General features: G+C 40.0%; 3 protein-coding genes across 3 annotated transcripts; 2 read left to right on the top strand and 1 right to left on the bottom strand.

Annotated features, from left to right (window-relative positions):
- Positions 1–73,526: 73,526 nt before the first annotated feature.
- On the bottom strand, positions 73,527–158,397 carry WNT5B (Wnt family member 5B). The gene is made up of 4 exons (XM_053718849.1): positions 158,188–158,397; positions 156,663–156,910; positions 100,406–100,698; positions 73,527–76,036 (listed from the first exon to the last, which is right to left on the bottom strand). The coding sequence occupies exons 1-4, from the start codon at positions 158,268–158,270 to the stop codon at positions 75,578–75,580; spliced, it is 1,083 nt and encodes a 360-aa protein (XP_053574824.1). The 5' UTR covers positions 158,271–158,397; the 3' UTR covers positions 73,527–75,577.
- Positions 158,398–198,672: 40,275 nt separating this feature from the next.
- Positions 198,673–202,104, top strand: FBXL14 (F-box and leucine rich repeat protein 14). Its single transcript, XM_053718848.1, has one exon. The coding sequence runs from the start codon at positions 199,007–199,009 to the stop codon at positions 200,207–200,209; it is 1,203 nt and encodes a 400-aa protein (XP_053574823.1). The 5' UTR covers positions 198,673–199,006; the 3' UTR covers positions 200,210–202,104.
- Positions 202,105–232,367: 30,263 nt separating this feature from the next.
- Positions 232,368–241,804, top strand: LOC128664136 (uncharacterized). The gene is made up of 2 exons (XM_053718847.1): positions 232,368–233,444; positions 238,918–241,804. Exon 2 carries the CDS (start codon positions 238,926–238,928, stop codon positions 241,071–241,073), a length of 2,148 nt encoding a protein of 715 aa, XP_053574822.1. The 5' UTR covers positions 232,368–233,444; positions 238,918–238,925; the 3' UTR covers positions 241,074–241,804.
- Positions 241,805–288,358: the final 46,554 nt, after the last annotated feature.

The following is a 288,358-nucleotide window of genomic DNA, read 5'->3' as shown; positions in this document are numbered from 1 at the left end:
GCCAAAGGCTCTAAGATCCCGGTCTTAGCAAGTTGAACTGTGGCGTTAGATTCTAAGTTGGTTGTAGCGTTTATTGCAAATGATAGACGTTGCCTCAGGTTCCCATCATGAGCATCACTTTGGTACGTATCTGGTTGTGAAGAGCAGTGAGTAGCCATTAGGATCTGAGTGAATGCGGCATGATGTGAAATTAGAAGCCTGTTTATCGCCAATAAAATATAATTTGCCATCTCCACAGGAATTTGCAATACTCACTTGCAGCAGGTGTTAAGAATAGGGGATAATATGTGCTGCATAACGACAGGCCTGAAAGCAGCCTGCCGGGGGGGTATAGTTAATGCCTTGATGTTACGATGGCTCTGGGCACTGATGCCAACAGCAATTCTGGATAATGAGATCTCATCTTGAGCGCTATCGAGAGGAGAGTTCAATTCCGTGAAATGCTCTTCTGGATGTTTCTGTTATATAGCGATATTTTCGGATTATTGTTGAAAAGCTGGAGCAGCACGCAGGGATGCATCCTATTATGGGCGCTGCCTGGAAGTCCCCCTGAAAAAAAGGAATTTTAATCCCCCTACTTATAAGGATGCATTTGATAGTTTAGTTGATATGCACAAAATTTAGAGAATTCTTAAGAATAATGATTACTTTAGCTTTTACAAACTTAACTTTAACTTACAAAATAGTCTGCCATCTGGTTTATGAATAAACCTACTTTTGAACCTGTGAACAGTAATGTGTTGATCAAAACTAACAATAGACTTGTATTGAATTCTGTACAGGCCCCAAATAAACAATAAAAGGAGATTGCATTACAGTCTATCTCAAGGAGAACAACTGGCATTACATCATCTTAGTAACTGTAAACGGATCCCCCAGCTAAACAAGGGTTGTGCCAAAGTCATCATGGACTATTAATATATAGTGAGGACATTAAAACACAATTAGCTGAGATGAATATCTATAGACCTTTGGATAGAAACCTAATGACTGAGGTTAAGCTTTATTGATAAAGAGTTCCTTATAAGGTATTTTTCTGATTACTGAAAATCCACAAGGATACAAGATATTCCACAGGGCACCTTTAGTTTTAGCTTAGTTTGTTCGCTTACAGCTTCTGGTGAAGCATATAGTTTTTTTTTTTACTTGATTCCTCTGCACTGATTAAACAATTGGGTTCCATAGATGATGAAAACCTACTGGCATTGCTTGGCATTAACAGCTTATAACACTTGAAGATGAGATGTAAGAATCACTATGGAACAACCCTTGTTTTGCTGAGGGGATCACTTTACGGTTACTAAGATGATGTAATGCCAGTTGTTCTCCTTGAGATAGACTGTAATGCAATCTCTTTTTATTGTTATAGAATCCAATACAAGTCTATTGTATGTTTGGATCAACACATTACTGCTCATAGGTTTACATAAACCAGATGGCAGACTGTTGTTTAAGTTAAAAGAATCCTTAGTCTTAAGAATTCTCTCAATAAATTATTTAAACACTTCTTGGGAACTGCAGTGGAGTTTACGGTAAATTAATTTGAAACAGTGACTATGACTCCTAACAAAATTCTATTAGTGTGTGGGGCCTATAGCAGCCAGTCTACACATAGGTGTGTACAGAATGTGTACAATCCCAATGCAGAGGATCCTTCTATTAGTGCAGGTTGCACATCTATCTATCTAAAGTGAGGGGAAAAAATATTTGATCCCCTTTTATACAGGTAACGAGCTGAGATTAGGAGCAATCTCTTAAAGAGAGTGCTCCTAATCTCAGCTTGTTACCTGTGTAAAAGACACCTGTCCACAGAAGCAATCAATCAATTAGATTCCAAACTCTCCATCATGGCCAAGACCAAAGAGCTGTCAGGATATCAGGGACAAGATTGTAGACCTACACAAGGCTGGAATGGGCTACAAGACTATTGCCAAGCAGCTCGGTGAGAAGGTGACAACAGTTGGTGCGATTATTCGCAAATGGAAGAAACACAAAATAACTGTAAATCTCTCTCGGTCCGGGGCTCCATGCAAGATTTCACCTTGTGGAGTTATAATGATCATGAGAATGGTGAGGAATCAGCCCAGAACTACAGTGGAGGATCTTGTCAATGATCTCAAGGCAGCTGGGACCATAGTCACCAAGAAAACAATTGGTAACACACTATAACGTGAAGGACTGAAATCCTGCAGCGCCCGCAAGGTTCCTCTGCTCAAGAAAGCACATGTACATGCCCGTCTGAAATTTGCCAATGAACATCTGAATGATTCAGAGGAGAACTGGGTGAAAGTGTTGTGGTTGGATAAGACCAAAATTGAGCTCTTTGGGATCAACTCAACTCGGCATGTTTGGAGGAGAAGGAATGCTGCCTATGACTTCAAAAACACCATCCCCACCGTCAAACATGGAGGTGGAAACATTGTGCTTTGGGGGTGTTTTTCTGAAAAAGGGGAAAGGACAACTTTACTGCATCAAAGGGACGATGGACGGGGCTATGTACCGTCAAATCTTGGGTGAGAACCTCCTTCCCTTAGCCAGGGTATTGAAAATGGGTTGTGCATGGGTATTCCAGCATGACAATGACCCAAAACACACAGCCAAGGCAACAAAGGAGTGGCTCATAGAAGAAGCACATTAAGGTCCTGGAGTGGCCTAGCCAGTCTCCAGACCTTAATCCCATAGAAAATCTGTGGATCAGCCTCGAAACCTTAAGGACTTGGAGAGGATCTGCAAAGAGGAGTGGGACAAAATCCCTCCTGAGATGTGTAAAAACCTGGTGCCCAACTACAAGAAATGTCTGGCCTCTGTGATTGCCAACAAGGGTATTGCCACCAAGTACTAAGTCATGTTTTGCAAAGGGGTCAAATACTAATTTCACTCATTAAAATGCAAATCAATGTATAACTTTTTTGAAATGCATTTTTCTGGATTTTTTTGTTGTTAGTCTCTCACTGTTCAAATAAACCTACCATTAAAATTATAGACTGATCATTTCTTTGTCAGTGGGAAAACATACAAAATCATTTTTTTGATATTGAGGGTGCTGTGTGTGCAGTGATAGTGAGGATGTGTATTGCCTAATAAAATGTATACCTTAATACATATGCTAACAGCAATAATTGAACTCTTTGCTATTCTTAATAGGTATAATAGTTTATTCACAAAAGAAAAGAACAATCTTAAACAATAATGTATAATAAAAACCTGCTTATATAAAAGTAAAATAAATCACTACATCACCAGATAGTGCATCATATATGTTCCACTTTGGCTGGGGATTCCCGTCAACTTCAGCCCGAACGATATAGAAGATGTGGGAGTTTCAGTATTATATCCAAACGACACGTCTGCCCTTGGATTGATAAGTCCAGGGAGAGAAAGTCCCAGATCCTTTATATACACTTTTAATAATAGTTCTTACATTAGTTTTTGCAAAAAAAAAGGTTATGAAACTGTCTATGTGTCTCTTATTCCTGTCAAGATGTATCCGGTCAAACAAATGTCTCAACCACAAATGAGTCATTTGTTCTTTTAGAATACATATTGTTTTGTTCAGCATTTTTTCAATCAAAACAAGTTATATATAAGCTTTAAGTCTATTTAATACAGGGTGAGGGTAGCGCTAAAAAGCAATTGAAGGACCCGCTAGGGGACCCACTAGGGAATTATCAATATATTAATGTGCAAATATAATACTGGATATAAAACAACATTCCTTATGCTAGGAGGTTATAAAAGAGGATATATATGTGTATTAAATAAGAATTGAATATAGTAGGATCCAAAGTCGTGTAGGTATATATCAATTAGAATTATCTGTATGTATACATAGATTAATACATAGTATCCAGGTAAAAATAATAGAAATACAATTCAATACAAATGAAATTCAAAAAGAATAGATGGTTGAGTATATAAATATGAGTATTTTATTATGACATAAATCAAGTTGGATAAAACATGAAAGATACTCTAATATATCCGGATATATAACTATAAATCAGCTTATACAAATAGTTTATATATAAAAACTAATAGAGTAATAAAAATACCAAAAATATTAAAAATATTAAAAATGAGGACCAAGTGGTGAAAAATATATATGCTTCAAAAAAGGAAAAAAAAAAGAATAAAAATGTATTTATCAAAGGTCTTGCGGACCTGATCCGACAGTGTGGATCAGGTCCGCAAGACCTCGCTGAATGCGGAGAGCAGTACGCTCTCCGTATTCAGCATTCCACCAGCAGCTCACAAGAGCTGCTGGTGCAACTCCAGCCCCTGCAGATTCGCGGCCAATGGGCCGCCAGCAGGGGGTGTCAATCAACCTGATCATACTCACGGACCCTTATTGGCAATCATCCGTTCTAACCTTCTGAAACCCAGCTGGAAGCTAAAGCAGGTTTTGAAGCATCCGGTTAATGGCCCAATTTGAAAGGGGTAAGGACAATCTGCACAAGCTTTAAGGACACTATCTTCAAAGGCAAATACCTCTATTTAAATATAGAGCAACAAAGAATACCCTCCAAGATGTCCCCCCCAAGACGTCCCTCACAGATCGCAGTGTGATCACGCAAGTCTAAGGAGCAGACATAGCGGACACACAGGATACAGTAAGAGACACAGTAAGAGGATATCGCTAATATATAGCGATTTTAAGGTAAACCAGTATACTGTTTTCACATACGGACCAGGAGGCTCAATTGACCACGTTCATACCACGGCTTCTTTCACGGTTTCAAAATATATCCCTGTTCTATAATAACACACACGTTAAAACTTCAGATATTCAACATTACTATGCATTGGCTAACGTTTTTTGTCAATACTAAAGAGTGTGACATACATACTACCTGCACATATATGATTTTGGATTGCTAGCAACAACAGTGATATCACTTTAACTTTTCCTTTTTTTTGGATTTCCAGGACTTAACACTATATTTATTTTTCAACACTCACTGATTATTTCCAAAGAATCTTGTATATACATTTTGACCATCTTTTTGTCATCATTATTTTCTATTTTTATTTTTTAATTTTTTCATTCTTTTCAATTTTTGAGTATACTACTTTTTATTATTATTTTTTATTATTCTTTTTTTTCTTCTTTTTTTGGAGCATATATATTTTTCACCACTTGGTCCTCATCTTTAATATTTTTAATATTTTTAGTATTTTTATTACTCTATTAGTTTTTATATATAAACTATTTGTATAAGCTGATTTATAGTTATATATCCGGATCTTTCATGTTTTATCCAACTTGGTTTATGTCATAATAAAATACTCATATTTATATACTCAACCATCTATTCTTTTTGAATTTCATTTGTATTGAATTTATTTCTATTATTTTTACCTGGATACTATGTATTAATCTATGGATACATACAGATAAATCAAATTGATATATAGCTACGTGACTTTGGATCCTACTATATTCAATTCTTATTTATAACCTCCTAGTATAAGGAATATATATACTGGGAATTTTATACCCAGTATTATATTTGCAATATTGATCATTCCCTAGTGGGTCCTTCAATTGCTTTTTAGCGCTACCCTCACCCTATATGAAATATTTTGTGTATTAACTCTTTGGGAGTAAGAGTCTTATTTTGAGGGCCCAGCATTATTGAAGGTTTTGAGGGTAACAGATTATCTGCTTTCTCTTTTAAGCTTCAAGTCTATGCCATGTCAGTAACTCAGGATGTCTCTGTCTATACAGATTCATATAGGCCAAGAAGACTGGTTCACATTCACCACACTCTATATGGCCTGCCATATCACATTTGCATCATATTCGGTCCTTGAACCAATCTTATTGACCATATGAATAAGCCATGACTTTCAAAGGTCTGCAGAACATTCGATAAACCTTTTAGCAATTCCATAATGTTAATATACAAATTATATTGCTATCACCAATACTGGGTGAATTATCCAATTTAGCATCTGAGTAGCTGATGGCAAATATCCCATAAAAATATCATACCAATGATGTTGTGTTGCTGTTTCAATATTTGAGCATATTTTAACTAAATCCTGTCCAATTATAGTTGTGTATATAATTTGATGTTGTGTATATAATTTGATGTTGCAAAGTCTGATTCAACAATTGTATATGTGTCTTTACCAATTCTAAACTACTTATGATTTGATGTAAGGCTGAAAAAGATCAATTCCAATTGGGAATCATCACTCTATTTGGTAGCCACAGTGAACTCACATTTATATGAAGTTCTGGATGTAATATATAGATCCTATTTTCCCAGTTAAAAGTAGTAAGATTAGATATACATCCAGCAAAAGGTAATTGCATAGGATGTATCACCTCCTCATTAGTAACTATACATAGTGTTTGTGAAGCTATATCAATCAACATTTTCCATTGTATAGGTAGAATTGTCCAATCACAGACATTAATAGTATTTTGCAATAAACATGGTTCATATAGACTGGAATGAATAGTACATTCCACTCCTTCTATCATCTCTTCACATAAATTTAAATCATGTGTTAAATTATTAGTATCAATATGGGTACCTTTAAACTGAGGCATTCAATATGCACCTCCTAAAATCATAGGTAAAGCTATAAATTTGTTCATAATATCTATGTCTGTAATATTATATAATTGTACATTTCCTTTACATACTGTATCATCACAATTGATTAAAGCACTTTCCAACTTTATCCACATGTTTGATTTTTTTATGTTCAATAATGGTTTCCATAATCCTAAATTACCAGTCATCAATCTAGTTTGAGCAGCAGTTTTTTTTTTGTTGGATTTGATTTAATGTTTTCATACTACACACTGTCCAGTGAATAATGGAAGAAGAGTTAAATCCTCCCCCCAATAAGTTGTGGCATTAACCAAACCCAATACATCAACACTAATATCTAATTGTTTTTGTTGTGTCTTAAACGTATTAGGCATCCATCTAGCTTGATATCTTAAAGCGTTGTTCATGCCCTGTCCCACATTATGTAATATATTTGCTAAAGTTTCTATATCAAATCCATTCAGTCTTTGTGCAATTGTATCGTATGATCCTAACAAAGTATCATACCATGCCCTTCGAGGTTCTTTGGAACTATTTTGTTCTAATGTTTGTATAGTTTGTATTTTTTCTTGAACAGTCCATATATACCCCAAATCGACTCCAGCACAGCGTATTGAAGTCAGATTTTGGATATGTATAGTTCCGGTATCATCATATAAACAGTAATTCCGTCGATACTTTTGTCCTGATGAGGGTGTCCAAAGATATCCTGGATTAACAGTCACATTGGCTATATTACAATAGGTGTTGCCATTACATGTGTAATTATTCTGGTGTCGAATTTGTGTTCGATTCACCCATCCCCACCGTCCACCAACAGTTTGATCTTCTTTCTTCTCCTGGTGTTACGGCTTGTGCCCCAAAAAGCTTTCCATGGAGGCCAAAAATAAGAATCCATAAACTGAATTTCAGCCATATCTGTAAAAGGTGAAACACAATTTTATTCTGAAAGTTAACATTTGCCCTCAGGTATATATCCCCATTGTTTGTTACCTGGTTTCATTACTAATAAAGTTTTATCATTGCCTACACCAATTACTTCAGCCGCATCTGGCGGCCCTTGAAGATTTTGAATCCATATTTTAGCACCTACTGTCATGTCTCCAGGAAAATAAAAATAGAATTGTAGCTTTTTTCCAATATTTAACAAATATAGCTTTGAATAAGTTAAACTCATGGAATAAAACAACTTAATATTAGTAATTGATAAGTGATTTGTGTAAATAAAAAATAATACAGAGTGGAAAATCTGAGGAATAAGATTCTTAAAGTAAACTCACTCAGAAATAAGATTTGTCTTACTAGAGACAGGCTGTATTAATGACAAAAAATAATACACTCTGTGCGCACAAGAGAAAAATAGGAGACAAAAATGGAGAGCAAAAAGATAGAAAAAAATATGTATCCGATAATAATAATATGTAAACTTGAATTGACAAAAATATAGTTTGTAAGATATAAGATAATCTTACTTGAGGCAAAAACAGTTTATGAGCTTGAGGATGTTTGTACCTTATCGGAGACTGAAATGTATCGAAGACACAGCTGGGAAGCAGCGTTAATGATTAGGCAGCGTTCACTGAACAGGTTAGAGAGGAGGAGGCTGCAAGATGTGAGAGCTGTACGATCCTGTGATACAGCGTGTGAGATGACGTCAAAGATTCAGGCTATAGATTACGGCAAGGGGTAAATACCTTGGAGAAGTAAGTTTTGTAAGATATAATCAGTAGAGATACTCTTTGAAAGTGAAAACTTGATCCAATGTAAATGATTCTCAGAAATTAGTTAAAGGCTTGAGAGAGTAGAAACGGAGGAACAGGAAGTTCTTCAGAAACACAACTTCAATAATCAAGCATTAGACAGGTGTGTCTGGTATCCTTTTATAGGTGAATAGTAAAGGTGGACAAAGGGATTTAAGGTGGAATCATGACAGATCCCCCGTCTCAAGGCGGACCTCCTGGGAGCAGAGACCCAGGTTTGGAAGGGTTGCGAAGATGAAATTCACGTAAGAGCTCTGGAGCCTGAATATCACGTAAGGGAATCCAAGAGTCATCTTCAGGACCATATCCCAACCAACGGACCAGATATTCAACTCGTCTCCAACGGTTGCGGGAATCCAAGATCTTTTCCACCTCGAAGTCAGACTGATCTGCACACAAATCCGTATCAGAGGAATCAGTCCCGGGTAGTGAGTCTAATGTACCAGAATAAGGTTTCAAGAGAGACACATGGAAGGAAGGATGAATCCGTAGATGAGCTGGCAAATGGAGAACGACTGCATTAGGATTTAGGATTTTCTTAATTTTGAAGGGACCTATAAATTGGGTCGCCAATTTTTTGCAGGGAACTTTCAGTTTTATATTTTTCGTGGATAACCATACACGATCTCCAGGTTTATATGAAGGGGGTGGTATATGTTTCTTGTCAAAATAAAACTTTTGTTTATCTTTTGCATTCTCCAGATGTTTTTTCAATAAAGGTATAGAGTTTTTCAGTTCAGTAATATATTCGACAGCATAGGGAGAAGATGAGGTAAAGTTAGAAGTGGGTATTGTTCTCGGATGATAACCATAAGAAGCAAAAAATGGTGTCATTTTAGTAGAAGTGTTAATCGAATTATTATAAGCGAATTCCGCCATTGGTAGCCAGTCTGACCAATCATCTTGAACTTGAGATATATAACACCGAAGATACTGCTCTAACGTTTGATTTAGTCGTTCTGTCAAACCGTTTGATTGCGGATGAAAAGCTGTTGTGAATCTGGGGGTGATCTTCAATAGACGACACAATTCCCTCCAGAATCTGGAGGTGAACTGAGTCCCCCTATCTGTAACTATTGAAAGTGGTAGACCATGTAATTTCACGATATGGTTGATGAAACAGGTAGCAGTGGTTGTTGCAGAGGGTATCTTCTTAAGTGGAATGAAATGTCCCATACGAGTAAGGTGATCAACGACTACTAGGATACAGGTATAGTTCTTCGAAGGTGGTAACTCTACAATGAAATCCATTGAAATCATATGCCAAGGAGTGTCAGGTATTGGCAGAGGAGTCAACAAACCGAATGGTTTATGCGAAGGTCGTTTGGTTCGGGAACAAACTTGGCAGTCAGTGATATGGCTACAAATATCTTGTTTCATTTTCGGCCACCAATATTCTCTATTCAACAATTCATGGGTTTTAGTAATACCCGGATGTCCTGCTAATGGAAGATTATGGAAATGATGAAGTAATTGTTTTCTTAATGTTGGTGGTACATACAGAAGTTTGTGATAATGATATAAACCAGTCTTAGAATCCTTAATACAGATTGAAGGGATTGTGGAATCTTTGAGTTGAGCATTTAGTAGATCAGAATGGAATGAGGTAATGGAGGCTAAGAATCTGTGAGTGGGTATGATATTTTGTGCCTCTTCCTTTTCAGGTACATTCTGAAAAGTTCTGGATAGAGAGTCTGCTTGAGTGTTTTTTGATCCTGGACGGTAGTGGATGAGATAGTTAAAGCGATCTAGAAAAAGGGACCATCGGACCTGACGTGAAGATAAAGTTTTGTTTTTCTTTAGGTACTGTAGATTCTTGTGATCTGTAAGTACTAAAAAAGGTTTTGATGTGCCTTCAAGAATATGCCTCCAATGTTCCATGGCAACTTTTATTGCTAAAAGTTCTAGGTCACCCACAGAGTAATTCCTTTCTGCTGGAGTCAAGAGTCGGGAATAAAAGGCAACAGGATGGTTAACTTGTGAACCAATGCGTCGTTGAGACAAAATTGCCCCAACACCAACATTTGAGGCATCAACTTCTAAGGTAAAATCTGCTTCTGGATCAGGAAGCTGTAAGATGGGAGCTGAAGTAAAACATTTTTTCAAATGTTCGAAAGCTTCTTGTGCTTCAGTAGTCCAACAGAATTTAATTTTTCCTGTCAATTTAGTTAAGGGTTGGACTATGGAAGAATACCCCTGAATAAATCTTCTGTAAAAATTAGAAAAACCAAGGAACTTTTGGAGAGATTTTAAATTGGTAGGGACAGGCCAATCCAAAACAACCTTTATTTTGTCAGGATCCATTTCTATGCCAGTTGGGGAGATGATGTAACCCAGAAATTTGATTGTCTTTACATGGAATTGACATTTTTCTAATTTAGCATATAGATGATGCTCTCTTAACCTCATTAAAACCCATCGTACGTGTTTGATGTGATCAGTTATGTTCTTAGAATAAATTAAAATGTCATCTAGATATATCACTACGCAGATATCTAATAAATCCTTGAATATCTCATTTATAAAAAACTGAAAAGTTGCTGGAGCATTTGTCAAGCCAAAAGGCATGACATTGTACTGATATAAGCCATAACGAGTTTTAAAAGCTGTTTTCCACTCATCCCCTTTTCTTATGCGTATGAGATTATACGCACCTTTCAAATCTAGTTTGGTAAAGATTTGAGCATCAGTTAATCTTTCTAAGAGTTCAGGGATGAGTGGAAGTGGGTAGCGATTCTTTACTGTAATTTCATTTAAACCCCTGTAATCTATAATAGGACGTATAGTACCGTCTTTATTGGTCACAAAAAACATTCCAGCTGCTGCTGGAGAAGTGGAAGTGGATATAAACCCTTTTCTTAAATTTTCATCGAGATATTCTCTAAGGTATTGTAATTCTTTATTAGACATAGGATATATTTTACCAAAAGGTATGGTGGTATTAGGTTTAGTGTCTATAGGACAATCGAATAGCCTATGTGGTGGTAGATTTTCTGCCTCTTTAAGATTAAACACATCTGAAAACTCAAGGTATTCAGGGGGTAGTTGAGGTTGTATGTGGTTTATAGAGATTGTAGGATAACAAGTATTGGTACAGTACTGAGATGTATATTGTATATTATTGGTTACCCAATCAATACTTGGATTATGCAACTGCAACCAAGGGTATCCTAAAATGATAGGATGGATAGAGTTAGGTAGTATATCGAATGTGATATATTCAGTATGTCCATTACCTGTAGTAGTGAGTAGTGGAATAGTATGGTGTGTTATTGGACCTTTTAAATGAGTGGAACCATCAATAACTTTGACAAGAATAGGGAATTGCTTTAACACTCTGGGTATTTTATTTTTTGTAACATAAGTTTGATCCATGAACATGCCAAACGCCCCTGAATCGATCATGGCCTCATTCAGCAGAAGATGTTGATCCCACTGCAAAGACAATGAAATGGTTAAGTGTGATAATATTTTAGAATTAATTTGAGGGTTAACTATCAATATCTTACCCCTCTTCTGGCGTATTAGAGTTGGACAAGTGGACACTGTGTGGTCTTTGTTTCCACAATACATACAAAGATTTAAACTTCTTCTTCTTTGTTTTTCTGCGTATGTTAGAGGACCCTTAATTGTGCCAATTTCCATAGGTACAGGACTTGAAGAAGGTTGTTGTACATGTGGTTGATGGTACTTCTTTGGAAATGGTTCAGGTGGTACCTTTTCAGCACGGCGTTCCCTGAATCTCCTATCCATTGAAATAGAGATCTTTATGAGAGACTCAAGCGTGTCTGGGAACTCAATACGAGATAACTCATCTTTCAAATGTTCTGATAGTCCCAGACGAAACTGGTTGCGTAGAGAGACTGAGTTCCACTGAGACTCCGTAGCCCATAGTTGAAACTCAGCGACGTAGTCCTCAACTGGCCGTTTGCCCTGCTTAAGTGTTCTTAAATTATTTTCAGCAGTGAGTTGGGTGTTGCGGTCCTCATATAATAAAGCCATTGCGTTAAAGAAATCTTCCAGTGAACCTAAAATGGGATCATTAGCCTCAAAAAATTTGTCAGCCCATAATCTGGGTTCCCCACTTAAATATGAGATCACAGTACATACTTTTACTCTATCAGAATAATATGTTTTAGGTTTCATAGAGAACATGAGTAAACATGCATTGCGAAACACCAGCAAACACACTTGGTGGGTTAATCTTTGGTTCAGGGTGTTCAGCTGCCTTTTGTGTAATAAAGTCATTCAAAATACTTTTCAAAGTGTTATTTTCATTTTTTAACTCTGTTAAACCCTGAGCTAATATCTCCACCTTTTGATTTAAACTGGTTATTTCATTTGCCATTGCTGCAGGATCCATATTTAAGAATATCTTAATATATTTTTTAGGCTTGATTATTCTGTCATGTCTCCAGGAAAATAAAAATAGAATTGTAGCTTTTTTCCAATATTTAACAAATATAGCTTTGAATAAGTTAAACTCATGGAATAAAGCAACTTAATATTAGTAATTGATAAGTGATTTGTGTAAATAAAAAATAAAACAGAGTGGAAAATCTGAGGAATAAGATTCTTAAAGTAAACTCACTCAGAAATAAGATTTGTCTTACTAGAGACAGGCTGTATTAATGACAAAAAATAATACACTCTGTGCGCACAAGAGAAAAATAGGAGACAAAAATGGAGAGCAAAAAGATAGAAAAAAATATGTATCCGATAATAATAATATGTAAACTTGAATTGACAAAAATATAGTTTGTAAGATATAAGATAATCTTACTTGAGGCAAAAACAGTTTATGAGCTTGAGGATGTTTGTACCTTATCGGAGACTGAAATGTATCGAAGACACAGCTGGGAAGCAGCGTTAATGATTAGGCAGCGTTCACTGAACAGGTTAGAGAGGAGGAGGCTGCAAGATGTGAGAGCTGTACGATCCTGTGATACAGCGTGTGAGATGACGTCAAAGATTCAGGCTATAGATTACGGCAAGGGGTAAATACCTTGGAGAAGTAAGTTTTGTAAGATATAATCAGTAGAGATACTCTTTGAAAGTGAAAACTTGATCCAATGTAAATGATTCTCAGAAATTAGTTAAAGGCTTGAGAGAGTAGAAACGGAGGAACAGGAAGTTCTTCAGAAAAACAACTTCAATAATCAAGCATTAGACAGGTGTGTCTGGTATCCTTTTATAGGTGAATAGTAAAGGTGGACAAAGGGATTTAAGGTGGAATCATGACACCTACATTTTCAACATTGATGAACCAAAACCTTTATCCCCCTCTTACTGTTAATGTAGTTGGGGGTTCACCCTCTTTCATAGTTGCCATGAACAATAGAATTATCAACAACTGAGCTATTCTATCCCCTTCTTGAATATGTAATATTTGTTTTCCGTTGTTCACTAAAATTACTTTAATTTCTCCTTGATAATCAGCATCTATAACTCCTTCTAGTACTGTTATACCCCCTCATAGCTAAGCTAGATTCTTGAGGCTAATTGTCCGTAGTTTTCAAGAGGTATCTGGCATCCTATTCCAGTTTTACTAATTCTCCCTTATTTATTTTGTTCAAATGCTGTTTTAATAAACCATTCATTCGCTCGACCAAACTTGCTGCATACATTTTTACCTTTTGTCCTGTAAAATAACTACCATTGTCTGAATTTGTCTGCCTATCTATCTAGATTGTAAGTTCCCACGGGAATAGGGCCCTCAATTCCTTCTGTATGTGTTTGTAAATTTTGTCCTGTCTCTTGCAAGTTTTATATTGTTTTATTTAAATGAATTATATCCATGGACAGCACTGCGGAATATGTAGGCGCTTCATAAATAAAGTATAATAAAATAATAATAATCTGTCTATCATCTATCTATTTATCATATATCTGTCTGTCTATCTTGCTATCTATTTATCTATCGATCTCTCTGTCCCATACATCTCCATCCCATTTATCAGGATCCCAATTTATTCCTGCTGATGCTATATATTTCCTGATTTTAACTTTACTAACTTTCCTTTTTCGTTTTTTATATTTATTAGCTGCTACCTTCATCGGAGCTACTTCAGCTACATGTTATCAGCTACAACTTTTCTGAAAGCAACCTATTGTTGCATTGCGCTACCATAATATTACCCTCTAATTCAGCAATGTGTTTTTTCTCATTTTAAATTACACTTACGCCAATCTTATGCTTTCTTATGTTGTTCGCTATATGCTGTACACATTATCCATAGCCTCCATGCTAAAGCGGGCTGTTCTTTTACTCTCTTAACAGGCACTTCCTTTTAATGTTTTAACTGCATCAACAAGATTAGCTTCTTTAAGAGTCAAGTCCCATTGTTCACACAATTCCCCTCCTTTAGCGATCTCATGTGCCGCATCATTATAAGGCGAATCATCCCACCCGGGAATAGTAACCTCTTTGACAACATTAACTCTTTTATTAAACATCGTTACCCCTAAATAAAATTTCTTTTGTGAAAAAGTTTAGTATTTATTTATGATTTGACAGCATAACAACACAAGTATTTCAACAGTAAAATACTTAAATATCCCATCCTCGTCCCCAAATTATGTATTGCCTAATAAAATGTATACCTTAATACATATGCTAAAAGCAATAACTGAACTCTTTGCTATTCTTAATAGGTATAATAGTTTATTCACAAAAGAAAAAAACAATCGTAAACAATAATGTATAATAACAACCTGCTTATATAAAAGTAAAATAAATCACTACATCACCAGATTAATGCATCATATATGTTTCACTTTAGCTGGGGATTCCCGTCAACTTCAGCCCGAACGATATAGAATATCTGGGAGTTTCAGTATTATATCCAAATGACACGTCTGCCTTTTGATTGAGAAGTCCAGGGAGAGAAAGTCCCAGATCCTTTATATACACTTTTAATAATAGTTCTTACATTAGTTTTTGCAAAAAAAAGGTTATGAAACTGTCTATGTGTCTCTTATTCCTGTCAAGATGTATCCGGTGTAACAAATGTCTCAACCATAGATGAGTCATTTGTTCTTTTAGAATACATATTGTTTTGTTCAGCATTTTTTCAATCAAAACAAAGCAACTCAGGATTTCTCTGTCTATATAGATTCATATAGGCCAAGAAGACTGGTTCACATTCATCACACTCTTTATGGCCTGCCATATCACATTTGTATCACAGGGTGCTGTGTGTGCACTGATAGAGAGGGTGCTGTGTGTGCACTGACAGTGAGGGTGCTGTATGTGCAGTGAGAGTGCAGTGTGTGCAGTTATACTGAGGGTGCTATGTGTGCACTGACAGTGAGAGTGTTGTGTGTGCAGTGAAAGTGCAGTGTGTGCAGTTATACTGAGGGTGCTATGTGTGTACTGATAGTGAAGGTGCTTTGTGTGCACTGATAGAGAGGTTGTTGTGTGTGCAGTTATAGTGAGAGTGTAGTGTGTGCAGTGATAGTGAGGGTGCTGTGTGTGCAGTGACAGTGAGGGTGCTGTGTGTGCAGTGACAGTGAGGGTGCTGTGTGTGCAGTAATAGTGAGAGTGTTGTGTGTGCAGTGATAGTGACGATGCTGTGTGTGCAGTGACAGTGAGGGTGCTGTGTGTGCAGTGATAGTGAGAGTGTAGTGTGTGCAGTGATAGTGAGGGTGCTATGTGTGCAGTGATAGTGACGGTGCTGTGTGTGCTGTGATAGTGTGAGTGCTGTGCATACACTAATACAAAGTGTGTTGTGTGTGCAGTAGTGAGGGTACTATGTGTGCAGTGACAGTGAGGGTGCTGTGTGTACAGTAGTGAGGATGCTGTGTGTGCAGTGATATTGAGAGTGGTGTGTGTGCATTGATAGTGAGGGTGCTGTGTGTGCAGTGACAGTGAGGATGCTGTGTGTGCACTGATAGTGAGGGTGTTGTGTGTGCAGTGACAGTGCAGTGTGTGCAGTTATACTGAGGGTGCTATGTGTGCACTGACAGTGAGAGTGCTGTGTGTTCAGTTATGCTGAGGGTGCTATGTGTGTACTGATAGTGAAGGTGCTTTGTGTGCACTGATAGTGAGGGTGCTGTGTGTGCAGTGACAGTGAGGGTGCTGTGTGTGCAGTAATAGTGAGAGTGTTGTGTGTGCAGTGATAGTGAGAGTGTAGTGTGTGCAGTGATAGTGAGGGTGCTGTGTGTTCAGTGACAGTGAGGGTGCTGTGTGTGCACTGATAGTGAGGGTGCTGTGTGTGCAGTTATACTGAGGGTGTTGCGTGTGCAATGATAGTCAGGGTGCTGTGTGTGCACTGATAGTGAGGGTGCTGTGTGTGCAGTTATACTGAGGGTGCTGTGTGTGCAGTTATACTGAGGGTGCTGTGTGTGCACTGATAGTGAAGGTGCTTTGTGTGCAGTGATAGTGAGGGTGCTGTGTGTGCAGTGATAATGAGGGTGCTGTGTGTGCAGTTATACTGAGGGTGCTGTGTGTGCAGTGATAGTGAGGGTGCTGTGTGTTCACTGATAGTGAGGGTGCTGTGTGCGCAGTTATACTGAGGGTGCTGTGTGTGCACTGATAGTGAGGGTGATGTGTGTGCTGTGATAGTGAGGGTGCTGTGTGTGCAGTGATAGTGAGAGTGCTGTGTGTGCAGTTATACTGAGGGTGCTGTGTGTGCAGTGATAGTGAGGGTGCTGTGTGTGCAGTGAGGATGCTGTGTGTGCAGTGATAGTGACGGTGCTGTGTGCGCTGTGATAGTGCGAGTGCTGTGTGTGCACTAATACAAAGTGTGTTGTGTGTGCAGTAGTGAGGATGATGTGTGTGCAGTGATATTGAGAGTGCAGTGTGTGCACTGATAGTGAGAGTGGTGTGTGTACATTGATAGTGAGGGTTCTGTGTGTGCAGTTATACTGAGGGTGCTGTGTGTGCACTGATAGTGAGGGTGCTGTATGTGCAGTGGTAGTGAGGGTGCTGTGTGTGCAGTTATACTGAGAGTGCTGTGTGTGCAGTTATACTGAGGGAGCTGTGCGTGCACTGATAGTGAAGGCGCTTTGTGTGCAGTGATAGTGAGGGTACTGTGTATGCAGAGATAGTGAGGGTGCTGTGTGTGCAGTGATAGTGAGGGTGCTGTGTGTGCAGTTATACTGAGGGTGCTGTGTGTGCACTGATAGTGAAGGCGCTTTGTGTGCAGTGATAGTGAGGGTGCTGTGTGTGCAGTGATAGTGAGGGTGCTGTGTGTGCAGTGATAGTGAGGGTGCTGTGTGTTCACTGATAGTGAGGGTGCTGTGTGTGCAGTTATACTGAGGGTGCTGTGTGTGCTGTGATAGTGAGGGTGCTGTGTGTGATACTGAGGGTGATGTGTGTGCTATGATAGTGAGGGTGCTGTGTGTGCAGTTATACTGAGGGTGCTGTGTGTGCAGAGATAGCGAGGGTGCTGTGTGTGCAGTTATACTGAGGGTACTGTGTGTGCACTGATAGTGAAGGTCCTTTGTGTGCACTGATAGTAAGGATGCTGTGTGTGCAGTTATAGTGAGGGTGCTGTGTGTGCAGTGATAGTGATGGTGCTGTGTGTTCAGCGATAGGTAGGGTGCTGTGTGTGCAGCCATAGTGAGTGTGCTGTGTGTGCAGTGATAGTGAGGGTGCTGTGTGTGCAGTGATAGTGACGGTGCTGTGTGTGCTGTGATAGTGTGAGTGCTGTGCATACACTAATACAAAGTGTGTTGTGTGTGCAGTAGTGAGGGTGCTATGTGTGCAGTGATAGTGAGGGTGCTGTGTGTACAGTAGTGAGGATGCTATGTGTGCAGTGATATTGAGAGTGGTGTGTGTGCATTGATAGTGAGGGTGCTATGTGTGCAGTTATACTGAGGGTGATGTGTGCACTGATAGTGAGGGTGCTGTGTGTGCAATGAGAGTGCAGTGTGTGCAGTTATACTGAGGGTGCTATGTGTGCACTGACAGTGAGAGTGCTCTGTGTGTAGTTATACTGAGGGTGCTATGTGTGTACTGATAGTGAAGGTGCTTTGTGTGCACTGATAGTGAGGGTGCTGTGTGTGCAGTGACAGTGAGGGTGCTGTGTGTGCAGTAATAGTGAGAGTCTTGTGTGTGCAGTGATAGTGAGAGTGTAGTGTGTGCAGTGATAGTGAGGGTGCTGTGTGTGCAGTGACAGTGATGGTGCTGTGTGTGCACTGATAGTGAGGGTGCTGTGTGTGCAGTTATACTGAGGGTGCTGTGTGTGCACTGATAGTGAGGGTGCTGTGTGTGCACTGATAGTGAGGGTGCTGTGTGCACTGATAGTGAAGGTGCTTTGTGTGCAGTGATAGTGAGGGTGCTGTGTGTGCAGTTATACTGAGGGTGCTGTGTGTGCAGTTATAGTGAGGGTGCTGTATGTGCAGTTATACTGAGGGTGCTGTGTGTGCAGTTATACTGAGGGTGCTGTGTGTGCACTGATAGTGAGGGTGATGTGTGTGCTGTGATAGTGAGGGTGCTGTGTGTGCAGTGATAGTGAGGGTGCTGTGTGTGCATTTATACTGAGGGTGCTGTGTGTGCAGTGATAGTGAGGGTGCTGTGTGTGCAGTGACAGTGAGGATGCTGTGTGTGCAGTGATAGTGATGGTGCTGTGTGCGCTGTGATAGTGTGAGTGCTGTGCGTGCACTAATACAAAGTGTGTTCTGTGTGCAGTAGTGAGGGTGCTATGTGTACAGTGACAGTGAGGGTGCTGTGTGTACAGTAGTGAGGATGCTGTGTGTGCAGTGATATTGAGAGTGCAGTGTGTGCAGTGATAGTGATAGTGTAGTGTGTGCAGTGATAGTGAGGGTGCTGTGTGTGCAGTGACAGTGAGGGTGCTGTGTGTGCACTGATAGTGAGGGTGCTGTGTGTGCAGTTATACTGAGGGTGCTGTGTGCGCACTGATAGTGAGGGTGATGTGTGTGCACTGATAGTGAGGTTGCTGTGTGTGCAGTTATACTGAGGGTGCTGTGTGTGCACTGATAGTGAAGGTGCTTTGTGTGCAGTGATAGTGAGGGTGCTGTGTGTGCAGTTATACTGAGGGTGCTGTGTGTGCAGTGATAGTGAGTGTGCTGTGTGTGCAGTTATACTGAGGTTGCTATGTGTGCACTGACAGTGAGAGTGCTCTGTGTGTAGTTATACTGAGGGTGCTATGTGTGTACTGATAGTGAAGGTGCTTTGTGTGCACTGATAGTGAGGGTGCTGTGTGTGCAGTGACAGTGAGGGTGCTGTGTGTGCAGTAATAGTGAGAGTGTTGTGTGTGCAGTGATAGTGAGAGTGTAGTGTGTGCAGTGATAGTGAGGGTGCTGTGTGTGCAGTGACAGTGATGGTGCTGTGTGTGCACTGATAGTGAGGGTGCTGTGTGTGCAGTTATACTGAGGGTGCTGTGTGTGCACTGATAGTGAGGGTGCTGTGTGTGCACTGATAGTGAGGGTGCTGTGTGCACTGATAGTGAAGGTGCTTTGTGTGCAGTGATAGTGAGGGTGCTGTGTGTGCAGTTATACTGAGGGTGCTGTGTGTGCAGTTATAGTGAGGGTGCTGTGTGTGCAGTTATACTGAGGGTGCTGTGTGTGCAGTTATACTGAGGGTGCTGTGTGTGCACTGATAGTGAGGGTGATGTGTGTGCTGTGATAGTGAGGGTGCTGTGTGTGCAGTGATAGTGAGGGTGCTGTGTGTGCATTTATACTGAGGGTGCTGTGTGTGCAGTGATAGTGAGGGTGCTGTGTGTGCAGTGACAGTGAGGATGCTGTGTGTGCAGTGATAGTGACGGTACTGTGTGCGCTGTGATAGTGTGAGTGCTGTGCGTGCACTAATACAAAGTGTGTTGTGTGTGCAGTAGTGAGGGTGCTATGTGTGCAGTGACAGTGAGGGTGCTGTGTGTACAGTAGTGAGGATGCTGTGTGTGCAGTGATATTGAGAGTGCAGTGTGTGCAGTGATAGTGATAGTGTAGTGTGTGCAGTGATAGTGAGGGTGCTGTGTGTGCAGTGACAGTGAGGGTGCTGTGTGTGCACTGATAGTGAGGGTGCTGTGTGTGCAGTTATACTGAGGGTGCTGTGTGTGCACTGATAGTGAGGGTGCTGTGTGTGCACTGATAGTGAGGGTGCTGTGTGTGCAGTTATACTGAGGGTGCTGTGTGTGCACTGATAGTGAAGGTGCTTTGTGTGCAGTGATAGTGAGGGTGCTGTGTGTGCAGTGATAGTTAGGGTGCTGTATGTGCAGTTATACTGAGGGTGCTGTGTGTGCAGTGATAGTGAGTGTGCTGTGTGTGCAGTTATACTGAGGGTGCTGTGTGTGCACTGATAGTGAAGGTGCTTTGTGTGCAGTGATAGTAAGGGTGCTGTGTGTGCACTGATAGTGAGGGTGATGTGTGTGCAGTTTTTACTGAGGGTGCTGTGTGTGCAGTGATAGTGAGGGTGCTGTGTGTGCAGTGACAGTGAGGATGCTGTGTGTGCAGTGATAGTGACGGTGCTGTGTGCGCTGTGATAGTGCGAGTGCTGTGCGTGCACTAATACAAAGTAGTAGTGAGGGTGCTATGTGTGCAGTGACAGTGAGGGTGCTGTGTGTACAGTAGTGAGGATGCTGTGTGTGTAGTGATATTGAGAGTGCAGTGTGTGCACTGATAGTGAGAGTGGTGTGTGTGCATTGATAGTGAGGGTGCTGTGTGTGCAGTTATATGAGGGTGCTGTGTGTGCAGTGATAGTGAGGGTGCTGTGTGTGCACTGATAGTGAGGGTGCTGTGTGTACAGTGGTAGTGAGGGTGCTGTGTGGGCAGTTATACTGAGGGTGCTGTGTGTGCACTGATAGTGAAGGTGCTTTGTGTGCAGTGATAGTGAGGGTGCTGTGTGTGCAGTGATAGTGAGGGTGCTGTGTGTGCAGTTATACTGAGGGTGCTGTGTGTGCAGTAATAGTGAGGGTGCTGTGTGTTCACTGATAGTGAGGGTGCTGTGTGTGCACTGATAGTGAGGGTGATGTGTGTGCTGTGATAGTGAGGGTGATCTGTGTGCTGTGATAGTGAGGGTGCTGTGTGTGCAGTGATAGTGAGGGTGCTGTGTGTGCAGTTATACTGAGGGAGCTGTGTGTGCAGTGATAGTGAGGGTGCTGTGTGTGCAGTTATACTGAGGGTACTGTGTGTGCACTGATAGTGACGGTCCTTTGTGTACTGATAGTAAGGATGCTGTGTGTGCAGTTATAGTGAGGGTGCTGTGTGTGCAGTGATGGTGAGGGTTTTGTGTGTTCAGCGATAGTGAGGGTGCTGTGTGTGCAGTTATACTGAGGGTGCTGTGTGTGCAGTCATATTGAGTGTGCTGTGTGTGCAGTGATAGTGAGGGTGCTGTGTGTGCATAGACAATGAGGGTGCTGTATGTGCAGTGATAGTGAGAGTTCTGTGTGTGCAGTGATAGTGAGGGTGCTGTGTGTGCATTGATAGTAAGGGTGCTGTGTGTGCAGTGATAGTGAGGGTGCTGTGTGTGCAGTGATAGTGAAGGTCCTTTGTGTGCACTGATAGTGAAGGTGCTGTGTGTGCACTGATAGTGAGGGTGCTGTGTGTGCAGTTATACTGAGGGTGCTGTGTGTGCACTGATAGTGAGGGTGCTGTGTGTGCACTGATAGTGAGGGTGCTGTGTGTGCAGTTATACTGAGGGTGCTGTGTGTGCACTGATAGTGAAGGTGCTTTGTGTGCAGTGATAGTGAGGGTGCTGTGTGTGCAGTGATAGTGAGGGTGCTGTGTGTGCAGTTATACTGAGGGTGCTGTGTGTGCAGTGATACTGAGTGTGCTGTGTGTGCAGTTATACTGAGGGTGCTGTGTGTGCACTGATAGTGAAGGTGCTTTGTGTGCAGTGATAGTAAGGGTGCTGTGTGTGCACTGATAGTGAGGGTGATGTGTGTGCAGTTTTTACTGAGGGTGCTGTGTGCAGTGATAGTGAGGGTGCTGTGTGTGCAGTGACAGTGAGGATGCTGTGTGTGCAGTGATAGTGACGGTGCTGTGTGCGCTGTGATAGTGCGAGTGCTGTGCGTACACTAATACAAAGTAGTAGTGAGGGTGCTATGTGTGCAGTGACAGTGAGGGTGCTGTGTGTACAGTAGTGAGGATGCTGTGTGTGTAGTGATATTGAGAGTGCAGTGTGTGCACTGATAGTGAGAGTGGTGTGTGTGCATTGATAGTGAGGGTGCTGTGTGTGCAGTTATATGAGGGTGCTGTGTGTGCAGTGATAGTGAGGGTGCTGTGTGTGCACTGATAGTGAGGGTGCTGTGTGTACAGTGGTAGTGAGGGTGCTGTGTGGGCAGTTATACTGAGGGTGCTGTGTGTGCACTGATAGTGAAGGTGCTTTGTGTGCAGTGATAGTGAGGGTGCTGTGTGTGCAGTGATAGTGAGAGTGGTGTGTGTGCATTGATAGTGAGGGTGCTGTGTGTGCAGTTATATGAGGGTGCTGTGTGTGCACTGATAGTGAGGGTGCTGTGTGTGCACTGATAGTGAGGGTGCTGTGTGTACAGTGGTAGTGAGGGTGCTGTGTGGGCAGTTATACTGAGGGTGCTGTGTGTGCACTGATAGTGAAGGTGCTTTGTGTGCAGTGATAGTGAGGGTGCTGTGTGTGCAGTGATAGTGACGGTGCTGTGTGTGTTATACTGATGGTGCTGTGTGTGCAGTAATAGTGAGGGTGCTGTGTGTTCACTGATAGTGAGGGTGCTGTGTGTGCACTGATAGTGAGGGTGATGTGTGTGCTGTGATAGTGAGAGTGCTGTGTGTGCAGTGATAGTGAGGGTGCTGTGTGTGCAGTTATACTGAGGGAGCTGTGTGTGCAGTGATAGTGAGGGTGCTGTGTGTGCAGTTATACTGAGGGTACTGTGTGTGCACTGATAGTGACGGTCCTTTGTGTACTGATAGAAAGGATGCTGTGTGTGCAGTTATAGTGAGGGTGCTGTGTGTGCAGTGATGGTGAGGGTGCTGTGTGTTCAGTGATAGTGAGGGTGCTGTGTGTGCAGTTATACTGAGGGTGCTGTGTGTGCAGTCATATTGAGTGAGCTGTGTGTGCAGTGATAGTGAGGGTGCTGTGTGTGCATAGACAATGAGGGTGCTGTATGTGCAGTGATAGTGAGAGTTCTGTGTGTGCAGTGATAGTGAGGGTGCTGTGTGTGCATTGATAGTAAGGGTGCTGTGTGTGCAGTGATAGTGAGGGTGCTGTGTGTGCAGTGATAGTGAAGGTCCTTTGTGTGCACTGATAGTGAAGGTGCTGTGTGTGCAGTGATAGTGAGGGTGCTATGTGTGCAATGATAGTGAGGGTGCTGTGTGTGCAGTGATAGTAAGGGTGCTGTGTGTGCAGTGATAGTGAGGGTGTTGTGTGTGCAGTGATAGTGAGGGAGCTCTGTGTGCAGTGATAGTGAGGGTGCTGTTTGTGCAGTGATATTGAGGGTGCTGTGTGTGCAGTGATAGTGAGGGTGCTGTGTGTTCAGTGATAGTGAGGGTGCTGTGTGTGCAGTGATAGTGAGGGTGCTGTGTGTGCAGTGATAGTGAGGGTGCTGTGTGTGCAGTTATACTGAGGGTGCTGTGTGTGCAGTAATAGTGAGGGTGCTGTGTGTTCACTGATAGTGAGGGTGCTGTGTGTGCACTGATAGTGAGGGTGATGTGTGTGCTGTGATAGTGAGGGTGCTGTGTGTGCAGTGATAGTGAGGGTGCTGTGTGTGCAGTTATACTGAGGGAGCTGTGTGTGCAGTGATAGTGAGGGTGCTGTGTGTGCAGTTATACTGAGGGTACTGTGTGTGCACTGATAGTGACGGTCCTTTGTGTACTGATAGAAAGGATGCTGTGTGTGCAGTTATAGTGAGGGTGCTGTGTGTGCAGTGATGGTGAGGGTGCTGTGTGTTCAGTGATAGTGAGGGTGCTGTGTGTGCAGTCATATTGAGTGTGCTGTGTGTGCATAGACAATGAGGGTGCTGTATGTGCAGTGATAGTGAGAGTTCTGTGTGTGCAGTGATAGTGAGGGTGCTGTGTGTGCATTGATAGTAAGGGTGCTGTGTGTGCAGTGATAGTGAGGGTGCTGTGTGTGCAGTGATAGTGAAGGTCCTTTGTGTGCACTGATAGTGAAGGTGCTGTGTGTGCAGTGATAGTGAGGGTGCTATGTGTGCAATGATAGTGAGGGTGCTGTGTGTGCAGTGATAGTAAGGGTGCTGTGTGTGCAGTGATAGTGAGGGTGTTGTGTGTGCAGTGATAGTGAGGGAGCTCTGTGTGCAGTGATAGTGAGGGTGCTGTGTGTGCAGTGATATTGAGGGTGCTGTGTGTGCAGTGATAGTGAGGGTGCTGTGTGTTCAACAGTGAGTGTGGAGATAACTAACTTAAAGGGATCCAAAAGTCATACTCACATATGCTGTCAGGACCAGTGCACCAGTATTCAAACACTGCACCTTCTTTAAGAGTCAGCAGTGACTTGTATGACACAAATTACTACTTTATAGAAGCAATACATACCACCTCCAGCTCACAGGATATGTGCGTATGCCATTTAAAAACCGTAAAAACTTTTACAAGAAGCATTTTTGCAAATGGAAGTATATTGCAATAATGCTTCTATTTCAAAGTGAAATACAAACATACAAATTTTAATGTTGACCTTTCTATCCCTTTAAAGAGATGGTAAACCCAAATTTTATCTTTGATGATTCAGATAAAGAATGCCATTTTAACCAACTTTCTAATAGACTCCTATTATCGTTTTTTATTTATTCTCTTATTTATTCTCTTGCTGTCTTTATTTGAAAAGCAGAAATGTAAGGTTAACCCCTTAATGACCGACGTTGTGCAGGGTATGTCCTCCAAAAAAATACCGTTAACGACCGAGGACGTACCCTGCACGTCGTTGGTCTTTGAAAGCGGTGTAAGCGATCCTGATCGCTTCCAGACACTTTCCTGTTATTGCAGTGATGCCTCAATATTGAGGCATCCTGCAATAACAGTTTTTAGCAGTCTGATTCAGAGAGAGCCACTCTGTGGCCCTGTCTGCATCGGCCATCGATGGCTATGTTCGTTGGTGAGTGGGAGCTGATCCAGGAAGGTGGGAGGGAGCTGATCCAGGGAGGTGGGTGGGCGGCCATCGGTGGAGGAAGGGGACGGGATCGCTTGTGGGTGCGCGCGCGGGCGGGTGGGACCCTACACTATGGAACAAGTGTAAGGAGGGACAAGGTGGGACTTGGTGGGAGAGGGTGGGAATAAAAAATATTAAGCGATCTGGGAGAGGGTGGGGGGTTGGGTGTTGAGGGGGGGCAGCTACACTACAGAAAATCGCTTTTTTTTAATTAAAACAAAAAAACATATTTGATTTCAAACTGGGTACTGGCAGACAGCTGCCAGCACCCAATATTGCACACAATAAGGCTGAGGGGGGGGGGGTTAGAGAGCTGTTTGGGGGGGTCAGGGAGGTTGGGGGCTAAGAGGGATCCTACACAGCAAAATTATTATTATTATTATTATTTAAAAAAAAAAAAAAAAAAAAAAAAACTTTTATTTTAGTACTGGCAGACTCTCTGCCAGTACTTAATATGGCGGGGACAATTGTGGGGTGGGGGAGGAAAGAAAGCTGTTTGGGAGGGATCAGGGGGTGGGATGTGTCAGGTGGGAGGCTGATCTCTACACTAAAGCTAAAATTAACCATGCAAGCTCCCTACAAGCTACCTAATTAACCCCTTCACTGCTAGACATAATACACATGTGATGCGCAGCGGAATTTAGCTGCCTTTTAATTACCAAAAAGCAACGCCAAAGCCATATATGTCTGCTATTTCTGAACAAAGGGGATCCCAGAGAAGCATTCACAACCATTTGTGCCATAATTGCACAAGCTCTTTGTAACAAATTTCAATGAGAAACCTAAAGTTTGTGAAAAAGTTTGTGACAAAGTGAACGATTTTTTTTATTTGATCGCATTTGGCGGTGAAATGGTGGCATGAAATATACCAAAATGAGCCTAGATCATTACTTTGGGTTGTCTATTACACTACACTAAAGCTAAAATTAACCCTACAAGCTCCCTAATTAACCCCTTCACTGCTGAGCATAATACACGTGTGCTGCGCAGCAGCATTTAGCGGCCTTCTAATTACCAAAAAGCAACGCCAAAGCCATAAATGTCTGCTATTTCTGAACAAAGGGGATCCCAGAGAAGCATTTACAACCATCTGTGCCATAATTGCACAGGCTGTTTGTAAATCATTTCAGTGAGAAGCCTAAAATTGTGAAAAATGTAAAGTTTTTTTTAATTTGATCGCATTTGACGGTGAAATGGTGGCATGAAATATACCAAAATAGCCCTAGATCAATACTTGTGGTTGTCTACTACAGTACACTAAAGCTAAAATTAGCCCTACATGCTCCCTAATTAAGCCCTTCACTGCTGGGCATAATACACGTGTGGTGCGCAGTGGCATTTAGCAGCCTTCTAATAAGCTAAAAGCAACGCCAAAGCCATATATGTCTGATATTTCTGAACAAAGAGAATACCAGAGAAGCATTTACAACCATTTATGCCATAATTGCACAAGTTGTTTGTAAATAATTTCTGTGAGAAACCTAAAGTTTGTGAAAAAATTTGTGAAAAAGTGAACGATTTTTTTTATGTGAAATATACCAAAATGGGCCTAGATCAATACTTTGGGATGTCTTCTAAAAAAATATATATATACATGTCAAGGAATATTCAGGGATTCCTGAAAGATATCAATGTTCCAAATAATGTAACTAGCGCTAATTTTGAAAAAAAGTGGTTTGGAAATAGCAAAGTGCTACTTGTATTTATTGCCCTATAACTTGCAAAAAAAAGTAAAGAACATGTAAACATTGGGTATTTCTAAACTCAGGACAAAATTTAGAAACTATTTAGCATGGGTGTTGTTTGGTGGTTGTAGATGTGTAACAGATTTTGGGGGTCAAAGTTAGAAAAACTGTGTTTTTTCCATTTTTTCCTTATATTTTATAACAAATTTTAGAGTAAATAATAAGATATGATGAAAATAATGGTATCTTTGGAAAGTCCATTTAATAGCGAGAAAAATGGTATATAATATGTGTGGGTACAGTAAATGAGTAAAAAGAAAATTACATCTAAAGTCAAACACTGCAAAAATTTAAAAATAGCCTTGGTCCCAAACGGACAGAAAATGGAAAAGTGCTGTCATTAAAGGGTTAAAGGGACACTGAACCCAATTTTTTTCTTTCGTGATTCAAGTAGAGCATGTAATTTTAAGCAAGTTTCTAATATACTCCTATTATCAATTTTTCTTCATTCTCTTGTTATCTTTATTTGAAAAAGAAGGCATCTAAGCTATTTTTTTGGTCTAGGACGCTGAACAGCACTTGTTTATTGGTGGGTGAATTAATCCACCAATCAGCAAGAACAACCGAGGTTGTTCACCAAAAATGGTCCGGCATCTAAACTTACATTCTTGCATTTCAAATAAAGATACCAAGCGAATGAAGAAAATGTGATAATACTAGTAAATTAGAAAGTTGCTTAAAATTGCATGCTCTATCTGAATCACAAAAGAAAACATTTGGGTTCAGTGTCCCTTTAAGAGCCGGCCCATTTTTGGTTCAGCCCCTGGGTAGCGCTTACTGATTGGTAGTTGAATGTAGCCACCAGCCAGCAAGCGCTACCCAGGTGCTGAACCAAAAATGGGCCGGCTCCTAGCCTTACATTTCTGCTTTTTCAAATAAAGATAGCAAGAGAATGAAGTAAAAATAATAATAACAGTAAATTAGAGAGTTGCTTAAAATTGCATGTTCTATCTGAATCATGAAAGAAAAAAATTGGGTTTACTATCCCTTTTAAGAATCAACATATCACAACAAGAAAGAAACAAAAAATGTATAATGATTTTTTTAATTCTACATTTAATCATTTTTAAGGAAATACTTTTTTTTAATTATATGGCCATTAAATGGAGCAAATGAAAAACAATCAAAGGAAATGAACGGTAATTTATAATAAATAATAGCGGTAGATTATTAATTGTTTTCTGTTTACAATATTAATTACTGTGTTTATTATTGTAATTATTGCAAAGTGACAGCAGGAAGCGTATAAGTGAAACGCGACCGCGTCAGGGGCTTCGTGTTTATTTTAACTGCATTCTGTTCATTTCAGACTATCTACTAATTTATATTCTTATTTGTTTATTTGTAACATTTGCTGTAACATTTGGGGCATATTGTGGGAAGGATGGGGAAGGGATTTATAGCATATTTAGTGTAAAAAAAAGTGGCTTATCTACCCTAATATAGGGAAATACAGGACACAGCTCCTAAATAGAGGCTCTTACATTTACCTAATATCATTGATGTTTCCCCTCCTCCTCATATGTGATAAACAACCTAAAATCAGCAACATTGAAGTACTTTATACAAGTCACAGTTACTGAGTTGTGTTTTTACTATTTTTCTGGCACGCTAGATATAACTTCTATTTCTGCTGCCTTTTTTAACTACAACTAGTAAAAGTAAAATTTTAAGTTGAAAAATATAAACTTTATGTGTAGAAGGAGCATACTTTTCCCTATTCTCTTAATAGGGTTTTTTTTTTCTTTGATTTAAATGTTGTAATATGCTCTAAGCACATTCCCAGTCAGTTACCTCTTTCTATAATATAGACAACAAGGTCAGCTGGGAGACATTAGCATTTTTGCCTTTTCCAGCAATTCTGGGATCATTTCCATTTGTTTTGTTAGCAAATTCAATAGATCTCGGACATTAGAGGAACATAATGACACTGATTCAATATCATCACCAGATAAATGAAAGTAAGGATCCTGCTATGAAAGAATTTACAATCTACAGGTTGAAGAGAGAGTGGACAGGTGTGAAGGTACTATTTATACTTGCAAGTAAGTTGTCAGCCCTGCTTACTAGATGTGTGTCACACAATAGGTAATCACTGAAGGAAATTCAGAAGTAATTTATCTAATACTTGAAACAGAAATAACAGTAGATAAGTGAAATTGCCTTCCAGCAGAAGTAACTGTGACAAATAAAGCAGACAGCACTAACTATAGTGTTGTGTGAGATATACATTAGTATACTGAAAAACTAATTAAATCTGAGCTATTTAGACTGTTGATAAGCAAAATAAATTAGCCAGTTTGTGTGTGCATCAGACATTAAATGTATAAGGAAAGGAAAATGGTGAGACAGTGCCATCTACTGTCAATTTTAAATGTAGGACAAATGGTGTGACACATCGCCATCTAGTGTAATTATTAGACAATGCAGAATTAATGTTCCAGTGACAAAACTAGACTCAAGAAAATGTTTAGCACTCATTATAACATCCTGATAAAATGTCAAAACACAGTGGGTAAAATTCACTAACCATTCAGTCTTGCCCATTCCCATGTTATTTTATGTTGTGTATTCACTACACAGAGGTAGTTAACAAGAATGCCAGTACTTTTACATGGTCAAATTTATATAATGTAGGTATAAAATGAATTTTACAGACATTTAATGAAATTGTTTTAGAAAGTCATTGGTGTAGATACAAATCGCTGCAAAATGGGGCAATCTATTTTTCCATCTCTGTGAAAATAGGGTTTTAATAACATTGATATTCCCAACCCATTACAATAAATAATTGAATGTATTAGAGGCTAGGCTATATGTTAAACGAACAGTCTACACCAGAATTTTTATTGTTTTAAAAGATAGATAATCCCTTTATTACCCATTCCCCAGTTTTGCATAACCAACGCAGTTATAATAATATACTTTTAACCTCTGTGATTATCTTGTATCTAAGCCTATGCAATTTGCCCCTTTATTTCAGTTCTTTTGACAGACTTACAGTTTAGCCAATCACTGCCTGCTCCCAGATAACTTCACGTGCACGAGCACAGTGTTATCTATATGAAATACGTGAACTAACACCCTCTAGTGGTGAAAAACTGTTCAAATGCATTCTGAAAAGAGGTGGCCTTCAAAGTCTAAGAAATTAGCATATGAACCTCCTAGATTAAGCTTTCAACTAAGAATACCAAGAGAACAAAGCAAAACTGGCGACAAAAGTAAATTGGAAGATTGTTTAAAATTACATGCTCTGTCTGAATCATGAAAGTTTATTTTGGCCTACACTGTCCCTTTAACCATATTTATTCTGTATTCAACACATCCATTTTCAGCAAATAATAAAGATGTAATAATTAACCCTCAGTAGCTAGTATTAAAGGGACATATCCAGTACTTTAGGCTACAAAATATAATGCAGAAGACATACAGCTAAATTACGAGTTTTGAGCGCTATAGAGAAATTAACAAATGCGACAAAAATTAAGTTATTTCATTTTCTATAGCGCTGCTATTACAAGTTCTCAAACATACGCCTTTTGCGTGCGATATGGTTGCGTTGAGGTCCATACCGCACACAATCAGAATGCTGCTGAGACATGTTTGTGGACGATTTCCCCATAGACTTCAATGACCGACTGGTAGCCGATGGTCACAGCGTTTTTATCCATTTTTATCCCCCTTTTGTATATAAGTGTGTTGTTTTTTGAGATTTATAATAAAATTCACCCTTTTGATTGTGCTGGAGTTCACTGGGTTCATTTGCTGGTTCCTGGATTTCAATGGGGAGAGCTTGCAAATAAAAAACACCTGCGATCGCGGAAACAAAAGTTCCGTAATGCAGCCCCATTAATGTCTATGGGGAAATTAAAATACTGTTTAAACCTAACATAAACCCTAAGTCTAAACACCCCTAATCTGCTGCCCCCAACATCGTTGACACCTTCCTAAATTATTAACCCCTAATCTGCCGCTCCCGATATCGCTGCTACCTAAATAAATTATTAACCCCTAATCTGCCACTCCTGATATCGCCGCCACTATACTACATTTATTAACCCCTAAACCGCCAGCCCCCCACATCGCAACAAGCTAAATTAAACTATATTAACCCCTAAACCTAACCCTAACGTAACCCTAACCCTAACACCCCCTAACTTTAACATAATACAAATATAGCTAAATTAAATTTACACTTATTAACTAAATAAACCTATTAACCCCTAAACTGCCAGCCCCCCACATTGCAACAAGCTAAATTAAACTATATTAACCCCTAAACCTAACCCCCCTAACTTTAACATAATTAAATTAGATCTAAATTAAATTTATGATTATTAACTAAATAATTCCTATTTAAAACAAAATACATACTTACCTGTGAAATAAAACCTAAGCTAGCTATAATATAACTAATAGTTACATTGTAGCTAGCTTAGGCTTTATTTTTATTTCACAGGTAAGTTTGTATTTATTTTAACTAGGTAGACTAGTTAGTAAATAGTTACTTTTGGGGGTGTTAGTTATTAACTATTTACTAACTACCTAGTTAAAATAAATACAAACTTACCTGTGAAATAAAACCTAAGCTGCCTTACACTAAAAACTAAGATTACCAAAAATAACAAAACCTAACATTACAAAAAAACAAAAAACAAAATTATCCACAAAAAAAAGATTAATCCTATTCTAATACCCTTAAAAAACCACCCTGATTTATGTTGTTCCCTCTTCTGCTAAATAGGGGCTCATTTCTTTGTTTTGGTTTGTTATGACCAGATAGAAAGTAATATCTGATCTTGTCTTTTATGTAAAAATTTGTTTGTACTTGGTTTTTGAATCTAATAAAAAATTAAAAAACAAAACAAAAAAAATCACCCCAAAATAAAAAACCCTAGGGCCTTTTGTAGGACATTGCCCTGAGATAACCATTTCTTTTACTTTAAAAATAATACAAACATCCCCTAACACTATACAAATCCCCACTCCCCAAACTACCAAGGGCCCTTACAAGGGCCTTTAAAAGAGCCTTTTGTAGGGCATTGCCCTGAGATAACCAGCTCTTTTACTTTAAAAAGAATACAAACACCCCCTAACACTATACAAACCCACACCCCCCAAACTACCAAGGGCTCTTAAAAGGGCCTTTTGGGGGCCCCTTAAAAGGGCCTTTTGTATGGCATTGCCCTGAGATAAACAGCTCTTTTACTTTAAAAAAAAAAAAAAGAACTAAAAATATACATTTCACAAAATAACAAACAAATGATTAAAAATAAAAAAGAATTACACCTAATCTAAAATCCCTATGAAAATAAAAAAGCCCACCCAAAAAAAAAAAAAAAACGTAGCCTACAATAAACTACCAATGGCCCTTAAAAGGGCCTTTTGTGGGGCATTGCCCCAAAGATTCCAGCTCTTTTACCTGTAAAAGAAATACAAACACCCCCAAAAGTAAAACCCACCACCCCCACAACCAACCACCCCAAATAAAAACCCTAACTCTAAAATAACCTAAGCTACCCATTGCCCTGAAAAGGGCATTGTATGGGCATTGCCCTTAAAAGGGCATTTAGCTCTTTTACTGCCCAGACCCTAAATTAAAAAAAACCCACCCAAAAACACTAACCCCCAAGACGATCCACTTACAGTTGTTGAAGTCCCGCTTGAAGGAGAATATTCTGCAGCAGAGGTAAGGCCATAAGTCCCAAACGCCAGGGCAATAAAACTGTGGCACAGTTTGCCATCCAGTTCCGCACCTTGGTACTTGAAACCACTTGGGATGGCAGTGCTCTCAAGGCAGCCTTTAGGAGGGGTCTCCATAAACGCATCAAAGATGAACTCACTTATCGTGATATTCCTTCTTCTTTGGATGACTTTATAGCGCTTTGAATCAATCTGGACTCTCGCTTTCAGGAAAGGCAAGCCGAGAGAGACAGTACAAGGAGGGTCCTTTCTGCCCATCCTCCTATTCGCCCAGTTTCGGCAGCATCTGCTACCCCTTCAGCAGCTCCAGTTACCTCAGTAGAGGAACCCATGGATCTCTCCTCCTTCAAACCCTTATAGTCTGAAAGGCAGAGAAGAAGGAGACTGAGACTATGTTTTTATTGTGGATCTAACACCCACCAACTAAAGGACTTTGACGTTCGCTGGGAAAAGTCAATGCTTAGAGGATAACACTGGGGTACCTCTAAGCATGGTCTCAACTAAATCCCCTCACTCCTCTCGGATCCTGGTACCTGTTACCCTTACCTTCCTTCAGAATACTGTCCACACTCAAGCCTTCATTGATTCAGGGGCAGCTGGAAACTTCCTGGATCACTGTTTCATGATTCAAGCTGGTTTGCCTCTTCTACAGAAAAGACATTGTCTCAAAATAACTACACTGGATGGCACCCCCCCTTGGTTCGGGCGGGATCCATTTTGAGTCAGCACCTCTTACCCTGACTGTGGGAGTCCTCCACACTGAACAGCTGCAGTTTGAGGTTATTCGTTCCCCAGCACAGCCTGTCACCCTTGGTCTTCCTTGGCTTCGGGTACACAATCCACAGTTCGACTGGGTTGAGGGACAACTGGCCTCCTGGGGTACCTCCTGTTTCCACTCTTGCCTTGCTAAAGTCATTCTTCTGTCCCGTATTCTCATAGCCACTATACAGACTCCTTCAAACCTTCCTTCAGTAAACACAGACTTTTGCGGATGTGTTTGAGAAAAAAGCAGCCGACATGCTGCCACCCCACTGTCCCTATGACTGCAAGATCGACCTCTTTCCCAGAGCACCACTTCCTAAAGGGACCACTTCCTAAAGGGAGGACTTATCCATTCTCCAAGGCTGAAACCAAATCCATGGAAGAGTACATACAAGAGAACCTAGCTAAAGGTTTAATTTGTCCTTCCTCCTCTCCTGCTGGGGCCGGCTTCTTTTTTGTCAGTAAGAAGGATGGTGGGCTCAGACCCTGCATTGACTACAGGGCCTTGAACAACATAACCATCAAGAATCGCTATCCCATACCATTGATCACCGAACTCTCTCCAGGATGCTCGCTTTTTCACGAAACTGGACTTACGTGGGGCATATAATCTGATTTGCATCTCTCCAGGCCACGAATGGAAGACCGCCTTTAATACAAGATCTGGGCATTATGAATACCTTGTAATGCCCTTTGGGCTGTGTAACACCCCTGCAGTCTTCCAGGCATTTGTCAACGATGTCTTCCGTGACCTCCTCAACCACACTGTCAACGTTTATCTGGATGATATCCTTGTTTTATCTTCCACTTTAGATGAGCATCATAGGCACATGAGACAGGTGCTTCTTTGCCTCAGAGATAATTCCTTGGTAGCCAAGCTAGAAAAGTGTGAGTTTGATCAAGTGCAAATCCAATTCCTTGGTTATGTCATCTCGAAGGAGGGTTTTGCCATGGATCCTGCTAAACTCACTGTGGTACTAGAATGGCCTCAACCTACCTCTTTAAAGAAATTGCTGAGGTTTTTGAGATTCTCCAATTATTACTGCAAGTTTATCCGCCATCCTGATCCTGACCTACAGTTCACTTTAGAGGTTGATGCCTCGAGATAGGGGCTGGAGCAGTTCTCACCCAAAGGGACCCTTTGACTTCCAAGTCACACCCTGTAGCCTTTTTCTCTAAACGCTTTACTCCTGCTGAGAGGAACTATGATGTGGGTAATTGTGATCTCTTAGCCATTAAGATGGCCTTGACTGAATAGCGTCATTGGTTAGAGGGCACCGCCAATCCTATTCAGCTTCTCACCGACCACAAGAATCTGACTTACCTAGAGACTGCTCATCAACTCAATCCTCGACAGGACAGATGGGCCTTACACATACAGTAACAATAAACCATTGCAGATTGATAAGTATAGTTAGCTTTCATACACCAGTATGAACCAATGGTAAAAACAATGATAAGGCTATTGGTTCATACTGGTGTATGAAAGCTAACTATACTTATCAATCTGCAATGGTTTATTGTTACTGTATCAACCTATGCTAGGAAAATCCCTCTAATTAAAGCTTGCAACACTGTGTCTAATAAGACACACACCACTTTGAAACACCTGTTACATACTACCAACACAGAAAAGGCTTATCATTGTTTTCAATATTAATTCATACTAGTGTTTGAAAACTAACTCCTCTTATCAATTTATAGTGGTTTATTGTTACTGTATCAACTTATGCCTCTACTAGTTTTCACTTTATTATATACCCATCATCTAACATATTAGCAGCTATTGGAGTCTCTTCTATCAGAATTGTAGTTTTAAATTAGAATTGTAGTTTTTAATGCATTTATAACACCGGTGTTATTAAGTTTTTAGAATCTAATTTTTAGAACATTACTGTTTAATATTTTATTGCTATTAATGTCTGTAAAGAATTTTTATTTCTTAGTATGAACTTACTTACGGCTAGATTTAGAGTTTTGTCGGTAACGACCCGCGTAGCTAACGCTGGCTTTTTTCTGGCCGCACCTTTAAAATAATTCTGGTATTGAGAGTCCACAGAATGGCTGCGTTAGGCTCCAAAAAAGGAGCGTAGAGCATATTTAACGCAACTTCAACTCTCGATACCAGAGTTGCTTACGGACGCGGCCAGCCTCAAAAACGTGCTCGTGCACGATTCCCCCATAGAAAACAATGGGGCTGTTTGAGCTTAAAAAAAACCTAACACCTGCAAAAAAGCAGCGTTCAGCTCCTTTTGTTTTCTATGGGGAAACACTTCCTACGTCTGCACCTAACACTCTAACATGTACCCCGAGTCTAAACACCCCTAACCTTACACTTATTAACCCCTAATCTGCCGACCCCTCTATCGCTGATCCCTGCATATGATTATTAACCCCTAATCTGCCGCTCCGTAAACCGCCGCTACTTACATTATCCCTATGTACCCCTAATCTGCTGCCCCTAACACCGCCGACCCCTATATTATATTTATTAACCCCTAATCTGCCCCCCACAACGTCGCCTCCACCTGCCTACACTTATTAACCCCTAATCTGCCCAGCAGACCGCACCGCTATTATAATAAAGTTATTAACCCCTAATCCACCTTACTAACCCTATAATAAATAGTATTAACCCCTAATCTGCCCTCCCTAACATCGCCGACACCTAATTTCAAACATTAACCCCTAATCTGCCGACTGGAGCTCACTGCTATTCTAATAAATGTATTAACCACTAAAGCTAAGTCTAACCCTAACACTAACACCCCCCTAAATTAAATATAATTTAAATCTAACGAAATTAATTAACTCTTATTAAATAAATTATTCCTATTTAAAGCTAAATACTTACCTGTAAAATAAATCCTAATATAGCTACAATATAAATTATAATTATATTATAGCTATTTTAGGATTTATATTTATTTTACAGGCAACTTTGTATTTATTTTAACCAGGTACAATAGCTATTAAATAGTTAAGAACTATTTAATAGCTAAAATAGTTAAAATAATTACAAAATTACCTGTAAAATAAATCCTAACCTAAGTTACAATTAAACCTAACACTACACTATCAATAAATTAATTAAATAAAATACCTACAATTACCTACAATTAAACCTAACACTACACTATCAATACATTAATTAAATACAATATCTACAAATAAATACAATGAAATAAACTAACTAAAGTACAAAAAATAAAAAAGAACTAAGTTACAAAAAATAAAAAAATATTTACAAACATCAGAAAAATATTACAACAATTTTAAACTAATTACACCTACTCTAAGCCCCCTAATAAAATAACAAAGCCCCCCAAAATAAAAAATGCCCTACCCTATTCTAAATTACAAAAGTTCAAAGCTCTTTTACCTTACCAGCCCTGAACAGGGCCCTTTGCGGGGCATGCCCCAAGAAATTCAGCTCTTTTTCCTGTAAAAAAAACACATGCAATACCCCCCCCCCCAACATTACAACCCACCACCCACATACCCCTAATCTAACCCAAACCCCCCTTAAATAAACCTAACACTAAGCCCCTGAAGATCTTCCTACCTTATCTTCACCATACCAGGTTCACCGATCGATCCAGAAGAGCTCCTCCGATGTCCTGATCCAAGCCCAAGCAGGGGGCTGAAGATGTCCATGATCCGGCTGAAGTCATCATCCAAGCGGGAGCTGAAGAGGTCCATGATCCGGCTGAAGTCATCATCCAAGCGGGAGCTGAAGAGGTCCATGATCCGGCTGAAGTCTTCTATCAACGGCATCTTCGATCTTCTTTCTTCCGGATCCATCTTGGAGACCTCCGACGCGGAACATCCTGCTGGCCCGACGGACTACCGACGAATGAAGGCTCCTTTAAGGGACGTCATCCAAGATGGCGTCCCTCGAATTCCGATTGGCTGATAGGATTCTATCAGCCAATCGGAATTAAGGTAGGAAAATTCTGATTGGCTGATGGAATCAGCCAATCAGAATCAAGTTCAATCCGATTCAGCCGGATCATGGACATCTTCAGCCCCCTGCTTGGGCTTGGATCAGGACATCGGAGGAGCTCTTCTGGATCGATCGGTGAACCTGGTATGGTGAAGATAAGGTAGGAAGATCTTCAGGGGCTTAGTGTTAGGTTTATTTAAGGGGGGTTTGGGTTAGATTAGGGGTATGTGGGTGGTGGGTTGTAATGTTGGGGGGCGTATTGTATGTGTTTTTTTTACAGGAAAAAGAGCTGAATTTCTTGGGGCATGCCCCGCAAAGGGCCCTGTTCAGGGCTGGTAAGGTAAAAGAGCTTTGAACTTTTGTAATTTAGAATAGGGTAGGGCATTTTTTATTTTGGGGGGCTTTGTTATTTTATTAGGGGGCTTAGAGTAGGTGTAATTAGTTTAAAATTGTTGTAATATTTTTCTTATGTTTGTAAATATTTTTTTATTTTTTGTAACTTAGTTCTTTTTTATTTTTTGTACTTTAGTTAGTTTATTTAATTGTATTTATTTGTAGATATTGTATTTAATTCATTTATTGATAGTGTAGTGTTAGGTGTAATTGTAGGTAATTGTAGGTATTTTATTTAATTAATTTATTGATAGTGTAGTGTTAGGTTTAATTGTAACTTAGGTTAGGATTTATTTTACAGGTAATTTTGTAATTATTTTAACTATTTTAGCTATTAAATAGTTCTTAACTATTTAATAGCTATTGTACCTGGTTAAAATAAATACAAAGTTGCCTGTAAAATAAATATAAATCCTAAAATAGCTATATTTATATTTAATTTAGGGGGGTGTTAGTGTTAGGGTTAGACTTAGCTTTAGGGGTTAATACATTTATTAGAATAGCGGTGAGCTCCAGTCGGCAGATTAGGGGTTAATGTTTGAAGTTAGGTGTCGGTGATGTTAGGGAGGGCAGATTAGGGGTTAATACTATTTATTATAGGGTTAGTGAGGCGGATTAGGGGTTAATAACTTTATTATAGTAGCGGTGCGGTCCGCTCGGCAGATTAGGGGTTAATAAGTGTAGGCAGGTGGAGGCGACGTTGAGGGGGCAGATTAGGGGTTAATAAATATAATATAGTGTTCGGCGGCGTTAGGGGCAGCAGATTAGGGGTACATAAGTATAACATACGTGGCGGTCGGCAGATTAGGGGTTAATTATTGTAGGTAGCTGGCGGCGACGTTGTGGGGGGCAGGTTAGGGGTTAATAAATATAATATAGGGGTTGGCGGTGTTAGGGGCAGCAGATTAGGGGTACATAAGGATAACGTAGGTGGCGGTCGGCAGATTAGGGGTTAAAAAATGTAATCGAGTGTCGGCGATGTGGGGGGGCCTCGGTTTAGGGGTACATAGGTAGTTTATGGGTGTTAGTGTACTTTAGGGCACAGTAGTTAAGAGCTTTATGAACCGGCGTTAGCCCAGAAAGCTCTTAACCACTGACTTTTTTCTGCGGCTGGAGTCTTGTCGTTAGATTTCTAACGCTCACTTCAGCCAAGACTCTAAATACCGGAGTTAGAAAGATCCCATTGAAAAGATAGGATACGCAATTGACGTAAGGGGATCTGCGGTATGGAAAAGTTGCGGCTGAAAAGTGAGCGTTAGACCCTTTTTTGAATGACTCCAAATACCGGCGGTAGCCTAAAACCAGCGTTAGGAGCCTCTAACGCTGGTTTTCACGGCTACCGCCAAACTCCAAATCTAGGCCTTAATAAATTAACATTATAACACTAATCTGCATACTATCCCTTTTTTCAAATTTTTAATTAGGATCCATATTTTCTACCTACAATCTAAAACTTGTGAGGATCCCTAGTTCCCAGTACTAATTTAATCACAAATATTTTTAACTATAATTTTTTTTGCACCCCTACTTTTCACTACAACAATTATCATCCATACTGCACGTATACTATATACACAGAAGATCCACCTGGTGACATAGAGTCACTTTAAACTTACTGCTCTAACACTAATTTCACACCTATTTACTCTCACAATTTAATTTTTTTTTTTTTTTTTTAACCTTACATAAACAAGGAGAAATGAGCATGTTTTAACTTTCATTAACACTTTCACTAAGCAGCTTTCCACGCAGCACACATTATATTATCACTGAAAAGATAGAAGATTATTATACTATTTAATTTTATCATCATACCTGAACCTCATATTATTGGTATTATCTATCCTAACTAAAAGATTAACACTTTCATTAACACTTTCACTAAGTAGCTTTCTACGCAGCGCACATTATATTATCACTGAAAAGATAGAAGATTATTATACTAATTTATTTTATCATCACACCTTGAACTTATTATTGGTATTCTTTACCCCAACTAAAAGATAGAAGATTATTATATTATATTATTTTATTTTACCATCACACCTCATATAAGATTTAATATTGGTATTCTCTACCCCAACTAAATATAAATTAATGCAAAGGTCTTAAGCTATATACATTTCCAGATTGCGGTTCAGCGCCCCTTCCTACCCCACTATAATTTCTTTTTTTCAAAAACTTTAGGTGTAGTCACTTGTGAGAAGACTACACTAGTGAAGAAGGCTATATCTGGAGTGAGTTAGATTGTTCAATGTACCCTATTCATTGTGGATCTTCCTCTGTCTGACCACCATACAGTTATTTGGTTTGTGGTGGACTGCTTTTCCAGACTGGCTCACTTCGTACCACTAACCAAACTACCTTCTGCTCAAATAGTTATCATCCATTTTTCTCTTACATGTGGTACAACTTCATGGCATTCCTGTGAATATTGTTTCTGACAGAGGTTCACAGTTTATCTCTGCCTTTTGGAGAGCCTTTTGTAAATTTATTGGAACCACTATTTCCTTGTCCTCTGGCTACCATCCTCAAACCAATGGACTAACTGAGAGAGCAAACCAGGATCTTGAAGCCTACTTTAGAGTCTTTGTGAATGCTAGCCATACCAACTGGTCTGAGTTGCTACCCCTAGCTGAGCTGGCAAGAAACACTCATTGGCACTCTTCGATGTTCTCCATTTCAAGCCGCAGCAGGGTATCAACCTCGTGTGTTCCCTCTTTCAACTCAGTCCACTGGGGTCCCTGCCGCAGACCAACACATCACTGGACTCACCACTCATTGGCAACGTATTCGCTCTCAGCTACGTTCAGCTGTCTATAGATATAAGAAGTTTGCTGATCGTCATAGGACTTCTGTACGTGCCATCCCAGTGGGTGAACATGATTGGATATCTACTCGACAAATGCGTCTACGTCAACTCTGTCACAAATTGGGGCCTAGGTTTATCGGCCCTTACAAGGTCCTGAAAAGACTGTCTCCTGTTGCCTACAAAGTGACCTTGCCAAAAACCCTACGCATACATCCAGTCTTCCACATCTCTCTACTTAAACCTTACATCAAGAATAGATATACCCAGCTCCTCCTCCTCCGCTCCTGGTCTGTGGTGACCCAGAATACGAGGTAGCTAAGATCCTGGACTCCAGATACAGGCGCAGACAACTGCAATACCTGATACATTGGAAGGGTTACTCCCCGGCAGATCAGTCCTGGGTTCCTGCCCATGATGTGCATGCTCCATCTCTGGTCTCCAAATTCCATGCTGCTCATCCTTTAAGGCCAACTCTGGTTCCCAGAGGGAACCCTTGAGGAGGGGGCTATGTCACGCCGCACCGCTCTAACCGTTGCTAGGGGCATGGTGTCTCCTTCCTGCTCGTTGCCAGGGGCAGTGTCGGCTCAGAAGTCTCCTTCCTGCTCATTGCCAGGGGCAGTGTCAGCTCAGGATGCGTGCAGCGCTGATATCATCGCCGCACGCTCCTGATGCCGGTAGGAGGTCACTGGCACGAATCCTGTGCCTATTTAAATCCTGCACTAACGATCTGTCGCTGCCCAAGTATAGGTGTTACTCTGTGTGCTCCTGGCTGTGACAGATCCTTCTATGTACCTAAATACCATTTGTTGCTGAACCTGCCTGTTTACTGACTACTCTACCTGCCTTAACCCTTAAACTGCTGGACTGATCATTTCTGCTGAACCTGCCTGTTTGCTGACTACTCTACCTGCCTTAACCCTTAAACTGCTGGACTGATCAATGTTGCTGAACCTGCTTGTTTGCTGACTACTCTACCTGCCTTAACCCTTAAGGCAGCAGACAGGCACTGTTGCCGAACCTGCCTGTCTGCTGACTACTCTACCTGTCTTAACCCTTAATCTGCTGGATTATTTACGTTTGCCAATCCCTGCCTGCCTAACCATTCTAGTGCTTTATCCCTGGACTGCTCTGCTGTTGCCGCTGGGAACTATCCTGCTTGTGGTGAGTGCCATCTTCCTCATCTCATTGACTTTCTCTGCTCTGGGATCTTCCCTATCATTCCAGCTTGACGCCGAGAAAACAAGACTACTGGCCGAGTTCGGTCTGATAAAGTAGTATCCCACGAGCATTACAGCTCCGCGTCGGATGTCTTCAGGAAGGACCCGCTCCACGCCCGCTGGATGAAGATTGAAGAGGCCGTCTGGATGAAGACATCTTGCCGCATGGATGAGGACTTCGCCGGCTGGATGGATCAAGCGGGACTTCAACAACTGTAAATGGATTGTCTTGGGGTTAGTGTTAGTTTTTTTTTTTTAAAGGGACAGTCTACACCAGAATTATTATTGTTTTAAAAGATAGATAATCCCTTTATTACCCATTCCCCAGTTTTGCATAACCAACATGGTTATAATAATATACTTTTAACCTCTGTGATTATCTTGTATCTAAGCCTCTGCAAACTGCCCCTTTATTTCAGTTATTTTGACAGACTTGCAGTTTAGCTAATCAGTGCCTGGTCCCAGATAACTTCACGTGCACGAGCACAGTGTTATCTATATGAAATACGTGAACTAACACCCTCTAGTGGTGAAAAACTGTTCAAATGCATTCTGAAAAGAGGTGGCCTTCAAGGTCTAAGAAATTAGCATATGAACCTCCTAGGTTAAGCTTTCAACTAAGAATACCAAGAGAACAAAGCAAAATTGGTGATAAAAGTAAATTAGAAAATTGTTTAAAATGACATACTCTATCTGAATCATGAACCATTTATTTTGGCCTAGACTGTCCCTTTAAGGTTTTTTGTGTGTGTTTTTTTTTTAGTTTAGGGCCTGGGCAGTAAAAGAGCTAAATGCCCTTTAAAGGACAATGCCCATACAAATGCCTTTTTCATGGCAATGGGTAGCTTAGGTTATTTTAGAGTTAGGGTTTTTATTTGGGGTGGTTGGTTGTGGGGGTGGTGGGTTTTACTGTTGGGGGGGTGTTGTATTTTTTACAGGTAAAAGAGCTGATATCTTTGGGGCAATGCCCCACAAAAGGCCCTTTTAAGGGGCATTGGTAGTTTATTGTAGGCTAGGTTTTTTTTTTCTTTTTTGATAGGGCTATTAGATTAGGTGTAATTCTTTTTTATTTTTGATAATTTGTTAGTTATTTTTCGTAATTTAGTGTTTGATTTTTTGTAATTTAGTTCGTTTTCTATTTTTCGTAAGTAGATACTTTTTGTAATTTTAGGATTTTTTATTGGTAGTTTAGTTGTATTTAATTTGTTATGAATATTATCCTTATTATTATTTTTATTTTTATTTCTACTTCAGTAGTGTACCTGCAAAGTGTATTATGTGTTTAGACACAATAAATATTATGGAACCTCTATATCATTCTGATAATGTAACTCATTATATATATAATAGCGGTTACCAACTTTGCAGGGACAATGTGTGCAATTTAATAACACTCTGAACTATATCATTTGCAAAGGATAATATATATATAAACCTGAATCCTTTTAGTTCTGATTTGTCTATTAATTAAACTGAGACCAGATCAATAAGTAAACTTAGTTTATTAAAAGAATTATTAGAAATAATAAGCAATATTTGAATAAAGCAAATCAATAAGCATACATCATTACAATGATTTAATGATTATCAGGTTAAAACTAATGAAAACAATCACTAAATTATTTTACTTGCAATAGCTTGCATGTATAATAGAGAAACAGAAACTTTTGTTATTTAAATTCTCAGCATAGCTGGCAAGAATCAGGTAAACTAATAATCCTGGAAGACCATAAGAAAATTATATTATTACCAGATTCCTGATTGACCCAGTGTTATTGTCGACAGATAGGACCAGGTTAACAGGAATTACCAAACAAAATATTTGTGACTATAAAGGGCAAACCAGAATTGATTAACTCACCTGATTCAATAATACAATTTTCAATATAAATGTAAAGAGCATAAATCATATTAACAAAATGGTTTCATATAGGTTTGTTTCATACTTATCAACATTGTGGGATCCTTCACTGGGGTTCAGTGTAAAAAGACCCTCTTAGGTTACCCCTGGACCCTCTCTTGCCATAATCCTGACTTGTATGGTCAGCTTAGCCTCCCATCTCCTCTGGATAGGGTGTGGTCATCATGCATGCTCAGTGTGGCCCCTTGTGCCGTCTGCTTGTGTCCCCCTCCCACCTTTTGTGGGTGAGTGTGTATTTAATGGAAAGTGCTTAACTCCACCCCAACTGATAAGGTTAGGTTCACATAATTGATTGGCTAACACTAATTACAGATTAATTAACATTTTTGTTAATAAGCTAAGATTTAGAAGTTAGAATATTTTTCCCTCGGAAGATGGCACTCGTCACTAAGCTATAACAGACAAATATGTATTTTGTAAATATATTCTGAAAAACAAGTCAGTATCTCTATTTGACCATTAACCAAGGTTGAACCCCACTAATGTTTATAGAAAAAGAGACTTACTGGAACCATGTATAACAAACATGGGGATATTTGTGAATATTTAAACCAGTTTTTATAATGATAGGAATCATGCAGCTATGTTGGAGACCTTGAATATCATAGTAACTAAACATGGATTATTTTGATAAAGTACAAAAACTTCACAGTAAGCAATTATATACTGACAAGCAGCACTAGTTAATAGCTACATATTAATACTGAAACATAATATGTATGTGTATGTGTACCTGAATATATAAGTAAATACACATGATCAATTGTACCCCTATATTATATAGCACAGACATATGTGATTAATATGCAATATCAAAATGGTGAATTATACTGGACAATTGTCCTGACAAATTGGTAGTTAGTTTAAGTTTAGTTTAATAATTATAATAGTTTAATTGGTAGTTCAATTATTTTTTTTTAATTTGACAGGTAAATTTTAATTTAATTTAAGATGGGGAAATTGTAATGTTAATATAAAGTTAGGTGGTCGTTAGGATTAGGGGTTACTAGTTTAAATTAGTTTATTTCGTTTTGGGGGGCTTTCGGTTTAGGGGATAATAGTTTTTTTTAATATATTTAGTTGTGGGGGCTTGCGGTTTAGGGGTTAATAGGATTATTATAGCAGCGGTGTGGGCGGACGGAAGACTAGAGGTTAATAATATTTAAATAGTGTTTTTGATGTGGGAGGGTGGCGGTTTAGGGGTTAATAACTTTATTATAGTGGTGACAATGTCGGGGAGCATAAAATGTAGCGGCGATATCGGGAGCTGAAGATTAGGGGATAATAAATTTATTATAGTGTTTTTGATGCGGGAGGGCTCTCTCTGCATCGGATGGCCATGTAAGGTTATTGCAGGATGCCTCCATATCGAGGCATCACTGCAATAACCGGAAAGCAGCTGGAAGCGAGCAGGAACGCTTCCAGCTGCTTTCCACACAGAGAACATGCAGGGTACGTCCTCAGGTGTTAACTGCCTTTTTTTTGAGGACGTACCCTGCACGTCCTCGGTCATTAAGGGGTTAAATACAATTAAATACATTAAATACAATTAGCTAAATTACAAAAACAAACACTAAATTACACAAAATAAAAAACAAATTACAAGATATTTAAACTAATTACACCTAATCTAATAGCCCTATCAAAATGAAAAAAGCCCCCCAAAATAAAAAAAAAACCCTAGCCTAAACTAAACTGACAATAGCCCTTAAAAGGGCCTTTTAAGGGCCTTTTGCGGGGCATTGCCCAAAAGAAATCAACTCTTTTACCTGTAAAAAAAAATACAAACAGCCCCCCCAACAGTAAAACCCACCACCCACACAACCAACCGCCCAAATAAAACCCTAACTAAAAAAAAATAAGCTCCTCATTGCCCTGAAAAGGGCATTTGGATGGGCATTGCCCTTAAAAGGGGATTTAGCTCTATTGCAGCCCAAACCCCTAATCTAAAAATAAAACCCACCCAATACACGCTTAAAAAATCTTAACACTAACCCCCAAAGATCCACTTACAGTTTTGAAGAGCCGACATCCATCCTTAATGAAGCTGGGAGAAGTCTTCATCCAAGCGGCAAAAGATGTCCTCAACAAAGCCAGCAGAAGTGGTCCTCCAGACGGGCAGAAGTCTTCACCCAGACAGCATCTTCTATCTTCATCCTTCCGACGTGGAGCGGCTCCATCTTCAAGACATCCGGTGCGGAGCATCCTCTTCAATTGACGGCTTCTTCTGGAATGAAGGTTCCTTTAAATGACGTCATCCAAGATGGCGTCCCTTAGATTCAGTTTGGCTGATAGAATTCTATCAGCCAATCGGAATCTAAGGGACGCCATCTTGGATGACGTCATTTAAAGGAACCTTCATTCCTCAACAAAGCCGTTGATTGAAGAGGATGCTCCGCGCCGGTTGTCTTGAAGATAGAGCTGCTCCGCGTCAGAAGGATGAAGATAGAAGATGCCGTCTGGGTGAAGACTTCTGCCCGTCTGGAGGACCACTACTGCTGGCTTCATTGAGGACATCTTGCCGCTTGGATGAAGACTTCTCCCGGCTTCATTGAGGATGGATGTCGGCTCTTCAAAACTGTAATTGGATCTTCGGGGGTTAGTGTTAGGATTTTTTAAGGGTGTATTGGGTGGGTTTTATTTTTAGATTAGGGGTTTGGACTGCAATAGAGCTAAATGCCCTTTTAAGGGCAATGCCCATCCAAATGCCCTTTTCAGTTTTTAGTTAGGGTTTTATTTGGGGGATTGGTTGTGTGGGTGGTGGGTTTTACTGTTGGGGGGTTGTTTGTATTTTTTTTACAGGTAAAAGAGCTGATTTCTTTGGGGCAATGCCCCGCAAAAGGCCCTTTTAAGGGCTATTGGCAGTTTAGTTTAGGCTAGGTTTTTTTTATTTTGGGGGGGGCTTTTTTATTTTGACAGGGCTATAAGATTAGGTGTAATTAGTTTAAATATCTTGTAATTTGTTTTTTATTTTGTGTAATTTAGTGTTTTTTTGTAATTTAGCTAATTGTAATTAATTTATTTAATTGTATTTAATTTATGTAATTTATTTAATTGTAGTGTAGTGTTAGGTGTTAGTGTAACTTAGGTTAGATTTATTTTACAGGTCAATTTGTATTTATTTTAACTAGGTAGTTATTAAATAGTTAATAACTATTTAGTAACTATTCTTCCTAGTTAAAATAAATACAAACTTGCCTGTAAAATAAAAATAAATCCTAAGATAGATACAATGTAACTATTAGTTATATTGTAACTAGCTTAGGGTTTATTTTACAGGTAAGTATTTATTTAGTTTGAAATAGGTATTATTTAGTTATTAATTGTAGGTTTTATTTAGATGTATTTTAATTATATTTAAGTTAGGGGGTGTTAGGGTTAGACTTAGATTTAAGGGTTAATAAATTTAATATAGTGGCGGCGACGTTGGGGGCGGCAGATTAGGGGTTAATAATATTTCACTATTTCATAATACCAGCGCTATGAAAGTCCCATTGAAAATAGACTATACGCAAACTGCGTAAGTTGATTTGCGGTAAGGCCAAAAATGTGTCCCTAAACCTGCAAGTAGTAGTAAAAAAGCAGCGTTATGAGGCTTAACGCTGCTTTTTTACTTATAACGCAAGACTCGTAATCTAGCCGAAAGTTTGTAACTGTCCTGGCTCGTCCAGATCAATAAAACTAAAATAAAAGTATTCCTACGAATACTACACTTACTACAAAGCTTACCGATACCTATTCCAGAGAAATATCTTGACGCACAACAAAAGGCCTTTAGTGATTTTACCTGGAATAAAAAACATAAATTATGCTTACCTGATAATTTCATTTTCCTCTGAAGGGAAGAGTCCATAGCTGCATTCATTACTTTTTGGGAATTAAGAACCTGGCCACCAGGAGGAAGCAAAGACACCCCAGCCAAAGGCTTAAATACCTCCCCCCACTTCCCTCATCCCCCAGTCATTCTGCCAAGGGAAGAAGGAACAGTAGGAGAAATATCAGGGTGAAAAAAGGTGCCAGAAGAACAAAAATTACAGCCGCCTCAAAGATAAAAACACAGGCGGGAGCTGTGGACTCTTCCCTTCAGAAGAAAATGAAATTATCAGGCAAGCATAATTTATGTTTTGATTCTTAAAAGGGAAGAGTTCACAGCTGAATTCATTGCTTTTGGGAAAGCAATACCCAAGCTAGAAGACACTGAATGCAAAAAATGGGGGGGGGGGTACAAAAGGCGGCCCCTTCAAAAGGCACCACAGCCTGAATTACTCAACACCCAATATTTTAAGTACAAGCGACACAGGAGAAAAACTCGGCCCAGGTAACTGCACATTAGTTACACCACCGGTAAGCCGAACCAGAGACCACTCAATTCTAGAGTCCATCAGGTCCAACCACCCCGAGGCGTCTGCCCCACGGGACACAACTCCTAAGAATGTACCCGGCCAACATAAGGACGCATCAGCCCCCCAAAGAAAACCAAAGACCAGGAAAATCCAAAGAAACTTTTCCTAGTCAACCGCTAGAACAACCCATGGTTGTCCTACAAGGCAACGCCCAGGGAGACAAACTCCCTAGATCATATGACCCAAAAGGAAAGGGTCCATACACAGGGAACAGGTCCCCAAAAGGACTTGAGGAACTCCCCACGTCCCCAATGCCATACCATACCCTAAGGAACTCTAGGAAACGTATGAGTCCCCCGATGCCCCATAACATATCTAGATCCGGAGGCTAGATAGACGGAGACAGCGGAAACAGGATAAATATCCCAGCAGCTAGAACAGAGCTCTCCCAGAGAACTCAAAACCGCCCGAACAGGAACTCTCACAGCCCAGCCTCCCAAGAAAGGCTGAGTCGATTGTCAACGCAAACCCCGAAAAGGCGCATCAAGCTTGTTAGCATCCAGACAAAAGCACTGAGCTGTAACTGGATACACCATTACTGAGCAAAATGCTACAGATGGTTGCAACTGCCAACCTCCAAGGGCAGCAGCCTACCAAACAGCGCTCCAAGAAGCGTCCCCTCCTGGCAGCAGACGCCAGAGAAAACAGGGAGGTCATCCAAAGTCACCCCTCAAGGAGAGGCAACAGCAGAAAACAGTCCTCACTGCAAACACAGAGTAACTGATCTCCAACCTTCCGTCCAGGATAACGGTTCTAGCCCAAAGGCTTTAAAAGAACGAAGACAAGAGTCCCAGACCACAGGAAAGGAAGAGTATCAATGGGGAACAACTTCTCCTGTCAAACCGCTGTTACAACAGCATATTCTCGAGAGACAGGAAAATAATGTGTTCAGGTATGAGACCCCCTACACGCAGTCAAGGGCAAAAAGGGCACACTTCCCAAGGGAAGATTTCCCCTAAAACCTCAATATCCTTATATTGGATAAACGTAGGAGAAGCCCCCACAGGAGCCACTTACAGCCTCCTGCTACAGGAACGGGGAAACCTGACACTACATCACAGTTCCCCTCCCAAGAACCTGAACGCAGGAAGGGAAAAACCCTTGCAAGGCAGGACCAAGGTTCCCTTGGACTCCACAGATACTAAAGTAATTCTGAACCCGGGGACCCAACCCTACTCTGGAGAGAAGGGAAAGAAAACAACAGAAAAAAACCCTACCATAGAGGTGAGACTCCTCAGCCACTTCGCCAACCCAGGTAAAAAGCATCTGGCATCTACAGGAACATCGTAAGTGCACCAGAAGACAGGTAGGAGCCCGTCAGAAAGACCAAAATCTTAACCCGTCAGTAGACATCTCTCACAGAGTCCCAGCCCCTGTGAAACGGGACCACAAACTTCAAGCGTGAACTGAACCGTCCAAACCTATCCATGGAGAGACATGGGCCAGGGTCAGGGTCCTTCCAATCTCTGAAAGAACTCCAAGCTGCCTCTTTCAAGGAGGAGCGTACCTCTAAAGTCTGTAGAACTGGCAATCTAGATAACCTCAAATCCAAGAGCCACGATGGACTCCTGCTCTGTCTGAGATCAGCACCCAGTGCAAATGGATCACAAGAAATCTCATAAGCAAGCAACAACACGTGATACACACACCGGCAGGGTAACATCAATACCCGAAGGCAAATAATAACCCAAGGCCCCGCTCGCCATCTTAGAGAATTAACATAAGGCACCACCCCCGAGAACCCCGAGCGGAGTATCGAGGAAAAATGGACAACTGCCTGACCCTCGAAGAGCGGCCTTCCACACCCATACTCAATACTGCTACTGACAAGCCAAAGCTAGCGTAACATTGAGGACAATAGAGAAGATCCAGGAATCAAACCCTAGTCTCTCAGATTCCAGGTAGATGGAATATCCACTATGCCACAGGCAGTGGTGCAATACACCCGAGCGCCAAGACTGTAGTCTGACCGAGGGCCTAGACGACAGTCAGAGAGCTTGAAGAAGCTATTAATCTAGGAAAATTAGCTTGAGCAGGCAAACGCTGGAGCTGTAGCCCCCACTGAAGGCAGGAAACCCCTGCACACCACCTCTTCAGAGTAACAGAATTCGAACAGAGGAGACGAACACGCCCGTGTACTCGACCAGACGATCCCCCCAAAAGTGGGGAAGGATGGTACTCCACCACTGCAAGAAGAGTACAATAGGCTAAGAGTCAGCGTCCGGAAGCACCTCGAGTGACACCCAAATGTAATCACCCAGCACACCAGACCAAACAGGTCACACACATCTCCCAACTTCCACTAAAAGGGAATAACGGTTCTAAGTCCCCGGGGACCTGAAGAACCTAGAAGTATTCTGCAAGAGCAGATTCTTATAGCCCAAGCGAGTAGCCTGAACTGACCAACCTTAAATTGGTATGCCCAACCCTCTGTCCAGAGAGGCTGTATATAAATCTGAGGCCTCAACTTCTGAAGGATCCGAGCCCGGAGTCCATAGAATAGGCCAAGAGACATTCTCAGCACCCGAAGGTGACATGAACCCTGATAACAGCAGCAAAAGCGCCCAACCAGTACCAGCCTGGTATAAGGACACTCTGGAACTGTTCAAGGTCCAAGAAAATTCGTCCTGAATGAGCGATAAATGAACTAGAAATGAAAATTCTAATATTCAACAAGTGCGCAACTCCCAAGGGAGTGCCCACGCGACCACTAGTCGCAAGTATTGGTTCCAGTAAAAGAACATTTATACAAATGAAAACTAACAGATCTGAGCTTAAGAAAAATAAAATTAAACACATCCATCTGGATCACAGATAAAATGAAAGGCAGCACCCATCGGGTGAACTCCCAAGGCAAATGAAAACGACAACCAGACCGGCCATAGAGGACTCATTCACCCAAGCTCAGAAATGGAACAGAGAACATAAAGAAAACAAAAATGAAGACGGTAAGGAGATTGGCTTCATCCCCTAACGTCATATCTATTTTGCCATCCATCTTCTAAGGCCTCGGATCCCTCTGCCCACTAGGACTAGGGTCCTCTAACAATGCCAAAACATGTCTTAAAATAACCCCAAGGCGAGCCAGCCTATAGTGGAAGGCAAAATCATCCCCCACCGGATCTACTGGAGATCTCGGCTCCGAGATTGGGGCCCCTGAAGCCTCAGGGGCCAACATTTCCCCAGAAGGTCAAACCGAATCGGGTGATGCCACGCTCGATGGACCTAGGTTAACGGGGCATGGACAATATCGAAGAAAAACTTCACTTGGGAGACATAAATGAGACAGCGCCATAGAAATGGCCATGAGGAACCGTGCCGTAACCTCCGGCGGAAACAAGCCACTCTCCGGAGGAGTGAAGGCCATAAGGACACCTGCATGCATAGTCGGGAAAGGTTCTTGGGCACGTGCCTCACGAGTCATGGAAACCTCGGAGGCGGATGGCTCAACCACTCTAAACTCCCATATTCAGGAGAAGAGAGTACTCTAGAATGGCCCCCAGGACATAACTGATGGGCATTAATTACCCGGGCCATTTCATATTCATCGCAAGACACATCCTCCGTGTCAGAGGCAACCGTGTTGCGTATATCAGAATCCTCCATAATCTTGGGATTACAAAAATCCAAACTGGCACACCTTGACACCCCCAATGGCTGGGGCACTCACCGCCTCCTGTGAACCAGAAAGCACATGAGCTAGACTTTCTCGGTCGCACACAGTCAGCATACGGAAGTGAAAAATAAACAACGGAGACCGCACCCGTCACAAGGTGCACTGTGCCCGTCACAAAAGGGCGCGAAATCCTAAGAGATCGCGTCATGAAAGAAGGCCGTTATGTCCCTTTAGGCCGTGAGCCTAAGTGAAGCTACACACTGCAGATAACACCATGTAACAAACATGATTAAAAGTCCCCCCTGTTCAATAACCCCCCTCAGGAGATATTAACCCAAGATTCCTTATTAAGATAAAAGGAGTCCCACTGGGACCCTGTCTTGTTTTGTTAACAGTACATTCACATATCGAGAAAGAAAATGCAACAATCTTACCGGAATCTACGCAGTGGAAAAGGAACACGGCCCTTTAAGTGTGACAGATAGTAGACTCGCTTCTGACATGGACTTGAGTGAAGAACTGTAGGCAGCAAAACTCGTCAACACTGATTACCAAGGAGCTGTTAATATGAATCAGGATGGTTTTGCAGAACTCCCACTGCATCTCCGGACTCTAACTTTCACCCATGCTCTGACTGAGAGGCTGACAGGATTACTTAAAACTTCAGTCCCATTTGCGAAGAGTACTACCCTCCATAAGAGACTATCTCGATCTTCTGACACTTCTCTGCCAACCTCCTGTGACGAGAAGCAAAGAATGACTGGGGGATGAGGGAAGTGGGGGAGGTATTTAAGCCTTTGGCTGGGGTGTCTTTGCCACCTCCTGGTGGCCAGGTTCTTAATTCCCAAAAGTAATGAATGCAGCTGTGGACTCTTCCCTTTTAAGAAGAAAAACATCCCAAAATACATAAAAATATAACGATGGCTCCTAAACTCCAAGGAGGCCTCGGATTACCTAACCTTAAATTTTACAGAACTGCAATCTTTCTGCAGGGTATTTTAGACTGGTACACCTAGACTCGCTATAAAAGTTGGGTCACTATAGAATGAGACACGCTGCTGACCTCACATATTAGTGCCCTCTGTTGGGCTTTCAAAAAGAGAAATATCACTACAGTTACATCAAATCTGATACTCAAAGATACTCTTGGAGTTTGGGACAAATCCCTCATACAATTTCCCTTTATTTAATCTAAACCATCACCACTTACTTCATTAGTGGAAAATGGAGAATTGGACCTTGGTCCTCAAGTTCTGTTAGACCTCCCCCCCAGATTTCACTGACCTACCTATATATATATATATATATATATATATATATATATATATATATATATATATATATATATACTGTATATATATATATTTATATATATATATATGCAATATATAATTATTATTTTTTTTTTAACAATAGTTTTTTATTTTCTTAAATACAGTTTACAGGTAGTGTAAAACAGCGAACAGTCACGATAACATGTGGGAGGCAGGCATAAACACGTTTTCATGTATGACAATAAAAAGGAATAAGTAAAGTTGATTGGGTTTAGCTTTTAATTAAGAATACTAAAAGAACAAAGCAAAATTGGTGATAAAAGCAAATTGGAAAATTGTTTAAAATTACATTCTCTATCTGAATCATGAAAGTTTATTTTGGACTAGACTGTCCCATTAATGCTTCAGTATGGCAGTAAATTAGGTTTGGTAAACAAAAACCTCCTTTTTCCCTTGGTGCACACATTAACCCCTTAACGACCGAGGACGTGCAGGGTACGTCCTCAAAAAAAAGGCAGTTAATGCCTGAGGACGTACCCTGCACGTCCTCGGTGTGGAAAGCAGCTGGAAGCGATCCTGTTTGCTTCCAGCTGCTTTCCGGTTATTGCAGTGATGCCTCGATATGGAGGCATCCTGCAATAACCTTTTGAAGCCATCCGATGCAGAGAGAGCCACTCTGTGGCCCTCTCTGCACCGGAGATCGGTGGCTTCCTTCGTTGGTGGGTGGGAGCATTACCGGGAGGCGGGTGGCGGCCATCGATGGCCCTGGAGATGTGGAGGGGGGCGGGATCGTGGGCGGGGATGCCCGGGGGCGCGCACGGACGCGCGCGCGTGCACGGGAGGGCGGGGGGCGGGCGCGTGCACGGGGAGGGAGCGGGTGGGAACCGCTACACTACAGAAAAAGGTGCAATCAGTTTAAAATAACTGAAAAAAAAAAACGATCAATGAGGTGGTTGGGGTTTGTGGTGGGGGGGGGGGGGGTTTGGGGAAGCTACACTACAGAAAAAAAAAACTAAGAAAAAAAAGCACTTTTTTGTGTAGCTGGGTACTGGCAGACAGCTGCCAGTACCCAAGATGGCCCCAATAAGGCAGATAGGGAAGGTTACAAAGCTGTTTTGGGGGGGATCAGGGAGGTTGGAGGCTAAGGGGGGTCCTATACAGCAGAATAATTATTATTTTTTTTTAAAAAAAAACCTAAACCCCCCAAAAAGCTTTTATTTTAGTACTGGCAGACTTTCTGCCAGTACTTAAGATGGCGGGGACAATTGTGGGGTGGGGGAGGGAAGGGAGCTGTTTGGGAGGGATCAGGGGGTCTGATGTGTCAGGTGGGAGGCTGATCTCTACACTAAAGCTAAAATTAACCCTGCAAGCTCCCTACAAACTTCCTAATTAACCCCTTCACTGCTAGCCATAATACACGTGTGATGCGCAGCAGCATTTTGCGGCCTTCTAATTACCAGAAAGCAACGCCAAAGTCATATATATCTGCTATTTCTGAACAAAGGGGATCCCAGAGAAGCATTTACAACCATTTGTGCCATAATTGCACAAGCTGTTTGTAAATGATTTCAGTGAGAAACCTAAAATTGTGAAAAATTTAACGTTTTTTTTTTTATTTGATCGCATTTGGCTGTGAAATGGTGGCATGAAATATACCAAAATGGGCCTAGATCATTACTTTGGGTTGTCTACTACACTACACTAAAGCTAAAATTAACCATACAAGCTCCCTACAAGCTCCCTAATTAACCCCTGCACTGCTGGGCATAATACACGTGTGGTGCGCAGCGGCATTTAGCGGCCTTCTAATTACCAAAAAGCAATGCCAAAGCCATATATGTCTGCTATTTCTGAACAAAGGGGATCCCAGAGAAGCATTTACAACCATTTGTGCCATAATTGCACAAGCTGTTTGTAAATAATTTCAGTGAGAAACCGAAAGTTTGTGAAAAAATTTGTGAAAAAGTGAACGATATTTTGTATTTGATCGCATTTGGCGGTGAAATGGTGGCATGAAATATACCAAAATTGGCCTAGATTAATACTTTGGGATGTCTTCTAAAAAAAAATATATACATGTCAATTGATATTCAGGGATTCCTGAAAGATATTAGTGTTCCAATGTAACTAGCGCTAATTTTGAAAAAAAGTAGTTTGGAAATAGCAAAATGCTACTTGTATTTATGGCCCTATAGCTTTCAAAAAAAGCAAAGAACATGTAAATATTAGGTATTTCTAAACTCAGGACAAAATTTAGAAACTATTTAGCATGTTTTTTTTTTGGTGGTTGTAGATGTGTAACAGATTTTGGGGGTCAAAGTTAAAAAAAGTGTGTTTTTTTCCATTTTTTCCTCATATTTTATAAAATTTTTTATAGTAAATTATAAGATATGATGAAAATAATGGTATTTTTAGAAAGTTAATTTAATGGCGAGAAAAACGGTATATAATATGTGTGGGTACAGTAAATGAGTAAGAGGGAAATTACAGCTAAACACAAACACAGCAAAAATGTAAAAATAGCCTTGGTCCCAAACGGACAGAAAATGGAAAAGTGCTGTGGTCATTAAGGGGTTAATTGCAAACAAAGACTTTTTCCCCCCTTCCATATAGATTTTGTAAATCATTTATTAAGTATAAGATATGTCGTACATTTAGGAGAGAATGTAACGTTTGGAAGGTATATATTTTTGGGAAAATAATCATTTTAATTAAATTGCCCTTCCAGTCAAAGGAATTGGTAAATGTTCCCATTTTTGTATTTCTACCACTATTCTCTTGATAATAAGGTCATAATTTACTGTATACCATTCATTTGGATTTGGTGTGATTATAACCCCCAGTAAGATTTTTAGGGTCAGATTACAAGTGGTGAGCTAAATATTTTTTTCACTCAAGTGCAAACACTGCTGGAAGTAAACTTTAATGTGGACAAGTTAGCGCTCGTATTACAAGTTGAAAGTAAATTATTCATGCATAAGCAAAACCTGATGCGTGCTAAATTCCCAACTTCAGCTATCGCGAACTGCATTAACTTGTTCTCCCCATAGACTTTAATGGAGTGTGCTTTAAAAAACACTTATCGCTCACGCACTAACCCAACACTGTGTAAGACCTACAGCGCTAAAAAAGTGAGTTATGAATATTTTACATTCCAATGTTTTTCACATGAGACCTACTTATCAAGCCGTCAACTGTGCTGCATTCACCAGAACCAATACGCTTGCCTAACATCACTGCCACGGACCTGAATACGTTCTCTATATTTAACAAAAAAGCTGTCAAAAAGCCGCGCACCAAGTACAGGGCGATGAGCAGCGGACTGTTGTTAACTAACAGTCATTGATCTCGCTGCTCTTCGGCTTTTTCCCAGCTTTATTTGCATACTGTCACTAAACACCCACACTATACTAAACTGTTTAACCCCTATTCCTCCGCTCCCAGAGCCCACCGCCACCTACATTATACTTATTAACCCCTAATCTGCTGCCCCCTACACCGCCGCCACCTACATAAGGTTATTAACCCCTATCCTGCCGCTCCCGGAGCCCACCGCAACTAAATAAATGTATTAACCCCTAAACCGCCAGCCCCCACATCGCCATAAACTAAATTAACCTATTAACCCCTAAACCTAACAACCCACTAACTTTATATTAAATATTAACTCATCCCTATCTTATAATAAATTTAAACTTACCTTTAGATTTAAATTAAGCTATATTAAACAACTAATTAACCTATTCTAACTATTATAATAAAATAACATTAAACTATATTAAAATAAAAATTAATCTAACCTAACTTTTATACTAAAATTACATAAAACTACAAATTAAATTAAATATATTATATATTTAAACACCTAACCCTTCTCAAATAATTTAAATCTACACTAAAAAATTACAAAGTTACAAAAAACTAACTAAGTTACAAAAAATAAACACTAAGTTACACACACACACACAAAAAAGAAATTATCAAAGCTGTAAACTAATTACACCTAATCTAGGGGCCATATGAAAATAAAAAAGCCCCCCAAAATAAAAAACCCTAGCCTACAATAAACTACAAATAGCCCTTAAAAGGGCCATTTGCGGGGCATTGCCCCAAAGTAATCAGCTCTTTTACCTGTAAAAAAAAATACAAATACCCCCAACAGTAAAACCCACCACCCACACAACCAACCCCCCAAATAAAAAGCTAACTAAAAAAACCTAAGTAAAGATAAGCAAGGTCTCCAGCACTTTATCAAATAGACTTTATTTAAACACAAATAGCGACGTTTCGGTGTCACAGCACCTTATTCATGCTTGGTAATGCCAAGCATGAATAAGGTGCTGTGACACCGAAACTTCGCTATTTGTGTTTAAATAAAGTCTATTTGATAAAGTGCTGGAGACCTTGCTTATCTTTACTTATGTGTTTAGGGCTTGGCAGCGCCCTAGGTCTACCGTGCACACTCTTCACTCCCAAGTGCTGTTCCCCTGTTGGACTTTTGTTAAAAAAACCTAAGCTCCCCATTGCCCTGAAAAGGGCATTTGGATGGGCATTACCCTTAAAAGGGCATTTAACCCCATAAGATTTACTTACAGTTTTGAAGATCCGACATCCATCCTCCAAGAAGCCAGGAGAAGTCCTCAACGAAGCGGCCGAAGTCTTCATCCAAGCCCGCAGAAGTCTTCACCCAGACGGCATCTTCTATCTTCATCCATCCAGCGTGGAGCGGCTCCATCTTCAAGACATCCGACGCGGAGCATCCTCTTATGACGACGACTACCGACAAATGAAGGTTCCTTTAAATGACGTCATCCAAGATGGTGTCCCTTAGATTCCGATTGTCTGATAGAATCCTATCAGCCAATCAGAATTAAGGTTGAAAAAATCCTATTGGCTGTTGAAATCAGCCAATAGGATTGAGCTTTCATCCTATTGGCTGATCCAATCAGCCAACAGAATGTGAGCTCAATCCTATTGGCTGATTGCAGAATTCTATCAGCCAATCGGAATTGAAGGGACGCCATCTTGGATGACGTCATTTAAAGGAACCTTAATTCAGTCGTCGGCCGTCGGATGAAGAGGATGCTCCGCGTTGGATGTCTTGAAGATGGACCCGCTCCGCGTCAGATGGATGAAGATAGAAGATGCCGTCTGGATGAAGACTTCTGCCCGTCTGGAGTACCACTTCTGCCCGGTTGGATGAAGACTTCTCCAGGCTTCGTTGAGGACTTCGGCCCGGTTAGGTGAAGACGTCTCACGGTAGGGTGATCTTTAAGGGGTTAGCGTTAGGTTTTATTAAGGGGTATTGGGTGGGTTTTAGAGTAGGGTTGGGTGTGTAGGTGGTGGGTTTTAATGTTGGGGGTATTGTACTTTTTTTCCAGGTAAAAGAGCTGATTACTTTGGGGCAATGCCCTGCAAAAAGCCCTTTTAAGGGCTATTTGTAATTTAGTATAGGGTAGGGCTTTTTATTATTTTGAGGGGCTTTTTTATTTTATTAGGGGGATTAGATTAGGTGTAATTAGTTTAAAAATAAATCTTGTAATTATTTTATTATTTTCTGTAATTTAGTGGGGGGGTTTTCCGTACTTTAGATAATTGTATTTAATTGTAGTTAATTTAGAGAATTTATTTAATTATAGTGTAGTGTTAGGTGTAATTGTAACTTAGGTTAGGTTTTATTTTACAGGTACTTTTGTATTTATTTTAGCTAGGTAGTTATTAAATAGTTAATAACTATTTAATAACTATTGTACCTAGTTAAAATAAATACAAAGTTGCCTGTAAAATAAAAATAAACCCTGAGATAGATACAATATAACTATTAGTTATATTGTAGCTATCTTAGGGTTTATGTTATAGGTAAGTATTTAGTTTTAAATAGGAATTATTTAGTTAATGATAGTAATTTTATTTATATTTATTTAAATTATATTTAAGTTAGGGGGTGTTAGGGTTAGACTTAGATTTAGGGGTTAATAACTTTAGTATAGTGGCGGCGACGTTGTGGGCGGCAGATTAGGGGTTAATAAATGTAGGTAGGTATCGGCGATGTTAAGGACGGCAGATTAGGGGTTAATAAAATGTAACTAGTGTTTGTGATGCGGGAGTGCGGCGGTTTAGGGGTTAATATATTTATTATAGTGGCGGCGTTGTCCGGTTCGGCAGATTAGGGGTTAAAAATTTATTTTAGTGTTTGCGATGTGGGGGGCCTCGGTTTAGGGGTTAATAGGTAGTTTATGGGTGTTAGTGTACTTTTTAGCACTTTAGTTAACTACTGACTTTTAAATGCGGTACCAGGCTTGACAGGAGAGGGTCTACCGCTCACTTTTTGGAAGACATGTAATACCGGCGCTATGCAAGTCCCATTGAAAAAAATGGATACGCAATTGACGTAAGTGAATTTGCGGTATTTTCGAGTCTGGACGAAAAAGTGAGCAGTACACCTGTAAAATCAAGAATCGTAATACCAGCGGGCGTTAAAAAGCAGCGTTGGGACCCCTCAACGCTGCTTTTTAAGACTAACGCAAGACTCGTAATCTAGGCGTTAGTGTTTGTTATTTTTTGTAACTTAGTTAGTTTTTTGTAACTTTGTAATTTTTTAGTGTAGATTTAAATTATTTGAGTAGGGTTAGGTGTTTAAATATATAATATAGTTAATTTAATTTGTAGTTTATTGTAATTTTAGTTTAAAAGTTAGGGTAGGTTAATTATTAATTTAATATAGTTTAATGTAATTTTAGTATAATAGTAAGTGTAGATTAAATTAATTAGTTTAATATAGTTTAATGTAATTTTAGTATAATAGTTAGGGTAGATTAATTAATAGTTTAATATAGTTTAATTTAAATCTAAAAGTATGTTTACATTTATTATAAGATAGGGATGAGTTAATATTTAATGTAAGGTTAGCAGGTTGTTAGGTTTAGGGGTTAATAGTTTAATTTAGTTTATGGCGATATGGGGGGCTGGTGGTTTAGGGGTTAATAGGGTTAGTAAGTGCTAGTAATGTGGGAGGCCAGGGTTTTAGGGGTCAATAACTTTATTTAGTTGCGGTAGGCTCCGGGAGCAGCAGGATAGGGGTTAATAACTTTTATTTAGGTGGCGGCGGTGTCCGGGCGGCAGATTAGGGGTTAATAAGTATAATGTAGGTGGCGGCGGTGTAGGGGCAGTAGATTAGGGGTTAATAAGTATAATGTAGGTGGCGGCTGTGTAGGGGGCAGCAGATTAGGGGTGTTTAGACTCGGGTACATGTTAGGGTGTTAGTTGTAAACGTTACTTTAATTATACCATAGAAATCAATGGGATATCGGGCAGCAGCGAACATAAGCTTTCTCTGCTTTCAGACTCCCATTGATTCCTATGGCATCCACGGCCTCCAGGGCGGCGAATTGAAAATCAGGTACGCTGGCCCGGAATAGTGGCGAGCGTACCTGGTAGATTTTTGATAACTAGCAAAAGTAGTCAGATAGTGCCGAATTTGTATTCGGAACATCTGTAGTGAGGTAACCATTGATCGGTGTCGGACTGAGACCGGCGGATCGTATGTTACGTCACAAAATTCTACTTTTGCCGGTCTGCAGCCTTTGATAAACAAGGCGAATCAAGCTCTCCACAATTACGCTGTGGAATTCCAGCGTATTTGCGGTTGACGGCTTGATAAATAGGCCCCAATATATATATATTATTTTTTTTTTGTATTTATATTTCTATATATATCTGAAAATATTTTTAAAAATATATATATTTTTACCTATATATCTATATAAATATATACAGGTATAGCTATATACAGACATATATAGGAATATACTGTATATTTAAAAATACTAAGAACATTTTCTACTATATGAAGAATAGTTGTATGTAAAATATTTACATTAAATACACAGTATATATGTTTATTTATGTGCATAGGTGTATATAGATATCTATATATTTGTATATAAATGTGTATATATGTGTTTTTATGTGTATATATGTTTGTATATACATATATAAACACATAAATACACATGTATATACAACAATATAGATATCTATATACACCTATACACACACACACACACACACACACACACATATATATATATATATATATATATATATATATATATATATATGATATATAAGTACTGGGCAAAAGTATTAGGCCACAATTAGATTTGTTGTTTTAGCAATTGTATAATAACCATATATAATTATTTATCAGACTCTTCATTAGAACAGAACCAGAAAATACAGGATATTTGTATGCAGTATTAAAAAAACTGGAAAAAAATCAGAAAAAACAGCTTCTATAGGCTAATGTGGCAAGTATTAAGTGTGACCTCCCTTTACACTTGAGCAATAACAGCAACCTGGCTATAGTAAACCTAAATGAAACCCTAATTAATGTCATTGCTAACACCTGTATTTGTCCTATTATTTCATGTCAAAATGACTGCTGTGAAAAAGATCTATTACACCATATTTGACATGCTTGAGCATTACATAGAAGTCCTGTGGAAACAGAAGGAGAGACACCACATTCTCATTGTATACTAGTGCACCTCCATAGGGCATCTTTGTTCTATAACTTTATGCTTGAGTATTATATACACATGTGGTATGAGTTTAATTAACTGTAAACTTGCTAATAAAACCAACTTTTGCATCAGTAAAATTAATTCAAAATCCAAGGAGCGCCTAATTAGAGGCTAAGGGTATATACTCAAAATTATATAATTTATTGAACAACATAAAATGTTTAAAAACAGATATTTCACAATTTATACAATTACATATAAAATCATGGATCCATGTATTAAAAAAGCAACAGTACAATGGGGTCCTGATTGGACAATGGTTTATAATTGTAATTGATTATGTCCAGATTAGTTGATCCCACAGATAGGAGTAAGGGTAAGTGTCACCAACCCTTTTAGGGATATTGAGTTCCTCTTCTTGTTTTAAAAAATGCACAATGTGATTTAAATGTGAATAAATCCCATATTAAAATATAAAAATAGTGCCAAAAATATATAAATAATTGGTGAAAAAAATATATATAATTAGTGGAAAAACATAACTCCTTAGGTGAAAAAATTGGTAAAAAAATGTGAATAAAAATAATAAATCTATTAAAAATAAAATGAAAAATAAAATGAAAAAAGGGGGGATAATTCAGGATGGGAGTATATCCAATTGGTTATATAATGTTTAACATCCAAAAATGTGATAAGCGTGATTGTCGTGATAAAGGCCTAAAGAAGGGCCGAAACGCGTTGACAACAAATGGTAAGCATTATTCTGATTTTAATCATGATTTTAGTAGCAGTATTGCACTATGTTATATTTGTATTTACAGGATTAACATTAAGGGACTACATCTTGGACAAAGACCGGATTTCTTTCCATTCACACTTTATCATTCTTATATTCACACCTTGAGGACATATTCACAGGATGGACTATAATAATTCAACATCTATATACAACACAATCACGCTTATCATATTTTTGGATGTTAAACATTATATAACCAATTGGATATACTCCCATCCTGAATTATTCCCCCTTTTTTCACTTTTTTTCATTTTATTTTTCATTTTACTTTTATTTTTAATAGATCTATTATTTTTATTCACATTTTTTTACCAATTTTTTCACCTAAGGAGTTATGTTTTTCCACTAATTATATATTTTTTTCACCAATTATTTATATATTTTTGGCACTATTTTTATATTTTAATATGGGATTTATTCACATTTAAATCACATTTTGCATTTTTTAAAACAAGAAGAGGAACTCAATATCCCTAAAAGGGTTGGTGACACTTACCCTTACTCCTAATCTGTGGGATCAACTAATCTGGACATAATCAATTACAATTATAAACCATTGTCAAGTCAGGACCCCATTGTACTGTTGCTTTTTTAATACATGGATCCATGTTTTTATGTGTAATTGTTTAAATTGTGAAATATCTGTTTTTAAACATTTTATGTTGTTCAATAAATGATATAATTTTGAGTATATACCCTTAGCCTCTAATAAGGCGCTCCTTGGATTTTGAATTAATTTTACTGTATGCATTAAGGGACAGCTAGGGACCTTGACTCCTAGGAGCTAGAGTAAGTTATATAGATATCAACTTTTGCATAAGCAAGACCACTCTCAAAGGGAAATCAAACAAACTGGATACTCAAGATGTGATATAAAGAAATTTAAAGAATCAGGAGAGGTCAAGGACTGGAAGGCCAAGAAAATTTTTAAAATCTGATGAGAAGTTTCTCAGAGCTTCTTATTTGAGACTGGAAAAAGTCCAGCAGGGACCTGGCTCAGCATCTGGCAGCTTTATCGGGATGCCAAGTTGACCCTTCTACAGTCTGAAGAAGCTTGATCAGGAATGGTCTCTGTGGAAGGGTGAAAAGGCTAAGATATGCCAAAGCTCACAAAGACTGGAATGAAGTGGAAACGAGTATTAAGGAGTGACAAATCCAAGTTTGGCATTTTTGGCTTCAATCCTTGACAATATGTGATAAGAGTTGGAGAGAGATAGAATAATGAGTGTTTGTAGCCTTCAGTGAAACATGGTGGAGGGTCTGTCCTGGTTTGGGGCTGTATTTCTGTCAGTGTTGGCGATATTGTCTGAATTGATGGGATCGTGAATGCTGAAAAGTACAGACAGATTTTAATTCATCATGCCATTCCTTCTGGAAAGCGCCTGATTGGGAATGGTTTTATTTTTCAGCATATTAAAAATCCCGAAATCATATTTGGAGAGAAAAACAGCTGATAAAACACTGACAGTCATGGACTGGCCCCTACAGAGTCCAGACCTAAATATTATAGAGCCAGTATGGGATCATCTGGACAGAGAAATACATAAAAGACAACCTAAATGTAAAGAAGAACTCTGGGAAGTGTTGAAAGAAGCCTGGTATAATATTCCATAAGATTACTTCAGAAAACTTCAGGACAGTCTCCCCAAAATAGTTAAAGATGTGCTTAGTGCCAAGGGAGGTTACACTAAATACTGACATTTGCCTGAAGAAGCTATTTTGTTCTGAAAATTGAGTTTATTATATTTTGTGTACATATTTCCTGTATATTCTGTTTGTATCCTAATAAAGAGACCGAAAAATAAATATGGATGATCATTAAAACTTTGCTAAATCAACAATGGTAGCATAAGACTTTTGCACAGTACTGTACATACATATATGTGTATGTATGTGTGTATATATACATATGGATTTATATGTATATATGTATATACACACACATATATACATAGGTATATATACTTTGGAGGCAAAAAAGAGAAAAAACTGAGCAGTATCCAAAAGTATATAAAACTTAGCATTTATTCACCCATAATGGTATAAAAAAGTCCATAGTTACACCACCATATAAAATACAAAATAGTTCAGAAAACAGCTGTATAGATAAGCATACGCGTTTCAGCAGAAGCCGTATTCATAGCTTAACTAGACAAGGAGAAACACATTCTTAAATGTCCCCACTTACACAGCCATTGGTTAAAACAAAACAGAAACAGCTGAAGAATAAACAGTGTAATAACAAAGAACATCCTGAAAGGGACCTATCCTCAGTAAATCTTACACACATAAGAAAAACAATATAGTAGCCTAAGAGTTAATGATCACAATAGTTACCTACTCATACTATGACTCAATTAAGATAATGAAACCGGCATTGGTAATCTCACATATGTATATACACAGTCATAAATATAAACTAATTGACGTGTTGTTCATGGCACCTCCTAAATTATAAAGCACTAGCTAATAAACTTCAATACTTTATGTGTGCTTACAATCTAAACCAATGTGCCTAATCATCCCTAAGATATTTCTATCGTTTGAAAAAGTATGATGTATGTTCAAAAACGACTGCACTTAATAGATAAAGAAGACTAAGAGTCTGGCACTATTACACTAAAAGGTTATCATCTTGCAAACCTATGATATATTCACTTGTTAACCATAATGTAGTCCTTGTTAGGAATTATCCAAATAAATAATAAAATTAAATTAAGTTATATTCCTATACTACTACACCTTAGACAAATCGATCCTGTATACTTCCTATCTAAAGGTGGATGACTTAACCACTATGCTATAGATGTAATGAGTACAATGGGAGAAATAAGCTGTGTAAAATAGCTATCCGCTCAAAAGAAAAGGGGCAAAAATCCACCCTAATCAATATGGTTATATTTTATATATATATATCTATATACACACGTATCTCCCTATCTGTGCTGGAAATATGATGTAAGCCTGTGGTGAGAAAAAATAAATAACAAGTATAGAACTTAGACATATATCTTTATACCTGCCAATGATTGATCAAATCGTATTCAGAATTAAAACCCAAGGGGACTCTTGTTTCCAACATCAAGATCCAATACATCTCATTTTTACTGAGAATTTTATTCTTATCCCCCCCCTCTCTTGGGGAGAATGGTTTTGTCAATTATCTGCCACCTGAAGGACTCAAGGCTTTTGTTGTGACAGAGGGCAAAATGCTGGACCAAAGGGGTGGTAGATTTACTGATAGATATAGTAGAAAAATGCTCTCTAATTTGTGACCCCATATCACGTGTTGTTTGTCCAACATACTGTCGTCTGCACAAAACACAAGTGATAAGATAAATTACGTAAGAAGAGTTGCAATTCAAACAATGTTTGATATCAAAACACTCCTGGGTAATTTCAGATTTAAATGTTTTGGACAATAATGCGTACTCAAATGGTTTACATTCATTTCTACCACATTTAAACATCCCTAGGTGTGTGAGCCATGAACTCTGGGTAGTCTGTAATGGAGGCAGATCAGATGGAGAAATCATATTTCCAATCGTCTTTCCTCGCCTGAAGGAGCACCTAATACCCTCTTCTACACAGGATATGAGCTTGTCATCAGCATTGAGAAGCTTAAAATGCTTCTTCACAATGCCACAGATCTGTTTGTATTGACTGCTGTGGCCCATTACAAACGTGACACCTTCAAACTTATTCTTGGTCTGATTACAATTACCTTCCCACTGTTCACTCAGAAGGTGATCTCGATTAATTTTCTCTACTTCCTTGTCAACACAATTAATAACCCTATTGGGGTATCCTCTCTGTCTCAAACGGGTACCAAGTTCCTCTGCCCTTTCTTGATAAAGGATGTGATCACTGCAGTTTCTTTTGAGATGAACATACTGTCCCTTAGCTACTGCATACGGAACAAATTCTGGATGGCAGGATTTGGCATGAAGCAGGGAATTCCCTGCTATAGGTTTCCTGTACACGTCCGTACTCACTCTACATCTATTCCTGCCTTAAGTGTCACATCCAAATAATTAATGGACTCTTTCCGATACTCAAACGTGAATGCCAAATTCAAATCATTAGTATTCAACCAGTTGACAAACAAATTAGCCATTTGACGATCTCCTCTAAAAATAAAGATGAGATAATCATATCTCTTATAAAAAGAGATGTAATCTCGATAGGGGTTTCCATCTCCAAATATGTGGGACAGCTCCCACCAACCTAAAAACAGGTTAGCATATGAGGGAGCAAACGTTGCCCCCATAGCTGTCCCACATATCTGGAGATAGAACAACCCCTCAAACTTAAAGAAATTGTGTGAAAGGAGAAAATTGGTGACCTCAATAATAAATTCCTGGAACTCAGGAGTATAATCTGTGTATTCCTTCAAAAAGAACCTTATAGATTCCAACCCCTTCTGATGAGGGGTGGAAGAATATAAGGCTACTACATCCACAGAGAGCTAAGAATCAACATTGTAAACCCAAGTAGTTTCACTCACTAGTTTCAAGATTTGCTTGGTGTCCCTTAAATAACTCTTTAATGAAACCACCAAGGGGCGAAAAATTACATCAAGCCACTGAGATAAATGTTCCAACAGTGAGCCAATTCCGCTCACTATTGGATGGCCCTTCACCTCCACTAAGGATTTGTGCACCTTAGGGAGGTGATGGAATATGGGTACAATTGGATTAGAAACATATAAAAAGTCTGATGTCTCCTTGTCAATATATCCCTTATCTCTGGCATCATCTATAAGGGACCTATCCTCAGTAAATCTTACACACATAAGAAAAACAATATAGTAGCCTAAGAGTTAATGATCACAATAGTTACCTACTCATACTATGACTCAATTAAGATAATGAAACCGGCATTGGTAATCTCACATATGTATATACACAGTCATAAATACAAACTAATTGACGTGTTGACAAATAGAGCAGGTTTTTCCACTTGCCCACTTACAACCTACAGGGGGAGGTCTCACACAAAATATGCCAAACAGATATCAGCTCAGAGGCAACAGGCCTCAGATGAAGTACAAACCTAAAATGTGATCAATTTGTCTAATAAGGTTCTATCTCCAATTCAATTTAAAGTGTTAGGATATGGTTTAAACTTTGTACCCTTTAATGACTTTAATATGTTCCAAACAATATTGGATGTGAATCGGCTTATTAGAAACATTACCCTACGTAAACATTTATCTAGTGATGGTATGCTACCTTCCTCAGCTCCAGTGAATATCAGCATGGGCAATTCTGAAGACAGATCAGATTGCACGTTTGACCAAGCTGTTGATATTGTTACACTTGAAAGCATCCTGTGGGATGACACTGGAGCTGTCAGGGAGGAAGGCATTTGTAACAGTTTCTGTGGGTTTAAAAACCCTTCCTCATTCTATCCCATACATAGTAGGGGTCCTGTAGTAGAGACCTTCTTATAGAAGGGTTGAAAAGGATTTAAAATCCCTACATACACAAATTTCTAGAGAGGACAAATCATCTAATCTAAACTTTCAGGAGAGAAAAGCCCTTAACGATCTTAAACAATTTAAAGAAATAGTGATTAAATCATCTGAAAAGGGCGACTCTGTTGTTGTATTAGATAGAGATGCTTACATTCAGGAAGCTAGATGATATACACAACTATAGAATATTGCCATCTGACCCTACTAAGATCTTTAAAAAAAAACTCTCTCATCTTATAGATGATGCCAGAGATAAGGGTTATATTGACAAAGAGACAGCAGACTTTTTATATGTTTCTAATCCAATTGTACCCATATTCCATCACCTCCCTAAGGTGCACAAATCCTTAGTGGAGGTGAAGGGCCGTCCAATAGTGAGTGGAATTGTGTCACTGTTGGAACATTTATCTCAGTGGCTTGATGCAATTTTTCGCCTCTTGGTGGTTTCATTAAAGTTATTTAAAGGGACACTCAGGTTAAATTACATTTTCATGATTCAGATACAGTATGTAATTTTAAACAACTTTCCAATTTACTTCCATTAAAAAAAATGTGCACAGTCTTTTATATTTACAATTTTTGAGTCACCAGATCCTACTGAGCATGTGCAAGAATTCACAGACTATACGTATATGCATTTGTGATTGGCTGATTGCTATCACATGGTACAAGGGGAGTGGAAATATACATAACTTTGAAATTTGTTATAAAAAAATCTACTACTCATTTGAAGTTCAAACTAAGTGCTATTGCATTGTCTTGTTATCTTGCATTTGTTGATTATGCAAATCTAATGTGTTGACTGGTCCTTTAAGGGACACCAAGCACATCTTGAAACTAGTGAGTGAAACTACTTGGATTTACAATGCTGATTCTTGGCTCTCTGTGGATGTAGTAGCCTTATATTCTTCCATCCCTCATCAGAAGGGGTTGGAAGCTATAAGGTTCTTTTTGAAGGAATACACAGATTATACTCCTGAGTTCCAGGAATTTATTGAGGTCACCAATTTTCTCCTTTCACACAATTTCTTTAAGTTTGAGGGGGTGTTCTATCTCCAGATATGTGGGACAGCTATGGGGGCAAAGTTTGCCCCCTCATATGCTAATCTGTTTTTAGGTTGGTGGGGCCTTCACACATATTTGGAGATGGAAACCCCTATCGAGATTACATCTCTTTTTATAAGAGATCTATTGATGATCTCATCTTCATTTTTAGAGGAGATCATCAAATGGCTAATTTGTTTGTCAACTGGTTGAATACTAATGATTTGAATTTGGCATTCACGTTTGAGTATCAGAAAGAGTCCATTAATTATTTGGATGTGACACTTCAGGCAGGAATAGATGGTAGAGTGAGTACGGACGTGTACAGGAAACCTATAGCAGGGAATTCCCTGCTTTATGCCAAATCCTGCCATCCACAATTTGTTCCGTATGCAGTAGCTAAGGGACAGTATGTTCGTCTCAAAAGAAACTGCAGTGATCACATCCTTTATCAAGAAAGGGCAGAGGAACTTGGTACCCATTTGAGACAGAGAGGATACCCCAATAGGGTTATTAATCATGCTAACAAGGAAGTAGCGAAAATTAATCGAGATCAACTTCTGAGTGAACAGTGGGAAGGTAATTGTAATCAGACCAAGTATAAGTTTGGAGGTGTCACGTTTGTAACGGGCCACAGCAGTCAATACAAACAGATCTGTGGCATTGTGAAGAAGAATTTTAAGCTTCTCAATGCTGATGACAAGCTTGTATCCTGTGTAGAAGAGGGTATTAGGTGCTCCTTCAGGCGAGGAAAGACGATTGGAAATATGATTTCTCCATCTGATCTGCCTCCATTACAGACTACCCAGAGTTCATGGCTCACACACCTAGGGATGTTTAAATGTGGTAGAAATAAATGTAAACCATGTGAGTACGCATTATTGTCCAAAACATTTAAATCTGAAATTACCCAGGAGTGTTTTGATATCAAACATTGTTTGAATTGCAACTATTCTTACGTAATTTATCTTTTACTTGTATTTTGTGCAGACGACAGTATGTTGGACAAAAAACATGTGATGTGGGGTCACGAATTAGAGAGCATTTCTCTACTATATCTATCGGTAAATCTACCACCCCTTTGGTCCAGCATTTTGCCCTCTGTCACAACAAAAGCCTTGAGTCCTTCAGGTGGCAGATAATTGACAAAACCATTGTCCCCAAGAGAGGGGGGATAAGAATAAAATTCTCAGTAAAAATGAGATGTATTGGATCTTGAGGTTGGAGACAAGAGTCCCCTTGGGTTTTAATTCTGAATACGATTTGCTCAATTATTGGCAGGTATAAAGATATATGTCTAAGTTCTATACTTGTTATTCATTTTTTCTCACCACAGGCTTACATCATATTTCCAGCACAGATAGGGAGATACATGTGTATATAGATATATATATATATAAAATATAACCATATTGATTAGGGTGGATTTTTGCCCCTTTTCTTTTGAGCGGATAGCTATTTTACACAGCTTATTTCTCCCATTGTACTCATTACATCTATAGCATAGTGGTTAAGTCATCCACCTTTAGATAGGAAGTATACGGGATCGATTTCTCTAAGGTGTAGTAGTATAGGAATATAACTTAATTTAATTTTATTATTTATTTGGATAATTCCTAACAAGGACTACATTATGGTTAACAAGTGAATATATCATAGGTTTGCAAGATGATAACCTTTTAGTGTAATAGTGCCAGACTCTTAGTCTTCTTTATCCATTAAGTGCAGTCGTTTTTAACATACATCATACTTCTTCAAACGATAGAAATATCTTAGGGATGATTAGGCACATTGGTTTAGATTGTAAGCACACATAAAGTATTGAAGTTTATTAGCTAGTGCTTTATAATATAGGAGGTGCCATGAACAACACGTCAATTAGTTTGTATTTATGACTGTGTATATACATATGTGAGATTACCAATGCCGGTTTCATTATCCTAATTGAGTCATAGTATGAGTAGGTAACTATTGTGATCATTAACTCTTAGGCCCATATTTATCAAGGTCTGTCAGACCTGATCCGACAGTGTGGATCAGGTCCGACAGACCTCGCTGAATACAGCGAGCAATACGCTCGCCGTATTCAGCATTGCACCAGCAGCTCACAAGAGCTGCTGGTGCAACGCCGCCCCCTGCAGAATCGCGGCCAATAGGCCGCCAGCAGGGGGTGTCAATCAACCCGATCGTACTCAATCGGGTTGATTTCCGGCGATGTCTGTCCGTCTGCTCAGAGCAGGCGGACAGGTTATGGAGCAGCGGTCTTTGTGACCGCTGCTTCATAACTGCTGATTCTGGCGAGCCTGCAGGCTTGCCAGAAACATGGGGCATCAAGCTTCATTCGGAGCTTGATACATATGCCCCTTAGGCTACTATATTGTTTTTCTTATGTGTGTAAGATTTACTGAATATAAGTCCCTTTCAGGATGTTCTTTGTTATTACACTGTTCATTCTTCAGCTGTTTCTGTTTTGTTTTAACCAATGGCTGTGTAGGTGGGGAAATATAAGAATGTGTTTCTCCTTGTCTAGTTAAGCTATAAATACAGCTTCTGCTGAAACGCGTATGCTTATCTATACAGCTGTTTTCTGAACTATTTTGTATTTTATATGGTGGTGTAACTATGGACTTTTTAATACCATTATGGGTGAATAAATGCTAAGTTTTATATACTTTTGGATACTGCTCAGTTCTTTCTCTTTTTTGCTTTATCGTATATGTCCAGCATCTGAGCCTTTTCCACCCTTGCCTGAGAGTTTTTGAGCCCACCAAGCTATGGACAACCCTAGTGAAAGAATCCCCCTATTCACTCTCCGTTTGAAGCATTGACCAGCTTCCTCCCGAGTGCCTTATGCGGATTGGCTGAATCAGCACATACCCACGACTTGGCGTTGGAGGTGAGCGGTCTGGAGCTACTATGGCTCTACCGACAACGGAGTGGTTTTGCTCGAGCCTGACTAGGAGAGGTTGAAGCACCTCCGGAGAGAGTTAAGACGTCCAGGATTTGGAGTTGTACAAAAAACCACAGACACAGCCAGGTCACCTTCCGGTAACATAGTTATCAGGGATTGGAGCATCGGCCATTTCTGTGCTTAGTGTTGGCAGCAAGCTGTCCTTACGCCCACGATTTGGCGGTTTCTATGAGGAACTTCGGACAGTGACAGGGTAAGCCCTTATACTACTCTACTTTATTACTATGTGAGAGAACTTTTGTTGGGGTACCGAAGTCATATACTGAAATTGACATAAATACAATTGTCGGATAGCGAGAGTGGGCTCCTCTCATAATATTACTAATGTATTTTGGACTTATACAATAATTCCTTTGCTGCATAGTTTTGGCTGAAGGAGTCTCCTGTCTCCTAAAACCCCTCTTTTTTGTTATATACTTTGAAGCCCTTTCCCTTCATATACCTGAGAATATGAAAAATCTTTAATTCAATTTTAATATTTATTAATGTGTTTTACTGTGTATGTACTGTAAACATTTTACATTCCAATGTTCTTCAATTTGTTTTTTGTATGTTTAAATAGATATTCCTATATATATCTATGTATGCTGTATGTATACCTATATTCATTTTAGCACTGATTGGCTAAAATGCAAGTCTGTCAAAAGAAAAGAAATAAGGGGGCAGTCTGCAGAGGCTTAGATACAAGGTAATCACAGAGGTAAAAAGGTATTTTACTATAACAGTGTTGGTTAAGCAAAACTGGGGAATGAGTAATAAAGGTATTATCTATCTTTTAAAAAAATAAAAATTCTGGAGTAGACTGCCCCTTTATCACCTGTTGGGTTAGTGCACAAGCAATAAGTGTTAGGTTTTGTTCCACTCTCCATTGAAGTCTATGGTGAGAAGACGTTAGTGTGGTTGCGATATCCAAAGTCTTAAAGTTAGTGCACGTTGGCTTTTGCTCACACGCAATCATTTTACTTTCAACTTGTAATACATGCTCTAACCCACGCACGTTAAACGTTTACTTCTGGCGGTGTTTGTACGCTAGCGAAAGCGCTAAACAGTGCACCACATGTAATCTGGCCCTCAATAGGTTCTGGGGAGAACACTGCAGTATTTTCTAGTATATTTCGATTGACACTTTGGAACAAAGTAATTTAATATTAAGACCATTTATGACTGACCTTTTTTCCTCACATTAATTTATACTTTTAGTGAGTGTTTATACATTTATTTTAATGAATAGGATCCCAAGTGTATGATTATTTATGTAAAAAAACATAAGCAGTATGTATAGATTATGTTGCCTGTATTCTTATAGCACAGACCTTACTTTTTTTTCCTAGTGAATACAAGTTCAAGACCAATGTCAAGTTTGAAAAAAACCTTACAATAACATTTATCATGTATGTATATTTCATTATGCTCAGACATTTAGGAATGCAATTAAATATATATTGTTTATACTGAATTAAAATGTCTGGCTTCAGACGTGTACTGGTAATATTTTGTGTTTAATACAGTACATGTTATTTGTAAGTGCAATGAACAACACAACATTTCCATGTAGATTCTTAAGTTTGTTTTTTTTGTGTTAAATCTTTTAAGATACATTATTTTCATACATACAAAGCATAGAAATGACCTTTACAACGAACCTCTTGATGACCCCATCAGAGGAAAGAAGGCGGTTCTTACAATATTTACACACGTGCTGTTGCACAGATGTTCAGACATGTACCTCTAGACACAGAGAAAAAGGTTTATTTTATTTTCTCAATATTGTGGGGGGAGAGAAAAAAAAATGAACTTGGTGGAAATAAATAGCAAATCCAAAATTACAAATGAATGAACACGTGATGGGCTTAACCCTAGCTGTGCCAGAAGTACCTTAAAAAGATCTACAGTCTATTGTTATCATATCCGTAAGCTAAGGGGTTACATTTCTTATAATATTGCCGTTTCTGTTAGTTATGGGATGACTACAGAGCCCTTCCAAAAGCTGAATTGTATAGCAGTAATAAGCATTGCAGATCTTTCCATTGAAAAGCCCGACTTAATTAAAGCTATTGATGTACTTAAAAAACAGAATGTCACAGGAACAGAAATACATCATGTCTTATAAATTATTTTGATTTATATAATGAATTGTATGTACAGGGGTGTAAGTAGAATCTGATTGACAAATTTTGAGCAATACGCCCACTCATCAATCTCTGGACTTTTCACCCTGTACATATATACACACATAAATACACAGCTATGTATAAACATTTAAATCTGCATAATTCAATCAATATATATCAGTAGGGGCCGGACTTCTACAATTGTGAGTACAGTGGAGACTTCACCCACTGCGCCTCAGCCCATGTGTATGAATATTTGCACATTCTGATTGCTAAAATGTTAGTGTGGCTTCTAAAAGCAATGCTGTATTTTGTTGACTTTTAAGAAAACTGAAATTTAAATTATCTGTGGATAGTTAAGAATATGCATAACTATGAGTTGCTTGCGAAGGAATATTGAGTGTTTTTTGGTGTAGTATTTTTAGCATCATAGATGAACAGTGATATTATTATTCACTGCAATATGTATTACACCACGGCTTGACAAATCCTGGCGCCACTGCTCCTAACGTTTTACATCTGGCTCCTAACGTTTTGAATTATTTAACCAATAACTATGCATTTATAAAAAAAAAAAAAACCTGTGCGTCTAAAACAATGTGTATCCGGCTTCTTGTTATTCTGTGTGTCTCCTACTTTTCATATAAGCCCTGTTATTACACAATGATATTATTCTTTGCTACAGATGTAAATGTATACAGAGAAATAGCAAGTTTCCAGTAGTGCCGATTCTAAAGAGGATATGTATGCAAATAGATACTCAAATAACTAAACATGGCAACATGCTATACTGTTTTAAATGTTGGAGTATCTGTGTCCTAACTACAGATGTTAGGCTGTTTTTATATACTTTCTGGCGAAGGGAGAGCAATATTTTGTTTAGGCAAAAAGTAGTGATCCCCACATACAACAAAAGTATTCTTGGGGTATAGAAGTCTATGGGAAAGAACATACAGCTTCATAGCACATAGTCTGTCAATCTGTGGCTCAGTCTTTTAGTGCCACAAACACTGCTTTGGCTGTCTCCAAGTCCCCTTCTGAAGTTACTTTCATCTTTCCAACAGAGATTTTGGCGACATAAAAGTGCTGGGCAGAGATCATTGAGGCTGCTGGATCTCCCATTCCTCTCTCCAGCAGCTGTGCAGGGCTCCTCCATGTAGAGGTTCCGCTACTTCCAATTTGCCAGTCTGTGACAGCAGTGAACCCTACACAATTTACTTATGACCTTGCAAAAAGCTGTCCAACCAGTAGTTTAAATGAACAAACTGTAATGTCTTGCTGTGTTTTCGTAAAAACAGTGTATTCATTCTTAAAGTCCTATTCCTTTATACACATATAATATATATATATCTACATATATATATTTAATTTTATACCCTATAAATATATATTTTGCCCCCTAATATCCGAGTTAATGGGGGTGAGAGGCACTGAGTGCGTGGTGGTGATAAGGGGGCATCAGAGTATTTCAGGTGCTTAAGGTAGGTGCAAGCTATTTGCACACATATTGGTCCACAATTTCAGTACACTTCTTGCATTTAACAAAGCAGCACCAGTGAAACTTGCAGTGACAACGTTCTACCTGTACCGTCTTAAACTGGTCATAACCCCGACCACAACACATCAGCTCACAGCCATCCATGCCTTCCGATGTTTTATTGCAAAGCCGGCCTTGCGTTCCTAGTGATCCAGTGGTCTCGTTTCGTAAACAGTAGTCGGGGCTGGTGTCCAAATACACTAGATCCTCATCAGTAGGAGAATTGAACCGTTGGTTAACTTGCTCAAGCTTGTTACGTTTGTTTAAACGCATTGAAGCTGCACTGTCGTACTTCTCCTTCAGGTATTCCCCCACCTTGCGGAAGTCGGCAAGCTGAAGCCAGCAGGTCTTCAGGCTGCAGGATCCCGATACACCGTGGCATTTGCAGGCAACATCAGCCAGTTTATACACTGCCTGGAAGAAAAAAACAAAGAGTTGTTAGTCATCATTATTAATAACACAGCTTATTTTCACAAACGTGAATAGCATAAATATATTAACCAGTACAAAGATATCACTATGCATTGAAAGTCTCATCAAGCTTATTGTCATCTTCATCAGTATCCCAATTATATGCAACCAGTTAGCTGCTACAGAATGTTGTAATGCTTTTCTGTATAGAGTAGTAATTTGGAGGAAAAAGGAACAGTAAGGACCTGATGATCAAATAGTCGACAGCAGGGAGGAAAAAAAATATATAATTATTTTCATGATGTTTTTTTAGCCCTTATTTTATAATGTGTCTTCACACCCAGAACCCTGCATAGTGACATGAACCGCTCTCAAACGTTAGATCATCAGGCTCTAAGGGAGAAGTGGTGAGAAATGATAAAATTAGGTAAAAATTAGGGGTAATATCCCTTATAGTCAGATTATATACATTAGGCACATTTGCATGTCAGACCATAATCAGTATATTATCAATGCACTAAACAACAGCAGAATACACGAGGAAAGGCTGGGGGAGAGAGTATACACACACGAAGAGAGTGTTATCTATGGTGCAGTATGTGCCAGATTAATAATGCCAAGCTCATTTTTTATTTTGTTCGCACAGTAACTACGCTCAAAGTAAAAAAATATTGTGCCCGCATTAGTGTGCGTGTTACAAGTTGAAAGTAAAAAGTTAGACTTATATGGGGCATGCAAAACCAACACTGCGCTAGACCAACTGCGCTAAACCCGAAGGTGTTAGGAATACCTTACTTTCCTATGTTCTTCACATAAAAGAAAATGTTCTTTTTATTTTTTAAATATGTTTTGTATATGTCTAGGGTGATTACATATTCCTGTGCACCCTTTTTTTGTTTTCAGTTTGTTTGGATTTGAAAGCTTGCATTGTGTGGCTGTTTTAGGGTCTCAGGTATTGGAGAGGACCTTGACGTGGTACCTGAGCTTGTCCCATTTGGCCAGATGCGGTGACTAACCTTTCCAGTTTTGCTTTTAAATCTTAGCTGAGAGCTTGTAAGTGAGTGCTGGGTTTTCTCTGTGTGTTATATATATATATATATCTGTAGTATGGCCTAGCACTCACGGTTACCGAGTAGTACCGGGGTGCACATCAAGGAAAGTATAATCAAAGAGAGGAAGGCACTCATAGGGTTTAACAAAGGGAATTATTTATTCCTTTTCCGTAAAGGAATAAATAATTTCCTTTGTTAAACCCGGTGAGTGCCTTCCTCTCTTCAATTATATATATATATATATATATATATATATATAATCAGGCACAGAAAAGGCACTCGCTGGTTAGGTAAAACATAACATTTAATAAGTTACATTAAAAAGCATGACGTTTCGGAGGCATTCCGCCCCCTTTATCAAATGCACGATACAGCTTGAAAAATTACAAAAGCAGTATACCCCCTCAGTAACCCCATCACCTTAAATACATGTGTGTAGCTCCATTAGACGCCGAGCCGCAAATGCGACCCGTGTGCAGTGCTGGGCGGAAGTGACGTCATCAGCGTGAATCACGCTCAGACGTCGGTTGCCTAGGGAATATACAGACGCGGTGTATCGGCCAATGACATGGCCCAAATATCTGATTGTAAACAAAACATAACGATCAGTCTAGATACCGCAATTGATGTGTATATTCCAGGTGCCGCATAATGGTTGCTAGCATTAAAAACATAAATTTAAATTTAAAATAGATCCAACGATCCAATTGTACATATGGAGGACAAATATAAACAGTGCAGGGCATGATTAGTATAACGCTTAATTATGACATATACTCTGATCAAACATCAACTATATACCAGAAGTGGAAAGTTGCATATTTAATATATTTTGATATTATCCAATTCATGTATTAAATCACTTAACTAGTATATATCCACTGTAATCATGTATCCCAGGGTATGGCAGAAACCTAGATACCAGAGGACAAGAACCAGAGATTTGTAGGACATGAAATGGAGCACGTAACATGTCAGTTCAAAGCATCTACTGTGCGTAAGCGAGGTTAGAGTCATTAGGTCAATATAAAGAGTCCAGAGCCACATTGATAGAACATTTAGGATTCCATGTAGAATGGTGAAAAGTCTAGCATGGTGTTCAACCCCTTTGGTGTTAGGGTATCTAGCATGTATATCCACCTAGTCTCAAGTCTGAGCAGTTGATTGCCCCTATTTTCTCCCCTTGTTAATGGTGGCACATGGTCTATAAGCATAGTTCTAAGACTTGAGACACTATGCTTGCAACGGGCAAAGTGGCGCGCTACTGGCTGATCGGAGTCACCCTTATTAAGGGCGTCTCTAATCGCACAGCGGTGATTGTAGTGACCGTCTTGCCTATGTAGACAAGGGAGCATGGGCAAATCAACATATAAATTACATAGGTGCTCATACATGAAAGTCTATAGTTGATTCTATATCGCTTGTTGGTATGTGGGTGTTGGAACGTTTCTCCTTTCAACATGCTATCACAAGTCACACAGTCCCCACATTTAAAGCAACCCTTCTTGTTCGACTTCAACCAGGTGGTACCCTCATAGCACTTCATGGGGTCAGTTTTTACTAGTAAGTCTCGCAAGTTTTGGGCTCGGCGATAGACAACCCTAGGGGGTTGTTTGTGCAGAAATGGTAGTGTGTTTTGTCGGTATTAATCAAGTCCCAATGTTTGGAGACCATGTTCTTTACATCTCGGTCCCCGAGATCTGCAGGTAGAAATCCTTTTCGAATTATTTAAAAAAATAGGATTTCTACCTGCAGATCTCGGGGACCGCTATGGGGTCAAATATGGCCCCTACATATGCCAACCTCTACATGTCCTGGTACGAACAGTTTGTTATGCGGCCCCAGGACATGTTAGAGGTGGTATACTATACCAGGTACATTGATGATGTTTTTCTTATCTGGCTGGGCACCATTGACAGTTTGAACTCTTGGGTTAATGGACTAAATAGTATGACACTTCCAATCAAATTTAAAATGGAATATGATGCTGATATGGTCCACTTTTTGGACCTCAACATCTTCAAAGTGACAAATGAAGGAGCCTGCAGATTTGGTACATCTCTATATACCAAGCCTACAGACAGAAACTCCCTATTGGAAGCTCATAGCTATCATCCCATACATCAAAAAAATGGGATAATCGCCTCTCAACTCACTCGAGTCCTACGTAATAATACCGAGGCATGTTACAGAGAGATTCAGTTGGACGAGATGTTCAACAAGTTAATTGCACGTGGATATGACGATGAGCTGGTTAGGGAAATTAAGGATAAAATGGTGAAACGATCAGAGGGCACAGTAGTCGCCGTGAAAGACAACACCACAACAGATGAATGTCTCAATTTTATCACCACTTTTGATCCCATGCACCAAGATGTAAAGAACATGGTCTCCAAACATTGGGACTTGATTAATACCGACAAAACACTACCATTTCTGCACAAACAACCCCCTAGGGTTGTCTATCGCCGAGCCAAAAACTTGCGAGACTTACTAGTAAAAACTGACCCCATGAAGTGCTATGAGGGTACCACCTGGTTGAAGTCGAACAAGAAGGGTTGCTTTAAATGTGGGGACTGTGTGACTTGTGACAGCATGTTGAAAGGAGAAACGTTCCAACACCCACATACCAACAAGCGATATAAAATCAACTATAGACTTTCATGTATGAGCACCTATGTAATTTATATGTTGATTTGCCCATGCTCCCTTGTCTACATAGGCAAGACGGTCACTACATTCCGGGAACGTATGGCCAATCACCGCTGTGCGATTAGAGACGCCCTTAATAAGGGTGACTCCGATCAGCCAGTAGCGCGCCACTTTGCCCGTTGCAAGCATAGTGTCTCAAGTCTTAGAACTATGCTTATAGACCATGTGCCACCATTAACAAGGGGAGGCAATAGGGGCAATCAACTGCTCAGACTTGAGACTAAGTGGATATACATGCTAGATACCCTAACACCAAAGGGGTTGAACACCATGCTAGACTTTTCACCATTCTACATGGAACCCTAAATGTTCTATCAATGTGGCTCTGGACTCTTTATATTGACCTAATGACTCTAACCTCACTTACGCACAGTAGATGCTTTGAACTGACATGTTACGTGCTCCATTTCATGTCCTACAAATCTCTGGTTCTTGTCCTCTGGTATCTAGGTTTCTGCCATACTCTGGGATACATGATTACAGTGGATATATACTAGTTAAGTGATTTAATACATGAATTGGATAATATCAAAATATATTAAATATGCAACTTTCCACTTCTGGTATATAGTTGATGTTTGATCACAGAGTATGTCATAATTAAGCGTTATACTAATCATGCCCTGCACTGTTTATATTTGTCCTCCATATGTACAATTGGATCGTTGGATCTATTTTAAATTTAAATTTATGTTTTTAATGCTAGCAACCATTATGCGGCACCTGGAATATACACATCAATTGCGGTATCTAGACTGATCGTTATGTTTTGTTTACAATCAGATATTTGGGCCATGTCATTGGCCGATACACCGCGTCTGTATATTCCCTAGGCAACCGACGTCTGAGCGTGATTCACGCTGATGACGTCACTTCCGCCCAGCACTGCACACGGGCCACATTTGCGGCTCGGCGTCTAATGGAGCTACACACATGTATTTAAGGTGATGGGGTTACTGAGGGGGTATACTGCTTTTGTAATTTTTCAAGCTGTATCGTGCATTTGATAAAGGGGGCGGAATGCCTCCGAAACGTCATGCTTTTTAATGTAACTTATTAAATCTTATGTTTTACCTAACCAGCGAGTGCCTTTTCTGTGCCTGATATTTTTGATATTTTCCAAAGTGCACCCTTGGAGCTGCTATTATTTATGGAGTGCCTTTTCTTCTGATCTCGGTTTATATATATATATATATATATATATATATATATATATATATATATATATATATATATGCAAAAAACAAAATTTATGCTTACCTGATAAATTCCTTTCTCCTGTAGTGTGGTCAGTCCACGGGTCATCATTACTTCTGGGATATTAACTCCTCCCCAACAGGAAGTGCAAGAGGATTCACCCAGCAGAGCTGCCATATAGCTCCTCCCCTCTACGTCACCTCCAGTCATTCGACCAAGGACCAACGAGAAAGGAGAAGCCAAAGGGTGTAGTGGTGACTGGAGTATAATCCAAAAATTTTTTTACCTGCCATAAAAAACAGGGCGGGCCGTGGACTGACCACACTACAGGAGAAAGGAATTTATCAGGTAAGAATAAATTTTGTTTTCTCCTGTTAAGTGTGGTCAGTCCACGGGTCATCATTACTTCTGGGATACCAATACCAAAGCTAAAGTACACGGATGACGGGAGGGACAGGCAGGCTCTTTATACGGAAGGAACCACTGCCTGAAGAACCTTTCTCCCAAAAACAGCCTCCGAAGAAGCAAAAGTGTCAAATTTGTAAAATTTGGAAAAAGTATGAAGAGAAGACCAAGTTGCAGCCTTGCAAATCTGTTCAACAGAAGCCTCATTCTTAAAGGCCCAAGTGGAAGCCACAGCTCTAGTAGAATGTGCTGTAATTCTTTCAGGAGGCTGCTGTCCAGCAGTCTCATAGGCTAACCGTATTATGCTACGAAGCCAAAAGGAGAGAGAGGTAGCCGAAGCTTTTTGACCTCTCCTCTGACCAGAATAAACGACAAACAGGGAAGACGTTTGTCGAAAATCCTTAGTTGCCTGTAGATAAAATTTCAGGGCACGGACTACATCTAGATTGTGTAGCAGACGTTCCTTCTTCGAAGAAGGATTAGGACACAAAGATGGAACCACAATCTCTTGATTGATATTCCTGTTAGTGACCACCTTAGGTAGGAACCCAGGTTTAGTACGCAGAACTACCTTGTCTGAATGAAAAATCAGATAAGGAGAATCACAATGTAAGGCAGATAACTCAGAGACTCTTCGAGCCGAGGAAATCGCCATTAAAAACAGAACTTTCCAAGATAACAGCTTGATATCAATGGAATGAAGGGGTTCAAACGGAACACCCTGTAAAACATTAAGAACTAAGTTCAAACTCCATGGTGGAGCAACAGTTTTAAACACAGGCTTGATCCTAGCTAAAGCCTGACAAAAAGCTTGAACATCCGGAACTTCTGACAGACGTTTGTGTAAAAGAATGGACAGAGCTGAAATCTGTCCCTTTAAGGAACTAGCGGATAAACCCTTTTCTAAACCTTCTTGTAGAAAAAACAATATCCTCGGAATCCTAACCTTACTCCATGAGTAACTCTTGGATTCGCACCAATATAAGTATTTGCGCCATATCTTATGGTAAATCTTTATGGTAACAGGCTTCCTAGCCTGTATTAAGGTATCAATAACTGACTCAGAAAAACCACGTTTTGATAAAATCAAGCGTTCAATTTCCAAGCAGTCAGCTTCAGAGAAATTAGATTTTGATGTTTGAAGGGACCCTGGATCAGAAGGTCCTGTTTCAGAGGTAGAAACCAAGGTGGACAGGATGACATGTCCACTAGATCTGCATACCAAGTCCTGCGTGGCCATGCAGGCGCTATTAGAATCACTGATGCTCTCTCCTGTTTGATTCTGGCAATCAATCGAGGAAGCATCGGAAAGGGTGGAAACACATAAGCCATCCCGAAGGTCCAAGGTGCTGTCAAAGCATCTATCAGAACCGCTCCCGGATCCCTGGATCTGGACCCGTAACAAGGAAGCTTGGCGTTCTGTCGAGACGCCATGAGATCTATCTCTGGTTTGCCCCAACGTCGAAGTATTTGGGCAAAGACCTCCGGATGAAGTTCCCACTCCCCCGGATGAAAAGTCTGACGACTTAGGAAATCCGCCTCCCAGTTCTCCACTCCCGGGATGTGGATTGCTGACAGGTGGCAAGAGTGAGACTCTGCCCAGCGAATTATCTTTGATACTTCCATCATTGCTAGGGAGCTTCTTGTCCCTCCCTGATGGTTGATGTAAGCTACAGTCGTGATGTTGTCCGACTGAAACCTGATGAACCCCCGAGTTGTTAACTGGGGCCAAGCCAGAAGGGCATTGAGAACTGCTCTCAATTCCAGAATGTTTATTGGTAGGAGACTCTCCTCCTGATTCCATTGTCCCTGAGCCTTCAGAGAATTCCAGACAGCGCCCCAACCTAGTAGGCTGGTGTCTGTTGTTACAATTGTCCAGTCCGGCCTGCTGAATGGCATCCCCCTGGACAGATGTGGCCGAGACAGCCACCATAGAAGAGAATTTCTGGTCTCTTGATCCAGATTCAGAGTAGGGGACAAGTCTGAGTAATCCCCATTCCACTGACTTAGCATGCACAATTGCAGCGGTCTGAGATGTAGGCGTGCAAAGGGTACTATGTCCATTGCCGCTACCATTAAGCCGATCACCTCCATGCATTGAGCTACTGACGGGTGTTGAATGGAATGAAGGACACGCATGCATTTTGAAGCTTTGTTAACCTGTCTTCTGTCAGGTAAATCTTCATTTCTACAGAATCTATAAGAGTCCCCAAGAAGGGAACTCTTGTGAGTGGAAAGAGAGAACTCTTCTTTTCGTTCACCTTCCATCCATGCGACCTTAGAAATGCCAGTACTAACTCTGTATGAGACTTGGCAGTTTGAAAGCTTGAAGCTTGTATCAGAATGTCGTCTAGGTACGGAGCTACCGAAATTCCTCGCGGTCTTAGTACCGCCAGAAGAGCACCCAGAACCTTTGTGAAGATTCTTGGAGCCGTAGCCAACCCGAATGGAAGAGCTACAAACTGGTAATGCCTGTCTAGAAAGGCAAACCTTAGATACCGGTAATGATCTTTGTGAATCGGTATGTGAAGGTAAGCATCCTTTAAATCCACTGTGGTCATGTACTGACCCTTTTGGATCATGGGTAAAATTGTCCGAATAGTTTCCATTTTGAACGATGGAACTCTTAGGAATTTGTTTAGGATCTTTAAATCCAAGATTGGCCTGAAAGTTCCCTCTTTTTTGGGAACCACAAACAGATTTGAGTAAAACCCTTGTCCTTGTTCCGACCGTGGAACCGGATGGATCACTCCCAATAATAAAAGATCTTGTACGCAGCGTAGAAACGCCTCTTTCTTTATTTGGTTTGTTGACAACCTTGACAGATGAAATCTCCCTCTTGGGGGAGAGGATTTGAAGTCCAGAAGGTATCCCTGAGATATGATCTCTAACGCCCAGGGATCCTGGACATCTCTTGCCCAAGCCTGGGCGAAGAGAGAAAGTCTGCCCCCCACTAGATCCGTTCCCTGATCGGGGGCCCTCAATTCATGCTGTCTTAGGGGCAGCAGCAGGTTTCCTGGCCTGCTTGCCCTTGTTCCAGGACTGGTTAGGTCTCCAGCCTTGTCTGTAGCGAGCAACAGCTCCTTCCTGTTTTGGTGCAGAGGGAGTTGATGGTGCTCCTGCTTTGAAATTACGAAAGGAACGAAAATTAGACTGTCTAGCCTTAGGTTTGGCTCTGTCTTGAGGCAGGGCATGGCCTTTACCTCCTGTAATGTCAGCGATAATTTCTTTCAACCCGGGCCCGAATAAGGTCTGCCCTTTGAAAGGTATATTAAGCAATTTAGATTTAGAAGTAACGTCAGCTGACCAGGATTTTAGCCACAGTGCTCTGCGCGCCTGAATGGCGAATCCGGAATTCTTAGCCGTAAGTTTAGTTAAATGTACTACGGCATCCAAAATAAATGAGTTAGCTAACTTAAGGGCTTTAAGCTTGTGTGTAATCTCATCTAATGGAGCTGATTCAAGTGTCTCTTCCAGAGACTCAAACCAAAATGCTGCTGCAGCCGTGACAGGCGCAATGCATGCAAGAGGTTGCAATATAAAACCTTGTTGAACAAACATTTTCTTAAGGTAACCCTCTAACTTTTTATCCATTGGATCTGAAAAGGCACAGCTATCCTCCACTGGGATAGTGGTACGCTTAGCTAAAGTAGAAACTGCTACCTCCACCTTAGGGACCGTTTGCCATAAGTCCCGTGTGGTGGCGTCTATTGGAAACATTTTTCTAAATATCGGAGGGGGTGAGAACGGCACACCGGGTCTATCCCACTCCTTAGTAACAATTTCAGTAAGTCTCTTAGGTATAGGAAAAACGTCAGTACTCGACGGTACCGCAAAATATTTATCCAACCTACACATTTTCTCTGGTATTGCAACTGTGTTACAATCATTCAGAGCCGCTAACACCTCCCCTAGTAATACACAGAGGTTTTCCAGCTTAAATTTAAAATTTGAAATGTCTGAATCCAGTTTGTTTGGATCAGAACCGTCACCCGCAGAATGAAGCTCTCCGTCCTCATGTTCTGCAAATTGTGACGCAGTGTCTGACATGGCCCTAATATTATCAGCGCACTCTGTTCTCACCCCAGAGTGATCGCGCTTACCTCTTAGTTCTGGTAATTTAGCCAAAACTTCAGTCATAACAGTAGCCATATCCTGTAATGTGATTTGTAATGGCCGCCCAGATGTACTCGGCGCTACAATATCACGCACCTCCCGAGCGGGAGATGCAGGTACTGACACGTGAGGCGAGTTAGTCGGCATAACTCTCCCCTCGTTGTTTGGTGAAATATGTTCAATTTGTACAGATTTACTTTTATTTAAAGTAGCATCAATGCAGTTAGTACATAAATTTCTATTGGGCTCCACTTTGGCTTTAGCACATATAGCACAGATATCTTCCTCTGAATCAGACATGTTTAACACACTAGCAAATAAACTAGCAACTTGGAAATACTTTTCAAGTAATTTACTATAATATGAAAACGTACTGTGCCTATAAGAAGCACAGAAAAAGTTATGACAGTTGAAAATTAATAAACTGAAAAGTTATAGCATCAAATCTTTGTAAAAACACAATTTTAGCAAAGGATTGCTCCCATTAGTAAAGGATAACTAACCCTGATAGCAGAAAAAAAATACAGAAATAAACGTTTTTTATCACAGTCAACTACAATCTCACAGCTCTGCTGTGAGTGATTACCTCCCTCAAAACAAGTTTTGAAGACCCCTGAGTTCTGTAGAGATGAACCGGATCATGCAGGGAAGACAATGAACTTCTGACTGAATTTTTTGATGCGTAGCAAAAGCGCCAAAAAAGGCCCCTCCCCCTCACACACAACAGTGAGAGAGATCAGTAAACTGTCATAAATTAAATAAAATGACTGCCAAGTGGAAAAAAAAATAGTGCCCAAAACATTTTTTCACCCAGTACCTCAGAAAATTAAACGATTTTACATGCCAGCAAAAAACGTTTAACATTAAATAAATTAAGTGTTATTAAAAAAGCCTGTTGCTAGTCCCTGCAAATTAGGCTAAAGTCTTATGCATACAGTATAATTCCAGTGAAGTGCCATTCCCCAGAATACTGAAGTGTAAAATATACATACATGACAGCCTGATACCAGTTGCTGCTACTGCATTTAAGGCTGAGTTTACATTATATCGGTATGGCAGAATTTTCTCATCAATTCCATTGTCAGAAAATAATAAGCTGCTACATACCTCTTTGCAGATTAATCTGCCCGCTGTCCCCTGATCTGAAGTTTACCTCTCCTCAGATGGCCGAGAAACAGCAATATGATCTTAACTACGCCGGCTAAAATCATAGAAAAAACTCAGGTAGATTCTTCTTCAAATTCTACCAGAGAAGGAATAACACACTCCGGTGCTATTATAAAATAAGAAACTTTTGATTGAAGGTATGAAACTAAGTATAATCACCACAGTCCTCTCACACATCCTATCTATTCGTTGGGTGCAAGAGAATGACTGGAGGTGACGTAGAGGGGAGGAGCTATATGGCAGCTCTGCTGGGTGAATCCTCTTGCACTTCCTGTTGGGGAGGAGTTAATATCCCAGAAGTAATGATGACCCGTGGACTGACCACACTTAACAGGAGAAATGGGTGTATGTGCACTCTCACCAACGTTCCACAACTATCAGGGTGCTATGCGGTGAATTGTAGAAATGCAGAAAGAAGCACTCACTGAATTTTCATCAAAAAGTGACAAATAGTTTTAATGCAGTTTGTGACGTTTCGGGACAGCAACAGTCCCTTCCTCTGACAAGTTAACACTAAAGAAAATCAGCCTTTAAATAGGCTCCCAAACACACTCCCCCCCTCAGGATCAGCCAATCCAGGCTGAATAATTAAACACACCCCTATAGTGACCAATAAAAATAAGTGATACATTTGTGTATGTGAATGTTGTGAGATAATTAATCAAAACAATACTTAAAAACAAATCCTAAATGAACCCTGTTGTTGGTAGTCATGTCCCCTGCTCAAAATCAACTTCATATGAAATTCTGAGTCAGCTAAGATAATAATATAACACAATATAACCAAAACTTGGTCAAAAGTGGATAACCAATCAACTTTTGATTTACATTTGACTCTAATACGTCATCCACTCTGTTCCTGATCCGCCCCTTGTTACTAACGACGCAATCACAGTAGAAAAAAGGCAGGCACTACTCAGGGGTTTAAAAAAACACAAAAAGACTTATTGATAAACATAAGCCCAACAAAAGAAAAATAGGCTTAAAAATTACCAACAGCAATACAGCAGATAGAATGACACAGAGGGACAGACGGCCTGACGCGTTTTGCGCCCCCTAGTGGCGCTTAATCATAGGCTGATTTGGAAAAGACAAGACAACCCTTATATACACAAGGAAATTAACCCCATCATTACCAACATAACTAATAAATAAAACTAACATGTGTTCTAATGCATTTGAGACTGTGACATGAAATAAACAAAAGAAAAACATATTTAACACCACCTCATAATGTAATCAAGAAAATCTGTGAATAATATATATAGATTAGATATTAATCATAGCCAATTTTTATATAAAGAAGAAGACCTCACTTATTACTATCTGAAAAATTCCAGACAAATTGCCGATTAAGTTTTGGGCAAAAAATGGTAAAGTGAAAAGAAAAAAGAAAAGAAATTATTATATATATTAGTCTAATTGCTCAATATGTCGCTGTACCTTAGCAAAGAATATCTGACTGAATGTATCTGTAGGCATAAAAAATAATAAAAAGATAATAATAAAAACAGATAAATCTAAGTGTCAATAAAGAAGTTGATATCGCATTCTTTATTCAAGCCATGTGGTATTCTAGTATGTAGTGTAGTGTAGTGTAGTGTAGTGTCTCAAAAAATAAGGTCAATCCTGAAACTAGCATACCGCCCATTCAGCACAGTTAGTCTATGACCCTCAGATCGCATTACATAAAGATGACAGATATCCAAAGCTGTGTATGTAAACAATAGAGCTAATACCGCCATGTATAACCATATTTGCGGTTAGCAGAAAAATTAGTAACAACCAATGTTATATGTGTCCGATCGCCGTGCAATCATGAATCACAAACTGCATTAAAACGATTTGTCACTTTTTGATGAAAATTCAGTGAGTGTTTCTTTCTGCATTTATATATATATATATATATATATATAAATATATATATATACACACACACATATAGATAAATATTGTATATACAAATATACTGTATATAGAATATAGAAATATCTATTTAAAAATACAAAGAACATTTTTTTCTATGTCAAGAACATAGGAATTTTAGATATTTATTTCTATTCAAAACAAAATAACATGTTAAAAATTATATTGCTCCAAAGTGTATATGTTTGTGTACGTGTGTATACATCTGTATTTATATGTGTATATATGTATGTCTGTATGCACATACATATTTACACAAATAAACATGTATATACATACACATACCAATATTAAGACATATATACAGTATATACATTTTAGCCCTTCCCAGTCAAACACCTTGAGATATACCATATCCCTTTGAAATCATGTTTATTCATATTTAAATTATATATTGTTATTATAATGTGTAATTCATTATTTTAATGTGTATTTGATGTGTTTTGTGATTTTTTTTTAACCCTTACAGTTACTTCAGGTCTCAAGTCGCGCTAAATTGTCTAGCAGTTTTAGCTTTTGTTCGAGCGCAAACCATAACTTTCAACTTTTAATATGAGCTCAAGTTAGCATGTTCGTGATATGCATTGAAAGTATAGGTTGCGCTTAAGCAAAATTAGCTGCACTAACCCTACTCTGGCACTTTACCATTGACTTTTAAAATCAAGTTGTGCGCTATTGTTAGAGCGGTCCAGAGATAATGCATATCGTGCTCAGTGCTATCATTAGCGCGCCACTTGTAATCTGACCCCTTGTGTTTATATCTATTGTCAGATTTGCATTGTTCTCTTGGAATCCTTTGTTGATGAATACTTTCAGAAGCAGCAATACACTACTGGGAGCTAGCTGAACACATCTGATGAGCCAATGACAGGAGGCATATGTGTAGCCCCCCAATCATCTATCAGGTATCTCCCAGTAGTGCATAGTTATGTACTTCAACAAAGGATACCAATAGACTGAAGCAAATTTGACAAAAGAAGTAAATTGGAAAGTTATGTAAAATTGTATGTTCTATCTGAATCATGAAAGTTTAATTTTGACTTTATTGTTCCTTTAAATAATCTTGGAAAGCCAAGAATTCATAATAAACAATAGTCACAATTCTTATTTAACCGATTAAACAGTCACAGACTTCTAAATTTAATTTACAATAAATATTTCAGAATCTTTAAAGTTTATTTAGAACAACTATTAAAAATGAACTGTTGACTCCGTACAGAGCTTGATAAATTGACCCCAGAGAGTGAGAGAGAGGTGAGACAAGCAGGCCTGCTTTTCAAGCAGATTCAGCCCATATAAATGGGCATGTTCTTTCTTGATAACAATTGGTGGTGGTTTCAATGAGCAAAACAAGCTATTTCAAATGCAAAATAAACCTAAATGTACAATTTCTCATACATTTAATAATCTGCAGCTCATGTAACAAGTAATTGGAAAGACATTAAAATAAAGCTACTTTTACTTAGGAATCCTTAAAATAGGCCTTGCAGTGTTAGTGACACCCTTGCCATTAAAAAGCTGATGGCATTGGCTTAAGTACATTTTTACAAGAGTTTAGTATTAAACAAGATAAATTACACTAAAATATAGGCAAATTCAGATTTTTTTTTAATTTCTTGATTTTTATTGAATGCCAACAGTTAAAGGGAAATTGAACATTACAGCAATTGATGCATATACTTATAGTAGCACAGGGGTTGACAAATCTGTTATATATTTGCGTATAGATATGTGGATGATAACCAAAAAATTAGAAGCCAGGGGTAAAATTCTAAGAGCCAGTGGCTCCCTTGCTCCTGGGTAGTCAAGCCCTGTAGTAGCATATCCCAAATACAAGTATGTTTAAAGGGATGGTAAGCTCAAACGTTTTCTCATATGATGGTAAGCTCAAACATTTTCTCATATGATGGTAAGCTCAAACGTTTTCTCATATGATGGTAAGCTCAAACGTTTTCTCATATGATGGTAAGCTCAAACATTTTCTCATATGACGGTAAACTCAAAAATGTTCTCATTCTCATAATACAGGATTGCTTATGAAACAATATTTCTCAAATATCTTGTGCTGCGCTTATTGTACAGGTCGCTTGCTGTTCCATCTCAAAAGTGGATGGATTTCCAAATCCACTGTGAGGCTAATTTGCATTTGCCAATCATGGTGGGCAACCTGCGTTCTTCCTTCCCTGTAGTTCCGGGTACTTCTAAACAGCCGATGCATGAGCTCTGTAACCAGAAAACCTAACGCATGCGCATTCCCTGGCCGACATCACTGCTTTAGCGGTTACGGGACAGCAGTTACCTAGACTTATCCGGACAGCCCTTTCTGGTGGGCTGGCAATTTGAGATGTCACATGAAAAAATGAAATAAAGTTTTTAACCATCTTAGAAACTTCTTTTTAATAAAATCGTAAGTTCACTTTAATTAATTTATGGAAGATAATAATTGCATAAGAAAAATACAGATGTTCTGATTTTGACTTTTCAAATCCTTTAAAGTAAATTAATGTCCTTGACTTTTGTTGAATAAGTCCAAGGAGAAAATAACATTATAATCAGCGTTGAAACAAACTCACGATGTGATTTATGACACAAAGTTCTGAAAATGAGATAGGAAAAAAAGGTCAGGGGAGAGGAGGAGGAAAAAGGTGAGGAAGTTCTTTGAAGGGGTTTGAATGCCCTAGGGTTGCAAGAGCAAAAAATACTGTGTTGAGGAATGTTATTGTATTTTCATGGTATCTTATAACTAGGGATTATGGAGAGATTGATCCCAAAAGAGTTTCACATCTAAAAAGTAATTAAAGGGACACTCGGGTTAAATTAAATTTTCATGATTCAGATACAGCATGTAATTTTAAACAACTTTCCAATTTACTTCCATTAAAAAAATGTGCACAGTCTTTTATATTTACAATTTCACCAGATCCTACTGAGCATGTGCAAGAAGTCACAGACTATACGTATATGCATTTGTGATTGGGCTTTTGATTGTGTTCCCTAGCAAACATAAAAATTCAAAAGGAGTGGGGAGCCTGTACCAAGTAAGATTTATACTTTATTTATTTATTAACAGGTATTTGTAGAGCGCCAACAGATTCCGCAGCGCTAACTTTGAGGTTTTAAGAAAGTGTTTCAACTGGGCGTATTTGATCCATGAGATAAATCTACCCCCACAACCTATTCAAGTTTTAAGCATTCGTTTTTAATTCATCTCTTTTCTTTTTGTCACTAAATATTTTGCTACCACAAACTGTAATAAAAAGGCACCGTAGTTCGTATGGGACCAACTCCCTGAGGTTCAGACCCTTTTTCTTTATAAATCCTAGAGTCACGCTAAGTCACTAGTATCTCAGAGAGACCTGGTAAACTTCATACTGCTTTATCAGATCTAGCCCTATGTCTGTGTATGTGCCATGACTGTAGCTGTGTCTGTGTGTTTGTCTATGAGGCTTTGAACCTGTGTCTCTGTAAGCGGAACGTTGCAATTACTATTACCATATTAATAGCCCTATTCTCTTGTTCAGGAACACAGCAATTAGAGCCCATGCAGGGGGCCATTGTGTGTATGAAGGGTTACAAGCAATACGCTTCCTGCAAAAGGTACCGTCTCAGATCACAAGGTGTCGCAATGTCTAAAAAATGTCTGAATCTGCATAATTAGAGTAGGTCATGTTTGCATTATAATGAAAATCCAATATCAGTTGGAAGTAAAATAATCAAAATTAAAGGGATAATTAAACTCACAATTTTTCTTTCATGATACAGACAGAATATACAGTTTTGAACAACTTTCCAGAGTACTTTTATTATCAAATGTTCTTTGTTTTCTTGTTATCCTTAGCTGAATAGCAGGAAGGTAAGTTTAGGAGCGTGCACGTGTCTGCAGCACTCTATGGCAGTAGTTTTGCAACAATGTTATAGATTACCAAGAGCACTAGAGGGCAGCACTACTTCCTGTCATGTAGTGCTCCAAACAAGTGTGTGCTACCTATCTGGATATCTTTTAACAAATTATTATTATTATTCTTTATTTATAAAGCGCCAACAGATTCGGCAGAGCTGCCCATGGGTACAAGGATAAAAGTACAACGGAGAAACAATACAATAAAAGACAAAATGTTACAGACAATTACAGGGGAAAATGAGGGCCCTATTCCTGTGGGAACAATCTAGATGGGTGGGAGGATGGGAAACAGGAGGTGGGGACTGCAAAGGTGAGAGTGATGTTAGTGAGGAGATAGATGAGGGCAACTGTTAGGTAAGTGAAGTTCATTTATTAATAAGTCGGGTGATAAGCTTCCCTGAACAAAAAGGTCTTTAGGGAGCGTTTAAAGGAGGAGACGTTAGGGGAGAGTCTGATGACTCGAGGAAGTGCGTTCCAGAGGGTTGGTGCCGCATGAGAGAAGTCCTATAATCTAGCATGAGAGGAGGTGATGGTAGAAGATGCAAAGAGCAGGTCATTGTTGGATCTTAGGGGGCGGGCTGGAGTATATTTGTTGATGAGTGAGGACAGGTAGGTGGTGCTGCGTTGGTAAGGGCTTTGTAGGTCATGGTCAGAATTTTGAATTTAATTCTGCTGTGAATGGGGAGCCAGTGAAGGGACTCACAGAGAGGTGCAGCAGAAACAGAGCTTCGAGAGAGGTGGCTTAGCCTGGCAGATGCATTTAGGATGGATTGAAGGGGAGAGAGGCGGGAGAGAGGGAGGCCAGTTAGTAAATTGTTACAGTAGTCAAGAATAACAAATGAACAAAGCAAATTTGATAATAGACGTAAATTGGAAACTTTTTTTACAATCTTCTTTCATGATTCAAATCAAGAATAACATTTTTGGGTTTCATGTCCCTTTAAAGGGATAGGAAAGTCAAAATTAAATTTATATGATCCAGATAGATCATTTTTAGATACATTAAACTTCACTTCTTTTTTCATATTTATGCATTTCTCTTTGTATCCCTTGTTGAAAATGAATATTTACATATCCTTCACTACCGGGAGCTAGTTGGTGATTGGTGGCTACACATATTTGCCTATTGTCATTGGATCGCCAGATGTTTTCAGCTAGCTCCCAGTAGTGCATTGCTGCTCTGACGTTAAACACACAGTTATATACAAGCAATAGTGCAATAATAAAATCATCTGACATATTAGAGCATTTTGCTTTTGCACATTAAACAGAGCTGGGCTGCCCACTACTACTGGTCCTTAGGACATAATCCAGATTTGTCTTGTTTATTTGTTTTGTATTAACTACACTGAGAAGCTGCTAATTAGGTGCGATACATCACTAATGAGGTGTGCTGGGAAATTGAACATTCTTGTATTACATCAATATATTCCTATTTAAAGGGATACCGAACACATTTTTTTTCTTTCACGATTCAGATAGAGCATGTAATTTTTTTTCAACTTTCTCATTTACTCCTATTATCAATTTTCTTTGTTCTCTTGGTACAGTCTTGATAAAGGCCTAAGGAAGGGCCGAAACGCGTTGGCTATTTATGGTAAGCCTCATTTCAACTTCATTTATGATATTATTTAGCAATATTGCACTATGTTTTGTTTTTTATTCCACAGGATTTGACTGGGAACTTTTCTATTTTTGATTAAAGAAGAACTTTGGATAATTATTACTTTCTCTAGGAACACAATTTCCATTAGAACTCACCTCATTAGGGGCACCATATAATTTTTCATTTTATTTTTTCTCATTATTTTTTTTCTCTCATTTTTATTCACATTTTTGTACTATTTTTGCAGTTCTGTAGTTTGCAAACAATTTTTTCTCACATCGACATTTGGATTTCCTTGGAGATAATTTTTTGTTACATTGGTATTTGGTCACTTCACAAGGATTTGGATTATCACCATTGACTTATCATTTAAGGAATTTTTTTCAATTTTTTTTAATTTTTTCTTTTGAGGACTAATACATAAACATACAGAATTCTGAGATATATATGTATATAGATTATATGTATATAGATTTTACATACGATAGGATATACTATATTTAGTCAAGACCTGACTGAACCAATTTATTTTATTGTGTTTTATTGTACTAATCACAATGGGTGCCTGGTCGCGCCATTAAAATTAATGTAGCTCACTCCTGCTACTAGACCAGAGCGGGAGCGAACTACATTAATTTTAATGCCGCGACCAGGCACACATTGTGACTAGACAGTGTTGCCGTGATGCGCTGTGGAAAAACCAGACCCGCTCAGTAGAGCAAGGAGCGGCGTTCTGGAAAAAGGAGCTTTTACATAAAGTTTCTCTGCAACACTTTAGTGTATAAATCTGCCGGTAAACTATTGTTATATAATTCTGCACTATGTGCAGAATTATATAACATTAGTTTGTACGTTTACTGCCACTTTAATAACTCTTCTTTTCTCTTTCTCTCAAAGTTTAATTTTGGTATTATGAATGTTTAGCTATTTTTTAATATCAAAGCCATATGTGATTTTACACACATACATATATATATATAAAACACTTGGTAAATAAAGACCTGCACTCCAATCCTCAAATATTTGAGTGAGCAGCCACCAGGGTGCTATATCAAAGATATACAAAACAGTCACTTAATGAGATAGCACTAACTGGGTTAAAAAATAAAACATATTTTATTGTAGAATTTTCAAAGATTAAAACGATCCCATTGGGATCGTTTTAATCTTTGAAAATTCTACAAAAAAAGCTAAGTTTTATTTTTTAACCCAGTTAGTGCTATCTTATTAAGTGACTGTTATATTTATTATATTATAAAACTCTTCCGTAGACCTGCAATACAACGTGCAGCCTTATGAAATACCTTTAAAATAGGATGTGGCCTTCTGAATAAAATAAGTTCAGTACCTCTTGTTAGAGTATACCTTATTCACTATCTCTTGCATTGTTAGTACATTGTAAACAGGCACTGCAAGTCCCTGGGTAGTTTATTATAAACAGACACTACCCTAAGTCAGATAAGAATTGCTAGGTCCATCTGTTCAGTCCATTCTCCCATCTTTGGCCTATACTTTAAAAGTATAGGCCAAATGAATCTTCAAAAGTGTCTACCAACCTGTACAAATATAAAAAAGCTAGTCCTATATTTTCTGTAACAGAAATACACAAAGTTTTAAAAATAAAGTTTAAACACAAGATGAAGTTAAAGGACCAGTAAATACAATAGATTTGCATAATCAACAAATGCATGATAACAAGACAATGCAAAAGCCCTTAGGGCTTGATTTATCAAGTATCGAGTGGACATGACTCATTCTAGTGACTCATGTCCGCTGGAGATCACTAAATGCGATATCATTTTGACTATGGCATCACTTAAACTTTACTTTTTTTCTGCTTTCATTGCCAAAGTTACAATACAAAAACAAATCTAATTTTGTATTCTTCTTATTAGGAATGCTGACATTTGCAGCAAATCCTTTTCAGACTGAAAGCTGTGGGCGCCAATTAATTCATACCTAATATGTACCAAATCTCCTCTGCCGTTCCTATCCCAAGTAAAACAACATTTTCTTGTCAGGCTTCTAAGTGCCACAAATATAGCTATAGGGGTTTTCCCCAGCAGCCAATGATGAGCCCCAATACAGCAATTTATTAGATTCAATTTAATTTAAATTTTACTTCATTTTTTTTTATGGAACATGTTTAAATTGTGTTTTTTTTCTATGAATATTTGATTGTTTGAGTACAATTATTGCATGTGCAGAGGCACTACTGTAAAATACACATAATATGCTACATTATTACAGATACCAGAGATATATATATAATTGTAGTTATTTTGCTCTTGAAGGGTTAATAAAGGAGATGGAAGTAAGTGTGGTCTGAAAGTCAAACACAGGGGGTAAGACAGATACCTAGGTAGGGCAGAGGGAGGGACAAATTACTCTTTTTAATGGGGGAGGGAAAAAGAGGCAGCTGAAAAGAGAGGAAGTGAACAAAGAAATATATGTCATAAAATGAGAGTTTTCAGCCTAGGAGGGGGCATGTAAAAATAAACAGCCCCACCACCACCCTGACCAAACTGCCTGGGAAGCCAACATTTGTCCTTTTGAGCGAGGTGTGATAAAGGTTTATTGCTGGGTTATTACAGTGAGAATAGAAATGGGGGGAGCAGTTGGCCCCCAGGTGAGATGGTGTTTATTAGTTACATTCCAGTTTATGGCCATTTGGGGGCAGGGATGGACCAGTGAGACCAGCTGTAACTGACCTCTGGGAACTGCTGACACTTCCATAGGGATATGCAGTTTCCTCATAGGGGTAAATGAAGTGAAGGACTTCCAGAAATGACCTATGTCTTCCCAACAAACATTTAAAGGACCAGTAAATACAGTAGATTTGCACAATCAACAAATGCATGATAAATAGACAATGCAATAGCACTTAGTCTGAACTCGAAGTGAGTAGTAGATTTATTTATGTCCTCATGTATCATGTGACAGCCATCAGCCAATCACAAATTCATATACATATATACTGTGAATTCTTGCACATGCTCAGTAGGAACTGGTGACTCAAAAAAAAGTGTAAATATAAAAAGACTGTGCACATTTTGTTACTGGAAGTAAATTGGAGAGTTGCTTAAAATTGCTACTCTATCTGAATCATGAAACTTTAATTTTGACTTAAAGGGACATGCCACCCACATTTTTTCTTTTATAATTTAGAAAGAGAATGCAACTTTAAACATCTTTCTAATTTACTTATATTATCTAATTTGTTTTATTCTCTTGATATTCTTTGCTGAAAAGCATATCTAGATATGCTCACTAGCTGCTGATTGGTTGCTGCACATAGAAGCCTCGTGCGATTGGCTCACCATGTGCATAGCTTTTTTTTTTCAAATAAGGATATTTAAAAAATGAAGCAAAATAAATAATGGAAGTAAATTGTAATGTTGTTTAAATTTCTATTCTCTATCTGAATCATGAAAGAAAGATTTTGGCTTTAGTGGCCCTTTAAGTGTCCCTTTAATGTAGTCAGACCAACATGAAGCACTCCACACAAAAATAATAAAGGTTTCTCAATTATTAAACAGTGACATTTAAGAAAAATTAAAAAGCTCATCTCTCACCTTTAAAGCGTACAGATTGTTTGAAACTATTCACACAGTACTATCTTAAAGTGATGGTAAATCCTAGCATTTTTGAAACGCTAGGATTTACCAGTGCTACAAATAAAGGGGACTTTCAGTCATAAAGTATAAAATGATACTGAAAGTTCCTTTATTTGTCTTCAGCCCATGCCACTCTGAGCGGCACAGGCCACCTACGGCAGAATGTTATTTTATCAATGAGGCGATGTTAGCCAATAGCGTGCTAGCCATACAGCATAATGACAACTGGGCAGCATGGCTATTGGCTGAGGTGGAAACGTCACCTAATTGAAAAAATAGTGTTATGCCGTGGGAGGCCTGAGGCGCTCAGCGCAGCATAAGCTGCAGGCAAATAAAGGAACTTTCCACATGAAGTATTTAGGCCGAATGCTAGGATTTACTATCACTTTAAATAAAAATAACATACTCATTGTTTTCTTTGTATCATTTAAAATGAGAAGTAAAATGTATTTACTTATTTTTTTGGATTGCATAGGTATATCCACCAATAGAGATGTGTAAGTTTTCAGCCAGTGAACATTAGCTGGATGTACCCAACTGATACTGCGGTATTAGCTTACATTTAAAAAGCTTTTTTCTGCAAATACATATTTCAACACGTTACATTATGCTTTCTTTTACATGCGTGACATTTTTGAGTCAAGTGTCAATTTTTAAAGGTCAAGATCAGAGATGTTTCATTAAAACATTTTCCTTATCAATGAGATGGTACTTGGGTTTGCAATATAAAATGTTTAACTACCTAAGTAAAAGAACTTTGCAATTTATTTTCATTATTATTTATAATTCTGAAACATAAGAGATTTTTTGAGTTCTATAAATTGGAAGTGCACATGGCAGACTTCACAATCCTAACCCTGCTACATACTATATCTGTCACTAATTGGCTTCTGCAGAGATCATTAGATAATAAACGCCAAAACAATGAAACCTTTGCTAACAAAAATGATAGTGGCTAGTTGTGCCTACCCCAGTAACAAGCCCAGACTGGCTCTTCCATATAAGGCAAGTGGTGAGTGGAGTTTGGCTACTGAAACACATTAGCAGAAAACAAGGTGTTAATCTGTTCTAAAAACATTCACAATGTGCTGATATGTTGATCTATTGTAATGAAAAGGTGTTTATTGTTTGTTATATTATATCGCTTACAAATCCTGTGCATTGTTGTATTTATATGAATGTGTTATGCATTATAGAATGATAAAGGGACATTGTACACAATAATTTGCCCTGCTACAGTTAAAAATCTATTTCAAAATATATTACAATGTTTTTTTAAAAATGGATGTTCCTGTTCTAAATAAACTGTAGGAGTTGTCACTATCAGCCAGTGAGCTATGGATACCAGGGTATAAGTTGTATACAATTAACAAGCACTGCTAGTTTCACTTTAAATTTAAACATATTTTACTCAAAGGGCCAGGAAACCCACATTTTTTCTTTCATGGTTCAGATAGAGCATAGAATTTTGAACAACTTTTCAATTTACTTCTATAATCAATTTGTCTCCATTCTCTTGGTATTTATTAAAGGAGCAGCAACACGCTACTGGGAGCTAGCTGAACACATTGATAAGCCAATGATAAGAGGCATATATGTGCAGCTACCAATCAGCAGGTAGCTCTCAGCTCCTGAGCCTACCTAGGTATGCTTTTTAACAAAGGATACTAAGAGAACAAAGCAAATTAGATCATAGAAGTAAATTGGAAATTTGTGAAAAACTGTACACTTCATCTAAATCATGAAATTTATTTTTTAGGTTTCATGTCCCTTTAACCTCTTTCATACAAAAAAATATTATTATTTGTAATTATTAATAATAAAATTTTTAAAGTGATGGTAATTTTACGTGTTTTAAAATCAGATCTGGAATCTAAGCGATATTTCACAGGGACTTTAACTTATCACTTCTAATGAAGATGCGCTGTAACTTACTTTTTAATCTAGCCATGCCATTATAATACCCTGACCTCCAGCCGCCCACTTCAAAATTATTATTTTTTATGTGCTTAAAGGGCCACTGTAAGTAAATATTTTCTATGCCTGTTACTAACTAACTACCCCAAATACGCTTTTTATCAATAGCATTTCATTAACATATCTCTACCGTATATCAGAAATCTTGTCTGCAAATTTAATTGTTTTCCAAACCCACTCCGTGGGTATCCTTTGCTCTGTACCAATCCGTTTACAATACCTAGGTTTCAAAATGGCGCTTTAAACACAAAGTTATTGGTTTAAGTATTTTGAACATGCAGTACTGAAAATAGTGGGCAGGATAATGTGACATCATCGGCGAATAAAAGATATAACTTTTAGAACGTTATGAAACTTTGTTTTGGAGAAAATATAGGTCAGTAGGTTTTAATTAATGTTTATTGTCTTTAATATGTTAGTTGTTTAGCTTAAAAATTATAACAGAAAGTAATCCTTTAAGGTTTGAACTGTTCTCCAATCAGCTCTTGCCGTACGGCACCTTTTTTTTTTTAGCTAGAGCTCTAATTGGAGAATAGTTCAAACTGTTAGCTTGTCAAACAAAAACATCACTTTACATGTTTTACTTCTATCATGTCATACATAATAGAACATTTCCACATTGTGCAATAATAAGTAGCCACTAAAGGATTAAATTTAGGAGGTCATAGATATGTCTGGTGATATCACACATCTTACCCTGCGTCCTGCCTCATTGTTTTGAAGATTCATAAGCGCTCGTGCCTGGTCCTCTGACCCCTTTGGATAGTTTTTCTCTCTCTCACGTGCATCTACAAACTCCTTGGCAAATCTGTAACCATATTCCACGTTGTCCCCACATCCTCCCCATAGCCAATCCCGAGGCAGGTCCTTGGGACGAGGGGTTCGGCTGCAGCCACAAGTTGACAATTCTCCTTCACGGCAAGCACGGCTTATGGCGTTTACTACTCCAGCCGCGCTGATGGCATATGTGAAGGCTGCCTCTCTGCTTCCTACAGAAGGTAAAAAAGGCGGTATGGAGTTAGTATGTGGGTGCAGAAGGAAACAACAACTTCTAATACCAAGGACAGTTGAATTGCATAATCAGCAAGTGCATAATAAATAGACAATGTAATAATACACTGAATTTTAAAGGAGTAGTAGATTTTTTTCTAACAAATTTCAAAATTAAAGGGAAGTCAAAAGTAAACATTCATCGGTCAGATAGAAATTACAATTTAAAAGCATTACCAATTTTTTATCTTTTTATTATGTCCTTTGTTTAAACTTAGGGCCTGAAAATCAGAAACCTGCATACAAGAAGAGAAATCACGCAAAACGTTGTAGATAATGTCTTTTTTTTTTACTTATGTGTTTATTAACAGACCCAGTGTAGTAAGATAAACAGCTCAAGCTAAAATGTGCCTATTTAAAATTATTTGAGGGAAATTGCAGTACTATTAAGCCTTCCTAGATAATCTTGTCACACCAGAGAGCTTTAGACAATCAGGGGGTCGATCCGATATAAAGCGTCGCCCGCAAAAGCCGGCGACGCCAATAATTGCGCGGATTTGGTATCCTATATACGGCGTAAGCTAGAAGTTACGCGCGTATATTTCTGCCGTCGCCCGCAGTTTTTTGGGCCATAGGCAGGTATACCAAACCCGCGCAGTTTGGTATCCAATATGCAGCGTAAGGACTTACGTGGCGAAAATGGAGAAAACTTACTCCATTTTCACCTCGCCACAAAAAGCAGCCGTAAGAAGCCTTACGCTGACTATTGGAGCCCCGTAACTCCCTAAACTAGCTGCTAAAATAAACCTAACACCTAACGCATGCGCAATGTCTATCTCCCTGTCAACCGCGATCTTCTAAAATAAACCTAACACCTAACGCATGCGCAATGTCTATCTCCCTGTCAACCGCGATCCCCCCCCCAAATCCCTAATAAAGTTATTACCCCCTAAACCGCCGCTCCCGGACCCCGCCGCCATCTACATAAACTAACCCCCTACTGTGAACCTCTAAAACCGCCGCCATCTACCTTATCTATCCCCTAATCTGACCCCTTACACCGCCGCCACCTATATAAAAATTATTAACCCCTAATCTAATCCCCCTATACCGCCGCCAGCTATATTAATATTATTAACCCCTAATGTAAGCCCCTTACACCGCCGCCATCTCTATTAAAATGATTAACCCCTAATTTAATCTACCTACCCCGCCGCCAGCTATATTATCTATATTAACCCTAAGTATATTATAGTTAATATAGTTATTACATTATATATATTAACTATATTAACCCTAATTATATTAGGGTTAATATAGTTACTATAGTATTTATATTAACTATATTAACTCTATCTAACACTAACACCCCTAACTATATTTATATTAAATTAATCTAATTAATTTATAAACTAAAATATTCCTATTTAAATCTAAATACTTACCTATAAAATAATCCCTAAGATAGCTACAATATAATTAATAATTACATTGTAGCTATGTTAGGGTTAATATTTATTTTACAGGTAAATTGTTAATTATTTTAACTAGGTATAATAGATATTAAATAGTTATTAACTATTTAATATCTACCTAGTTAAAATAATTACCCAATTACCTGTAAAATAAATCCTAACCTAAGTTATAAATACACCTACACTATCAATAAATGAAATAAAGTACAAACATCTATCTAAAAATACAATTAAATTAACTAAACTAAATTACAAAAAAAAACAAACACTAAATTACAAAAAATAAAAAAAAGATTACAAGATTTTTAAGCTAATTACACCTATTCTAAGCCCCCTAATAAAATAATAAACCCCCAAAATAAAAACAATTCCCTGCCCTATTCTAAATTAAACATATTTCAAAGCTCTTTACCTTACCAGCCCTTAAAAGGGCCTTTTGTGGGGCATGCCCCAAAGAATTCAGCTCTTTTGCATTCAACAAATACAATCCCCCCCCCCCCCCCCATTACAACCCACCACCCACATACCCCTATTCTAAACCCACCCAAACCCCCCTTAAAAAAGCCTAACACTACCCCCCTGAAGATCTCCCTACCTTGTCTTCACCACACCGGGCCGAACTCCTGATCCGATCCGGGCGATGTCGTCCTCCAAGCGGCAAAGAAGAATTCTTCCTCCGGCGATGTCATCCTCCAAGCGGCAAAGAAGAATTCTTCCTCCGGCGACGTCTTCCTCCAAGCGGCAGCAAAGTCTTCATTCTTCCGGCGGCATCTTCAATCTTCTTTCTTCGCTCCGCCGCCGCGGAGCATCCATCCAGGCCGACTGCTAAACTTGGAATGAGGTACCTTTAAATGACGTCATCCAAGATGGCGTCCGCCGAATTCCGATTGGCTGATAGGATTCTATCAGCCAATCGGAATTAAGTTAAAAAAATCTGATTGGCTGATTGAATCAGCCAATCAGATTCAAGTTCAATCCGATTGGCTGATCCAATCAGCCAATCAGATTGAGCTCGCATTCTATTGGCTGTTCCGATCAGCCAATAGAATGCGAGCTCAATCTGATTGGCTGATTGGATCAGCCAATCGGATTGAACTTGAATCTGATTGGCTGATTCAATCAGCCAATCAGATTCAAGTTCAATCCGATTGGCTGATCCAATCAGCCAATCAGATTGAGCTCGCATTCTATTGGCTGATCGGAACAGCCAATAGAATGTGAGCTCAATCTGATTGGCTGATTGGATCAGCCAATCGGATTGAACTTGAATCTGATTGGCTGATTCAATCAGCCAATCAGATTTTTTTAACTTAATTCCGATTGGCTGATAGAATCCTATCAGCCAATCGGAATTCGGCGGACGCCATCTTGGATGACGTCATTTAAAGGTACCTCATTCCAAGTTTAGCAGTCGGCCTGGATGGATGCTCCGCGGCGGCGGAGCGAAGAAAGAAGATTGAAGATGCCGCCGGAAGAATGAAGACTTTGCTGCCGCTTGGAGGAAGACGTCGCCGGAGGAAGAATTCTTCTTTGCCGCTTGGAGGATGACATCGCCGGAGGAAGAATTCTTCTTTGCCGCTTGGAGGACGACATCGCCCGGATCGGATCAGGAGTTCGGCCCGGTGTGGTGAAGACAAGGTAGGGAGATCTTCAGGGGGGTAGTGTTAGGCTTTTTTAAGGGGGGTTTGGGTGGGTTTAGAATAGGGGTATGTGGGTGGTGGGTTGTAATGGGGGGGGGGGGGGGATTGTATTTGTTGAATGCAAAAGAGCTGAATTCTTTGGGGCATGCCCCACAAAAGGCCCTTTTAAGGGCTGGTAAGGTAAAGAGCTTTGAAATATGTTTAATTTAGAATAGGGCAGGGAATTGTTTTTATTTTGGGGGTTTATTATTTTATTAGGGGGCTTAGAATAGGTGTAATTAGCTTAAAAATCTTGTAATCTTTTTTTTATTTTTTGTAATTTAGTGTTTGTTTTTTTTTGTAATTTAGTTTAGTTAATTTAATTGTATTTTTAGATAGATGTTTGTACTTTATTTCATTTATTGATAGTGTAGGTGTATTTATAACTTAGGTTAGGATTTATTTTACAGGTAATTGGGTAATTATTTTAACTAGGTAGATATTAAATAGTTAATAACTATTTAATATCTATTATACCTAGTTAAAATAATTAACAATTTACCTGTAAAATAAATATTAACCCTAACATAGCTACAATGTAATTATTAATTATATTGTAGCTATCTTAGGGATTATTTTATAGGTAAGTATTTAGATTTAAATAGGAATATTTTAGTTTATAAATTAATTAGATTAATTTAATATAAATATAGTTAGGGGTGTTAGTGTTAGATAGAGTTAATATAGTTAATATAAATACTATAGTAACTATATTAACCCTAATATAATTAGGGTTAATATAGTTAATATATATAATGTAATAACTATATTAACTATAATATACTTAGGGTTAATATAGATAATATAGCTGGCGGCGGGGTAGGTAGATTAAATTAGGGGTTAATCATTTTAATAGAGATGGCGGCGGTGTAAGGGGCTTACATTAGGGGTTAATAATTTTAATATATTTAGGGGGTTATAGATATAATATAGATGGCGGCGGGGTACGGGAGCGGCGGTTTAGGGGTTAATAGCTTTTTTATTGTTAGGCTAGTGAGGGGGGATAGCGGATAGAGGGTTAGACAGTGCGGGCTATGTTAGGGAGGCGTGTTAGACAGTGCGGTCTATGTTAGGGAGGCGTGTTAGACAGTGCGGGCTATGTTAGGGAGGCGTGTTAGACAGTGCGGGTGTTTTAAACTTTAGTCAGGTTTTATAGGCGCCGGCAGATTCTAACGTGGCGCAAGTCACTGGCGACGCCAGAAATTTGTACTTACGCAGATTTCTGGACATCGCTGGTTTGTGAGACTTACGGCACGTTAGCATCTGACGGCGACCTATATGGGATGGCTCGAGTTGCGAGCTGAAACTGCGGGCGACGCCGGTTCCCTCGCTTGCGCCGCAAACTGCGATCGATATCGGATCGCGCCCCAGGCCTTTAGATCACTTTCATGCAAGAATAGCTAGCTAGACTCAGTAGTGTGCATGTGCGTTCTATATGTAAAAAGATATGTTAGACATTGGTACATACATTAAACCAAGCAATAACTACTTATATAAACACAATACAAAATATACAATCAAGTCTGTGTTTATCCACTGGTAGACAAAAATCTTATCTTATGATAGAAACATTTATTACATACACTCGGGATATTAAGGGAAAGTCTGTATACATAAAACTGCTTCAGCATCTGTGAAAACTTCAGCTAAACACCGGAGTTCTTTTACAAACTTAAAGGGACATGTTTTAGTGTTAACATTTTTTTCTGCACGTGCATATGAAGCATAGCTAGATATTCTCAGTGCACCAGCAATTTTAATACTGCAGCTGCTCAGAGCACCAGAGGGGCTTGTATCATGTCAGCAATTAACAAATGGAGCCATTAACAGATGGTACAAGTACCTAATGCTCTTTAGTGCAAGTGCTGTGTTTAAAATGCTGGTGCACGGTGCATACTTAAATACACTTTTGAAAACAACTATAGCTTTTGTTAGAAGCATTTTTGCTAATACATGTACAGGTGGCCCTCGTTTTACAACAGTTTAATTTACACCGTTTCAGAATAACAACCTTTTTTTCCAGTCATGTGACTGCTATTGAAAAGCATTGAGAAGCAGTGCATTTATTAAAATAGCCAGTAGGTGGAGCTGTCTGCTTGTGTAGCAGCAAAGCCAAGCAAGCTGAAATTAATCAGTTCAACCAGACCTGAGCTATCGAGCAGATTTCAAAGGAACAAGATCTTCCTGTCTATAACTCAGTCCAGATTGGAATGCATAGAAAGAACTGTTTGCAGAAAAATGCAAGTGAAGTCTGTGTTGTGTGATTATTTTATTAGGTTTATAATGCTGTTTAGCAAATGTTTTTGTTCATTTAACTTAGTTTAATTATATATTCTGTGTTGTGTGATTATTTTATTAGGTTTATAATGCTGTCTAGCATTTAAAGTCTTCATTTCAAAGCTTTAAAAATAATGTATTAGGTGTTACGTATGACAATTTTGACAGGGGCCTGGAACCTATCTCCCTCACTTCCCATTGACTTACATTATAAACTTGGTTTCAATTTACAACAGTTTCGATTTACAACCATTCCTTCTGGAACCTAACCCCGGCGTAAACTGAGGGCTACCTGTATATTGTAAATATGCTTATATTCATAACTGAAATGCACCTATGTGGATTGCAATATTGGCTGGAATGTTGAGTTGCAGCTCTGAAGAGTGTGAGTACGGTTTAACCCTTACCTGTCATCATTTTGCCATATATGATTTCACCATTGTTGTTTTATTTCTCTCCTTTCTCTCTGGACCTGGAGATGTTTCTATCATAAGATTTTTGTGCATCAGTGGATAAACACAGACTGTATCCTTTTTGTGCACACTGACACTTTTTGGTTTTAGATTGGTACATATATTGCTGCTTTAAAGTTCGAAAGGAGCATACACGCTTCTGAGCTTACCTCAGTATGCTCTCCTGGAAAAGAGGTAAGTTTCCACAAAGGCTACCAAGAGAAAGAGTTACATTTGATAACTGAAATAAATTATTTTATTTTTGAAAGGGACACTGAACCCAAATTTTTTCTTTCGCGATTCAGATAGAGCATGCAATTTTAAGCAACTTTCTAATTTACTCCTATTATTATTTTTTCTTTGTTCTCTTGCTTTCTTTATTTGAAAAAGAAGGCATCTAAGCTATTTTTTTGTTCAGAACCATGGAAACCACTTTTTTATTGGTGGGTGAATTTATCCACCAATCAGCAAGAACAACCCAGTTTGTTCACCAAAAATGGGCTGGCATCAAAACTGACATTTTTGCATTTCAAATAAAGATAGCCAGAGAACGAAGAAAATGTGATAATAGGAGTAAATTAGAAAGTTGCTTACAATTTCATGCTCTTTCTGAATGACAAAAGAAAAAAATTGGGTTCAGTGTCCCTTTAAAGGATCACTAAATACAGTAGAATAGAGTATCTGCCAAATACACCATAAAAAGACAATGCAGTAGTACTTATTTTGAAATGAGCATTAGAATATTTTCTGGCAAATTGCAAAGCTAATCCAATTTTCCCTCCCCCTGTATCATGTGACAGCCATCAGCCAATCACAAAATGAAAATACGTATAAACGCTGCACTTTTGCGCATGCCAGTAGGAGCTGGAGCCTCAGAAAGTGTACATATAAAAATAATGTGCACTTTTTAATAATGGAAGTATATGGTAAAGTTTTTAAATTGCATGCTCTGAATCATGAAACTTTAATTTTGACTTAAGTGGCCCTTTATTTGTAGGCCCTAATGAAAGTATAATTTTGACTTCCACGTCCTTTTAATAAATATAGCAAGCAAAATACAAGAACAAAATCAGCGAGTGCCCTCTTCATACTTTTTGTGCAAACAACACAAATGGGGGACATTAGCTTGCAATAACGTTTTAGCTAGTAATACAAAAAAATAATCACAATTAATCATGTTGTTAACAGGAGAAATCGCTAACCTCAAACACAAACTTCAGCAATCGGGGGCACTGGGAATCAGACAAAGTAGAATATGACTAAAGGCAGGACTATCCCTACATACTCTAACTACTTTTGGACTCTATTTATCAAGCCTTCTCCTTCACAAGAGAAGCTGCAGTCAGTATTTATCAAGCAGCTGAGACCGCTGCTTCCTATCCTCTTCGCCACCCCTTGGGTCGAGAATTTAAATCTCCCCGGTCTTGTCCGACCGGGGAGATTGAAAGCTCCTGCCCGCGCGTGATTGGCTGTGTGCGGGCGGTGTTGCAGGCGAACACAAAATAGCCCTTGTGTGCAAAGGTAAATTCCAGCAGCGGATTGCTGCCCGACAGAGGCGAATATGTACACCCCTGCCCCCCCTCGCTTGATAAATCAAGCCCTTGATAACAGATTCAAGGGACACTCAAGTCCAAACAAACTTATGATTCAGATCGAACATGCAGTTTTAAGACACTTTACAATTTACTTCCATTATCAAATTTTGCTCATTCTTTTTATATTCACACTTTCTGGGGAACTCCTATTGAGCATGTGCGCAAGCTCACAGGGTATACGTATACTAGTTTGTGATTGGCTGATGGCTGTCACATGATACAGGAGGCTGGAAAATGGGAGACAAAAAAAAATTTACTACTTATTTGAAATTCAGAGTAAGTGCTATTGCATTGTATTTTTATTTTGCACTAGCTAATTATACAATTTTATTGCATTGAGTGGTCCTTTCAGTTTGCTACAAAGCAGAGTTATCATAGGCTGCACTTGTTTTTGAACTTTCTTAAAATACAGATACACAGGGTAAATTATGCTGCAGGGGTGCCTGGGTACTTCCCATCAATGACAGAGGAAAGCAATAAGCAAGCCACAAGCTGTCCTTATCTGTAAACCCTATAAATTCCAGAGCATTGAAATGCTGACACCTGTATGCCCCACCCAAATAGCGCATTGTATAAATGCCACAAGTCAGAATCTGCTCTGGGCAATAAAAATTTAAACATATTTTGGTTTATTACAATCCTTCGTGTGTCCAATTTAAGTAGTAAAACAATCACAACACTTTGTTTTATAGCTACCAAAGCACACCTCCTTTATACCATTCACACATTACAAGGGCTGAGATACTTGTACGTACCTGCTAAACTGTAGAACATAGTGTTTTAATTTACTCTTTCAATAAACAATAGACTACGAGGGTCCTGCTACTTGGTGGATTCGTGGAATAAACTTCCAATTGAGGTGGTAAACAAAGACTGTAAAATAATTCAAAAATGCCTGGGACATGCACTAGGCTATCCTAAGTAAACAGTAGCGTGTAATATAAGTAGACTAGATAGGCCTTTTGGTTCTAATCTACTGTCAAATTCTATGTTTCTAGTTAGGGAGCTGTGGCTTTTAGAATTTAAATTCCATCTCCTAACACTTTACATTATTCTTCATATCGTCCGAACAATACAATGCAAGACCCAAAGGGGATATTGTGTTTAGTTCAAGCTTATAGGTTTGTTGATTGTCAATAAACTTGCAGTTTTACCACTATATATTGAATTAGGGTATTTTTTCAGCCTGCGTTCTCCTGTAAAGATGATTTGCTTCACTCCTGTGATTTACTTTTTAAACCCCCTCATAAGTATGTGTTTAAACCCCCTCAATGACTTACAATGGCTCTTAAAGGACTAGTAAATACAGCAGATTTGCATAATCAACACATGCATGATAAAAAGACAATGCAATAGCACTTAGTCTGAACTTCAAATGAGTTGTAGATTTTTTTGCTGACAAATTTCAGTTGTCTATTTCCACACCAGCTGTGTCATGTGACAGTCATCAGCCAATCACAAATTCATATACTTATATTCTGTGAATTCTTGCACATGCTCAGTAAGAGCTAGTGACATAAAAAGTGTAAATATAAAAAGACGGTGCACATTTTGTACATTAGAAAGATGTTTAAAATTGCATGCTCTATCTGAATCATGAAAGTGTAATTTTGATTTGAGTGTCCCTTTAAAAATAAATATTAAAGGCAGCAGGCAATAAAAAAGACTGCAAAGACTTTCTGCAAACACTCAATGTACATAACAGCCAGAGCTTGAAGCAGGCACCTACCAGCCAATGAGCATTATAAGAAAAAAATGTCTACCAGCCATTAAACTCAAAATTGGGCATGTATTTTTTAAAAAAAACTTTTCAAAAGAATTATATTATTAAATTTACTTTGTTCTTGTGCCATACCTAGGTAGGCTCAGGAGGGCACACGTGTTCTTAGAACAATATGGCATGATAGTTTTAATGTTCTACATTGCTGAGCACTGTTGAGCAGAATTGTTTGCAACAATTTATAATATTGTTAAAAATATTTTTTGCACAAACCACTGCCATATAGGGCTAAGGACAAACCTAGGTATGCTCTTCAAAATATGACACCAAGAGAATGAAATAAATTTGAAAACATAAGTTTGGAGAATTAATATAGATGAGGGATGAGGTGGAATAATATAACACCAAATATTATGTTATAATTGTGTTACTTTAATGGATTACAATGCATATGAATGAAATATTTTGAATCTATTAAAACAATTGTTAACTTTGCTTTCAATGTTTAACTAAGTATATATATATATATATATATATATATATATATATATATATATATATATATAAATATATAAATAAATATAAACAGAAGTAAATTTGAAAGTTGTTTAAAATTGTACTGTATCTGAATCATGACATTTTCCCTGTAAGCGTTAGCAGGAACTACACAACAGCCGTATAAGATTCAGTTTAAATTAAAACTATAACTTCACTGCTTTGTTTTTCTCAGTAAAACATTTTAACACGTTTCAATGCATTGCTTAAATAAGAACAACAGAATATTTTTGTGTACAATGCCCCTTTAATATTACCATTTATCTCTGCGTTTTATCGCATTGCATTATGTTGTAGTATCTTCTCCTGTACAGTGGTGGTGACTTGTTTAAGATTATGTAAAACAAATCTGATATGAATTGTTTTGCACCTTTAAGGCATGAAGTCTCAGGATTTCTGGCAGTCTGGTCCTATCTGATGAAAGATAAAGAAGTGACTTCAAGAACTCATTACATATCACAAGGAAATTGCAGCAAATCCTGTGTTTTACACAAAGCCCCTGCAGGGAATTAGATGTTGCCCTGGGGGCTGAAGAATAACTGTCACCCAGTCAAGTAAAGGTGTTTAAATTCCTCCTGCTTGCTTCCAAATATACAAAGCCATGTAAAAGTGTGAGAAAGGTTTATGCAACACGTCATGCTTTTATGGCTATGATTGATATATACAGGGTTCCAATGTCACTTCACAATGACCACAAACTTTCTGAGTGCTTCTGAGATAACCATATGAACTCAATTGTGTCATTGATATTAGGATATATTAAAAGCCTTTAGGAAAATATAATAAATTATTTATCTCCAAAAGTCAGATGAATTGTGTAGACCTGTCATTAGAAAAGGAGGATTAGAATAGAATCCATTGTTATAACAATGCAATCTATAAAAAGTACACAGAAGACACATCCAGTTCCTTTTCAGTTACAAAAGGACACTTAAAAAGAGATTTTTGCTGTGAAGAGTACCCCCAACCATTATCCTTAAAATATGTGTGTGCATAATTACATAGATACCAAATGTATTTTTATTTCATGTTTATCAACAATATCCAGGCTGTATTGAATGAAAATAAATGTTCTGTATAATGATGTTTATGTTTTCAATAAAAAATATTAGCCTGATAATGCATAACACCGCTTATTTTATTATTGAAGAGATGATTTTATCTGATGAAGTAACAGACTCAATGGCTTTAATGTATATTTTATGGGCCGTTACTCTCTCACACACATATACACAGACAGACACACTCACTCACCAACATACATACTAATCCAAATTAATGTGAAAGCTGTCAAAGTGTACTGATATCATTTATTTTTGCTTCAGTTAGTCACAGGCATCTCAAAAATGTGGTACTGATACTCTTAGTAAAAAGAAAACAAATCCAATGTGGTGTTCATATAAAATTGCAGGGAAATAGCTTGTAGTTCAGCGTTTGCATATTAGCCTTCATGCGCCTCCTAGTGTCCACTCGCGGTAATGCGGATTCCTACCAGAGAATGTATCTGCGGAGGGCAGCGTTTTCTAACAGGTCTCAGGTAGAAATAATATGTAGCAATTTGTAGAGAACTACAGGACTTTATAGGGCACTGCAGCCACAGGCAGTAAAGGGGGCACCTGGTCAGTCAAAAGAAAAAGATTGTATACTTTAGTGTGTATCTGTTCGATTATAGCAATGGATTTTTATGCAGTGTTCCTTTCACGCAGCCAATTATTTTATTTGGATCTATAAAAATATTTTCAGATCTCCAGACTATAAATATATCCAACTGTTCTAATAGCTTTTAAATAATCTTGCGGAGGCATCGGTGATTATTTATAAACTGAGGCCACTCCTGTATTACTTACCACCTTCTATATCCTAGGGGGTGAGAGGATTGATTTACTGTTGTACACCTACAAATCTGCCATAACTAGAACAATTAAGCAACACTGAATTTTAGACAAGTTACCTTTATTATAATATAAACTTGGATGAAACAGTAATATCAACACAGTCTGGAAAAAAAGATTATTTAGTTCCGTTTGTCTGTAAACACTGTCATTCAGTCAATTATTATCTTAAAGCCTCTGACACAAATCCAGCACTGGCGGGGTTAAAATCACCCCGAGGATTAGCAATGAATGGGGAGGATACAGCCGTTTTAACACCTTGCTTTTATTGTCCCACATCAAACCAAGCCCGGATCTGAAGTATTTTCCCATCACAGGCTGCATTTCAAAAGAAGCACAGACAATGTGACCTCACACCTCAAATCAAAGCCAGACATGTGCTGCTAATGTGAGGGGGAGGGAGCCACCCCATGTAACCCATACATACTGCACAGTACACACCGACACCACCTATATGACCCCACACTACAGAGCTGTATCCCTCTAATGGGCTCTTCAAATCCAGAGCATCACACTGTATTACATTCCATGCCTGACCTCACTCTCTGTAGCCTGCATCTCTCCCTCTATGGCCTTGACACAGCCATAACACTGCATTTAAAGCAACTTTCCAGTTTACTCCTATTAAAAAAATGTCTTTGTTTTCTTGGTATCTTTATATGAAAAAGCAGGAATGAAAGCTTAGGAGCTGGCCCATTTTTAATTCAGCACCCTGGGTAGCGCTTGCTGATTGGTGGCTACATTTAACTACTAATCAGCAAGCGTTACACAGTTGCAGAACCAAAAATGGGCAGGCTCCTTAGCTTAGATTCCTGCTTTTTCATATAAAGATTCCAAAAGAACGAAGACAATTTGATAATAGGAGTAAATTAGAAAGTTCCTTAAAATTGCATGCTCTGTCTGAATCATGAAAGACAAAAAGATTGGGTTTCATATTTTTTTAAGGGACACTGAAGTCTATTGTTTATTTTAACCCCTTAATGACCACAGCACTTTTCCATTTTCTGTCCGTTTGGGACCAAGGCTATTTTTACATTTCTGCGGTGTTTGTGTTTAGCTGTAATTTTCCCCTTACTCATTTACTGTACCCACACATATTATATACCGTTTTTCTCGCCATTAAATGGACTTTCAAAATATACCATTATTTTCATCATATCTTATAATTTACTATAAAAAAATTATAAAATATGAGGAAAAATGGAAAAAAACACACTTTTTCTAACTTTGACCCCCAAAATCTGTTATACATCTACAACCACCAAAAAAACATATGCTAAATAGTTTCTAAATTTTGTCCTGAGTTTAGAAATACCCAATGTTTACATGTTCTTTGCTTTTTTTGCAAGTTATAGGGCCATAAATACAAGTAGCACTTTGCTATTTCCAAACCACTTTTTTTCAGAATTAGCGATAGTTATATTGGGACACTAATATCTTTCAGGAATCCCTGAATATCCATTGACATGTATATATATTTTTTAAAAGACAGCCCAAAGTATTGATCTAGGCCCATTTTGGTATATTTCATGCCACCATTTCACCACCAAATGCGATCAAATAAAAAAAAATTGTTCACTTTTTCACAATTTTTTCCACAAACTTTAGGTTTCTCACTGAAATTATTTACAAAAAACTTATGCAATTATAGCATAAATGGTTGTAAATGCTTCTCTGGGATCCCCTTTGTTCATAAATAGCAGACATATATGGCTTTGGTTTTGCTTTTTACTAATTAGAAGGCTGCTAAATGCGACTGCACACCACACGTGTATTATGCCCAGCAGTGAAGGGGTTAATTAGGGAGCATGTAGGGAGCTTCTAGGGTTAATTTTAGCTTCAGTGTAGTATAGTAGACAACCCCAACTATTGATCTAGGCCCATTTTGGTATGTTTCATGCCACCATTTCACCGCCAAATGCAATCAAACTAAAAAAAACGCAAAATTTTTCACAATTTTAGGTTTCTCACTAAAATTATTTACAAACAGCATGTGCAATTATGGCACAAATGGTTGTAAATGGTTTTCTGGGATCCCCTTTGTTCAGAAATAACAGACATATATGACTTTGGCGTTGCTTTTTGGTAATTAGAAGGCCGCTAAGTGCTGCTGCGCATCACACATGTATTATGGCTAGCAATGAAGGGGTTAATTAGGTAGTTTGTAGGGAGCTTGCAGGGTTAATTTTAGCTTTAGTGTAGAGATCAGATTCCCACCTGACACATCAGACCCCCTGATCCCTCCCAAACAGCTCCCTTCCCTCCCCCACCCCACAATTGTCCCCGCCATCTTAAGTACTGGCAGAAAGTCTGCCAGTACTAAAATAAAAGTGTTTTTTTTTTTAAAAAAATAAAATACATTTTTAGCATATTTACATATGCTACTTTGTAGGATCCCCCCTTAGCCCCCAACCTCCCTGATCCCCCCCCCAAAACAGCTCTCTACCCCCCCCCCCCCCCTCTGCTTTATTGGGGGCCATCTTGGGTACTGACAGCTGTCTGCCAGTACCCAGTTTGCAAGAAAAATGTTTTTTTTTTAATGATTGTTATTTTTCTGTAGTGTAGCTCCCCCCCCCCCACAGACCAATCCCCCACCCCCTGATTAAAGTATTTTATATATATATAAAAAACTATTTTTTATTAACTTTATAACTTTTAATACAAACTTTTTTTCTGTAGTGTAGCGGTTCCCACCCGCTCCCTCCCCATGCACGCGCCCGCCCCCGCCCTCCCGTGCACGCGCTCGCGCCTCCGATTACCCCCGCCCACGATCCCGCCCCCCTACACATCATCAAGGCCATCGATGGCCGCCACCCGCCTCCCGAACCGGCTCCCACCCACCAACGAATTTAGCCGGTGATGTCCGGTGTAGAGAGGGCCACAGAGTGGCTCTCTCTGCACCGGATTGCTAAAAAAGGTTATTGCAGGATGCCTCAATATCGAGGCATCACTGCAATAACCGGAAAGCAACTGGAAGCGATCAGGATCGCTTCCAGCTGCTTTCCAGACCAAGGACGTACGCCACACGTCCTCGGTCATTAAGTGTATTTTTTTTGAGGACGTGTGGCGTACGTCCATGGTCGTTAAGGGGTTAATTAAAAATGGGTAATCCAAAGTATTTAGGTTAAAAAAATAATAATAAAATTGGTAATTGCTGACGTGAAAAAAGCTTGTACATGTAAGCCCCTCTTCAACACCACAGCTGTGAGAGATGACCTCATCAGCTAGTGAGGGTTAGATTGTAGTTTACTACTGATGCTGGTAAAAGCTGTTGACATACTACTACATACTAATTCTTATGCATTATAGCAAATGTCCCTTTAACCCCTTAAGGACGGGCACTTCAGACAAAAACGTCCCCAAAAGACCAGAGCAATTTTAGCATTTTTGCCATCACTACATATAAACAGAAATAGAGCATTTTTTTTACCTATCAAACTATATATTTTTTTTTAGTAGACAACCCAAAATATTGATCTAGGCCCATTTTGGTATATTTCATGCCACAATTTCACGCCAAATGCGATCAAATAAAAATAAAAAATCGTTATTTTTTTTCACAATTTTAGGTTTCTCACTGAAATGATTTACAAACAGCTTGTGCAATCATGGCACATAAGGTTCTCTGGGATCCCCTTTGTTCAGAAATAGCAGCCATATATGGCTTTGGCATTGCTTTTAGGTAATTAAAAGGCTGCTAAATGCAGCTGCACACCACACTTGTATTATGCCCAGTAGTGAAGAGGTTAATTGGGTAGCTTGTAGGGTTAATTTTAGCTTTAGTGTAGAGATCAGCCTCCCACCTGATGATCCCTCCCTGACCCCTCTCAAACAGCCCCCCCCAAAGGTCACCCCCATCTTAAGTACTGGCAGAAAGTCTGCCAGCATCAACATAATTTTTTTTTTTAATTAAACTATATATTTTCTGCTGGGTTGTATCCCCTCTTACCTCCCAACCTCCCTGACCCCCCCCCCCCCCAAGCAGCTCTCTAACCCTCCCCCCCTCTATCTATTTGCGGCCATCTTAGATACTGGCAGCTGTCTACCAGTACCCAGTTTGCTGCAAAATAGGTAATAAAAAAAAAAAAAATATATATATATAATACTCATTTTTCTGTAGTGTAGCTGCCCCCCCCGATACCAAAACCCCCTCCCAGATCCCTTTTCCTCAAATTATCCCACATACGATTCCGCTCATTGCCCCTCCTCCCTCCTTCCCCCTCAATCACGCAGCTTTAAGTTTTTTTCCCCTGTAGCGCAGCGTAGCAGTCCCCCCCCCCTCCAGCTATGGGCTGCCCACCCACCTCCCTCCTTACGCTCCCACCCACAATCATCGGTCCCACTGCTGTCCTATGCAGAGAGGGCCACAGAGTGGTCTGCAACTCTATTTCTGCAGTGGGGCATGCAGAAATAGCGCAATTTTGCAATTTTGAGCAAAATTGCGGCAGAGAGAAACCCAGGGTATGGCGCTGGTCGTTAAGGGGTTAATAATCCACTCCATTCTCTGTCACCACATACATGCAACACTACATTCATTTTCCTTTCAGCCCCCATGTACTTTTTTCCATTCTCTCCATGGTACTACATGTCTTTCCCTCTCAGTAATACTTAGGGCTACATTTATCAATTTGCAAATGGTCAGGCAGGCCTCACATGTTGTGAACCTGTCCACATTTCCTCACAAAATGTGCGGCGCCTTTGTTCCCCATATTTACCATTGCACAAACGAAAGCTTGTGCAATGCCGCCCCCTACCCTCAAGCGACCAATTGCATGGGAGTAGAGCTTGTCAATCACTCTGGTCAAAGGAATTGGTGGTGATTTTCATCCGCAAACTCTAAGGTGGCGAGCAGGTTTATGAAGCAGTGGTTTAAACTGATGATTCATAAACATCAGGGTAATGATAAATCTAACCCTTTATCCCATTTACAAACCATCCCATTAAACTGACACATTATAACAGTATACACTTTATTGTGTGTGTGGCACACACTGTAACAATACACCCCACATCTTAACACAGGATCCTATTTTACATATTAAAGGGATATGAAACCCAACATTTGTCTTTCATGATTAAGATACACATTGCAAAATTAAACAACTTTCTAATTTACTCTATCAACATTTTATTAGTTCTCTTGGTATCTTTTGCTGAAAAGCAGGGACATATGCTTAGGAGCCAGCCCATTTCTGGAGCCCTATATGGCAGCAGTTTTGCTAGAATGTTATCCATTTGCAAGAGCACTATACGGCAGCACTATTTCCTGCCATGTAGTGCTCCAGATGCCTACCTAGGTATCTCTGCAACACAGAATACCATGGGAACAAAGCAAATTTGATAATAGAAGTAAATTGGAAACTTTTTAAAAATGCTAAGCTCTGTCTGAGTCACAAAAGAAAATTTTGTGTTTCATATTTCTTTAACACTGTGCTCTTCCATAACCACTCCACACATACTACATCATGTTTCCAATCTCACATATTGTAACTATGTGTGATGCAAATGTAACCACATTTGTGATTGATATATACTATACAATTAGATCAACATTCTAAACAAAGACACATTTACATGGTATGAGTACTGATTTGTCCTATATTAAAGGGACTTGTCTTGTCAAAATTAAACTTTCATGATTCAGATAGGGCATGCAATTTTAAACAACTTTTCAATTTACTTGTATCATCAAATTTAATTTGTTTTCTTGGTATTCTTTGTTGAAAGCTAAATCTAGGTAGGGTCATATGCTAATTTCTTGAAGGCTGCCTCTTATCTCATTTACCCCCCATTTTTTTACAGATAGATAGTGCTAGCTCATGTGTGCCATTAAGATAATATTGTGCTCACTTCAGTAGAGTTACTTAGGATTTAGCACAGATTGGCTAAAATGCAAGTCTGTCAAAAGAACTGAAATAAGTTGGTGTTCTATCAAAAACTCCAAGACATCGAAAACTCCAAGATTACGTAACTTCCAGTGACTCTTCCATTTTCACTATTTGTTTTTGCCTCTGTCTGGGGGCGCACCGCCAATCCTCTGGCATCCACCCCAAGTGAACCTTGGGGAATGAGGTTTACAAGGGGGCTTTGCCCCCATGAACCCCCCAAACAGAGGCAAAATAGATAGTGAAGATAGTTGATACAGTGCTCACCTGATTAGTCCATGTATGAAGTCACCCGGAAGTGACGTAAACTTGGAGTTTTCTACGTCTTGGAGTTTTCGATAGAACAGGGGCAGAGGCTTAGATACAAGGTAATCACTGAGGTAAATAGTATATTAAATTAACTGTGTTGGTTATGCAAATCTGGGGAATGGATGATAAATGGATTATCTATCTTTTTTAAACAATACAAATTCTGGAGTAGACTGTCCCTTTACAGGGAGTGCAGAATTATTAGGCAAATGAGTATTTTGACCACATCATCCTCTTTATGCATGTTGTCTTACTCCAAGCTGTATAGGCTCAAAAGCCTACTACCAATTAAACATATTAGGTGATGTGCATCTCTGTAATGAGAAGGGGTGTGGTCTAATGACATCAACACCCTATATCAGGTGTGCATAATTATTAGGCAACTTCCTTTCCTTTGGCAAAATGGGTCAAAAGAAGGACTTGACAGGCTCAGAAAAGTCAAAAATAGTGAGATATCTTGCAGAGGGATGCAGCACTCTTAAAATTGCAAAGCTTCTGAAGCGTGATCATCGAAACAATCAAGCGTTTCATTCAAAATAGTCAACAGGGTCGCAAGAAGCGTGTGGAAAAACCAAGGCGCAAAATAACTGCCCATGAACTGAGAAAAGTCAAGCGTGCAGCTGCCAAGATGCCACTTGCCACCAGTTTGGCCATATTTCAGAGCTGCAACATCACTGGAGTGCCCAAAAGCACAAGGTGTGCAATACTCAGAGACATGGCCAAGGTAAGAAAGGCTGAAAGACGACCACCACTGAACAAGACACACAAGCTGAAACGTCAAGACTGGGCCAAGAAATATCTCAAGACTGATTTTTCTAAGGTTTTATGGACTGATGAAATGAGAGTGAGTCTTGATGGGCCAGATGGATGGGCCCATGGCTGGATTGGTAAAGGGCAGAGAGCTCCAGTCCGACTCAGACGCCAGCAAGGTGGAGGTGGAGTACTGGTTTGGGCTGGTATCATCAAAGATGAGCTTGTGGGGCCTTTTCGGGTTGAGGATGGAGTCAAGCTCAACTCCCAGTCCTACTGCCAGTTTCTGGAAGACACCTTCTTCAAGCAGTGGTACAGGAAGAAGTCTGCATCCTTCAAGAAAAACATGATTTTCATGCAGGACAATGCTCCATCACACGCGTCCAAGTACTCCACAGCGTGGCTGGCAAGAAAGGGTATAAAAGAAGAAAATCTAATGACATGGCCTCCTTGTTCACCTGATCTGAACCCCATTGAGAACCTGTGGTCCATCAAATGTGAGATTTACAATGAGGGAAAACAGTACACCTCTCTGAACAGTGACTGGGAGGCTGTGGTTGCTGCTGCACGCAATGTTGATGGTGAACAGATCAAAACGCTGACAGAATCCATGGATGGCAGGCTTTTGAGTGTCCTTGCAAAGAAAGGTGGCTATATTGGTCACTGATTTGTTTTTGTTTGTTTTTTGAATGTCAGAAATGTATATTTGTGAATGTTGAGATGTTATATTGGTTTCACTGGTAAAAATTAAATAATTGAAATTGGTATATATTTGTTTTTTGTTAAGTTGCCTAATAATTATGCACAGTAATAGTCACCTGCACACACAGATATCCCCCTAAAATAGCTAAAACTAAAAACAAACTAAAATCTACTTCCAAAAATATTCAGCTTTGATATTAATGAGTTTTTTGGGTTCATTGAGAACATGGTTGTTGTTCAATAATAAAATGAATCCTCAAAAATACAACTTGCCTAATAATTCTGCACTCCCTGTAAGTCCATCCAAAATTAAACAACACCAATCTCAATAACAACCCAACTTAGAACATTAATTAAATGACCTGCGCTCTCATGTATACAGTATTAGATCACAAGATATCTAGACCATGCGTAAAAACATTTTATTAAACAACAGTGCAAGATTTCAGGCCTATAACATTCTAGTGACACGATGAAGGTCTAGCGGAACTTGTATTACTTGACTTTCAATACATTTTTTATTTGCCCATTTGGTAATATATATTCAGCCCATGTAATAATTACAGAGGAATTTGTAAAAGATTTCCAATTTATAAGACCTCCAAAAGATGGAAAAAGCTTCAAATCCTTTCATAAAAGGGTCATTGTCCACCAATCAAGAAGAGGCAGGTGTCCGTATCACCCAGTGAGGATTACGAGGAAGTATAAAAATAATACCAGGGGCGCGATCCGATATAGATCGTAGTTTGCGGCGCAAGCGAGGGAACCCGCGTCGCCCGCAGTTTCAGCTCACAACTCGAGCTATCCCATATATGTCGCCGTCAGATGCTAACGTGCCGTAAGTCTGACAAACCAGCGATGTCCAGAAATATGCGCAAGTACAAATTTCTGGCGTCGCCAGTGACTTGCGGCACGTTAGAAACTGCCGGCGCCTACAAAACCTGACTAAAGTCTAAATCACCCGCACTGTCTAACACGCCTCCCTAACATAGCCCGACACGTCTAACCCTCTATCTGCTATCCCCCCTCACTATCCTAACAATAAAATATGTATTAACCCCTAAACCGCCGCTCCCGGAGCCCGCCGCTACCTAATAAAGTTATTAACCCCTAAACCGCCGCCAGCTATATTAAATGTATAACCCCCTAAAGTGAGCCCCTACCCCGCCGCTATTTTAAAATTATTAACCCCTAATATAATCCCCCTACCCGCCATCTATATTAAATTATTTAACCCCTAAAATACTAAACTATCCCAACCACTAAACCTAAGTCTAACCCTACAAATAGCCCTGAAAAGGGCTTTTTGCGTGGCATTGCCCCAAAGTAACAGCTCTTTTGCCAGCCCTTAAAAGGGCTTTTTGCGGGGCATGCCCCAAAGTAACAGCTCTTTTGCCAGCCCTTAAAAGGGCTTTTGGCGGGGCTTTGTCACAAAGTAAACTGCTCTTTTGCCTACAATCTACATCCCCCTACACCGCGGCCACCTATAATAACTGTATTAACCCCTAATCTAATCCCCCTACACCGCCGCCAGCTATATTAACTATATTAACCCTAATTATATTAGGGTTAATATAGTTAATATAGTTATTATATTATATATATTAACTATATTAACCCTAATTATATTAGGGTTAATATAGTTAATATCGTTATTATATTATATATATATTAAGTATAATAACCCTATCTAACTCTAACATCCTAACTAAACTCTTATTAAAATAAATCTAATATTAATATTATTAATTAAAATATTCCTATTTAAATCTAAATACTTACCTATAAAATAAACCCTAAGATAGCTACAATGTAATTAATAATTACATTATAGCTATGTTAGGGTTTATATTTATTTTAAAGGTAAATTGTTAATTATTTTAACTAGGTATAATAGCTATTAAATAGTTATTAACTATTTAATAGCTACCTAGTTAAAATAATTACCCAATTACCTGTAAAATAAATCCTAACCTAAGTTACAAATACACCTACACTATCAATAAATTAAATAAACTACAAATATCTATCTAAAAATACAATTAAATAAACTAAACTAAATTACAAAAACAAACACTAAATTACAAAAAATAAAAAAAAGATTACAAGATTTTTAAGCTAATTACACCTATTCTAAGCCCCCTAATAAAATAATAAAGCCCCCCAAAATAAAAAAATTCCCTACCATATTCTAAATTAAAACAAGTTCAAAGCTCTTTTACCTTACCAGCCCTTAAAAGGGCCTTTTGTGGGGGCATGCCCCAAAGAAAACTGCTCTTTTGCCTGCAAAAAAAACCACAATACCACCCCCCAACATTACAACCCACCACCCACATACCCCTAATCTAACCCAAACCCCCCTTAAATAAACCTAACACTACCCCCCCTGAAGATCTCCCTACCTTGTTTTCACCCCGCCGGGCAGAACTCCTCATCCGATCCGGGCGATGTGTTCCAGCAAGCGGCAGTGAAGTCTTCTTCTTTTATCCGGGCGATGTCTTGAAGCAAGCGGCAGAGAGTCTTCTTCCATCGGCGACGTCTTCAAGCAAATCGGCATCTTCAATCTTCTTACTTCGCTCCTCCGCCGCGGAGCATCCTTCCGGAACGACGACTTCCCAACGAATGAGGTTCCTTTAAATGACGTCATCCAAGATGGCGTCCGTCGAATTCCGATTGGCTGATAGGATTCTATCAGCCAATCGGAATTAAGGTAGAAAAATCTGATTGGCTGATTGAATCAGCCAATCAGATTCAAGTTCAATCTGATTGGCTGATTGGTTCAGCCAATCGGATTGAACTTGAATCTGATTGGCTGATTCAATCAGCCAATCAGATTTTTCTACCTGAATCCTATTAGCCAATCGGAATTCGACGGACACCATCTTGGATGACGTCATTTAAAGGAACCTCATTCGTCGGGAAGTCGTCGTGCCGGAAGGATGCTCCGCGGCGGAGGAGCGAAGTAAGAAGATGCCGATTTGCTTGAAGACGTCGCCGATGGAAGAAGACTCTCTGCCGCTTGCTTCAAGACTTCGCCCGGATGGAAGAAGACTTCACTGCCGCTTGCTGGAACACATCGCCCGGATCGGATGAGGAGTTCTGCCCGGCGGGGTGAATACAAGGTAGGGAGATCTTCAGGGGGGGTAGTGTTAGGTTTATTTAAGGGGGGTTTGGGTTAGATAAGGGGTATGTGGGTGGTGGGTTGTAATGTTGGGGGGTGGTATTGTGTTTTTTTTTGCAGGCAAAAGAGCAGTTTTCTTTGGGGCATGCCCCCACAAAAGGCCCTTTTAAGGGCTGGTAAGGTAAAAGAGCTTTGAACTTGTTTTAATTTAGAATATGGTAGGGAATTTTTTTATTTTGGGGGGCTTTATTATTTTATTAGGGGGCTTAGAATAGGTGTAATTAGCTTAAAAATCTTGTAATCTTTTTTTTATTTTTTGTAATTTAGTGTTTGTTTGTTTTTTGTAATTTAGTTTAGTTTATTTAATTGTATTTTTAGATAGATATTTGTAGTTTATTTAATTTATTGATAGTGTAGGTGTATTTGTAACTTAGGTTAGGATTCATTTTACAGGTAATTGGGTAATTATTTTAACTAGGTAGCTATTAAATAGTTAATAACTATTTAATAGCTATTATACCTAGTTAAAATAATTAACAATTTACCTGTAAAATAAATATAAACCCTAACATAGCTATAATGTAATTATTAATTACATTGTAGCTATCTTAGGGTTTATTTTATAGGTAAGTATTTAGATTTAAATAGGGATATTTTAGTTTATAATATGAATTAGATTTATTTAATAAGAATTTAGTTAGGGGTGTTAGGGTTAGATAGAGTTAATATAGTTTATATAAATACTATAGTAACTATATTAACCCTAATATAATTAGGGTTAATATAGTTAATATATATAATGTACTAACTATATTAACTATAATATACTTAGGGTTAATATAGATAATATAGCTGGCGGCGGGGTAGGTAGATTAAATTAGGGGTTAATAATTTGAATATAGATGGCGGCGGTGTAAGGGGTTCACATTAGGGGATAGATCAGTTAGATGGTGGCGGTTTTAGGGGTTCACATTAGGGGATAGATCAGTTAGATGGTGGCGGTTTTAGGGGCTCACAGTAGGGGGTTAGTTTATGTAGATGGCGGCGGTTTAGGGGTTAAATACTTTATTAGGGATTGTGGCGGGGGATCGCGGTTGACAGGGAGATAGACATTGCGCATGCGTTAGGTGTTAGGTCTATTTTAGCAGATCGCGGTTGACAGGGAGATAGACATTGCGCATGCGTTAGGTGTTAGGTTTATTTTAGCAGCCAGTTTAGGGAGTTACGGGGCTCCAATAGTCAGCGTAAGGCTTCTTACGGCTGCTTTTTGTGGCGAGGTGAAAGTGGAGTAAGATTTCTCCATTTTTGCCACGTAAGTCCTTACGCTGTATATTGGATACCAAATTGCGCGGGTTTGGTATACCTGCCTATGGCCCAAAAAACTACGGGCGACGGCAGAAATATACGCGCGTAACTTCTAGGTTACGCCGTATATAGGATACCAAACCCGCGCAAATATTGGCGTCGCCGACTTTTGCGGGCGACGATTTTTATCGGATCGACCCCCAGATATGCTGTTCTCCCATAGACTTCTTAAGCGCAATGAAAGTATATTGCAAAAATACTTCTGTTTAAAATTGAAATGCATTGATGCACATTTCAATTTTGACCTTTCTATCCCTTTAAAGGGACAGTAAAGTGAAAATTAAACTTTCATGATTCAGATAGAGCATGCATTTTTAAACAACTTCCCAATTAAATTATTTTATCAAATTTGCTTTGTTCTCTTGGTATCTTTTATTGAAGAGTAAAACTAGTTAGGCTCACAAGAGCTCAGGAGTGTGCACGTGCCTTTAGCACTCTATGTCAGAAGTGTTTTGCAACATTGTATAACAAAGCTATAAATAATGTGTACTAAAGACACATGCATACTCCTGAGCTCTTATGAGCCTACCTAGTTTTACAATTCAATCAAAGATACCAAGAGAACAAAGCAACTTTGATAACAGAAGTCAATTGAAAAGTTGCTTAAAATGACATGTTCTATCTGAATCATGAAAGTGTAATTTTGACTTTACTGTCCCTCTAAAGCAGTGATTTTTAACCTTTTTTTGCCGTGGCACACTTTTTTACATTAAAAAATCCTGTGGCACACCACCATCCCAAAATTTTAAAAAAATTACACATTGTAGCCTAATACAGGATATATATATATACACATACACACAAACACACACATACTGTATGTATTGTGCTGTTATGCCATGCCTCCTACAAACTACCACAGCACTGGGAGTAAAAAACAAGCAAAGTTTAAAAAATATGTCACACTGTTGTCAGTCTGCCGTGGCACACCTGAGGATCTCTCACGGCACACTAGTGTGCCACGGCACACTGATTGAAAATCACTGCTCTAAAGGGATAAAGGTCACAGTTGAAATGTGCATCAATGCATTTCAGTTTTAAACAGAAGAATTTTTGCAATATCCCTTCATTAGCAAAAATGCTTCTAATAAAAGTTACTGTTTTTCCAGCAGCATACGCACATATGCTGTGAGGGCACATGCACGAGTATTCAAGCTCAGAGAGCTGGCAGAAGTGTCACACAAACCATTGCTGACTCTCTGAGAAGGTGTGGTTGTTTAATAGTGGTGTGCAGACCCTCATGGCATATGTGCATATGCCCCTGAAAGGCACATTTTAATTTTTACCTTTCTATCCCTTTAATGTCCTAGTATCATGTGGTTTGGTTTATGTTTTGCTGTGTTCTTTTACTGAGGTCCCTTGAAAACCAAAAATCTGGATATGCCGCTAAACTAGACACAATGCCATATACGACATGTGTACCATTCCTATTGGGCTTTCTTGCATACTAATCATAATAATACTGTCTCATATAAACATTTACCACACTATTATTTATTTAGACATTATTTAAGCGACTGTAAACACTTTGAAACTTTGATGTAAAATGTTTGATTATGTGTAGATATATTTTTGATATTTATTTTCCCCCTTTTCATGTAATTTAAGCCTGAAAATAATGAGTTTTTCCAATTCTAACAACTAAAAGAGCACATGGCAGAATTTGCAAGCCCAACCCTGCCACATATCTATCAGCAGAGATTAGCAGGAACTGCAAAACAATGGCTATTTCGTTAACATAATGACCATGGCTAGGCTTGTCTACCCGAGTATCAAGTCCTGATTGGCTCCTCCAAACAACACAAGTGGTGAGTGGAATTTGAATATGAAAAAAACAATTGCAGCAAGTCAAAATATTAATGCATTAAAAACTTTTTTTAATCTCACCCATTATGCTAAAGGGATAAGAAAGTCAAAATTAAACTTTCATGATTCAGATAGAGCATGAAATAAAAAATGCAAGAGGGCAGAAACAAATATTGTAATTGCAAGGTGTCCCTTTAAGAAAAAGTAAAACTGAGGATTTGAAAACAGTGATATAGACTCAACATTGTATTTTTGGAAGTAATTACCATAGGTGGAGAAAACTGAGCTGGTGATCAAATGCAGATCTTTTGCTAGTTCAAATTAAAACAGCTTTGACATAATCCTTTTTTGATGCAGGAAAAATAAACTGTGGCAGCTTTTGAGGCTTTTTACAACAATGATCTTTATCTCAGGAGGAGCCCACGTATGACTGTCACTGTTATATACCAACCACAGTGTAACGATGCCTCTAGAATTATGTCCTGGTTTCATTAATGTAGGTACAGTCCTGTTTACCTGCAGAAGGGGTTAAGAGAATACGTGGAGCCTTAAAGCAGGGCTCGACAAACCCAGGAGCCTGGGAGCCACTGGCTCCTAGAATTTTACCCCTGGCTCCTACGTTTTTGGGTTATTCTCCATATATCTATATACAAATCCAACTGCCTGGCTCCTAAAAATATGCCTGGCTCCTAAATATTCTTACTGGCTACTAATTTTTAAACCGATTTGTCAAGCACTGCTTTAAAGGACATAAAACTCAAACTGTTTTTAAAATTTTTCAAATTTACTTCTATTATCAAATGTCATTAAAGGGACACTGAACCCAAATTTTTTCTTTTGTAATTCAGAAAGAGCATGCAATTTTAAGCAACTTTCTAATTTGCTCCTATTATCAATTTTATCTTTATTTTCTTGCTATCTTTATTTGAAAAAGAAGGCATCTAACCTTTTTTTTGGTTTCAGTACTCTGGACAGCACTTTTTTATTGGTGGATGAATTTATCCACCAATCAGCAAGGACAACCCAGGTTGTTCACCAAAAATGGGCCGGCATCTAAACTTACATTTGTGCATTTCAAATAAAGATACTAAGAGTATGAAGAAAATTTGATAATAGGAGTAAATTAGAAAGTTGCTTAAAATTTCATGCTCTATCTGAATCATGAAAGAAAAAAATTGGGTACAGTGTCCCTTTAATTCTCTTGGTATCTATTGTTGAAGGAGCAGCAATGCACTACTGGGAGCTAGATGAACAGATCAGATGAGCCAAAAACAAGAGGCAAGAATGTACAGCACCAATCAGCAGCTAGCTTCCAGTAGTGCATTGTTGCTCCTGATCTTACTTAGGTATGCTCTTCACCAAAGGATACCAAGAGAACAAAGCAAATTATATAATAGAAGTAAATGGAAAGTTGTTTAAAATTGAATGCTCTATCTGAATCATGAAAGAAACATTTTGGGTTTCATGTCCCTTTAACTAATTTAAATTAATCTAAATTTAATAGTATAACCATTATTACAGAACCATTTTCAAGGTCAATATTACTTAACACTGAGTGTAATATTCAAATGATTACTTCATACAATGTATGTATGTATATATGTATGTTTCATTTATATTTATTTGGTTTCTGAAACGCTAGGATTTACCAGTGCAACAAATAAAGGGGACTTTCAGTCATGAAGTATAAAATCTGTAGCGTATGCCACGCTGAGCACCTCAGGCCGCCCGCAGCACAACGCAATTTTTTTCAATGAGGTGACGTTTCCACCTCTGAGCCAATAGATGTGCGGTCCAGCTGGCATTATGCTGGATATAGCTAGCACGCTATTGGCTAAGATCACTTCACCGAAAAAACATAATTTATGCTTACCTGATAAATTTATTTCTTTTGTAGTGTATCCAGTCCACAGATCATCCATTACTTATGGGATATTCTCCTTCCCAACAGGAAGTTGCAAGAGGATCACCCACAGCAGAGCTGCTATATAGCTCCTCCCCTAACTGTCATATCCAGTCATTCGACCGAAAACAAACAGAGAAAGGAGAAACCATAGGGTGCAGTGGTGACTGTAGTTTAATTAAAATTTAGACCTGCCTTAAAAGGACAGGGCGGGCCGTGGACTGGATACACTACAAGAGAAATAAATTTATCAGGTAAGCATAAATTATGTTTTCTCTTGTTAAGTGTATCCAGTCCACGGATCATCCATTACTTATGGGATACCAATACCAAAGCTAAAGTACACGGATGATGGGAGGGACAAGGCAGGATTAAGCGGAAGGAACCACTGCCTGAAGAACCTTTCTCCCAAAAACCGCCTCCGAAGAAGCAAAAGTATCAAATTTGGAAAATTTGGAAAAAGTGTGAAGCGAAGACCAAGTCGCGGCCTTGCAAATCTGTTCAACAGAGGCCTCATTTTTAAAGGCCCAGGTGGAAGCCACAGCTCTAGTAGAATGAGCTGTAATCCTTTCAGGGGGCTGCTGTCCAGCAGTCTCATAGGCTAGGCGTATTATGCTCCGAAGCCAAAAGAAAAGAGAGGTTGCCAAAGCTTTTTGACCTCTCCTCTGTCCAGAGTAAACGACAAACAGGGTAGATGTTTGACGAAAATCTTTAGTAGCTTGTAAGTAAAACTTCAAGGCACGGACTACGTCCAGATTATGTAAAAGACGTTCCTTCTTTGAAGAAGGATTAGGACACAATGATGGAACAACAATCTCTTGATTGATATTCTTGTTAGAAACCACCTTAGGTAAAAACCCAGGTTTGGTACGCAGGACTACCTTATCTGCATGAAAAATCAGATAAGGAGAATCACATTGTAAGGCAGATAGCTCACAGATTCTCCGAGCCGAGGAAATAGCCATCGAAAACAGAACTTTCCAAGATAAAAGTTTAATATCAATGGAATGAAGGGGTTCCAACGGAACTCCTTGAAGAACTTTAAGAACCAAGTTTAAGCTCCACGGGGGAGCAACAGGTTTAAACACAGGCTTAATTCTAACCAAAGCCTGGCAAAATGCCTGGACGTCTGGAACCTCTGCCAGACGCTTGTGTAAAAGAATAGACAGAGCAGAAATCTGTCCCTTTAAGGAACTAGCTCATAATCCTTTGTCCAAGCCCTCTTGGAGAAAAGACAATATTCTAGGAATCCTAACCTTACTCCATGAGTAATTCTTGGATTCACACCAATAAAGATATTTACTCCATATCTTGTGGTAGATTTTCCTGGTAACAGGCTTTCGTGCCTGTATTAAAGTATCAATGACTGACTCGGAGAAGCCACGCTTTGATAGAATCAAGCGTTCAATCTCCATGCAGTCAGTCTCAGAGAAATTAGATTTGGATGATTGAAAGGACCTTGTATCAGAAGGTCCTGTCTTAGAGGCAGAGTCCATGGTGGAAAGGATGACATGTCCACTAGGTCTGCATACCAAGTCCTGCGTGGCCACGCAGGTGCTATCAGAATCACCGATGCTCTCTCCTGTTTGATTTTGGCAATCAGTCGAGGGAGCAGCGGAAACGGTGGAAACACATAAGCCAGGTTGAAGAACCAAGGCGCTGCTAGAGCATCTATCAGCGTCGCTTCTGGGTCCCTGGACCTGGATCCGTAACAAGGAAGCTTGGTGTTCTGGCGAGACGTCATGAGATCCAACTCTGGTTTGCCCCAACGATGAATCAACTGAGCAAACACCTCCGGATGGAGTTCCCACTCCCCCGGATGGAAAGTCTAATGACTTAGAAAATCCACCTCCCAGTTCTCCACGCCTGGGATATGGATTGCTGACAGGTGGCAAGAGTGGTACTCTGCCCAGCGAATTATATTTGAGACTTCTAACATCGCTAGGGAACTCCTGGTTCCCCCTTGATGGTTGATGTAAGCCACAGTCGTGATGTTGTCCGACTGAAATCTGATGAACCTCAGTGTTGCTAACTGAGGCCAAGCCAGAAGAGCATTGAATATCGCTCTTAACTCCAGAATATTTATTGGAAGGAGTTTCTCCTCCTGAGTCCACGATCTCTGTGCCTTCAGGGAATTCCAGACTGCACCCCAACCTAGAAGGCTGGCATCTGTTGTTACAATTGTCCAATCTGGCCTGCGAAAGGTCATACCCTTGGACAGGTGTACCCGAGACAACCACCAGAAAAGAGAATCTCTGGTCTCTTGATCCAGATTTAGCAGAGGGGACAAATCTGTGTAATCCCCATTCCACTGACTCAGCATGCATAATTGCAGCGGTCTGAGATGAAGGCGCGCAAATGGCACTATGTCCATTGCCGCTACCATTAAGCCGATTACCTCCATACACTGAGCTACCGAAGGACGCGGAATGGAGTGAAGAACACGGCAAGCATTTAGAAGTTTTGATAACCTGGACTCCGTCAGGTAAATTTTCATTTCTACAGAATCTATAAGAGTCCCTAAGAAGGAGACTCTTGTGAGTGGGGATAGAGAACTCTTTTCCTCGTTCACTTTCCACCCGTGCGACCTCAGAAATGCCAGAACTATCTCTGTATGAGACTTGGCAACTTTAAAGGCTTGACGCCTGTATCAGGATGTCGTCTAGACACGGAGCCACCGCTATGCCTCGCGGTCTTAGAACCGCCAGAAGTGAGCCCAGAACCTTTGTAAAGATTCTTGGGGCTGTAGCCAACCCGAAGGGAAGAGCTACAAATTGGTAATGCCTGTCTAGAAAGGCAAACCTTAGAAACCGATGATGATCTTTGTGAATCGGTATGTGAAGGTAGGCATCCTTTAAGTCCACTGTGGTCATGTACTGACCTTCTTGGATCATGGTTAGGATGGTCCGAATAGTTTCCATTTTGAAAGATGGAACTCTGAGGAATTTGTTTAAGATCTTTAGATCCAAAATTGGTCTGAAGGTTCCCTCTTTTTTGGGAACCACAAACAGATTTGAATAAAAACCCTGTCCTAGTTCCGTCCGCGGAACTGGATGGATCACTCCCATAACTAGGAGGTCTTGCACACAGCGTAGGAATGCCTCTTTCTTTATCTGATTTGCAGATAGCCTTGAAAGATGAAATCTCCCTTGTGGAGGGGAAGCTTTGAAGTCCAGAAGATATCCCTGAGATATGATCTCCAACGCCCAGGGATCCTGAACATCTCTTGCCCACGCCTGGGCGAAGAGAGAAAGTCTGCCCCCTACTATATCTGTCGCCGGATAGGGGGCCGTTCTTTCATGCTGTCTTAGAGGCAGCAGCAGGCTTTCTGGCCTGCTTGCCTTTGTTCCAGGACTGGTTAGGTTTCCAGGCCTGCTTAGATTGAGCAAAAGTTCCCTCTTGTTTTGAAGCGGAGGAAGTTGATGCTGCACCTGCCTTGAAATTTCGAAAGGCACGAAAATTAGACTGTTTGGCCTTTGCTTTGGCCCTGTCCTGAGGAAGGGTGTGACCCTTACCTCCAGTAATGTCAGCAATAATTTCCTTCAAACCAGGCCCGAATAAGGTCTGCCCCTTGAAAGGAATGTTGAGTAATTTAGACTTCGAAGTCACGTCAGCTGACCAGGATTTAAGCCATAGCGCCCTACGCACTTGGATGGCGAATCCGGAATTCTTAGCCATTAGTTTAGTCAAATGAACAATGGCATCAGAAACAAATGAGTTAGCTAGCTTAAGTGTTCTAAGCTTGTCAATAATTTCAGTCAATGGAGCTGTATGGATGGCCTCTTCCAGGGCCTCAAACCAGAATGCCGCCGCGGCCGTGACAGGCGCAATGCATGCAAGGGGCTGTAAAATAAAACCTTGTTGAATAAACATTTTCTTAAGGTAACCCTCCAATTTTTTATCCATTGGATCTGAAAAAGCACAACTGTCCTCAACCGGGATAGTAGTACGCTTTGCTAAAGTAGAAACTGCTCCCTCCACCTTAGGGACCGTCTGCCATAAGTCCCATGTAGTGGCGTCTATTGGAAACATTTTTCTAAATATAGGAGGTGGGGAAAAAGGCACACCCGGTCTATCCCACTCCTTGCTAATAATTTCTGTAAGCCTTTTAGGTATAGGAAAAACATCAGTACACACCGTTACTGCATAGTATTTATCCAGCCTACACAATTTCTCTGGTACTGCAACTGTGTTACAGTCATTCAGAGCAGCTAATACCTCCCCAAGCAACACACAGAGGTTCTCAAGCTTAAATTTAAAATTAGAAATCTCTGAATCAGGATTCCCCGAATCAGAGATGTCACCCACAGACTGAAGCTCTCCGTCCTCATGATCTGCATATTGTGACGCAGTATCAGACATGGCCCTTACAGCATCTGCGCACTCTGTATTTCTCTTAACCCCAGAGCAATCGCGCTTGCCTCTTAATTCAGGCAACCTGGATAATACCTCTGACGGGGTATTATTCATGATTGCAGCCATGTCCTGCAAGGTAATCGCTATGGGCGTCCCTGATGTAATTGGCGCCATATTAGCGTGCATCCCCTGAGCGGGAGGCGAAGGGTCTGACACGTGGGGAGAGTTAGTCGGCATAACTTCCCCCTCGTCAGAATCTTCTGGTGATATTTCTTTTATAGTTAAAGACTGATCTTTACTGTTTAAGGTGAAATCAATACATTTAGTACACATTTAGTACACATTCTCCTATGGGACTCCACCATGGCTTTCAAACATAATGAACAAGTAGTTTCCTCTGTGTCAGACATGTTTAAACAGAAAATGAGACTAGCAAGCTTGGAAAACACTTTAAACAAGTTTACAAGCAATATAAAAAACGTTACTGCACCTTTAAGAAACACAAATTTTGTCACAATTTGAAATAACAGTGAAAAAAGGCAGTTACACTAACGAAATTTTTACAGTGTATGTAACAAGTTAGCAGAGCATTGCACCCACTTGCAAATGGATGATTAACCCCTTAATACCCAAAAAATAATAAAAGACAAAAACGTTTTTTTTTTTCTTTTTTCAAACAGTCACAACAACTGCCACAGCTCTACTGTGGCTTTTTACCTCCCTCAAAAACGACTTTGAAGCCTTTTGAGCCCTCCAGAGATGTCCTGGATCATGCAGGAAGAAGCTGGATGCCTGTGTCTGTAATTTTTGCTGTGCAAAAAAATGGCAAAATAGGCCCCTCCCACTCATATTACAACAGTGGAAAGCCTAAGGAAACTGTTTCTAGGCCAAATTCAAGCCAGCCATGTGGAAAAAAAACTAGGCCCCAATAAGTTTTATCACCAAATACATATAAAAACGATTAAACATGCCAGCAAACGTTTTATATTACATTTTTATAAGAGTATGTCTCTCTATTAATAAGCCTGATACCATTAGCTGTCACTGCATTTAAGGCTTTACTTACATTAGTTCGGTATCAGCAGCATTTTCTAGCAAATTCCATCCCTAGAAAAATATTAACTGCACATACCTTATTGCAGGAAAACCTGCACGCCATTCCCTCTCTGAAGTTACCTCACTCCTCAGAATATGTGAGAACAGCCATGGATCTTAGTTACTTCTGCTAAGATCATAGAAAACGCAGGCAGATTCTTCTTCTAAATACTGCCTGAGATAAACAGTACACTCCGGCACCGTTTAAAAATAACAAACTTTTGATTGAAGAATAAACTAAGTATAAAACACCACACTCCTCTTACGACCTCCATCTTGGTTGAGGCTTGCAAGAGAATGACTGGATATGACAGTTAGGGGAGGAGCTATATAGCAGCTCTGCTGTGGGTGATCCTCTTGCAACTTCCTGTTGGGAAGGAGAATATCCCATAAGTAATGGATGATCCGTGGACTGGATACACTTAACAAGAGAAATAGCGTTCTGCTGTGGGTGGTCTGAGGCACTCAGCGCAACATATGCTGAAGACAAATAAAGTAACTTTCAGCATAAAGTATTTTATACTTCATTTGTTGCACTGGTAAATCCTAGCATTTCAAAAATGCTAGGATTTACCATTACTTTAATTAAAGTGATGGTAAACTCTCACCTTTTCAAAAATAGATCCAGAATGTTAGTGATATTTTAGATGGAGTTAAATTAATCAGTTGTAATGAATTTGCGCTATAAACTTTCGTTTTAATATAGATCTGAAATTCCAATACCTCACGCTCCGCTGCCCACTTCAAAAGTAAATTTTTCTGTGAGCTAACAGTTTGAAATGTTGTCCAATCAGCGTTCTCCCCATAAGGCTCTTTGTTGTAGCTAGAGTGCTGATTGGAGAACAATTCAAACCTTTAGCTCACAGAAAAATAACATTGTGGGTGGCGGAGCAGAGGGTATTTGAATTTCATATTTATATTAAAAAGTAAGTTATAGAGCATCTTCGTTACAACTGGTGAATTAAACTTCATCTAAAATATCACTAACATTCTAGATCTGATTTTGAAAAGGAGAGCGTTCACCATCACTTTAATCTCTTTCATATACATAACAACATTATTTTATTTAAATTAAGGTCCCTTTGACTGTTCTCTAATCTTGTGATGGGTGGGTTCATTAGTCAGACTCATAACTATAATTGAATACAAAATAAACTACAATTTGAAACTTGTATTTGCCTCAAATGAAGAGGCGGAACACCTTAAGTGCCTAAGAGAGCTGCCGGTTCCACGCCTTATTGTGAATAAAACAGGTAGATGTAAGAATCGAGTGACCTCATTCATTTCAATGAAAAGCAAACAACAGACCTTATCTTAACAAAGAAGACACCAGTGAGGTTCTTAATGCATATTGCAATTATTTGACAATAATTCATGTCACTACAAATCTTTTCTTTTGATAAAATAACAATTGTACCCAATGCCCTCACACACCCACCCCATCTAACTGCACAACACCCTGGAACATACGACTGCAAGGCTTATCAGACCCAAGCAGTAACATTATCAAAGGTCGACAAATCTGTTTAAAATTTAGGAGCCAGTAATTATATTTAGGAGCCAGAAAGTCGTATTTGTATATAGATATATGGAGAAAACCCCCAAAAGTTAGGAGCCAGGGGTATAATTCTAGGAGCCATTGGCTCCCTGGTTCCTGGGTTTGTCAAACCCTGATACAGCATAATTCCACTCAATTCTACCTCATCCCCACACACTGTACCATTACACCCCTTATCCCTGCTTCATTATTTATAAATAAATTCACTGCTGTCACTATGGGCTAGAACAAGTACACGTGGAGAGCAAAAATATAAGAACTACTGTGTGTTAATATTGCTCTAGTTAAATTGATAGCGCTTCTATTTTTGGGTTCATATTATAAATCCAAAGTAATATTTCATCATTCAAGCTATAGTCTAGGGCAGGGTTCTTCAAACTGTTTTCCTTAGACCCAGTGCCATGATACCAAATACCTTTCACATCCCTATTTTTTTGCTTGAAAATGTAATATACAAGATAGCTGCAAATTTTGGCAAATTAACTAAAATGTGTGTGTTCTTTATTCCTGATTGTAGTCACACTTGAAATCGTAAAAGGTAATAACACACACTCTCATACAACACACACACCATATACACTCTCATACAACACACACACACCACATACACTCTCATACAACACACACACACCACATACACTCTCATACAACACACACACACCACATACACTCTCATACAACACACACACACCATATACACTCTCATACAGCACACACACACCATATACACTCTCATACAACACACACACACCATATACACTCTCATACAACACACACACCACATACACTCTCATACAACACACACACACCACATACACTCTCATACAACACACACACACACCACATACACTCTCATACAACACACACACACCATATACACTCTCATACAACACACACACACCACATACACTCTCATACAACACACACACACCACATACACTCTCATACAACACACACACACCATATACAGTCTCATACAACACACACACACCACATACACTCTCATACAACACAAACACAACACATACACTCTCATACAACACACACACACCACATACACTCTCATACTACATACACTCTCATACAACACACACACACCACATACACTCTCATAAAACACACACAAACACCACACACACTCTAATACAACATACACTCTCAAATAACCACACACACCACATATTCTTATACAACACACCACACACGCTAGGATTTACCATTGGAGCAAATAAAGGGGACTTTCATTCATGAAGTAGCAGAGCGCTATTTGGCTGAGAGTTGACGTTTCCACCTCTTAGCCAATAGCCGTGCGGGTAATCCGGCTTGGCGCCACAATATATTTTACCGCACTGCAACTGGCTAAGAGGCGGAAATGTCACCTCTCAGCCAAATTGCGTTCTGCTGTGGGCTGCCTTAGCAGCTCAATGCAGCAAACGTTGCAAACAAATAAAGGAGCTTTCAGAATTTGTTCCAATGGTAAATCCTAGCATTTCACAAAACGCTAGGATTTACCATCACTTTAATAATAAACCTGTGATTTAGATGTAATACGTATAAATATATCTTAAATTCTTTATTTCTATTTCATTTTCATGTGTTTTGTTATGCAAACTATCAAGCAATAATGGTTTACTTCAGGTCTTCAAAAGCACAACTTTTAGCAGTGGTATTTTATATTGTGAACTCACCACTTGTAATTTGAGCGCTAATAGCGCTTTCTGCTCTCTCCATTAACTGTATGGGGCCTACTAAAAACAAAGTTGACTACATTAAGGGGGTGATTTATCAAGCTGAGGCACATACGCGCCCCTGTCCACCGGAGCTCGCCTTTGGCGGGCTGAATTCCCCTGGCGGAATTCAGCATTGCACACTAGCGCTATTTTGCGCTTGTGTGCAATCCAGCCTCCTGCCCGCGTACAACCAATCACGCGCGGGCAGGAGCAGTCAATCTCCCCGGTCGGACTAGACCGGGGAGATTGAAATCTGCCACCTAAGAGGTGGTGAAAGGGTAAGGAAGCATTGGTCTGATGACCGCTGCTTGTTAAATACGGCATGCAGGTTTTCTTGTGAGAAGTGGAACCTGCAGTCGTAGGCAGGCAAAAGCCTGCCAAAGAAATTAATAATCTGCTCCCTAAAATGTTCTGGTTAACTTTTTAATACCCACTTGAAATAATAATATTGTGCGTTATTCTTAGCACGGGAACAAGTGCAAGATTACTCACCCTGTGCTATAAATTGTGCTCCACTTGTAGTCAAGCCCTATGTGTTTTAACACTTTAGCAGGTCACACATCTGGTAGAATTCTGTGCCTCCAAGGGCCATGTTGTCCTGTGGAGTAGACCAGGGCTCGACAAACCCAGGAGCCTGGTAGCCACTGGCTCCTAGAATTTTACCCCTGGCTCCTAACTTTTTGGGTTATTCTCCATATATCTATATACAAATCCAATGGTCTGGCTCCTAAAAATATGCCTGGCTCCTAAATATTCTTACTGGCTCCTAATTTTTAAACACATTTGTCAAGCACTGGAGTAGACAACTATATATTTAAATCTCTGTAGCAGGAACTGATTACAGTGAGAATGGAATTTGTTTTAAAATTAAACATTTTAACTCCTTACAGCACATAACCAGTACTTCTCTTATCCCAGTTACTGCCATCACAAGATTTTCATCAAGTCTATTACATCTCATGCTACATAGCACTTCATTCCAATGACCCCCCCACAACACTAATACAAGTTAGGCCTGTAAATATCCGGCACTTCCAAAGGAAACCTAACACCAGCTGTTAACCCTTCAGCTTTTTCTTAAAGTTCAAGTAAAGGGCAAGTTGTCCCTTGGGATTCAAACATAGTATCCTCTCCCTAAGCAGAAGGAACAGAGGAGAGAGCCTAAGGCAGATCTGTGAGGACAAGGGCAGCCAAGCCGGAGCTGTGGATACAGAACTCCTCTTGGAGAATATAAGGGGTTTACATTTGTTTGGCATCTTTGTCATATAGATTATGGATAGTGTTCAAATGACTAAAATAATAACATTATATCTATAAACACAAATGTACAGTAATCTTCCTGAGATAATACTTTAAAATGTTTAGTTATGTGTAATAAAACATCTTTATTTATTTTGCCCCCTTTGCATGTAAATTAGTTCGGAAAAATCAGTTTTTGGATCAGCACCTGGGTAGAGCTTGCTGATTGGTGGCTAACGCTACCCAGGGTGATGAACAAAAAATTGGACGGCTCCTAAGCATAGATTCCTGCTTTTTCAAATAAAGATACCAAAAGAACAAAGAAAAATTTATAATAGGAGTAAATTAGAAAGTTGCTTAAAATTGCATGCTCTATCTGAATAAGTAAAGGAAAAAAATTGGGTTTCATATCCCTTTAATGCAATCTGAGGACATCTCAAGGCTAACTCTGCTACATACATTTCCCTAATTAGCTTTAACAGATAAGAACTGCACAACTTTAGACTAAGATAACGGCAATGGCTAGCCTTGATATCTACAGGCTCAAACCCAGACGGGCTCCTCCAAATAGGGCAAGTGGTAGGTGTTCGGCTAATGAAAAACAATTAAAGTAAACAAGGTGTTAATTTGTTTTGAAAATGTTTAGACTTAGTTGATATGTTAGTCTATAGCCAGACAACAGAACTGTCTAGTAATAACAAGGTGTTTACTGTCCCTTTATTTGCCTGATTGACATGGAATTCCTACCCTGCATCTCTAATAAACATTTTACCCCATAGCACAGCATTTCTGGGTATGCTTGCTTTTTATAATAATATAACATTTTACCCCATTTATAATACACTTGAATTGGGGTAAAATGTTTATCCTTCAAATAAAAATATACCTTGATACAACATCAATTTATCATCCACATAACTTACTGACATGACAACATGTCTAAGTAGATTTTTACAGGAGATAAGAACCACAAGACCAATTCATTGTTATCCACATAACTTCCTGACAACATGTCACCCATATAAATAGATTTTCACAGCAGAAAAGAACCAAAAGACCCATTCATTCTGGCAATTATTCCATCAGGAAAGAAGATGGCCTTATGCAATACAACGTTCATTTTTCAGGCAGAGTTTACAAAAACCTATCCAATTTATGTTTTATATAAAAAGTAGCCCTTACTCTTGGTATCTTTTGTTTAAAGGGACAGTATACTATAAAATAGTTTTTCCCTTAATGTGTTTACAATTGCTTTTTTTACCAGCTGCAGAGTATAAAATGTATGATACTTGCTTTTTAAGGCTTATTTGTGTATATTAAAGCTCTGATTTTGTGTTTTGAAGCCACAACCTAATAAAATGGGTTGAGCTTGTAGGTATAATTAGATCTCATTACTGTATCACATTGTGCACATATACCTGCTTCTTTATCTTATATCTGTCCTTAAAACAATCACCAGTACTTTGAGAGAACAATGGCAAATCAATATTTTATTACCTTATCTCTGCTATATCCCACTGGGATTGTAATTTCTTCTGCTGGCTGTGTTTATGAAGCTTATCTATAGCTGGTACGCGCGGCCACAAACTTTCAGAATAGGTGGGGATACCACATGCTAAATCAACAATTTCAAATGCCAATATAAGGGTAAAGGAGCTACTTGTAAACAATTTAATACACTCCAGCAGGTAAAGTGGATCATTGGGAACAAATTAAAGGGGAGAAAATTTTTGAGTAAACTGTCCCTTTAATGTTATCTTATGTAACTCTGCTAGAAGTAAGCTTTTTGCACTGAGAATATCTTGATTGCGCCAATGTATTCCCACCTAAAAGTCAATGGAGCAAAAAAAGAGGGGGGAAAAACGAACACCCTACTCGAGCGTAAACCCGATTGCATATTCTCAAGTGCGCTAACCCAACATGAAAATACAAATATTTCACATTCCAATGTTCTTCACATAGCAGAATATGTTCTATTTATTCATAACTACATATATCTTATGGTATTTTAGTACAATATATATATATATATATATATATATATATATACAGATGTACCTCTGAGATATTGCGGGTTCGGTTCGAGACCACCGCAATATACAAATATACTATATACAATATACTGTAAACTATTAAGTGTGCTATAGCATTATGTCTAAAAAAAACAATGTACATTTTAAAAAATTCTTTATTGCTAAAAAATGCTAACCATCATCTGAGCCTTCTGTGAGTTATAATCTTTTTACTGCTGGTGTGTATATATCTGTATTCATGTGTACTTATGTGTTTATATGTGTATATATGTTGGAAAAATGGCGCCGATAGACTTCAATTTGTAAAAATAGCAATATCTGCAAAGTGCAAAAATGCGAAGAGCAATAAAACGAGGTATGCCTGTATATATATATATATATATATATATATATATATATATATATATATATATATATAATTAACATGGATGATTGGCACCAGAAATAGTTGGACTTAGTAAATGCACACTTGCTGTAATAAGGACAAGGGCAAGTGTGCAGTGCAACAGAGGTATAACTAAAATATTGAATACTCAAAAAAACATAATTTATGCTTACCTGATAAATTTATTTCTCTTGTAGTGTATTCAGTCCACGGGTCATCCATTACTTATGGGATTATATCTACTTCCCAACAGGAAGTTGCAAGAGGATCACCCAAGCAGAGCTGCTACATAGCTCCTCCCCTCACATGTCATATCCAGTCATTCGACCGAAACAAGACAAGAAAGGAGAAACCATAGGGTGCAGTGGTGACTGTAGTTTGAATAAAAAAATTAGATCTGCCTTAAAAGACAGGGCGGGCCGTGGACTGAATACACTACAAGAGAAATAAATTTATCAGGTAAGCATAAATTATGTTTTCTCTTGTTAAGTGTATTCAGTCCACGGGTCATCCATTACTTATGGGATACCAATACCAAAGCTAAAGTACACGGATGATGGGAGGGACAAGGCAGGAACTTTAAACGGAAGGAACCACTGCCTGTAGAACCTTTCTCCCAAAAACAGCCTCCGAAGAAGCAAAAGTGTCAAATTTGTAAAATTTTGAAAAAGTGTGAAGTGAAGACCAAGTTGCAGCCTTGCAAATCTGTTCAACAGAGGCCTCATTCTTAAAGGCCCAGGTGGAAGCCACAGCTCTAGTGGAATGAGCTGTAACTCTTTCAGGAGGCTGCTGTCCAGCAGTCTCATAGGCTAAGCGTATTATGCTACGAAGCCAAAAGGAGAGAGAGGTAGTCGAAGCTTTTTGACCTCTCCTCTGTCCAGAGTAAACGACAAACAGGGAAGAAGTTTGACGAAAATCTTTAGTTGCCTGCAAATAGAACTTCAGGGCACGGACTATGTCCAGATTATGCAAGTCGTTCCTTCTTTGAAGAAGGGTTAGGACACAGTGATGGAACAACAATCTCTTGATTGATATTCCTGTTAGAAACTACCTTAGGTAAGAACCCAGGTTTAGTACGCAGAACTACCTTGTCTGAATGGAAAATCAGATAAGGAGAATCACAATGTAAGGCAGATAACTCAGAGACTCTTCGAGCCGAGGAAATAGCCATCAAAAAAAGAACTTTCCAAGATAACAGCTTAATATCAATGGAATGAAGGGGTTCAAACGGAACACCTTGAAGAACTTTAAGAACTAAGTTTAAACTCCACGTCGGAGCAACAGTCTTAAACACAGGCCTAATCCTAGCCAAAGCCTGACAAAAGGCCTGAACGTCTGGAACTTCTGCCAGACGTTTGTGTAGAAGAATAGACAGAGCAGAAATCTGTCCCTTTAACGAACTAGCAGATAAGCCCTTTTCTAAACCCTCTTGTAGAAAAGACAATATCCTAGAAATCCTAACCTTACTCCATGAGTAACTCTTGGATTCGCACCAGTATAAATATTTACGCCATATCTTATGGTAAATTTTTCTGGTAACAGGTTTCCGAGCCTGTAGTAAGGTATCAATAACCGACTCCGAGAAGCCACGCTTTGATAGAATCAAGCGTTCAATCTCCATGCAGTCAGTCTCAGAGAAATTAGATTTGGATGATTGAAAGGACCATGAATTAGAAGGTCCTGCCTCAGAGGCAGAGACCATGGTGGACAGGACGACATGTCCACTAGGTCTGCATACCAGGTCCTGCGTGGCCACGCAGGAGCTATCAGAATCACTGATGCCCTTTCATGTTTGATCCTGGCAATCAGTCGAGGAAGCATCGGGAATGGTGGAAACACATAAGCCATGTTGAAGACCCAAGGGGCTGACAGAGCATCTATCAGCACCGCTCCCGGGTCCCTGGACCTGGAACCGTAACAAGGAAGCTTGGCGTTCTGGCGAGACGCCATGAGATCCAGTTCTGGTTTGCCCCAACGATGGACCAGTTGCGTAAACACCTCCGGATGGAGTTCCCACTCCCCCGGATGAAAAGTCTGACGACTTAGAAAATCCGCCTCCCAGTTCTCTACGCCTGGGATGTGGATCGCTGACAGGTGGCAAGAGTGAGACTCTGCCCAGCGAATTATCTTTGAGACTTCTAACATCGCTAGGGAACTCCTGGTTCCCCCTTGATGGTTGATGTAAGCCACAGTCGTGATGTTGTCCGACTGGAATCTGATGAACCTCAGTGTTGCTAACTGAGGCCAAGCTAGAAGAGCATTGAATATTGCTCTTAACTCTAGAATATTTATTGGGAGGAGTTTCTCCTCCTGAGTCCACGATCCCTGAGCCTTCAGGGAGTTCCAGACTGCGCCCCAACCTAGAAGGCTGGCATCTGTTGTTACAATCGTCCAATCTGGCCTGCGAAAGGTCATACCCTTGGACAGATGGACACGAGAAAGCCACCAGAGAAGAGAATCTCTGGTCTCTTGATCCAGATTTAGCAGGGGGGACAAATCTGAGTAATCCCCATTCCACTGACTTAGCATGCATAATTGCAGCGGTCTGAGATGCAGGCGCGCAAATGGCACTATGTCCATTGCCGCTACCATTAAGCCGATTACTTCCATGCACTGAGCCACTGACGGGCGTGGAATGGAATGAAGGACACTGCAAGCATTTAGAAGTTTTGATAACCTGGACTCCGTCAGGTAAATTTTCATCTCTACAGAATCTATAAGAGTCCCTAGGAAGGAGACTCTTGTGAGTGGTGATAGAGAACTCTTTTCCACGTTCACCTTCCACCCATGCGACCTCAGAAATGCCAGAACTATCTCTGTATGAGACTTGGCCCTTTGAAAGCTTGATGCCTGTATCAGGATGTCGTCTAGATACGGAGTCACCGCTATGCCTCGCGGTCTTAGAACCGCCAGAAGTGAGCCCAGAACCTTTGTAAAGATTCTCGGGGCCGTAGCCAACCCGAAGGGAAGAGCTACAAACTGGTAATGCCTGTCTAGAAAGGCAAATCTTAGGTACCGATAATGATCTTTGTGAATCGGTATATGAAGGTAGGCATCCTTTAAGTCTACCGTGGTCATGTCTCTTGGATCATGGGTAGGATGGTTCGAATAGTTTCCATTTTGAACGATGGAACTCTTAGGAATTTGTTTAAGATTTTTAGGTCCAAGATTGGTCTGAAGGTTCCCTCTTTCTTGGGAACCACAAACAGATTTGAGTAAAACCCTTGCCCTTGTTCCGTCCGCGGAACTGGGTGGATCACCCCCAATACTAAGAGGTCTTGCACACAACGTAGAAATGCCTCTTTCTTTATTTGGTTTGCTGATAACCTTGAAAGATGAAATCTCCCTTGTGGAGGAGATGCTTTGAAGTCCAGAAGATATCCCTGAGATATGATCTCCAACGCCCAGGGATCCTGGACATCTCTTGCTCAAGCCTGGGCGAAGAGAGATAGTCTGCCCCCCACTAGATCCGTTTCCGGATAGGGGGCCCTCTCTTCATGCTGTCTTAGGGGCAGAAGAAGGCTTTCTGGCCTGCTTGCCCTTGTTCCAGGACTGGTTAGTTTTCCAGCCCTGTCTGTAACGAGCAACAGGTCCTTCCTGTTTTGTAGCGGAGGAAGTTGATGCTGCTCCTGCCTTGAAATTACGAAAGGCACGAAAATTAGACTGTTTGGCCTTTGACTTGGCCCTGTCCTGAGGAAGAGTATGACCCTTACCCCCAGTAATGTCAGCAATAATTTCTTTCAAGCCGGGCCCGAATAAGGTCTGCCCTTTGAAAGGAATATTAAACAATTTAGATTTAGAAGTCACGTCAGCTGACCAGGATTTAAGCCATAGCGCTCTGCGCGCCTGGATGGCGAATCCGGAGTTCTTAGCCGTTAGTTTGGTTAAATGTACAACGGCATCAGAAACAAATGCATTAGCTAGCTTAAGTGCTTTAAGCTTGGCCATAATCTCATCCAATGGAGCTGTGCGAATGGCCTCTTCCAGAGACTCAAACCAGAATGCCGCAGCCGCAGTGACAGGCGCAATGCATGCAAGGGGCTGTAAGATAAAACCTTGTTGAACAAACATTTTCTTAAGGTAACCTTCTAATTTTTTATCCATTGGATCCGAAAAAGCACAACTATCCTCCACCGGGATAGTGGTAAGCTTAGCTAAAGTAGAAACTGCTCCCTCCACCTTAGGGACCGTCTGCCATAAGTCTCGTGTGGTGGCGTCTATCGGGAACATTTTTCTAAACATCGGAGGTGGGGAAAAAGGCACACCGGGTCTATCCCACTCCTTGCTAATAATTTCTGTAAGCCTTTTAGATATAGGAAAAACGTCAGTACACACCGGTACCGCAAAGTATCTATCCAACCTACATACTTTCTCTGGAATTGCAACCGTGTTACAATCATTCAGAGCCGCTAATACCTCCCCTAGCAATACGCTGAGGTTCTCAAGCTTAAATTTAAAATTAGAAATCTCTGAATCCGGTCTCCCTGGATCAGATCCGTCACCCACAGAATGAAGCTCTCCGTCCTCATGTTCTGCAAATTGTGACGCAGTATCAGACATGGCTCTCACATCATCAGCGCGCTCTGTCCTTAACCCAGAGCTATCGCGCTTGCCTCTTAATTCAGGCAATTTAGATAATACCTCTGTCATAACAGCAGCCATGTCTTGCAAAGTGATTTGTATGGGCCTCTCTGATGCACTTGGCGCCACAATATCACGCGCCCCCTGAGCGGGAGGCGAAGGTACTGACACGTGAGGAGAGTTAGTCGGCATAACTTCCCCCTCGTTGTCTGGTGATAATTTCTTTACAGATATAGATTGACTTTTATTCAAAGTGACATCAATACAATTAGTACACATATTTCTGTGGGGCTCCACATTGGCCTTCAAACATAGTGAACAAGCAGATTCATCTGTGTCAGACATGTTTAAACAGACTCGCAATGAGACTAGCAAGCTTGGAAAAACCTTTCAAGTAAATTTACAAGCAATATAAAAAACGCTACTGCGCCTTTAAGAAGCACAAAAAAATGTCACAGTTGAAATAACAAAGAACCAAATCAGTTATAGCAACCAAATCTTCACAGTAAATGTATTAAGTTAGAAGAGTATTGCACCCACTAGCAAATGGATGATTAACCCCTTAATACCCAAAAACGGATAATCAAATTAACAATTAACGTTTTTTATCACAGTCAAACACACTGTCACAGGTCTGCTGTGACTGATTACCTCCCTCAAAATGACTTTGAAGACCCCTGAGCTCTCTAGAGACGTCCTGGATCAAGGAGGAAGGAGCAGGAAGACTGAAACTGAATTTTTACTGCGCAAAAAAGCGCTAAAATAGGCTCCTCCCACTCCTATTACAACAGTGGGAAACCTCAGTTAATCATTTCTATATAGAAATAAACAACAGCCATGTGGAAAATTTCATGCCCCAAAAGATTTATCACCAAAGTACCTCAGAAAAAACGAATAACATGCCAGTAAACGTTTTAAACATACACTTTAAAAGTTAGATAGTGTTATTAATAAGCCTGCTACCAGTCGCTTCTACTGCAGTTAAGGCTTATACAATACTTCGGTATTAACAGTATTTTCTTAGTCAAATTCCATTCCTTAGAAAATTACTTATTGTACATACATTCATCAGCCTGATACCAGTCGCCGCTGCATTTAAGGCTGTACTTACATTACATCGGTATCAGCAGTATTTTCTTAGTCAATTCCATTCCTTAGAAAAATAATTTACTGCACATACCTCGTTTGCAGGATTCCCTGCATGCTATTCCCTTTCTGAAAGTTACTCCACTCCTCAGAATGTGCGAGAACAGCCAGTGGATCTTAGTTACTTCTGCTAAGATCATAGAAAACGCAGGCAGATTCTTCTTCTAAATACTGCCTGAGAACAAACAGCACACTCTGGTGCCATTTAAAATAACAAACTTTTGATTGAAGAAATAAACTAAGTATAAAAACACCACAGACCTCTCACAACGACCTATCTAGTTGAGTTGCAAGAGAATGACTGGGTATGACATGTGAGGGGAGGAGCTATGTAGCAGCTCTGCTTGGGTGATCCTCTTGCAACTTCCTGTTGGGAAGGAGATATAATCCCATAAGTAATGGATGACCCGTGGACTGAATACACTTAACAAGAGAAAAGGTTAAACCAACAGGATGAGGCAACAAACAGCATATACCCTCCACTGGTGATTTAAAAGTATACCCTTATCTGGCACAAAACTAATACAGTCATATTAGAAAAATCAGTAGAATACCACCAACAATTGCTTTTAAACACATCATTTAATATTATCACATTTACATAAATGCTGTTCAATAGCTACCAAATATAAACATCAAAGTATTGCTGAATATAAGCCACCTCAGGGGTATAGAAATTTACACAGTCACAGCAGAAAAATATTATATTGAAGTGTACCCTTAAGTAAAAAATTATTATTAGGGAGCTCCCTATTGATGAATAGCATCTCTTCACCGGTATCGATTTAAGTAAAACCACAGAGGAATGTCAATGGTAATAAACTCCACATCCACAGGGGTCAGTGGGTGAATTTATTGTGGTCCAGCTATGGCAACACTCACCACCCATTTGGAATTCCTCTGGTAAGCATAAAGGTTATGTAGCAACCGGCCCCCCAGTGCAAGATTTTCACCGGAGCTAGATGGGATGACGACAGGAGGGTAAGGTGAGTCACACACTGAGCTTCCGTTACGGACACTTGTTTACAACATCGGGTGAGAGTCATATGTGTTGCAACCTACCCTGCCTATACCCTATCATGTGCTTTACAACAGACTGAATATGTGTTACCTGGGGAAGACTGCTTTAACCACTTCTCTGCTTGCTTACTAACTGGGGTTACAGCTGCTTTAAGGACACTCACTAACCCCTGTGGATGTGAAGTTTATTACCATTGACATTCCTCTGTGGTTTTACTTAAATCGATACCGGTGAAGAGATGCTATTCATCAATAGGGAGCTCCCTAATAATAATTTTTTACTTAAGGGTACCCTTCACTTTGATGTTTATATTTAGTAGCTATTGAACAGCATTTATGTAAATGTGATAATATTAAATGATGTGTTTAAAAGCAATTGTTGGTGGTATTCTACTGATTTTTCTAATATGACTTTATTAGTTTTGTGCCAGATAAGGGTATACTTTTATATCACCAGTGGAGGGTATATGCTGTTTGTTGCCTCTCCCTGTTGGTTTAACCTTCTTTTGAGTATTCAAGATATATATATATATAATTATATATTGTTGTAGATATATACATATATATAGGAATATCTATTTAGAAATACTTAGAACATATTCTGATATGAGCAGAAATTTGGAATGCGAAAAATTTACAGTAAATACACAGTATAACATTTTATTAAAAAAGAATATTGCATAAATATGCTATATATATATATAGCAAAATATAGAAGACAGCACTCTCTGGTCTTAAATACAAAGGTTGTTTTATTTTTAGTGACGTTTCAGGGAAAGCTTCCCCTTCCTCGTCACTACAAATAAAACAACCTTTGTATTTAAGACCAGAGATATCTTTTGCTATTATTACCCACATTCATGCACCCTGGCAAATCGTGATACTGTTCGTGAGAGTGCACTTGTCCTATTAACCTATATATATATATACACACACATACATAAACATATTTAGAGATGTATGTATGTCTACGTTAAAGCCCTTTGCATGCCTTTTTTTTCTTCTTAACACCAGAGACCTCATATATTTGAGCCTTTATAACTTTATTGTGCAATAGTTTTTATAATAATTTGTATTAGAGAGTGTTATTATGAGTATAACTGTACTTTTTAATGTATTTTTTTTATGTGTTTTGTGCAACTTTTTTGCTTTACAAAACAGTTTACATGAGCTCTGAGGACGCGGTAATCATTCTAGCATAAATCGTGATTGCGCTCACACGTTCGTGTCTACTTTCAACTTGTAATATAAGTGCTAAACTCGAACCGTGCAAAACCCATTTTTGCTTGTGCATAACTGTTTTCGCCACTTGTAATCTGGCCCATAATGAGAACATACTGAGGTATGCTCAGAAGTGTACACAGGCACTGTATGCACAACATTGTTGCAAGTCACATGCACACTCAGTATGTTTTCATGTTGCACTCGATGATCTAAAGTTCTCCACTCTGGCAAGATGATCTAAGAAATATTTTCAGTAGTGTTAGGTCCCTCAAATAATTTTAATTTAGAAAGACTAATTTTACCTTGTTAATCTCGCTATGAAGGGTTCTTTCTATATGTGAAAAATAGGCACCTATATTACAATACAATTCTCAAAATAAGCATAATTTCACTTCATGACGTTAAGTTTTTGATCATCATACCCGAGATAAGCTCTTTCAACAAATGATACCAAGAGATAATGAAGAAGTAATCAGATGTGTTTAATTGTAAACTCTGATAAAATGTAGCCACCAATCAGGAAGCGCTACCCAGTTGCTGAACCAAAAAGGGTCCGGTTCCTAAGCTTACATTCCCGCTTTTCAAATAAAAATACCAAGAGAACGAAGACAAATTGATAATAGGAGTAAATTAGAAAGTTGCTTAAAATTGCATGCTCTGTCTGAATCATGAAATAAAAAAAATTGGGGTTTCATATCCCTTTCAAAATTAAACTTCTTAATTTAGATAGCGCCCGCAGTTTTAAGAGACTTCAATTTACTTCTATTATCAAACTATGCACAGTCATTTTATATGCACACTTTCTGAGGCACCCGCTACTACTCAGCATGTGTTCACGGTTTATACTTGTATGATTTGGTGATTGGCTGATGGCTGTCACATGATTCAGTGGGCTGGCAAATTGTAGTACAGATAAACACATAAAGCAGAGAAATGCCTTCATTTGTCACATAAAACATGATTTTCTATCGCAAAACATTATATCAATCATAAAATCAGCTAATTATTAAATATCTACATCCCTGTAACTAAACATAAGCCTGACCTCAAAATTATCAAATTAAAACAAAATGAATTTTCCTAATTTGTTGTAGCCTAGAATTAGATTATCTGTACGCAAATTACCTAATGTCCATCAAGTGTTATACTTATTTTTTTAAATCACGTCATATGTACTTTTAAATGCTCATATCATGGAAGGTAGAAAAATAAATAAAATTAAAAAATAAACAGCAATACAGGGAGATAAAATGACTTTGCTTAAAGGGACAGTCTACTCCAGAATTTGGATTGTTTAAAGGGACAGTCAACTCCAGAATTTTTGTTGTTTTAAAAGATAGATAATCCCTTTATTACCCATTTCCCAGTTTTGCATAACCAAAACAGTTATAATAATACACTTTTTACCTCTGTGATTAACTTGTATCTAAACATCTTCTGACAGCCCCCTGATCACATGACATTTTATTTATTATCTATTGACTTTTATTTTAGCCAATTAGTACAGTGTCTGCCACAACTCACGGGCGTGCTCACAATGTCATCTATAGGGTTTACCTGAACTAGCTCTCCCCTGCTGTGAAAAGCAAACACAAAAGCATGTGATTAGAGGCGGCCTTCAAGGGCTTAGCAATTATTATATGAGCCTTCCTAGCTCTAGCTTTCAACTAAAATACCAAAAGAACAAAGCAAAATTGGTGATAAAAGTAAATTGGAAAGTTGTTTAAAATTACATGCCCTATTTGAAACATGAGAGTTTTTTTTGGACTTGACTGTCCCTTTAAAAGGATAGATAGTCCTTTTTGTGATTACCTTGTATCTAAGCCTCTGCAGACTGCCCCTTTATTTTAGTTCTTTTGATAGATTTGCATTTTAGCCAATCAGTGCTGACTCCTCGGGAGTGAGCACAACCTTATCTATATGGCATACATGAACTAGCACCTTCTAGCTGTTAAAAAATGCACTGAGATAAGAGGCGGCCTTCAAGGTCTTAGAAATTAGCATATGAGCCTACCTAGGTTTAGCTTTCAACAAAGAATACCAAGAGAACAAAGTAAATTTGATGATAAAAGTAAATTGGAAAGTTGTTTCAAATTGCATGCCCTATCGGAATCATTAAAGTTTAATTGTGACTACACTGTCCCTTTAAGGGGTCAACATAGTCAGAAGGTATTTTATCTTTATTCCAAATGTCACTTATTTGTGTTTCAAGACTGCAATCAATTTTCTCTTTGTTAGATTTAAATAAAGCTTTTAAAATGTATTATAGTTTTGTTTGTTTTTCCTCTCTCACTTTTGGAAAAAAGGATGTCCTTGCACGGGATAAACTATTGTTTCTTTGCTAGGCTGTATTCTATCCATCAATTGAGCTGTAAGAGTTCTCCTAATAAGACGATGGGCAACATTCACTAAGCTGTCTCTCTGGCCTCTTCAGATCTTATGGTATTCTAGGCAGCTTGTGCACTAAAGGATGAGTAAGCTTTAGTGAATATGCTGCACAGAATAGGTATTAGAACTGGTAAAATTGGAGAGGTTGGTGGGAAATTTAGCAAAGAGAGTATTAAAGGGACATTAAACACTAAATACATGCTAGATAGAATGATGCATTCAAAGAAAAGATTAGTCCATGACTAACATGTAGATGTATTTTTTAAAGTTTCATTAGTTGTTTCAAAAATGACAAAATAAGTGTAAAGTTTTAGTGTCTATAAAACACTGGGAGCTGCCATGTTGTAACTTGTGTTACCTTCTCTGCTGTGGCCAATTAGGGACAGTTATAAATAGGTCACTAGAGTGTGCAGCCAATGGTTGTGCTGGATTTAACAGTGTTCTGCACTTCCATTTCTAACAGGAACTGAAAAGCTCACAATTTCAGAATGGAATTACAGGCAAAGAGGACAAAATAAATAATGAAAGCATATTGCAGAGCTGTTTTATTTATACAATTTATCATTTTATATTACCATCTCAAAGTGTTTAATGTCCCTTTAATGAGACAGCTTATGGCTGGTTGCACACAGTGGCGATACTATGAAGGTGCTGGGGCAGCTATGCACCTCCATATGGATACATAGCACCCCCTGCTGAGCTGCGAAGATCTTTTCCCTGTTACTGAGCAATATACAGTATATATATATATTGGGAATGTCTGACCTATACTCACTAGTAATAAAAAAAGGTTGTTAATGTAAAAGCTTACTTTAAATGATTGTCTATTTACCATAGCCAGTAGTGCTGTAAATTCTGTTACTGCTAAAAGTCCCTCTGCAGCATATGGTTGTGTAGCCTACTCAGGAAACAGACTAACTGAATACACCGTGCAAGCCAAAATGAAGATAGCTGCTGTCTTAGAACACACATAGTCAATTAGAAGATACTGACAGGTCCCTCTGAAGGGGGTAGGGGGGAATAAAATATAACGTTTATATGATAGGTAGTGCATATTGTGCGCCATATACAGAAAACAAAAGCCTTTTAAAAAGACATAAAATTGCAGAAAGAGAATGCTCTAATGTGTTAGAAAATTTTATTACTTGAACTATTGCTTTACACAACTATGGGCTAGATTATAAATTGAGCACAAAATATCCCTTCCACCAAAGTGATATTTGAGCTCAACTTCGCAATAACAGAGCATGCAAATTTGCACTGGTATTACAAGTTAGGTGCAAAGCGAACACTACCTTGAGCTTTCAGTAGCAATAACCAGCCATTTGTAATGTCTGATTATTTATTGCATGCCCATTAACAGGCAAATTTGCCCATTTATGGTCGCGTGATAAATTAGTGCTCCACTTGTAATTTAGCCCTATGTGTTTAATCCCTGCAAAGCACTTCTGAGAGCTATCTGAACACATCTGATGAGCCAATAAAAAGAGGCATAAGTGTGTAGCTACTAATCAGCACCCAGTTTCCAGGAGTGCACTGCGGCTCCTAAGCCTATCTAGGTATGCTTTTCAACAAAAGGTGCCAAGAGAGCAAAGTAAATTTAATAACTGAACCAAGAAAGTTTAATAATTTTAACTTTGTATGTCCCTTTACATTTAAAACAGCATATTATTTACCCAAGAAAAACCTCCAATATTTTGGAAAGAGATAAAGTTGACATATGTAAGCCGGATACACTGCGGATGTGTGCGTGTATCTATAGGCTTTATACAATTAAATACTATTGTTACCAAGTGCATAAGCACACAATATCCAACAGTGCTATTACCTAGTTCAGTAATTACTACCTAATAATTTCTATAATCTACTAGTACATTAAAGGGACACTGAACCCACATTTTTTTTCTTTCATGATTCAGATAGAGCATGCAATTTTAAACAACTTTCTAATTTACTCCTATTATCAATTTTTCTTAGTTTCTAGTTTTTATTTGAAAAAGAAGGCATCTAAACTATTTTTTTCGTTCAGAACCATGGAAAGCACTTGTTTATTGGTAGGTGAATTTACCCACAAATCAGCAAGAACAACACAGTGTGTTCACCAAAAATGGGCATCTAAACTTACTTTCTTGCATTTCAAATAAAGATACCAAGATAATGAAAAGAATTTGATAATAGGAGTAAATTAGAAACTTTCTTAAAATTGCATGCTCTATCTTAATCACGATAAATAACAGTATATAGCAAGCTATTGCTGAATAAAAATATATATATATATATATATATATATATTTTTTAGATTAGTACTAATAGAAATGATCAAGGATATTTAAGGGTACAACAGCACAATATATATGAATGCACTGCATAACCCTTAGTAGGTTATTCTAAACAGTAGACTCAAAGACAATTGCATGCTTATGATTATATTAAACCATACTTACTCACATTGTATTATATGAGTGTCATTATCAATCTATATTAATAAATTAGTATTGCTGCCACCCAAAGCCAATGAATTCCAGTATAGCACGATTATGTATCATATAGATAATCCAACTATGGATTAACACCTACATCCTAGGTTGGGAAGGATAAAGAATTTATAACCGTGCATCCACCTCATTGGTAGCATCCCCAAGGCAGAACATAGAGTGATCTGAGATGTCATTGCAGAAAATGCAGCATGTCTGCAGAAAGAGCAGGAACTGTTAGCACTTTTCAGCGCTGCTCCACATTAGGCTGTTCTTTTTAAACAGAGCTGTTCTCTGGCTGCATTGTATAAGTTTTCCTTAACACAGTGCATCCAGAGAAAAGTACTGTTTGAAGACAACAATCAAATATGCAGTAGTGCTGCAAAGCAGCAGTGCATTGATTGTTGTCTGGCTCTGAGATTTTTGCAAGCTTGTTCCCTAACTTTTCACAGTCTGCAAGCTGTTTTTTTCTGAATGTAAGATGTTCGTATGAGCAATGCACCTTTTTATTAATACATTTCTATGTTAGACTAAGAGAAAAGGAAACAAATTAATTCAAGAGACATTTTACAATTCCTTTTTTTGTCTGTAGCTAATATGCAATGCAATTTTCAACTACTGCACTAGATTATAAAACTTAAAATATTGCTTTATTCTCCAGTTAACCAACACATTGCAATTGATCTGGTGCTTTAGTGTAACTGACAAATTTACAATTTTATTTAATTTAAAAATGACCTGCAGAAATAATTTCACAAAGAGAATCTCATCGCAGAAAGTGAAAAAAAGTTCTGTCTCTGGCATTGTTCAATACATAGCCTGATACACTCCTCAGTGTTTTTAAAGCTGTATGTGTGTGAGTTTACTCACATTTTAAATACTTTATTAAAAGTTATATTTTAATTTTCCATACCTCCGCCGTTCCACAGTATATTTCTGCTCTTTAATTTAACAGCCTAAGAGGAATGAGAGTGCTATACATGTGTATAATATTGTCAGTCTAGTACTGATTTTCCACTTTGTTAAATCTGTACACAGCACCCCTGCCAGCCAAGAAATGTATATGCTGATCTTATAATCTAAAAGCAGAATAAAGCTATAATTTATAGGCGTTCCTTACTTTTATTATTCAGTAGTGCCATTAGTACCCCCTTTTTCTGTACCAATATTTTGGAAAGCACTGAAGACCCTGTAGCCTGTGGTGTTTGCCCTCTGGATACGTATTCCCTTTGTATTACAAGAGTATCAGCCCTAGAATGGCTATGAATATGCCTGCAGCCAATCAGGAACTGATATGGATATAATGCACAGTACAGCACATTACAGAGCAGTAAAAAACACCACGGGCATGTTTCAGATCATAACAAGAGATTTGCCTTAGGTTAGTATGTCATTTACAATGCTCTTGTTATCAGGGACTTATATGTGCCCAATACTAATCATTTCACTACAATTCCTTGCTATTAATTATCTAGAATTGTGAACTTCCTTGATGCATTAGTTTCTAACACATTTATAGACGCTCATCCCATATATCAAACCATATATTTATATCAAAGTAGCGGCACCTACTTTATTCAGTGTTTTAATCAAATGAACCATTATATGTAAAACAATGTGCAGCTCATTTGTACAATAAGCCACTACCTGTTGCTGCACATGCTTCCACTGACATAACTGGGTTTGGGACAAAATATTTTAAACCCTAAAAATAACAAATCAAAGAGAATCTTCCTAGAGATGAAAAGTAAAATTTCAGGAGACTTGCACAGCCCCCCCCCCCCCCATAACAAGAAAATCATTGACACATTTTCCTGCATTGAAGTTCTCACAAAATACAGCAATGGTCAAATTCCTGCAAAAATAAATGTGTAGCTGCAAAACCCATGAAGAAAAAGATATAAGTGCCTATACAATGTGTGATTGTGTTATGACTGTTAACCCATGGGCTGCCAGAGGGCTGAAATGCATTGGTCTGCAATGCTCTAGTGCCCTTTCTGGCAACCAGTCGGTTAAAGTATTTGTTTTTTTATTCTCACTCCTGCAGCTGACACTAATGTATGACCCCACAGCCTGAAATGTAATTCCCTGTGCTCCCTCTTCTCTAACTCAGAAAGATTTCCCATTGCCCGCAGACCCCCACTACTGAGTATACTGGAAATTAGATGGCACACATTTATTGCCACTCTAAAGAACCATCATATTGAATAGCTTTCAATAACCTTATTAATTTCTCAATTTCCTATAATATTGTCTTTATATTTTATACTAAGTGTCTTTCATTAAAACGTATCTTTAGTGCAGCACTGTCATTAATACAAACCTAACTGTGCACATGTTATTATCCCTCAGAAGAATGATAAGCAGTCATACAAGTATTAGTAGCCTCTAGTTTAGTACACTTTCTGCAGCTGCCTATAGTATTTCTAACAAGTTAATCACAATTATTTTATCTTTGATAGAGTTTACCATGAAAAAAGTGCAATTGACAGCTTTAGAAAGTATTAGTATATTACAGTTTCTTTGTTTTTAACGCTTGAATTCTCTTCTGGAAATTATATGCACCTAAAAACTGATCAATAAAAGGATTGTGACTTGCAGTACCATTGCCATAATACTTGATGCCTAAAAAAGAAAAGCACACTCTTGGAGAAATACAGTACTTATGTTCCCTAAAATGCCAATTTTATTATTAATGTTTTGCCATATATTATTTCCTGCTAATTACCGATGCAAGTAATAAATAAGGTTGTAATGCACAAAACAGAAAATTTTATTCAACACACAATGTGACAATAAATAAATTCTTGAATAGTTCATATCTGTGAGAAAATATGTTTCTTTTCTGCCTCTAGTATATTGCACCTTTAACAATTTAGCTGCCAGCGAAGCTGTAAGGGCAGACAAGGGGTTAATGTTATCAAACACAATTAAGCTGTTGAGTGTGAGCAGGCATTATTCTGAACTGCTACAGCATGCAGTGTTTAAATACTAGCCAAATGTTTGAAAGACTGACAGTAAAGTAAACCATTGGCACTAGATTTAACTATCATATTTACCCAGCTGCCTGCTTGCACACTGTCCCTGCTATGTAACATAACTAAGTGTAACAGACCCTTATAAAGCAATGTTAATGTCCAGCTAAAGCTACTGTTCATAAGTAATGTTAGCACAGCTACCCCTGATAAGTACCATCTTTACCATCAATTAACAAAAATCACTGGCCCCCAAAAGAACCTGCACCTTACCTATTTGCATGACTCTGCCAAACACGGAGTTATTATCCACAGTGCTGCAGTTCCACCGCCTCTGTTTGAATTGATGCTGGCACTCCTTGATGCCTGTCTTAGCACCGTCTCCAATGTATACCATATGATCCTGGTACAGTTGGCACAGCTTCCTCTGCCCAGGGGAAAGTCCAGTCAGCTGGCTGCACAGGGGTTGAGCTCCGATTATGTACATTTCTGGTCTTTGCACAGGGTTCAGTGCTAATGACCTACAGAGACAGAAATGCATCAAACTTCTTGTACAAATAAACAAAGCATTTGTGATACTCAGTCTCTAACCAATTATTCTACTACTGATAGGGGGAAGTAATCTATGCAGATTTTTTTAATGTGAATTACAGTTTTTTTTATGCTTCACTTACTGGGAGGGAGCAATATTCCAGAGCTTAGAACATATAAAACATTTGGCTCACTTGCTGTATTATTCTACACATCTTGATACATTCACCATCTTACAATGCATAAATAAATATGTACCCCATAGTTTTGCTTTCACCTTTACCAATTAGTTGGCATACACCGGAGTAATATAGCTAACAATTTTGCCAAGGATCACCCATTCATTTCCACTTCATTGCATAGCTGATGTTTCAGTAAACAAGTGAAGAGTGATTTTTTAAAACAGCTGATAATAAAAGTGGACAATGAGGAGTGGGGCTAGTGGCCACTAGCAATGAATGGGTCAGTACATGCAAATCTATTCCTGTAATCAACAGCAGCAAAGCACTGCATATTTGATGACCTTCTGCCATATCTTTATCAGTAACCTCCAAGCAAATTCCTTCATTGTCCTAGGGGCAAATGAACTGGCAGGGCAATCAAATCTCACTAACTGGGGAAGCAAGTTATTATGGGGGACACATTCATACTTAGCACCCCTCTCTCAGGGCACTTGGCAATCTAGTGGGCATAAAAAGTGGTACATGAGTAGGTGACATTTTAGCACCCTCTATTGCTGTTTGTATTAATCCCCTATCCATTCACATTATGACAGCCTGCCCCTCTCACCCCCTATCAGCCCCTTAGGTGGGCTAAAGTATTTATGTCAAATTACATGAGGTATCAAGACCTTACTCTGTATCTACAACAAAAGGTATAAAAAACAATGTTATCTCTCGGAGGAACAGGGACTGAATCCCCCAGAAATACTGCCCAGTAAAAAGGGGTTTGTCCTATCTCTCGACTGTATCACTTGTATAAAACTACAACTTTTTATTATTAGATTTAATAATTGATTTCAGAAAAGTGTTTTTTGGGGGATTTTTTCTCAGAAGAATATAAGAATTTTCATCACCCTATCCGTACCCCCTTGGCTAAAGAGATGAATAAAGTACAAGCACAGTGAGTTACTATATTGTACTATTTCGTACGCTATTAAAGCTCCATCCTGGTATCATTTACTGCTTTTTATTGTGTGCCCGTTTCATTTACTGTACCCCGGGTCATATTACTTAAACACATTGTGTACATCTCACAAGTTACTTACCACCATGAGTTGGCTCCTGCCAGGGGTTGGCTCCAGCAGGACAGGAGAGCTGTGACCAGCAGCAGCCGCGGAATCCCCCTCATGCTGACCCCCGGCCAGCTCGGCTCCGTTGCTCTCCAGCAGCAGCACAAGGGTCCCTGGGAGACAAGCAAACAGTGAGCGATTGGGAGATGGGAAGAGAAGGTGAGCAGGGCGCCAGGGTGAGTGCGGGTCTGGGACTCCCAGGGGAGTGGGCTGCTCTCTGCCTCCCTCTGGCGGACAGCCCCCTGCAGCTCACCCTCCTCCTCACCTCTCATTAGCATTTTATTACCTGTTGAATAGAGCTGGAAGAGAGCTCTACACTAACTTCAGTACGGGTGCAGTAACAAGTGTATAAGCATGTGAGACCTACCTAGCTAGCGATAACACAAGAGACAACGAACATTATGCAAGTTTATAATCGTGTGAGCTACAGACAAAACTGAGTGATGCACAGAGAGAGACAACCGTGTGATCATGCAGAGAGAGAAAGAGTTCAGCATCTGGCAACTGTAAACTTTCTGGGTCACAGAGTGTCCTATACAAGTGCAGATCTGTGTGATGCCTGTAGAGCAAGTGTGTAACTGTGTGAGACAGAGACCCCAGCAAGTGTGTAACTGTGTGAGACAGAGACCCTAGCAAGTGTGTAACTGTGTGAGACAGAGACCCAAGCAAGTGTGTAACTGTGTGAGACAGAGACCCCAGCAAGTGTGTAACTGTGTGAGACAGAGACCCAAGCAGTGTGTAACTGTGTGAGACAGAGACCCAAGCAAGTGTGTAACTGTGTGAGACAGAGACCCCAGCAAGTGTGTAACTGTGTGAGACAGAGACCCTAGCAAGTGTGTAACTGTGTGAGACAGAGACCCAAGCAGTGTGTAACTGTGTGAGACAGAGACCCTAGCAAGTATGTAACTGTGTGAGACAGAGACCCTAGCAAGTATGTAACTGTGTGAGACAGAGACCCTAGCAAGTATGTAACTGTGTGAGACAGAGACCCCAGCAAGTGTGTAACTGTGTGAGACAGAGACCCCAGCAAGTGTGTAACTGTGTGAGACAGAGACCCCAGCAAGTGTGTAACTGTGTGAGACAGAGACCCCAGCAAGTGTGTAACTGTGTGAGACAGAGACCCCAGCAAGTGTGTAACTGTGTGAGACAGAGACCCTAGCAAGTGCGTAACTGTGTGAGACAGAGACCCCAGCAAGTGTGTAACTGTGTGAGACAGAGACCCTAGCAAGTGTGTAACTGTGTGAGACAGAGACCCTAGCAAGTGTGTAACTGTGTGAGACAGAGACCCTAGCAAGTGTGTAACTGTGTGAGACAGAGACCCCAGCAAGTGTGTAACTGTGTGAGACAGAGACCCCAGCAAGTGTGTAACTGTGTGAGACAGAGACCCTAGCAAGTGTGTAACTGTGTGAGACAGAGACCCCAGCAAGTGTGTAACTGTGTGAGACAGAGACCCTAGCAAGTGCGTAACTGTGTGAGACAGAGACCCTAGCAAGTATGTAACTGTGTGAGACAGAGACCCTAGCAAGTGTGTAACTGTGTGAGACAGAGACCCCAGCAAGTGTGTAACTGTGTGAGACAGAGACCCTAGCAAGTGTGTAACTGTGTGAGACAGAGACCCTAGCAAGTGTGTAACTGTGTGAGACAGAGACCCTAGCAAGTATGTAACTGTGTGAGACAGAGACCCCAGCAAGTGTGTAACTGTGTGAGACAGAGACCCTAGCAAGTATGTAACTGTGTGAGACAGAGACCCTAGCAAGTGTGTAACTGTGTGAGACAGAGACCCCAGCAAGTATGTAACTGTGTGAGACAGAGACCCCAGCAAGTGTGTAACTGTGTGAGACAGAGACCCTAGCAAGTATGTAACTGTGTGAGACAGAGACCCTAGCAAGTGTGTAACTGTGTGAGACAGAGACCCCAGCAAGTGTGTAACTGTGTGAGACAGAGATCCCAGCAAGTGTGTAACTGTGTGAGACAGAGACCCCAGCAAGTGTGTAACTGTGTGAGACAGAGACACCAGCAAGTGTGTAACTGTGTGAGACAGAGACCCTAGCAAGTATGTAACTGTGTGAGACAGAGACCCTAGCAAGTGTGTAACTGTGTGAGACAGAGACCCCAGCAAGTATGTAACTGTGTGAGACAGAGACCCCAGCAAGTGTGTAACTGTGTGAGACAGAGACCCCAGCAAGTGTGTAACTGTGTGAGACAGAGACCCTAGCAAGTGTGTAACTGTGTGAGACAGAGACCCAAGCAAGTGTGTAACTGTGTGAGACAGAGACCCCAGCAAGTGTGTAACTGTGTGAGACAGAGACCCAAGCAGTGTGTAACTGTGTGAGACAGAGACCCAAGCAAGTGTGTAACTGTGTGAGACAGAGACCCCAGCAAGTGTGTAACTGTGTGAGACAGAGACCCTAGCAAGTGTGTAACTGTGTGAGACAGAGACCCAAGCAGTGTGTAACTGTGTGAGACAGAGACCCTAGCAAGTATGTAACTGTGTGAGACAGAGACCCTAGCAAGTATGTAACTGTGTGAGACAGAGACCCTAGCAAGTATGTAACTGTGTGAGACAGAGACCCCAGCAAGTGTGTAACTGTGTGAGACAGAGACCCCAGCAAGTGTGTAACTGTGTGAGACAGAGACCCCAGCAAGTGTGTAACTGTGTGAGACAGAGACCCCAGCAAGTGTGTAACTGTGTGAGACAGAGACCCCAGCAAGTGTGTAACTGTGTGAGACAGAGACCCTAGCAAGTGCGTAACTGTGTGAGACAGAGACCCCAGCAAGTGTGTAACTGTGTGAGACAGAGACCCTAGCAAGTGTGTAACTGTGTGAGACAGAGACCCTAGCAAGTGTGTAACTGTGTGAGACACAGACCCTAGCAAGTGTGTAACTGTGTGAGACAGAGACCCCAGCAAGTGTGTAACTGTGTGAGACAGAGACCCCAGCAAGTGTGTAACTGTGTGAGACAGAGACCCTAGCAAGTGTGTAACTGTGTGAGACAGAGACCCCAGCAAGTGTGTAACTGTGTGAGACAGAGACCCTAGCAAGTGCGTAACTGTGTGAGACAGAGACCCTAGCAAGTATGTAACTGTGTGAGACAGAGACCCTAGCAAGTGTGTAACTGTGTGAGACAGAGACCCCAGCAAGTGTGTAACTGTGTGAGACAGAGACCCTAGCAAGTGTGTAACTGTGTGAGACAGAGACCCTAGCAAGTGTGTAACTGTGTGAGACAGAGACCCTAGCAAGTATGTAACTGTGTGAGACAGAGACCCCAGCAAGTGTGTAACTGTGTGAGACAGAGACCCTAGCAAGTATGTAACTGTGTGAGACAGAGACCCTAGCAAGTGTGTAACTGTGTGAGACAGAGACCCCAGCAAGTATGTAACTGTGTGAGACAGAGACCCCAGCAAGTGTGTAACTGTGTGAGACAGAGACCCTAGCAAGTATGTAACTGTGTGAGACAGAGACCCTAGCAAGTGTGTAACTGTGTGAGACAGAGACCCCAGCAAGTGTGTAACTGTGTGAGACAGAGATCCCAGCAAGTGTGTAACTGTGTGAGACAGAGACCCCAGCAAGTGTGTAACTGTGTGAGACAGAGACACCAGCAAGTGTGTAACTGTGTGAGACAGAGACCCTAGCAAGTATGTAACTGTGTGAGACAGAGACCCTAGCAAGTGTGTAACTGTGTGAGACAGAGACCCCAGCAAGTATGTAACTGTGTGAGACAGAGACCCCAGCAAGTGTGTAACTGTGTGAGACAGAGACCCCAGCAAGTGTGTAACTGTGTGAGACAGAGACACCAGCAAGTGTGTAACTGTGTGAGACAGAGACCCCAGCAAGTGTGTAACTGTGTGAGACAGAGACACCAGCAAGTGTGTAACTGTGTGAGACAGAGACCCTAGCAAGTGTGTAACTGTGTGAGACAGAGACCTCAGCAAGTGTGTAACTGTGTGAGACAGAGATCCCAGCAAGTGTGTAATTGTGTGAGACAGAGACCCAAGCAAGTGTGTAACTGTGTGAGTCTGTGAGACAGAGACCCAAGCAAGTGTGTAACTGTGTGAGACAGAGACCCCAGCAAGTGTGTAACTGTGTGAGACAGAGATCCCAGCAAGTGTGTAACTGTGTGAGACAGAGAACCCAGCAAGTGTGTAACTGTGTGAGACAGAGATCCCAGCAAGTGTGTAACTGTGTGAGACAGAGACCCAAGCAAGTGTGTAACTGTGTGAGACAGAGACCCCAGCAAGTGTGTAACTGTGTGAGACAGAGACCTCAGCAAGGTTTTTTTTCCCTGAGTCAGAGAAAGAGCCCTCACAAAAAGTGTATAACTGAGTCCTGGAGAACCCTCAGCAGGTGTATAACTGAGTGAGTCAATAAGAGCCTTCAACATATGCATAAATGAGTCAAGGAGAGCCCAGAGCAAGTGTATAACTGAATCAGAGAGAGCACTCAGCAAGTGTATAACTGTGTGAGTCAGAGAGAGCACTCAGCAAGTGTATAACTGTGTGAGTCAGAGAGAGCACTCAGCAAGTGTATAACTGTGTGAGTCAGAGAGAGCACTCAACAAGTGTAACTGTGGGAGTCAGAGAGAGCACTCAGCAAGTGTATAACTGTGTAAGTCAGAGAGAGCACTCAACAAGTGTAACTGTGTGAGTCAGAGAGAGCACTCAGCAAGTGTATAACTGTGTGAGTCAGAGAGAGCACTCAACAAGTGTAACTGTGTGAGTCAGAGAGAGCACCTAGCAAGTGTATAACTGTGTGAATCTGAGAGAGCACCTAGCAAGTGTATAACTGTGTGAGTCAGAGAGAGCACTCGGCAAGTGTATAACTGTGTGAGTCAGAGAGAGCACTCAGCAAGTGTATAACCGTGTGAGTCAGAGAGAGCACTCAACAAGTGTAACTGTGTGAGTCAGAGAGAGCACCTAGCAAGTGTATCACTGTGTGAATCAGAGAGAGCACCTAGCAAGTGTATAACTGTGTGAGTCAGAGAGAGCACTCGGCAAGTGTATAACTGTGTGAGTCAGAGAGAGCACTCAGCAAGTGTATAACTGTGTGAGTCAGAGAGAGCACTCAGCAAGTGTATAACTGTGTGAGTCAGAGAGAGCACTCAGCAAGTGTATAACTGTGTGAGTCAGAGAGAGCACTCAGCAAGTTTATAACTGTGTGAGTCAGAGAGAGCACTCAGCAAGTATATAACTCTGTGAGTCAGAGAGAGCACTCCGCAAGTGTATAACTCTGTGAGTCAGAGAGAGAACTCAGCAAGTATATAACTCTGTGAGTCAGAGAGAGCACTCAGCAAGTGTATAACTGTGTGAGTCAGAGAGAGCACTCAGCAAGTGTATAACTGTGTGAGTCAGAGAGAGCACTCAGCAAGTATATAACTGTGTGAGTCAGAGAGAGCACTCAGCAAGTATATAACTGTGTGAGTCAGAGAGAGCACTCAGCAAGTATATAATTCTGTGAGTCAGAGAGAGCACTCAGCAAGTGTATAACTGTGTGAGTCAGAGAGAGCACTCAGCAAGTGTATAACTGTGTGAGTCAGAGAGAGCACTCGGCAAGTGTATAACTGTGTGCGTCAGAGAGACCACTCAGCAAATGTATAACTGTGTGAGTCAGAGAGAGCACTCAGCAAGTGTATAACTGTGTGAGTCAGAGAGAGCACTCAGCAAGTGTATAACTGTGTGAGTCAGAGAGAGCACTCGGCAAGTGTATAACTGTGTGAGTCAGAGAGACCACTCAGCAAATGTATAACTGTGTGAGTCAGAGAGAGCACTCTGCAAGTGTATAACTGTGTGAGTCAGAGAGAGCACTCAGCAAGTGTATAACTGTGTGAGTTAGAGAGAGCACTCAGCAAGTATATAACTGTGTGAGTCAGAGAGAGCACTCAGCAAGTATATAACTCTGTGAGTCAGAGAGAGCACTCAGCAAGTATATAACTCTGTGAGTCAGAGAGAGCACTCAGCAAGTATATAACTGTGTGAGTCAGAGAGAGCACTCAGCAAGTATATAACTGTGTGAGTCAGAGAGAGCACTCAGCAAGTGTATAATTGTGTGAGTCAGAGAGAGCACTCAGCAAGTGTATAACTGTGTGAGTCAGAGAGAGCACTCAGCAAGTGTATAACTGTGTGAGTCAGAGAGAGTACTCAGCAAGTGTATAACTGTGTGAGTCAGAGAGAGCACTCAGCAAGTGTATAACTGTGTGAGTCAGAGAGAGCACCAGCAAGTGTATAACTGTGTGGATCAGAGAGAGCACTCAGCAAGTGTATAACTGTGTGAGTCAGAGAGAGCACTCAGAAAGTATATAACTGTGTGAGTCAGAGAGAGCACCAGCAAGTGTATAACTGTGTGGATCAGAGAGAGCACTCAGCAAGTGTATAACTGTGTGAGTCAGAGAGAGCACTCAGAAAGTATATAACTGTGTGAGTCAGAGAGAGCACCAGCAAGTGTATAACTGTGTGAGTCAGAGAGAGCACTCAGCAAGTGTATAACTGTGTGAGTCAGAGAGAGCACTCAGCAAGTTTATAGCTGTGTGAATCAGAGAGAGCACTCAGCAAGTTTATAGCTGTGTGAGTCAGAGAGAGCACTCAGCAAGTATATAACTCTGTGAGTCAGAGAGAGCACTCAGCAAGTGTATAACTGTGTGAGTCAGAGAGAGCACTCAGAAAGTATATAACTGTGTGAGTCAGAGAGAGCACTCAGAAAGTATATAACTGTGTGAGTCAGAGAGAGCACCAGCAAGTGTATAACTGTGTGAGTCAGAGAGAGCACTCAGCAAGTGTATAACTGTGTGAGTCAGAGAGAGCACTCAGCAAGTTTATAGCTGTGTGAATCAGAGAGAGCACTCAGCAAGTTTATAGCTGTGTGAGTCAGAGAGAGCACTCAGCAAGTATATAACTCTGTGAGTCAGAGAGAGCACTCAGCAAGTGTATAACTGTGTGAGCCAGAGAGAGAACGCAACAAGTATATAACTGTGTGAGTCAGAGAGAGCACTCAGCAAGTGTATAACTGTGTGAGTCAGAGAGAGCACTCAGCAAGTGTATAACTGTGTGAGCCAGAGAGAGAACGCAGCAAGTATATAACTGTGTGAGTCAGAGAGAGCACTCAGCAAGTGTATAACTGTGTGAGTCAGAGAGAGCACTCAGCAAGTATATAACTCTGTGAGTCAGAGAGAGCACTCAGCAAGTATATAACTGTGTGAGTCAGAGAGAGCACTCAGCAAGTGTATAACTGTGTGAGTCAGAGAGAGCACTCAGCAAGTGTATAACTGTATGAGTCAGAGAGAGCACTCAGCAAGTGTATAACTGTGTGAGTCAGAGAGAGCACTCAGCAAGTGTATAACTGAATAAAAAAGGACACAAGTTTAATCAACACATTTCAATTTAGAATTCTCTGTGTGAGAAGCATTGAGTAAATCAAATATTCTATCTGGATATAAAAATATTTTGTTAAAAAAAAAACACTCACACTTGGCTGTTAAACACTAATATGTGGCAAAAGCAAACACTTATCATTATCATAGGGCAACAACCAATGGAAAACAAATACCCACACATTATCCCTAAATTTGTATGAGATAATGTATTTAGCCCTATAACAAGTATGTATGCTCACATAGATGTCATTAAACAGCATGATAAGAGAAAGAGACTATTTGTCCTTTATATGTGGAGCAGCAGTTACTAGAAAGTGTGCTGGCAGTGGTAGTGTGAAAGCACTAAACTTTATCAGGGTAAGCGACACTCAGAGAGCTCTTCGGTTATCAGACTACTTATGCAGGACTACAGATTTATACAAGGGGTATTTACTATTAGTATAGGAGGTAGAGAGGCAGTGGCAACAGACAGTGGGGTTGTCTCTATTACTAAAGGAGGCAGAGTTATCACAACTAGAGGCACACAGGAGGGATAGTTACTATTAGTACTGGAGGCAGACTGACCAGGGCCACTAATACACATTAAGGATAGTTACTATTAGTACTGGAGGCAGACTGACCAGGGCCACTAATACACATTAAGGATAATTACTATTAGTACTGGAGGCAGACTGACCAGGGCCACTAATACACATTAAGGATAGTTACTATTAGTACTGGAGGCAGACTGACCAGGGCCACTAATACACATTAAGGATAGTTACTATTAGTATTGGAGGCAGACTGACCAGGGCCACTAATACACATTAAGGATAGTTACTATTAGTATTGGAGGCAGACTGACCAGGGCCTATTGGCCCTGGTCAGTCTGCCTCCAATACTAATACACATTAAGGATAGTTACTATTAGTACTGGAGGCAGACTGACCAGGGCCACTAATGCAAATGAGGGATAGTTACTATTAGTACTGGAGGCAGGCTGACCAGGACAACAGGCTCACAGGAGAAACATTATCTATTAGTATAGGAGGTAGTTGCCAGGACCACACCACAAACACATAGGAGGGATACTTACTTTTAGTATATAAGGCAGAGTAAACAGCACAACAGACCCATCTATCTTTAGTAGAGGCAGAAGAGTGATCAGGACCACAGACCCACAAGAGGGATAGTTTCTATTAGTAAAGGAAGCAGAGTGAGTAGGACCACATGCACACAGAATGGATAATTACTAATATTAGATAACTTCTTTAAACCAGAACTCAGACAAACAGAAGGGATAGTTAGTATTAGTAATGAGGCAGAGTAATCAGGGCCACAGATACACAGAGGGGGCAGTTACTATTAGTACATGAAGCACAGTGACATGAACCAGAGATACAGAGGAGGCAACTGTTAGTAAAGGAGGCAGAGTAACTTAGATGTAAACAGAAGAGAAAGTTACTATAGAAGGCAGAGTGACCAGGACAGTTATTACAGGAAGTAGTGACTAAGATCACATGGATACAGGAGGGATAATTACTATTAGTAAAGAGATTTGTTGGTGCTTAATAAATAAAGTAAAATAATAAAAATATATATTGTTCTATGACTACTCACAAACATTGCTTTTTACAGAGATGATCGTTACTGGTCCCACCAACATAGAAATACATTGTATTCACATCATATTTTATTTTACGTTTTCAAACACCTAAGTACAGTGATGGTAAAACGGTAGCACCAGAGATTTTGCTTCATGTATGTCCTGCTTCTAGTTTTAATGCTAGGTAGGATTGCCATCTTTACTGGAAAAAAATACCGGCCATGCTCATTAGCATACATTTGCATATACAGGGAGTGCAGAATTATTAGGCAAATGAGTATTTTGACCACATCATCCTCTTTATGCATGTTGTCTTACTCCAAGCTGTATAGGCTCGAAAGCCTACTACCAATTAAGCATATTAGGTGATGTGCATCTCTGTAATGAGAAGGGGTGTGGTCTAATGACATCAACACCCTATATCAGGTGTGCATAATTATTAGGCAACTTCCTTTCCTTTGGCAAAATGGGTCAAAAGAAGGACTTGACAGGCTCAGAAAAGTAAAAAATAGTGAGATATCTTGCAGAGGGATGCAGCACTCTTAAAATTGCAAAGCTTCTGAAGCGTGATCATCGTACAATCAAGCGTTTCATTCAAAATAGTCAACAGGGTCGCAAGAAGCGTGTGGAAAAACCAAGGCGCAAAATAACTGCCTATGAACTGAGAAAAAGTCAAGCGTGCAGCTGCCAAGATGCCACTTGCCACCAGTTTGGCCATATTTCAGAGCTGCAACATCACTGGAGTGCCCAAAAGCACAAGGTGTGCAATACTCAGAGACATGGCCAAGGTAAGAAAGGCTGAAAGACGACCACCACTGAACAAGACACACAAGCTGAAACGTCAAGACTGGGCCAAGAAATATCTCAAGACTGATTTTTCTAAGGTTTTATGGACTGATAAAATGAGAGTGAGTCTTGATGGGCCAGATGGATGGGCCCGTGGCTGGATTGGTAAAGGGCAGAGAGCTCCAGTCCGACTCAGGCGCCAGCAAGGTGGAGGTGGAGTACTGGTTTGGGCTGGTATCATCAAAGATGAGCTTGTGGGGCCTTTTCGGGTTGAGGATGGAGTCAAGCTCAACTCCCAGTCCTACTGCCAGTTTCTGGAAGACACCTTCTTCAAGCAGTGGTACAGGAAGAAGTCTGCATCCTTCAAGAAAAACATGATTTTCATGCAGGACAATGCTCCATCACTCCACAGCGTGGCTGGCAAGAAAGGGTATAAAAGAAGAAAATCTAATGACATGGCCTCCTTGTTCACCTGATCTGAACCCCATTGAGAACCTGTGGTCCATCATCAAATGTGAGATTTACAAGGAGGGAAAATAGTACACCTCTCTGAACAGTGTCTGGGAGGCTGTGGTTGCTGCTGCACGCAATCTTGATGGTGAACAGATCAAAACACTGAGAGAATCCATGGATGGCAGGCTTTTGAGTGTCCTTGCAAAGAAAGGTGGCTATATTGGTCAATGATTTGTTTTCGTTTTGTTTTTGAATGTCAGAAATGTATATTTGTGAATGTTGAGATGTTATATTGGTTTCACTGGTAAAAATAAATAATTGAAATGGGTATATATTTGTTTTTTGTTAAGTTGCCTAATAATTATGCACAGTAATAGTCACCTGCACACACAGATATCCCCCTAAAATAGCTATAACTAAAAACAAACTAAAAACTACTTCCAAAACTATTCAGCTTTGATATTAATGAGTTTTTTGGGTTCATTGAGAACATGGTTGTTGTTCAATAATAAAATTAATCCTCAAAAATACATCTTGCCTAATAATTCTGCACTCCCTGTATAATTATACATCATATATTGGGGACAAAAGTTGCTAGGACTGATTATTGGTTTATAATTAGATTCTAATACATTTATAAGAAGTTTACTCATGATGGCATCTTTATTTAATCTTTATTTTGAAGTTTAACCTAAATCTCACAAATACCGACCGTGTTGGTAAAATACCAGCTGGGTAGTAACCCTAGTGCTAGGATGTCTTTTTTTACTTCCAGATCACATATTTCCACTACTTTATGCCTCACGCCTCTGCCCAAACTCAGTATTCTTCTTCCTCTAATCAATCAAATATTTCTTAACAACACTGGATTTGAACTTTTTTTGGTATTAATCCTATTTTAGAGTTGAAGACACTGCATAACCCATTTGAGCATTTGAAGATCAGAAATTTGACTCTTGGAGACAAATGGCTTGCCTATTGCTGGCTTAAAAAAATTGTGTTCTATTTTAAGAAAACTTTACAATCAAATAATTGGTGAAGTTAAGATCCATAAGTCCTTCAGAGGCATATAATATATTAAATATGGTGAAAACTTCAGCGTCAATACAAATTTACTGCTTTCTGGGTGAGCACTAAATCACTAAATTTGCTCTCTATAAGTTGCAATTTTGGGCACAACTGAAACAAATTACACACTTACCCCAAATTGGTACATTGTGCTGTTTACCAGCATGTGGACTCACAATGACAACAAGTTCCAGGGCACCATAGGGATTAAAAATAAACCCTGGTGCCCAGTAAAATGTACTTTAAGCCCCTGATATGGTTGAGGAAAGCAGTGGGAACATAGCACTTTTTTTTAACAGGCACTTCCAAAACTGCTTTACATTTCCACTTGCCGCAGCACCCTCCTCTCTTTTCCTCCCTCTTTAGTGCCACCTTCATACTGCTGTGAAAGCTGCATACTAGGCAATGGTTAAATACATGCTGTCTATGAGTTCAAAGTGTGCTGGGTAGCAGTTATCTAACCCCATGATTGTGCATGTCTGTGTGTTCAAATAGATCATTGCAGCATATGTGTCTAATGCATTCATGGGGTGATATCATTGCTACACCTGTGCTGCCTCTCCTTCCATCTCTCTCCTTCTCCTCCTTTTAAGTTCACTGTATTCACCTGTTCTCCCCCTATCTCTCAGAGTGGCAGCCCTCCTGGACCAACCTCACAATTTGCCACTTGGCTTCTTCACTATCTCTCTCCAAATATACCCGCTCAAATTCTGCCCTTGCTGCCTTTAAACTTTTTTCACTTACATCCTCCATCGGTCTCTCACAATCCACCCTATTCCCTACTCACTGCAACAGACCCTGTATTGCTCTGGTATTCTCTTACCTCTACTCTATATCAGACTTCACCTGTCACACGTTTTCCATTTCAGACCACCACCTGTTCACCTACAATCGTAATGTACCGGCTAAACCCACTTCTCCATCTCGACCCCTCATCTGTAGAAGTCTGCAATCCGTGGAGCCTCTCCAATTTTCCAAACATATTCAACATCTCCTCCCTCACACTTCCACCATAACCTTCCCAGGCCTTGGTACAGCCCACTACAACAATACTCTCTCCTCTGCACTAGACATTCTTGCTCCAGCATATCTACGCAAAACCCCACGTCTTCTATTACAGCCCTGGAACTCTCAATAAATACGCTACTTGCAAAAATGCTCCTGCACTGCTGAGTGTGCCTGGAGGAAATCTCATTCTGAACCTGATTTCATCCACTATAAGTTCATTCTTCATTTAAACACATCTCACTTCACTTAGCCAATCAAACCTACTTCTTTTCTCTTATATCTACTCTCTCCTCAAACCCTAAATTACTCTTTTCTACCTTCAACTCTCCTCTACTCATCTGCACAACCCCCTTTGTCTACCTTTAGTGCTCAAGACCTGGCAGACTACTTTCTAAACAAAACACAATCTATCCGAAGCAACATCCTGACACAAGCCTGCAATCTTCCATCTCCACCCCCAGTCACCCCCTCTGACACTCTCTCCTTCTTCCTGCCAGCCACTGAGAATGAAGTGGGTTACTTACTGTCTTCCTCATGCCTCACTACCTTCCCGATCAACCCTATCCCTTTACATCTAATACCATCTCTGACTTCCACCCTCACTTCAGCTATTACATTTTCAACCTATTCCTTTCTATCGGTTCATACCCATCTTCCTTCAAACATGCAAAGGCAACTCCCATACTGAAAATCCTTAACCCTAATTGACCCTAATTCCCTTGCAAACTACCGCCCCATATCACTGCTTCCACTAACATCAAAACTCCAGGAAAAAATAGTTTACTACCGCCTAACCCACCTGTCATCTAACTCCTTGCTTGATCCCCTGCAATCTAGCTTCTGTCCCCAACTTTAAACTCAGACTTCCCTCACCAAAGTTACTAATGAACATCTTTCTGGGAAAAGTAATGGCCACTACGCTATACTTATCTTACTTGACCTCTCAGCTGCCTTCAACACCATTTACCTCCTACAGACTCTCAGTTCTCTTGGTCTCTGTGAAACTGCCCTCTCTTGGATCCACTCTTATGTTTCTAACAGGTCCTTTTCTGTGTCATTTGCTGGTGAATCCTCATCTTCAAAGCCTCTGTCAGTTGGAGAACCTCAAGGCTTTTCCTGGATCCTCTACGCTTCTCTAATTATACTTCTTCACTGGGTAAACGTATCAACAGGAACTATGCTGATGGCATTCAGATCTAACTCTCCACCCCTGCTTTCTCTCCCTCTGTCCCTTCTCATGTCAGTAACTGCTTATATGGCATTTCTTCCTGGATGGCCTCTCACCACCTAAATATTAAGATGTCCAAGACTGAGTTCATTCTATCCCCCCTCTAGAACTACTTTGATGTCTGACTTTTCTATCACTGTTGGCGGAATCACTATCTACCCATCACCCCAAGTCCACTGCCTCTGAATTACACTTGACTCCAATCTGTCCTTCACCCCCCCCCCCCCCCCATATTCAATTGCTCTATTTATCCTTCCACAACTACCTAAGCAATATCTCCAAAATGTGTCAGTTTCCCAGCACTGACACCACTAAGCAACTAATCCACTCCCTTGTAATTTCCCAATTTGACAACTGCAATAACTTACTAACTGGCCTTCTTTTCTCCCACTTCAATCCATCCTAATTGCCTCTGCCAGCCTAATCCACCATTCCCGCAACTCTGTTTCTGCTGCACCACTTTGTGAGTTCTCACTAATAAACAAATATACTCCTACCTGCCCTCTAAGGTCCAACATCTTCTATTATCACCTCGTCACACACTAGACTTCAGGACTTCTCTCATGCTGCACCAACCCACTGGAATGCACTTCTTCACACTGTCAGACTTTGCTCTAATCTGTCTTCCTTTAAACATTTCCTAGACATTTGTATTCAAGGAAGCGTACCACCCAATTCAATAACAAATGAATTCCACTTACCTAATAATTGCCCTCATCTAACGCTGCACTAACATCATTCTCATCCTTGCAGGCTTTACCTCCTATTTCGCACCCTCCTACCCTTCTAGATTGTAAGCTCCCACAGAGATAGGGCCCTCAATTCTTTCTGTATTTGTTTGATACATTTTGTCTTGTCTCTTACACATATTCTATCATCATTGAACTTTTATCATTTGTACCCATGGACAGCATTGCAGAATTTGTTGGCACTTTATAAATAAAGCATAATAAATATAATAATAATCTCACTGGTGTATACCACATCATTTTTTTAACAACAAGTGTATAGCACACCTACTTAGAAAACTGTTCCTATTATTATTATCAGGTATTTGTAGAACGCCATCAGATTCCGTAGCGCTATAAACATAGGCGGTATACAAGATAACATTTATAGGGATCAAATGGGTAAAGGGCCCGGCCGAGAGTTGCACTGTTGTAGTCGGCTCTTATGAAGGTGAACTACAAACAGCTGGGCTTATAGGCTTACATGCTAAGGGGTACAGCTCTACAACATATTAATATCAACCTTAATCCTAATAGTTTCAAACATGAATTTTTGGGTAAAAATACAATTTTGTCATCAAAACCAAACTCAGTGATAGATACATTTTGAACTTACACATGAATATTTATGTTTTTAGAAATGTTTGTAATTTTTCTTATAGCCTAATTTGATAAAATTATTAGTTTTTGTTTGGATATAGATCAATGAATCCAAGGGTAGTCCTGCGCACACTTCCACTGATGCCCCCTCCCCCGCCCTCAGGTTCACTTTTAGGTCTCTTTTCATTAAAATGAAAAGCCTAGATAGATATTCACAATAACAATGTATCACCTTTTCAAATGCTGGGAAGTGTGACTTCCCCTCGACTCATTATTTAGAATGGACACTTTAAAAAGATGTGAAATAAAGGCGTGGTTACAAGTGATTCAATGTGCCCTGCGTATCTAGACACAAGTTCCCTTGTTTTGCTGCTCTGCACAGGTTTTGCTGCAAAGCTGCATTGTTTAAAAACACACTACTCAAGATTCAGCTGGTGACATCATTATTTAAAGGGAAACATTCTTTTTCATACATATCAGCAGCGCGTTTTTTTATAGTTTGCATGAAGAAAACAAAAGGTTAAAGGAACATTACGCTCAAAATGTAGTTCCCTATAAAATAGTCAGTTCTGAATAATAAATAAAAAAAAGAAAAGATTATAATGTACTTTTCTTATTTATAATTTGGCCAGAGAGGCTGCAGTGCATCATATAGGATCCATATATCTGACCTACAACATTGTGTCATTGCTTAAATAGACATGAAAACCAAAATGTATTTTTTTTTTTCTTTTTCATGATTCAGATAGTGCATACAATTTTAAACAACTTTCCAATTAACTTCTATTACCTAATGTGCTTTGTTCACTTGGAATCCTTTTTTAAAAGCATATCTAGGTAGGCTCAGGAGCAGCAATGCACTGCTGGGAGATAGCTGCATGTATTCAGCTAGTTCCCAGTAGTGCATTGCTAGTTATTCAACAAAGGATACCAAGAGAATGAAGTACATTAGATAATAGAAATAAATTGGAAAATTGTTTAAAATTGTATGCTCTGTCTGAATCATGAAAGAAGAGTTTCATGTTTCTTTGAAGGGACACTGAACCCAAATTTTTTCTTTCATGATTTAGATAGAACATGCTATTTTAAGCAACTTTCTAATTTACTCCTATTATTATTATTTTTTTGTTCTCTTTGTATCTTTATTTGAAAAGCAGGAATGTAAGCTTACAAGCCGGCCCATCTTTGGATCAGAGCCTGGGTATCGCTTGCTGATTGGTGGCTACATTTGGGTTCAGTATCAATTTAAAGTGAAAGTAAATCCTAGCGTTTTACAAACGCTAGGATTTACTATTGAAACAAATAAAGGGCACTTTCATTCATGAAGTATAAGATACTTCATGTAGAAAGCTCCTTTATTTGATTCAATCGATCGCCGTTTTTAGCTGCTACAGCAGCCCACGGCTAAAAAAAAATTTGGCTAAGAGGTGACGTTTTCACCTCTTAACCAATAGCCGTGCCAAAATTTTTTTTTAGCCGTGCTCTGCTGTAGGAGCTAAGGATTTACTTTCACTTTAACTACGAACAGGAAGCAAATGAATAAGTTACCTCAGTCCTGAGACTTAAAGGGACACTGAACCCAAATTTTTTATTTCATGGTTCAGATAGAACATGCAATTTTAAGCAACTTTCTAATTTACTCCTATTATCAATTTTTCTTTGTTCTCTTGCTATCTTTATTTGAAAAATAAGGCATCTAAGCTAAGGAGCCAGCTAATTTTTGGTTCAGAAGCATGGACAGCACTTGTTTATTAATGCTGTCCAATCAGCAAGGACAACCCAGGTTGTTCACCAAAAATGGGTCGGCATCTAAACTTACATTCTTGCTTTTCAAATAAACATACCAAGAGAATGAAGAAAATTTGATAATAGGAGTAAATTAGAAAGTTGCTTAAAATTGCATGCTCTATCTGAATCACACAAGAAAAAAATTGGGTTCAGTGTCCCTTTAACTGCTCTCTGATAGGGAAACCTCCCCCAGTAAAATATTAGTTTATTAGACACTTGAATATCAACTGTTAGAAGCTGGGTGGGTGAAATTTAAAGCTGTTGCAGGCTTTCCTGAAAGTCTATTGGCTCAATTTTTCCAACATATATACACATATAAACACATAAATACACATATACACACTTTATTGCTATATTGGCTTTATTGCGATCGGCTGGACCCTGAACCCACAATATCTCTGAGGTACGCCTGTATATATAATGCATGCATAGTATATATTGGCAATTAAACACTGCACTGCAAAAATGTTTTAAAAGTAATTTTGTGAGCAAAGTTTGCAGTCCAGAGACATACCCTTTTAAAAGCCTCTTCTCTACTGCCAGTAAGGGACAGATTTGAGTAACTAAAGTGATATAATAATGGCTTTGTAGACTGTATCAGGGTTAGGCTTGTAAAGTCAAAAATATACATAATTTTCAGGGTTAAATAGCACAATATATTATTATTTTTATTAATAATAATAATAATAATAATAATAATCATCATCATCAGATTGTCAATGTATTATGGTGATTGTGTTTGGACATTAACAAACAATATTAGTCCAAATTATATTAAATAGTTAATTGCATAAACATTGTGAATTGGTTGTTATAACAAAGTAAAAATATAGCTGCAAGCAGAACTAGAGGTGGCCAAGCGCATCGCCTTTGCAATGGCATAGAAGCAGCTAAGTCACAATATAAAGCTATAAAGCAAGTTTTTACAGTTCTAACATAAGCAGTTGGAAAGAAAACACATTTTCAAAATGTTTGCGTTTTTTTTTAAAGATGGCTGCCACAGCATATGACCAGTACTTTCAACACAAACAGATGTAACTCTAAGTCACAGTATATGGTTATACAGTAAATTTCACAGCTTGCAAAGAAAGCTCATTTTCGAAAATGTTTGCGTAAACAAATATGGCTGCCACAGCTTTTGACCAATTCCTTCAACATTAATAACTGTGACTCGAGGTCACAATGTAAGGTTATACCGCAAGTTTCACAGTTCTAACATAAGTGGTTGCAGAGAAAATAGATTTTTCGAAATCTTTGCGTAAAACAAAATGGCTGCCAGATCATATGATTTACAGCCTCCATATTATGCATAATAGTTCTCAGCATAGATGTCAATAAACATGTAAAAAATAAAGCATTTTTGTTAAACGATTTTTGTTTTATAATTAATTAAAAAATATCACTAAGCATTTTTTGAACAATTCAAAATGGCTGCCAAACCACATGACGTATCAACTTCTCTTGAACAAATCTGAATGTTAGTCATAAGATAACTCTATAAACCAAATTTCACACCAGTGTCATAAGCGGCTTCGGGGAAGAAGATTTTTGTAGTTTTCAAAAACAGTGCATACGAAACTAAATGGCCACCAACCTATGCAATGTATGGCTTTCAAATTGCACATACTAATGCTCACTATAGACCTCTCTAATTTGCAGAAGTTTAATGAAAATTTGCAAATGTTTTATTTCACGAAGGTGATTGCGCAGTGTGAATTTTGCCTGCAATATTGCTTTTAGGGGTCATGACTATGTGTAATCATATGTCTACTACACTGTAATTTAGTTAAATAGTGTAAACATAATGCATAAAGTACCAATTTACGCAATTAAACAACAATAAAAAGGCGAATGGCTCATAGCAGCCATGTTGAGTATGAACATGAAATGAAAATTCGCAGTTTAAAAAATATTGGTAGATGACCTTAAAGATTTTCGCACATTTCAAAATGGCAGCTAGATCATGTGACTAAATCACTTCTCTTGAACAATCTTTATTCTAGGTCAGTACAGCAATACACACAGCAGGTTTCACATCTGTAACAAGCGGTTCCGAAGAAGAATATTTTCAAGCGTTTGTCAAAATTTGTTGCAAAAAGCAATATGGCTGCTAGATTACATGACCTATGAGATTTATGTTGCAAAGGATTATACACAGTATAGATGTCTAGCACTGTGCCAAGTTTCATGAGTTTTTGAGTTATGCTGTGGATATTATAAGCATTTGAAAAAAACGGCGGGAAATAATAATAATACAAATAATAATAATAATAATCTGAACAAAAACAATAGATGTCCAGCACTATGTGCTTGACCAGCTAGATTTTGTAGCTACATTGTTTATATTTCAGTGGCTTTACTAATTTATATCGCTGCTTTTCTAAGGGATTGAAATGGCTTGGCTCACCTGAGCTGCCATACAGTTTTCTTGTTTAGGAATACTGATTGGATCAAATGGGGGTTTTGTATAATGGTCTCCATTTGTCAATCTGCAGGCAGACAAGGTTCCCAGCCAAGAAACCTGGCAGCATTTGGGCCAGCAAAGAGGCATCTGACATGCATTTATCTTTGCACAAGTATTTACTCCAGCTCCTCCCCCTGCTTATGCAACCAATTGCATGAGAACAAGTCAGTCTGAGATTAAGTTTGCCACCACTCAGCTTAAAGGCATAAAAGGGCAAAAAGAAAATGTTGAAATATGTTGGAGCATTTTATTATTGCACTTTTGCTTGCATAGAACTTTGTATTTAACCCCGGCAAAGAGGTTAAACATATAGTTAAAATTGTCTCCAGAGCACCAATCCACTACTAGGAGCAAGCTTGGTGAGCCAATGACAAGAGACATATGTGTGTTGCCACCAATCACCAGTTTGCTCCCAGTAGTGCATTGCTGCTAGTGAAGCTACATAAGTATGCTTCTCAACATAGGATACCAAGAACACTGTGGCTGAGTTCTGTAGTAACCCAAGGGTTGCAGGTTTGATCCTTGGCGAGGTCCACTCCGCATTTCATCCTTCCGAGGTCGATAAAATGAGCAGCGCCTTGAGACCCTTACGGGTGATTAGTTGCGCTTTACAAGTACCCAATACATACATACATTTGATAACATAACTAAACTGAAAAGTCTCTTACAATTGCATGGTCTGTCTAAACCATAAACGTTTCATTGGGATTTCTATGTCGCCTAAAGAAGCTTCTTAACTTGCACGTGCAGACCAGGCTCACATGAACAAGCCTGCAATGTACAGACTCAAATACTGCTCCTGCAGCTAGGTAAATGGAGACCATAATATTATTTTTGTATGAATGTGTGTATGAGTGAGTGTGTATGTAAATGTGTGTATGTGAATGTGTCTGTGAATCTGTATGGATGTGTGTATGTATATGTGTGAATGTGTATGAATGTGTGTATGATTGAGTGTGCATGTATATGTGTGTCTGTGAATATGTATGTGAATAAATGTGTGTATGTGAATGTGTATATGTGTGTCTGTGAATATGTATGTGTATGAATGTGTGTATGAGTGAGTGTGCATGTATATGTTTGTATGTGAATGTGTCTGTGAATGTGTATGGATGTGTGCATGAGTGAGTGTGCATGTATATGTGTGAATGTGTATGAATGTGTGTATGAGTGAGTGTGCATGTATATGTGTGTCTGTGAATATGTATGTGTATGAATGTGTGTATGAGTAAGTGTGCATGTATATGTGTGTATGTAAATGTGTGTAGGAGTGTGCATGTATTATGTGTGTATGTAAATGTGTGTATGAGTGAGTGTGCATGTATATGTGTGTATGTAAATGTGTGTATGAGTGAGTGTGCATGTATATGTGTGTCTGTGAATGTGTATGAATGTGTGTATGAGTGAGTGTGCATGCTTTCAGCTTTTAAAGGGACATTGTACACTAAATTTTTCTTTGCATAAATGTTTTGTAGATTATCTATTTCTATAGCCCATCTGGGGGTGTTTTTGTAAAAATGTATAGTTTTGCTTATTTTTAAATAACATTGTGCTGATTTTCAGACTCCTAACCAAGCCCCAAAGTTTTATATATATACTGACGTATACAGACCTCAGATTGCTTATGTTTGTATAATGGGTCTTTTCATATGCAGGGGAGGGAGGGTCTGCTGTCAGCCCCTTTCAGTGGGTGTCCCAGTCTTATCTCATCAACAGTGCTAAATTGTGAGCTTCTAAGTATGTTTTTAAAAGGTTTATACTGGATTTTTATATCAGTATCTGTGCATATTCTTTATAGTAGTGTCTATTACTTGCAGTTATATTAAAATGGGTGTATACTGTCCCTTTAAGCCCCTCATATAGAAGGTTTCTATCATGTCACCTCTTTCCCTTCTGTATTATTTCAGCCTGCTAGCTCACTGCTACAAATAAACGTTCAGGCTGCTATTTTTGGAATCCTGTGTAGGAAACGATTGTATGCGTATATTGAATGTCTGCAGTTGCACTGCTAGTATGCTACTAATTCACTTTACACCACAGCATGGAAAGAAGACAGACCAGCAGGGTCCCAAAGACAAGTCTGTATGGGATACATCTTTATCGTCACTCAAATTCAGCCACAGCACACCTGTCTGCCGCAATTCTACTGCAGTGTGAGACAGATACGTCTGCCATAGAGTCTGACTCTAAACACTGTGGGGTGTCAGCGATACAGATAGCAGAAATCTCTGATCTTTTAGCAATTTCACCTATATGGAAAATTATTGAGATAATAGCATAACCCAGTAATGTTCAAAGAGGTTAAACACACAGTTCATCCATGCACAATGCATTGCTGCCTGAAAAGGAGACTGCAGGCGAACCAATCAAAAGCTGCATACATAGGTATCCACAAATCACTAGCCATGTCCTGTTCAGAAACAGTACTGGAGTGTGCTAGATGTTCAGTTTGAACTGTGTGTTTAACCTCTCAGCTCATCTGCAAAAATAAACACATAAATAAATGGTCTAACAAAACAGAGTTGTTAAGTTGTACACTTTTATGTCTCTTTCAGGCAATAGAAGCCCCATGGATGTAAGTTGTAGGCACCAGCATCAATTGTAAAATAATGGCAAAAGCCATATGTGTCTCTGAGGGGAGCGGAAAGCAGAATACCACATCTTGCCTTTCACAACCTTGTTTCATCTGCGGATAGAAATATTTTCTGAATCTGTTATTCCAAGCCCAGGTGATATATGACTGTGTAGTTCAAACTACAGTTCCTGCTTTACATTTAAAAAAAAGTGTATGTTTATTATTATATTGCATGCATATGTTTTGTAATGTGGTTCTTAAGGGGATTCTAAATCCAAAATATTTCTTTAAAGATTCAGATAGAGCATGCAATTTTAAGCAACTTTCTAATCTACTCCTATTATAATTTTTTATTTGTTCTCTTGCTATCTTTATTTAAAAAGCAAGAATGTAAAGCTTAGGAACCGGCCCAGTTTAGGTTCAGAACCTGGGTTATGCTTGAAGATTGGTTGGCTGAATTTAGTCACCAATAAGCAAGCACTATCCAGGGTGCTGAACCTAAAATGGGCTGGCTCCTAAGCTTTACATTCCTGCCTTTTTAAATAAAGATAGCAAGAGAACAAATAAAATTTGATAATAGAAGTAAATTAGAAAATTGCTTACAAACATAAATTATGCTTACCAGATAATTTAATTTCCTTCCACGGCTTCATTCCTTAATGTTGGGAAATATTGAACCTGGCCACCAGGAGGAAGCAAAGACACCCTAGCCAAAGGCTTAAAGGGACACTATACCCATATTTTTTCTTTCGTGATTCAGATAGGGCATGGAATTTTAAGCAATTTTCTAATTTACTCCTATTATCAAATTTTCTTCATTCTCTTGGTATCTTTTTTATTTTTTTTATTTTAAATTTTTATTGAGAACATAAAGAAATACATACAAATAAACATTGCGGGTATCTGTAACATTTTACAGCGGTATATGAACTCTGTTACATACCCTCAAAAATAATAAAGTTCTCCTTTTTTTCCCCCAACTAATAACAGAATTGGTCACTCTTGGACCAGAGATATAAACTCGGTGTACATGCCTGGGGTGTTATAGAAAAATAAACATAACAAGAAAAACAAAAAATGCATTGTTCTAAATACATGTAGATTAACAGACTTAACGATGACAATGCAAGAGCTGCAGCTAGACACCTACACGATATGTTCCACAATTCTACATGCCACTGACTGTCTAGTGAAAATGTATTTAATAGGTGTTAGAGGACGGATATTTGATAGCTATAGTCCCCATACCGCTAAGCTGTAAGGTTGACTGGAGTACAAGAAATGATCCCTGGAGCCGGGACTTCTAATAATTAGGTCGCCTTTTCAGGAGATAGACTATATCGCATGGGGCGCTTTATAGGTTCTATTGTCTTAAATAGCACTTAATTTAATGCGAGGATTTATCCTGACAGAAATATTTACCAAATACTTCCAGGTGTAGGGCTGAGTCCCTAGTATATCAGGCCTGTCCTTTTCACAGCAGCTCCGGCCGCAAGCCACCAGATCCAAAAACAGGACTGTATGAATCCTAAATGATACGTCAAGTAAACCCTGCTAATATAGAATTATAAAGAATGAGGCACTTCGACCTGTATGTGTGAGGAGCGCCTAAGTATATTAATAGAAAGGCATCAGGTGTGTGTATCTCCACTTTCCCAATCATTATGTTCATCTATGTGCTAGTGTGCTGTTTAGCCCAGGACATATAAACTATAAACTGTAAACATTCCAAGAATAAAATATATTACATTTTAAAGTAACAACATTAATCAGTCCATATTAGCAGTTTAAATTCTAGGTCAGAATATAGCTAGGCAACTAATGCTTTAGGTCAAAAAGGTAAATCTGCACTCTGTGCTATGCAATTGAATCCATTACTACTTGTCTTGCATATGGATTTGAAGATACCTAAGTGGGCTATATTTTATAAACATCTAGGGAACAGTGACTATAATCTATTACAATTTAATGCTAAAACATTATATTCACCAACAAAGTTATAACTGTAAGATTGGGATAACGGCAGCGGCTTCCAAGCCCAATATTAAATTCAGTTGCCGTTTGTAATCTACAGCATGAATCCTAAGGTCTTTTATCCCGATGCCTTTGTTTGCCAGAAAAGATGAGCTAAGGAGGTCTGGCGATCTTGTAAAGTATCTTTGATGTACGGTTTCCAAAGCAGAGGGAGTCCCGCCAAGTATATTGTCTTCAGTTTACCGATAGTATCTGGTGAGTTAAAATACTTGAGTATCGTTCCATAGGGCACCGGTGGTAGACTACAGAAACCGTAGCTATCAGGCAAATCAGCAGATCCACGCAGCATGTACTCTTCAGCCCCGGCGTCCAAGGGGTCCCCCCCGTAACCCCCCAGGGCCGTGGCTCGTGAGCAGAGTTTTGTCGCTCGCTGAGGTTTGCTCTCTCTGTCAAGCAATGCCGGCATAGTTGGTGTTGTAGATCCTATATCCTTGGAGGCTATGCCTTGCGTGATTTTCAGTACCTTTGGGGCCTCCAAGCTGTACTGTAAGTTCCCGGATAAAGTAGCGGTACTTTCTCTATTGTCTTCTTGCTGCAGGATCTCATCTAAAGGTATAAGAGTCACAGAGGTACACCTACTTAGCAGCAGATCCTGTGGAGCTTTTTCTATGAGGCGCAAGCAAAGCGCCTCAAATCTGCGCCAGTGTTCATTATTGAAAATGTCTTGGAAATCAGTTTCCTCCTTGTCGGCCATTTTAGACACTATACGTCGTGGCGTTTCTATTTATGTTTGGTGACGATGGGTAGCTGTAGGTTCTTTCTTGTCCTTGATATCTCTCTGGGTTTAAAGATAGTGGCTTGTAGGTCCCTGTAGGTATATTTGTGTGTCCAGCTGCAGCTGAGAACCTCGGAGTTCCGAGGGGGGTAGCGTCGCCTGGAAGGTGCCGCCGCACCAGGCCTTTGTTGTCTGATTCCTTACTACGGCTTCACAAATACAGCTTGCACAAGTTAATTAGAGCACCACAATATAGTGGGTTAATAGTTGGATCTGATTTGAAGATTTTGCTGTGAAATTACTCTTGAAATCGGCGGATTTTAAAGAGATTCCGCTGGAGCTAAGGAAAGTGTGACCGGTTCCGATCACTGTTCAGACACGCCCCCCTCTCTTGGTATCTTTATTTGAAATGCAAAAAAATAAGTTTAGATGCCGGTCCATTTTTGGTGAACAACCTGGGTTGTTCTTGCTAATTGGTGGAAAAATTCATCCACCAATAAAAAAAGTGCTGTCCAGAGTTCTGAACCCCCAAAAAAGCTTAGATGTCTTCTTTTTCAAATAAAGATAGCAAGAGAACAAAGAAAATTTGATAATAGGAGTAAATTAGAAAGTTGCTTAAAATTGCATGCTCTATCTGAATCACAAAATATTTTTTTGGGGTTCAGTGTCCCTTTAAATACCTCTCCCACTTCTAAATCAAGGAAAAAACCCTATTAAGAGAATAGGGAAAAGTATGCTCTTTCTACACATAAAGTATATATTTTACCACTTAAAATTTTACTTTTACTGGTTATAGTTAAAAAAGGCAGCAGAAATAGAAATTGTATCTAGCATGCCAGAAAAATAGTAAAAATCACAACTCTGTAACTGCGACTTGTATAAAGTACTTCAATGTTGCTGATTTTAGGTTGTTTATCACATATGAGGAGGAGGGGACAAATCAATGATATTAGGTAAATGTAAGAGCCTCTATTTAGGAGCTGTGTCCTGTATTGCCCTATATTAGGGTAGATAAGCCACTTTTTTTTACACTAAATATGCTATAAATCCCTTCCCCATCCTTCCGACAATATGCCCCAAATGTTACAACAAATGTTACAAATAAACAAATAAAAATATAAATTAGTAGATAGTCTGAAATTAACCGAGTGCAGTTAAAATAAACACAAAGCCCCTGACGAGGTCCCGTTTCACTTATACGCTTCCCTCCACCCCCGGTCACGTGGTGCGCAATGCAGGACGACCCCTGCTATGAGAAAAAGCGTGCCAAGCTACAAGCTGCGCGGAGTTCAAAGTGAAAGTAAAACACCTGTATGTTCCGTTACCGCTTAACAACAGTCTATGAGCCCAAAATAAATCTCACACTTAAAGCAGCATAAATCAAAGAACACATTTGATTAATCCCCACTGTTCAATAACCTCCCTCAGGAGATATTAACCCACGATTCTATAAAGATAAAATGAGTCACACTGTGACCCTGTCTTCAGCAATTTCAACATAAGTAAAAATTGAAACGATCTTACCAGAATCCCTGCTGTGGAACAGAGACACAGCCTCTCAAGTGTGACAGTCTTGTAGCATCGCTCCTGACATGGACTTGAGTGAAGAAAGCAGACAGTGAAACTCGTCAACACTGGTTGCTAAAAGACCTGTTAGCAGACAGTCTGGATGGGTTCGCAGAAAGACTCTCCCTGCATCTCCAGACTCTAACTTTCGTCAATGCTCTCACTGAGAGGCTGACAAGACTAGTTAAAACTCCAGTTCCATAACGAAAGGCATATATCCCTCCTTCGGAACAACTCTGAATCTAGTTCTGACACTTCTCTGCCATCCTCCTGTGAAAAAGGCAAAGAATGACTGGGGGATAGGGGAAGTGGGAGAGGTATTTAAGCCTTTGGCTGGGGTGTCTAACACACCTCCTCCTGGTGACCAGATTCAGTATTTCCCAACAGTAAGGAATGAAGCCGTGGACTCTCCTTATATTAAGAAGGAAATAGCATGCTCTATCTGAATCATGACAGAAAAAAATTGGGTTTAGTATCCCTTTAAAGTAGGGCTGTACAAACCCAGAAGCCATGGCGCCACTGGCTTTTTGGGTTATTCTCCATTGATCAATATACAAATACCACTGTCTGGCTCCTAAATATTCTTACTAGCTCCTAAATTTTAAACAGATTTTATCGACCCCTGGCTTAAAGGGACATAAAAGGGCAAAGGAAAACGCTTGGTTAGAGAATTTGTTAACACATAATTGCTTATAACTATTGCAAAGGGATTAAACACATAGTTAAAGTCAACTGCATAGCATCAATGCATTATTGCAAGCTAGATGAGCAAGTGAAAAAAGTGAGTAGCTCCCATGGGAGCCGGATATAACGCACGGCTATTGGCTAAGAGGTGAAAACGTCACCTCTTAGCAAAAAATTTTTTTAGCCGTGGGCTGCTGTAGCAGCTAAAAACGGCGATCGGTTAAAACCAATAAAGGAGCTTTTTACATGAAGTATCTTATACTTCATGAATTAAAGTCCCATTTATTTGCTTCAAAAGTCAATCCTAGCGTTTGTAAAATGCTAGGATTTACTTTCACTTTAAGGTTATTTCTGCCTGCAATGTCTATCCTCAATATTGCAGCTCACTCTGTAACTGTCAAAATTAAGCCAGAGCACACAGTTTTCAAACATTTTCAGCCTATATCAATTATTACATTTATTTTGTTCTTTTTGGTATCCTTTGTTGACAAGCATACCTAGGTAGGCTTAGGAGCAGCGATACACTGCTAGGAGCTAGCTAATGATTGGTGGCTACACACATATTCCTCTTGTCAGTGGCTCACCAGATGTGTTCAGATATCTCCCCATAGTGCATCGCTGCTTTGGAGCTCAATTTAACTATTAGTTTAACTCCTCTGCAGGTCAAACACGCAGTTATATACAAAAAGAAGTGCAAAAATAAAATGCTCTAACACATTTTCTGCACATTTATTTCCCTTTAAAACAGATTAGTCAACACTTCCACTTTACAGTACATCAAATGACTATATACTGCAGTTAACGCACAATAATAATAAAATATTACACAGTGTATTGGCAAAAGGATTCATCCAGTTATCCACTGAAGCAACTTTTTTTCAAGGAAAATAATACACATGCTGAGAATTTCCAGTATGTGACAATCCTTGAAATAATTAGTGGTTTTCATCTACTGTTTCATTTAAAGGGATTCAAAAAGATTCTAAAAAGCCATAATAACACTAAGCTCCCATAAACAGCAAATATAACCAAAGGCTTTTTTTTCCTAAAAAAAGAAACAAAAATCACATGAAATTGTGTATTATAAATGATTTAGACCATATTTACATTACTCTTCTGGGATGCTTTATAGAATAGTTTTTTTATGTTTGTATATAGTTATATGCAGTGAGTGTATGTATGTGTGTGTGAGTGTTTGTATGTGTGTGTGAGAGTGTGTATATGTGTCTCTGTGTGTGTATGTATGTGTGTGTAAAAATGTGTGTGTGTGTGTGAGAGAGAGAGTGTGTATGTCTGTGTGTGAGTGTGTATGTGTGTGTGAGAGTGTGTGTGAGTATGAGTGTGTGAGTGTGTGTGTATGTATGTGTTTGTGTGTGAGTGAGTGTGTGTATAAGTTTGTGTTTGAGTGTGTGTGTGTATAAGTTTGTGTGTGTGTGTGAGGTGTGTGAGAGTGTATGTATGAGTGTATGTTTAAGAGTGTGTATGTGTGTGAGTGTGTGTATGACTGTGTGTGTGAGTGTGTGTGTGAGAGTGTGTATGTGCGAGTGAGAGTGTGCATGTCTGTGTGTGTGTGAGAGTGTGTATGTGTGTGAGTGTGTATGACTGTGTGTGTGTAATTGTGAGTGTGTGTATATGTGAGTGTGTGTGTGTATATGAGTCATCTTTAGTACCATAAACAGCAAATATAACCAAAGACCTTTTTTCCTAAAAAAAGAAACAAAAATCACATGAAATTGTGTATTATAAATGACTTAGACCATATTTACATTACTCTTCTGGAATGCTTTAAAGAACAGTTTTTTTATTTTTGTATATAGTTATATGCAGTGTGTGTGTGAGTGTATATGTGTGTGTATGTATGTGTGTGTGTATGTGTGTGTGAGAGTGTGTATATGTGTCTGGGTATGTATGTGTGTAAAAATGTGTGTGTGTGTGTGTAAGTGTGAGAGTGTGTGTGAGAGTGTGTGTATGAGTGTGTGTGTGAGAGTTTGTGTGAGAGTGTATGTATGAGTGTGTGTGTGAGAGAGTGTGTGTGTGAGAGTATGCGTGTGAGAGTGTTTATGTCTGTGTGTGTGAGAGTGTGTGAGAGAGTGTGTGTGAGTGTGTGTGTATGAGTGTGTGTATGTGAGTGTGTGTGTATGAGTGTGTGTATAAGTTTGAGTGTGTGTGTGAGTGTTTGTGAGAGTGTGTGTATGTATGAGTGTGTGTATGAAAGTGTGTGTGTGTGAGTGTGTGTATGTCTGTGTGTGTATGAGAGTGTGTGTGAGTGTGTGTATGAGTGTGTGTGTGAGAGTGTGTGTGTGAGTGTGTGTATGAGTGTGTGTATGAGTGTGTGTGTGTGAGAGTGTATGTATGAGTGTGTGTATGAATCATCTCTAGTATCCATCTTATCTGTTTGAACAGATACTGTACTTGAGATTATTATCTATCAAAGGGAAGCAACATACATGGAATGACCTGTACAAGAAAGTTCAAAGTAAGTTTTAGTGATTTAAAAGTGTTTTATACTAATGTTAAGGTCTGTTATCTCAGGGGACGATCAGAAATTGAGACGTCTGTGAATTTTAAATTAAATATAAACTAAACCTCACCTGATGGGGAGTAACATCCTGACAGCTATTTCTGACCTCATTGGCCGTCACGGTGATTTGCATGTTTGTTTGACTGGGCCCACTCATCACCCCAGGACAGCTTCGTACCTGGGCTGCAAATCTTCACCTGGCCAGCAGATGTGTGTGTTTAATAGGACCATGGGCGTAAAGAGATGCCTAATTTAACATCCTGACACATGGACCGGCAAGTCAAGAGGCACAAGGAGGGAGGTAGCAGCTCTTCTAAAAATAATTATTTCTATACTTAGTATTGAATATTATAAATAGCTTATTAAAATATTTAAAATGACATTGCTTCTAGTATAAGTTGTTAATGTTTTTAACTGACATACGCACATATTCTGTGAGTGCCCCATGCACCAGCATTCCAACACCACCATTTCTCAGAGAGTAAGCAGTTTGTTTGTATGTTTGTATGACACAAATTATTTATCAAGCTGTGGATGCAGCTTTGGAGAGCTTTTGGTACACGATAGTTAAGAAGCAGTGATCATCAGACCGCTGCTTGATAACCTATGCGCCAGCACTGATTGGCAGCAAACAAGCAGGAGGCAACATGATTGGCTGCGCACAAGAATGTGGCAGCGTTGAACAAGTAGCTGCTTGTGCAATGTTAAATGCGGACAGCATATGCTGCCTGCTCACTGCAATGGAGAGATTCCTGCCCAGCGTTTGCTAAATGGGGCCCTAAGTCTTGACTGATGCAATACACACCACCGCCAACTCTCTGGGCAAGCATGGTGTTTGATGCCTGATCTTTTAGTCACATGTAGCATATGAATGTATGTGGTTGAAACCGTAATAACACACACACACACACATATATATATTTGTTTCTTTGTAAATTTAAATAGAATTAAATAGAAATCAATAGCACAGTATTAGTTTTTTACTTTTTCTTTACTGGGCAGGAATATCTGGCCTAACGTAGCAACTGCTAACATTCATCATACTATATCAGCTATAGATCCTGCAGAAACAAAGGGTTAATGTAAGTGAGAATGAAACCTGACATGGTGTTTGTTCTCCAGCTGCCTCTTTGTGCTCGCACCTTTATGCCAAAAATAAATGGGACTATTCTCACACTAATGAGCTCCTGAAACTTGTACCCTGGCAGACATCTGGGTCTACAGGAATTCAGAAGCCCACCCTCAGATATGCCTCTCCCTTTGGTTAACGGAGACAGAGGGGCTCATACCTTTGTGTATCTATTTGTCTATTAGTATAAACATGGCATTTTATATCTGATAAGAACCTTTTGGCTCTTTATTCCTGATTTTGTAACATCAAAGTCTCTATGCTATCGTCAGGACTTTTATTTAGTTACACAGTAGCTAAGGCTACGGTTGAAAAAAGATGTACATCAAGTTCAACCTATTTAGAACTCCTCTGACATGTCTTTATTGTTTGTTGATACAGAGACAAGTGAAAACACATCACATATAGTTGTCATTTAGTTTAATATGGATACAACTTAAAAAAACTGGCAATCATAATTCAGTCTGGATTTACTCTCTACTTATTTGGTTGCTGCGATAATTATGGCCACTCTCTCTCTATAAAAAGCTGGTGAGCAAATCAGCAGTGGCAGTCACATGACCCCCCCATTGACTGTGCTAAAGTTGGGAGCTGCAATCCTTGGGGCTCTTATTATGGACTTTACCTATGTATTTAACACTTTTGTGTGGGTTAAACACAGAGTTTGATTTTCAGCAGTGCAACAATCACATGGTTTAACAAATTAGTGCATTTATTTTTTGTACTACAATATCCCTTAAAGGGACTGTGAACATTTAAGATTGAAATATAACATGCTCAATTATACATAGTAAACTTGCAACAGTGCAATATACATTATTTATTTTAGCCCCTTTTCCAGTCATTTAAGTCTTAAAATTGTAGATTTTCCAGCCCTGAAAAAAAGAGTGCATGTCAGGCTTCACAAGCCTAACCTTGCCACATACATTTCCCTAATTTGCAGTTTCTTATTTTATATTTTCTGCTGAAACCAAACAATGTAAACTTTGTTAACACAATGACAGTGGCAAGTTCTGTCATTCCCATACTCATATCAGAGCCAAGAGAATTTGTCTCACAGAAAAAAAAAACTATCAGCAACAATCCTCGCAAATTGTTGAAATATTAGAAACTAGGAGGTAAGAAGGAAAGTATTGGACAATAACAATCCCAGAATAGGTCATTCGAATTTAAGAAATATGCAAAAAAAATAAATCAGTCCAAACCTACCTTGCATTATTTCAGCTTATAGTCTTAGACACAAGGTAATCACGGAGGTTAAAAGTGTATTGATATAACCGTGCTGGTTATGCAAAACTGGGGAATGGGTAATAAAGGGATTATCTAACTTTTTAAAAAATAAATTGTGCTTGCCATTATTATAATGCTGAAAAAATAAAACCATTCCCAATCAAGTGCTTTCCAGAAGGAATGGCATGATGAATTAACACCTGTCTGTACTTTTCAGCATTCATAATCCCATCATTTCGAACAATATCGCCAACACCACTGGCAGGAATGCAGCCCCAAACCAGGACAGACCCTCCACCATGTTTCACCGAAGGCCCCAAACACTTCTTCCATCTTTCTCCAACTCTTCTCACATGTTGTCGACGAATGAACCCGAAACTTTCAAACTTGGATTTGTCACTCCATAATGATCTTTTCCACTGATCTTCATTCCAATCTTTGTGAGCTTTAGAATATATTAGCCTTTTCACCCTGTCCGCCTTCCGAAAAAGTGGTTTCTTGGCTGCTACCCTTCCACAAAGACCAATACTGATCAAGCTTGTTCGGACTGTAGAAGGGTCAACTCGGCATCTCGATGAAGCTGCCAGATGCTGAGCCAAGTCCTTGCTCAACTTCTTCCAGTCTCTCAAAGAAGAAACTCTGAGAAACTTCTCATCAGATTTTAATAGTTTGCTTGGCCTTCCATTCCTTTTTTTGTCCTTGACCTCTCCTGATTCTTCAAATTTCTTTATAACAGCTTGAATACCACATCTTGAGTATCCAGTTTGTTTGCTGCTTTCCCTTTGAGAGTGGCCTTACTGATGCAAAAGTATCATTTTATGTCTGTCAAATTCTGTGATCTTTGGCATTTTGAATGTACCAATGTTATTGAAAGTTGGTCTTATTAGCAAGCTTCCAATTAATTAAATTCATACCACATGTGTATGTAATGCTCAAGCATGTCTTGCCCAAACCTGGTGTAATAGACCTTTTTTCACAGCAGTCATTTTGACATGAAATAGTAGAAAAAATACAGGTGTTAGCAATGACATTAATTAGGGTTCCATTTAGGTTTATGAAAGCCAGGTTCCTGCTATTGCTCAAGCGTGGAGGTCACACTAAATACTTGCCACTTTAGCCTATAGAAGCAATTTTTCTGACTGTTTCTGTTTTTTAATACTGCATGCAAATATTCTGTATTTTCTGGTTGTGTTCTAATAAAAAGACTGAAAAATAATTATATATGGTCATTATACCATTGCTAAAACAACAAATCTAATGGTGGCCTAAGACTTTGCACAGTACTATTAATAAATATATGATTATATATAGGCATAGGTATATACAGATATTTATAGGAATATCAATTTAAAAATACTTAGAACATATTCCTTTATGTGAAGAAGATTGGGATGTCAAATATTTGCAGTACAATATTATTATTGAATATTTTTTTTTTCGTGTTTGAAATGTTTGTATGTTTTATATGTGTATATATGCATGTACAAAATATACATATATACACATATAAATACATATATACACACATACATACATATACAGTATATATATACATACATACACATATTTAGACATGTGTATATATGTTTCTATATATATTAAAGCCCCTTTTTTGTCAAACACCTTTTACCATATATCTTTGAGCCATTAAAACTTTTTATAAATATTTTTTAACCCCTTAAACCACAATGATGTATATATGTCGTGCAGTACTTTGCTTATTGTACTGCATGACGTATATATACGTCTGAGCTGCAGGAAGCTCCAGCAATCTCCGTACAGCCAAGAGCTGGAGTTCCTGAGATCATGAGATCTGCCTGCACATGGAACCAGTTTGTTACAGACAGGGACACTGTGTGTGTCACTGTAAGAATCATCTGCTGGTGTCGGCGGGAGGAAATCCAGGAGGCGGTGGGCGGTCCAGCAGCAGAGGGAGGGCGCTACACTGCGTAAAAAATAAATAAAGAGGAAGGAATGGGGAGCTACACTAAACAAAAAAAGGGGGTTGGGGGATCCCTAACTAATGATCGCGGGAGGGGGGAAGGTTGGGGACCAGTACACTACAGTACTATATAAAAAAGCATTTTATAGGTACTGGCAGACAACAATAGGTGGAGGGTTAGAGAGCAGTTTGGGAGGGATCAGGGAGGTTGGAGGGTAATGGAGGATCCTACACTGCAGAAAACAAACACAAAATTGACTTAAATTTTCATGTTGGCAGACTGTCTAAGATGGGGGGTGAGAGAGGGAAGAGAGCTGTTTGGGAGGGATCAGGTAGGAATCAGTGGGTGGTAGGTGTCAGGTGGGAAGGTAATCTCTACACTAAAGCTAAAATTAACCTTACAAGCTACCTAATTAACCCCTTCACTGCCGGGAATATTGGCAGTGTGGTGCTCAGCTGCAATTAGCGGCCTTCTAATTACCAAAAATGATGGCAAATCCATATATGTCTGTTTTTGTTGTACAAAGAGGATCCCAGAAAAGCTTTTATAATTATTTTGCCATGATTGCACAAGCAGTATGTAAATAATTTCAGTGAGAAGTTTGTGAAAAAGTTTTTTTTTTTTTATCGCATTTGGCGGGGAAATGGACTAAATCAATACCTTGGGTTATCTATTTAAAAAATATATATAGTTTTGATAGGTAAATAAATAAAGCTCTATTTCTGTTTAAATTAAGTGATAGCAAAAAATCTAAAAAATCTCCGGTATTTTGGGCAAATTCTTCTCTGAAAGTCCCAGTAGTGAAGGGGTTACATATTTTTTTATTAGTGTTTATATGAGTGTAACTGTACTTTTACGTGTATTTAGGTTGTGTTTAATGCAACTTTCTTTCTTCCCCTATCCTTTACGCGAGCATTCAGGTCACACAAAGCCAGCCCGCGTAAATTGCGAACTTATTTACTTTCAACTTGTAAAACGTGTGCTATTTCTGACGTGCACAACATCTGAAGAAAAAGCCGATATCGCGTGCGAGCAAACAAAAGCGCTTCACTCGTAATCTAGGCCTAAATTGTGGCAGCAAATATGTAATTTATTTATTAACCCATGGGGATGCCAGATCCAATATGTTAGTAGAACAAAGAGAGCACTAAAATACAGATTTTTGGAGCTTGTTAGAAGCATAGAGGATCCTGAGACTTTTAAACCTATTGCAATGCATAAAACTCACCACAATCCTGATGTGAAATGATTAGTCACGGGCAATTGATCAAGTGTCCATTTTAAAGAGGGGGGAGGGGCGGGGAAAGAATTTTCAGAATGAAGTGCAATGGATTTTTCCTGTTGGAAACTAGACACCCTTCTGGCATCAATATGGAGTCTGATTTTAACTTGTATAATCATATTCATTTCAAAAGTTTTCTTTAGGTATTTAAATATTGATATATTTCTTGAATATGTGTTTCCATTTATTTTCCCCCCTTCTTTCAAAATCCCCACTCCCCATCTTTCTATAACTGTTGTTAATAATTAGCATCATTACCCCAACCCCGCACACCCGATGACTTGGGGTCACACATGACTCAGATATTTCTTTTACTCCTCACATCCAGTCTTTGGCCAATTCCTGCCATTTCCACTTAAAAAAAATCTCCAAAATGTGCTACTTCCTCACACAAGACACAGCTAAGATTTTAGTCCACTCTCACATCATTTCCCACCTTGACTATTGCAACTCTATCCTCTCTGGTCTCCCTAGCTGCCGTCTATCTCCTTTACAATCCATAATGAATGCCTCTGCCAGGCTGATCCATCTTATATGTCGCATCTCATTTGCTTCACCTATCTACCAATCCCTTCACTGGCTTCCTCTAACATCCAGAATTAAAGGGACGGGAAATTAAATTTTTTTCTTTCATGATTCAGATAGAGCATACAATTTTAAACAACTTTCCAAATCACGTTTATTATCTAATTTGCTTCATTATTTAGGTATCCTTTATTGAAAAGAATAGCTAGGTAGACTCGGCATCTGGGTGCTATTTGCTGATTGGTAGCTGCAAATATATAGGTTCTAGTTAAGCTCAAGGGCAGAAATGCACTACTATGAGCTATCTCGTTATTGGCAGCAACAAACATATCTCTCTAGTCATTGGCTCATTTAGGTCCCAGTAGTGCAAACCCCTTAATCTCCGTTCCCTTAAAGGGACACTAAACCCAATATTTTTCTTTCATGATTCAGATAGAGCAGGCAATTTTAAGCAACTTTCTAATTTACTCCTATTATCAAATTGTATTTGTTCTCTTGCTGTCTAGATTTAAAATCAGGAATGTAAAGCTTAGGAGCCCCGCCCATGTTAAGTTCAGCACCCTGGATAGCGTAACCCAGGTTCTAAACCAAAAATGGGCCAGCTCCTAAGCTTTACATTCCTATTTTTTAAATAAAGAAAGCAAGAGAACGAAGAAAAATAGGATAATAGGAGTAAATTAGAAAGTTGCTTAAAATTGCTGCTCTATTATTTAAAAGGAAATCTTGAGGTATTAAATATAAGCACATATTTAAAAATAATAATTTACACATTTGTAATAAGGGGGGTTTAGGCTATAATAAAAAGGGCTAGAGACCCCCAAGGCCCCTTTGTTGCAAAGACTAGAAGCCCCTCTTTAAAAGAAAAAAACCTATACAGGTTTTATTAGCCAGGTGATCACTGTGATAATAGTGGGAGCCCCTATGTGTAGATCAAAGTTATATACATAGTAGAGTTATGGGAAATGGCTCAGTAGTTAAGGGGTCAAATAGAACTCTATTTATCATCAGAAACTGTTTGAAAACTATAAGGCTTCTAAAATGTGCAGCCATCAAGAAGACCTCAAGCTGTTATTAATTTAAAATAAATACAGTATGAGTGTATACTTTATCCCCCTGAATCCAGAACATGAACTTCTTTTAACTTAAGTATGTAATACACACTTTTCATTCATGTGCTCTGTAATTAATTAAGGTGCTTCAAAGCAACATGGAAAATCAAACAGTGAAATAATTTAAAATATTTTTTGCATAATATAAACTCACAAAGAATATATATTTAAAAAAAAAAGAAAACTCACAATTGTTAAATGGCTCATAGTGTTGTATAAATGCACAATGATTGACAGACACATCTCAAAGAAGAAAGGAATTAAAGGGACATTGTACACTAGATTATTCTTTGCATAAATGTTTATATAGCCCATCTGGGTGTTTTTGTAAACATGTATAGTTTTTGCTTATTTTTAAATAACATTGTAGCTGATTTTTTTCTATTTTTTTTAGAAAAACGTCAAATAAACTTGTGGCTCTATGGCTCTGCTGGTGTCGACCTGCAGTGTAGAAAGAGGTCCAGTAGAGGGAGAGCTATACCCTGGGTAACCCATTCACTGCCCCTAGTAGCTGCAATCCACTGACAAATAAAATAATATAGACTGACAGCTCACAACAACCTTTATTCTAATCCATTAGCATTTTCCAGATGATACTTTGAATTCAATAATGTTTATTTTTATTGCATTCCAGTTCATTAGAAGTGCAGTCATTTGCTACCCAAATTACTTACACAAATGCAGAATTTATTTATATATTGTTTTTTAAGTGGGCAAGTATACAAAAAAATATAAAAATATTTTTTCCCAGGTTTTTTTAGGACTCTTCCCAAACCTAATGCAAAATATCATCAGCCAAAGCAAAAATAAAACATGGTTGCTAATTGATTCAAAGCTGATTGTGACTATTTAATGTTTGAATGCCACCCCCCCCCAATAATATAATTTTTAATTACCAATTTCATATTATCATATGAAAATGTATAGTGAGCAATCTGATTAGCATATTTTAGTTGTGTACATTCTGCTACATTTAACAGTCTGATTTAAAGGGACAGGGAAACCCAACATTTTCTTCCATTATTTGGATGGAACATATAATTTTAAACAACTTTCCAATTTACTTCTATTATGAAATTTGTTTTAATCTCTTGTTATCCTTTGCTGAAGGAACAGCATTGCAGTACTGGCAGCTAGCTGAACACATCTAGTTAGCCAATCACAAGAGACAAATGTGTGCACGCACCAATCATTAGTTAGCTCCCACTAGTGTAGGATATGTGCATATTCTTTCGCAATAAGGGATACCAAGAGAACGAAGCACCTTTGAAAATAGAAGTGAATTTAAAAGTGTCTTAAAATGACATACTCTATCATGCAAATTTAATTTTGACTTTCCTATCCCTTTAAGCCATAGTTTTAACTTTTAAAAAAAAACACAACCTGTTATTATGTAAACTCATTACAGCAAATACTTTCAAATTAACAAAGTGCAAGCATATATGAAACGTGTAGGTTCCAGCTTTTTGTTGAACCCAGCTGGCTCATTACCATATACCTTGGATGTTTTTAAAGAAATTATTAAACCTTACGTTCATTAAACCATACGCTTTACTTCAACCGCTTGCGTATCGGGCTTGTCTGCATTTCTTTAAAATTGATAAGAAAACTTGTGAAATGACAAAATATGATGATTGAAGGAGGCCAAAATTGTTTTTTAAGAAACCAAGGCTGTTGTATAAAAAAGCTCCAACATAATGTGGAAACAATTCGTAAAAATGTGTTTTCTGGTGAATTGCAATATTGCTGTAAAATTCTCCAAAAGCAAAGTATTGGGGAAGTTGGTGTGTAACAAAGTCACTGGGGGGAAAAAACAACACACAATAAATGTTCTGGATTGGAATACTCTCTAATCACATGCAAGATACTTCATCATAGTACCCAACCGTCCCCCATTTTGCAGCTCTTCCCCACTGTTCCTCTCACAGAATGATTCCAATTCAGGACAAATGTCCCAGTTACTGCCCCTGTCCATAGCCAGTCTCTACTCCACCCATGACCCATTTCGGCCCTCTGTGCACAGTTCTACCACAAAACACCTCCAGTGTCCCTCGCTCCTAAGTCCTGGGCTGGAATAAACCCCATGGTGTGTAAAATATAATAAACTATAGCTGTATATAATTTAGGAAGCTGCATAACATTTCCTGACCAGTTCTGTAAAAAATTGTGTGGAGCTAGAATGATGTACTTGCGGCTATTATGAGGCAGTGTAACACACCATTTGGAGTATAGTCTCCAGATGACTCTTTGGATAAGAATCCTCACATTAGAAGTATTATCTTCAGATAACATTATGGAAAACCATTCTCAAATCAGGGGAATCGGGAAAATCACATAGTTTAAAAGGGACACTGTACTTTGAAACAATTTTTTTTCTTTAACAATTCAGATAGAGCATACTATTTTAAACAACTTTCCAAATTTCCTCCATTGTCAAATGTGCTTTATTCCCTTGTTGAAGAAGAAGCAATGCAGTAGTGGGAGCTAGCTGCACAGATCAAGCGATCAAATGGCAAGTCATATAGTTGCAGCCACCGATCAGCAGTTAGCTCAAACACAAACCTTTATTTCATTTATTTTTTTTAAAGTTTGTAATTAATTGTTTTGTTACTATTATTTTTTTAAAGTAGATTTGGCTGATTATTTATCCTCTAACAACAAAAAAACGATTTGTAATAACAAGGTGTTTATTATCCCCTTTAAATATGCTTTATACTGCACTGTGTTGCAGTCTATATCCCTTGAATAAAAACTAAATGGACATGAAAATCAAAATTTAAGTTTTGTGGTTCTGATACAGCATGCAGTTGTAATGTTTAATGTTCCTCGATTATCAACATTACTTTGTTCTATATGTATCCTTTGTTGAAAAACATACCTACAAATAGGCAGAGAATCAAATACACCACTGAGAACTAGCTGCTATGTCTCTTTTCGTTGGTTTACCAGCTTGCTCCCAGTAGTGCATTGCTGCTCTGGATATTATTTTACCTGTGTGTTTAACTGCATAGTTATATGCAAACAGCAGTTCAATAATATTATTTTGTGTTTTTTTGTTCAAATATTATCAGCTTCTGCGCTCCTCAAGCAATATGCACTACCGCCTATCTGGAGAAATAAAATAAAAAAACGTTTTAAAGGAACATGAAACCCAAAATTATTATTTCATGATTCTGATAGAGCATACAATTGTAAACAACTTTTCTTTGCTCAGTAGCATGCGTGTCTGCAGCAGTTTTGCAAGAATGCTATACATTAGCTAGGGCACTAGATGGCAACACTTTAAAAGTTATAGAAAATATGACAAAATGGGTACTACTGTAGTTTTTAATTTTATTTAACTACTCTTGATAAGCATTAAGAGACTGCTATGTTGTGTATTTTAAATTATACATAGCTATTTTTTTTAGTATGGGTTAGAAATATTTGCATTGGTACCTTTTAGTGTGTGTTTATATACAGGTACAAATCCCAAAATCTGACTTTCCAAAATCCAAACTTTCTGAAATCCAAACTTTTCAATTACTATTTTGAATAAAAATAAAAATTACTATTTTGTATAAAAATAAAAATTACTATTTTTCCCCTCCTGTGACAATCGTATTTGCCTATGTCTTTGTGGTTTTAAATAAATATAGACCATCATTTGCATTTTAGAACACAAAAACAAACCAATTATTTCTAATTACTTTACTGTACTAATTGTTTGATGGTACTTTGTATACAAAAGTATTAATATATATATACACACACATATCTCATTACTACATCTAATGTAAGAACTAAATAACTAACTGAACAGAAGCGGTCGCAAGACTCGCAACAGAACTAACTCTTTAAAGGGTTAAACAGGAAGGAAACCTGGGGGCGCCCTGTCGCCGTGGCAACAGCTCCAGGCGAGCGCCTGGCTGGTTAGCCGTAGACAAAGAGAGAAAAGAAATCGGTCTCAAAAGTTGACCACGCCCACCCCTCGATCTGAGAATTTGAGATACAAGCCTGTCTATGATCCTGGCAAAACGCATGCGCAGATTAAAAAATAGCCCTTTGAGAACGCGCGAGCGCTATAGGAGACGAGCACGTTTGGAATGGCGCGCACGCTCCTAATATGTTAACGGACCAGTGAAGGCTCCGGCCGGCGATTGCAAAACGGAGAGGCCGGAAAGTCCTGTGGAGCTTACAGGAGGATGAGCTGGCGAGAAAGAATGGGCGTATGTACTAAAGAATATTAAAAAGAACGAGGCAAACAAGCAGAACGAAGACCGCGCCCTGCCTCTTTTACATACAGCCGGCCTCCTGTACACAACGAGGCCTACCAAACTCCCCGGGGGCCGAGCCGGGTTGGCCGGAGGGGTGAGAGGGATGTTGGGACTCGCCTGAGCCCTGCAGCCTCCTCCTCCGGCCACCAACTACCATGGAGACTCACATATCGTGTCTGTTCCCCGAGCTCCTGGCCATGATCTTCAGCTATTTGGACGTGCGAGACAAGGGCCGAGCGGCCCAAGTGTGCGCAGCCTGGCGGGACGCGGCCTACCACAAGTCCGTATGGAGGGGGACCGAGGCTAAGCTGCATCTAAGACGGGCCAACCCCTCGCTGTTTCCGAGTCTACAAGCCCGAGGTATCCGTAAAGTACAGATCCTGAGCCTTCGGCGTAGCCTGAGCTACGTGATACAGGGAATGCCCAACATCGAGAGCCTGAACCTGAGCGGTTGCTACAACCTGACCGACAACGGCCTGGGCCACGCCTTCGTGCAGGAGATCAGTTCTCTACGAGCGCTGAACCTAAGCCTGTGTAAGCAGATCACAGACAGCAGCCTGGGCCGCATCGCGCAGTACCTGAAGGGTCTGGAGGTGCTGGAGCTGGGGGGCTGCAGCAACATCACTAACACTGGCCTGCTGCTCATTGCCTGGGGGCTGCACGGCCTCAAGAGTCTCAACCTCCGCAGTTGCCGCCACGTGTCGGATGTGGGCATTGGTCACTTAGCTGGTATGACCCGCAGCGCAGCTGAAGGCTGCCTGGGACTGGAGCAACTAACTCTGCAGGACTGCCAGAAGCTCACCGACCTGGCTCTAAAGCATATATCCCGGGGGCTGCAAGGCCTGCGGGTACTGAATCTCAGCTTCTGCGGGGGGATCTCAGACGCAGGGCTGCTGCACCTATCACATATGACCGGCTTAAGGAGCCTGAATCTACGCAGCTGTGATAACATCAGTGATACTGGTATCATGCACCTGGCCATGGGAAGCCTACGTCTGTCCGGCCTGGACGTATCCTTCTGCGATAAGGTGGGAGACCAGAGCTTGGCCTACATTGCCCAAGGCCTCTATGGCCTCAAGTCCTTGTCACTGTGCTCTTGTCACATCAGCGACGACGGTATCAACCGCATGGTGCGCCAGATGCACGGCCTGAGGACACTTAACATCGGTCAGTGTGTGCGGATCACGGACAAGGGACTGGAGCTTATAGCAGAGCATCTGAGCCAGCTTACTGGTATAGACTTGTATGGCTGCACCCGCATCACCAAGAAGGGGCTAGAGAGGATCACACAGCTGCCCTGCCTCAAAGTGCTCAACCTGGGGCTCTGGCAGATGACTGAAAGTGAGAAGGTCAGGTGAGGGCAGCTGAGACCTTTCTTGGTATGAGACATTGGGACTGACGCATCATACTGCCTAGGGGCCCCTCTGGAACAGCACTGTGCCACTTTGTATCTGATGCAGTGACACATTGCATCACAAATGACAGCTCTCTCCTAAAGTGGATAGTGTAGATGGAAGTTGAGGGCCTACCCAAGTTGTTTCTTTTTGAGCAGTTTGCTACCACCTAACCATCTCCAGGCACTGCACTGATTAAATGGACTTTAAAGTCAGAAAACGAACTGCTTTTAAATTACAGGTTATTTTCTGATAAATTGCCCTTAATGTTTTTTTCTTTTTTCTTTCTGTGATATGGTAAGCTAAGAAATGGTGTAAACTTCTAACCTTTGGTAGACATGGTTATATTAAAGTATATTCATTTTTAAGCTTATTCATTATGAAAACATTATGTGGGTCTCTTGTCAGAAAAAAATCTGTTCTTACAATGTGGAGCATGTTATTTTATGACTATAATGTACCTTTAACACCATTTATCACTTTTAGCAGAATATATATATATATATATATATATATATATATATATATATATATATATATATATATATATATACTCTTGCCTGCTGTGCCCAGACAAAAGGTGGTATATCTGTAGTGTTGAGATGGGTCTCACCCTATTTTCTCCTATCCTTATTCTCCAGCAATTTAAGGGTTAATGGGAGCCACAATGTTAACATTTCCTTTTTTTTATTTGCAAATAATACCTTGCCAGTGAATATGAAATTCTTTATGCAGACATTCCTCTGTAACTTACCAAACACTTTTTGTTAGTATTTCTTAAGATACAGAACTATGGTATATGTTTAGGCGGTTTTAAGTTTTTTTTTGTTTTGGTGTCACATTTCCTTTAAATATTTCAGTACTCTTATAAAAAAACATCTGTCAAGTATATTCCTTATGTCTGGCTACCTCATTTTTACTTTAACCCTGGAACTCTGACCTATATTTGAGGACTGAAAGTAGAATTTATAATTTGTTGTGCCTAGACTGGAAAGATGTCCAACCCTACGGGTTCCTAATATAACTAACTTTTTGCATTCTACATGTGGTGTCTCTGCACCTAGCCTTTGGTTAACAAAAACACAGCTTAATGTGTCTACAGATGTACCATTAAATACATTTTTGCTTCCTACTTTAGAAATAGTTGGAATTTTAATATAAATCTAAACTACATTTAATGTTCTTGTTACTATTAATTCCCGTATGCAAAGTACTTTATGCAGTACTTTTGGCATTTTTAATCAAGTTTTAAACGCATTTTGAAAACAGAGTTTCCAACCATTTTCTTGATTTCATTTTTTTTAAATTAAAATACCCATTTCTATTTTTATAAGTATATATTTGATTGGTTAGTAACTCTAACCAATCAAATTAACTAATTCTATTAACACATTATTTCTTTGGTGGCTGTTGGAAGTAAAATACCTGGCCTTTTTTTACCTTTTCTTGCTGGATGAAGCATTAAACCTTGCATAGCGTTACTAGTTATGCTGCTGACAAGTCTATAATATATATGCAAACATCAGACTTCACCTGTTCCTTATCCCCTAAAGAAAGGAGAGCAGCTTTTTTTTGTACAGTGTGGAGATGAACTCTTATTTTTTTCCTATGAATATAACAAACTCAGCTGGTTTTAAATTTTCTTTGAAAATAAGAATCTTTTTCATTCCCTGTGCATCTCCACAGCTCTCTAGCTCCTGCTGGATTTCACCTAGAAATGTGCCGATTTTTTTTCTTTTCATTGTAATGTCTGTGAATTTGTATAAAAATCCTCTGAAAACGCTTTATATTCTTACAGTTAAAGGTTAAACGGATATTTATATAATAAAAGAGGAAATATGATGTATGTTTTTGACAAACACGTTGCATTTTGTGCCTTAATTTCAGGGGTGGGGGGCAATAATAGCTCATGATGAAACTTTCTTCTATGCCTAGTATAGTGGTACTACATGAAGGGTAGGCAAATATTCATGAAGGTTTGTAGTAATATGCATGAGGAACTCGGTGCTGGATGGTTTGTATATAGATACACACAGGATAATTGTTGAAGCTAAGACTTGAAAATTGTCAGACCCTGCATTAAAGGAACATGGTACTGAGAACTGCCGCATACATTAATGCATTTGTTTTGAAGAGAGGCATCCCCCCCCCCACTACAAATTCCAAGAAATATGCTACTAGTTAGAGCTATGTTCCAGTGATTAGTTTTGTGCACATAGCATGTATACCTATACCCCACCTCAAACACTGTATCTGCTTAGGGGAGTATTTTATTGCATCAACAGTGACTGCATTATTGCTGACATGTTCTGTGCTGCTGCTGGCTTTGTGGTGTTCAAATTCATGTGCATATGTACATATGCCATATACAACAGGGGCCCACAGATTTGTTTAAAATGTTGGTGCCAGTAAGAATATTTAGGAGCCAGACAGTGGTATTTGTTTAGATATATGAAGAATAACCCAAAAGATTAGGAGCCTGCAGCTCCCTTACTCCTGGGCTTGTGAAGCCATGTGACATACGCAGTAAAAGCGCTCACTGAAACATTGATCATTTTTACTAGACATTTGTGTTAGAAAAATACAGAAATTTGAAATTTTATTTCCCTTTTAAACGAGCATGAAACTCAACATTTTTCTTTCATGATTCAGATAAAACATAATTTTTATACAATTCTCCGTTTTCTATTTTGAAATGTCTCATTCTCTTAGTATCTTTTGAAGTAGTAGCAGTGCACTAACTAGGTAAATTATTTACTTTAAGCCATTCAGTAAAACATACAGGACCGGATAAGCATAAAACTGCTAAATATTTAGCCATTCTATGTAACAAAAAGAAACCTGAAGTAAAATTTTGGCTCTTGGGAGTTTTCAAGCCCTGCAGTAAAAGGATAAAAAAAATATATAAAATGTAGACAGTGAATTAGCAGCCACTTTATTTTATAACTTTAATGGTAATAGTCAGCTATGTGCAGGAAACCATCTTTTGGAAGTACATATAAGGCATCCTAGGCAATTAAAATACTTGAGAATATTTTCTTTGGGTGTATATACATCAGTGTGTGTTAATAGTAATTAAAGGGACATTCTAGTATAAATTAAACTTTCATTATTCAGGTAGGACTTTTAATTTTAATCAACTTTCCAATTTACTTTTATCATCAAATTTGCTTTTTTCATTTGGTATTCTTAGTTTAAACTAAACCTAGGTAGGCTCATATGCTAATTTCTAAGCCTTTGAGGGCTGCCTCTTATCATTTGCTTTTTAAATCTCTTTTCAACACAAAGAGACAGAAAGTACACGTGGGCCATATAGATAACACTGTGTTCAGGCACAGGGGGTTATTTAAGATTTACCACAAAACAATGCTAAAGTTAAGACAATAGATAATAAACAGTCAGTCATGTGATCAGGGGGCTGGAAGAAGGTTCCTAGATACAAGGTAATTACAGAGGTAAAAAGTATATTAATATAACTGTGTTGGTTATGCAAAACTGGGGAATGGGTAATAAAGGGATCATCTATCAAAACAATAACAATTCTATGGTAGACTGTCCCTTTAACAAAGCAAAGCGTACAAATATTAACGTGTGTGGGGTTCTACCATCCTGCCAGCTGCCACAAGGTCCATAGATAACCCCCTTCCTCAAAGTGACACAATACACACTATAGCAAATCTAAAAAGGCCTAATGCTCTTGCTATAGAGTGCACTGGGAACAACCCCTCTTCTCTGCATTTGGGTTGGGTTGTTTGCCTTGGAAATGGCTATTCTGACACACGACTAAAGAACAATAAAAAAGCTGTGCTAAGGCAGTCATTGGGTATATGGAAAGCCCCATGATCTGAAATGTATAATTATATTGCTCTTTAACTGCGAACACATACCCACTGCTAGGTGCATTGCTTATAATGCTCTGATTTTATTTAAGCTTAGTGATTCTTTAAAGGGACACTGAACCCAATTTTTTTCTTTTGTGATTCAGATAGAGCAGCAACTTTCAAATTTTCTTAATTCTCTTTATTTGAAAAGCAAGAATGTAAGTTTAGATGCCGGCCCATTTTTGGTGAACAACCTGGGTTGTTCTTGCTGATTGGATAAATTAATTCACCAATAAACAAATGCTATTCAGGGTACTGAACCAAAAATTGGCTGGCTCCTTAGCTTAGATGCCTTTTTCAAATAAAAATAGCAAGAGAACAAAGAAAATTAATAGAAAATTAGAAAGTTGCTTAAAATGGCATACTGTATCTGAATCATGAAAGAAAAAAATTGGGGTTCAGTGTCCGTCTAAGAACAGATTGCTCACTGGTTGATGCACATAACCCCCACTGCTTTTAGTCCTCACAAGCATATAAGCAAAGTCCTCCCCCATACAATGACTCCATGTTAAAATGCCCTCTTATATGCATCAGAGGAAAAAGACTTCACTGTCCTTTTGAGGAGTCGGCTACTCCCTCTTACAGGAGTTGTGTGCAGATAGACCTACAATTCTAGAGAGCTGGGACTTCAGTTATTTGTCAAACTGATAAATGTAATGTGCAGCATGGTAATTAAAACAACCTACATTTAACATGTTTTAAGTGCATGTTTGCTGCACAGAGTCTGCAGTAACTTGCCCATCTCACAAGGGTGTGATGCATTGGTTTGTTGGGGGAGCAGTGAGAAGGATGTGAAATGCTAGTAGGATTGAAGCATTGTTCAGGAAACTTGAAAGCAGGCAAGCTGTCCTGCCCCTCCCTGCCAGCTCAATCATGCATGCAGAATCCTTCCTCTGTGAGGGGGGTCCCTTGAAAAGGAATGGGGGATTATTTTTCCTCTTTAACATTCCTCTCCCGGCAGTTACTTCAAAGCCACTTTTTTTCCAGGCGGTTAGAGGAGTAAATATGCTAAATTTTAGGACACTTAGTACAAAAGTTACAACAGCAAAAAGTCAGTGTGAACAACTGCTATGGTGGTCAGATGCATTATACCGTGATGGTTTACTTAGCGGTGCAGATCTGCTAATCCATTTCATGCTGTTTGTCATATCTTTTATTATATTATAAACATCTATAGGGCTGCATTTTACTCAATCATTTTAAGGATTCATTCAAATGGGTCTACATACTGTAGTAGTTAAAATGTTTTCCAATTTAAGAGTTTGCAGCCTTTTTTTTGTGAGATTTGTCAAGTTCTGCCTTGCACTAAGCTTTAAAGGGACACTAAACCCACAATTTTTCTTTCATGATTCAGGTAGAGAATACAATTTTAAACAACGTTCCAATTTACTTCTATTATCTAATTTTCTTCATTCTTTAGATATACTTTGCTGAAGAAATAGCAATGCACATGTGTGAGCCAATCACACGAGGCATCTATGTGCAGCACCCAATCATCAGCTACTGAGCCTATCTAGATATTCTTTTCAGCAAAGAATATCAAGAGATTGGAGCAAATTAGATAATAGAAGTAAATTAGAAAGTTGCTTAAAGGGACAGTCTACACCAGAATTTTTATTGTTTTAAAAGATAGATAATCCCTTGTTTACCCATTCCCTAGTTTTGCATAACCAACAGTTATATTTATATATTTTTTACCTCTGTGATTATCTTGTATCTGAGCCCTTGCAAACTGCCCCTTTTTTCAGTTCTTTTGACAGACTTGCAGTTTAGCCAATCAGTGATAGCTCCCAGGTAACTTCGCGTGCACGAGCAAAGTGTTATCTATATGAAATTCATGAACTAACACCCTCTAGTGGTGAAAAACCTGTTAAAATGCATTCTTAAGAGGCGGCCTTCAAGGTCTAAGAAATTGGCATATGAACCTCCTAGGTTAAGCTTTCAACTAAGAATACCAAGAAAACAAAGCAAAATTGGTGATAAAAGTAAATAGGAAGTTTGTTTAAAATTACATGCTCTATCTGAATCATGAAAGAAAAAAACGTGGGTTTTATTTTCCTTTAATATTGGCAAAAATCGTACTTTCAGACTATGCATGTTTGTTGGACCTCTCCATACAATTAAAGCCTGAGCGTGGTCAATAAGGAAGTTTTGAGATTTCCCCACCTTCCCTTTATTTACCATGATCTAACTACCTGGCAGCTAGCAAGGAATATTGTTGCTGCCACTTCTGACAATCAAGCCGTTAAAGCCATCTTAAACTTTATTTGAAGGGATATGAAACCTAAAAAAAAATTATTTTGATTCAGAGCAAACCATTTTAAAATAAGTTTCCAATTTACTTCTATTATTAAATTTGCTTAGGTTCCATGCTATTCTTTGCTGAAGAGATAAATGGGTATCTGGGTCACTATATGGCAGAACTATGCTCCTGCTAAGCTTATGTCCCTGCTTCTCAACAAAAGGTACCAAGAGAGCAAAGAAACATTGATAATAGAAGTAAATTATAAAGTTGTTTAACCCTTTAATGACCACAGCACTTTTCCATTTTCTGTCCGTTTGGGACCAAGGCTATTTTTACATTTTTGCGGTGTTTGTCTGTAATTTTCCTCTTACTCATTTACTGTACCCTCACATATACCGTTTTTCTCGCCATTAAATGGACTTTCTCAAGATATCATTTTCACCATCTTATAATTTACTATAAAAAAAAATATAAAATATGAGGACCCACACATATATCGTTTTTCTCACCATTAAATGGACTTTCTAAAGATACCATTATTTTCATCATATAATATGTTACTATTAAAAAAAAATTAATACAAAATGATGAAAAAAAACACTTTTTCTAACTGACCCCCAAAATCTGTTACACATCTACAACCACCAAAAAACACCCATGCTAAATAGTTTCTAAATTTTGTCCTGAGTTTAGAAATACCCAATGGGCTCTATTTATCATCCCAATTCTCCTAAATTTTCTCCTAAAAGTTCTCATGAGAAATAATTCTATTTATCATTCAAAAATACTCCTAAAATTGGGCAAGTTCGACTGTAAAATTCTCCTACTCTGTTCTAACTCTCCTTGGAGAACATGTTCTCAAAAAAAGGGTTAAATTAGATCTTTTTAGTCGTATTTCATATAGTTCGCCTAGTTACAAATTTATCATTTTATATTCTCCTGTGGAGGACTGAAAGTTCTCCTGCAAGTTCCTGCCTTAAAGTTCTCCATAGCTAAAATGGAGAACAGCATTAGAAATCTTTTATTTAACAGTTGTAGAAGCAGTTACACACAAAAAAAGGCTCTACAAGGTGCAAAAATTATAACAAAGCACAATAAATAATGGTTATTTATGATGGAGTGAAAAAAATATATATAATTGAGCGCCAAAATAATATATAACAGAGCACAAAAATATCTATTGGGGCATAAAAATAAGATATAAAAAAGTTCTAAAATTGAAGCACTAAAACAATGAAAATGTATATCTATTTTCTTACATGAAAGTTTGCTGAAGCGGGGTGTTAACAAAGCTCCTAGGAAGGCTGTATAAAGATTTCTATTGGTTTATATATGATTGACATGGAGAATAGTTGCTTATTTTTAGTGATAAATAAGAAGATTTTAATCCGACTGGAGAAATTTATCATTAGTTCTCCTCAGCTCTCCCATGGAGAAAAAAAACAACTTTTTTTTATGATAAAGGAGAGCTGTGGAGAACTGATAGGAGAACAGAAAGGAGAATTCCCCAAATGATTGATAAATAGAGCCCAATGTTTACATGTTCTTTGCAAGTTATAGGGCAATAAGTACAAGTAGCACTTTGTTATTTCCAAACCATTTCCCCCCAAAAAAAATTAGCGATAGTTACATTGTAACACTATCTCTCAGGAATCCCTGAATAACCCTTCACATGTGTATATATTATATTTTTTATTAGTAGACAACCCAAAGTATTGATCTAGGCCCTTTTTGTTATATTTCATGCCACCATTTCACCGCCAAATGCAATCAAATAAAAAAAACTTTAGGTTTCTTACTGAAATTATTTACAAACAGCTTGTGCAATTATAGCACAAATGGTTGTGAATGCTTTTCTGGTATCCCCTTTGTTCAGAAATAATTTGGCGTTGCTTTTTGTTAATTAGAAAGCCGCTAAATGCCGCTGCGCACCACACGTGTATTATACCAAGCAGTGAAGGGGTTAATTGGGGAGCTTGTAGGGTTAATGTTAGTTTTAGAGTAGTAGACAACCCAAATTATTGATTTAGGCCCATTTTGGTATATTTCATGCCACCATTTCACTGCCTAATGCGATCAAATGAAGAAAAAAAATTGTTCACTTTTTCACAAACTTTAGGTTTCTCACTGAAATTATTTACAAACAGCTTGTGCAATTATGGCACAAATTGTTGTAAATGCTTCTCTGGGATCCCCTTTGTTCAGAAATAGCAGACAAACTACTGCCCTAATAAAGTTCAGAAAGGACCTCAAGACCTGGCTCTTCGACTGAACTGCAACCCTTAGAGCCTTGAGACCCTTACAGGTGAATAGCCGTGCTTTACAAGAACTCAATAGATAGACATATATGGCTTTGGCATTGCTTTTTGGTAATTAAAAGGCTGCTAAATGCCCCTGCGCACCACACTTGTTTTATGCCCAGCATTGAAGGGGTTAATTATATAGCTTGTAGAGTTAATTTTGGTGTAGAGATCAGCCTCCCACTCTGCCAGTACTAAAATGCATTTTTTTATATAGTTATTCTGCAGTGTTGGATCCCTTAGCCCCAACCTCCCTGATCCCTCCCCCCTCAAACAGCTCTCTAACCCTGCCCCTCTACCTTGTTGCCGCCATCTTGGGTACTGGAAGCTGTCTGTCATTTCCGGATGTTGTTAGCGCCAAAAAATGTCATTTTGCGTTGTGCGTCATACTTGGCACCAAATAATTTCATTATTTAAAACCCCATTCCTATGTGCCTTTTGCCTTTTTCTATGTCAGAGGGATATGCTGTTTGTATTTTTTCCCCATTCCTGAAACGGCCATATAAGGAAATTGATCACTTTGCTTTATATGTTGTTTTTTTCTCTTACATTTGCAAGATGTCTCAATCTGATCCTGTCTCAGAAACCACTGTTGGAACCCTGCTGCCTGATAACAGTTCTACCAAAGCTAAGTGTATCTGTTATACATTTGTGGAGATTATATCTCCAGCTGTGGTATGTAATAGTTGTCATGATAAGCTTTTACATGCTTTGAAATTTCATCAACTTTATGAGAAGTTTTAAAATGACAGACAACATACTGAATTATCCTCCTCTGATGAGGATCTATCTGATTCAGAAGATCCTACCTCAGATATTGACACTGACAAATCTACTTATTTATTTCAAATGGAGTATATTTGTTCCTTGTTAAGAGGTGTTGATTACGTTGGATATTGAGGAAACTAGTCCTCTTGATATTAAAACTAGTAAACGTTTTAAATTCTGTTTATAAACCTCCTGTGGTTACTCCAGAGGTTTTTCCAGTTCCTGATACTATTTCGGATATGATTTCTAAGGAATGGAATAGGCTGGGTACTTCTTTTATTTCTTCTTCAAGGTTTAAAAATTGTATCCTTTGCCAGCAGTTTGGAGTTTTGGGAAAATATCCCCAGAGTTCATGGGGCTATTTCTACTCTTGCCAAATGTACTACTATTCCTATGGAAGATAGTACTTCCTTTAAGGATCCTTTAGATAGGAACTCCAAGGCAGAACACTGTGCGATCTGCGTTCTTATCACAGAAACTGAAAGGTCTCTGCACATTTAATTTCTGCCTGCAGGTGTCAATGTTTCGTTGTATCTCAATGGAAATATTTGCTACGTTCCTCTCTTTTAAATTTCCTCTCACTTCCTGATCTCCAGTGCGGAACAGGGAACATCACATTGCAGAAAAGGTAAGTCAGGGCTTAACAAATGTATTCTAGGAGTGTAGGAGCCAACCAAAATACTTAAGACAGATTTCTTTTTTTATTCTTTAATAAGTGTTTGTTTATGGTGTGTGTATGGTGTGTGTGTATATGTTGTGTATGTTGTGTGTGTATATGGTGTGTGTGTGTTGTGTGTATGTATGTGTGTATGGTGTATGTGTATATGTTGTTTGTGTGTATGTGGTGGGTGTATGTGTATATGGTGTATACACAGGCTGTACATGAACCTATCCTCATGCACACTGAGTAAGGGCAACAAGCACAGCAACACCAGCTTCTTAAAGACACTGCAGAAAAAAATTCACAATTTTTTTTTTTATTGTAAAGTTTAGCACAACAGGAAAAAGATCCTGATTTGTTCGCTTGCTTCAACATGTTAATCATTTTATCTGTAATGCCATTTTTTATATCAAAATTGATGTTAAATCAATGTTTTTAGCTAGAAGAGATTTGTGGCTCAAATATTGGAATGCTGACATGGTATCTAAATCTACATTACTATCTTTTTTTTCCAAGGTAATAATTTATTTGGTTCTCAGTTGGATTCAATTATTTCAACTGTCACTGGGGGGAAGGGAGTTTTTTTGCCTTAGGATAAAATACCTAAGGGTAAATCTAAAGCTTCTAACCATTTCCGTTACTTTAGACAAAATAAGGAACAGAAACCCAATCCTTCCCCCAAAGAATCTGGTTCCAATTGGAAACCTTCAAGTTGGAATAAACCCAAGCCGTTTAAGAAACCAAAGCCAGCCCCCTAGTCTGCATGAAGGTGCGGCCCTCATTCCAGCTCAGCTGGTAGGGGGCAGATTAAGATTTTTCCAAAGTATTTGGGCAGATTCTGTCCAAAATCAATGGATTCAGAGTATTGTCTCTTAAGGGTACCGAATAGGATTCAGAGTAAGACCTGTGAGATTTTCTCCGACCCATCCCAGCAAATCCAGTAAAGGCTCAGGCTTTTCTGAAGTGTGTTTCAGACCTGGAGCTTTCAGGGGTAATCATACCAGTTCCGTTTCAGGAACAGGGTCTGGGGTTTTATTCAAATCTATTCATTGTCCCAAAGAAAGAAAATTAATTCAGGCCAGTTCTGGATCTGAACATTTTGAATCGTTTTGTAAGAGTACCAACTTTCAAAATGGTGACTATAAGGACTATTCTGCCTTTTGTTCAGCAAGGTCATATGTCCACAATAGACTTACAGGATGCATATCTTCATATTCATCCAGACCACGATCAGTTTCTGAGATTCTCTTTTCTAGACAAGCATTACCAATTTGTCGCTCTTCCATTTGGCCTTTTCAAAGGTTCTCGGTGCCCTACTCTCTGTAATCAGAGAACAGGGTATTGCGGTGTTTCCTTATTTGGACGATATCTTAGTATTAGCTCAGTCTTTACATTCTGCAGAATCTGACACAAATCAACTAGTGTTGTTTCTTCAAAGACATGGTTGGAGGATCAATTTACCAAAAAGTTCCTTGATTCCTCAGACAAGGGTCACCTTTTTAGGTTCTGCGGTTCATATCCCAGGTCTAGACAATTGGGAAGCGGATTATCTCAGCCGTTAGACTTTACATCCAGGGGAGTGGTCGCTTCAACCAGATGTTTTTTTTTCAGATTGTTCAGATGTGGGGTTTTCCAGAAATAGATCTGATGGCTTCCCATCTAAACAAGAAACTTCCCAGGTACCTGTCCAGATCCAGGGATCCTCAGGCGGAGGCAGTGGATGCGTTAGCAGTTCCTTGGTGTTACCAACCTGCTTATATCTTCCTGCCTCTAGTTCTTCTTCCAAGAGTGATTTCCAAGATCATCATGGAACAATAGTTTATGTTGCTGGTAGCTCCAGCATGGCTTCACAGGTTTTGGTATGCGGATCTTGTTCGGATGTCCAGTTGCCAACCTTGGCCACTTCCTTTAAGACCAGACCTTCTGTATCAAGGTCCATTTTTTCCATCAGGATATCAAATCATTAAATTTGAAGGTATGGAAATTGAACGCCTAGTGCTTAGTCATAGAGGTTTCTCTGACTTGGTGATTAATACTATGTTACAGGCTCGTAAATCTGTTTCTAGGAAGATTTGTTATCGAGTTTGGAAGTCTTATTTTATGATGTTCTCATAAATTCTCCTGGCATTCTTTTAGACTTCCTAGAATTTTTACAGTTTTTTCAGGATGGTTTAGATAAAGGTTTGTCTGCAAGTTCCTTGAAGGGACAAATCTCAGCAATCTTTCTGTGAAATAAAACTGAAAGAGCAAAGCTTCCTGATATTCACTGTTTTGTAGAGGCTTTGGTCCGTATCAAGACTGTCATTAAATAAATGAAGGCTTTACAGGCTCCTCCTTTTGAGCCTATGCATTCTTTGGACATTAAACTACTTTTTTGGAAAGTGTTTTTCCTTTTGGCAATCTCTTCTGCTAGAAGAGTTTCCGAATTAGCTGCTCTTTCTTGTGAATCTCCTTTTCTGATTTTCCATCAGGATAAGGCAGTTTTGCAGACTTCATTTACATTTCTACCTAAAGTTGTGAATTCTAACCACATTAATAGAGAAATTGTTGTTCCTTCTTTGTGTCCTAATCCTAAGAATTATTTGGAGAGATCCTTACATTCTTTGGATGTTGTAAGAGCTTTGAAATATTATGTTGAAGCTATTAAAGATTTCAGGAAGACTTCTAGTCTATATGTTGTCTTTTCTGGTTCTAGGAAAGGTCAGAAGGCTTCTGCCATTTCCTTGGCATCTTGGTTAAAGCTTTTGATTCATCAGGCTTATTTGGAGTCGGGTCATGCCCCGCTTCAGACAATCACAGCTCATTCTACTAGATCAGTCTCCACTTCATGGGATTTTAAGAATGAAGCTTCAGTTGATCAGATTTGCAAAGCAACAACTTGGTCTTCTTCGCATACATTTACTAAATTCTACCGTTTTGATGTATTTGCTTCCTCGGAAGCAGTTTTTGGTAGAAAAGTTCTTCAGGCAGCTGTTTCAGTTTGATTCCTCTGCTTATGTTTGGTTTTTCTTTTCATTTATGAGAATAAATTTATATTTTGGGTTGTGGATTCATTTTTTCAGCAGAAAATGGCTGTTATCATTTTTTATCCCTCCCTCTGTAGTGACTCTTCTGTGGAGTTCCACATCTTGGGTATTACTATCCCAATCGTCACTAGATCATGGACTCTTGCCAATCACATGAAAGAAAACATAATTTATGTAAGAACTTACCCGATAAATTCATTTCTTTCATATTGGCAAGAGTCCATGAGACCCACCCTTTTTATGGTGGTTATGATTTTTGGTATAAAGCACAATTATTTCCAAATTCCTTTTTTGATGCTTTTTACTCCTTTCTTTATCACCCCACTACTTGGCTATTCTTTAAACTGAATTGTGGGTGTGGTGAGGAGTGTATTTATAGGCATTTTGAGGTTTGGGAAACTTTGCTCCTCCTGGTAGGATTGTATATCCCATACGTCACTAGCTCATGGACTCTTGCCAATATGAAAGAAATTAATTTATCAGGTAAGATCTTACATAAATTATTTTTTTCTTTAAATAAAAGTAAATTGGAAAGTTTAAAATTGCACATGGTATCTGAATTTTTACTTTGCTTAATTCTCTTGGTATCATTTGTTGAAATACCCATGTAGGCTCAGTTGCAGCAATGCACTACTGGGAGCTAGCTGCTGATTAGTTGCTGTACATAAATGCATCTTGTGATTGCCTCACCCAATGTATTCAGCTAGTTTAGAGTAGTGCATTGCTGCTCCTTCAAGAAATACTATGAGAACAAAGTGAATTTGAAATTAGAAGTAAACTGTAAAGTTTACAAGTATATGCTTTATTTGAATTCTGAAAGAAAAATTGTGGGTTTCATGTCTCTCTAAAGTGCCATACAACATGTTGTTATCTGTGCATATCCTAAAAGGGCTAATTAAGTAAAAAAAAAACATAATTTATGCTTACCTGATACATTTATTTCTCTTGTAGTGTATCCAGTCCACGGATCATCCATTACTTATGGGATATTCTCCTTCCCAACAGGAAGTTGCAAGAGGATCACCCACAGCAGAGCTGCTATATAGCTCCTCCCCTAACTGCCATATCCAGTCATTCGACCGAAAACAAACAGAGAAAGGAGAAACCATAGGGTGCAGTGGTGACTGTAGTTTAATTAAAATTTAGACCTGCCTTAAAAGGACAGGGCGGGCCGTGGACTGGATACACTACAAGAGAAATACATTTATCAGGTAAGCATAAATTATGTTTTCTCTTAAGTGTATCCAGTCCACGGATCATCCATTACTTATGGGATACCAAAGCTAAAGTACACGGATGATGGGAGGGACAAGGCAGGGATTAAGCGGAAGGAACCACTGCCTGAAGAACCATTCTCCCAAAAACAGCCTCCGAAGAAGCAAAAGTATCAAATTTGTAAAATTTTGAAAAAGTGTGAAGCGAAGACCAAGTCGCGGCCTTGCAAATCTGTTCAACAGAGGCCTCATTTTTAAAGGCCCAGGTGGAAGCCACAGCTCTAGTAGAATGAGCTGTAATTCTTTCAGGGGGCTGCTGTCCAGCAGTCTCATAGGCTAGGCGTATAATACTCCGAAGCCAAAAGGAAAGAGAGGTTGCTGAAGCTTTTTGACCTCTCCTCTGTCCAGAATAAACGACAAACAGGGAAGATGTTTGCCGAAAATCTTTAGTAGCTTGTAAGTAAAACTTCAAGGCACGGACTATGTCCAGATTATGTAAAAGACGTTCCTTCTTAGAAGAAGGATTAGGACACAATGATGGAACAACAATCTCTTGATTGATATTCTTGTTAGAAACCACCTTAGGGAAAAACCCAGGTTTGGTACGCAGAACTACCTTATCTGCATGAAAAATCAGATAAGGAGAATCACATTGTAAGGCAGATAGAGACTTTCAGAGCCGAGGAAATAGCCATCAAAAACAGAACTTTCCAAGATAAAAGCTTAATATCAATGGAATGAAGGGGTTCAAACGGAACTCCTTGAAGAACTTTAAGAACCAAGTTTAAGCTCCATGGGGGAGCAACAGGTTTAAACACAGGCTTAATTCTAACCAAAGCCTGACAAAATGCCTGGACGTCTGGAACTTCTGCCAGACGCTTGTGCAAAAGAATAGACAGAGCAGAAATCTGTCCCTTTAAGGAACTAGCTGATAATCCTTTGTCCAAACCCTCTTGGAGAAAGGACAATATCCTAGGAATCCTAACCTTACTCCATGAGTAATTCTTGGATTCACACCAGTAAAGATATGTACGCCATATCTTGTGATAGATTTTCCTGGTAACAGGCTTTCGTGCCTGTATTAAGGTATCAATGACTGATTCGGAGAAGCCACGCTTTGATAGAATCAAGCGTTCAATCTCCATGCAGTCAGTCTCAGAGAAATTAGATTTGGATGATTGAAAGGACCTTGTATTGGAAGGTCCTGTCGTAGAGGCAGAGTCCATGGTGGAAAGGATGACGTGTCCACTAGGTCTGCATACCAGGTCCTGCGTGGCCACGCAGGCGCTATTAGAATCACCGATGCTCTCTCCTGTTTGATTTTGGCAATCAGTCGAGGGAGCAGAGGAAACGGTGGAAACACATAAGCCAGGTTGAAGAACCAAGGCGCTGCTAGAGCATCTATCAGCGTCGCTTCTGGGTCCCTGGACCTGGATCCGTAACAAGGAAGCTTGGCGTTCTGGCGAGACGCCATGAGATCCAACTCTGGTTTGCCCCAACGATGAATCAACTGAGCAAACACCTCCGGATGGAGTTCCCACTCCCCCGGGTGAAAAGTCTGACGACTTAGAAAATCCGCCTCCCAGTTCTCCACGCCTGGGATATGGATTGCTGACAGGTGGCAAGAGTGAGTCTCTGCCCAGCGAATTATTTTTGAGACTTCTAACATTGCTAGGGAACTCCTGGTTCCCCCTTGATGGTTGATGTAAGCCACAGTCGTGATGTTGTCCGACTGAAATCTGATGAACCTCAGTGTTGCTAACTGAGGCCAAGCTAGAAGAGCATTGAGTATTGCTCTCAACTCCAGAATATTTATTGGGAGGAGTTTCTCCTCCTGAGTCCATAATCCCTGAGCCTTCAGGGAGTTCCAGACTGCGCCCCAACCTAGAAGGCTGGCATCTGTTGTTACAATCGTCCAATCTGGCCTGCGAAAGGCCATACCCTCGGACAGGTGGACCCGAGACAACCACCAGAGAAGAGAATCTCTGGTCTCTTGATCCAGATTTAGCAGAGGGGACAAATCTGTGTAATCCCCATTCCACTGACTTAGCATGCATAATTGCAGCGGTCTGAGATGTAGGCGCGCAAATGGCACTATGTCCATTGCCGCTACCATTAAGCCGATCACCTCCATACACTGAGCCACCGAAGGGCGCGGAATGGAATGAAGAATACGGCAAGCATTTAGAAGCTTTGATAACCTGGACTCCGTCAGGTAAATTTTCATCTCTACAGAATCTATAAGAGTCCCTAAGAAGGAGACTCTTGTGAGTGGGGATAGAGAACTCTTTTCCTCGTTCACTTTCCACCCGTGCGATCTCAGAAATGCCAGAACTATCTCTGTATGAGACTTGGCAATTTGAAAGCTTGACGCCTGTATCAGGATGTCGTCTAGATACGGAGCCATCGCTATGCCTCGCTGTCTTAGAACCGCCAGAAGTGAGCCCAGAACCTTTGTAAAAATTCTCGGGGCTGTAGCCAACCGGAAGGGAAGAGCTACAAATTGGTAATGCCTGTCTAGAAAGGCAAACCTTAGGAACCGATGATGATCTTTGTGAATCGGTATGTGAAGGTAGGCATCCTTTAAGTCCACTGTGGTCATGTACTGACCCTCTTGGATCATGGGTAGGATGGTCTGAATAGTTTCCATTTTGAAAAATGGAACTCTGAGGAATTTGTTTAAGATCTTTAGATCCAAAATTGGTCTGAAGGTTCCCTCTTTTTTGGGAACCACAAACAGATTTGAATAAAAACCCTGTCCTTGTTCCGTCCGCGGAGCTGGATGGATCACTCCCATTACTAGGAGGTCTTGGACACAGCGTAGGAATGCCTCTTTCTTTATCTGATTTGCAGATAACCTTGAAAGATGAAAACAGAATTTATGTTTACCTGATAAATTACTTTCTCCAACGGTGTGTCCGGTCCACGGCGTCATCCTTACTTGTGGGATATTCTCTTCCCCAACAGGAAATGGCAAAGAGCCCAGCAAAGCTGGTCACATGATCCCTCCTAGGCTCCGCCTTCCCCAGTCATTCGACCGACGTAAAGGAGGAATATTTGCATAGGAGAAATCATATGATACCGTGGTGACTGTAGTTAAAGAAAATAAATCATCAGACCTGATTAAAAAACCAGGGCGGGCCGTGGACCGGACACACCGTTGGAGAAAGTAATTTATCAGGTAAACATAAATTCTGTTTTCTCCAACATAGGTGTGTCCGGTCCACGGCGTCATCCTTACTTGTGGGAACCAATACCAAAGCTTTAGGACACGGATGATGGGAGGGAGAAAATCAGGTCACCTAGATGGAAGGCACCACGGTTTGCAAAACCTTTCTCCCAAAAATAGCCTCAGAAGAAGCAAAAGTATCAAATTTGCAAAATTTGGTAAAAGTGTGCAGTGAAGACCAAGTCGCTGCCTTACATATCTGATCAACAGAAGCCTCGTTCTTAAAGGCCCATGTGGAAGCCACGGCCCTAGTGGAATGAGCTGTGATTCTTTCAGGAGGCTGCCGTCCGGCAGTCTCATAAGCCAATCTGATGATGCTTTTAAGCCAAAAAGATAGAGAGGTAGAAGTTGCTTTTTGACCTCTCCTTTTACCAGAATAAACAACAAACAAGGAAGATGTTTGTCTGAAATCCTTTGTAGCATCTAAATAGAATTTTAGAGCACGGACAACGTCCAAATTGTGTAACAAACGTTCCTTCTATGAAACTGGATTCGGGCACAAAGAAGGTACAACTATCTCCTGGTTAATATTTTTGTTGGAAACAACCTTCGGAAGAAAACCAGGCTCAGTACGTAAAAACCACCTTATCTGCATGGACCAGATAGGGCGGAGAACACTGCAGAGCAGATAACTCAAACTCTTCTAGCGGAAGAAATTGCAACCTAAAACAAAACTTTCCAAGATAATAACTTAATATCTATGGAATGTAAGGGTTCAAACGGAACCCCTTGAAGAACTGAAAGAACTAGATTAAGACTCCAGGGAAGAGTCAAAGGTCTGTAAACAGGCTTGATTCTAACCAGAGCCTGAACAAACGCTTAAACGTCTGGCACAGCTGCCAGCCTTTTGTGAAGTAAAACAGATAAAGCAGAGATCTGTCCCTTCAGACAACTCGCAGAAAATCCTTTCTCCAAACCTTCTTGTAGAAAGGAAAGAATCTTAGGAATTTTTATCTTGTTCCATGGGAATCCTTTAGATTCACCCCAACAGATATATTTTTTCCATATATTATGGTAAATTTTTCTAGTTACAGGCTTTCTAGCCTGAATAAGAGTATCTATTACAGAATCTGAAAACCCACGCTTTGATAAAATCAAGCGTTCAAACTCCAAGCAGTCAGTTGGAGGAAAACCAGATTCGGATGTTCGAATGGACCCTGAATAAGAAGGTCCTGTCTCAAAGGTAGCTTCCATGGTGGAGCCGATGACACATTCACCAGGTCTGCATACCAAGTCCTGCGTGGCCACACAGGAACTATCAAGGTCACCGAAGCCCTCTCCAGATTGATCCTGGCTACCAGCCTGGGAATGAGAGGAAACGGTGGGAATACATAAGCTAGGTTGAAGATCCAAGGTGCTACTATTGTATCCAATAGAGTCGCCTTGGGATCCCTGGATTTGGACCCGTAACAAGGGACCATGAAGTTCTGACGAGAGGCCATCAGAACCAAGTCTGGAATGCCCCATAATTGAGTTATTTGGGCAAAGATTTCCAGATGGAGTTCCCACTCCCCCGGATGCTCCTCCATCGCCAGGGAACTCCTTGTTACCCCCTGATGGTTGATATATGTAACAGTCGTCATGATGACTGATTGAAACCTTATGAATTTGGCCTTTGCTAGTCGAGGCCAAGCCTTGAGAGCAATGAATATCGCTCTCAGTTCCATTATGTTTATCGGGAGAAGAGAGTCTTCCCGAAACCATAGACCCTGAGTTTTCAGGGGTTCCCAGACCGCGCCCCAGCCCACCAGACTGGCGTCGGTCGTGACAATGACCTATTCTGGTCTGCGGAAGCTCATTCCCTGTGACAGGTTGTCCAGGGTCAGCCACCAACGGAGTGAATCTCTGGTTATTTGATCTACTTGTATCGTCGGAGACAAGTCTGTATAATCCCCATTCCACTGTCTGAGCATGCCCAGGTGCAATGGTCTTAGATGAATTCGTGCAAAAGGAACTATGTCCATTGCCGCAACCATCAACCCTATTACTTCCATGGACTGCGCTATGGAAGGAAGAAGAACAGAATGAAGTACCTGACAAGAGCTTAGAAGTTTTGATTTTCTGGCCTCTGTCAGAAAAACCTTCATTTCTAAGGAAACTATTATTGTTCCCAAGAAGGGAACTCTTGTTGACGGGGACAGAGAACTTTTTTCTATGTTCACTTTCCACCTGTGAGATCTGAGAAAGGCTAGGACAATGTCCGTATGAGCCCTTGCTTTTGACAGAGACGACACTTGAATCAGGATGTCGTCCAAGTAAGGTACTACTGCAATGCCCCTTGGTCTTAGCACCGCTAGAAGGGACCCTAGTACCCTTGTGAAAATCCTTGGAGCAGTGGCTAATCCGAATGGAAGTGCCACAGGTAATGCTTGTCCAGAAAGGCGAACCTTAGGAACCGAAAATGTGCCTTGTGGATAGGAATACGTAGGTACGCAGCCTTTAAGTCCACCGTGGTCATGAATTGACCTTCCTGGATGGTAGGAAGGATCGTTCGAATGGTTTCCATTTTGAATGACGAAACCCTTAGAAACTTGTTTAGAATCTTGAGATCTAAAATAGGTCTGAATGTTCCCTCTTTTTTGGGAATTATGAACAGGTTGGAGTAAAAACCCATCCCTTGTTCTCCTAATGGAACAGGATGAATCACTCCCATGCTTAACAGGTCTTCTACACAGTGTAAGAATGCCTGTTCGAAGATAATTGAGACCCGTGGAACCTTCCCCTTGGGGGTAGTTCCCTGAATTCCAGGAGATAACCTTGAGAAACTATTTCTAGCGCCCAAGGATCCTGAACATCTCTTGCCCCAGCCTGAGCAAAGAGAGAAAGTCTGCCCCCCACCAGATCCTTCCCAGATCGGGGGCCAACACTTCATGCTGTTTTGGTAGCAGTGGCAGGTGACTTGGCCTGCTTACCCTTGTTCCAGCCTTGCATCGGCCTCCAGGCTGGCTTGGATTGAGAAGTATTACCCTCTTGCTTAGAGGGTGTAGAATTTGAGGCTGGTCCGTTTCTGCGAAAGGGACGAAAATTTGGCTTCTTTTTAGCCTTAAAAGACCTATCCAGAGGAAGGGCGTGGCCCTTTCCCCCAGTGATGTCTGAAATAATCTCTTTCAAGTCAGGGCCAAACAGTGTTTTACCCTTGAAAGGGATGTTAAGCAAAAGCGCTCTGCGCGCCACGATAGCAAACCCTGAATTATTCGCCGCTAATCTAGCTAATTGCAAAGCGGCATCTAAAATAAAAAAGAGTTAGCCAATTTAAGAGCTTGAACTCTGTCCAAAACCTCCTCGTACGAAGATTCTTTATTGAGCGACTTTTCTAGTTCTTCGAACCAGAAACACGCAGCTGTAGTGACAGGAACAATGCATGAAATTGGTTGTAGAAGGTAACCTTGCTGAACAAACATCTTTTTAAGCAAACCCTCTAACCTTTAATCCATAGGATCTTGAAAGCACAACTAACTTCTATAGGAATAGAAGTGCGTTTGTTTAGAGTAGAAACCGCCCCCTCGACCTTGGGGACTGTATGCTATAAGTCCTTTCTGGGGTCGACTATAGGAACTAATTTCTTAAATATAGGGGGAGGACAAAAAGGTATGCCGGGCCTTTCCCACTCCTTATTTACTATGTCCGCCACCCGCTTGGGTATAGGAAAATCATCAGGGGGCACCGGAACCTCTAGGAACTTGTCCATCTTACCTAATTTCTCTGGAATGACCAAATTGTCACAATCATCCAGAGTAGATAATACCTCCTTAAGTAGTGCGTGGAGATGTTGAAATTTAAATTTAAAAGTTACAATATCAGGTTCTGCTTGTTGAGAAATTTTCCCTGAATCTGAAATTTCTCCCTCAGACAAAACCTCCCTCCTGGCCCCTTCAGATAGGTGTGAGGGTATGTCAGAACAGATATCATCAGCGTCCTCTTGCTCTTCAGTGTTTAAAACAGAGCAATCACGCTTTCTCTGATAAGTAGGCATTTTGGAAAAAAATGCATGCAATAGAATTATCCATTACAGCCATTAATTGTTGTATGGTAATAAGTATTGGCGCACTAGATGTACTAGGGGCCTCTTGTGTGGGCAAAACTGGTGTAGACACAGAAGGGGATGATGCAGTACCATGCTTACTCCCCTCATTAGAGGAATCATCTTGGGCAATATCATATCTATGGCATTATTATCCCTACTTTGTTTGGACATTATGACACAAATATATCACATATATTTAAATGGGGAGACACATTGGCTTTCATACATATAGAACATCGTTATCTGATGGTTCAGACATGTTAAACAGGCTTAAACTTGTCAACAAAGCACAAAAAACGTTTACAATAAAACCGTTACTGTCCCTTTAAATTTCAAACTGATCACACTTTATTACTGAATATGTGAAAAAGTATGAAGGAATTGTTCAAATTTCACCAAAATTTCACCACAGTAACTTAAAGCCTTAAAAGTATTGCACACCAAATTTGAAAGCTTTAACCCTTAAAATAACGGAACCGGAGCCGTTTTTACATTTAACCCCTATACAGTCCCAGGTATCTGCTTTGCTGAGACCCAACCAAGCCCAGAGGGGAATACGATACCAAATGATGCCTTCTATAAGCTTTTTCAGTGGTTCTTAGCTCCTCACACATGCATCTGCATGCCATGCTTTCCAAAAACAACTGCGCATTAGAGGCACGAAAATGAGGCTCTGTCTATGACTAGAAAAGGCCCCCAGTGAAAAAGGTGTCCAATACAGTGCCTGCCGTTTTTATTAAAACAATCCCCAAGATTTAACAACTATTAAAAGTAATAATCTGCCAAATATACTTAGTAAAGTAATCGTTTTAGCCCAGAAAAATGTCTACCAGTTTTTTAAGCCCTAATGAAGCCCTTTATTCTTTTACTTAAACTAAGAAAATGGCTTACCGGTTCCCATAGGGAAAATGACAGCTTCCAGCATTACCGAGTCTTGTTAGAAATGTGTCATACCTCAAGCAGCAAAAGTCTGCTCACTGTTTCCCCAAACTGAAGTTAATTCCTCTCAACAGTCCTGTGTGGAAACAGCCATCGATTTTAGTAACGGTTGCTAAAATCATTTTCCTCTTACAAACAGAAATCTTCATCTCTTTCCTGTTTCAGAGTAAATAGTACATACCAGCACTATTTTAAAATAACAAACTCTTGATTGAAGAATAAAAACTACATTTAAACACCAAAAAACTCTAAGCCATCTCCGTGGAGATGTTGCCTGTACAACGGCAAAGAGAATGACTGGGGAAGGCGGAGCCTAGGAGGGATCATGTGACCAGCTTTGCTGGGCTCTTTGCCATTTCCTGTTGGGGAAGAGAATATCCCACAAGTAAGGATGACGCCGTGGACCGGACACACCTATGTTGGAGAAATCTCCCTTGTGGAGGGGAAGCTTTGAAGTCCAGAAGATATCCCTGAGATATGATCTCCAACGCCCAGGGATCCTGAACATCTCTTGCCCACGCCTGGGCGAAGAGAAAAAGTCTGCCCCCTACTAGATCCGTCGCCGGATAGGGGGCCGTTCCTTCATGCTGTCTTAGAGGCAGCAGCAGGCTTTCTGGTCTGCTTGCCTTTGTTCCAGGACTGGTTAGGTTTCCAGGCCTGCTTAGATTGAGCAAAAGTTCCCTCTTGTCTTGAAGCGGAGGAAGTTGATGCTGCACCTGCCTTGGAATTTCGAAAGGCACGAAAATTAGACTGTTTGGCCTTTGATTTGGCCCTGTCCTGAGGAAGGGTATGACCCTTACCTCCAGTAATGTCAGCAATAATTTCTTTCAAACCAGGCCCGAATAAGGTCTGCCCCTTGAAAGGAATGTTGAGTAATTTAGACTTTGAAGTCACATCAGCTGACCAGGATTTGAGCCATAGCGCCCTACGCGCCTGGATGGCGAATTCGGAATTCTTAGCCGTTAGTTTAGTCAAATGAACAATGGCATCAGAAACAAATGAGTTAGCTAGCTTAAGAGTTCTAATCTTGTCAACAATTTCAGTCAATGGAGCTGTATGGATGGCCTCTTCCAGGGCCTCAAACCAGAATGCCGCCGCAGCAGTGACAGGCGCAATGCATGCAAGGGGCTGTAAAATAAAACCTTGTTGAATAAACATTTTCTTAAGGTAACCCTCTAAATTTTTTTATCCATTGGATCTGAAAAAGCACAACTGTCCTCAACCGGGATAGTGGTACGCTTTGCTAAAGTAGAAACTGCTCCCTCCACCTTAGGGACAGTCTGCCATAAGTCCTGTGTAGTGGCATCTATTGGAAACATTTTTCTAAATATAGGAGGTGGGGAAAAGGGCACACCGGGCCTATCCCACTCCTTACTAATAATTTCTGTAAGCCTTTTAGGTATTGGAAAAACATCAGTACTCAACGGCACTGCATAGTATTTATCCAGCCTACACAATTTCTCTGGCACTGCAATTGTGTCACAGTCATTCAGAGCAGCTAATACCTCCCCAAGCAATACACGGAGGTTCTCAAGCTTAAATTTAAAATTAGAAATCTCTGAATCAGGTCTCCCCGAATCAGAGATGTCACCCACTGACTGAAGCTCTCCGTCCTCAGGTTCTGCATATTGTGACGCAGTATCAGACATGGCTCTTACAGCATCTACGCGCTCTGTATCTCATCTAACCCCAGAGCTATCGCGCTTACCTCTGACAGGGTATTATTCATGATTGCAGCCATGTCCTGCAAAGTAATCGCTATGGGCGTCCCTGATGTACTTGGCGCCATATTAGCGTGCGTCCCTTGAGCGGGAGGCGAAGGGTCCGACACGTGGGGAGAGTTAGTCGGCATAACTTCCCCCTCGACAGACCCCTCTGGTGACAATTCTTTTATAGATAAAGACTGATCTTTACTGTTTAAGGTGAAATCAATACATTTAGTACACATTCTCCTATGGGGCTCCACCATGGCTTTTAAACATAATGAACAAGTATCCTGTTTCAGACATGTTTGTACAGACTAGCAATGAGACTAGCAAGCTTGGAAAACACTTTAAAGCAAGTTAACAAGCAATATAAAAAAACGTTTCTGTGCCTTTAAGAGAAACAAATTTTGACAAAATTTGAAATAACAGTGAAAAAAGGCAGTTACATTAACAAAATTTTTACAGTGTATGTAACAAGTAAGCAGAGCATTGCACCCACTTGCAAATGGATGATTAACCCCTTAATAACAGAAACTGAATAATAAATGACAAAAACGTTTTTTAAACACAGTCACAACAACTGCCACAGTCTACTGTGATTGTTACCCTCCTCAAACACGACTTTGGAGCCCTTTGAGCCCTTCAGAGATGTCCTGTATCATGCAGAGGGAAGCTGAATGTCTCTGTCAGTATTTTTATCTGCACAGAAAAGCACTAAAATAGGCCCTTCCCACTCATATTGCAACAGTGGAAAGCTTCAGGAAACTCTCTAGGCCGAAATCAAACCAGCCATGTGGAAAAAAAACTAGGCCCCAATAAGTTTTGTCACCAAACATATATAAAAACGATTAATATGCCAGCAAACGTTTTATATTACATTTTTATAAGAGTATGCATCTCTATTAATAAGCCTGATACCAGTAGCTATCACTGCATTTAAGGCGTTACTTACATTAATCCGGTATAAGCAGCATTTTCTAGCAAATTCCATCCCTAGAAAAATATTAACTGCACATACATTATTGCAGGAAAACCTGCACGCCATTCCCTCTCTGAAGTTACCTCACTCCTCAGAATATGTGAGAACAGCAATGGATCTTAGTTACTTCTGCTAAGATCATAGAAAATGCAGGCAGATTCTTCTTCTAAATACTGCCTGAGATAAACAGCACACTCCGGTACCATTTAAAAATAACAAACTTTTGATTGAAGAAATAAACTAAGTATAAAACACCACACTCCTCTTACAACCTCCATCTTGGTTGAAGCTTGCAAGAGAATGACTGGATATGGCAGTTAGGGGAGGAGCTATATAGCAGCTCTGCTGTGGGTGATCCTCTTGCAACTTCCTGTTGGGAAGGAGAATATCCCATAAGTAATGGATGATCCGTGGACTGGATACACTTAACAAGAGAAACATAAATTATGCTTACCTGATAAATTTAATTTCCATCTGTGGGAGGAGAGTCCACTGCTTCATTCGTTACTTGTGGGAATTAAGAACTTGGCCACCAGGAGGAGGCAAATACACCACAGCCAAAGGCTTAAATACCTCCCCTAGTCATTCTGCCAAGGGAACAAGGAACAGTAGGAGAAATATCAGGGTATAAATGGTGCCAGAAGACTAATATTAAATTTAGGTCCGCCCACCGGAGAAACGGCTGGGAGCAGTGGACTCTCCTGCCATAGATGGAAATGAAATTATCAGGTAAGCATAATTTATGTTTTCCATCTTAATGGGAGGAGAGTCCACTGCTTCATTCATTACTTGTGGGTAAATGAGGCTGACCCTATACTGAGGGCACCACAGCCTGCAGAACCTTTTTACCAAAAACAGCCGCCGAAGCAAAAACATAAAATTTGTAAAAGTACGTAAGGAGGACCAAGTAGCCGACTTAAAAATCTGCTCCACAGAGGCCTCGTTCTTAAAGCCCCAAGAAGAGGCCACAGCTCTAGTTGAGTGAGCCGTAATCCTCTGAGGAGACTTATGTCCCTCTGTCTCATAGGCAAAACCGATAATGCTCCTCAACCAAAAAGCCAGAGAAGTGGAAGAGGCCCTCTGCCCCCTACGCTTCCCTGAATACACCACAAATAAGGACGAAGTCTGTCTGAAATCTTTTGTGGCCTGAAGATAAAAGGTCAAGGCTCGAACCACATCCAAGTTATGCAGTAACCTTTCCTTAGATGAAGAAGGGTTAAGACACAAGGAGGGAACTACTTTCTCCTGATTGATGTTACAACCTGACACCACCTTGGGAAGAAATCCCAACCTAGTGTGAAGCACAACCTTATTAGCGTGAAAAACCAGGTAAGGGGGCTCAGATTGCAAGGCCGCTAACTCAGTCTCTGCGAACCGATGCAATAGCCAGAAGAAATAGAACCTTCCAGGAAAGAATCTTAATGTCAAGCGCATGTATAGGCTCAAAGGAGCCCTCTGCAAAACCTTAAGAACCAAGTTTCTGCTCCAAGGAGGAGCAGAATTTCTAAAGACAGGTCTGATCCTACACCGAGCCTGAACTAAGGACTGAATATCAGGAAGTTCCGCTAGCTTCTTGTGTAACAGCACAGATAACGCTGAAATCTGTCCCTTTAAGGAACTGGCGACAAGACCCTTATCCAGTCTATCCTGGAGAAAGGCCAGAATCCTGGATACCCTAACCTTGTGCCAGGGATATCCACGTTTATCACACCAGGATAAGTAGGTCATCCACAACTTATGATTGATACTCTCATCCAGGCTAGGAAGCCGGTCACTTGTCGCATGTATTACTCTCTCAGAAAAACCTCTCTTGGCCAAGACTAGGTGTTCAATCTCCATGTAGTCAACCTCAAAGAATCAAAATATTGGTGTAGAAAGGGATCCTGAATCAGCAGATCTCTGCGACAGGGTAACCTCCATGGAGGAGACTATGACATCCCCACCAGATCCGCAAACCATGTCCTCCACGGCCACAACGGAGCAATAAGAATGGTCGAAGCTTGCTCCTGTTTGATGTGGGCCACCACTCGAGGAAGAAGTGACAATGGAGGAAAAATGTAAATTAGGTTGAACTCCCAAGGCACCCCTAAGGCATCTATCAGCTCTGCCTGTGGGTGCCTGGACCGCGACCCTTATCTGGGTAGCTTGAAGTTGAGTCTGGACGCCATGAGGTCTTTCCCTGGCGTCCCCATCTGTTGCAGATCTCCACAAAACCTCAGGATGGAGAGACCATTCCCCCGGATGAACCGATGGTCTGCTGAGAAATTCCGCTTCCCAGTTGTCCACACCCGGAATGTGGATTGCTTAGAGCGAACAATTGTGAGTGTCTGCCCATTCCAGAATCTGAGATACTTCCCTCATGGCTAGGGAGCTTCTCGTTCCCCCTGATGGTCTATGTAAGCCACCGAGGTAATGTTGTCCGACTGGAATCTGATGAATCGGGACAACCCTAGTATGGGCCAAGCCCTCAGAGCATTGAATATCGCTAAGTTACAGAATATTTATTGGTAGAGTCGACACCTCTCGAGTCCACCTGCCTTGTGCCCTTCTAGCACCCCAAACAGCTCCCCATCCAGATACTTGCGTCTGTGGTCACAATCTCGCAGGATGGCCTCAAGAAGGATGTTCCCTGGGCCAGCTGTCCCGGAGAGGGATTCCCTCACTCGGTTCTCCAGAGAGATCTGTTGGGATAGATCTGAGTGATCACCATTCCATTGTCTCAACATGCATAACTGAAGAGGTCTGTGATGGAACCTTGTGAATGGAATGACATATATGCTGGATACCATCAGACCAATCACCTCCATACACCTGGCCACAGATGTCCTTGAGGAGGTCTGAAGGGCAAGACAGCTGAATGCAATCTTGGAATGTCTCTGATCTGTCAAGAATATCTTCATAGATATGGAATCTATTATCGTACCCAGGAACGAGAAAAGGAGCCCTCTAATGGTCCTACGTGAGACTGCAGGACGGAGCCTGGACCAGAATATCGTCCAGATAAGGAGCCACTGCAATACCTCTGGCTCTCGCTACCGCGAGCAGCGCCCACAGAGCTTTCATAAAGGCTCTTGGGGCAGTCGCCAGACCAAACGGTAGGGTCACAAACTGGAAAAGTTGGTCCAGAAATGCGAATCTTAGGAACCTGACGTGGTTCTTCTGGATTGGCACGTGAATGTAGGCATCCTTCTAGTCTATTGTCATCATAAATTGCCCCTCTTGAACTAGGGGCAGAATCAATCTGATCGTCTCCATTTTGAACAATGGGACTGACAAACTTGTTTAGGCACTTTACGTCAACAATTGTGCGGAACATGCACTCCTCCTTCTTTGGGACCATGAAAAGGTTTGAATAGTACCCTAGACCCCTTTCTGCTAGAGGTACTGGAACGATTACTCAGAGTTGAGAGATCCCTCATGCACTCTAGAAAGGCGTCTCTCTTCTCTGATCATGAGGATAGGTCTGATAGCAGAAATCTGCTCCTGGGCGGATGAGTCTTGAACCCTATCCTGTAACCCTGGGTGATAACCTCCAGAACCCAAGGTTCCTGTACACGTCTCATCCAAGCCTCTTCGAACAGAGATAGTTTGCCCCCTACGCGATCCAGCAATGGATTAGGGGCCGCCCCTTCATGCCGACTTTGTCTCGGCGGGCTTCTTGCTCTGCTTGGACTTGTTACAAGATTGAGCTGGCTTCCAAGATCCCTTGGACTGCTCGGTCTTCGCAGCAGGCTGCTGGCGTAGAGACTTGTCCAAAGAAAGGGAGGAAAAGTAGAGCCCTTAAGATTTTTTTTTTCTTATCCTGCGGGAGGAAAGCACCCTTGCCTCCCGTGAACGTAGATATGATAGGGTCCAGGCCTGGGCCAAAAAGAACTTTCCCTTGAAATGGAAGGGATAGTAATCTAGACTTGGAAGTCATGTCAGCAGACCATGACTTTAACCACAGAGCCCTACGGGCTAGAACGGAGAAACCGTTCAGGCGAATAACCTGCATATTTGCATCACAGATAAAAGAATTTGCAACCCTTAAGGCCTTAACCTTTTCCTGTATCTCCTCAAAGGGGAGTCTCCACCTTGACCATATCTGACAGTGCGTTACACCAATAGGTAGCCACTCCAGTCACCACAGCAATTGCCGCTGCCGGTTGGAAAACAAACCCCGTGAGTTGGAACATCTTTCTCAACATGGATTCTAACTTCTTATCCATGGGCTCTTTGAACAACTAACTATCCTTGAGGGGAATAGTCGTACGATTAGCGAGCGTGGAGATGGCTCCATCAACCTTATTAATGGCTCCCCTTAGCTCAAGCTGAGAGTCTGGAATTGGGAACAGAAGAGGTAGAGGGAGAAAAAGATGAGCAGCCCAGTTTCTCCCACTCATTCTTAATAATCGTAGCCATCTTCACGGGAACTGTGTGAAGGTCTGAGGCACCACCCTGTCCTCGTAAACCATATCTAGCTTAGGGATTGAAGCTTCTTTTAGAAGTTTCGGGTCCGGAACCTCCAACGTAGCAAGCACTTCTTTCAGTCAAAAGCACAAATGCTCCATCTTAAACTTAAAGTCTAGCTCCTCCATAACAGGAGGTCTAGAAGACGCAGATTCCACTCCAGAGAGAGCGCCCTCTGACGAGTCGGAGGCGCCGTCCTCATCGGATCTCTGAGACATCCAACGGAATAGATGACCCCTGGGACGGAAGGCTATGAATGTTGGGAACGTACCTCACGTGACGGAGAACCTTTAGAGGTTGATGGCTCAGTAGTGCCAAATACCTTATTCTTTTTAGATATTGCAATCTTATCAAAGCATGTAGAACACAGTTGAGCAGGTGGATCAACCTGAACCTCCTCACAATAAACACAAGTATTAGATTTAAATAAAGAGGGAGTATCTAACATATCAGTCCTCCATAGCTTGAGCCTTTAATGCGGACTGTGATAGACTAAAAGGCACCTTTTATACACCAATGGCCAGGGCACTCACCACCTCCTATGACCCGGACCACAGAGAAACGGTTACGTCTCCTGCAAATGCCGATCAGGAAAGAGGAAGTTGAAGAGGCCACACCCGGTCACATGAAGTGCCATGCAGGACCGCCCTCTCACTATAGAGAAAATGCGCCAAAAAAGGCTGTGTCGACCTTCACCTGACTGTTCACACAATGCTAGAGCCTCATCTCACAGATGAAGTAGCATTAACACAAAGATATTATGCATAAATCCCCCCCTGTTGAATAATCCCCTATCCAGGGATATTAACCCTTGATTCTATACAGATAAAAAGGAAATTTGTTTACCTGATAAATTGATTTCTTCTACGATACAACGAATCCACGGCCCACCCTGTCATTTTAAGACAGATTTTTTTTTTTTTTTAAACTTCAGTCACCTCTGCAGCTTTTAGCTTTTCCTTTCTCCTCCTATACCTTCGGTCGAATGACTGGGGTGGATTCAAGGGAGGAGCTATATAGACAGCTCTGCTGTGGTGCTCTGCCACTTCCTGTTAGCAGGAGGATAATATCCCACAAGTAAGGATGAATCCGTGGACTCGTCGTATCTTGTAGAAGAAAGGAGACACACTGTGACCCTGTCTTCTGGCGTTATCATATGTGTATAAATGAAACAATCTTACCAGAATCTATGCCGTCGAACAGGAACATGGCCCTTCAAGTGTGACGGGTTAGTAGCATCGCTTCTGACATGGACTTGAGTAAACAAAGGCAGGCAGCGAAACTCGTCAACGCTGATTGCCCAGGAGCTGTTAACATGAGTCGGGATGGTTTTGCAGAGACAACATTCCCTACATCTCCGGACTCTAACTTTCATCCATGCGCTCACTGAGAAGCTGACAGGATTACTTAAAACTCCAGTCCCATTGCGAAGAGTATTACCCTCCATAAGAGACTACTCCGAATCTTCGACGAAAGGCAAAGAATGACTAGGGGATGAGGGGAGTAGGGGAGGTATTTAAGTCTTTGGCTGGGGTGTCTTTGCCTCCTCCTGGTGGCCAGGTTCTTAAGCCCCACAAGTAATGAATGAATTCTGCTTTTAGGTACGTGAATAGAGTCCCTGTCAATCTGCAAACTATTCACTGCACGCTGGTGTTTTTCTTCTCCTGTAACTCTTTTGGTACGTGAATATTTTCATATAATTTGCAAACTATTCACGTACCAAAAGAGTTACAGGAGAAGAAAAACACCAGAGTGCAGTGAATAGTTTGTAGATTGACAGGGACTCTATTCACGTACCCAAAGAGTTACACTGTCTCCTCTGCAAAACAACTTCTGCAACTCACTTCCTCTTTTGGTTTGTCACAATGGACTGATTCTCCAACTCACAAAGATGGTCACTCCCCTGACCTGATCTTTAGCTATCAATGCACTATCTCAAACTTCACAAACTCCCCTTTTCCACTTTCTGACCACCATCTCCTCACTTGCAACATATCATTCCTCCCTACAACTCTCCCTCCTCCTACTCCTCACACCAAACTTCACAGAATCATTATGTCATTAGATCAGCAACAGCTTGCTAAATCCCTCAAACCTCTCCTCTCATCCTTATCCTCCTTTTCCTGCCCTGACCAATCTATCTTCCACTATAATTCCACCCTTACATCCGTCCTTGACAATCTGGCCCCTCTTACCATAGCTCGGAAATCACACACTCATCCTCAGTCCTGGCATACTCCTCTGACACGGTACCTACGCAGATGTTCCCGTACTGCTGAGCGGCACTGGATAAAATCTCTGAGTTCAGCGGATTTTCTTCATTACAAATTCCTCTTGAACTCCTACTATTCTGCCCTAAATCTCTAAAAGCAACATAACTTATCTACTCTTCTCTCTAATCTTTCTTCAAACCCAAAACGTCTGTTCTCCACTTTCAATACTCTTCTCTGCACACACCCATCTCCTAATACAACTTCTCTGTCAGCTCAAGACTTTGCCAGCCACTTCAATAACAAAAACAGAATTTATGCTTACCTGATAAATTACTTTCTCCAACGGTGTGTCCGGTCCACGGCGTCATCCTTACTTGTGGGAATATCTCTTCCCCAACAGGAAATGGCAAAGAGTCCCAGCAAAGCTGGCCATATAGTCCCCCCTAGGCTCCGCCCACCCCAGTCATTCGACCGACGGACAGTGTAATAATGGCATGATCTGAATTCACATATGGTCTGGAAGGGGTATATATATATACATATATATATGGTATATGTATTCTACAAGAACTCAGCTGAATGGTAAAGAAGGGGTTAACTCCTCATTCAGATACTAGGTCACTATGGAATGTAGAAAGATCACATTACCAGACCCCCATCTGAGAAGGATGACCAGCTGGCTTAAGATCCTTTGTCTAAGGCTAATGCCATTCCCTACCCCCAAAGCACATGCAGGATGAAACCATATACTCTTAAAATTACAATGAGGGCTTGCTTATGAGTGACATCATCATTGTGGGAGGGATGAAAAACTTACAATAAAAGTAGCAGGAATACTGGAGTTCACCCTCTCTCTTTCACTCTTTTTCAATTGGAATGGTGACCACAGCTAACATCAGAAGTAAGTGATCCTTACAGACACATAATTTCAGCACACCATACTTTCACATAGATTGGGCAAATGTATTAGTGTAATATTGATGTATAGTTCACTGCTGAGTATTTATAAGTGATTTGCATATGTGTAATTTATATTTAATCTGCATATTGTAATAATGTTTAATTAGCCTCATTGTAATAAAAGTTTTGTTACTGCTGGAATAAGACTTTGTGAGTTTATGACCTTACAAGTAGTTTAAGCTAGTGATTGTGTGTTAATATTATATAGTGGGTATAATAATTCATAAGGGATTATTAAATGTAATATTAGCCTTTCACTAAAGTGTATAGCAAATAGATACTAAGATTTATAGAGTCTTAGGGACCATTTAAATGCAGTTATTTCATTGGCGAGCCGACCCAGCGAATTTTCTTACCAACTACACTTGTTTTAAGGGGGGACTAATCCAGGTTCTTTTTATAATACAAGTGTGATTTTTGGACGAAAATTGAACCTAGTTTTTGCTATACTGTTTTTGAGTTGAGCGTTTCAGCAGTAAAGTCTTTGGCCAAGACTACAGATCCAGAGAGGCATTACCTAAGGATCAGTTGAACCAGACGCAGAGAAAATCATATCGCGCAGGACGTGAATCTGATTTGCTGGCAGTCTGAAGACACTTTAAAGTGTGAGTATGGAATTAATTGTTAAATATGCAGAATGTAGCACATTTGAGCCTATTGTTGATGAAAATACTGACATAGTTAAAAGACTGAAAGATGTGTGGTTGCAATGTGAGAATGAGAATAAGCTTATTGATAAAAAAAGGTTTTGTTTAACAAAAGAAAAATCCAAATTACAGAATTGCATGAAACTGTTGTTAGCTATCAAAGACCAAATGAATAGAGCAATCTTTGAACATTCTCCCCCAATAGCCATGTTAACAGAGATCAATTGTAACACATTAGATGAGAATTGCCCCACATGTGGGGTAAATGCAGAATATATTAATACTTTAGAAGAAAATTATGACGCAAGAGGCCAACTTATTGCTTCATTGAGACAGGGACTTGCAAACTTAACCCCTGTTGCAGTATTAAATGAGGACAATGCATGTGTGTCGCAGGAAGATGGGGCACATGTTGATGGGGGAAGGGTGCAAAGCCCACATGTTGATGGGGGGAGGGTGCCTATTCCACACAGTGAGGAAAGATTGAATCACACACAAAATACAGAGAGCACACACATTCCAATACTAACCCCACAGATAACTAGGCCAAGAACATTAAACACAGAACATCAAACAGATACTTTATCACTAACACCCAGTGTAAGATCCAGGGGAAGAAATTTAACTCAATCGCAAAATTTACTTTTTTCTACCACCTCTGCTGAAACATCATCCCTGGTATCAACTACCCTTATAAAACAAGATAGAGATAAAGTAATGAGACAACTGGTAAAGTTAAAACCTCTCTTTCCAGTGTATGATGTTAAAGCAGATGTTTTCACTAACATGTCAAATTTTGAGTCTGCAGTAAAACAATACATGCTGTCACATAAGGAAGCATGCTTTTTGTTAAAAATGTGGCTTCCAGGCAGCATTGCAGCTAGATTACAATCACCAGTTGCAGGCCCAGTTAATTTGAACACAGATTGGTTTAAGGAGGATAAATGGGGTTCCGATGGGGACAGATTAAAAGCTGTTTGTAAACTAGTGACAGGGAGTAGAGATTTGGACAGTCACTCTCTTGCAGAAATGCAAGTAGCATTAAATGATGACCCATGGGTATTTGCAGCTAAATTTGAACAATTATATAGGCTGACACACAGAATTTCACCAGAACAAACACCTCATGATATGTTGCAGTATTTAATTAAAAAATTCACATATTTGGAACCTAGCATACAAATGATGGCTGAGGAAAAGAATACACTAGAGGGTGTGTTATCTATTATAGGTAAGGCTAGGCAGAACATTTTAAAGAAAAAGAACACAGGGCAACACAGAATTGCTGTGGTAACCACTAATGAAGGGAAACAAAAATATTCAGAGGGTCCCTTCAAAGGTACTTGCCATTACTGCAATAAATATGGGCACAGACGAGTAGATTGCAGATTCTTAAAGAGAATTCAGAAGGAAACTGAGGGAGGGCAGGAAAGATTACATCCCTCTGCACCTCCAAAAGAAAGCTATGCACATAATTGGGTAGGGAAAAATAACAAGATTAAGCCCCCAGATAAAACAGGACAGGAATACACCCCAAAGCTTAGGCCTGGTACTAATCTGTATGGCCCAGCGCATGAGGCTTTGAGAGTGATGACTGTGGGGGGAGGGGAAGTGGGATATCATGAAAAGAATTATGAAAATAATTCTCCTCTGATATCCTGCTCTGACTGACTACCTCAGGCCCTGGATGACATGGTCCCTATATGTAACACCTTTAGGGATCATTCTGGACGTCCCTGTGTCTATGGTGTGATTGAGGGCCATCGCACAAAACTCCTCATAGACACAGGAGCTTCAGTAACTTTGACAGACTTACCATTAAGTCCCCCACAAGGGACAAGACAGACATTTCTTGTGGGACTTGGGGGATCCCAGTCCCAAGCATCCCTTATCCCAAATGTGACTATGACACTAGGTAATCAGTGGACTAAGGAAATTCCCATTTGGCAGAGCAAAAACACAGAGGGTACAATACTTGGTGCTGATATAATGAGATCAGAAGGGATGATAGTGGACCTATGTAACAATGTTTTGTGGAGGGATACTAGAGGGAGAAAACCTGTAATATTAGATGACTCTTACATCAGTCCCATAGCATCCATTGCATCAATTCCTTCAGAAAGGGTGTGGCCGGATACTGAAAGTCACCCTGATTTGAAGAGATTGGTCATGGATTTCCCTGACATATGGGCTCAACATAAGAATGATTGTGGCATATTAAAAGGCATTGAAATCAATATTGTAGGCCCTGACCCCCCTCCACAAAGACAGTATCGTTTTCCAGCAGAAGCTATTGAACCTGTGAGGCAAATTATTAGTCAGCTTGAAAGCCAAGGGATAATTAGGAAATGTTCCTCCTCTAATAATTCTCCTTTGTGGCCAGTAAGGAAAGCAAATAATACTTGGAGGTTAACTGCTGATTTTCGTATGGTGAATAAAGTTACCCCACCTGTTACAAATCTAGTTGCTTCTACTCCTGAAGTGGTATCCAAACTGAGTGCCACATGTAGGTGGTATTCTGTTCTGGATATAAGTAATGGTTTTTGGAGTGTCAGACTAGCCCCAGAGTGCCAATATAAGTTTGCTTTCTGCTTTGATAACATGCAATTTTGCTTCAATTCGCTTCCTCAGGGCTTCCACAGCTCGCCTACATACTTTCACCAAGCATTAGCAGAGGTATTAAAAACATTCTCAGTCCCAGAAAGTATCATACAGTATGTAGATGATATTTTGTTACAAACAGAGACAGTAGAGGAACATTTGGAGCGGCTGAATGAACTGTTTGGCTTGATTGCTGAATCTGGCCTCAAGTTAAACACTTCGAAAGTACAATTAATGAGACAAAAGGTGACATTTTTGGGAGTATCAATACAAAGGGGTACAAGATGCCCTACTAGAGAACGAGTTACAGCCATACTTCAGGTGCCCAGACCTTTGCATAGGCAGTCCTTAAGACAATTCTTAGGCTTGGTAAATTTTTCTCGTGATTTCATTGAAGGGTTTGCTGAAAAAGCAAAACCTCTCTATGATCTTTTGAAAGGGGAGGATGTTGGGAAAATTCCTTGGAATACAGAACATGAGGAAGCATTTAAAGTGTTAAAGGAAGGTTTAGCATCAGCCCCTGCCCTTGCCACAGTGGAGAGGGAGGCCCCTTTTGCTTTACAAACATACACATCTGACACTTCAATTTCCACAGTCCTACTGCAGGAGAAGGCTGAAAAATGGAGGCCTGTTGGCTATTTTTCCAGGCTTCTTACTCCAGTAGAGAAAGGTTATGACGCATGTATCAAGGCTTTGTTAGGGGTGCATTGGTCAGTTCAGGCTACTGAGCATATAGTGGGATTTGGGAAGCTCATCCTCCAAACACCACATACCCCTATAAAGCTGTTATTGGAGAAATCATTAAGTGGGGTTTCAACACAAAGAGTGACTAGGTGGTTAATAGATTTGCAACATCGTGACATCACTGTACAACACAATGCAAAATACACATTACCCCAACTAATGCACACTCAGGGTGAACCCCATGACTGCACAGAGACATTCACACACAGGGAATCGCCTCATAAATTGTTCAGGGACAAAACTTCTCCCCAGGATTTACAAATTTATGTAGATGGCTCAAGATTTTGGCAGGATGGTCAATTTAATACTGGTTTTGCTATTTGGGTCCCCTCGCAACAATTAGCTCTTAAATTTATGTTACCAAGATCATTCTCAGCACAGAGAGCAGAATTAGAAGCCATTTCTATGGCTTGCCACAGGTTTGACACACAAGACATTTGTATATACAGTGACAGTGCCTATGTGACCAGATCACTGACAGAGTACTTACCAATTTGGAATCTAAGAGGAATGGTAGACTCAGCAGGCAAACCATTGTCACATGTTCAAGCCCTTAAGAAATTGGTAGATTGGGGAACACAGCACCCATTGCAGTCAGCTATTGTTAAAGTTAAGGCACACACACATTTCACAGATGCACATTCACAAGGGAATGCACATGTGGACATGTTAGCCAAACAGGCAGCTGTAGATGGGGAACCATGGCAATCAGATGAGAATGACAGTGAGACACAGGAAGCATGGAGAGAGCATGTTACATCTAAAGATACAATGGTACACATAGCAAAGATTACAATGGTAGATTCAGAGGTACCTGATTTGAAAACAGAACAAGCTAAAGATCCTAACCTTTTCCCTCTGTTACAGGAACAGCAAACACTCCCAAATGGTTATTCAATTTGTAATGGGTTAATATGTTACTCTAATCCCATTGATCCACAGGCTAAATTGGTTTTTGTGGTCCCGAGTCATTTGCAGGGACCTATAACACAGCAAACACATTCTTTTCTTGGGCATATTGGGCAAAGTGCATTAGAGTACCATTTAAGGCAAAAATTTCATTGGCCAGATTTAGCAGAAACCTGTTTAAAATGTGTACAAGAATGTTTAATTTGTGCTCAAATTAATCCACGCCCTAAAGGTCAGAGACCCATTCTCCAGAGAATACCAGTAGCAGATGGCCCCTGGAAAGCTATCCAAATTGATTTTATAGGCCCACTTCCACTATCAAAGGGGGGTCTCAGGTATGCCCTAGTAATTGTAGATATTTTTTCAAAATGGGTTGAGGCTATTCCACTTCGTTGTGATACTGCACAGGCTACTGCCAGAGCACTGTGGGAACATGTTTTCTCAAGATGGGGGTTTCCAACACTCATTGAATCAGACAGGGGTACACATTTTACAGGTCAGGTAATGCAAAATCTCTGTGCCCTACTGGGAATACAGACAAGATTTCATGTACCATATCATCCACAATCCTCTGGTATAGTTGAGCGCATGAATCGCACATTAAAAACAAAATTGTCAAAAATGCTTTCCCAGTATGGTAAATCATGGGTCACACATCTTCCAGCAGTTCTAATGGCTATTAGAGCTACACCATCAAATGCTACCAAGTGTTCTCCCTATGAGCTCATGACAGGGAGAAAGATGGCATTAGGCCACCCAGGTGAACCACAATTGTCTACTCCCTTGAGAGAATCTGTGTCTAGAGATCAATATCTCTCCCAAATTCAGGAGCAGTTGAGCTCACTGCTAATTTTTGCTGCCTCTAATATGGCCCCAACAGATTGTAAATTTTCATCTACACCTCAAACACCTCTGTTTGAGAAGGGGGGATTGATCATGATTAAAAATTTTCGCAAAAATTCTCCCTGGGATGCAAATTGGGAAGGACCTTATAGAATTTTGGACAAATTGGGTAATACTGTAATTAAAATAGAAAGATCAACCCCTGGGAAAACCAGAAGGCAGCCTGGTTACAAATGGGTCCATGTTGACCAATGTAAATTGTATAGAGGGACAGTTGTCCCAGATGTAGATATTTCTGCTAAGAACTGATATTCTCTTAATTTTTTTTTGACAGATTTCATTATGTGGAGCCTGAGAGGAATGATCGCCACAAACCTATTTGTATTTGTGTGGGTGTTATTGCAAAAACTTCCAATCTGTGACTGTAATGAACTGTCAATCACAAACCTCACAAGGAGTCGTAGATGGAGCTCAAGCAGCATCATCAGAGGATGGACAGGCTTATGGAGCTCTCAAGACCTTCACAAAGATTGTTTGGGAAAATTGACTTTTAATGTGGGTGGGAAAATTGAAATATTTGCAGAAAAACATCAAGACAATTTAATTGGTTTTTGGAGGGTCAATCAGGGTAATAAAGTTGAATGGGAATGTAAGTGGGTGGCTTGGGGAAAATGGACTGTAGGTCTGGTGGGAGAAGGTGTTTCTGTGTCTACAACATTTACAAATCCTATTCACACTATAAATGGCGATAACTATAATATAACCAAGGTTATATTTGAACAACAAATTGGAGAAGGGATTAATTGGAGGGTTACAGCTGCCAACTTTGGTGGAGGGATTGAAGTATACTTAAAAATAGACCAAATAAAGGAAACAACCACATTTACGCCTTTGATCTATTCTACTTTAATCACTACACCAAAGATGAAACATTATGACAATACTCCAATGTGTAAGGGGAAAAGTGTTGTTTCTAGTGGTCCATTTCAAACAAGTACAATCAAGCCAACTCCAGTATTGAGGGATGCCACATTCCAATTTATCACGTGGAAGATTAAAATAATAGATTGGCTAGTTTCCACACATTACCAAAATTGTTCCAGAATTACTGCCACTATGGAAAAAGCATTAGTTAAGTGGGCAGAAGGTACTAGGAGAAGGACTAGGAGGGATATCATGGATACAGTTTTGGGAGGTGTGGGAACAGGGCTAGGTGTGGTAAATTCCATTGACATATCCAGCTTAACAGCAACCTTACAGTCTCAGGGGATGTTAAATGCAAAAGGGATTCATACGCAACAAATGATAAACACTCTGGTAGAGACACTGACACAGACAGTCATTCAGGTTCAGGGTCCTGCCATTCAACATACAGAGGAAATACTGATAGGAGTAATTAGCAGGTTAAGGGAAGTATCCTGGGATTTTGTGTGTATTTCCATGCAAACAGAATTATCAACTGACTTTAAATTAATAGCACAGGCTATGGAAAATAACCATACACCTTTGGGAGGGTGGGAGCAGTCTGTTGTTAACAGTTTTGCATCAAAACACAGAGAATTATGGTTAAACAGTTGGTTGGGATGCAGGGAAAATATATGCAGGGCTACTTCACTTGTGCCCACTAGTGGTACCTATCAGAATGTTTATCATTTGTTTTCACTAGGAACACCTGTCACAGAATCTCATGTTTTGCATCATGAGTTAGAGTTCCCAAATTTTATATGGAATGGTTCCCATATGGAACAGGTAGATATGTCTGGCTGCATAAGGTTTCCTTCTAAAATTTTATGTCTACCCAACCAGGCAAGAATAATTTTTGATTCCTGCTGGCATAATCACTCATATTGCAATGGTTTTGTGGAGAAAGTTAATCCCCAAGATATGATTTTTCCCTTAGGACAAGGAAAGGTGTGTTTTGTTGCATTGAAGCCTAAAGATGAAGTGCATGTATGGTTTGACAGGTGTAATTCAAGGGAACAAATCACACCAGGGATTTATTGTATTACTGGGTACCCTGTGAGGATAAGTTCACTACAGTTTAACTTCACTGTCCCACAGTTACTCACATATAACGCTACCTTGGGGGCTCCACTCATAACCCCAATATTAGTAGATGATGCACCTTGGCAAAAATGGGTAACCTTATTGCAAAAAGACTCTGTGTTACTAGAACATCTTAAAAATTTTGGGGAACGTGTTCATGTAAATTTCTACCATCAGGAACAAGAACTACAAAGGATTGAACATACTTTTACGGAGATGTCAAGTGCAACCTGGTGGCAGAAATTAGCAAATTCCTTTTCGAAACAGTCATCATGGGGTTCTGCATTGGGAAATCTGTTTATACATCCATTTATAATCATATTATTTATTTCTATATTATGTATAATTATTCAAATTTGTATGTGTTGTTATTTAAAATCATTAATTGCACGTGTATATCACTTATATTATGGTATGCGAATGGAAGCGTCTTTAGTACACTAATATAGCCATCACACATAGGTGGGGTTAGGAATCTTCCATCAGATTCACTCATATAAAACAACCATTGGAATGGAAGGGTATGGTAACCTCCATTGCCAAAAGGGGGGAATGTAATAATGGCATGATCTGAATTCACATATGGTCTGGAAGGGGTATATATATATACATATATATATGGTATATGTATTCTACAAGAACTCAGCTGAATGGTAAAGAAGGGGTTAACTCCTCATTCAGATACTAGGTCACTATGGAATGTAGAAAGATCACATTACCAGACCCCCATCTGAGAAGGATGACCAGCTGGCTTAAGATCCTTTGTCTAAGGCTAATGCCATTCCCTACCCCCAAAGCACATGCAGGATGAAACCATATACTCTTAAAATTACAATGAGGGCTTGCTTATGAGTGACATCATCATTGTGGGAGGGATGAAAAACTTACAATAAAAGTAGCAGGAATACTGGAGTTCACCCTCTCTCTTTCACTCTTTTTCAATTGGAATGGTGACCACAGCTAACATCAGAAGTAAGTGATCCTTACAGACACATAATTTCAGCACACCATACTTTCACATAGATTGGGCAAATGTATTAGTGTAATATTGATGTATAGTTCACTGCTGAGTATTTATAAGTGATTTGCATATGTGTAATTTATATTTAATCTGCATATTGTAATAATGTTTAATTAGCCTCATTGTAATAAAAGTTTTGTTACTGCTGGAATAAGACTTTGTGAGTTTATGACCTTACAAGTAGTTTAAGCTAGTGATTGTGTGTTAATATTATATAGTGGGTATAATAATTCATAAGGGATTATTAAATGTAATATTAGCCTTTCACTAAAGTGTATAGCAAATAGATACTAAGATTTATAGAGTCTTAGGGACCATTTAAATGCAGTTATTTCAGACAGGAGGAAAAATATAGGAGAAACCATATGGTACCGTGGTGACTGTAGTTAGAGAAAATAATTCATCAGACCTGATTAAAAAACCAGGGCGGGCCGTGGACCGGACACACCGTTGGAGAAAGTAATTTATCAGGTAAGCATAAATTCTGTTTTCTCCAACATTGGTGTGTCCGGTCCACGGCGTCATCCTTACTTGTGGGAACCAATACCAAAGCTTTAGGACACGGATGAAGGGAGGGAGCAAATCAGGTTACCTAAACGGAAGGCACCACGGCTTGCAAAACCTTTCTCCCAAAAATAGCCTCCGAAGAAGCAAAAGTATCAAATTTGTAAAATTTGGCAAAAGTGTGCAGTGAAGACCAAGTCGCTGCCTTACATATCTGGTCAACAGAAGCCTCGTTCTTGAAGGCCCATGTGGAAGCCACAGCCCTAGTGGAGTGAGCTGTGATTCTTTCAGGAGGCTGCCGTCCGGCAGTCTCATAAGCCAATCGGATGATGCTTTTAAGCCAAAAGGAAAGAGAGGTAGAAGTCGCTTTTTGACCTCTCCTTTTACCAGAATAGACAACAAACAAAGAAGATGTTTGTCTGAAATCTTTTGTAGCCTCTAAATAGAATTTTAGAGCACGGACTACGTCCAAATTGTGTAACAAACGTTCCTTCTTTGAAACTGGATTCGGACATAAAGAAGGTACAACTATCTCCTGGTTAATATTCTTGTTAGAAACAACCTTTGGAAGAAAACCAGGCTTAGTATGCAAAACCACCTTATCTGCATGGAACACCAGATAGGGCGGAGAACACTGCAGAGCAGATAACTCTGAAACTCTCCTAGCAGAAGAAATAGCAACCAAAAACAAAACTTTCCAAGATAGTAACTTAATATCTATGGAATGTAAAGGTTCAAACGGAACCCCTTGAAGAACTGAAAGAACTAGATTTAAACTCCAGGGAGGAGTCAAAGGTCTGTAAACAGGCTTGATCCTAACCAGAGCCTGAACAAAAGCTTGAACATCTGGCACAGCTGCCAGTCTTTTGTGTAGTAAGACAGATAAAGCAGAGATCTGTCCCTTTAGAGAACTTGCAGATAATCCTTTCTCCAAACCTTCTTGTAGAAATGAGAGAATCTTAGGAATTTTTATCTTATTCCATGGGAATCCTTTGGATTCACACCAACAGATATATCTTTTCCATATTTTATGGTAAATCTTTCTAGTTACTGGTTTTCTGGCCTGAACCAGAGTATCTATCACAGAATCTGAAAACCCACGCTTTGATAGAATCAAGCGTTCAATCTCCAAGCCGTCAGCTGGAGAGAGACAAGATTTGTATGTTCAAATGGACCCTGAACAAGAAGGTCCTGTCTCAAAGGTAGCTTCCATGGTGGAACCGATGACATATTCACCAGGTCTGCATACCAAGTCCTGCGTGGCCACGCAGGAGCTATCAAGATCACCGAGGCCCTCTGCTGTTTGATCCTGGCTACCAGCCTGGGAATGAGAGGAAACGGTGGAAATACATAAGCTAGGTTGAAGGTCCAAGGTGCTACTAGTGCATCTACTAGAGTCGCCTTGGGATCCCTGGATCTGGACCCGTAGCAAGGAACCTTGAAGTTCTGACGAGACGCCATCAGATCCATGTCTGGAATGCCCCATAATTGTGTTAGTTGGGCAAAGATCTCCAGGTGGAGTTCCCACTCCCCCGGATGGAATGTCTGACGACTCAGATAATCCGCTTCCCAGTTTTCCACACCTGGGATGTGGATCGCAGATAGGTGGCAGGAGTGATCCTCCGCCCATTGAATTATTTTGGGCACTTCTTTCATCGCCAGGGAACTCCTTGTTCCCCCCTGATGATTGATATACGCAATGGTCGTCATGTTGTCTGATTGGAATCTTATGAATCTGGCCTTTGCTAGCTGAGGCCAAGCCCTGAGAGCATTGAAGATCGCTCTTAGTTCCAGAATGTTTATTGGGAGAAGAGACTCTTCCCGAGACCATAGTCCCTGAGCTTTCAGGGATTCCCAGACCGCGCCCCAGCCCACTAGACTGGCGTCGGTCGTGACAATGACCCACTCTGGTCTGCGGAAGCTCATTCCCTGGGATAGATGGTCCAGGGTCAGCCACCAACGGAGTGAATCTCTGGTCTTCTGATCTACTTGAATCATTGGAGACAAGTCTGTATAGTCCCCATTCCACTGTTTGAGCATGCACAGTTGTAATGGTCTTAGATGAATTTGTGCAAAAGGAACTATGTCCATTGCTGCAACCATCAACCCTACTACTTCCATGCACTGCGCTATGGAAGGACGTGGAACAGAATGAAGAACTTGACAAGTGCTTAGAAGTTTTGACTTTCTGACCTCTGTCAGAAAAATCCTCATTTCTAAGGAATCTATTATTGTTCCCAAGAAGGGAACTCTTGTTGAAGGAGACAGAGAACTTTTTTCTATGTTCACCTTCCATCCGTGTAATCTGAGAAAGGCCAGAACGATGTCTGTATGAGCCTTTGCTTTTGACAGGGACGACGCTTGTATTATAATGTCGTCCAAGTAAGGTACTACTGCAATGCCCCTCGGTCTTAGAACCGCTAGAAGGGACCCTAGTACCTTTGTGAAAATCCTTGGAGCAGTGGCTAACCCGAATGGGAGGGCCACAAACTGGTAATGTTTGTCCAGGAAGGCGAACCTTAGGAACTAATGATGTTCTTTGTGGATAGGAATATGTAGGTACGCATCCTTTAGATCCACGGTAGTCATAAATTGACCTTCCTGGATAGTGGGTAGAATCGTTCGAATGGTTTCCATCTTGAACGATGGTACCCTGAGAAATTTGTTTAGGATCTTCAAATCCAAAATTGGTCTGAAAGTTCCCTCTTTTTTGGGAACTACGAACAGATTTGAATAAAATCCCATTCCTTGTTCCTTTATTGGAACTGGGTGTATCACTCCCATCTTTAACAGGTCTTCTACACAATGTAAGAACGCCTGTCTCTTTATTTGGTTTAAGGATAAGTGAGACATGTGGAACCTTCCCCTTGGGGGTAGTTCCCTGAATTCCAGAAGATAACCCTGAGAAACTATTTCTAGTGCCCAGGGATCCTGAACATCTCTTGCCCAAGCCTGAGCAAAGAGAGAGAGTCTGCCCCCTACTAGATCCGGTCCCGGATCGGGGGTTACTCCTTCATGCTGTTTTGTTAGCAGCAGCAGGATTCTTGGCCTGCTTACCCTTGTTCCAGCCTTGCATCGGTTTCCAGGCTGGTTTGGGTTGTGAGGCATTACCCTCTTGCTTAGAGGATGCAGAATTAGAGGCCGGTCCGTTCCTGAAATTGCGAAAGGAACGAAAATTAGACTTATTCTTGGCTTTGAAAGGCCTATCTTGTGGGAGGGCATGGCCCTTTCCCCCAGTGATGTCTGAGATAATCTCTTTCAATTCTGGTCCAAATAGAGTTTTACCTTTGAAAGGGATGTTAAGCAATTTTGTCTTGGATGACACATCCGCTGACCAAGACTTTAGCCAAAGCGCTCTGCGCGCCACGATTGCAAACCCTGAATTTTTCGCCGCTAATTGCAAAGCGCCATCTAAAATAAAAGAGTTAGCCAACTTAAGTGCGTGAACTCTGTCCATAACCTCCTCATATGGAGTCTCTCTACTGAGCGACTTTTCTAGTTCCTCGAACCAGAACCACGCTGCTGTAGTGACAGGAACAATGCACGAAATGGGTTGTAAAAGGTAACCTTGCTGTACAAAAATCTTTTTAAGCAAACCCTCCAATTTTTTATCCATAGGATCTTTGAAAGCACAACTATCCTCAATAGGAATAGTAGTGCGCTTGTTTAGAGTAGAAACTGCCCCCTCGACCTTAGGGACTGTCTGCCATAAGTCCTTTCTGGTGTCGACCATAGGAAATAATTTCTTAAATATAGGGGGGGGAACAAAAGGTATGCCGGGCTTTTCCCACTCCTTATTCACTATGTCCGCCACCCGCTTGGGTATAGGAAAAGCGTCGGGGTGCACCGGAACCTCTAGGAACTTGTCCATCTTGCATAATTTCTCTGGAATGACCAAGCTGTCACAATCATCCAGAGTAGATAACACCTCCTTAAGCAGTGCGCGGAGATGTTCTAATTTAAATTTAAATGTCACAACATCAGGTTCAGCTTGTTGAGAAATTTTTCCTGAATCTGAAATTTCCCCATCTGACAAAACCTCCCTCATGGCCACTTCAGATTGGTGTGAGGGTATGACAGAACAATTATCATCAGCACCCTCCTGCTCTTCAGTGTTTAAAACAGAGCAATCGCGCTTTCTCTGATATGTAGGCATTTTGGATAAAATATTTGCTATGGAGTTATCCATTACCGCCGTCAATTGTTGCATGGTAATAAGCATTGGCGCGCTAGATGTACTAGGGGCCTCCTGCGTGGGCAAAACTGGTGTAAACACAGTAGGAGATGATGTAGTATCATGTTTACTCCCCTCATCTGAGGAATCATCTTGGGCAATTTCATTATCTGTGGCAGTACTGTCCTTACTTTGTTTGGACGCTATGGCACAATTATCACACAAATTTAAATGGGGAGACACATTGGCTTTCATACATATAGAACATAGCTTATCCGAAGGCACAGACATGTTAAACAGGCTTAAACTTGTCAATAAAGCACAAAAAACGTTTTAAAACAAAACCGTTACTGTCTCTTTAAATTTTAAACAGAAAACTCTTTATTACTGAATATGTGAAAAAGTATGAAGGAATTGTTCAAAAATTACCAAAATTTCACCACAGTGTCTTAAAGCATTAAGAGTATTGCACACCAATTTTCAGAGCTTTAACCCTTAAAATATACATTTTACATTATAAATACAAATTTAACCCCTATACAGTCCCAGCTATAGCCTTTGCTGTGACCTAACCAAGCCCAGAGGGGAATACGATACCAAGTGACGCCTTCTAGAAACTTTTCCAGCTACTTTCAGATCCTCACACATGCATCTGCATGTCTTGCTCTCAAAAAACAACTGCGCAGTAATGGCGCGAAAATGAGGCTCAGCCTACAACTGGGAAGGCCCTCCCTGACTGGAAAAGGTGTCTAACATAGTGCCTGCCGTTAAAAAACGTTCCCCAAGTTTATAAATGTGAATTATCAGCATAAACATGTATAAAATGCCCAAATAAAGCAATCGATTTAGCCCATAAAAGTGTCTACCAGTTTTATAGCCCATATTAAGCCCTTTATTCTGTTTGCTTGACTAAGAAAATGGCTTACCGGTCCCCATGAGGGGAAATGACAGCCTTCCAGCATAACATGGTCTTGTTAGAAATATGGCTAGTCATACCTTAAGCAGAAAAGTCTGCTAACTGTTTCCCCCAACTGAAGTTACTTCATCTCAACAGTCCTATGTGGAAACAGCAATCGATTTTAGATACTGTCTGCTAAAATCATCTTCCTCTCACAAACAGAAATCTTCATCCTTTTCTGTTTCAGAGTAAATAGTACATACCAGCACTATTTTAAAATAACAAACACTTGATAGAAGAATAAAAAACTACATTTAAACACCAAAAAACTCTTAACCATCTCCGTGGAGATGTTGCCTGTGCAACGGCAAAGAGAATGACTGGGGTGGGCGGAGCCTAGGAGGGACTATATGGCCAGCTTTGCTGGGACTCTTTGCCATTTCCTGTTGGGGAAGAGATATTCCCACAAGTAAGGATGACGCCGTGGACCGGACACACCAATGTTGGAGAAATTGACTCCATCAGAAACTAAATCAGCTCTAAACATAATTCCATTCTCTCACCCCCCTCAAACGCTCACAACCAACCACAACCCACATAGCTAAAAAAACTTAGCTCTTTCTCCCCTGTTACTGAGGAAGAAGTTTCGGCACTTATACTGCGCTCTCACCTTACTACCTGTCCCATTGGCCCTATCCCCTCACAGCTACTCCCCTCCCTCTCTTTTACCTTTACCCCTATACTCACACACATTTTCAACCTCTCCCTCAGGTATATTTCCCTCATCTCTGAAACATGCACTGGTCACACCTATCTTCAAAAAAACCTTCTCTTGATCCAACCTCCCTATCCAACTACCACCCTATTTCCCTCCTCCCTCTTGCCTCAAAGCTTCTTGAAAAACTAGTATATGCACGCGTTTCCTATTTCCTTACATTAAACTCCCTCCTTGACCCACTGCAATCTGGATTTCGTCCCCATCACTCCACAGACACAGTAATCGTTAAAGGGACACTGTAACCAAACATTTTCTTTCGTGATTCAGATTGAGCATGAAATTTTAAGCAACTTTCTAATTTACTCCTATTATCAAATTTTCTTCATTCTCTTGGTATCTTTATTTGAAATGCAAGAATGTAAGTTTAGATGCCGGCCCATTTTTGGTGAACAACCTGGGTTGTCCTTGCTGATTGGTGGATAAATTCATCCACCAATAAAAAAGTGCTGTCCAGAGTACTGAAACCAAAAAAAAAGCTTAGATGCCTTCTTTTTCATATGATAGCAAGAGAACCAAGAAAAATTGAAAATAGGAGTAAATTAGAAAGTTGCTTAAAATTTCATGCTCAATCTGAATCACGAAAGAAAATTTTTGGTTACAGTGTCCCTTTAAGGTTACCAACGACCTACTTACAGCAAAATCAAAAGGCCACTTCTCTCTGCTTATCCTCCTTGATCTATCCGCAGCCTTTGGTACTGTTGATCACCCTCTTTTGCTCCAAACCCTCCAATCCTTCGGCATCTATGACACAGCCCTCCCATGGTTCTCTTTCTACCTGTCAAACTGTACCTTTAGTGTAGCCTTCTCTGGGGCCTCCTCTGCCCCGTCACCACTTTGTCGGGGTACCGCAAGGCTCTGTCCTCGGTCCCCTACTCTTCTCAATCTACATATCATCATTATGTTCCCTAATAAAGTCCCACTGTTTCCAATATCATTTGTAAGCCGACACCCAAATCTACTTCTCTGCACCAGATCTATCTCCTTCCTTGCTAACCCATGTCACTAACTGTCTTGCTCACATCTCTTCCTGGATGTCCTCTCACTACCTCAAGCTAAATCTCTCCAAAACTGAGCTCCTCATTTTCCCCCCTTCTTCCAAAATCTCCACCCCCAATCTCTCTATAACTGTTGACATCTCCATCATTACCCCTACCCCGCATGCCCGATGTCTCGGGGTCACATTTGACTCAGATCTTTCTTTCACTCCTCACATTCAGTCCTTGGCTAAAGCCTGCCAGTTCCACCTTAAAAACATCTAGAAAATTAGACATTTCTTTACACAAGACACAACTAAGATTTGAATCCACACTCTCATCCTTTCCCGCCTTGATTACTGTAACTCTGTCCTCTCTGGTCTCATCAGCTGCCACCTAGCTCCTTTACAATCCATAATGAATGCCTCTGCCAGGCTCATCTTTCTTACACGTTGCTCTTCATCTGCTGCACCTCTCTGTCAATCTATAAGAAAAACAGAACAAAGGGGCACCTCATGTGTGGTATCGTCAATCGTATGTGTGGTAGCGCCCCTTTGTTCTGTTTTTCTTATAGTTTATCTGGACCTTTGGGTGAGGAGGAGGCTGCCATCGTCTGAGGGGAAATTATTTTCCCCCCATATTGTGGACTTGAACTTTGATCCAGCATTATTTATATCTGAATCTGTTGGCGCTCTACAAATAACCGATAATAATAATGAAGCAGTGGACTTTCCTCCCATTAAGATGGAAATAGTTTGCATAAAAAATTGTTTAAAAATTGCTGGGAACTATTTTTAAATTTTCAAAAATAAGCAAAATTAGTAACATAGCGATGCTGTCTGGAGTAGTCTGATCCACCTCCCCTTATCAGTGTTTAGCATCAGAAACACAGCATTGTATTTCAACTGAGTTCACAGCAGTTTATTTGCTTCTAGGCATGCTCCAGCAGATGAGTGTTAAAGTCTTGCATTCTACCAAATCCAAAGGTGGATATAGATGCAGCCATAAAAGGAATTGTGTGGGGGGAGTTAGAGCTGTAAAATTCAGAAAATTAAAAGAAAGGGTTAATGGTGAGGCACTGCAGTATACATTTGAAGGTAAAGTAATTAAAGTACATATTATATTTTGTCTCTATCCCAACTTGTTTTAGGTCCCTTTAAATTCCCTTTACAATGTGATGTGGTAACTGAGGAAATTTTGAGGTCTTTTGTTTTTACATAGAGATGTTTTTGATATTTTCTAGTCAGTTTTGTTACATCTATTCTGCATCACTTTCAAGTGCTTTAACATTTACGCATTGTCCCTTTAATTTGTTTACTAATATATCTTATAATCAGAAGCGTACAGCCAGCACTTCTGCGTTCAGAGTGTGCATGTGACCACAAGGCTGCAGAGAACATTAATAGTCCAGACCGTACACTGCTGGCTGATTGTACAATACGGTCAGTCAAATGAGAAAAAAATATGCAGCCGCTGGTATAGGATCGGTTACAATTTCAAAATATATTATTTATTTATTTTTTAAATGAGTTATTGTGGAAAAGTCAATACTGGGGTATGTATATAGTCTAGCACATTCCTTAAAGGGCCAGTAAACCTAAAAAATGTTATATAATTCTGCACATAGTGCAGAATTATATAACATTATATTAGCGTTAGCTTTATACAAGCTAATATTCCATGTGAATTTTTATTAAAAAAAGACTGTTTTTCAGACCCGCTCTCTGTGCTCTTCTGAGCGGGTCTGTTTTTATCACAGAGTGCATCTGGCCAGTTGTCTAGTCACAGCCCGGCCCGACCGCGCCATTATACTCAGTGCAGCTCGCTCTTGATCTGTCTGACAGCGGGAGCGAGCTGCACTGAGTATAATGGCGTGGTCGGGCCGGGCTGTGACTAGACAGCTGGCCAGAAGCGCTCTGTGATAAAAACAGACTCGCTCAGAAGAGCACAGAGAGCGGGTCTGAAAAAGTATTTTTTTATAAAAATTCACAGGGAATATTATCTTGTATAAAGCTAACGCTAATATAATGTTATATAATTCTGCACTATGTGCAGAATTATATAACATTATTTTTTAGGTTTACTGGCCCTTTAAAGTCAAAACTATAGGTATAGTAAACACCAAAATTGTTATTGTTTAAAAAACATAATTTATGCTTACCTGATAAATTTATTTCTCTTGTAGTGTATCCAGTCCACGGATCATCCATTACTTATGGGATATTCTCCTTCCCAACAGGAAGTTGCAAGAGTCCACCCACAGCAGAGCTGCTATATAGCTCCTCCCCTAACTGCCATATCCAGTCATTCGACCGAAAACATGCAGAGAAAGGAAAAACCATAGGGTGCAGTGGTGACTGTAGTTTAAATGAAAAAATTACCTGCCTTAAAATGACAGGGCGGGCCGTGGACTGGATAAACTACAAGAGAAATAAATTTATCAGGTAAGCATAAATTATGTTTTCTCTTGTTAAGTGTATCCAGTCCACAGATCATCCATTACTTATGGGATACCAATACCAAAGCTAAAGTACACGGATGAAGGGAGGGACAAGGCAGGTACTTAAGCAGAAGGTACCACTGCCTGAAAAAAAAAAACCTTTCTCCCAAAAATAGCCTCCGAAGAAGCAAAGTATGAAGCGCAGACCAAGACGCCGTCTTGTAAATCTGTTCAACAGAAGCCTCATTTTAAAAAGGCCCAAGTGAAAGCCACAGCTCTAGTAGAATGAGCTGTAAACCCTTCAGGAGGCTGCTGTCCAGCAGTCTCATGAGCTAAACGAATTATGCTTTTTAACCAAAAAGAAAGAGAGGTTGCTGAAGTATTTTGATTCCTCTGTCCAGAGTAGACAACAAACAAAGTAAATGTTTGATGAAAATCTGAAGCAGCTTTTAAGTAAAACTTTAAAGCACGAACCACGTCCAAATTGTGTAATAGACGTTCCTTCTTTGAAGAAGAATTAGGATACAAGAACGGAACAACACTCTCTTGAGTGATATTCTTGTTAGATACCACCTTAGGTAAAAAAACCCAGGTTTGATACGCAGGACTACCTTATCCGTACGGAGGACCAGATAAGGAGAATCACATTGTAAAGCCGATAACTCGGAGACTCTACGAGCCGAGGAAACAGCTACCAAAAAGGAACTCTCCAAGATAAAAAGTTTGATATCTATGGAATGAAGAGGTTCAAACAGAACTCCTTGAAGGTTCTTAACAATCAGGTTTTAAGCTCCATGGCGGAGCAACAAGTTTAAACACAGGCTTGGTTCTAACCAAAGCCTGACAAAATGCCTGAACGTCTGGAGTATCTGCCAGACGCTTGTGCAAAAGAATAGACAGAGTAGAATCTGTCCTTTTAAGGAACTAGCTGACAACCCTTTTCTCAAAATCATCTTGGAGAAAAGATAATATCCTGGGAATCCTGACTTTACTCCATGAGTAACCCTTGGATTCATACCAATAAGATATTTATGCCATAACTATGTTAAATTTTCCTAGTGACAGGCTTTCATGCCTGTATTAAGGTATAAATGACTGACTCGGAGAAGCCATGCTTTGATAACATCAAGCGTTCAGTCTCCAGGCAGTCCATCTCAGAGAAGTTTAATTTAGATGGTTGAAAGGACCCTGAGGTAGAGGGTCCTGTCTCATAAGCAGAGATCATGATGGAAAGGATGATATGTCCACCAGAACTGCATACCAGGTCCTGCGTGGCCAGGCAGGCGCTGTCAAACATACCAAGCACTCTCCTGCTTGATCTTGGACAAAGACCTCCGGAGGGAACTCCCCCTTCCCCGGATGAAAAAGTCTGACGACTTAGAAAATCCGCCTCCCAGTTCTCAACACCTGGGAAATGGATAGCTGATAGACAAGAGAGAGTCTCTGTCCAGTGAATTATGTTAAGACTTCTAACATCGCTAGGGAACTTCTGTTACCCCTTGATGGTTGATGTAAGCCACAGTCGTGATATTGTCCGACTGAAATTTGATGTACCTCAGAGTTGCTAACTGAGGCCAAGCCTGAAGAGCATGGAATATCGCTCCCAGTTCCAGAATATTTATTAGAAGGAGGGTCTCCTCCTGAGTCCACTATCCCTGAGTCTTCAGGGAGTTCCAGACTGTATCCCAACCTAAAAGGCTGGCATTTGTTGTAACAACTGTCCCATCTGACCTGCGGAAGGTCATACCCTTGGACAGATGGACCCGAGATAGCCACCAGAGAAGAGAATCCCTGGCCTCTTGGTCCAGATTTAAGAGGGGGACAAATCTGTGTAATCCCCGTTCCATTGACTGAGCATGCATAGTTGCAGCGGTCTGAAATGAAGGCATGCAAACGGTACTATGTCCCTTGCCGCTACCATTAAGCCGATTACATTCATGTACCGAGCAACCGAAGGGCGCGGATGGAATAAAGAACACGGCAGTAATTTAGAAACTTTGACAACCTGGACTCCGTCAGGTAAATTTTTCATTTCTACAGAATCTATCAGAGTCCTTAGGAAGGAAACCCTTGAGATTGGGGATAGAGAACTCTTTCCTTGTTCACTTTCCACCCATGCAATCTCAGAAATGCCAGTACTATGTCCGTATGAGACTTGGCAATTTGGATGTTCGACGCCTAAATAAGGGGCCACTTCTATGCCCCGCGGCCGAAGCACCGCCAAAGCGACCCCAGAACCTCCATAAAGATTCTTGGGGCTGTAGTTAACCCAAAGGAAAAAGCTACAAACTGGTAATGCCTGACTAGAAAGGCAAAGCTGAAAAAAACGATGGTGATCCTTATGCATCGTAATGTGAGGATAAGCATCCTTCAAATCCATTGTAGTCCTCTATTGACTCTCCAGGATCATAGTTAAGATGGTACGAATAGTTTCCATCTTAAATGATGGAATTCTGAGGAATTTGTTTAAGATCTTTAGATCCAAAATAGGTCTGAAGGTTCCCTCTCCTTGGGAACCACAAACAGATTTGAGAAAAACTCTGTCCCTGTTCCTCTCTTGGAACTGGATGGGTCTTGTACACAATGTAAGAATGCCTCTTTCTTTATCTGGTTTGCAGATAATTGTGAAAGGTGAAATCTCCCCTTTTTTAGAGGGAAAGCTTTGAAATCCAGAAGATATCTCTGGAATATAATTTCCAATGCCCAGGGATCCTGGGCATCTCTTGCCCAAGCCTGGGTGAAGAATGAAAGTCTGCCCCCTACAGGATCCGCTACCGGATAGGGGACCGTTCCTTCATGCTGTCTTAGAGACAGCAGCAGGCTCCTTGGCCTGCTTATCTTTGTTCCAGGTCCGGTTGTATCCAGACCGTCATGGACTGAGCAAAAGTTCCCTCTTGATTTGCCTTAGAGGAAGTTGATGCCACACCTGCCTTGAAGTTTCGAAAGGCACGAAAATTAGACCTTTTTGGTCCTTGATTTGGACCTGTCCTGAGGAAGGGCATGACCTTTTCCTCCAGTGATATTAGCAATAATCTCCTTCAAACCAGGCCCGAATAGGGTCTTCCCCTTGAAGGGAAGTAAGTAGCTTATTTATTAAAGTCACGACAGCTTACCATGATATAAGCCATAGCGCGCTGCGTGCCAGTATAGTAAAAACAGAATTCTTAGCCGTTAGTTTAGTCAAATAAACAAAGGCATCAGAAACAAAGGAATTGGCTAGCTTAAGTGCTCTAAGCTTGTCAAGAATATTCATCCAATGGAGTCGCTACCTGTAAAGCCTCATCCAGAGACTCAAACCAGAACGCTACAGCAGCAGTGACAGGAGCAATGCTTGCAAGGGGCTGCAGGATAAACCTTGTTGAATAAACCTTTTCCTAAGGTAACCCTCTAAATATTTTATCCATTGGCTCTAAAAAAAGCACAACTGTCCTCGACAGGGATAGTGGTACGCTTGGTTAGAGTAGAAACTCTTTTCTCCACCTTAGGGACTGTTTGCCATAAGTCCCGTGTGGTGGCATCTGTTAGAAACATTTTTCTAAAAATAGGAGGGGAAGAGAACGGCACACCTGGTCTATCCCATTCCTTATTAATAATTTCTATAAATCTCTTTAGGTATTGGAAAAACATCAGTACACACCGGCACTGCATAGTATTTATTCCGTCTACACAATTTCTCTGGCACTGTGATTTTAACACAGTCATTCAGAGCAGCTAAAAACTCCCTGAGCAACCAGTGGAGGATCTCAAGCATAAATTTTAGATGTAGAAATATCGGAATCAGGTTAAATCATCTACCCTGAGTCAAAAATATCACCCACAGACTGAAGCACCCCTCACCTTCTGCATATTGTGAGGCAGTATCAAACATGGTTCTTAACGCATCTGTATGCTCTGTATCTACCCCCAGAGCTATCTTGCTTTCCTTTAATTTTAGGTAGTCTGACTAATACCGCTGCCAGAGTATTATTCATAACTTTCGCCATGTCTTGTAAAATGAACGCTATGGGCGTCCTTGATGTACTTGGTGCCATTTGAGCGTGAGTCCCTGAAGCGGGAGTCGAAGAGTCTGATACGTGGGGAGAGTTAGTCGGCATAACTTCCCCCTCGACAGAATCCTCTGGTAAAATAAACGCTATGGGCTCCCTTGATGTACTTGGCGCCATTTGAGCGTGAGTCCCTGAAGCGGGAGTCGAAGAGTCTGATACGTGGGGAGAGTTAGTCGGCATAACTTCCCCCTCGACAGAATCCTCTGATGATAATTTTTTAAAGACAAAAAATGATCTTTATTGCTTAACATGAAATCAGTACATTTGGTACAAATTCTAAGATGGGGTTCCACCATGGCTTTTAAACATAATGAACAAAGAGTTTCCTCTATGTCAGACATGTTTGTACAGACTAGTAATGAGACTAGTAAGCTTGGAAAACACTTTAAATCAAGTTAACAAGCAAATATAAAAAAACGTTACTGTGCCTTTAAGAGAAACAAATTTTGTCACAATTTGAAAAACAGTGAAAAACAGTGAAAAAAGGCAGTAAATCATATGAAATTTTTACAGTATATGTAATAAGTTAACAGAGCATCGCACCCACTTGCAAATGGATGATTAACCCCTTAATGTAAAAAAACAAATCAAAAAAACGACAGACTTTTTTTAACAGACAAAACAAACTGCCACAGCTGTACTGTGGTCTTACCTTCCCTATAAACGATTTTGGAAGCCTTTTTCGCCCTTTAGAGATGTCCTATATTATTCATGGGACTGCTGAGGGAAACTGGATGATTCATTTTGTAATTTTAACTGCGCAAAAAAAGCGCTAAAATAGGCCCCTCCCACTCGTATTACAACAGTGGAAAGCCTCAGGAAACTGTTTCTAAGCAAAATTTAAGCCAGCCATGTGGAAAAAACTAGGCCCCAATCAAGTTTTATCACCAAAGCATATATAAAAACGATTAAACATGCCAGCAAACGTTTTATATTGCAAATTTACAAGAGTATATAACTCTCATAGTAAGCCTGATACTAGTCGCTATTAAACTGTACTTAGGCTTAACTTACATTAATTCGGTATCAGCAGCATTTTCTAGCAAATTCCATCCCTAGAAAAACTTATAACTGCACATACCTTATAGCAGGATAACTTGCACGCCATTCCCCCTCTGAAGTTACCTCACTCTTCAGACATATGTGAGAACAGCAGTGGATCTTAGTTACTTCTGCTAAGATCATAGAAACACGCAGGCAGATTCTTCTTCTAAATGCTGCCTGAGATAAAATAGTACAACTCCGGTACTATTTAAAAATAATAAACTTTTGATTGAAGAAAAAACTAACTATCTTACACCACTTTCCTCTTACTACCTCCAGCTATGTTGAGAGCTTGCAAGAGAATGACTGGATATGACAGTTAGGGGAGGAGCTATATAGCAGCTCTGCTGTGGGTGGACTCTTGCAACTTCCTGTTGGGAAGGAGAATATCCCATAAGTAATGGATGATCCGTGGACTGGATACACTTAACAAGAGAAATATAGATAATCCCTTTATTTACCATTCCCAAGTTTTGCATAACCAACACTGTTATAGAAATATACCTTTTACCTCTGCAATTACTTTGTATCTAAGCTTCTGCTGACTGCCTCCTTATCTCAGATCTTTTAACAGACTTGAATTTCAGGCAATTAGTGCTGACTCTTAAATAACTTCACATGCGTGAGCACAGTGTTATCTATATGAAACACACAAACTAATGCCCTCTAGCTGTGAAAAACTGTCATGCATTCAGATGAGAGGTGGCCTTCAAGGGCATAGAAATTAGAATATGAGCCTACCTAGGTTTAGCTTTCAACTAAGAATAACAAGAGAACAAACAAATTTGATGATAAAAGTAAATTAGAAAGTTGTTTAAAATGGCATGCCCTCTCAGAATCATGAAAGTTTAATTTGAACTTTAATATTCCTTTAAATTAATTAGACAGAGCATAATATTTTAAATCAGTGGTCAAGAAATCTGTTAAAATGTAGGAGCCAGTAATATTTGGGAGCCAGGCACTGGTATTTGTATATAGATATTTGGAGAATCACCCAAAAAGTTAGGAGCCAGGGGTAAAATTCTAGGAACTAGTGGCTCCCTGGATTTGTTGAGCTCTCTTTTAAACAACTTTTCAATTTACTTCTATCATTAATTCTGCTTAGCTCTCTTGTTATTCTTTGCTAAAGAGTAATCCTATATGAGCTCAGGAGCGTGCACATGTCTTTAGCCATCTGGCAGCAGTGGTTGCAACAAGGTTTATAGCAATGTTATACATATAAAAACTGCTGCCATAAAATGCTACTCTATGGCAGCAGAGTTTGCAACTATATATAACCTAATTATAAACATTGTTGCAAACACTGCTGCCAGATGGCTAATGACACGTGCATGCCCCAGAGCTTACATAGAATTACTATTTAACAAAGAATACCAAGATAACTAAGCAAAATTGATAATATAAGTAAATTGGAAAGTTGTTTAAAATTGCATACTCAACCTGAATGATGAACATTTAAAGGGACAGTCAATTCAAAATTAAACTTTCATGATTCAGATAGGGCATGCAATTTTAAACAACTTTCCAATTTACTTTTATCATCAAATTTGTTTTGTTCTCTTGGTATTCTTGGTAGTTAAAAACTAAACTTAGGTAGGCTCAAACCTCTGAAGGCCGCCTCTTATCTCAGTGCGTTTTTTAAACTTTTTCATAGTTAGTTTTAGTTCATGGATGTCATATAGATTTAATTGTGCTCACTCCTGTGGAGTTATTTATGATTCAGCTAAAATGCAAATTTTAAAAGAACTGAGATAAGGGGCAGTCTGCATAGATACAAGGTAATCAAAGAGATAAAAAGCGTATCGATATATGGGTAATAAAAGGTATTATCTTTCTTTATAAACAATAAGAAAAAAAATAAAGTAGACTTAGACTGTCTCTTTAATTTTGAGTTTACTATCCCTAACTGTCACTTTAAGTATTCATCAGTCTGCAATACAATTCTGATGATAAAATAATAGTGCATACACCAAATGCTGCAACCTTCCAGGGAGACTAGCTATGACATACATTTACTAGATAACTACTACTACTACTAATGACGTTCTTTAGCTACTGCACAGAGAAACTGAAACATCAATAAAGTTGTTGCTAGAAGCTGATAAGCCATGAAAATATACAGTGTGTGTGTGTATGTATACAGCATACAAAATATATATTTTTGTACATTATAATGTTTCAATGTGTTTGGTATAATGTTCATTATATTATATTGTTTATTTATTTGTAAACCACTTCTAAGTTCCCTAGTACTGGGGTACAATGACACTTACTGATGGTAAAAAAAAATACTGATACATACAAAACATAAAAACAGTACAATAGGAGAAGGGTCTTGCTCCAAAGACCTTACAAACATGTTTTACACACTTCCCCTCTCGCAGAATCTGCCGCACCCTAGAGGTTTTACACACTTCCCCTCTCGCAGAATCTGCCGCACCCTAGAGGTTTTACACACTGCCCCTCTCGCAGAATCAGCCGCACCCTAGAGGTTTTACACACTTCCCCTCTTGCAGAATCTGCCGGACCCTAGAGATTTATACACTTCCCCTCTCGCAGAATCTGCCGCACCCTAGAGGTTTTACACACTTCCCCTCTCGCAGAATCTGCTGCACCCTAGAGGTTTTACACACTTCCCCTCTCGCAGAATCTGCCGCACCCTAGAGGTTTTACACACTTCCCCTCTCGCAGAATCTGCCGCACCCTAGAGGTTTTACACACTTCCCCTCTCGCAGAATCTGCCGCACCCTAGAGGTTTTACACACTTCCCCTCTCGCAGAATCTGCCGCACCCTAGAGGTTTTACACACTTCCCCTCTCGCAGAATCTGCCGCACCCTAGAGGTTTTACACACTTCCCCTCTCGCAGAATCTGCCGCACCCTAGAGGTTTTACACACTTCCCCTCTCGCAGAATCTGCCGCACCCTAGAGGTTTTACACACTTCCCCTCTCGCAGAATCTGCCGCACCCTAGAGGTTTTACACACTTCCCCTCTCGCAGAATCTGCCGCACCCTAGAGGTTTTACACACTTCCCCTCTCGCAGAATCTGCCACACCCTAGAGGTTTTACACACTTCCCCTCTCGCAGAATCTGCCGCACCCTAGAGGTTTTACACACTTCCCCTCTCGCAGAATCTGCCGCACCCTAGAGGTTTTACACACTTCCCCTCTCGCAGAATCTGCCGCACCCTAGAGGTTTTACACACTTCCCCTCTCGCAGAATCTGCCGCACCCTAGAGGTTTTACACACTTCCCCTCTCGCAGAATCTGCCGCACCCTAGAGGTTTTACACACTTCCCCTCTCGCAGAATCTGCCGCACCCTAGAGGTTTTACACACTTCCCCTCTCGCAGAATCTGCCGCACCCTAGAGGTTTTACACACTTCCCCTCTCGCAGAATCTGCCGCACCCTAGAGGTTTTACACACTTCCCCTCTCGCAGAATCTGCCACACCCTAGAGGTTTTACACACTTCCCCTCTCGCAGAATCTGCCGCACCCTAGAGGTTTTACACACTGCCCCTCTCGCAGAATCAGCCGCACCCCAGAGGTTTTACACACTTCCCCTCTTGCAGAATCTGCCGCACCCTAGAGATTTATACACTTCCCCTCTCGCAGAATCTGCCGCACCCTAGAGGTTTTACACACTTCCCCTCTCGCAGAATCTGCCGCACCCTAGAGGTTTTACACACTTCCCCTCTCGCAGAATCTGCCGCACCCTAGAGGTTTTACACACTTCCCCTCTCGCAGAATCTGCCGCACCCTAGAGGTTTTACACACTTCCCCTCTCGCAGAATCTGCCGCACCCTAGAGGTTTTACACACTTCCCCTCTCGCAGAATCTGCCGCACCCTAGAGGTTTTACACACTTCCCCTCTCGCAGAATCTGCCGCACCCTAGAGGTTTTACACACTTCCCCTCTCGCAGAATCTGCCGCACCCTAGAGGTTTTACACACTTCCCCTCTCGCAGAATCTGCCGCACCCTAGAGGTTTTACACACTTCCCCTCTCGCAGAATCTGCAGCACCCTAGAGGTTTTACACACTTCCCCTCTCGCAGAATCTGCCGCACCCTAGAGGTTTTACACACTTCCCCTCTCGCAGAATCTGCCGCACCCTAGAGGTTTTGCACACTGCCCCTCTCGCAGAATCAGCCGCACCCTAGAGGTTTTACACACTTCCCCTCTCGCAGAATCTGCCGCACCCTAGAGGTTTTACACGCTTCCCCTCTTGCAGAATCTGCCGTACCCTAGAGGTAGTACACACACCCCCCCTCTCAGAATCAGCCGGACCCTAGAGGTTTTACACACTTCCCCTCTTGCAGAATCTGCTGAACCCTAGAGGTTTTACACACTTCCCCTCTCAAAGAATCTGACTGACCCTAGAGGTTTTACACACTTCCCCTCTCACAGAATCTGCCAGACCCTAGAGGTTTTACACACTTCCCCTCTACCAGAATCTGCCGGACTCTAGAGGTTTTAAACACTTGAATCTGCTGGACCCTAGAGGTTTTACACACTTCTCCTCTTGCAGAATCTGCCGCACCCTAGAGGTTTTACACACTTCCCCTCTCCCAGAATCTGCAGGACCCTAGAGGTTTTGGACACTTCCCCTCTTGCAGAATCTGCCGCACCCTAGAGGTTTTACACACTTTCCCTCTCCCAGAATCTGCCGGACCCTAGAGGTTTTGGACACTTCCCCTCTCACAGAATCAGCAGGACCCTAGAGGTTTTACACACTTCCCCTCTTGCAGAATCAGCCAGACCCTAGAGGTTTAACACACTTCTCCTCTCCCAGAATCTGCCAGACCCTAGAGGTTTTACACACTTCCCCTCTCCCAGAATCTGCCGGACCCTATAGTTTTTGGACACTTCCCCTATCCCAGAATACGCCGGACCCTAGAGGTTTTGTACACTTCCCCTATCCCAGAATACGCCGGACCCTAGAGGTTTTGTACTTTCCCTCTTGCAGAATCAGCCGGACCCTAGAGGTTTTGGACACTTCCCCTCTCACAGAATCAGCCGGACCCTAGAGGTTTTACACACTTCCCCTCTTCCAGAATCAGACAGATCCTCTAGCTTTTACACACTTCCCCTCTCGCAGAATCTGCTGGATCCTAAAGGTTTTGGACACCTTCCCCTCTCCCACAATCTGCTGGATCTAATAGGTTCTAGGACATTCACTTCCCCAGTGCCAGATAATTCTGTGTGGGTATCCTGCAAATCAGCTTACTGCCATTGAGTGGCAGCAGAGGACAACATGCTCCTAAGAATGATAGACCATTAAAACCAATCTTCTCTAATATCACAAAACGGCATTGATTTATCTTAAAGCAAATAAGCATCTGATCTACGAGGCAGTTACTACTATGTGTAAAAAACACATTTTTATGTGATTATATATACCCTTTTTTTCTTCCACTTTAATTCTGGATTGTGCACTTTGGGAGTTTCACCTGGAACAGTTTATTAACAAATTAAGCAGCCCTAGAAAAAAAGAGATCAAAAGAATGAAATAAATGCACAGCGTCTGTTCCTCTATGTTTCAACAGCACCAAGGGCTGCCTGGTAATATTAATCTAAAAGCCTCAAGTCACCTGCTCTGCTTGCAAATGCATCCCAGCTGCTAAATGTTGTGCTGTTCTTGTAAGAAAGTTTCAAGTCATTTGTATAAATGCCTGTTTCTCTATAAAACGTTCTTTATTATTACATTAATAATTATTTACTAAGGTTTCTCTTTTTTCTGGAGAGTCCATCCCAAGATGGACAGCACAAAGGTGACCACGAGATACAATATATTATTTAACCTTGTCATACATTTGAAGGTTATTACAAATGACTAAAAACTTTACTTTAAAGTGATGGTAAACTTTACAAATAAAATAATGACATAAAATGATTAATCTATGTAACCCACTAAAAGGCCACACTTAAATGTAATATTTCTTTCTAATGACACGCTGAGTCCACGGATCATCTCTAATTACTATTGGGAATATCACTCCTGGCCAGCAGGAGGAGGCAAAGAGCACCACAGCAAAGCTGTTAAATATCACTTCCCTTCCACAACCCCCTCATTCTCTTTGCCTACGTTAAGAGCAAGGAGGTGGTTAAGTTTAGGTGTCTGAAAGAAAATTCTTCAATCAAGATTTTATTATTTTGCAGCAGAGCAACCTCCTTTCCGGGGTTTAGCCGTAGTCCATGTCAGCCTCTTCAGTAGAGCAATGGTGGCTTTTAAGCAATTGGGAACTTGCGGGGTATAATCCTCACTGCGCCTCCCAAATAGTTGTTGCTGCCCTATTCTTAAAACCTGATTAGGATTATTTAGTCTTTCTTGTTTTCCACGGGTCTATGTGAGGAGGTGTGCCTCTCAAACCAGGTGAGCTGTCCTGCCGGATGGCTAGATGCAGGTTAGTGCTTGGTCTTCTATGTCTGGGGGACTTGCACTTAAGGGTTAAAAGGCTGCATATTTTGGGACTTTTATATCCTTTATGGGATGTTTCAGGCAGGGCACAGGCACTATGTCGTCTAGTTATCAAAGTCTGGCGGACCTGATCCGACAGTGCGGATCAGGTCCGCCACACTTTGCTGAATACGGCGAGCAATACGCTCGCCGTATTCAGCATTGCACCAGCAGCTCACAAGAGCTGCTGGTGCAACGCCGCCCCCTGCTGACTCACGGTCAATCGGCTGCCAGCAGGGGGGTGTCAATCAACCCGATCGTACTAGATCAAGTTGATTTGCGGCGATGTCTGTCCGCCTACTCAGAGCAGGCGGACAGGTTATGGAGCAGGGGTTTTTGTGACCGTTGCGTCATAAATGCTGTTTCTGGCGAGCCTACATACGGAGCTTGATACATATGCCCCAATGTGACAAGTACAGCTTCAGGGGTTAATACTTTGATTAATCGTATTTCCGGAATGATTGCTGTGATTGGGGAGACCTAGGATTTAACTTCAGGATAGAAGGGGTTAATCCAAGTTGGAGGCTCAGATTAATCATATATTATAATTTTTCAAATTCTTATGTATGAGAAGATTTGGTAAAAAGATCCATACACTAGTGTTTTAGACATAGCTTAAAGACTGGAGGTTGTCAGTTCAACTGCCTATGTATTTTGAAGTTTATTAGAGGAGAAATGAGAAGACAGTACACATCTGTGAGGTTATGATATTTATGTCTTATTATCCAGAGGAGAGCTCGTTCTCCGTTTCTACTTTTATGTTTTGGTGTTTTTTCTTCCGTTTTTGTTTGAAGGGAAGGAAGGAGGAACTCAGTGCGAGGGTTGTTTTGCCCCCTAGAAATGAAGTGCGATGTATGCGTGTTTCGTCTGCTGCAGTTTTTGTTTCCGCCTCCTTCATAGACACGGAGCGGCGCCATTTTGGAGTCTAAGAATTAATTCCGTAGTTCCGCCTCGTTTCTCCAGGTGGAGATCGGAGCGGCGCTCTGGTGTTGCAAGTGTGAATTTTACTGTAAGAGGACTTATTGTCCAATGTTTAGAACAATAGGCGTACCTTTCATATTACCAAGTGATACGCTTAGACCTGAAGGATTTTCTCATGAAATATTTAAAAAAATCCATACACTGATTTTATTATAGCAGTATGAATTTCGTCTTTAATAAAGACTCATTGTGGGGCAAATGTACTTGATAGATAATTTATATGAATTTGTCTATATCTTTATGTTCTGCTAGATTAGTTTGATGTCTATGTAAGCAGTAAAATATTTGCCGTTTATGTTTTTGTTTCCCTATACAGGTGGGGCAAATTATAAAAATATTGTGGGTACAGTTGGTTTGCTGCCTCAGTTCCTCATTTTCTCCCAGGATTATGCTGTTTCGATATTGCAACAGCTTCTATATGTCCTAAGCTTTAACGCAGTCACAGGCAGTGCCCTGAGGTTCTCAAGGAGGATTGCATTTGCTTGCAATTTTTACAGCTTAGGTATCTCTACGATATATATGCTAATCCTCTGAGCCTCATATCTCCCAGGGTGATACTGTTTAGGCAATGACACAGTTTTATCCTTATCTGTCCCAAGCCTCTATGGTGTCACATGCAGTGATGAATGTTTGTGGATAATAATCCTGGAGGAGTATGTTTGTGTACAGGGTTGCTTAGGTGTCCTTTGCGATATCTACGGCTTGCCTGTTTTTTCCTTATCTTCAGGAAATATGCAGGAGGATATATGTTATTCGAATTGTAAGGTTTCTGCTCCATATTCTTCTACACAGGTTGCTTTCTCTTCTGAGTTGGTGAAGAGATATCGCCGGTAGGTTTCTAAGGGTGAAATCTCAGATTTGGACAGTTTAATTCCTTCATCTGATGCTGAAGTCATATATTTCAGATGCATGCTTGATTGCCTCGTGTATCGTAAAGGCGGTGTTAGCTATTTGGACAACATCGATTCTCTGTCGTTGTCAACCTTTGAGGGTTTGTGAACGCTATCATTTAGCAAGACAGATAGTTCAGCATGCTAAGGCTTTGTGGCTGAGCTCTGTGGCAACCCAGGGGTTGCAGGTTCGATCCCCGGCGGGGTCTATTCAACCTTTAACAGTGATGTTCCTTTCTATGAGGAAGTGTTTCTAGACGTGCAGGATAGGAGAAGCTAGGGATACCTTTTCTCCCTGTCTCCGGTCCCTCAAGGGTTTTTCCTGTAAATAACTCCATTAAATGCACGGTGTCTTAAGTAGAGGGATAATTTTCTACTACTCATAGAACTTCGATCCTTATGGTGTTCTTTTCAGGTCCTTGGATGAGAAGCTGGAGGTTTAATTGTTCTTTTCGAACAATGCCTTGCCTTATTATACTTACTGTGCTAGTCCGTCTGGTTGAGGCTGAAATCTTGTTCAGACGAGAAGCCTACCTGTGGCTTAGCAGTTCAGCTTAGGCTTTATTGTTCTGCAGTTGCAGGTTCAATATTTTATGTTTCCTCCAATTTCACGCTTCTGTTTTGTCCTTTCAAGGATGAGTCCTTGTTATATATTTGTCTCCTGACTTTGCGGGTAAAAAAGGGTTTTTCTTCCACTTGTTAGGAGAATAAGACTAAAGGAAGATTTAGTCATGTTTCTTGGAATCCTTTCTAGGGTTTCCTCCTGGGGCAGATTTCTCATTCTTGAGTATCTGCAATCCAGATATGATGAGAGGATTTTCCAAAACCGTGTTCAGGGACTTCCTCTCCAGGAGTGATAGTTCCTGTCCTCGTGTGGGAATGGAAAAAGTTCCTTAGAGTACCGTACTTCAAGATGGAAACTATTCGTTCAATTCTTCCCTTAGTTCAAGAGGGTCAATTCATCACAACAGTAGATTTAAATGATGAATACCTGCATGTTCCTATCCACAGGGATCACCACAAGTTTCTGAGGTTTGCTTTTCTAGACAAGCACTTCCAGTTCGTGGCTCTTCCATTCAGTCTTGCCACGGCTCCCAGAATTTTTTTCAAAGGTCCTGGGATCCATGTCGGTGGGCTCCGGTTGCGGAGCATTGCAGTGGCGCCTTATCTGGATGACATTCTGGTTCAGGCGCCATTCTTTCAACTAGCATAGTATTCCTGGGAACCATAATAGATTATTAATGAGAATATATCTGACAGAGGTCAGAGAATCAAAGATCCTCGACTCTTGTCGGACCCTTCAGTACTCTCCTCGGCCGTCTGTGGCTCATTGTATGGAGGTGATCGGTCTGACGGTAGCTGCCATGGACATCATTCTGTTTGTCCGGTTCCATCTCAGATCTCTGCGGTTATGCATGCTCAGGCAATGGAAGAGGGATTATGCAGATTTGTCTCCCCAAATCTCTCCCAGGGAACCTGCTTTCGCAGACCATCCCGAGTGACTAACAACAGACGCCAGCCTGCTGGGGGGCTCTTTAAAGGCTCAGGGAATATGGACTCGGGAGGAGACTGTTCTCCCCATAAACATCCTAGAACTGAGGGCAATTTTCAATGCACTTCTGGCTTGGCCTCAGCTTCTGCCTGGTTGGTCTGGTTCCAATCGGACAACATAACTTCAGTGGCTTACATCAACCATCAGGGAGGAACTCGGAGTTCCTTGGCCATGACAGAGGTAGCCAAGATTATTCAGTGGGCAGAGACCCACATCTGCTGTCTATCTGCGACCCACATTCCAGGAGTGGACAATTGGGAAGCTTTTCTGAGCAGACAGACTTTTCACCCGGGGGAGTGGGAACTCCATCCGGAGGTGTTTTCAAGCTTGTTTCTCAAATGGGGACAGCCGGAGCTGGATTTCATGGCATCTCGACAGAATGCCAAGCTTCCAAGGTATGGGTCAAGGTCGAGAAATCCTCAAGCGGTACTGATAGATGCCCTGACGGTCCCTTGGAATTCAGTCTAGCGTACTTTTTTCCTCCGTTCACTCTCCTTCCTCGAGTCATTGCTCGAATCAATCAGGAGAGGGCATCAGTGATCCTCATTGCACAGGCGTGGCCGGTATGCAGACCTAGCGGAGATGTCGTCATCCCCTCGCACCTGGGAGACTTCCACTGAGGAAAGATCTTCTACTTCAAGGGTCCTTCCTTCATCCAAATCTCGTTTCTCTGAAGCTGACTGCTTGGAGTTTGAAAGCTTAATTTTTTTTAAGCGTAATTGGTGCGAATCCAGAGGCTACTCTCGGAGTAGCGTTCGGATTCCTAGAATTCGATCCTTTCTCCATGAGGGTTAGAGAAGGTTTTTTTTTCGGCAAATGTCTGCCTTGTCTATTTTGTTACTTAAACGTCCGGTGGATGTACCAGATGTGCAATCGTTCTGTCAGGCCTGTGTTTAATCCGGTTACTCCTCCCTGGAGTCTTAACCTTGTTCTTAAAGTTTTTCAGCAGGCTCCGTTTGAGCCTATGCATTTTTTCTTGTTTCTTGTGGCAATTTCTTCTGCTTGCAGAGTCTCAGAACTCTCGGCGTTGAAGTGTGAATCCCCTTACCTTATTTTTCATTCTGATCAGGTAGTTCTGTGTACTAAATTGGGTTTCCTTCCTAAAGTGGTTTTGGACAGGAACATTAATCAAGTATTTGTTGTTCTTTCTTTATGTCCTAACCCTTCTTCTCATAAAGAGCGTCTGCTGCACAGCCTAGATGTGGTGCGTACGCTGAAATACTTTTTGCAGACAACTAAGGATTTTCGCCAGTCTTCGGCCCTGTTTGTTGGCTTCTCTGGGAAACGTAAGGGTCAGAAAGCTATGGCTACTTCACTTTCTTTGTGGCTAAAGAGTATAATTTGTTTGGCCTATGAAACTGCTGGACAGCAGCCTCCTGAGAGAATCACGGCTCATTTCACGAGGGCTGTTCCCTCTTCCTGGGCTTTCAAAAATGAAGCTTCTGTGGAACAGATTTGCAAGGCTGCAACTTGGTCCTCTCTACACACTTTTTCAAAATTCTATATGTTTGTTAATTTTGCCTCGGATGAGGCTTCTTTTGGGAGAAAGGTTCTTCAAGCAGTGGTGCCTTCCGGTTAGGTACCCTGTCTTGTCCCTCCCTTATCATCTGTGTCCTCTAGCTTGGGTATTGATTCCCAATAGTAATTAGAGATGATCCACGGACTCACCGTGTCATTAGAAAGAAAACAAAATTTATACTTACCTGATAAATTTCTTTCTTTCTTGACACGGTGAGTCCACGGCTCGCCCTGTATTTTTCAGACAGGTTTTGTTTTTGTCGTGTAAACCTCAGGCACCTCTGCACCTTGGGCACCTCTGCACCTTGTGTTGCTTCCTTTCTCTCCTTTTCCTTCGGTCGAATGACTGGGGGTTGTGGGAAGAGAAGTGATATTTAACAGCTTTGCTGTGGTGCTCTTTGCCTCCTCCTGCTGGCCAGGAGTAATATTCCCAATAGTAATTAGAGATGATCCGTGGACTCGCCGTGTCAAGAAATAAATAAATTTATCAGATAAGCCTAAATTTCATTGTTTTTTTTTTATGTGTACTTTTAATCCCCGCTTAATCACCAAATAACCACTTTTAGTAGCTATCAGCAGCATAAGAGCACGCTGCTATATAAATACATAGGCTCCCTAGGTATGTTTTCCAGCAAAGGACACCAAGAGAACACAGTAAATCAGATAATAGAAGTATAATGTAAAATTGCATTCTCTATCCGAATCATATGACTTACAGTCCCTTTAATGATTTTATTTCATATTGTTACATTTTTTTTTTTTTAAAGTTTACATTTACTTTGAAGGATCACTAAAGTATTTTTTTCTTTTACTTTGTTGCATCAAAAAGGATATTCAAAATGTATTACATTTTGTTTTATGATGTTCATGAGCTGAATAAAACTATTTTTGTTTTCAGGTTTGTGGAGGTGTCAGATGCTCCAATCAGCCACTGAGCAAGTAATGCCTGAGGATAGGCTATGCACACACACACACACACACACTTTCTGTTAGTTTCAATATCAAGAAAGGAATGCTTATGTAACATTTAATGTGTTTGATTCCTTCTCTAAATGTATGGCAGAACGTTTGGAGTTTAATATTCATTCAAGTACAATGTGAAGTCACAAGGGTAATCAGACCGAAAGTGATGGCAAATGCAATTTATTGTTTAAATCTGTTCTAAATAGTGAAAGTGTTGATCTTTCTGCGGAGATCACTGTTGTGAACAAAAGCTTGATTTGGCAACAAATCGCCAGTAAGAATATTTAGGAGCCAGACAGTGGTATTTGTATATAGTAATATGGAGAAAACCCCAAAAAAGTCAGGAATAACATTTTAGGAGGTCCTTGGCTCCTGGCTTTATTGAGCCGTGCTCTAGCACACTAGAGAATTTTATTTTTGCACTTTTATGTCCCTTTAATCTGTAACATATCAGGATGCTAAAAAACATAATTTATGCTTACCTGATAAATTTATTTCTCTTGTAGTGTATCCAGTCCACGGATCATCCATTACTTGTGGGATATTCTCCTTCCCAACAGGAAGTTGCAAGAGGATCACCCACAGCAGAGCTGCTATATAGCTCCTCCCCTAACTGTCATATCCAGTCATCCGACCGAAAACAAACAGAGAAAGGAGAAACCATAGGGTGCAGTGGTGACTGTAGTTTAATTAAAATTTAGACCTGCCTTAAAAGGACAGGGCGGGCCGTGGACTGGATACACTACAAGAGAAATAAATTTATCAGGTAAGCATAAATTATGTTTTCTCTTGTTAAGTGTATCCAGTCCATGGATCATCCATTACTTGTGAGATACCAATACCAAAGCTAAAGTACACGGATGATGGGAGGGACAAGGCAGGATTAAGCGGAAGGAACCACTGCCTGAAGAACCTTTCTCCCAAATACAGCCTCCGAAGAAGCAAAAGTATCAAATTTGTAAAATTTTGAAAAAGTGTGAAGCAAAGACCAAGTCGCAGCCTTGCAAATCTGTTCAACAGAGGCCTCATTTTTGAAGGCCCAGGTGGAAGCCACAGCTCTAGTAGAATGAGCTGTAATCCTTTCAGGGGGCTGCTGTCCAGCAGTCTCATAGGCTAGGCTTATTACGCTCCAAAGCCAAAAGGAAAGAGAGGTTGCCGAAGCTTTTTGACCTCTCCTCTGTCCAGAGTAAACAACAAACAGGAAAGATGTTTGACGAAAATCCTTAGTAGCTTGTAAGTAAAACTTCAAGGCAGGGACTACATCCAGATTATGTAAAAGACGTTCCTTCTTTGAAGAAGGATTAGGGCACAACGATGGAACAACAATCTCTTGATTGATATTCTTGTTAGAAACCACCTTAGGTAAAAACCCAGGTTTGGTACGCAGAACTACCTTATCTGCATGAAAAATCAGATAGGGAGAATCACATTGTAATGCAGATAGCTCAGAGACTCTCCGAGCCGAGGAAATAGCCATCAAAAACAGAACTTTCCAAGATAAAAGTTTAATATCAATGGAATGAAGGGGTTCAAACGGAACTCCTTGAAGAACCTTAAGAACCAAGTTTAAGCTCCACGGGGGAGCAACAGGTTTAAACACAGGCTTAAATCTAACCAAAGCCTGGCAAAATGCCTGGACGTCTGGAACCTCTGCCAGACGCTTGTGCAAAAGAATAGACAGAGCAGAAATCTGTCCCTTTAAGGAACTAGCTGATAATCCTTTGTCCAAGCCCTCTTGGAGAAAAGACAATATTCTAGGAATCCTAACTTTACTCCATGAGCAAGTCTTGGATTCACACCAATAAAGATATTTACTCCATATCTTGTGGTAGATTTTCCTGGTAACAGGCTTTCGTGCCTGTATTAAAGTATCAATGACTGACTCGGAGAAGCAACGCTTTGATAGAATCAAGCGTTCAATCTCCATGCAGTCAGTCTCAGAGAAATTAGATTTGGATGATTGAAAGGACCTTGTATCAGAAGGTCCTGTCTTAGAGGCAGAGTCCATGGTGGAAAGGATGACATGTCCACTAGGTCTGCATACCAAGTCCTGCGTGGCCACGCAGGTGCTATCAGAATCACCGATGCTCTCTCCTGTTTGATTTTGGCAATCAGTCGAGGGAGCAGAGGAAACGGTGGAAACACATAAGCCAGGTTGAAGAACCAAGGCGCTGCTAGCACATCTATCAGCGTCGCTTCTGGGTCCCTGGACCTGGATCCGTAACAAGGAAGCTTGGCATTCTGGCGAGACGCCATGAGATCCAACTCTGGTTTGCCCCAACGATGAATCAACTGAGCAAACACCTCCGGATGGAGTTCCCACTCCCCCGGATGGAAAGTCTGACGACTTAGAAAATCCGCCTCCCAGTTCTCCACGCCTGGGATATGGATTGCTGACAGGTGGCAAGAGTGGTACTCTGCCCAGCGAATTATTTTTGAGACTTCTAACATCGCTAGGGAACTCCTGGTTCCCCCTTGATGGTTGATGTAAGCCACAGTCGTGATGTTGTCCGACTGAAATCTGATGAACCTCAGTGTTGCTAACTGAGGCCAAGCCAGAAGAGCATTGAATATCGCTCTTAACTCCAGAATATTTCCACGATCCACGATCCCTGTGCCTTCAGGGAATTCCAGACTGGACCCCAACCTAGAAGGCTGGCTTCTGTTGTTACAATTGTCCAATCTGGCCTGCGAAAGGTCATACCCTTGGACAGGTGTACCCAAGACAACCACCAGAGAAGGGAATCTCTGGTCTCTTGATCCAGATTTAGCATAGGGGACAAATCTGTGTAATCCTCATTCCACTGACTCAGCATGCATAATTGCAGCGGTCTGAGATGAAGGAGCGCAAATGGCACTATGTCCATTGCTGCTACCATTAAGCCGATTACCTCCATACACTGAGCTACCGAAGGGCGCGGAATGGAGTGAAGAACACGGCAAGCATTTAGAAGTTTTGATAACCTGGACTCCGTCAGGTAAATTTTCATTTCTACAGAATCTATAAGAGTCCCTAAGAAGGAGACTCTTGTGAGTGGGGATAGAGAACTCTTTTCCTCGTTCACTTTCCACCCGTGCGAACTCAGAAATGCCAGAACTATCTCTGTATGAGACTTGGCAACTTGAAAGCTTGACGCCTGTATCAGGATGTCGTCTAGATACGGAGCCACCGCTATGCCTCGCGGTCTTAGAACCGCCAGAAGTGAGCCCAGAACCTTTGTAAAGATTCTCGGGGCTGTAGCCAACCCGAAGGGAAGAGCTACAAATTGGTAATGCCTGTATAGAAAGGCAAACCTTAGAAACCGATGATGATCTTTGTGAATCGGTATGTGAAGGTAGGCATCCTTTAAGTCCACTGTGGTCATGTACTGACCTTCTTGGATCATGGGTAGGATGGTCCGAATAGTTTCCATTTTGAAAGATGGAACTCTGAGGAATTTGTTTAAGATCTTTAGATCCAAAATTGGTCTGAAGGTTCCCTCTTTTTTGGGAACCACAAACAGATTTGAATAAAAACCCTGTCCTTGTTACGTCCGCGGAACTGGATGGATCACTCCCATAACTAGGAGGTCTTGCACACAGCGTAGGAATGCCTCTTTCTTTATCTGATTTGCAGATAGCCTTGAAAGATGAAATCTCCCTTGTGGAGGGGAAGCTTTGAAGTCCAGAAGATATCCCTGATATATGATCTCCAACGCCCAGGGATCCTGAACATCTCTTGCCCACGCCTGGGCGAAGAGAGAAAGTCTGCCCCCTACTAGATCCGTCGCCGGATAGGGGGCCGTTCCTTCATGCTGTCTTAGAGGCAGCAGCAGGCTTTCTGGCCTGCTTGCCTTTGTTACAGGACTGGTTAGGTTTCCAGGCCTGCTTAGATTGAGCAAAAGTTCCCTCTTGTTTTGAAGCGGAGGAAGTTGATGCTGCACCTGCCTTGAAATTTCGAAAGGCACGAAAATTAGACTGTTTGGCCTTTGCTTTGGTCCTGTTCTGAGGAAGGGTGTGACCCTTACCTCCAGTAATGTCAGCAATAATTTCCTTCAAACCAGGCCCGAATAAGGTCTGCCCCTTGAAAGGAATGTTGAGTAATTTAGACTTCGAAGTCACGTCAGCTGACCAGGATTTAAGCCATAGCGCCCTACGCGCTTGGATGGCGAATCCGGAATTCTTAGCCGTTAGTTTAGTCAAATGAACAATGGCATCAGAAACAAATGAGTTAGCTAGCTTAAGTGTTCTAAGCTTGTCAATAATTTCAGTCAATGGAGCTGTATGGATGGCCTCTTCCAGGGCCTCAAACCAGAATGCCGCCGCGGCCGTGACAGGCGCAATGCATGCAAGGGGCTGTAAAATAAAACCTTGTTGAATAAACATTTTCTTAAGGTAACCCTCCAATTTTTTATCCATTGGATCTGAAAAAGCACAACTGTCCTCAACCGGGATAGTAGTACGCTTTGCTAAAGTAGAAACTGCTCCCTCCACCTTAGGGACCGTCTGCCATAAGTCCCGTGTAGTGGTGTCTATTGGAAACATTTTTCTAAATATAGGAGGTGGGGAAAAAGGCACCCCCGGTCTATCCCACTCCTTGCTAATAATTTCTGTAAGCCTTTTAGGTATAGGAAAAACATCAGTACACACCGTTACTGCATAGTATTTATCCAGCCTACACAATTTCTCTGGTACTGCAACTGTGTTACAGTCATTCAGAGCAGCTAATACCTCCCCAAGCAACACACGGAGGTTCTCAAGCTTAAATTTAAAATTAGAAATCTCTGAATCAGGTTTCCCCGAATCAGAGATGTCACCCACAGACTGAAGCTCTCCGTCCTCATGATCTGCATATTGTGACGCAGTATCAGACATGGCCCTTACAGCATCTGCGCGCTCTGTATTTCTCCTAACCCCAGAGCAATCGCGCTTGCCTCTTAATTCAGGCAACCTGGATAATACCTCTGACAGGGTATTATTCATGATTGCAGCCATGTCCTGCAAGGTAATCGCTATGGGCGTCCCTGATGTAATTGGCGCCATATTAGCGTGCATCCCCTGAGCGGGAGGCGAAGGGTCTAACACGTGGGGAGAGTTAGTCGGCATAACTTCCCCCTCGTCAGAATCTTCTGGTGATATTTCTTTTATAGTTAAAGACTGATCTTTACTGTTTAAGGTGAAATCAATACATTTAGTACACATTCTCCTATAGGGCTCCCCCATGGCTTTCAAACATAATGAACAAGTAGTTTCCTCTGTGTCAGACATGTTTAAACAGACTAGCAATGAGACTAGCAAGCTTGGAAAACACTTTAAACAAGTTTACAAGCAATATAAAAAACGTTACTGCACCTTTAAGAAACACAAATTTTGTCAAACTTTGAAATAACAGTGAAAAAAGGCAGTTACACTAACAAAATTTTTACAGTGTATGTAACAAGTTAGCAGAGCATTGCACCCACTTGCAAATGGATGATTAACCCCTTAATACCCAAAATTGAATAATAAAAGACAAAAACGTTTTTTTTTTATTTTTTTTTTTTTTTTTTTTTCCAAACAGTCACAACTGCCACAGCTCTACTGTGGCTTTTTACCTCCCTCAAAAACGACTTTGAAGCCTTTTGAGCCCTCCAGAGATGTCCTGGATCATGCAGAGGGAAGCTGAATGTCTCTGTCAGTATTTTTAGCTGCACAGAAAAGCACTAAAAAAGGCCCCTCCCACTCATATTACAACAGTGGAAAGCCTAAGGAAACTGTTACTAGGCAAAATTCAAGCCAGCCATGTGGAAAAAAAACTAGGCCCCAATATGTTTTATCACCAAATACATATAAAAACGATTAAACATGCCAGCAAATGTTTTATATTACATTTTTATAAGAGTATGTATCTCTATTAATAAGCCTGATACCAGTCGCTATAACTGCATTTAAGGCTTTACTTACATTAGTTCGGTATCAGCAGCATTTTCTAGCAAATTCCATCCCTAGAAAAATATTAACTGCACATACCTTATTGCAGGAAAACCTGCATGCCATTCCCTCTCTGAAGTTACCTCACTCCTCAGAATATGTGAGAACAGCCATGAATCTTAGTTACTTCTGCTAAGATCATAGAAAACGCAGGCAGATTCTTCTTCTAAATACTGCCTGAGATAAACAGTACACTCCGGTACCATTTAAAAATAACAAACTTTTGATTGAAGAAATAAACTAAGTATAAAACACCACACTCCTCTTAAGACCTCCATCTTAGTTGAGGCTTGCAAGAGAATGACTGGATATCACAGTTAGGGGAGGAGCTATATAGCAGCTCTGCTGTGGGTGATCCTCTTGCAACTTCCTGTTGGGAAGGAGAATATCCCACAAGTAATGGATGATCCGTGGACTGGATACACTTAACAAGAGAAATAACATTTGTATTTAGATTGTTATTACCTTTGCTTACATTTTGGATCTTTACTAATTTTTGACTGACTCACAATACCATGACTGACTCACAGTACTATGACCTCCCACTCAACTAATAGAAATGAATTGTTAAAAAACTGCTTCCTCCTGTCTGCTCTGACCCCTGGAAACAATACTCAAATACATTTTGTCTGACGCCAGATCTGACCTTTGTTTGAAACCTTGTCTAAGTTGTCTGCACCAGGACATGAGACTCACATAAAAACTGACCATAAGATATCCATAAAGGACATTAATCTGGGTCTGAGGTCACTGCTTTTATCCACACCTCAGGCTTATCGGTCCCAGTTGTTAGGCTAGCTGCCTTTACACAATGATATGTAATACATAGCTTTTGTGAAGAAAAGACTAAGTTGTGCGGTCTGGACAAGGAAGTGCCATAGTGTCACTGGTTCTATACATATTTTGTCCCTCAAGATAAAAATAATAAAATGTATTGTATAGCTTATTAGCACATCTAGGCAAGTATCTCACTTGCTTTCCCCACAGACGTAACCTGTAAGCACCTCATAACCTACCAACCCCTGGATTCTGTGATTAAACACAGTCATGGAAGCAATAAGTGTGATATGATGTATTTGCATATTTTACCCAGAGTTCTCTGGTGCTTTGGCAAAAATGTATACTGGTTACTTCTGTGGAGAAAAGGGAGCTAATTAGCTATACAATACATTTTGTGAATCTTACTTTTTAGAAAAAGATGGTTTTAATCCTGCACTAGTTTTTCCCTCTAGATGGTATGCTATTGGTTGTTGTGAAAATGTTTAATGATGAAAAGTCGTATTGCAGAAACATTACTATAGTCCTGTAAAAACGGATCAACCAGAGAGAAGACTGCACATTTGTTAGTTGGTGCAGCCAACTAACAAAACTATGTTTTTGTTTATGAATACATTTCATTTTTAGACTCAAAGTTAATCATAATGAATAGGTATAGACTTTTATAAAGAAGCTTAAAATGGACAGTAAAGTCAAAAGTAAACTTTCATGATTTCAATAGAGCATGCAATTTTAAACAACTTTATCTTTTATTGGAGAGTAAAACTAGGTAGGCTCATAAGAGCTCAGGAGTGTGCACGTGTCTTTAGTATTCTATGGCAGTATTGTTTTGCAACATTGTATAACAAAGCTACAAATAATGTTGCAAAACAAAACTCCCATAGAATACTAAAGACACGTGCACACTCCTGAGCTCTTATGAGATTAACTACTTTTTACTCTTCAATAAAAGATACCAAGAGAACAAAGCACATTTTATAATAAAAGCAAATTTGAAAGTTTAACATTGCATTCTCTATCCAAATTATAAAAGTTTAATTTTGACTTTACTGTCCCTTTAAGCTGCTTAAAGGGACATTAAATTCTAAATGATAGATAGAATGATATATTTCAAGGAAAGCTTAGCCTGAGAACAATATGAAAAAGTATTTTTTAAGATATTAGTTCTTTAAATATTCAAAAAAATTAGGGTAAAATTTTAGTGCCCATAAAGCATTGCATGCTGCCATGTTGTAACCTAGGTTACCTTTTCTGCAGAAGCCAAATGACACTATACTGTGCAACCAATGTCTGTGGATTATAGCAGTGTTAAGTCTGGACTCTGCACTACTAGGAAATTGAAAACCACACTTTTCAGAATTAAAATATAGGAAAAGAAGACAAAAAATAATGAAAGTTTACTGCACAGTTTTTTACTACACATAATTCAACATTTCATAGTACAGTCACAAAAAGATATAACTATACATAGACTTGCTTGTGCTGAATGTGCATGCTCTAACAAATTAGAGCATGTTATTTTTGAACTACGATGTCCCTTTAAGAATGTTACATATTTGTTTAACTTACGGGTTATACTGATTAAACAAGGGAAATTCAGTGATCCAGGAAAATATTTGATGGTATGTGCCTGGATTAGAAATAAATTCAATCTATTTGAGACAATCTAGGTAAATGTGTCACTAAATGTTCTCAATCTGTCTAAATATGTAAAGCTTGAAACCTTAGTGAGTCAGACCGAAACAAAGGTTAAGTTTAATGTCGCTTTTCAAACCTCATCTACCATGTAACTGTAAATCATTAAATTGCTTTGGATGAGTGGGGCAGTTAAACAGAACATGAGGTGAAGAACCCAAGAAAAATATACAAAAGACTCAATAAACAGTATTGCAAACTAAACAAATGAGTCAAACTTAACACAGATGTCATTGTGATCTGTATAAAGTATGTAAAAATAAAATGATTTTATAAATGCTATTTTTGCACGTTCCCTGGTGCGTTTATAAACTAGGTTGTGCCTGTACTGTCTTTTAACTCAATTGCTGCCAAAGACTGCTGTAAAAACTGTTGTTAAAGTAATGGTAAATCCGAGCGTTTAAAAAACAGGATTTACCATCACTAAAAATAAACAGTAGTTTAATCTATCAGTTACTAAAAAAAAAGGTGCTAAATTAACTCTTCCGTGCCGCGGTAGCTTGCTAAAGTCAGCGGCTCCGTCTGCCCACGGAACAGCGCTCTTTACCAATGAGGTGATGCTTCCACCTCTAAACCAATAGACATGCTAGGATGTCAGATGACACACACAGCTCTTGGTTTAGAGGTGGAGTTTAGCACCTTTTTTCGAAACTGATGAATTAAACTACCGTTTGTTTTTAGTGACGGTAAATCCTAGCGTTTTTTTAAACACTCAGATTTACCATCACTTTAAATATACTGCATCCATATTGGCAGATAAAGGATTAAAGGGACATGGGAAATCCAGCTATTTTATAATGTGTTCGCAAGGGCTGAAGGGACATTAAACACTTTGAGATGGTAATATAAAATGATAAAATGTATATATAAAAAACCTCTGCAATATACTTTCATTATTTATTTTTCCCCTTTTCCTGTAGTTCCATTCTGAGATTGTGAGCAGAACACTGTTATATTGCACACAGCCATTGGCTGCACACACTAGTGACCTAGTTGTAACTTTCTCTAATTGGCCACAGCAGAGAAGGTAATCTAAGTTACAACATGGCAGCTCCCATTGTTTTATAGACACTAAAACTTTACACTTATTTTATCAATATTTAAATAGCTAATGAAACATAAAAAATCAACATTAAGTGGTTCACACAGAGCACAAGGTTTTGAGACTTTTCAGTTTACTTTTATTATCAAATTTTCTTCTTCCTTTTGGTATCCTAGCTAGCTGGCGATTGGTGGCTACACAGCACACATATTCCTCTAGTTATAGGCTCACCAGATATGTTCAGCTAGCTCCTAGTAGTGCATTGCTGCCCTGAAGGGGTTAAACACATAGTTATATTCAAGCAATAGTGAAAAACAAAATGCCACAATACATTATAGTATTTTCTTTAAATGATTGTGTCATCTTAAGCCTATCTCCACTCTATAAAATGCACAGCATAAATCCAGAAGCACATATCCTGATAGGCTGAACAAAAACAAAAATGTATGCTTGCCTGACAAATTACTTTCTTTCCGGATATGGTGAGTTCACGGCTTCATCATTTATTGTTGGGAATACCACTCCTGGCCAGCAGGAGGAGGCAAAGAGCACCACAGTCAAACTGTTAAGTATCACTTCCCTTCCCACAAACCCCAGTCATTCGACCGAAGGGTAATGGAGAAAAAGGAGTAACACAATGGTGTAGAGGTTCGAGATTTAGTCAAAAATAACTGTCTTGAAATACAGGGCGGGGCCATGGACTCACCATATCCGGAAATAAATACATTTATCAGACAAGCATACATTTTTTTTCTTTCCTAAGATATGGTGAGTCCATGGCTTCATCATTTACTGTTGGAAACCAATACCCAAGCTAGAGGACACAGATGAATAGGGAGGGAAAAGACAGGTAGACCTAAACAGAAGGCACCACTGCTTGAAGAACCTTTCTCCCACAAGAAACCTGAGTTGAGGCAAAAGTATAAAATTTGGAAAAAATTATGTAAAGAGGACCAAGTTGCAGCCTTGCAAATCTGATCCACAGAAGCTTTATTTTTGAAAACCCAGAAGAGGAAACAGCTCTCGTGGAATAAGCCGTAATTCTCTCAGGAGGGTGCTGCCCAGCCGTCCCATAAGCCAACACATTATACTTCTCAACCAGGAAGAAAGAGAAGTAACAGTAGCTTTCTGACCTTTATGTTTCCCAGAGAAACAAACAAACAGGGCAGAAGACTGGGGAAAAACCTTAGTCGCATGTAGATAGAGATTAAGAGCACACACAGCTAATTGTGCAACAAACGTTCATTATGAGAAGAAGGATTAGGACATAGTGAAGGAACAACAAATTCCTGGAAAATATTTCTATCCTAAACAACTTTAGGAAGGAAACCTAATTTAGTACGAAGAACCATCTTATCGGCATGAAAGATAAGATAAGGCGAATCATACTGCAATGCTGAGAGTTCCGAGCCTTTCAAGCAGAAGAGATAGCAATAAGAAACAAAACCTTTCAAGATATCAACTTAATATTTATAGAATGCAATGTTTCAAACGGAGCCTGCTGCAAAACTTTAAGAACCAAAGTAAGGCTCCAAGGAGGAGCAACAGGCTTAAACACAGGCATATTTCTGACCTGACAAAAAGATTGCACATCTGGCACATCCGCCAGACGCTTATGTAACAAAAAAGATAATGCGTAAATCTGACCCATCCGGGTACTGACTGTCAAATCCTTCTCCAGACCTTCCTGGAGAAAGGACAAATCCTAGGAATCCTGACCCTACTCCAAGAGTAGCCCTTGGATTCACACCAATAAAGAGATATGCGCCCTATCTTATGGCAAATCCTTTTAGTAACAGGCTTGCGAGGCTGAATTATGGTTTCAATGACCAACTCAAAAAAAAAAACACGCTTAGACAGAACTAAGTGCTCAATCTCCAAGCGGAAAGCTTCAGAGAAACAAAAGAATGGACCCTGAATTAGAAGATCCTTCCTCAGGAACAACCACCAAGATGGAAGAGATACATCCCCACTAGGTCTGTATCCAGATCCTGCAAGATTATGCAGGAACTATTAAAAATACCGATGCTCACTCCTATTTGATACGAGCCAAGACTCGTGGAAGTAGAGCAAACTGAGGAACAGGGATGTCAGACTGAAATCCCAAGGAACCGCCAGGGATTTAAACAAAGCAGCCTACAGATCTCTTGACCTTTAAACGTAACAAGAACGTTTGGCGAACTGCCATCAGATCCAACTCCAGCACCCCCCATTTTCAGGTTTAACCTGGAGAACACCTCCGGGAGAAGCATCCACTCCCCAGGATGACAAATCTGACTGCTCAAGTAGTCCGCTCCCGGCATCCACTCCTGAAATGCGAATAGTGGATAGACAACAAATGTGAGCGTCCGCCTACCAAACAATCCACATCAATCAAGGCTAAGGAACTCCAGGTTCCTCCCAGGTGGTAGATGTAAACCACCGAGATGAAATAGTCTTGGACAACTGAGGCCAAGCCATCAGAGCATTGTAGATCGCTCTCAACTCCAAGATGGGTATGGGAGCGTAGACTCTTCCCAAGTCCATAGTCACCAACCCTACAAGCTGGCGTCCATGGTCACTATTACTCAGGAAGGTCTCCGGAAGCATGTGCCCTGAGACAGAAGCTCCTGAGAAAACCACCACAGGAAAGATCTCCTGTCGATAAATCTAGATCTATCCTCCGAGAAAGAACCACATGATCTCCGTTCCATTATCCGACCATGCATAACAGCAGACTCTCAGATGGAATCGAGTAAAGGAATGATGTCCAATGAAGCAACCAATAGACCAATTATCTCCATACATTGAGCCACTGAAGGCCAAACAGAAGAGTGCAGAAAGAGGCAAGAGGAAAGAATCCTTGATTTCCTGATCTCTGGAAAAAATATTTTCAGAGATAGGGAAACTTAAATGGACACTTAGAAAACTAACTCTGTGGCTGGAACAAGAGAACACATTTTCAGATTCACTTCCCATCCATGAAAAGACAACAAGATTTTAGAATGAAAGAGTTTGTTGAAAATATGGTGCCTGAATCCCTATGTCGTCCAGGAAGGGCACCACAGCAATTCCCTGACACCTGATCACTGCTAAAATAGCCCCCCTCTGGGAGCCGTGGCATGGCCAAAGGGAAGAGCCACAAACTGAAAAAGCTTGACAGAAAGGCAAAAATTCAGGGACTTGAAAATACGCGTCCTCCAGGTCTACAGTCACAATTAATTGATCCTCCTAGATCAAATGAAGAATGAAACCACAGGTTTCCATTTTGAAGGACGGTACCCTGAGACAACTTCATGAGACACTTTAGTCTCTACCATAGGACGAGAAATTCCCTCTTTTTCCGAACCACGAACAGAAGGGTATAGAAACCTAGACCCTGTTCCTTTACAGGAACTGGCTATCACTCACAAGGCAGAAAGGCCCCAAAACGCACTTCAAAAATGCCTCACTGTTATCTGGCCTGCAGATAAAATGAGAGGTGGAGCCTGCCTCTGGGAGGAAAGGTATGAATTCTATGTAGCAACCCTGAGATACTATGTCGGTAGCCTATCTGGGACATCTTGTATCCATGTTTAAAGACAAACAGAGAGATAAAGCCCCCCATGTGGGTGATCCTGGATTGGGGCAAACTTCTTTAGGTCTATTCATATTGGCTTGTGGTAGAAAAAACCTTTTCCATCCGTAATATCGGAAATATTCCTGTCAGATCAGGACCAAAAGGTCTTATCCTTGTAAGGAAGAACCAGAAAAATCCACTGACCAAGCATATAGTCACAACACCCCGTGGGCTAGCACACAGAAGCCTGATATCTTTGCTCCTGGCTTAAAAACCTGCAAGGTAGCATCAGAAATAAAAGAATTGGCTAGCTTAAGAGCATTAATTCTGTCCCTACCAAATTGGAGTCAGACAAGGCATCGCACCAATAAGATGTCGCACTTGACACAGTGGCAATACAAACTACCATGTAAGCCTCCAGCTTAGTCAATTGACCCTGAAAAGAACAGCTATCCTCTCTAGGAATCGTAGTTCTCTTAGCTAGAGTAGAGATGCCCTACTACTTTAGGCACCGTGCGCCATGATATTTAATGGAGACAACGACAGGAAACATCTTTTTAAAGACAGGAGACAGGGGAAAAGGAATCCTTGACTTCTCCCATTCCTATGAAAAATCTCCTAGCACAGTCAGGAACAGGAAAAAAACTTCCACTGAGGAATCCTAGTATTTATAAAGTTTCCTAGATTCCTTAGGATTGATAATGACAGCATATCGGAGTCGCTCCAAAGTAGCGAAAACCTTCTGTAACATACACGAAGTGTTCAGGCAAAAAACATAATTTATGCTTACCTGATAAATTTATTTCTCTTGTAGAGTATTCAGTCCACGGGTCATCCATTACTTATGGGATTATATCTCCTTCCCAACAGGAAGTTGCAAGAGGATCACCCAAGCAGAGCTGCTATATAGCTCCTCCCCTCACACGTCATATCCAGTCATTCGACCGAAACAAGACAAAAAAGGAGAAACCATAGGGTGCAGTGGTGACTGTAGTTTGAATTAAAATTTAGATCTGCCTTAAAAGACAGGGCGGGCCGTGGACTGAATACACTACAAGAGAAATACATTTATCAGGTAAGCATAAATTATGTTTTCTCTTGTTAAGTGTATTCAGTCCACGGTCATCCATTACTTATGGGATACCAATACCAAAGCTAAAGTACACGGATGATGGGAGGGACAAGGCAGGAACTTTAAACGGAAGGAACCACTGCCTGTAGAACCTTTCTCCCAAAAACAGCCTCCGAAGAAGCAAAAGTGTCAAATTTGTAAAATTTTGAAAAAGTGTGAAGTGAAGACCAAGTTGCAGCCTTGCAAATCTGTTCAACAGAGGCCTCATTCTTAAAGGCCCAGGTGGAAGCCACAGCTCTAGTGGAATGAGCTGTAATTTTTTCAGGAGGCTGCTGTCCAGCAGTCTCATAGGCTAAGCGTATTATGCTACGAAGCCAAAAGGAGAGAGAGGTAGCCGAAGCTTTTTGACCTCTCCTCTGTCCAGAGTAAACGACAAACAGGGAAGAAGTTTGACGAAAATCTTTAGTTGCCTGCAAATAGAACTTCAGGGCACGGACTACGTCCAGATTATGCAAGAGTCGTTCCTTCTTTGAAGAAGGGTTAGGACATAGTGATGGAACAACAATCTCTTGATTGATATTCCTGTTAGAAACTACCTTAGGTAAGAACCCAGGTTTAGTACGCAGAACTACCTTGTCTGAATGGAAAATCAGATAAGGAGAATCACAATGTAAGGCAGATAACTCAGAGACTCTTCGAGCCGAGGAAATAGCCATTAAAAACAGAACTTTCCAAGATAACAGCTTGATATCAATGGAATGAAGGGGTTCAAACGGAACACCTTGAAGAACTTTAAGAACTAAGTTTAAACTCCACGGCGGAGCAACAGTCTTAAACACAGGCTTAATCCTAGCCAAAGCCTGACAAAAAGCCTGAACGTCTGGAACTTCTGCCAGACGTTTGTGTAGAAGAATAGACAGAGCAGAAATCTGTCCCTTTAACGAACTAGCAGATAAGCCCTTTTCGAAACCTTCTTGTAGAAAAGACAATATCCTAGGAATCCTAACCTTACTCCATGAGTAACTCTTGGATTCGCACCAATATAAATATTTACGCCATATCTTATGGTAAGTTTTTCTGGTAACCGGTTTCCGAGCCTGTATTAAGGTATCAATAACCGACTCCGAGAAGCCACGCTTTGATAGAATCAAGCGTTCAATCTCCATGCAGTCAGCCTCAGAGAAATTAGATTTGGATGATTGAAAGGACCCTGAATTAGAAGGTCCTGCCTCTGAGGCAGAGACCATGGTGGACAGGACGACATGTCCACTAGGTCTGCATACCAGGTCCTGCGTGGCCATGCAGGCGCTATCAGAATCACCGATGCTCTCTCCTGTTTGATCTTGGCAATCAGTCGAGGAAGCATCGGAAATGGTGGAAACACATAAGCCATGTTGAAGACCCAAGGGGCTGTCAGAGCATCTATCAGCACCGCTCCCGGGTCCCTGGATCCGTAACAAGGAAGCTTGGCGTTCTGGCGAGACGCCATGAGATCCAGATCTGGTTTGCCCCAACGATGAATCAGTTGAGTGAAGACCTCCGGGTGAAGTTCCCACTCCCCCGGATGAAAAGTCTGGCGACTTAGAAAATCCGCCTCCCAGTTCTCCACACCTGGGATGTAGATCGCTGACAGATGGCAAGAGTGAGACTCTGCCCAGCGAATTATCTTTGAGACTTCCAACATTGCTAGGGAACTCCTGGTTCCCCCTTGATGGTTGATGTAAGCCACAGTCGTGATGTTGTCCGACTGAAATCTGATGAACCTCAGAGTTGCTAACTGAGGCCAAGCTAAAAGAGCATTGAGTATTGCTCTCAACTCCAGAATATTTATTGGGAGGAGTTTCTCCTCCTGAGTCCATAATCCCTGAGCCTTCAGGGAGTTCCAGACTGCGCCCCAACCTAGAAGGCTGGCATCTGTTGTTATAATCGTCCAATCTGGCCTGCGAAAGGTCATACCCATGGACAGATGGACCCGAGAAAGCCACCAGAGAAGAGAATCTCTGGTCTCTTGGTCCAGATTTAGCAGAGGGGACAAATCTGAGTAATCCCCATTCCACTGACTAAGCATGCATAATTGCAGCGGTCTGAGATGCAGGCGCGCAAATGGCACTATGTCCATTGCCGCTACCATTAAGCCGATTACTTCCATGCACTGAGCCACTGACGGGCGTGGAATGGATGAAGGGCACGGCAAGCATTTAGAAGTTTTAATAACCTGGACTCCGTCAGGTAAATTTTCATCTCTACAGAATCTATAAGAGTCCCTAGAAAGGAGACTCTTGTGAGTGGTGATAGAGAACTCTTTTCCACATTCACTTTCCACCCATGCGACCTCAGAAATGCCAGAACTATCTCTGTATGAGACTTGGCCATTTGAAAGCTTGATGCCTGTATCAGGATGTCGTCTAGATACGGAGCCACCGCTATGCCTCGCGGTCTTAGAACCGCCAGAAGTGAGCCCAGAACCTTTGTAAAGATTCTCGGGGCCGTAGCCAACCCGAAGGGAAGAGCTACAAACTGGTAATGCCTGTCTAGAAAGGCAAACCTTAGGTACCGATAATGATTTTTGTGAATCGGTATATGAAGGTAGGCATCCTTTAAGTCTACTGTGGTCATGTATTGACCCTCTTGGATCATGGGTAGGATGGTTCGAATAGTTTCCATTTTGAATGATGGAACTCTTAGGAATTTGTTTAAGATTTTTAGCTCTAAGATTGGTCTGAAGGTTCCCTCTTTCTTGGGAACCACAAACAGATTTGAGTAAAACCCCTGCCCTTGTTCCGTCCGCGGAACTGGGTGGATCACTCTCATTACTAAGAGGTCTTGCACACAGCGTAGAAATGCCTCTTTCTTTATTTGGTTTGCTGATAACCTTGAAAGATGAAATCTCCCTTGTGGAGGAGATGCTTTGAAGTCCAGAAGATATCCCTGAGATATGATCTCCAACGCCCAGGGATCCTGGACATCTCTTGCCCAAGCCTGGGCGAAGAGAGATAGTCTGCCCCCCACTAGATCCGTTTCCGGATAGGGAGCCCTCTCTTCATGCTGTCTTAGGGGCAGAAGAAGGCTTTCTGGCCTGCTTGCCCTTGTTCCAGGACTGGTTAGTTTTCCAGCCCTGTCTATAACGAGCAACAGGTCCTTCCTGTTTTGGAGCGGAGGAAGTTGATGCTGCTCCTGCCTTGAAGTTACGAAAGGCACGAAAATTAGACTGTTTGGCCTTTGACTTGGCCCTGTCCTGAGGAAGAGTATGACCCTTACCTCCAGTAATGTCAGCAATAATTTCTTTCAAGCCGGGCCCGAATAAGGTCTGCCCTTTGAAAGGAATATTAAGCAATTTAGATTTAGAAGTCACGTCAGCTGACCAGGATTTAAGCCATAGCGCTCTGCGCGCCTGGATGGCGAATCCGGAGTTCTTAGCCGTTAGTTTGGTCAAATGTACAACAGCATCAGAAACAAATGCATTAGCTAGCTTAAGTGCTTTAAGCTTGGCCATAATCTCATCCAATGGAGCTGTGCGAATGGCCTCTTCCAGAGACTCAAACCAGAATGCCGCAGCAGCAGTGACAGGCGCAATGCATGCAAGGAGCTGTAAGATAAAACCTTGTTGAACAAACATTTTCTTAAGGTAACCTTCTAATTTTTTATCCATTGGATCCGAAAAAGCACAGCTATCCTCCACCGGGATAGTGGTACGCTTAGCTAAAGTAGAAACTGCTCCCTCCACCTTAGGGACCGTCTGCCATAAGTCTCGTGTGGTGGCGTCTATTGGGAACATTTTTCTAAATATAGGAGGTGGGGAAAAGGGCACACCGGGTCTATCCCACTCCTTGCTAATAATTTCTGTAAGCCTTTTAGGTATAGGAAAAACGTCAGTACACACCGGTACCGCAAAGTATCTATCCAACCTACATACTTTCTCTGGAATTGCAACCGTGTTACAATCATTCAGAGCCGCTAATACCTCCCCTAGCAATACGCGGAGGTTCTCAAGCTTAAATTTAAAATTAGAAATCTCTGAATCCGGTCTCCCTGGATCAGATCCGTCACCCACAGAATGAAGCTCTCCGTCCTCATGTTCTGCAAATTGTGACGCAGTATCAGACATGGCTCTCACATCATCAGCGCGCTCTGTCCTTAACCCAGAGCTATCACGCTTGCCTCTTAATTCAGGCAATTTAGATAATACCTCTGTCATAACAGCAGCCATGTCTTGCAAAGTGATTTGTATGGGCCTCTCTGATGCACTTGGCGCCACAATATCACGCGCCTCCTGAGCGGGAGGCGAAGGTACTGACACGTGAGGAGAGTTAGTCGGCATAACTTCCCCCTCGTTGTCTGGTGATAATTTCTTTACAGATATAGATTGACTTTTATTCAAAGTGACATCAATACATTTAGTACACATATTTCTGTGGGGCTCCACATTGGCCTTCAAACATAGTGAACAAACAGATTCATCTGTGTCAGACATGTTTAAACAGACTCGCAATGAGACTAGCAAGCTTGGAAAATCCTTTCAAATAAATTTACAAGCAATATAAAAAAATGCTACTGCGCCTTTAAGAAGCACAAAAAAGTCACAGTTGAAATAACAATGAACCAAATCAGTTATAGCAACCAAATTTTCACAGTAAATGTATTAAGTTAGAAAAGTATTGTACCCACTAGCAAATGGATGATTAACCCCTTAATACCCAAAAACGGATAATCAATTTAACAATTAACGTTTTTATCACAGTCAAACACACTGTCACAGGTCTGCTGTGACTGATTACCTCCCTCAAAATGACTTTTGAAGACCCCTGAGCTCTCTAGAGACGTCCTGGATCAAGGAGGAAGAAGCAGGAAGACTGAAACTGAATTTTTACTGCGCAAGAAAGCGCTAAAATAGGCTCCTCCCACTCCTATTACAACAGTGGGAAACCTTAGTTAATCGTTTCTATATAGAAATAAACAACAGCCATGTGGAAAATCATGCCCCAAAAGATTTATCACCAAAGTACCTCACAAAAAACGAATAACATGCCAGTAAACGTTTTAAACATACACTTTAAAAGTTAGATAGTGTTATTAATAAGCCTGCTACCAGTCGCTTCTACTGCAGTTAAGGCTTATACAATACTTCAGTATTAACAGTATTTTCTTAGTCAAATTCCATTCCTTAGAAAATTACTTATTGTACATACATTCATCAGCCTGATACCAGTCGCTGCTGCATTTAAGGCTGTACTTACATTACATCGGTATCAGCAGTATTTTCTTAGTCAATTCCATTCCTTAGAAAAATAATTTACTGCACATACCTTGTTTGCAGGATTCCCCACATGCTATTCCCTTTCTGAAAGTTACCCCACTCCTCAGAATGTGCGAGAACAGCCAGTGAATCTTAGTTACTTCTGCTAAGATCATAGAAAACG

The sequence above is a fragment of the Bombina bombina genome, chromosome 6, assembly GCF_027579735.1.
Source record: "Bombina bombina isolate aBomBom1 chromosome 6, aBomBom1.pri, whole genome shotgun sequence".
NCBI classification, from domain to species: domain Eukaryota; kingdom Metazoa; phylum Chordata; class Amphibia; order Anura; family Bombinatoridae; genus Bombina; species Bombina bombina.
Note: the sequence above shows the minus strand (reverse complement) of the source record. Positions and strands in the feature narration are given on the sequence as shown.

Excerpts from the sequence above, each read along its gene's own strand:
- FBXL14 (XM_053718848.1), top strand. The coding sequence starts at position 199,007 with ATGGAGACTCACATATCGTGTCTGTTCCCCGAGCTCCTGGCCATGATC.
- WNT5B (XM_053718849.1), bottom strand. The coding sequence starts at position 158,270 with ATGAGGGGGATTCCGCGGCTGCTGCTGGTCACAGCTCTCCTGTCCTGC. Across the intron at positions 156,911-158,187 it reads GCAGGAGCCAACTCATGGTG|GTCATTAGCACTGAACCCTG; the intron begins GTAAGTAACTTG and ends CTGTCTCTGTAG. Across the intron at positions 100,699-156,662 it reads TGGCAGAGTCATGCAAATAG|GAAGCAGAGAGGCAGCCTTC; the intron begins GTAAGGTGCAGG and ends TACCTTCTGTAG.
- LOC128664136 (XM_053718847.1), top strand. The coding sequence starts at position 238,926 with ATGTGGAGCCTGAGAGGAATGATCGCCACAAACCTATTTGTATTTGTG.